The sequence below is a fragment of the Mustela lutreola genome, chromosome 3 (assembly GCF_030435805.1).
Source record: "Mustela lutreola isolate mMusLut2 chromosome 3, mMusLut2.pri, whole genome shotgun sequence".
NCBI classification, from domain to species: Eukaryota; Metazoa; Chordata; class Mammalia; order Carnivora; family Mustelidae; genus Mustela; species Mustela lutreola.
This window is the reverse complement of record NC_081292.1, coordinates 209,198,012-209,486,369: the sequence shown is the minus strand read 5'-3', so window position 1 is coordinate 209,486,369 and position 288,358 is coordinate 209,198,012. Positions and strand designations below refer to the sequence as shown.

The following is a 288,358-nucleotide window of genomic DNA, read 5'->3' as shown; positions in this document are numbered from 1 at the left end:
CCAAGGGGTGCCTGGGTGGTTGGCTCCGTGGAATACTTGTCTGACTTTGGTTCAGGTCATGATCTTGGGGTTCTGGGCTGCAGCACAGTGTCCTGTCTGGCTCCCTGCTCACTGGGGAGTCTGCTTGTCCCTGTACTCCTGCTTCTGCTCCTACTCCTTCTCTTGGTCTCTCAAATAAATAACATCTTTTTTTTTTTTTTTTTTTTTTTTTAAAGAGCCGAACAATGTGGCAGTACTACTATGAGTGATATGGGTTTACATATGAAGTTAATGGTAAATGGTGACTGCTTAGCTCTCACCGGTGAAATTGTGGAGGTCCAAAGGTTAGTAATAACAGAGGCTACTATAAAAAGACAGAAAAAAAGAACGATAAAAAAAATGTTATCTACACACACACACACACACACACACACAATGAGAATCATCTCATTTTTCCCCTCTACCACAGTAAATGCTAGAAGACACTAGCTTATCTAGTAAGTTTTCAAGTAAAAAGTTTAGGATACAAGATGTTATTACTCATACAATACAAGCAATAGAAAGTTTCAAATCCTCAAGAACTCAGAGTGTAACCCACATAGTCTTTGTGGAAAAGAAAAAAGTTATTCAAAATGTCCTTTAATCAAGAAGAATAGCCAATTTCATTCTTTTAAAAAGTAGGTCAGATTATGTCATTTTTTTTTTTTTTTTTGTTTTGTTTTTTTTTTAAACCATCCAGTTGCTCCCTATTCACCTTAGGGGGAGTTGGCAAGAGTAAAAAAGACCAACAGACTCTGGCCCTGTTACTTCTCTTACCTCATGGCCAATTACCCTCACTGCTGGTTACTTAACTCTACTTGCAGTAACTGCTTTGCTGTTCTCAAATAAGCCAGGCATTTTCTTATTAGGTCTTCTCTGAGACAGCCCTCTCTGCCTGGGATGCTTATCCCACAGTTATCTGCAGGATTCTCTCATCTTCTTGCTCAAATATCCCTTCTCCTTGTGGTTCTGACCAGTTGTTTATTTGATTATCCTTATCGTCGTTCCCTTTCCTCTACCCGTGCCATCTGTAGTATGTAATAGAATATGGTTTCTCTGCCCCTTCCATATCTATAAACTCTTTCCATATTTTTTCTCTTTCTGCTGAGGTCTGATCATTTTTCTTTACTTTGTTTCCAATTTCCTAATTATTTTTTTAAATTAGATCAATGGTATTTTAATGTTTTCTGCATATTTTTAAAATCTTTAAGAGTTTTTCTTGATCTGACTAATCCTAATTCCCTAGTATCTTGTTTGTGGTTTATGAATGATATAGTCCCTCAAATATTTCTAAGGACACATATTTAAATTTTTTAATTCTCTACTATTACTTTCATTATTTCCCTATCTAGAATCTGGTTTTCCGATCGTCCATCTCGGTCTTTCTTCTGCAGGCTAAGTATTCCTCAGAGGTCTAAGAGTCCTTATTTAATGAAACAGAATTTGATCTGACTCAGCATAAATTGCTATAGGCTTTTCCTTTTCAGTAGTGTGTATCTGTCAACCTTAACAGTAATGGCTGGCTGGGATCCTCAAGTAAGTTATGGATCCTGTTGAAAAACCAAGCTTCTCTTTATGGTTAGTACTTGGGAGTAGAACTAGACTTAGTTCAAGAACTCCACAAATGCCAAACTAAAGTAAGTGTTGCTCTGGAAGTAGACTTTTCCCCAATATACTCTTACAGACACTGTCTCTTCTTATACTTATCAGGGTAATATGGTGCCCTTTCAGGTTCTTCCTTAATTCCTTCACCTTACTACACAGACTATGACTGAACCCTCCCCAAATCTATCACTCACTCTGTCTGGAAGGCAAATCTTGCATTTCCATCTGTGAACAAATGTCCTAGAATGCTGCTCCAAAACAGCCCCAGAAGATAAGGAGCCAACTTAGACCATATGGATTTTGGCAAGTCTACACAATCCTGCACTTATCTTCTCTGCCAGCTCTAAGCCTGGAATTTCTCTGGAGCTCAGCTAGGAAGAGCTTCCCCCTCATCTGCAGCTTCTTACTCCTGCATCTGTTCCAAACTGTGACTTTTTTTCACCCATCTGCTTTATCTATTAGTATAACTCCTTCCAATTTCAGAGTTCCAAAAGTTTGTAAAATCTCTAGTTTGCTAGAGGAATCCGCTCTTGTTTACAGTTTCCCAGAGATTCATGTTTTATATTTTCGGAGCCATTCAAAACAGGATCTATGGGTGGAGTAGAGAAGCAAATATATACCCGGTTGACCAGTCCAGACTGAAAAACAAAGTGAAGGGTTAACTGTACAGTGGCAAGAAACCCATTTCAGATGAAGAAATTAGAGTAATAGGAGTAAGAATGCAAATTAGGGGTTTTCCTAAGAGAAACCACCAGGCCTCTTACTCAGTTTTTAACCACTAGGAAAAGGAACTTCACTGTGTTTTTATATCCTTATGACTTAGCTCTCCTTACTTCCTAAGGCTTCTCACGAACTGTAATACAATAGCCCACCTATTTTTGTAGTCTATGTATAGGGATTTCGGGAAGAGTAAACACGGAAATTAGCCAGAAGGCCAGGCTAAGTTTTTTTAAGTCTTAAGTTTCATAGCAAAAGTAGCAATAAATTTCACTAGAGAAAAGAATAGCTCAGCTTCTAAAAAGTTATTTGAATGTGACAATAATTTTATAGAAATGGTCTCCAAATTTCCATGGACAAAACTTCCCTCAAACACACTTCAACATATCCTTGTTCCGATTCTTCTTTGTTGATTTTTTTGATTTGTCCCTTTGATTTGTTATTTATTCTTTCCATCTCTACCTCCTCTGCAAAATCTTGTAAGAGAATAATTCAAGGCAATAGACAAGGCAACATCTTAACTTCATTATGGTTTTCCATCCCTTAACAATTATCATGGCTAGAGAATGACAGATGCAATTGGCCCAGGAGCCTAATACTAAAACTGAGCTTTTTGAGAACAAAAGTCAAGACTTCAAAGCCAGTAGGGCAAATGAGGCAGGCACAAACCTCCTACATTCTCTAATTTGAAACAAAGCAATGAAAATCCTTCTCATTTTAAATTGATGGCTGAAATAAATTATAGCAGGAGAAAGTAGGATATGCTAGGACTATCTAGTGTGATGTAAATTTTAATTTAAATACCATTGTTTTCATATTTTCCTTAATAACTACTGAAATGTACATATGTTGATGATGGCTGTTGCTTATAATTTGAAGTTTCATTAGATGGTGGAAAGTCGCCTTTGGAGGCTTTATAATTAGCATAGACAATCATCATCTGTTTTGGATGATTTTGGAGACAGAATTTCTAGGTCCCTTCCAACTCTGATCCTGTGTCTGGGTCTAAACAAAATGAATTATTTCTAAACAATTTCCCAAATGCACACATCAGCACTTTCTGGTACTGCCATGTCTCAACAGCAAGGGTGAATTTGGAAATAGCTGCTCACCACGTTTTATCTCAATACCACTCACTTCCTCCACCCCCCCAAAAAAACCCCACCCTTCTGGCTATGGTCTTACCAGAATGTTCCAATTCCACCTTTCACACCCGCTCCCCCTTTCTTTCCCTACACCACGGCATGCTTAAGTACACACACCTGTTTGCTCTTCTAGATCATCAACGAGTCCCTCATTTCCCTTCCACATCAGGCTGCCCAGCTGCAAAGAGAATCATTACATCATAGTTTACATGTTCTCCTTCCTGTTCTGATGTGAAGTAAATCACTGCATCTCTGGAAAATTCCTTTCTGCTTTCAAAGAGCCAAGTTTTTACACAAATAAAATAATTAAAAGCTTTGACCTTGGTAGGGAAACAGGTGCTCACATCAGCATACAATGATCTGTCATTGAGCAGAATTATTTATCAATCTCAATATAATGCATTTTTGATGTATATCTGATATATAGTACAATATACATTATTATAAAAATTTCTAGATGAAATTAGTATATTCAACAAAATTAGTTGAAAGTCAAGTAGGTTGATGAATTCTATCTCTCCACTGTCTTTCATTACAAAATAAGAGGAAGAAAAGATGGAAATAATAATAGTTAATGTTCCTGAGCTCTTAACATTGTTCTCAACAGTCCAAATAGAATAATCCATTTAATTCTCACAACATCCCCCCAAAAGTGGGTGTATTTCTATCCAGATTGTGTGCATAAGGAAATGAGATACAGAAATTTTATATATCCCACCCAAGATTACTGCTACCAAGTAGCAAAGTCAGGACTCACACCCATAACCTAAATTCATGTTCTTTTTTTTTTTTAATTTTAATTTTTAATTTTTTATAAACATATAATATATTTTTATCCCCAGGAGTACAGGTCTGTGAATTGCCAGGTTTACACACTTCACAGCACTCACCAAAGCACATACCCTCCCCAATGTCCATAACCCCACCCCCTTCTCTCAACCCCCCTCCCCCCAGAAATCCTCAGTTTGTTTTGTGAGATTAAGAGTCTCTTTTTTTTTTTTTTAAAGATTTTATTTATTTATTTGACAGAGAGAGATCACAAGTAGGCAGAGAGGCAGGCAGAGAGAGAGAGGAGGAAGCAGGCTCCCTGCCGAGCAGAGAGCCCGATGTGGGACTTGATTCCAGGACCCTGAGATCATGACCTGAGCTGAAGGCAATGGCTTAACCCACTGAGCCACCCAGGCGCCCCAGAGATTAAGAGTCTCTTATGGTTTGTCTCCCTCCCAATCTCATCTTGTTTCATTTATTCTTCTCCTAACCACTTAAGCCCCCATGTTGCATCACCACTTCCTCATATCAGGGAGATCATATGATAGTTGTCTTTCTCTGCTTGACTTATTTCGCTAAGCATGATACGCTCTAGTTCCATCCACGTTGTCGCAAATGGCAAGATTTCATTTCTTTTGATGGCTGCATAGTATTCCATTGTGTATATATACCACATCTTCTTTATCCATTCATCTGTTGATGGACATCTAGGATCTTTCCATAGTTTGGCTATTGTGGACATTGCTGCTATAAACATTCAGGTGCACGTGCCCCTTCAGATCACTACATTTGTATCTTTAGGGTAAATACCCAGTAGTGCGATTGCTGGGTCATAGGCAGTTCTATTTTCAACATTTTGAGGAACCTCCATGCTGTTTTCCAGAGTGGTAGCACCAGCTTGCATTCCCACCAACAGTGTAGGAGGGTTCCCCTTTCTCCTCATCCTCGCCAGCATCTGTCATTTCCTGACTTGTTGATTTTAGCCCTTCTGACTGGTGTGTGGTGATATCTCATTGTGGTTTTGATTTGTATTTCCCTGATGCCGAGTGATATGGAGCACTTTTTCATGTGTCTGTTGGCCATCTGGATGTCTTCTTTGCAGAAATATCAGTTCATGTACTCTGCCCATTTCTTGATTGGATTATTTGTTCTTTGGGTGTCGAGTTTGCTAAATTCCTTATAGATTTTGGACACTAGCCCTTTATCTGATATGTCATTTGCAAATATTTTCTCCCATTCTGTCAGTTGTCTTTTGGTTTTGTTAACTGTTTCCTTTGCTGTGAAAAAGCTTTTGATCTTGATAAAATCCCAATAGTTCATTTTTGCCCTTGCTTCCCTTGCCTTTGGCGATGTTCCTAGGAAGATGTTGCTGCGGTTGAGGTCGAAGAGGTTGCTGCCTGTGTTCTCCTCAAGGATTTTGATGGAGTCCTTTATCACATTGGGGTCCTTCATCCATTTTGAGTCTATTTTTGTGTGTGGTGTAAGGAAATGGTCCAGTTTCATTCTTCTGCATATGGCTGTCCAATTTTCCCAACACCATTTATTGAAGAGGCTGTCTTTTTTCCATTGGACATTCTTTCCTGCTTTGTCAAAGATTAGTTAACCATAGAGTTGAGGATCTATTTCTGGGCTCACTATTCTGTTCCATTGATCTATGTGTCTGTTTTTGTGCCAGTACCATGCTGTCTTGATGATGACAGCTTTGTAATAGAGCTTGAAGTCCGGAATTGTGATGCCTAAATTCATGTTCTTAATCAACAAGCCTTAATGCCTCAAGATATAGAAGAATAGTGCTAATAGTCCTTGAAAGAATATTTAATGGAAAATAAAAATATAAAGCACCAATGATGGTGTTGAACATTTTAATAATAGTGTAGTTTTGTGCTGGAAAATTTTTTCAAAACAGGTTAAAATAAATAGCCCTGATCCTTTCTGTAGTAAAATTATGCTATGCCTATGTTACATTTATATACCTTCCCCAGAGCTACTGTGAAATGACAGATAAGTATACAAAATACAACATGATTAGAATTGAAGCTATGCCTGTCTATGTCACATAATTATGATTTTCCTAGTGCCTATTATACCAAGTATCTTTGCACAAAAAATGTTTGTTGAATTGGATGAACTTTAATCGGTAGCACTAATAAGAGGGATAAAGTATTTGGGTTCCTTCTTTGAATTAAGTTGAATTTACTTCTTCTGGATTTAAAAATTTGGCAGTAATCTTTTTTCAGAAGCCTTCAGCAACATACAAGCAGGTAAGTGGTTTGTTCACAGGCTGTGAGAATATTAAAGCAGAGTCATTAGAGATTTTCCAGTCTAATCCTCTCATATACGATAGGGGCCAAGAATGGTTCACAGAGTTGCTGCTTCACTAATCATCTGGTAAATGACAAAGTGACTAAAACCCAAGTCTCTTGATGCCTGGTTGACTTGAGACGTGCACATGGGAATGAACACAAACACGCACAGATTCCATCTGCTCTGAACTGTCTTCTGATCAGTATGCCACCATTCTGAAGTCCTAGCTTTAAAGGATATGATTACACACATCTGTTTTCCATGCTTCTGCCAAAACTACCATCCATGGATTTATAGAACACCGTATCCACCGTCATGGTACTCCACACAGCATTGCTTCTAATCTGGAAGTCAGTTTACAGCAGAAGAAATGTTGCAACCACCCCATGCTCATGGAATTTAGTGGTTTTACCATGTTTCTAATCATCCTGAAGCAGCTGGCTTGACAGAATTGTGGAATGGGTTTTTGAAGACAGTCATAGCACCAGTTAAATGGAAATACCTTGCAGAGCTGGTGAAAGGTTCTCCAGAAGGCTGTACATGCTTTCAGTCAGTGTCCAATATATGGTGCTGTTTCTCCTGTGCCAGGGATGAGAGTGGCATCCTTCACTATTACCTTTAGTGACCCTTTAGCAAAATTTTGTTTTCCTGTTCTCATGACTTTATGCCTTGCTGATTAATGATGGTAGTTTCAGAGAGAGGGACGCTTCCACCATGGAACACAGCAATGACCCAGTGAGCTGGAAACTGAGACCTACACGCACACATTCTGGGCTCCTCCGAATTGATAGGCAAAGAAAAGATTTATGGTATTGCCTGGGTGATTGCTTTTGACTGCCAAGGGGAGATTGGATGACTATTCCACAGTGGAGGTACGAAAGCATATGTCTGGAATATAGGAGAGTCCTTCAAGTGTCTCTTAGTATTAACACATCCTGCAACTAAGGTCAATAAAAAAAAATGCATCAACCCAGTCTAGGGAGAAATATTAATAACCCAGACCCCTTAGGAATGAAGATTTAGGTCACCCAACCAGATAAAGAACCATGACCAGCCTTGGTGCTTGCTGAAAGTGAAGGCAATATGGAATGGGTAATGGAATAAATTGGCTAAATGACATCTATGATCATGTGACCAGTTACAGAAATGAGGACACAATTTGTCATGAATATTTTCTTGTGTTGTTATGAATACATCTGTGTATGTGCTTGCACGTTTTCATCCCTCTCTTATCCTCTTATCGTGTAACACAAGGTATACTGATTTTATATCATACTATTGAAGTATTGCTAATTTTACCCCATAGTATTTATGTTACAGTATATCAGGAAGAGTTAACATTTCTCAGGGACTTTATTTCCTCTCTGGGGTAGAGTTAGTGTGTTCTGGGTTGTATGTGGCTAGTTTATCATGTTAAGTGGAATTATAATCTTGTTATTGTCTTTCTTTGAGATAAGTATGGTTTAAAGATATGCATTATCCATGTGGGTGCCAAGTTGATGAGGGGTGAACTTGTGATGGTTAATTTTATGTGCCAGCTTGAGTGGGCTACCAGGTGTGCAGATAAAGCATTATTTCCAGGTGTGTCTATGACAGTATTTCTGGATGAGATTAGTATTTCAGTCAGTGGGCCAAATAAAGTAGATTACCCTCTCCAATGTTGTTGGGCATCCTTTAATCCATTGAGGGTCTGAATAGAACAAAAGGCAGATGTAAGAGGAATTTAGGGCTATTTTTCTGCCTTCCTGCTGAGTGTGAGTCATCTCATTCCATCTTCTCCTGTCCTCAGACTGGGATATACATTATTGGCTCCCCTGGTTCTTAGACCTTTGTACTCAGACTCAATTATCCCACTAACTACCCTAGGTTCCTGCCTTGCAAGGGACAGAGGGTGGGACTTCTCAGCCTCTCTAATCATATGAACTAATTCCTTAGTAAATCTCCTCTCATAACCTATTGATTCTGTTTAACTGGAAAATTCTGACTAATGTGGATATTATTTTTAACTGTTTAAATAAACTAAGTCAGCTGTAGCACCAAGATTTTAAAAGAAAGAGAGAAAAACAATGGCCTGACTCCTTACACTTTTCATGAGTTGGTCCTGCTGTTGGTTTTTTAGTTGCCAGGCAACTGCTAATTTAATGTTTTCTGCAGTCTCATTGGTAAGCAACACTTCATGTATCTGGAAAATGATCTCAGCAGACATCTGGAATTTGTTCTTCTGTGGTATTTTTATTTTTCATCTTAAACTTTTTTATCTTAAAGTGATGTATCCCCTTACCCAAACCTGAGAGTGTTGACTAAGTTTATAGAGAGAAGCATACTCCGTCATCTCTTGGCTGTCATACCCACTTAGCAGTTCTTAGATATTTAAAAAAAAAATTAGAAAATTGAATATCTAGTAATATTCATATAAACAGAATCACATTTTATCTCCTTAAGACCATGTTTATCCATGTATTTATGGTATAGGTTAATTATAAATATAACTGTTAATAATGACTGTGATTGGTTCCCCAACATCTAGTTCACCTAGCCCCAACAAGTTTGTTTTGTGTTTTGTGACCAAGTTTGAACCCTGATATTTGTAAGATACTCATGATTATCTCATCCCTTTTGCCAGTGATTGGCTTAAAGAATCCCTTAATCAACTTGGTCTGATGGGGTGTGAGAGAAATTATTCAAGTTTCTTCACTCTCAAAAACAAGTGACAGAAAAAAGTTTCCTTTCTTTTTCCCCTAATGGATAAAAATAAAGAGATATATATCCCTTATTGCTATGGAAACAATTATTTGATGAAATAGCAGGTTACTCTGACCAGATTATTCTTTATTATGACATACTATAGGATTTTTAGCAGCATTCCTGGCCTCTACAACCTAAGTACTAGTAGAAAACTTCCAGTTGTGAAAATCAAAACTGTTCTAGATATTGTCAAGTGTCCCCTTGGGGCTAAAATTAACAAGTCAGGAAATGACAGATGCTGGCGAGGATGCAGAGAAAGGGGAACCCTCCTACACTGTTGGTGGGAATGCAAGCTGGTGCAACCACTCTAGAAAACAGCATGGAGTTTCCTCAAAATGTTGAAAATAGAACTGCCCTATGACCCAGCAATCATACTACTGGGTATTTACCCTAAAGATACAAATGTAGTGATCTGAAGGGGCACGTGAACCCGAATGTTTATAGCAGCAATGTGTACAATAGCCAAACTATGGAAAGAACCTAGATGTCCATCAACAAATGAATGGATAAAGAAGATATGGTATATATACACAATGGAATACTATGCAGTCATCAAAAGAAATGAAATCTTGCCATTTGTGATGACATGGATAGAACTAGAGGTTATTATTCTTACCAAAATAAGTCAATCGGAGAAAGACAACTATCATATGATCTCCCTGATATGAGGAAGTGGAGATGCAACGTGGGGGGTTTGGGGCGTAGGAAAAGAATACATGAAACAAGATGAGATTGGGAGGGAGACAAACCATAAGAGACTCTTAATCTCACAAAACAAACTGAGGGTTGCTGGGGGAGGAGGGTTGGGAGAAGGGAGGTTGGGTTATGGACATTGGGGAAGGTATGTGTGATGGTGAACGCTGTGAAGTGTGTAAACCTGGTGATTCACAAACCTGTACCCCTGGGCCTAGTAGTACATTATATGTTAATTAAAAAATTAAAAATTATTAAAAAAGTGATTAAAAAAAAGCAAAGGCTTGTGAGACAAAGTGAGGAATATGGGGTATTAGGCACATAATGGTTATTAACTTGGGGAAAGAAGTATCAAAGTATACTGTTGAAAAGAAGACAAGAAAAGGGCCAAAGCACAAGACAGGTATACTCTATTGGAAAGAATTTTAGACTAATGTTATCCCTCCCATTCTATTGTATTTGTGTGTATTTATTTCAGCAGCAAACCTAATATATTCGTGTGGTACACTTGCTCTCCCACTCCTCCAAATGACTACACGTTCATTCTCCTCACACCATCTGCTTACCATATTCACTGTTAGTCCGTTGCATTGCTTCCTACCACACTGAGAAAATAAAAGAAAGCAGATGAAATCTACTTAAATTCCACATCCAAATCTATTTACCGTCATCTGTTTCCATACACTGTACCTTGTCATTGTTATTATAAATGAATCATTCCAATCTCTTCACTTGTACAATAAATCTCACTCCTTTTCTCCTAGTACAACTCATAATCCCACAAATTCTCTCCCTCTCTTTCCTTTGTCATTCCAATCAGCAGGCAAGCATGCTACAATTTCTCCCACTTTATATTAGTCTGGGTTCTCCAGAGAAGTAGAGCCGATAGGATATCTGTATCTGTACCATCTATATATCTGTATCTATCAATGTATTATAAGGAATTGATGAATGCAGTTATGGAGGCTAAGAAGTCCCAAGATTGGTAATTGGCAAGCTAATGATCAATGATGTACCAATGATGTAAGTTCCAGTCTGAATTCAAAGGCAGGATAAGACCAACATTCCAGTTCAAAGACAGGAAGAGAAATCACATTCTCCCTTGCTTAGCTTTTTTGGTCTATTCGAGCCTTCGATATATGGCATGAGGTCTGCCTACACTGGCAATCCGTTTTACTCAGTTTTCTAAAGGCAATGTTAATCTTCTGGAGAAATCCCCTTATGGACACACCCACAATAAGATTTAGCCAGATCTCTGGGCACTTCATGGCCCGTCAAACTGACACAAAATTAACCATCATAAACTTTAAATTTCTAAAATAACCTTTTTATGACCTGCCGGCAACAGATCCATTCATCTACTGTCCTTTACAGCAACCTGTCAAAAACGTTACGCAACTCCCCGCCAACGTACTCTGAATGTCACCACAATCAAGCTTTCACTCCTGCTTCTCCACCAGGGCTGCCTTTGTCAAGATTGGTAATGACATTTACCTTGCTATATCCAGTTGTTAGTTCCCATCCCTCACTTTAAATCACTGATCAGGAGCCTCAAGCAATGCCAATCACACTCTCCTCCTTAATATATTTTCTTCGCTTGACTTCCTACCTCACGGCCAACCTCAGCTTATTTTACTGGGTTCTTACTGACTTCAGTTCTCAGCCCTGTTCTCCGCTCTTGTTTCTGTTCTTTTTCTCTGCTTAAATTTACTACTTTGGCGATTTTCATCCAATCATGGTTATAAATTGATATGTAGAGGTCTTTCACATGGATGTTTCCAACCCAGACCTCTCTCTGGACTCTGAAACACATTATGGCGTGTGCAAGTATCGACCTGGTACGTCGTCTTAGCGACCGGATAGACGTCTACCTGGTACGTCGTCTTAGCGACCGGATAGACGTCATCTATCTCAAAGTTAAGTCCAAAAATCTGCTCTTGACCTCCTCCCACCCAAAACTGATCCACCTGAAGTCTACGCTTTCTAAACTAAAACAAAGCTCTCCTTTGAGTTTTCAAAACAAGAACTTTAAAATTATTTATGATTTCTTTCTTTGCCTTACTCTCTAGATTCAAACTGTCCAGAAACCGGGCTGGGCCTCACCTCAAAATATCTTGAGTCTTCCTGCTGCTCACCAGCTTCAACACCGCATTCTACTGTGTATCTTACCTGAGGTACTGAAGTAGCTTCTGCTTTTTGTTTCCTGTCTCCCCCCACGACCGTAATACATTCTCAGTATGGAAGCCAGAGTAATATCTTTACTAAAGCGGTATTACTCCTCTATTCAAGCCCTCTCAGTGGCTCTCCACTGAGAGCCAAAGTTTTATGAGCCAAAGTCATGTTAAAAAGACTGAAAAATCCTAATGATGTGGGTTCTTTAACTTCTCCTACTGCGTTCCCCCTTTACACACAGCTCCGTTGTCCACGCTTCCTCCATGTCCCACAAACATGGCAGGCATGCTTCATCATAGGGCCTTTTGAATGAATCTCCCTTCTGCCTGGAATGCTTTATCTCGAGATGTCAATATTGCTTACCCTTCTATGACAGCCTTTAGATATAGATGATACATATATGGATAACAAAGAACTATGGCCAAAACATTACCAAATGTGGTAAAATACAAAAACCCACAAACGCACCAATCCAAGAAACTCTATGAACCACATGCCATATAAATACAAAAGAAAACCACACTGAGGCCCATCATAACCAAACTGATGATAAACCAAAAATGAAAAACTTCAAAGTAGCTAGACAAAAATTACACATTATATTCAGGGAAAAATCAGTGAATAATAGTTGGCTTCTTTTTAACAAACAAAATAAAACTTAAGTTTTGTCCTCATGGGATCGTATCCTTAAATTCTGAAAAAAACAACAATAATAACAAAAATATCAATGACCACCGGTATCGTATCCAATAAAAATATCCTTAAGATACAAAAGGAAAAATAAAGAAGTTTTCAGATTAAAATGGAGAAAATGTATTTCTAGTAGTTTGCAGTAAAAGAAAAGCTAAACAAATTCTTTTGGCTAAGGGGAATTGAAACCAGATAAATCCTTTGTTCTATAAGAAAGAATATAGAAAACTAGAAATGCTAAATATAAGAGAATACAAAAGGCTATTTTATCACAACTTCTTTGAAAGGCATGTAATTGAATGAATATAACAGCAATGTTGTAAGGTTTATAATATGAATAAGTAGCTGGAATATATATGACAATATCAGTGACCAGATGAAAGGAACTTTGCTATTACAAAGCTATTACATTTATATGAAGCTCAATGTTAATTCTAAAATAAAGAATGCATATCGCAATCCTTAGGACAACCACTAAAAATAATGTAAATAGTTAATAGCTGAAAAAGTAATAGAAGACTGAATTAGAAGTGAGTAACTATGAGATCTCTAGGAACTCCCCAATTATTTTGAAATTTGACACACTACTAGGTAACTTACAGCTCAAAAACAAATTGCAAGAAAGTTAGAAAATATTTCAAAGAGAATGATAATGAAAATACACCAGAAAAATTGTTGCATAAATTTAAAGTTGTGATAAGGGGACATTTGTAGCCTTAGATGTTTATATTAAAGAAGAATAGTCTAAAATCTATTCTCAACTTTTTCCCTTAAGAGGCTGAAAAAAAAGTGTCACTTAGACTTAAATGAAATAGAACAAAGAAAATAATGGCAAACATCAGAAATACAGTGTGAGGAAAAGACAAAATTACCAAAGTCAAAGTTTGGTTCCTTGAAAAGATTAATGAACTTGATAAGTAATTGCAAGATTGATCAAGAAAAGAGAGAAAGAGAGAGGACAAGGAAGGTGACAGATTCAGGCAGAAATATTGAAGCAAATTGGCAGAAACATGAAACAATTGCTGAGGGGTGTGTGGGGGCTCTTTGTACCATTCTTGCAAATTTGAGAGCATATCAAAAATTTTATAATTCAAAAAGCCCCTGCATGTTACTTGGAATCAGAGTAATATGTGAATAGGCCAGGATGAACTTTTCTCCCTCGTTATTGCTGACGCTGGCTCACCCCAGGTCCCGCCGGCTGTTGGGAGCACTCAGACTACGGAAATCGGCAACGCCATCCATGAACTGGGGTTTGACTTACTGCTGTTATTGGGTAGACGGAAGGAAACGACCGAGAAACGTTAATAATGCAGATTAAACTTCAAAGTATGTCAGTCATGGAGCTTTTCTACCTTGACTAGAACAGAAACAGTTAAAGAAACACTCTTCAGTATTCAAAAGCAGCATGAATTCAGCAAAGGAGTCAATGGAGGCATTGACCAACGAGTGAATTTCGGATATGTGTCTTTTTTATCTCATTTTGTCTTACTAATATAAATGAAAATGTAAAACAGCGTTGATATCAGAATTACATTTATCTATCAGTGCCAGTGATAGATTGGCTGTGGATACAGAGTTCAACAAACATCCAAGGAGTATTCTGTGAGGTGTAATTTGCCACATGGAATGGACAATAGAGTATTTTATACTTTCTTATTTACAAACTGTGTGCTACACATCTTTTACATAAGTAAAAATTATAATAATGCTATGTACATATGTAATGTAACTACATATGTGTGAATATATATGCATACATTTATTTTTCAACAGAGCTGCTGGTTAAACATTTAGGATCACGTCACGGAACTGTGAGCACGTCCCTTAACTCTGAAAATTTCCTAGGCACAGTCTCACATCTGAACGTTAATATGACTGAGAACTACCTCGCAAGTTCAACATGAGAAATACTGGTATAACCTCAAAACTGCCCAAGCCAGTACCCAGTAGAAACGGGGAACTACTATGACAAAGATTGCAGTGACTTTTGTTAGTACTCTCGCTACTACCGCATGACCGTGGCTGACCCCTGCTGCTCCAGTCCCCTCCGGCTCTTCCCCACTGTGCCCATGTGTCTTAGGGAAGCTTTTCTGAAATGTATCTGTCCCATATATCAACACCTCAAGTGTTTTTTCTTTCTGTTCTGGTTTGTTAACCTCAAAATAAGAAGCAAAGTCTGGTTTCTTTCTAGGCTTTAGCATTCTCCTCAGGGAGCGAGGGGTGACATGGTGGCATACACGTCCCTTCGTGAATGAATGAGTGTAGGCCATGGGTTTGCTGATGTCAAAGCACCTTGCATTCCTGAAATAGGTCTGTTCAGGCGGTGAATCTTAGACACTGATGGATTCACATTGTTATACACTAGTTTTCTTTAAGGACTAGACCAGGTACGGCATGTGCCTATCTGACCAATGTGCATAATGGGATAAATGTAAAATTTTGACTACCAGTGACCCGGAATAAAATCCCGACCTCCTAATTTAGCGGCTGTGTGACTGATGCGAATTAGAACCTCTGAGTTTCAATTTTCTCATCTTTATGCAGAACTATTACAAGTTGCTGTGTAGAAATTTTTAAAGGCTAAAATGTGAGAAGATATATAAAACCCTACAGGGGCCTCTGATTTACCTATTCTGTGAGCTAATCGCTAAGAGCAGCAAAACATGTATACATGCGTGCGAGCGCATCGGGGTGGCCCTTCTCCTGAAAAGGCCAGGAAAAGTCCAACTGTGTGTCCATGAATAGCCAGGGTGATATAAATATCACACAGAATAAAATATTCTTTGACTATTACTACTCTAATAACAGCAGCCTCTAGTGTCTGAGTACCTTTCCAGCAATCCGTCTTCTGCATAATGCAGCTATTTGATCCAAAATGTGTTCTTGTCCAACCTTTCCCAGGACTCCTTATTTTTAACTACGCCATGGCCAGTGTAGCTGCCCTTACATATAATCTCTAAAACATATTTGCAATTGAATCGTTATGCCATTTCCTTCTCAGAATTTCTTTCTAGGACACATGGAAAGGAGAAAGCCTCTGTTTGCAAAGCCAAACATCCTCCGTGTCCAGAGCTTCCCGTTGGCAGGCAATGTAGTAGGTTTCTGAGTATGATGAGGGTACATATTACGCTGTGAATTGTGAAAGCGGCTACCAGCTCTATCCCTGGCACAAACCAGGTTTTAAATAAACACTAAATAAATGAATGAATAAATAAAAGAATAAGAATTCAGTTAAAAATAGGGGTGCCTGGATGGCTCAGTGGGATAAAGCCTCTGCCTTCTGCTCAGGTCATGATCTCAGGGTCCTGGAATTGAGCCCCACATCGGGCTCTCTGCTCAGGGGGGAGCCTGCTTCCTCCTCTCTCTCTGCCTGCCTCTCTGCCTGCTTGTGATCTCTCTTTCTGTGTCAAATAAATAAATAAAATTTTAAAAAAAGAATTCAATTAAAAATAAAAGAAGTTACTTATTTGGAAAATATCTTAACACTTTAGAGAATTGGGATAAGTGTTTTAAATAGGAAATACATCTCATCTATCTATCCACTCATTCGTTCAATAAATATTGATTGAGGTTTGCTATTTTCCACACACTGCAAATCGTCGTGAATACTGTGCCCACTAGGACGCGCTGGACCACAGTGCAGTTGCAGACCACCGAGGATATAACTATTAGACACAGTTCCAAGATTATTGCCCGTCATGAAGAAGTCTAGTTACACAAGTATATAATAGGGAATAGAAACAAAAATTTCATGTATTATCTATAAAATTAACTACATTTGTACTGTTAACGATCAAGGACAATAATCAAATATATATATATATCATGATCAGGTTCTGAATGTTGGATTGATCCAAAGTGAAGTTCAAGGTCCAAGTTAAATAAGCTTATCATAGATTCATCAACTGCAAAATCAAGGCATCGTACGCTCTATTGGAGGACAGCATCGAGAGTGCTTCCTACCCTTATTAAATAATCCTCTCAAGGAGCACACACCACAGGAAAAAGGCTTCTGGGAGGCAGAATCTACCTCCTGAAGCAAGGGTTTGCCAAGGCCCAGCTCTCTCCTCAGAAAAGGAAATGGAAAAGTACAGAGAACACAAAATCCATAGCAATGCTCCAGGGCACTCATAGGTGTATTCCCATGTACTCAGCCTATGGCACCTCTCACATGGGTCCCTCAAATCAAAATTTTAAAGTCCCAAAGGAACATCGACAAAAAACAAAAATAAAAACAAAAAAATCTCACCACCTGCGACCACTCCATTGCTAAATGGACCACTCAGAAGTCTTCCCCCAAACTTAGTAGTTATTGACCTGATTTTGTATAAGACTAAACCTCAAAAGAAATTCACTGCCAATCGGATGGCTCAGCTGTTCTCAAGAGATTGGTCAGCTTTTCCTTCTTCAAACATTCCCTTTTCTTTCATGGAGTAACAACCTCTTGGCTCTATTCCTGACTCTGCTCAGCCCCCAGCCCCCAGCCCCCAGCCCCACTGCCACAGTCCTTCAAGGTTACGGTGTGAGTGTCCTTCTCATTCTACTCGTCTAACGGGACCACTCCAGTTACCAATCTAGCCAACTGGGGACCAGATGCTTCTGTCTTCCAAATTTACATTTTTAGCCTCCAGATAATTTCTCTTAGTCCTTCTTCTTCTTTTTTTTTAAGGTTTTATTTATTTAGCAGAGAGAGAGAGAACACAAAGAGGAGGAGCAGCAGGGGGAGGAGAAGCAGGGTCCCCGCTGAGCAGAGAGCCCAACGCAGGGCTCGATCCCAGGACCCCGGGATCATGACCAAGTCAAAGGCAGACTCTTAACCAAATGAGCCCCCAGGTGCCTCAGTTTCTCTGAGTTCTAAACCTGCATATGGAACTGGCACATGGACCTATACAGTTCCACTCCGAATCTCAGTGGCCCCTCCATGTTAGCATGCCCCAAATCAAATTCCCGCTTTCCCCCTCAGAACAAAACCACACAAATGAAAGAATACAGCAAATCCCTCTTCACAAAAATATCTACATGGTTTTCTTCCAATGTTTCATATCTCAACACAATGATCACCCATATTCTAGTTTAAATTAGCATAAATTCTAGGACAAACTAGAAACTTAACATGATGTTTTCCTTACTCCTATATTAATTAATTCTTTAGGTTTCAATCCCTCATACTTCTCAAGTGCATATACTTTTCTGCATACCATCTCTCACAACTTTAATATTGACCTCCATTTTCCCAAGGCTTGATTGTTTAATTGCCTAATGATTGGTCTCTTTATGTCCACTCTTATGTCCAGTCCTATCTTCCTACTGCCATAAAAATAATGGTTTGGAAGCTAAAATTTCATCACCATTTTCTTCCTTGTTTAGAAATTTGTAATGGCCTTGCAACCTACTGAGAATAAAAATAGGCACCTTCATATGCCATGCGATGCCTTCCATGGCTTCGTCCCTCCCTGCGGCTCTGACTTTGCCTCACACCATCTACCCTTGTTTTTCACTCCAGCTCTGCTGACATTTTCTCACTCCCTCAAACTCTCTTGCTCTCTCTTATCACAGGGCTTTTGCTAAAGCTCTTCCCTCAGCCTAAAATACTCTGTTATTTCTCCAACTTTGAAGAATACCTGTCATTCAGGTCAAATCATTTTCTCAGGGAATAATCCCCAAACGCTGCAGACCAGTCAGGGAACCCTGTTACGGACTCTGATAACACAATTTGTCAGCACTGCTCTGTCACACTAAACATTGTTCTGTATCAAACAGCAATTTGTGTAACACTCCCGCTCTGTGATAGTAGGCACCATGACTATTTTTGTCACAATTACATACCTAGTGTCTAGCACAGGACCTGTCACATAATACTGATGCTTAAACCATTTTCATGGTGTGAAAAACCAAATTAACCAATTCTGTAAATATGAAAATTAATTTTATTTAAAGTAATAATTAAATGTCTTTTAAAAAAATTTATACCTTTGATCTCCATGGACACATTGTATCAAGTAAAACTGACTCACAAAATGCTGATTTTCTTACCCATGTGCATCTTAGTAATGTTTCTGAATGATTGGTTAGCCACAGCGCAAGAGTGATATGGAACTTTTTATTGCACTTCCCTATTTTCATAATACAAAATTCTGGCTCTTATGTATCTGTGACTTGAAAATATAGTTGGTATATATCTATACACACACACATGCATATACAATATACATACACACATATATAATATGTATATATGTATATTTTTTTTTATCATAATATATAATGATAAAATATTTCAGGGGGCTGGGCCTTCCCCATATCCCACTGTGAAATTTAGATTGAGAGTATTTTTTTTCTAAATTTAGGAAGAGGTACATCTTAATACTACTAAGCTCCAGAGTGATAATACTTTATATTTGACTTAATGTGACTAGAGAGGAGGAATGGGAATTCTCTGGGCAATGCTTGACTGTGCCTTTGCGAAAGTATCTGATTTTAATTTCAGTTGGAAAATTTGACCACTGTCAGTTATTTACCAGCCACCATGCTGGGGACACATTGAAAAAAAAGAGACACATCGTTTTCAGTGATTTATATAATTTATGGTAGTTACTGCCACCTTTCAGCTATTTGAAAGCCCTGAAAAAAATTACAGGTCACTGATAAAGAATCTTTATCTTCAAGGCTATGTAGTCAATATACTACCATGATCAATTCTTTGGAAATCAATGTATAAATTCAATGTATATGTATATCTATTAAGGTACAAATTTGATTTTAATTATCAAACAAAATAGTAAAATTAATTTGATATATTTTAAAATATTTTATTTATTTATTTGACAGGCAGAGATCACAAGTAGGCAGAGAGGCAGGCAGAGAGAGAGGAGGAAGCAGGCTCCCCACTGAGCAGAGAGCCCGATGCGGGACTCGATCCCAGGACCCTGAGATCATGACTTGAGCTGAAGGCAGAGACTTCTCACTGAGCCACCCAGTGCACCTAATTTTATATTTTTATTTTGAAATGTTTCTTAGGTGTTTGTTGACTCTAAGATTGTTAATCATAAAATTCTCAGCTGGACGTGTCCTATAATACAATAAATTATGTGTCACTTTACTGCTAGTGTCATCAAATCAAAATGTATATGGCACTATTTTTTAAAAAAACTATATAAACAATTACATGGGAAGAAACACTAAGACCAGACTCTGAATACTTTCAAATGAGAAAATGACAAATGCACATTTAGCTTATGAACTAAAGCCTTCTCTTCAGTCATTCAACAAATAAGTCCGCCAGATACTGCCTTGGTAGTTAAGATAGTTCCCGTGAATTAGATCCTAGGATTTATCTATCTACTAGTTCCAAGAATGTATTTTAAACATCTCTCTCATTCCCCTACTTCTCATTTCCCAGTAACCACCATTCTACTCTCTGTTTTTTGGAGTTTGGAGTTCATTTGGAGTTCATTTCCACATATGATACATCATGTAGTATTTTTATTTCTCTGTCTGACTTATCTCACTGAGCTTAATGTTCTCAAGGTCCAACTACGCTGTTGCAGATGGTAGGATTTCCCTTTTATCTCATGGCTGAGTAGTAATCCATTGTACGTATACATACATACTATACCTTTATACATTCATCCATTGACGGACGCTAGGTAGTTCCCATTATCTAGGCTTTTGTGAATAATGCTGCATATTAAACTTGCTAAGAAACCTGACCTTAGTTGTTCCTACCACTAGAAGAAATAATAATTGGGGGACCTTGGTGGCTCAGTCAGTCAAGTGTCTGACTCTTGATCTGGCTCAGGTCATGATCTCAGGATCATGAAATCAAGCCCTGAGTCAGGCTTAAATCTAATTTTCTCTCCTTCTCCCTCTGCCTGTTCCCCTATTCATGCTCTGTTTCTTGAAAATAAACAAATAAATAATATCATTTTAAGAAAAGAAATAATAATTATGTGGCACCACAGAGGTGTTAGTGAATGCTACAGTGGCAGTCATAAGGCAATATAAATGCATCAAAGCAAGGTGTTGCATCCCTGAAATTTATACGATGTTATATATCATTTAATTATAGCTCAATAAAAAGAAAAAAGTGACACTTGTAAAAAAAGAAGTTTCTAAGAGTGAAAAAAAATTCTAACCTCAGAGAGCTTAATCTAGTTCTCTCTCTAATATTAATCCTAATTTTGGTAAAACCAATCATATAGAGATTTATTTTTTACCTTTATTCATTGAGCTTGTATTATGATTATTATAGCCAATAATATTTGAGGTTTATGTTAGTTATTTCATAGCATACACACCAACTAAACAAAATAAATATTTGATTTATTGATAGTTGCTTTGTCATTTTTTTCAAGTATTTTAAAAAATTTATTTCTTATGTATCTAAAATAAAGCATAAAATAGGGGTGCCTGAGTGACCCAGTGGGTTAAGCCTGTGCCTTTGGCTCAGGTCAAGATCTCAGGGTCCTCGGATCGAGCCTGGCATCAGGCTCTCTGTTCAGTGGGGAGCCTGTTTCCCCTCTCTCTGCCTACTTGTGATCTCTCCCTCTGTCAAATAAATAAATAAAATATTTTAAAAAGAAAATAAAACATAAAATAGATATGTTTCGGAGAGAAATTGGTTTTTCAGTTTCTTTCAGTAGCAGAGACTTCCTATTTTAAACTACTCTAAGTCATTTAGAAAAGTGAATGTTGTCATCTGTTCCTCATAACTATTTATACACCTTCTAGATCGCACCCACAGGTTGGCAGGAATGTGCAGTGGTTTGTTGCTGGAGAGACCGACTCAGGCTGCTGGAGGATCATGAATGGACAGGGCGTGCTCCCAGGTCTGCAGAAGTACTTTTCCTGACTGCACGGACGACGCTTTAGTTCCAGCTGACTCATGCGGCACCACACACACTTCCAGCGCCGTGAGGAATTAGGATGTCTATTCCTCATCCGTGTTATTTCAGTGGATTTGGAAAACCAACTGTCTCCTTGCACAGACTGTTTCCTTTATCTCTTCATCACAAAGTGTCTTCATCCAGACGAACCGTATCTGCATGTAGATAGGAGTGTTTCACGCACAGCTGCTGTGGGTGGATGATATCAGTGGGCAAATCAGCCTCGTCTTACCCCTCCTCCGGTGCCTTACAATTGTCAATGACATGAGGGCCTCTGACTCTGACCCAACCACCACAGGAGTTTGCTTAAGGACAGGGACTGGGGATTACTTGCACTTCTATTACCAGCCTTCAGGAAGTATTTGGCCTTCAAGGAGGCACTTTGAAAATGTTTGTAACCATAGGAACAAAGTGCACCAATTCTCTATTTAATGTTCTGATCAATTAAGAAAAGAGCTCGCAAAGTACAGAAGAAAGACGCCAGAATCGCACCATCCGTCACTTAGATTCTCGCTGCCAACCCTGCTCACTTCGCGGTTCTCAAGCTGCTGCTGGGTTGCAGAGGTCCTGCACGCTGGCCACACCGTGGAATCATCTGGGGTTGGTCGGTTGGTTCGCTTGCATGTTTGTTTTGGGAAGATCCCACCCAGATCACGTCTCAAATTAGGCAAAACAAAATCCGTATCTTCTTGAGCAAGTCACAGTCTCTCTGAATCAGCGTCCTCAGCAGTGAAGGGGCGCGGAGAGATTGTTGCACTCTCTCCTCCAGTGTCCGTGTAACCGCCTCAGTCCCACACGCTCCATGGTATTCAAGCTGACCAGGCCGTCACCTTTAATTTTTTTTCTGTTCGTTTAGTACAGATTTTAGCTAATAGTCTTTGTCTTCACTGACTATCGTATAGGCCACCAGACAACCGTTCCTCAGCAAGTGTTTGATGAAATAGTTACATGTCTTCCTGTGCTCTTCAAATTCAGTAGTAAGCACTGAAATATTTTCTCTGAGGCTTTGATTAAGTTGCTAGAAATGACTACCACAGACCTGATTTCTTTCCACTTGTATTTCATTTCTTTATGTATTATATTGGCTAAATTATATTTCATTTCTCTTGATCTAGTAACATTAAATATTGAACAACTTAAAAAAATTGTAGAAAACACATTTTAATATTCTAATTTATATTATAGGTATTAACAAGTCTATCTGTACCTAAACATATGTATAAAAAAAATCACTGTGGTAGACAGAATTCTAAGATAGCTCCCAAAATACGTTGTCCTAATCTCTGGAACTGTGAACAAAGTAGAAATTACTCCCATGATTCAATTATGTTATACAACATGATCAAGTCTAAAAAAGACAGATTATTCAGTGACTATTCTAATCATGAATTCTTTAAAAGCTGAGTTTTCTGGGTCTTATTTCAGAAGAGGAAGTCAAATTCAAAACACAAGAAAGAACTCACACACCATTGCTGGCTTGAAGATAGAAGAGGCCTGTTGGCACAGAATGTACTGGTGATCTCCAGGAGCTGAGAGCAGCTGTCTACTCATAGCTAGCAAATGAAGACCTCAGGCCTGCATCTTCAAGGAACCAGGGAACAAACTTGGAAGTAATACCTTCTTTGAGCTTGCAGAGAAGCGCTCAACCACACAATGTCTTGATCTCAGCCTTGTGATTCCCTGAGCAGAGAATACAGATAGACCACACCAGACTTCTATCTTTCCAATAAAACTGAACCAATCATTGGACACTGTTCTAAGTCATTACGTTTGTGGTCATTGTTACACAGAAATAGAAAATAGGGCCCTGAGTCGCTCAGTCGGTTAAGCATCTGCCTTCGGCTCAGGTCATGATCCCAGGGTCCTGGGATCGAGCCCTGCATCAGGCTCCCTGCTCTGCAAGGATCCCACTGCTCTTTCTGCCTCCCCTCCTCGTGAATAAATAGATAAAATCTTTTAAAAAAAGAAATAGAAAACTAATACATACCACCTTGGCCTCGATTTTCTTTATGTACAGTTAATCGTTATAGAAGCAGACACACAGAATACAATCATTCAAAAATAAATCCAATATATTTTTCATGGGAGGGCTTTGGTATAGCATTTATTCAAAGTTTCTTCTGGCAGAATAAATATAACTTATTCTACCAAATGATAAACTCTTCCATTTCTAAGCCATTCCAGAAAGTCCTTTTCTGAGGCATTTCAGGGCCAAATGATTCTTCATTAGGAAATTATTTCTTAGTCCACATTTCCTCCACATAATGAAAATCAACATCCTTCATGCATACTATTGCTTCTACCTAGCACATTGGCCATTATATAAAAATTCATATATGTTGCAGTTAAAAAAACAAGATAAAATAAAAATACATGAATAACCTTCCTGACGTTGCTGGAGGTGACAGGGAAAGACTGTGGCGAGGGCCGGAGCGGTGGCTCCCACTCGGGAGGTCTCGGCACTCCTCTTTGCCTCTCGTGAGCCACAGGGCTCTTCTCTCGATGGATTTCTCACATGAAACCTTCTTTGCTTTCTCATAATTTTGGCTTGATGTATATAAATGCTCTGTATTTGCTATATTCACTATGTATTGTAATTTTTCAAGTTCTGACCTTTTTCCTAGTTGGCAAATTATTTTCGTGCATCTGACTCAGATTTTGCACGGAGGAGTCTGCTTGGATGGGTTCACTTATCCCAGCATTTCATGTGGAAGACCAGAAACCGGCCTAAGGATGTGCCACGGGGTTGCTGGAGCAAGAGAAGGAGGAGGTCACAAATCCTCTGACGGGGCTGCCCGCGCAGGCAGGAGACGCAGCAACCCCAGAACAGACTTTGCCCAATCATCGTCTTCTCTAGTAGAAACCTCCTAACCTCCTTCCTCTCTTTCTGACTCGCAACCTAAACAGGTGACATTTTCCCTCATCTCCTCCTATTGAGACAAGAGGAAACCGTCCTCAATCCGCAGGAGGCCTAAGTACAAAAGAACAGTCTTTGCAATTGAGAAATGGCATTGCAACTGGTCTTCCCATAGAATAGTTTACTCAAAAAAAAAAAGAAAAAAGTTGCTGAACATCACTATAGCTATATATAACAGAACAGCTATAGGAACAAATGAGAAAGAAACAAAGGCAAAGTTCATTTGAAACCATCAGATAATCAGAACTAAGTGGAAAATTAAGTTATTAAATCGTGTCCTTCAATCCTTCAAAAACGATCTGCCCACAGACATGAATTTTGATTCTGACATAGCTTACATAAAAATGACCATGCTGGTGCTGATTAGCCAACAATGACAGATACTTTACAGTTCCAATTTTTAAAAACATATTAAATATCATAAAAAGGAGGATATTGTCTCTTTCTAAAATAGCTGACACCAACCTGTACAATTGATCTTGCCTTCAGGTGACAAGTAATTCCTGGATATGCAGAGGAGTTGAGAAACGCACAGCCGGACGGGATAATAGTTTAAGTAAAAGGACGATGATGATGAAAATGAGTGATACCAGCTGAGATCATTGCCAGGCCGCAGAAAAGGATTCAGAAGTGTTTTAGAAGTTGACTTGTCCCAGGTTAAGTGGTCAGTATGAAGGAATCTGGATAGAAAGATGTAAAAGAAACTGGTCATCCCAATTTCATGGATACCAGACAAATGCACTTGATAATAGTGACTAACACTTACCCAGCTTCTACTTAACTGTATGCCAGGATTTGTTCTTTATATGTTTTAACTCATGTAATTCTCACTAAAATCCTTTGAGGTAGATTCTATTGTTTTCTTCATTTTAGAGTTCAGGGATCTAAGGCAAAAGTGGTTAAATGACTTGCCCAAGGTCATGTAGCTAAAAGAAGAATTTCAAAGTAAAAATGCTAATATCTATTTATCACCCTACCTAAATTTCTAGTCTGTGCTTTCTTTTCTTTTGTGAGTGTCTAGAAAATTGGATATAGTGTGTAGAGAAACATATGCAAATGTGTTTGTGAGATGTGGGTTAGGTCATTGTGTGTCATCACTTTTAGCAAAGTGTTGGAAATGGCAACAATCAGATGTGGATTGAGCCAAACTCAAACTTGGTGAACTAAAAGAATATTCATTTATTTTAAGAATTCATTTCAATTCACAACAATTTCTTTGTGGGTAAATTTGCTTGGGAGCCTTTAAAAACCCTGAGATATTTCAGGCAACATTCAATATGCCATTTATTTCAAAGAGCATATAGTTTATGAAGCTGAGTTATCATTTATTCCGACTTCCCACAATTCATCACTGAGACCACAAACTTGAATGTTCTTTTCAGAATTTAGCTGGGGTTACTTTGATCTGTTTTTTAAAATGGAGATCTATAGAAACTTCTTGTCAGTTTGTTCTTATTAGGCCAACAATTTGTGATAGTACTAACTAGGAAAACAAAATTTAAAAGCTGATTATTGTAAAAGGCAGTAACAACAAGAAAACCAAAACAGCACTTAATGTGGTGTTTGCCTATGATTCTTGATGTACTAAAGTGGAAGAAGAAATGTCAAATTGATTAACAATTAGTGATTTTCCCCCCTGAATTTATGCTTAGCTACTAATATTCATTGAACTTGCATTTCTTTCTTTCTTTCTTTCTCTCTTTTTTTTTTTTTTAAAGGTGTTATTTATTTATTCGACAGACAGAGATCACAAGAAGGCAGAAGCAGGTAGAGAGAGAGGAGAAATCAGGCTCTCTGAGGAACAGAGAGCCCAACACGGGGCTCGATCCCAGGACCCCGGGACCATGACCCGAGCCGAAGGCAGACGCTTTAACCCACTGAGTCACCCAGGTACCCCTTTTCTTTTTTCTTTTAAGAAGGCTCCACATAGAGCCTAACCCAACATGGGGCTTGAACTCACGACCCTGAGATCAAGACCTGAGCTGAAGTCAAACTCCAGACGCTTAACATACAGAGCCACCGTGGCACCATAAGCTTACATTTCTTTCATCAGTCAAGTTCATGGAGCTGGGGAAGCATACTTCCTGATCACTCTATTTTTTGATGTTTCTTATTCCAATGATAGGTTTACACTCTTTGCTGAAAGAAAAAAGTTTTAAAATTTAATTGATTAAAATTAGTTAATTAATTAACTGAAATTAATTAATTAATTAAACTTCTATACTGAATTTAAGTGAAAGGTGGAAAAATCCCAAAGACGTAAGACCACTAAAGCTTACATAAAATTTTAGGGATTTGACTTATTTGAATGATAGTTGGTTGTGACAGTAAGTTTTTTTTTTTTTTAATGTTAAAATATCTATGGAAGTGAGTAAAATTTGAATAATTCATTTGCATTTCTCAGATGGGTGTTCTTTCAACATAAACACTTGTACAGCTCCTGCTGAATGTGACGGTTTTCCTTTGACTCAGAACCCCTCATGTAGCCTTCTCATGTTTTCATTGTTTTTAAGTTTACTTTTGAGATCTAACTGAAGGGAAGAATTCAGCAACTTTAGAAGATGTCACCAGGATTTACATAGATGTATTAAACATTCCTCTAAAGTTATTTTGTTTCTAATAATCTTGGCTGTATACAGTTACTTTTAAAAGACAAATCTTATCTTTTCTCTGTTTTCCCAAAAATCTCACAATTTTCTAAGATGGATACCTAATAATTAACTAAAATCCAACACAAAATAAAAATTGAATATTTTACTGCTTTTGACTTTCAATCTCCCATAAGGATGGGAGATAACTAGGTTTCTATACCATGAAATCCCTAATTTTATATATGCAATTTTTTTTTAATATGCCACAATTTTTATTGCAACATGACCATTTTTGTCAGGGTGGGGAGTTTGATCTAGATATGCAATGTTTAATAAATATCATCTAAACGGTCTTTCATCTGTCTGGATATATGTGAGTAACCTGATATGGAATATTTATTAGTGCTCAATAAAATTTTCACTTTTTTATACCAGATATTTTCTCCTGAGAGCGCAGCTTAGGTCTTACTATTTTATTTAGCTCATGAAAGGTAATCAGAGGTGCTATGTCAATTACTAGCGAGAACAGGTGATAGCTGCCCAATTCTCCATAATCTCTTCAGCTGACAAAGGTAACCCTAAAGCATCCTATTAAGATGACCCCAATGTTCATAGCAGCAGTGGCCATGGTCGCCAAATTGTGGTAAGAACCAAGATGCTCTTCAATGGACGAATGGATAAGGAAGATGTGGTCCATATAACTATGAAGTATGATGCCTCCATCAGAAAGGACGAATACCCAACTTTTGTAGCAACATGGACGGGACCAGAAGAGATTATGCTGAGTGAAATCAGTCAAGCAGAGAGAGTCAATTATCATATGGGTTTGCTTATTTGTGGAGCATAACAAATAGCATGGAGGACAAGGGGAGATGGAGAGGAGAAGGGAGTTGGGGGAAATCAGAGGGGGGGACAAAACACGAGAGATTGTGGACTCTGAAAAACAATCTGAGGGTTTTGAAGGGGGAGCGGTGGGTGGGAAATTGGGCCAGCCTGGTGGTGGGTATTGTGGAGGGCACGGATTGCATGGAGTGCTGGGTGTGGTGCATAAACAATGAATTCTAGTACACTGAAAAGTAACTTTAAAAAATTAAAAAAGAAAAAGAAAAAAAATAACAACAGATCTTCTATCAGTTTGAGTCCCAGGGTAACCATGAGGAGCAAAACCCCTACTGATCCGCAACTAAGGATAGCATCAGGACAAATTAAACTTATGTTGTTTTGTATATGAACACAAGTCTTCTATCAAATATGTGAATTGCAAATATTTTCTCCAGTCTGTGGCTTGTCTGCTCATTCTCTTAGTGTCTCTCACAGAGCAAAAGTTCTTAGTGTTAGTGACGAACATTTGTTTTCCTTCGATGGATGGTACTTTTGGTGTTGTGTCTGAAAGGTCATAACCAAACACAAGGCCATTCAGACAGATTTCCTCCGAATTTTCTCCTAGAAGTTTTGTAGCTTTGCACTTTACATTTATCTTTGGTCCATTTTGAATTGATTTTGGTGTTAAGATGTGAAATCTGTGTGTGAGTTCATGTTTTTACATAAGGATATCTAATCATTTCAACACCATTTATTGAAAAGACTATCCTATCTTCATGGAATTACCTTTGTATTTTTGTCAAAAATGAATTAACTGTATCCATGTGGGTCTACTTTTTGGCTTTCTATTCTGTATCATTTATCTGGGTTCCATTTTTTTCTCATGCCAGACTGTTTTGATTCCAGTAGTTTTATAATAAATCTTGAAATGTTATATTGAGAATCCTCAGACTTTATTCTGTTTTTCAGAATTACGTGTGCTATTCTAGGCCCTTTACCTTTCCATATAAATTTTAGAATAATTTTTTCATAGCTCCAAAAATGCTTGTGGGGATTTTGACTGGGATTATGTTTAACCTATAGATTGGGCTAGGAAGAACTGACATCTTAACTATATTCCACTTTCTAATCCATGAAAATATCTTTCCTATTTATTAGGATATTTGATTTCTTTTATCAATAATTTATAATATTCCACATACAGACTCAGTACGTATTTTGTAGATTTAAAATTATTTTCTCTTTCTTTTTGGTGCTACTGTAAATGCTATCTTTTAAAAAAAAATTCACATTCTAATTGTTAATAGCTAGTAAATAGGAAAGCAACTGCCTTGTGTCTTTGTTACTTTAAACATTTGAAGTTTGGGGGTTTTTGTTACCATTCAACTGTCTTACTGAATATGGAAACTGTACCTAAAGCATGCTGATTCCCTAATAAAAATCTAAAACATGTGTTTCATTGGGATCTAATAGCTGGTGGTAGGGCGTCATACTGGAAACTGAGAAGATAGAGATTTGTGCGTTACAGCATGCTGAAACATTTGCTAAAGCCTATAATAACATGAAAGGCAGATCATGTTCCCAATGCACTTGTAGCTCTAAAGGAATACGTTGGAAAGCAAAATGTTGGTTATGTGTTTTGGTAACCACTGGATAGTTTGGCAAGAAACAATTGAACTCTGGAAAGAACTAGCCAGTTTCCAAAGCAGAGGGGAAAGGAAACAGAATGAACCCAGATATTACTTTTTCATCCCAAACAATGAAAGTCTTATCTTTGATTGAGAAATACTTTGTGGAACCAAAATCTACTAAAACTTTTCAACTGATTAAATTACAGTTGGACAAGGAGTAAATTAGGGGTGAAAACTCTTAAGTCCTTTCAACTAGGAGAAGAATTCATTATTATTAGATCCTAGGGTACCAAAGTACCTGACACTAAGGGGGGAGAGAGAGAGAGAGAATGTGGAAGAGAAAGCAGAGAAATGTAGCAGTTCTGGGAAGTATATCTCAAAAAAAAAAAAAAAAAAACAAAAAAAACAAAACAGGTTTGATCTGGTTACTAGCCCAAGGAGCCAACTAAAAGCACATAGATCAGAATCTCACTGAGTATCTCAGGAGGCTGTTCTTTTCCTCTTCCAGACTTTAAAGATATTTGGGTTCTCCACCTTATATAGGCAGAAAATGACTTAAGAAAGCAAGTACATATTCCCCAGTGACCACTTAAGATGTGGCCAAGAAATATATTGGAAAAGGAATCCGCCCAGAGGCTGTAGCTAGTGACTTGAAAAACAATGAACAGAGGAGCTCCTCCCCGTGGATACAGTCAGAGCACAACCAAGGAACATTCCATACCCCCAGGGTAGGGAACCTTCTAATATCTTCCCATTGGAATTTTAGAATTGCTGTGAACCAGAGTTTATAGACAGTTCCCCTTTCTTCCTCTTTCTGAATGGGAGTGCTTATTGTTTTCCTTTCCCACCATTGCATATTGTGTGTCTATCTGGTTGGGAAGGCAGCACATTTTCACGGATTTGGCTCCCTATTCTCCAGATCAAGGAAAGCCACATTAAGACCTGATGAATGCACATTCCTCAGAGATACTGGATTCTAAATTCCACACCATGACTGGAATGGACTTTTATGTTGTCACTTTTAGGTGGTGATGGGTGATTCTACGTGTGGGAAGGAGAGTGAATAGAGTATTTGATAATCAGAAAAGCAGACTCGATATTAATATTGCTCCCAGAGATTTCTGATTCTCCTTGCCTTCCAGGGACATTCATTCTCCAAGTTATACATAGTCATAGTCCTTGCTTTGGCCAATGAAATGTGAATGAATGTAAAGCGTCATGCCAAGTTGAAGCACGTAAAGTCGATGCTCCATGTTCTTCGATCCTACCAAACCATGTTTAGATAGCACCAGAGTTTCGCTCAGGGTGGTCTCCTGAGCAACTCTAATGAGCACATTGCCCTTTCCAACCTGGATTACACATTTACCATGAAGAATAGATCTCTGTTATTTTATGCCACTAAGATGTGAGGATTCTTTGTTTTGCAGCATAAGGTAACCTATCCTGATTATTGCACAAGGTAAATTACAAAATAGCCTTGACCCTTGGATGGACTAAAACTCAACAACTCTTGACCCTTGGATGGACTAAAACTCAACAACTCTGTAGATGAATAAAAATGTTCAGGCTTTGCAAGAAATTCTTAGGAAAAATATTCATAATTTTAGTCACATTTCTATAGCCTTCTAAAATGCAGTAGTCATAATAAACATATGAAAAGAATAAGATTACGAATTCAGATAAAGACCAAATAAAGACAACCTTGTGAAGTTTGTTTTTTGAATTCTTCTACTTCCTTTTTCTGTGGCTACTCAGTCTCCAGAGAACCTTAATCTCCACTCACTAACCCCAACCTCTAAATACATAATTGTACACAACTCAGGGCATGATAGTTTTGGAGAATATGTAAAAGTGGTGCCATTTGGAGTTAGTGCAAATTACCTCCATTATTTGGGTTGGAATGCTTGGAGAAAATGATATGGGATGTGAAAAATAATGAGCGAGTTTGTACATGTCTACACTAGAAGCAGTGTTCAGTCATAATCTTCCTCTTCTCCCTTCTCCCCTTTTCCCTTTTTTCTATTCATTTTTTATTTTTTCCTCTTATTATGCCTTTAAAAAGTAATTTTAAGGTAAAATGCAACAGTTTGATATGATATCAGGAAAATACATGTGATGATGTGTTCATTTAAGGTTCTTTCAAATCCTTTTTTTAAGATGTCTTATTTACTTACCATACAAGAATCACAATAAATTCCATTTAGGAACTTGAAAATTAAAATTCAGAGAAGTTCATTGGTCTGAAGATTCATGATAATAGGGAAATTCAGGTGCTCTAGTTAGTGAAAACACGTAACGAAATGGTAATAATGCAGTATCTCATATATATAAGCAGCAGGTGTCATACCCATTATACTTACAATTTTCAGTAAATGTTAAAGGAAATAAAGGCAGATGTTTTATGAACTATGTCCTAGTTTTCCTATTAATTATTAATATTAAGATACTATTAATTATTAATATTAATTACTAATTATTATCTCAGGATTTGTTTAACATCTAGATAAAGCCTAAATTTCCCAGTTCCTTTTGGGTTTAAGAAATTCAGTGTTTAATACAATAATTTCCAGTGACAAGAAATCAACAAATACCTATTTGTTAACAGTATTTTTTTCAACATTAAGTGGAGAACATATTGATTTTTATAAATATGACAAAAAAGTAAGAATTTATAGAGCTAGAATGTGTCCTAACACACAATACACATGAAAAAGCAAGTCTGTGAGTGTGGAAGCCATTTTGAGTCTCTCAGGACTATGTTCCCAGGATCAGACCATTGACTGAGGGCTTCTTTCCATGACTGTGATGAGACTCAGCTGGCCTCTAACAATCCCCTCCAGGGAGCTGGCAAGGCCAAAGGACATTGCTGCAACTGGTTTCCCTGCCCCCACCTCCACGCTGCTGCCCTCAGTGAGACTGACTGTCTGGGAAGACAAAAGTGTTCAGACAGAGGATTCGACCTCAAGTTGGAAGCAATGCCAAAACCCACTTTATTTAATGTAGGCAGTGACTTTCCACCTACAGCTTCCACCTCTCTTAAGTGTTCCAGTTCTGCCGGCTCATGAACAATCTTTTCCTGTGGACGACGGCCAGTTACTTGATTGTTATATTTTCCTTTCTAACTTTGAACTGAATTATCTTCCATTGGTTGCAAATCTTTCAGAAATATCCCCCAATTAAAGTTAACTCTTTCTTTTAGTCTTTCCCTTTACTTACAGAAAACTTAAAAAATATGAAGCTAGCTAGCACTAAAATGAAATGAGAGTTAGAAAAGAAAAAAAAAATTGAATGTATTTCAATATATTCAAGATATATGAATATCTTGGGAAGATATCAGGAAAGAAACTGATTAATGTAGAGAAAGCGGTTGATATTTGATATTATATATTATTTCTTTTCAACATAGACATCAATCTCTGATACCACACCTTTTTTTTTTAAAAAAACTTTTTGGATAATTGCATTTAATTTATTCTCATATACATTACTATAGTTAAACAGTTTCTGCTTTTCTCCAATCTAATTTTATCTTAAAATTCTTTATTATAGCTCATAGAGTCTACAACATGTAAAAGGTACTAAATGTGACTTTATGTTTGTAATTCAATATGGTTATGTTGTTCAGAATAGAATGAGAAAGTTTAACCAAACTCATTAAAATCTTGTTACACTGATATTTCTACCAACTAGATATGATAATAAAGGATAAGCCAATGGTAATGAGAGACTTCAAACATTAACCATAACTACCAAATCAAGAGAAAACACATAAATGTTCTTGCATTCTAAACCTCCTTTGAAAAGTGGAAAAAAAAATAGGGATGTCTGGGTGGCTCAGTTGATTAAGGTTCTGCCCAAGCCTCAGGTCATGGTCCCAGGGCCCTAGAACTGGATCCCATATTGGGCTCCCTGCTCAGTGGGGAGCCTCCTGCTCCCTCTGTCTGCTGCTCCCCCTACTTGTTTGCTCTCTCTGACAAACGAATAAATAAATAAAATCTTTAAAAAAACAAAAAAGTGTAATAAAAGTTAATCACCAGGTCTAGTTTGCCTAGACCAACTGATTTTCTACATACAAAGTAAATTCCAAATTTTCAGCTATATTTCGTTAGGAAAGTCATTGTTTGAGGCTCAAATCTCATGAGGAATTGGTAAATGGTTGATTTCTTTGGACTCGTGTATAAACATTGATCCATACATAAACTGTTCAATGAGTATTAAGACAATATAAACTTGTCCTATCTTTTACATAAAAGAATTATTGAATATGTATGCTTTCTATGTAACATTATATAATTTGAGGTGTACAACATGTTAATTTGATACATTTACATATTGCCATACTATGATGGCCACTGTAGCAATATTTAGCACCTCTATCATAGTATATAACTAACTATCCTTTCTTTTTAGTGGTCGGTACATTTTTAGTGGAAAAACATCAAGAGAAAATTTTATAATAGTGAAGGGCATGCTTTTTTGGAATAAACAATATTTTTCAAAAAAACCTCTTTGGCTGTCCTATCCTAATGACACACACCATTTCTAGTTCCTGTATAAATGCTTCCATTTCATTTGAGGACAGGTGCCATATGAGGTCAAGAATAGGGTGGTCAGAACACGTATTACACGTTGGCAGTGTTAGACATGACTTCTGGATAAAAGAATGAGAAGTTAATATATTTCCATTCAGAGTGTCAGTTAAAAACTCCATCTTTGGTGGTGATGATGAGTGGGCGGGGCGGGCCTTGTATAGTTTTCTTTCTCTTGCTGTGGTTTTTTAGAATGTTTCAAAAATACATACACTGTGCCAAAATAAACCACATAGTTTTTAATAAAATAATTAGAGAATTTTATAAATTTGAATGGCACTCTTTATTTTGATATACAAAATCTGAAAAGGAAAAAATTTACAGCTATCTATAGGTAATTGAGGCATTAAAATATTAGTGGTAAAGTAGTGGTAATAATAAGAATAAAAAATAATAATGATGTTATATTTGGCAAGGGATCATGTATGGAAGTTCTAAACAAATTGCACTTGCCATAGTAGCAGATCTCTGTCCATTTGGGAGGTGACAGCAAGATTTATTTTCATTAAAACCCAAGACTTCTTTCCACCTTCACTAGAGCACCTGTTGACAAAATCCATCAAAACTACTAAAGAAGAGCACAAGGTATAAATCTCCTGTTAAACAAATTAAAGGATTTTTGAAGTAATATTGATTACTTGTCACTGTTGTCCCCTCTTTTTCTTAGCTCATAAATCTTACTTTGAGGAAACTAGTTTAATCTCAACAGATACCACAGAGAATATTTAGTTTATGAGGCAACTTGAGGAAAACTGTCTTTCCATACCTTCATCCGTGTGATGTAAAGCCCGGGATAGTAATTTCCTGGGATGCAGAGACACCGTCTTTTATACTGATTGTATTAGTTGTCTATTGCTGCTATAACAAAATGCTACACACCTGGTGGCTTAAAACAGCACACATTTATTATCTTGCAATTCTGGAGATCAGGAGTCCAAAATGAGTCTTTCCAAGCTAAAATCAGGGTGTTGGCTGGGCTGTATTCTTTTCTGGAGACTCTGGAGGCTTTTCTAATGTTTCTGCCTTGTTTTTCCACATTTAAGAAACCTTGTGATTACCTTGGGCCCATGCAGGTAATCTGGGATAACCACTCTATTTTAAAGCCCACTGATTAGTCACCTGAATTCCTTCTGCTTCTTTAATTTCTTTTGCACTGAAATTTAACTTATTCACAGGTCCTAGGTTTGGACTATCACATGTTTGGTGAGTTCATTTTGCTACCTAGCTATTCTTTACACGTTTGAGAAATTGAGCATCTGAAGGACATGATTTTTTTTTTTAATATGAAACATGTGGTTACTATTATATTTCCATGGACTTTTTCAGCAATTAAAACCATCTGCCTCTTTTCCTAAGGCCATATTCTCATTATATGTAACATTTTCTTTCTTTGGAGAAAAAACATTTCAAAAAAATTCATTTTCCTTAAATGAGTTACTTGCTAGGAATAGACTAAGGCATACAAATTAATTAAAAACTTTTTAGAGAAAGTTATGAAATTTCCATATTTAAAAAATGTTATGTTACATACTTTTTTTTAAAGTTTGTTTCTTTCACTCAGCATATTTTCATATGTATTCAGATTGGTGACTGCCTTCAGAGTTCATTGTTTTTATAACTGAGTAGTATTCCATGGTACACCAGATTCTGTAATTACTTATCCGTTGGCCTATTGCTGGAGATGGGGATCGTTTCCAGTTTCCAGTTATTGCAAATGACACTCCTGAGCAAATATAGATCTATGCTTTCTTTGTATGAGTGAATGACTGGGAATGGAGTCACTGCGGCATGTGGTGGACGTATATGAACTTCCTAAGGAACCGAAAACTGTTTTTCAAAGCAGTTGTATCATTTTGCATTTGTACCAGTAGTGTAAGAGGTTTCAGTTGTCTATATCCTCATCACCATTTTAATACCTCGTCAATAGTCTAATTTTAGACTTACTAAAAGGTGTACAGTGTTACCTATTTGTTCTAATTTATATTTTTCCAGCGACTAATGATCCCATTTTTCATGTACTTCTTACCACACACACACACACATACACACACACACATTCTTTGATGAAGTGTCTATTCAAATCTTTTGTTTGATATATATATTTTTTTAATGTGGAATGCTTCACAAATTTGTGTGTCATCCTTCTGCAGGGACCATGCTAATCTACTTGGTATTGTTCCAATTTTAGTATATGCCCCACCAAAGCAAAGACTCTTTTTTTTTTAATTTGGTTGTTCATTGTTTCATTATTCAGTTTTGAGAGTTCTCTCTGTATTCTGAATATAAGTTCTCTACTAGATGTGTGGTTTGCAAATATTTTCTCCCCATGCTTGGTTTCTCTTCTCATTTCTTTAATAATGCTGTTCAAAGAGCCAAATTGCTTAACTTTGATGATATTATATATATCACTATTTCTTCAATATATTATATATTGTGATTTTGGCATTATATCTACAAAAACTGTACACAAAATCAAAAAGATTTTTTCTCATATTTTCTTCTAGTAGTTTTATGGTTTTTGGTGTTTCATTTAGGTCTATGAGCTATCTCAAGTTTATTTTTGTACATGAAGAAAAGTCTGAATCAATATTTCTTTTTTATTATGTTATGTTAGTCACCGTACAGTACATGATTAATTTGTAATGGAATGTTCTATGATTCAATGTTTGCATATAACACCCAGTGCTCCATGCAACACGTGCCCTCCTTAGTATCTATCATCAGGCTCACTATCCCCCCAACCCCCTCCCCTCTAAAACCCTCAGTTTGTTTCTCAGATTTCATAGTCTCTCATGAGTCGACTCCCCCTCCAACTCCCCCAGCTTCATTTTTCCTTTCCTTCTCCTAATGCCCTCTATGCTATTCCTTTTGTTCCACAAATAAATGAAACCATATAATTGACTTTCTCTGTTTGACTTATTCACTCAGCATAATCTCCTCCAGTCCTGTCCATGTTGATGTAAAAGTTGGGTATTCATCCTTTCTGATGGAGGCATAATACTCCATTGCTTATATGGACCACATCTTCCTTATCCATTCATCTGTTGAAGGGCATCTTGGTTCTTTCCACACTTTGACTATTGTGGCCATTGTTGCTATAAACATTGGGGTGCATATGGCCCTTCTTTTCTTTACATCTGTATCTTTGGGGTAAATACCAGTAGTGCAATTGCTGGGTCATAGGGTAGCTCTATCTTTAATTTTTTGAGAAGCCTCCACACTATTTTCCAAAGTGGTGGTACCAACTTGCATTCCCACCAACACTGTAAGGGAGTTCCCCTTTCTGCACAGCCTCTCCAATATTTGTTGTTTCTTGCCTTGTCAGTTTTTTCCCATTCTAACTGGTGTAAGGTGGTATCTCACTATAGTTTTGATTTGAATTTCCCTGATGGCTAATGATGATGAACATTTTTTCATTTGTCTGCTAGCCATTTACATGTCTTCTTTTGAGAAGTGTTTGTTCATGTGTTCTGCCTGTTTTTTGACTTGATTGTTTTTTGGGTGTTGAGTTTGAGAAGTTCTTTATAGATCTTGAATATCAGCCCTTGTCTGTATTGTCATTTGCAAATACCTTCTCCTATTCTGTGGGTTGCCCCTTTGTTTTGTTGACTGTTTCCTTTGCTGTGCAGAAGCTTTTTTATCTCGATGAAGTCCCAAAAGTTCATTTTCACTTTCGTTTCCCTTGCCTTTGGAGGCGTCTCTTGAAAGAAGTTGCTGTGGCTGATGTTAAAGAGGTTACTGCCTATGTTCTTCTCTAGGATTTTGATGTATTTCTGTCTCACATTGAGGTCTTTCATCCATTTTGAGTTTATATTTGTCTATGGTGTAAGAGAATGGCCGAGTTTCATTCTTCTACACATAGCTGTCCAATTTCCCCAGCATCGTTTATTGAAGAGACTGTCTTTTTTTCATTGAATATTTTTTTCCTGCTTTATCAAAGATTAGTTGATGATAGAATTAAAGGTCCATATCTGGGCTATTTTGTTCCATTGGTCTATGTGTCCACTTTTGTGCCAGTACCATGCTGTCTTGGTGATCACAGCCTTGTAATATAGCTTGAAATCAGGCAACATGATGCCCCAGCTTTGTTTTTCTTCTTCAACATTTCTTTGCATTTCGGGGTCTTTTCTGGTTCTGTACAAATTTTAGGATTGATTGTTCCAGCAATTTGAAAAATGTCATTGGTATTTTGATCAGAATGGCATTGAAAATATAGACTTCTCTGGGCAGCATAGGCATTTTAACAATGTTTATTTTTGCAGTCTATGAGCATGGAATGTTTTTCCATCTTTTTGTGTCTTCTTCAATTTCTTTCATGAGTGTTCTGTAGTTTCTAGAGTATTGATCTTTTACCTCTTTGGGTAGGTTTATTCCAAGGTATCTTACAGTTTTTGGTGCTGTTGTAAATGGAATTGATTCTCTATTTCTCGTTCTACAGTTACATTTTTAGCATATAAGAAAGCAACTGATTACATTGATTTTGTATCCTGCCACATTACTGAATTGCTGTATAAGTTCTAGTAATTTGGAGGTAGAGACTTTTTGGGTCTTCCACATAAGGTATCATGTCATCTGTGAAGAGAGAGAGTTTAACTTCTTCTTTGTCAATTTGAATACATTTTATTTCTTTTTGTTTTCTGATTGTTGTGGCTAAGAATTCTAGTACTATGTTAAACAATAGCGACGAGAGTGGACATCCTTGTCATGTTCCTGACCTTAAGGGAAATGCTCTCCTCTTTTGCCCATTGAGATAGATTTTATTAAATTGAGGAATGTCTCCTCTAACCCCGTACTTTTCAGAGTACAGGGCATCAGGAAAGGATGCTGTATTTTGTCAAATGCCTTTTCTGCATCATTTGAGAGGACCAAATTGCTCTACCTTTTCCTCTTATTAATGTGTTTTATCACATTGATTTACAAATGTCAAACCACCCTTGCATTCCAGAGATAAATCCCATTTGGTCATGGTGTATAATCTTTTTAATTCACTGTTGGATCCTACTAGCTAGGATCTTGTTGAGAATTTTGGCATCCACATTCATCAGGGATATTGGTCTGAAATTCTCCTTTTTGATGGGTTCTTTGCCTGGTTTGGGGATCAAGGTAATGCTGGCCTAATAGAATGATTTGGGAAGCTTTCCTTCTAATTCTATTTTTTAAAACAGCTTCAGTAAAGTAAGTGTTATTTCTTCTTTGAATATTTGGCATAATTCCCCAGGAAATCCATCAGGTCCTGGACTCTTGTTTTTTGGGAGGCTTTTGATCACTGCTTCAATCTTACTACTGGTTATTGGTCTATTCAGATTATCAATTTCTTCCTGTTTCACGCTTGGTAGTTTATGGGTTTCCAGAAATGCATCCATTTCTTCCAGTTTTCTTAACTTATTAGCATACAGTTGTTGATAATAATTTCTGATAATTGTTTCTATTTCCTTGGTGTTTCTCATGATTTATCCACTTTCATTCATAATTTTACTAATTTGGGTCCTTTCTCTTTTCTTTTAGTTAAGTCTTGCCATTCATTTTTTGATATTTTTAATTCTCTCAGAGAACCAGCTTCTAGTTTTATTGATGCGTTCTACTGTATTTCTGGTTTTTAATTCATTGATCTCTGCTCTAATCTTAATTATGTCCCTTCTTGTGCATGGGTTAGGCTTAATTTGCTGTTGATTCTCCAGTTTGGGATCTTTCTTCCTTGGCCTCATGTTCTTCTCATTTCATACACTGAATATGTCTTGCCAACTCTTTCTGGCTTGCCAGGTCTCCGTGGACAGGTCTGATATTATTCTGATGCTCCTCCGTCTGTACCTAAGGAATCTTGTCTCCCTAACTGCCTTAATATGGTTTTCTTGGTTCTAAGCTTTGTGAGTTTTGAGTTTTACTATTACATGCTGGAGCATTGGTCTGTTCTCCTTGATCTTGGGAGGGGTCCTCTATGCCTCTAGGACAAGAATGCTTGCTTCTTTCCCCAGATTAGGGAAGTTCTCAGCTATGATTTGCTCAAATATGTCTTCTAGTCTTCTTTCTCTCTCTTTCTCTCTCTCTCTCTCCACTCCCTCAGAGATTCCAATAATTCTGGCATGGAAACGTTTCATGGCATTGTTTCTTTCTTTTTTTTTTTTTTTCTTTTTAAGATTTTATTTATTTATTTGTCAGTGAGAGAGAGCATAAGCAGACAGAGTGACAGGCAGAGGCAGAGAGAGAAGCAAACTCCCTGCTGAGCAAGGGGCCCGGTGTGGAACTCTATTCCAGGCCCTGGGATCACGACCTGAGCCAAAGACAGCAGCCTAACAAACTGAGCCACCCAGGTGTCCTGTCATTTATTTTTCTAATTCTGTTTTCTTGGATTTTAAGCTGTTTGTTCCAGGCCTCCTCCTGTTCCTTCTTTTCTATCAGTTTGTCTTCTAGATCACTAATTCCTTCTTTTGCCTTGTTTACTCTGGCTGTGAGAGTATCTAGATTAGATTGGATCTCATGGATAGCATTTTTAAGTTCTCCTAGATCAGCTCTCATTTCTGCTCTTAGAGAATCTATGTTGCCATTGATGGTTTTCTCCATCTTAGCTATTGCCCTCATAACTTACCTTGAAGTCTATTTCCAACATCTTGCTTGTATCCATATCCATTAGTTTTGTGGCAGAGGTCACAGTTTCTAAATCTTTGCTATGGCAGGGGTTCCTCTTTCTAGTCATTCTGTTGAGGGGTAGATGAGGGAATGTACAGATTCCAAATTATTGACCACAACCCAGGCAAGATGCACCTGTTTTATAGGGACCTTAAACTTGTTGACCTCTTGTTCTTCCAGCCTATCTTCTGGGACAGGGTCTACTGCACTGTACTCAGGCAACCCTATTTGGGCAGAGTTGTGCTAACCCTTTAGTGGGAGGGGATGGGCTCAGTGAAAACTGGTTTGGGGGGGGGGGGTTGTTCTCAGGCAGTTTTTTGCTTCTCTTCTGAGAGTCAGAGCAGAAGTGACCATATCCAAACCTCTGTCTCAGAACAGAGATCACAGTCTGCTCTCCAGAGAGCCTGCCGGGCCTTGCTGACTCCATTTTTGTCTGTGCTGGTAAAGACCACCACATCCTAGGTTGTGTGCCCACAGCAGCACCCCCAGCTCTCACTTCCAGGTCCAAGCATGTCTCTGCTCTTTGTGCTCCTAAAACCACCAGCTGTCCCTGTTTGGTATGCCTGCCCCTGCAACTCCAGGTTTCAGTCTGGGGACTGCCCTAAAGTCCTTTCCCCACCACTACCAGTCTGTGAGTCTGTGCCTGGTCCCCAGTGTGGGAGACTTTTGTACTCTGGCAGTGCAGGATCTCCGAGGCTCCATTCCCCTCCTGTTTATCTTCTGATATCTGCCCACAGATCCACAGCTTCCTGCTTCGTACCTCAAAACCAGCTGCCAGAGATTTTCTGTTTGTAGTGACCCAGACATATATTCTCACATCTCAGGCTGATTTTGTGGGTGTTCAGAGTGGTCTGGTAGATATCCAGTTCAGTTCAGGGGAACAGTTGAAATAGGGTCCCCTCCTTCTCCACTATTTTGCCCAAATTGTGTACTTTGAATATGGACAGTGCTTTGTATATCAATACATCTCGATACAGTTGCTTTCAAAAAGTAAAGTACATCTTTACTATTGATCAGGCAGAGTTTATGTGTGTGATATGTAGATACATATAGAGCTTCTCAAAGGAGGTAGAAATTTATCTAAAACAATTCAGAAACCAAAGATGAATAAAACGTGATTTCTAATTTATCACCCCTTTATTTGTGTCCCTTTCCTTCAAGACTCAGGTTGGCTTCCCTGCCTGCTCTCTGCTTCCATGGCACACACTTCCTTTATCAAGATTTTTTGTTAAATAAATGAATACTCAATTATTCTAGCGCAGTGTAAGAATTCCATTTTTTTCTCCATGGAATTGACTTTGCATCTTTTTTCAATCAGTTGACTATATGTGTATATGTCCACTTCTGTAATTTCTATTATGATCTGTCAGTTTTTTTATCCTTACACTATGATAACACCATATAGACTACTGTAATTTACAAGTCCTAAAGTCAGATAATATTAGTCATCCAACTTTATTCTTCTTTTTCAAGTTGTTTTTGTCTATTCTGGGGGATTTATATTTCTTCTTTTTAAAAAAGATTTATTTATTTATTTCAGAGAGAAAGACAGAGAGCATACATGCATGTACAAGCGGGAGGAGGAGCAGAGAAAGAGAGAGGATGTCAATCAGATTCCATGTTAGGCACAGAACCTGACTTGGGGCTCAATCTCATGGCCCTGACAGCATGACCCTGAGATCATGATCTGAGGGAAAACCAAAAATTTGTCACTTAACTGATTGAGCAACCCAATGTGCTCCTTGGGTGATTTGTATTTCTATATGAACCTTAGAATGAGCTTGACAATTTCTACCAAAAAAGAAAAAAAAATCCTGCTAGGATTTTGACTGAGACTGCATAAAATTTATAGTCCAATTTGACATCTTAACTTTATTTTGTGTTCCATTTCATAAATTAAGTATATCTCTCCATTTATGTAAATTTCCTTTAATATCTTTCATCAAAGTTTTAACATTTTCAGCATATAGGCCTTGAATATATTTTTCAAATTTGTTAAGTATCTTATCTTTTAATGCTATTATAAATGGTATTTCTTTAAATTTACATTCCCAATTTTATGTTGCTAGTATATACAATAAAATTAATTTTGGTATGTTTACCTTTTCTGCAATGTGTTAACTTCACTTAATAGTCCACTTTTTTATTTTCCATTCTGGTTGGCTTTCATTTATTTTTCTTGCCTTACTGACCTATCTTGAACCTCTCATACCATGATGAATAGAAGTGGTGAGAGTGAATATTTTTGCCTTCTTGCAGATCTTAGGAGTAAATTTATATATATACATAACTGTATAAGAATGAATTACTTAGCCCTTTGTCCCTGAATATGAGAAATAAAGATGTTCTCTTATGTAGTCACAGTACAATTATCAACTTTATAGTTTACATTGATTTAGTGCTTATATCTATTTTAACATCACTGCTCCAATTGTTCCAATACTCCAGTTGTTCTAATAATGTCTTTTCCACCATTTCCCCCTCTTTCAGAGTATCCACTCTAAGGCTAGTTATTATGCTATCTGCCACCTCTCCTTGGTTTCCTTTGATCTTGAACATCTTCAATAGTCTTTCTTTATCTTTTACAACATCGATGTTTTGAAGAATAAAGACCCCCTTTTTAAGTCACATGTTCCTCTCATGTTTATCTAGTGTTTTCTCATGAGTAAGTAGTTGTCACATAGTCTCAGCTAGAATCCTGAAGAGCTGTGCTGTATCTTTCTAAGCTATCACATCTGGAAACTTATCATATTCATCTGTCCTTCAGTGGTGATGTCAATTTTTTTTTTAAAGATTTTATTTATTTCACAGAGAAAGATCACAAGTAGGCAGAGAGAGAAAGAGAAGCAGGTTCCCCGCCGAGCAAAGAGCCGAATGTGGGGCTTGATCCCAGGACCCTGAGATCATGACCTGAGCTGAAGGCAGCAGCTTAACCCACTGAGCCACCCAGGTGCCCCTGGTGATGTCAGTTTTGATCACCTCATTAGAATAGTGCCGAAATCCCCACTGTATGATTGTGAGTTTTTCCTCCCTTGAAATTAATAATTAGTCTGTGGGGAGACACTGAAGGACAATGAAAATATCCTACTGCTAATAAAAAATTCTTTCTGAATTTGTCATATGTTAGGTTCTTTTGTCTAATTCTAAGTAGAACATACTGTTTATCAAATGATTATTTCCTAACTTTAACATTTCCTCCACATTGATCAGTTAGTCATCTGTATTTACTATAAGGAAGAGCTCTCCTTTCTTTAATTATTCATTTTTCCATTTATTATCAATAAGGACTCACAAATTCCCATTCATTCAGTGGATTATAGTTCATTAAGGTGTATAATTAATTTGCAGCTAAAATTGTCCCAGATTTGGCCAGTAAATGCCCCTTCAAACTAGCAGTTGTATCCTTATGACAAGCTTCTGTCACTCTTTTTTTAGTAGTTCCTTATTTTCTGACATAACAGGAAGCATGAGGGCCGTTATGACCAGCCGTTATGTCCAGACTGTTAACATGCCCGCCCTGTCATCAGATTCTTTAAGATGCCTTTGTTCATCTTTGGAAGAGTGGTAACAGAGAAGAGATTGTAAGCATTATGTGGGTTCATTGCTAATGCGGTTTCATTTCTTCTTGATCTTTCCTTGGACAGAGCTAAGAAAAATATGCATATACAGACACACATATGCATATGCTTATTTGAGCTATAGATATCCACATACGTGTATACATAAACACACATACACATGCACACTAATAAACATATTTAAGAAAACATAAGTTCACACCAGTACATCGAATTCTGAGCTATCCTTATTGGGCTTATATTGGCCTTTCCCCATTCAGTATCTATTGTTTTTCCATAGTGAAACCTTTGGTTGCCAACATTAAAACATTTACCCATTCACTCAACTCTTTAATGCATCTAAAATACTTCCAGAATGTTTTACCTACATTAGTACCATCAACAAACCTATTACAAACACCTCGGGATTTGTCTGTGACTCTTCACGTGCTGCTTTGCTCAAGATTAAGCATATGTAAATGCTATGTTCATAAGTTACTTTGATGTGTTTGTTATTTCACTTACTTTCTCTATAGTGCCTTTATGGTAGCCAATGGGATTACCATTACGACATTCGTGCACAGGTTCCTTCAGTTTGTGAGTTACTATTTATCTTAATTTATATCTAAAAATAGAATATTACATGCTTGCAAATGTCAAAGTTACGTAAGAGGGTATACTCAAGAAATTGCTACTCTCTCTTTCTTAAATCTTCTATTTAATTCTCCCCTTAAGTTTTCCTACCGTGTTTCTCTTTTCAAACTACTGTGACACTGTGATTTGCAAATCAAGCCATGACAGCATTTGAACTTGGAGAAAATTCAACATTTATATATTAATTAATAATTTGACCTCTGCCTTTTCCAGTGTTCTCAACTCAATTACAATAGTTTTATTTGGCGACAAAAAGCTGTAAATATAAATATAAATACAGGCACTATTGTTTGGCACTACTTGATTATAAAATTGGTGTTCCTGTTATCCAAAGTATACATGTATGCATGTGAGTATGTCCTTCTCAACAAAATTATAGTACAATAAATATAAAATCTCATAGGGAATGCATTAGCCTCTGAAAATTCATCTATTCCAAGTACAAGCAGGATGTGTTCTTTTCCAATTTTCTTGCTCAGGAATCATACCATAATTCAGAAGAAAAAAGAAAAGAAAGAAAGTAAATGATGCCACCTGTAATGTTTATGTATAAGCCATTATTTTTTTTGCCCTACAATAACATATGAGGCACATAAATAACTTATATTTTGAAAAAAATAAGTAAATGTATATGTTATATTAAATGCAATACATCCATGTTTTTCCCAGTGGTATGACTTTGACTTAATATAAAGAAAAACCTGAACTTAACCGACAACTTTTTTTTTTACGTTCTTCATTTGAGTTTTGGTGGGAAGTATACTCACTATACAGGATTATTTATTAACTAAAGAATGAATAGAGATTCAATGATCATAATCAAGTTCCAGGTGTATGATAAAATTGAATATATCCAACTACCTGTTTCCTTACATCTCTTCTTCCAGTCTTCAATTCCACTCCTAAACCACCCAGCACTCTGACTCCTACTTCACAGACTTGCTCAAATACTTTTTCCATCTCAAAGTCTCACTCTAATCAGTACCTTTTCCAAGTTATGTCATACATTAATTTCACATTCTTTCCTCTCACTTCTCAGATTTCACTTTAACATATCAAGACTTATTGATGGGGCGCCTGGGTGGCTCAGTGGTTTAAGCCGCTGCCTTCGGCTCAGGTCATGATCTCAGGATCCTGGGATCGAGTCCCGCATCGGGCTCTCTGCTCAGCGGGGAGCCTGCTTCTCTCTGTCTCTCTCTGCCTGCCTCTTCATCTACTTGTGATTTCTCTCTGTCAAATAAATAAATAAATAAAATCTTTAAAAAAAAAAAAGACTTATTGATCACGCAAGTCTAGAAATTACATTGCAGTAAATTGGTAATTATATGGTGAATTAATATCTAACATATTATCAGATCATTTTTTTTAAATTTGTTTGTTTGACACAGAGAGAGAGACAGTGAGAGAGGGAACACAAGCTGGGGGTGTGGGAGAGAGAGAAGCAGGCTTCCTGTTGAGCAGGGAGCCCAATGTGGGGCTTGATCCCAGGATTCTGAGATCATGACCTGAGCAGAAGGCAGAGGCTTAACGAATAAGCCACCCAGGCACCCCATCAGATTATCTTAAGAATTACAAAAACAATAGAAAATCATTTAAAGGATTACAGTCTAACAGCAGCAATATAATATTAGACATTTGGCTTTAAACAATAAAATTTGATAAAATTTTATTTCCTTGTAGTAACATTTCGTAATATAAGTCCTGTCTTCCACATTTTGCTCTTTTATTCAGATAGGAGACAATTGCTATAGTCATAGATATCTTATGTAAGCAGCACTTTAAAAAGCATTACACTAAAATGTGAGTTAGGAATATTTTGTCTATGACAAAAAAATTCAAGACACAATAAAACAAATAAGTAAGATATTCCTGTGTAAATTCTCTTTTTTTAAATGTTTTTTTTTAAGATTTTATTTATTTATTTGCCAGAGAGAGAGAGAGAGCGAGCGAGCACAGGCAGGCCGAGTGGCAGCAGAGGCAGAGGGAGAAGCAGGCTCCCCGCTTAGCAAGGAGCCCGATGTGGGACTCGATCCCAGGACGCTGGGGTCATGACCTGAGCCGAAGCAGCCGCTTAGCCAACTGAGCCACCCAGGCGTCCCACCTTTGTAAATTCTTTTAAATTTTGTAGTTAATGTTTTGTTTTGTTAATGTGAATATAATTTTGCCACTTTGGTATGAAAGTGACAGTTCTATTTAGTAATACAGGGAAGTTCCTCTTCAGCACCCTGGTAAGCATCAAGATCAAGTCGAGTTCTCTGATGACACCAGATGCTCTGCTCTGCAACATTAGCTCATGGTCTGAGGAGAATTGTAACACGTGGCAGACTCAGCAAAGAGATGATTCCAAATCCTTACAGAGTTCTGAAAAATGGCAGTATTATTTTGGCAAGGAAAAATCAATCCACGTGGTCTTGGCAGCAGTCCCAAGTCAGACTGATTCCATCCTTTTTCTTCACTTACATTTCCAGCTTTGTTTCAGAATCGGTTATTGTTGCAGATCCGGGAGGAGCGACAAACAAAGAACCTCCAAGTCCGGCTATGAATCTGTAAGGGTTCACCTAGCCTTACCTTCAGCACAGCTGCCAGGTCTAGGTAGGTTGATAATTTGAAAAGACTTGCCTCTAAATCCTTAAAACATAAGAGCAGGTAAAAGTTGATCAAAGTTGGGGGAAATAAGAGGGAAGCTGGTCATTGGTGGTTTAGGGTTGTTTTGGAAATCCAGAAATAGTAGAAGTATTGTGGATCCCAGAAAGCTCTGGATAGGTAGTTTTACAACGACTGAGAACATGTATTTAACACAGTGACTAATAATCACTAATAATAATAATTATTATTAGATGGTTAATGCTTACTGAAGATGTAGCTGTTTTAATAGCAATTTTGAAGAAAATATAAATAACAAATACAGCTAGTTTAGAATTGCTTTATTAAAAACTCATCATATCAAGATGATTTCTGATGTTCGTTCACTCGTTCCTCTCCATGGAGTCACTCTCGGTCTCATCGGGAACGTGAGGCATCTCGAATGCTCTCACTAAAGCGTAGTAAGTTTACGGAACAAACATCTGTGTATATTCACAAAGGTTACCTCTTATATTCAAGTACCTTGAAGATAATTATTGAAATGTTTCCCACTGAATTTTAGATGTGTTTTTATTATCTAATTAAAGAAACTTTAAGACAAGAAAATTTATCACCATGGGTAATCTAAGCTTGTCTTCTTTTAAATACAGAATAAAGTCTAACTGCCCCTCCCCCACCCATTCATTCAATCTTACTCTCTCTTCAACCCTTTTGTTTTCAGCAAATATCAAACGCCTGCTGTAAGTCGGACACCATGCTAACCAAGCTCCAGGGACGTGGGTGTGAGCCCAGTAAGCGAGAGGACTGCCTTCCTGGCACTCTCAGACCCCAGCAGAGGACGCAGTGAAGACTGCTTGGAGAAAATGTGAGCATCACTTATCAGAAAAAGCGAACCTTTCTGTGTTTCAGGGAAAGCTTCCCAGAGTAGGACCCTCAGACAAAGAAGAACGGATGGGTTAGTACGATCATGTGGGTTGTGAGCGAGTGTGTGAAGCCGACGGTAGGCTGTGAAGGTCCGAGGTGAAGAAGGCGTGTGAGGAACTCGGCTGCAGGTGGTCAGGAAAGGCCAGTGCAGCATGCGAAGACACAGTGGGGTGAGACTAGGAAAGCTACGGTGATTCTTCTGTAAAGGTGGGTTTCTCTTCTAAGAGTGGTGAAATGCCATCGGCAAACTCTACCCCAGGGAATGGTGAGATTCAACTTGGATTTTAGAATAATTTCTCAAGAGATCGTGTGAGAATAAATGTAAAAAGAAGAAAGGAGGGAAGTAGGACTGGAAACTAGGAGGGTGTGACCTAAATCCAGGCAGGAGACGGACTGCGGGACTGACTCTAGGGCAGAGATGCATGGCCCTCAGGAAAGAGGTCAGAGGTGACATAAATGGGTAAGGCTTATTTATTCATTCACTGATTTTACAAGTATTTCTTGAGGACCTATCGTGTCCACGACTTGGCATTTGAGTATTAGGTGTTGGCACTGCGAGAAACAACAAAGCAGACAGAAGTCCTTGTCTTCGCAGAACTTCAAATCTAGCTGTAAGGACGATAATAGAAAAATGAATAAAATATATACCAGAGGATATATTTTCTCACCACTTGATCAGAGGATGATAAGGGGTGACGAAAAGAACAATGCAGAAAAAGCAGGCGGAGAGCTGGTAAGTGGTGAGATTCTAAATGATGTCATCGAAGCGGTGCTCACTGAGGGGGGACTGGAGCGAAGGTCTGAGGAAGACAAAGAGAAAGCCACGGCCAGGCTGGAAGGACTGATCCAGGTGGAGGGACCAGCACGTGCAAAAACCTTTAGACAGGAGTATGTCCTATGTACGTCCCCGAATGCCGGTGGTTAAAGCCACAGAACAAATACAGAAGAAGCAGGACGTGGAGGAGAATGGAGATCTCAGGATGAAGGATATCCCGGTCTCTCTAATAAAGACAATTAGAACTCTTTAGATAGAAATCATTTCTCAAACGTACTGCAGAATTACCTAACTCCTTTAATACAATATAACATGTAACATCCTCTTATACTGGTGAACATACGGACAGTACCATGGAATAGCCCTTGCTCAGGGGCCAGAGGCTTTCGTGGGATTTGTTTGCTCTAACTCTGAATGCTTTCATGATATTCGGATTACTCTCTGGAAAATGAGAAAGAAAAATGGACCTGCTTTTTAGATTTCTTCCATCTACTTATCTTTTCTACTGTATCTCATAAACAGGCTATTGGGGTATACAACCTGAATGCAACGTTGTTTATTATCAAGGAGAGAGAAGTATTATGGAAGCTCTTTGATTCTTAGAATCTATCATGGTCCATTGTCACGTTTATAAAACTACGGCTGGTTGAAGAAGTTAGAAATGGTGCCATGTTCAATCTTCTCCCGACAGTGCAGGGGAGCGAGAAGAGTAGCAAGATCATTATAGAACAGGCCAGGTTGGAATTTAGACCAACTGGATGAACACCGTTGTGTGAGGCTGGTGGAAAGTATGAAGTGTCATTTGCTAAATTCTTCTGGGAAACCCATCTTGAGAACCAGAGAGGGAATTGTGCGCCCTTCAGATGTTTTGGTACCACCTTTATCGTAGCATTTTTCACTCTAAGTTGAAATTTTTCCTGTCATCTGTCTAGACCAGACTGTGGACTATTCCTAAGGACAGGGATCAGGTCTGATTCGTCACGAAGCCCTGCACCCAGCACAATGCACAGCACATAACAGCACTCAGTAAATATATGTCTCACTCACGAGAGAGGGCGTGGGCCAGCTCAACAGCCACATCTCTGTGGTAGAATCAACTAAAACCTACCAGCTTTTTCCTTCTCCACATCAACTCCTACTCCACAGCCATATTTATCTTCACTATATTCTCATTCAACCAGTCTTTAACAGATGCCCTTACATTACTCTCTGACACAACTCGATCGTGTTGATTTCAGCCCCCCATCACTCCTCTGAGATTTTTATTTTAATCCTAAATCTATCCTGCAATATGGAGCTTTGTACCGCCTACACATTTGATAAGAGTTTCTGCTATGCCTATTAGTCATGATTTTATAGGCGTATTAATTAAACGTTCATACCTCCCATTTCAGTATCATCCCATGAAGATGTCTTCACTTCCATGACAAAGTACAGTGTGAGAGACTTTGCCAAAATTCACCCACATGAATTCGGTAGTGTCAGTAAGAGGACCAGTGTCTCTAAATTAGTCCCAAACAGGTAGAACTATTTAATCCCAAGGCATTAAGAGATTTATGTCCTGTCATTTTTAAGCATTTTCACTCTTGTCTACAAAAATAAGGGTTACATTGCTGTCAGTGCATTCTCAAGCCAGAGTAACCATTGGATTAGAAATGCTTGAAGAATGCATGCATGCAAAACTGTAAGCCTTCTATAGGACAATATGAATCAGACTCAATTGCTAGGATTAAAAAAATAAACCCATGTGACAGCCAGATGAAGACTCTGCCTGCCGTAGCTCAGCCAAGCAGTCACGAAGAGACTAGCAAGCCTACCTCCGAATCATGCCCAGTAGCAGTGCCAATATTTACTAAGTCACTGATACTATTTTTAAAAACCCTACATCTTTTGATGTGAATTTCTTTGATCTCTTAGTATAGGAATCAGTATGGATAGAATGAGAAAGTAAGCTTCTTTCTTCTCTTTTCTAGGCTTATTTCACTGAACTGCACACAATGGAAAAAAGCAGATGTCCCCTACCGTTAGCCGGAGAGTCCAAGCTTTACCGTCTCATTCTGAAGCAGCCCACTTGAAACTAAAACATCAGTCAGGCTGCTCAAAACGGAAGTGAACTGAAGGATAATAAATGTAAATAATAAGAGTAGGGATTATTCTAGAGTTATGTATGATTCTCTCCACTAAAGTACAAAAATTTCTAGCATGACCTTGAAGTGAAAAACATCCATATATCAGCTCCAGAGAGAGTTGAAATAACTTAACAGCTGAGAAAACACTTCATGAGCTGTTTAAAACACACACACACACACACACACACACACACACACACGTTGGTTCTCTCTCTTTTTAAAGCTTATTTGTTTTTTAAAGTAATCTCTACACCCAATGAGAGGCTTGAACTCATAACCTCAAGATCAGGACTCACGTGCTCTTCCAACCAAGCCAGCAGGTGCTCCAAAACCTGTTTGGTTCTCTTTACATATAGTTTACAATAATGTGCTGTAGGAAAAAGGGTCATGTTGTGTTAAATCCAGAGAACAGATCTGTTTCTGTGGGAGCTATTTGGAAAACTTGTCAATAAATATAAAACATATTATAAGAGAAAGGAGCAAATTTGAATAAATAATTGAAATTCTTTTAAATTGGGGGGGGGAAGCACACCATATGACTCTTTTTTTTTTTTTTTTTTTAAGGAAACCATTGAATGTTTAAACCAGAATAAACTTCAGTCAAATTGTGTTTAACTTTATCATTTCATAGATGAATTTAGGCTGAGTGGCTGAATGATTTTTTTCAATATTAGATTATCACCTCTTTAAGACTGGGTTGTGCATTACATTTCTGTTTTTACCCTACCAACGTACAGTTCCTTGCACACAATAGGTATTTGAGTGTCAAAATTAATTAAGAAACAGAAACTGCCAGAGCCACCAGTTAGAAGCCACTGTCTACCTAGACACACTTGCATGAGCTGTAGAAAGGTTAACAATGTAGAAAACACGTAGAAAGTTAACAATGCCCTTGAAAATCCATATCTATAGGCTGAGAGGAAATGGCACATCTGCCAAAAGATTAAAGTCTAACAATGAGATACAATAAGCGTCGGACTTCGGTTAGCTGCTTGGTAGCTGCTGACCCACGGCTGTCTCCCAGTCACTTCTTCTCACTACAAAACCACGAACATCAAAATGAGCATTTTTCTGAAGGAAGAATTTTCTTTGAAGAAACTGAAAATTAACCAACCTCTGTTTTGAAAAGAATGACAAAGAGAGAAAATGATAAAGAGAAGGTCAAGTTGAGAAATGTTGGAAAACTCTAGCAAATACTGTTGTAAAGAAAAACCTATGATCCTTTGGAAATATTTGTCTCAGTGTGTCATTTCGGGACAGCTCCTGCCACATATGTAAGTTTTTTGGAAACTGTTCTTTTCTGCGCTGTCAGAATGGGATCATCTTGTACAGTTTACAACGTGGACAGGGCCTGAGGGGAGGGAAGGCCTGATTTTTCACTTTCTGGTTTTGCTTGGCTAATCCTAACTTAATACTGACTACAGTAAAACTTGGACAGTCCTAACAGATTCTGAGAAAAACAAAAATAGGATTAAAAATATATAATTTAGTAGAGGACTGAGGTTCTGCTCACAGACAGACTACTCATCGGACAGACCTCCGCATTCCAAAGTGTATTCCCACCATCTGAATTCGAGGCACTAGATTTAAAGGACTCTTACATGGACTTTTAAATTCCCCTGAGTACTGTTATTTTTTTTAATCCTTTTTATTCTTTTCTTTTTACTAATACAACAGAAAGGATACATCTTTGACCCATATCCTCCCATTATTAAAAAAAAAACAAAAAAAACCCAAAACACACTTTTGGATCTATTTTATGGAATGACCTTTGGAATCATTTTGTGAGACATGCAAGAAAACTGGAAATATTACCTTACATTCACATTTTGTTTTTTTATTCAATTTCACTTAACTTGTTTACCCCATTTATTCATCAGAAATTGAAGCAAATTGGGGACCCTGGGTGGCTCAGTTGGTTGGGCGACTGGTTCAGCTCAGGTCATGGTCCTGGAGTCCTGGGATCGAGTCCCACATCAGGCTCTCTGCTCAGCGGGGAGTCTGCTTCTCCCTCTGACCCTCCCCTTCTCGTGCTCTCTCTCTCTCTCTCATTGTCTCTCAAATCAATAAAATCTTTAAAAAGAAAGAAAAAGAAATTGAAGCAAATTGTTTTCAGTTGTCTAAAATATTTAAGATTACCCTTAATGATTCTGCCAATGGAAACACTCAATATATTTCGAACAAGTATGCAGTTGAGGAAAAAACCCTGAAATAGAGCTACACCAAATATTTCATTGAAGATGAAAATGATCATTTGAATATAAAGTTTCTGATCTGTTTAAAAGAATTTAATGCTGTGAAACTCAACGTAACATATGGAGATTAAAAGAATACATTCTAGAAACCGCCTTCCCGGGGCTGACTCCCGGCTCTGCCGTTCATAGACCATGTGATCTCCAGCAGGTCATAGTCCTCGCTTGTGAAACAGTTATAAAAGTATATGCACATAGGGTAGTGGGAGGATTAAGTGAAACATGTACACAGTTTTTTATATATTATACATTTTAAAAGATATTATTTATTTATATGAGAGAGATAACAGGTGGGGGGGGAGGGACAGAGGAGGAGGGAGAAGCAGGCTTCCCACTGAGCAGGGAGCTGGATGTGGGGCTCGGTCCCAGGACTCTGAGATCATCACTGGAGCTGAAGGCAGGTGCTTAACCCACTGAGCCACCCAGGAGCCCCTATATATTTTAAATATATTATATTAAACACATATATAAGAATTATTATTTATTGTTGTTGTTGCTGTTATTAAGAAAGGCTTTGTTTATTGTTTTAATTATGGACGATCAACCACAATTATTTTTCCATGGCAATATCCATCTTCTTACTAATAAAATGAAAACCTGTAAACTCACTTCATAATTCACTCATTGAATGGGTGTTTACTAAGCCCCGTACCTGCCAGGAGCTGCCCCAGGTATAAAGTATTTCATATTTTTCAGATTTTACTATGATATGACTGAAGCTCTCTGCCTAACACTTTTTAGGGCTGAGTGCTTAAATGCATAATCACAATTTCTGAGAACATTTTAATTGAGGGAGACTCTTCCTCCTCTTCACTCAACCCCATTCCTTGCCTTTATGTTTACAAACTAGCATTAACAGACCAATCTTTTTCTTGCAAGACTTTCAAAAAATGTTATCTGTTGGATAGTGATCCAAAATAAACAGTTCAAATAAGATAGGCTTTGGGAAAATGTTAATAAACTTGCTGCAGGCAAATTATTTGAGTTTCCTTGCATTTCTTTCATTTGGCAGGGATTGTATTTGGGATTTAAAAAAAAAAGAAATGAAGAAAAATGTCACCTGATGGATACTTTTATTCCAAAGTGATGATTTTCTTATAAAACCCACTTTTCAAGACTGAGAACAAGGAGGTCTTCAATTTAAATTTAAGTGACATGAATTAGACTGGAAAACCATGAAATCACCCAAGAGCTTAGTATCTGGATTCTTAGTGGCCTGGATTCTCGGCGTCTCATCAGCTGACAGGCCTCCAGTGAGCGCTCGCTCTTTGAGGTTGGGTGCTAGTTAGTAGAGAGAAGGCGATCACCAGAATGGGCACCACCCTTTGTGCATGAAGCTTAGTCTTGCAGGAAGGTAAAATGAGGACTATGAGTGATCAAGTAAATGACCATAATAAATAAATAAACAAGTGCTCGCTTCGGCAGCACATATACTAAAAAATAAATAAACACATAAATACCAGACAAGAAATTGAGCCTTTGGGAATGTGGCCATTCAAGATGGCCCATACTTGGGCATTTTTTCTCAGTACCTCAAAACCCTGTGTCTTAGGATTTCTTTACCCCAAACCTTTGATGACCACTTCCCCCCGATTATCAGCTGTCAAAGAGAGAAAATGCAAAGTGTAGTCTTTATCTTTTTTTAGCCAAGGGGAAGAAAATTTAAGGGCACCAATGTAGTGCTAAGAAGAGCAAGCGGGAAAGCTGACACCATGATGGGTTCACGGAGGTGCCTGAGGTGCCTGTCACGGCTGCTATTGTTTCTTCCAGTTCAGTTGTGAACAGCGAGGAAGGATTTTGCTAACTAGCATTGGCTGCATCATTAACAATTTGGTGAGGTTCCAAAATCCACAGCCCCTAGAAATTTTCCTGGATCCCCTACTTGGAGAAACACTGCAAGTATCTTACAGCACACTAAACTCAGAAAGGTTGGCCTGGAAAACCATTTATGTAATTTCTCTGCTTTTGTTTGGCGAATCTTCCAAAAGAAGTGTCTAGAGAATCAGATATAATTTTGAGCAGGGTATGCTAACGTGGCTTCCACAATGATTTTACTTTTCTTGTAATTTTGCACTCGACATCATTTTTTCCAGTGGTGTGTCATGCTGTCCCAATTGACTGTCTGGCCATATTTTGCTCTGTTGTTTGCTATAGCAAAAGAACAGATACAAAATTACCATTTTTCAACATGATGTTAATTTCAGTGAAGTCTCCCAAGATGCATCGTCTCCCATTCCCTCCCCCCCAATCTACATGATTTTAAAGAGTCCATCCGTTCTTGATTACATTTTGAATAGGAAATAATAACTCTTTGCCATTTAAAAATAATCCAAGAGTCTTACTTTAGCTATGGATTTCTTCTTAATTAGCTAGTTATCATAACTACCAAACATATTTCTTTCTTTTTTTTTCTTCTTTTCCCCAGCATAAAATAAACTACTTCAACTTGGGAGATGGGGAGAATCAGGCAATTTTCACACAGTCCTACCCAGTTTGATCACATACTGCCTCCAGCTCCTAACCTTTAGCTGTTGGCTTCCCATTGCCCGTCACACCCTAACTGAAGTTTTAGGAGTGACTGCTTGAGCTCACACCAATCAAGAGTGATACAACCCTGATGCTGTATCTAGGTCAAAGAAGCCGCCCACTTTGCCCCTCGCAACCAAAAACTGGATTCCAGTTTCGACAAACAAAGGACCTCTTGAGAATACCATTCCCTGACTTCTGTAGGTTCTTCGGCCGGCTCAGCTAACCGGACAGGCTTCCACGCTGTCCCATGGCATTTGATCCAATAGAGCAAACAATATAAAACAAAGCATTGAACAGTTGCCTTACATTATGTGTGGAGCATTTGTGTTTGTAGAAGAGAAGGAAAATTTCAGTATTTTGATTTGATATTTTACACTTTTACCCCCTTTCTTAAAATTGCAAGTGCAAGAAAATTGAATGAAGAGAAGTAAAAGAGTTTAAACAACAACAAAAAAAAGTGTGTGAACTTCTTTTTCAAGAATTTTGTTCTCATGATACTCATTCATATGCCATTTTTTTTGGTTTGTTTTTAACAACCCCCCCCCAATAAAACACATTAGAACTGTGATACATTTCTAGTTCAGTTATTTAAATTCATTGTGAGATGAAATTTTGGCTTTTATAGTCCTTGGTAAATTACCTGTTTCTTTTCACTGTATAAATTACCTTTTTTTTTTTTTTTTTTAAGTGCTCTGTCTCTTACTTGTGATACTTGTGGTAAACACAGAGTTTGGCTGCTTTCAATTTGTTTGCTAACCACTTCTATTGTTTATTTTTTCTTATTCTGGAAATAAATTCATAACATCTGGAAGTTTTAAAAATCCATTATAAATCCAAAGACTTCCTTTGCTGGAAAGAGTGACCCTTCTTCTTTCGGAGTGATAGAAATACTGGGATTTATTAACTTGTTAAAAATTACACGATTCTAAAAGAATACAAAGGAAGTAGATTACTCATATGTATTTTGTAGATCTTAAGTCACATGCCACTGATATTTATTAATCACCTACTGTATACAAAGCCCTATAACTACTATGGGGTGTAAAAAGATGAATAAACCTGAATCTTATCCTAGAGAAGCTTTCTGTTTTGTACAAGAGACCAAAAGCTATAAGTCAAAAGAAAGTATGAGCCATGGGAAAGGTAAGGAAAGTTAGAGGAAGAGGAAGCTATTTTGACAGGGAAATCAGGGAGATGTCCCACATTAGGTGATCTGTGGGTTGAGTCTTAAAAATGTGGTAGAGAAAGATCATATAGAGATGCATTTATAGGTAAAGAAAAGATCATTTCAGACAGAAAGGCACGACAAGGAAAAGCATGGAAACATAAATATAGGTTAGATATTAGAAAAGAGAGCTATTCAGTTTAAGAAGGTAGTGCCTAAATCAAGATGAATTGCACATCAGACATTATCTAAGAGTGTTTAGCCTCTTACTGGGGACGGATGGGAAATGAAAGAGCAGACGGGCGTGAAGGAACATGAATAAAGTAAGATTAATCTATTCAATATCATCATCCGAAGATCAGTACTTCGCATAATCAAGATGGCATCATTTTTATGTGGAAACTTTCTACTTGGAGTGGTTATTTTCATTAGTCAGATGTTTTGACTTAATCACATCATGAAATGTATCTAACATCTGTAAAATGGTGAAGGGTAAAAGTGAATTCTCGGTGTGGGTCCTATAAATTTGAAGAAATGTCTGTATTATTAAATACCTACTATTTTTTCAATATTTTTATTTATTATTTTCAATAAGTTTAAATCCTTAAGCAATGCACCATCGTACAGATTCTGTGTCCAATGGCCTCAGCAGGAAGATTGCTTCAGAATTGGGCATGAACTGTGCCCCCGTTTCCACTGGCACCTCTCCCCACATTACTTTGGTTTTGTTTGGTTGGACACCAGAAGTCACTGTGTGTCCTTTGTATGCCTAAGAACATTTCTGCCCAGATAGAATTCAGGTTTATCTCAAGCCTAAGCACCTTCAATTTTAAGAGGAGCTATGGATATGGAGCCTCTACTGAAGCCAGCGAAAATGGTGTCAGATCACACTTTTCCAGACACACCTGCATTTTAGAAATCCCAATCCCAGCAGGCCTCCATTGGCCCCAAGATGGCAAGAAAGAGAATGTCTAATATTTTAAATACTCTGTTCCAATCCTATAATTTTTTTCCAATACTTCCCAATATCTATTGCATTCAGGGGACTGTTGTGCATGACTTTAAGAAAAGGGTGAGGTAAAAAATAAGAATGACCTATAAGAAAGAATAAAATAAATCTATAAATAAATATGAATGTAAAGCAAAGTTATTAAAATGGACATTGACACGTGAAGGCAAAGAAGCCGGGTGCTGACAGTTGGATCCTGGAAACAAACGGAGCCCTTTCGCCACAGCCCCCTCCACCAAGAATTTTTTTTTAAGATTTTATTTATTAATCTATTTGAGAGAGAGTGGGTGCATGAGTGGGGGGATGGGCAGAGGCAGAGGGAGAGGCAGACTCCCCACTGAGTGCAGAGCCTGAGGAGGTCTGACTTCAGGCTCAGTCGCAGGACCCCAAGATCGTGACCCAAGCAGAAATCAGCTGCTTGACCAACTGAGCCATCCAGAGGTTCCCACCAAGAATTCAATGTTGGTGTTTCTTAGATCAATTAATACCAAAATTCAGAGCTTTCTTAAACTTGTTTGAATGTACGGACAATTAGGACAAGAGGACAATTTTTTTTTTACATGAATAATAATACTAACCTAAGACAGGTTAGTTGCATAAAGTCATAATCACAGTAAGTCAAACATGGAAAGGCTGCATTTCCATTTATTTTGGGAGAGGGAGGGAGATGGCTTTAAATGTCCTTGTCCTAAGGAGTTATTTGGGTTAAAAGACCCTAAATCTGGACACCCCCCCACGTTGAATATCTGAATATGAAAATATTGATAGACGTTAAAGTCCGTCTCCGTTTGAAACGTGCAAATCCAGTGGGTTTGGCCTTGGTCTATCTAATGCTTCTATCTGTAGATGGTAACTTGGGCCTTCTTTTTATCTGCAGACAGAATTGGCTCTGTTTGAAAAGCTGTTGCAGCTGTGTTGGATATTGCTGAAAATTCCTAAGGATGACTCAGATGACAAATTATATTTGATATACAGTCTAGTGGGATTTGCAGAGAAGAGCTTCAATCCTGAGAATGATTAAGTTAACTGAAGACCCAACAGGGAACTCCTAAACTCCTACAAGATGTTGCATCCAAGCCGCTGTGTCACCTCTGTGGCAAAATTTATAAAGTAATCGCACTGTTCTGGAATGAGTCATTGTGTTAGGTAATGAGTGAATTTCAGTTTTCTATGAATTTTCAAACATAATTACAATAAGAATTATGATGGCAAATGAATCTCACTGAAACATAAGTACATAAAGATGTCATTCAAAAGGACATAGTAGAATACTTCAGAAATTTTCACAGTTCAAATGTGTATATTAGGGCAGTTTCCAGGAAATTGTACTTGCTCAAATTTTTGTCAGTCTTTAAAAGTATACACACACACACACACACACACACGTATATATATAAAAATACATTATATTAAAGTATATATATTGAAAAGTATACATATATTTAAAAGTGTGTATATATATATACATACATGTGTATGTATATAAATATAGACAGAGACACACATATAAACACACTCAAACAGATGTGAATTCTCCTATATGCCCCAAGATTGGACGCCATCTTTCAATATAAATTAATGAGTATTTATTCTTAAAAAATTTTAATTACAACAGTACTGGAAATTACGTGAAGATTAATGGTAAGCCAAAAGTCAGAAGAATGGTGTTTTTTTAAAAATTGACCATTAACTCTAAAATTTTACTCCTTCTCTTCTCTCCACCATTTCACAATCCCCCATTAGAAGACATATGAAATTAAGTGCCAAGTTTGCATTCACCCAGTTCTAAAATTGCATAAAAATATCTTTACCACAATCAGTGACTAATCCAAGTGGAAAACAGCTGAAAAAAAAATTGGAAAGCGTGCTATTTAATTCCAATCCCAATGAGTAATTTGGAGAATCACGTAACCTCTTTGAACTTGGGGTAATTTTCAGCTGCAAAATACAAGGATAGAAATGCAGAACCTCAGTAGTACCAGCAATGGATATAAAAAGAATAGATGAGAATAAAGACATTAAGTGTTTCCAAAACGGGTGCACTGCAGCGTGCTTCATTTCACTGAATGTCAAGGAAATGGAAGTCTTCTCTGAGAGTGAAATTTCTAGGCTAGAGCGAAGGGGATATCAATACAGGTTTATAGACACAAAAAGAAGAAGACAGTGAATTCTACCTTGTGGACGAAGAGGAAATTAATGAAAGGGGTCTTGAAGAATTGGTCATAGTAAATCACTCACATATCAGTCTGTCATGGCCACTACCAATGTCATTGTCTCACTCTTGGATCTGTCTACAGTTAGAGATGCCCAAGTTGTTTAACTACAACATGACTTTTTTCTCAACCATATTTCTAGCTTGACTGCACACATAGTGGTATTTTTCCAAATTCTTTTAAGGGAACACAACTCTTCGAGTGTGCTTTTATACATGTAAGTGAACTAAGTGACCGACTCCTAGATGAACAGCAAAGAACCGCTGCCTTGTGTTTTACAATTGTATTTTGTAAATTACCCTATTTTAGGCTGCAATTCTGCTATAGATTCAGCATATTTTTAAGTGACTCTCATCACAGATACATTTTAAAGGGACGTACAGTGATTTGGAGGCATACAGAAAACATCCGTAAAAGAGACTGCGTCCCCTTCCTTACAAAGGGACACGCTGAAGCAGCAGGAAGGAGCGCCGGAGGGACGCGAGAGCTCCCTGTGGCTCTTGTGGAGAGCCCTGCTGACACTCCCTGGCCTCCTGAGCTCATCACAGCTGTGCTTCTGTGTCTCCCAAGCCTCGCTTTCCACGGAACTGGAAAAGATTGGATTTTGGTTGATGATTGGCCACACCCTCGCTTTGCCTCATCTTTCCAGTGACTCTCTTTGTGAAAGCAGAGCCACGTTAATCAGTGCCGTTGCTGGTGCAGGTGTTGAGATCTGCGTTCAAACTCCCACCGCAATCCAGACAGCAAAATGACACGTTTGTGTGAGCTGGTTCATGTCAGGGCAGCCAGGCATGTATAGAGAAGAAGAACAGAACACAACAGAAATGGTACTTGCAATGCCTAAGATAAAGCCCAGAAAGCATTATTTGAAAAATAACCTAATTTTTTACACTGCAAAATGATTCAAGTGAAGAAATTCAACAAACTTCATTCTATCGAGCATCTAAAGCAATAGGATAATAAATGGAGATATCTGAATTCTCTATGCCAGTGTCAGAGACTCTGGGAGAAAAATGAATCATATTTCTGGACTAGTTTAAATGCAAGATGTTTTGTTTTGTTTTTGTTTTTGAAGTATGGGTTGAAGATGGTTGGAAGACAGAAAGATGTAAGTAATAGTCCTATTCCCCTGCATCTCCACTAGGATCCAGTAAGACAGCTGGTTGCTTCTCTTCCATCAAGTAGTGGCTCTCCAGTGAAGAATCAGAAGACTCACAAGAGATTGGTACAACCGATTCTCTTTTCTCGCCATCAGATGACGTCATCTACACTGGAACATCTTGATGCTTTTTGTACCTGGGCCTGGGAGGCAAGCTCACCACTCTCCACCCCAACAGAACAGATCCCTAGAGCTGGAAGGGCACACTTAATGGGGGAATTAAGTAAAAGTTGAGCAACATGAATTGAGAGAAAGAGAGGCCAAAGCAAGTTGAAAGAAGGACAGTTTTGAGCTGGGTCTTAGAGCAGTGACTTCCGAGAGCCGGGGGAGGTGGGGAGGATTTTCTGTGCACAAGCACACGTGGAAATGGGCACAGCTGAGTTAATGTGGAAACAATGGAAGAAGTGCAAGTGACATTGACTAGAATTGATCAGAATTGAAGAGCCCAGGTAGAATATACAGTTGATTGAGGGAAGCGTGGATTGATGATTAAGGTATGAACAAGTATTGTGCTTACTAGAAATATCTTGATCCTGTGGACAAGCATTTTTCCCGGCCAAAATTTTTCAAAGACTTACAAGTGGTATTTGTCTCTCTTTCAAGTAGGACCCAGAAATCACTCCTTAGATCCAGAACTACAGTGAGAAGCTACGTTAATGGGGCTTGGAAATGATGCCTGTGAACATCTAAATATTCATGCAGATAACATAGAACTGCTTCTGGGGCTCTCGGTATTCCTGTAAGAGACCCTTCCCCTTCCTGTTTCCCACAAAGCCAAAGCACGAAAAAGCTTATTTTTTTTCTCTAGAAAATTCTGTCCTGGCTCTTGCAAACAGCATAGAAATTTGAAATCTCACAAGAAACCACATTTTGGCTGGCTAAAGGAATTTGTGAGAAATAGGCACACTATTGATGAGTGTCTGCTTTGACAATGCCATTCAAACAGAGCTGGGATACTGAGTCTTTGACGTTCTTCTGAAATTGAGCTTTAGGACACAGAGTGGGTGGATGAGAAGGGACAGAGGCTTTTCTTTCAGTTAATCTCTTACAGTTCTCATTTAAATTGAGTTAGGGTGGATTCTGGCAAAATCCCAATATAAAGAACTTCTAGGAAGATAAGATTAGCAAATTAGCCATGCCCAGCAAAGGGCATCGAGCAATTTCTCAAAATCAAGCTGTTATTAATGTTGTGAGAGGAAATGAAAAATATATATGGTTCATTCTCTCATTAAAACACAAGGCAGAGCACTTGAACATCTGTTCTTAAGGTATGCAAACCCGTCTATAAGCAAAATACATCACAAACTGGGACACAAACATGCACGCAAACTCCAGATGTGTTCTTTTTCCTACTTTGTGGGTTATGTCTTCTATAAGGGGAAAAGACATATTAATCATTTCTTTTACTGCTAAGGGGATGGGTGCTGCTCTCATATTTCAGAAAGGGGCTGGAAAGTGAGGGAAGCCAAACTTTTTCCTATTTAAGGCCAAAGCACAGGAATCTCAGTGGCTGAGTTTCATGACGGGCCCGGTGCTGAAGGGCAGGGACATCTGATGGTGCTACTTTGAACTGCTTTTCTTTCCTCCTTTTTGCACAAAGAGTCTCATGTCTGATATTTAGACATGATGAGCTTTGTGCAAAAGGGGACCTGGTTACTCCTCGCTCTGCTTCATCCCACGGTTATTTTGGCACAACAGCAAGGTGAGTAGGTCCTGCTTTCAAGAAACTTTGTGGGGTTTTGCGTTCCTTCTCCTTATAAACAGAGATCAAGGGGGTATTAGCGTCCGTGAGGTTAATTTCCTCTGTAAGCTCCCAACTGGGGAAAATGTAGAACTGACCGTGATGGTGCTTCTGTTTTTTGTTTGTTTCTTTCTTTTCCTTTTTTCCACGTTTACTTAGAAAAAATATTGTCATTTTCATGTTTAAAAGTTTTCTGTTTGCTTAAGGTAAAGACGTTCTTGTACTAACTTGTTTTCGTGTTAGTGGCACTGGAAACTTTTGAAATGGCTTTTACAAAGTTCCTCTCCTGGGCTGTTAACATCTTGGAATGCTTCCCTGGGTAGTCTGGAAGTTATTGGTCTCTTGTAACACTTTTACAGTCTCTTTTGTATGCTGGGTTCTTTGTAAGGATAGAATATTGAGCACTGTTTTCTCAGTAAGGTAATGCATCTTTAAAACAACATGAATTAAAGGAAATACACAGTCTTAGAATTACGGAATGTGTTTCTGTACAACGGCAGCAAGCGGGTATCATCATTGTTCTTTAAATGGACTCGAACTGCTAAAAATGTTTCATCGTCCCTATGTTTGTTCTGTTCAAGCACTTACATAGTTGGTTAATACATATTAACCAATAGTTTGTTGTTAAGGGTCTAGTGTTTTCCACATGTTCTACATTTTAACTGCATTTGCATTAATGAAGAGAATGTTTAAAAAGCGTTTCCAACAGGAATGTTTGACTTTTCTGCAAACAAGGTAAAAAGATGCTGGTACTCTGACTTTAGAAGAAGGTTGGTTTGTTGTGTTTTCTAGTAACTGCAAACAATGGTTTTCATGTTCTAATTTCCCCCAAACCACGGTTGTCTCATTATCTGGTTTTGTGCAACTATTCCTTTCAACTCCTATGTTTCTCGTAGTCATGAAAATGCCAGACACATTGGAGGTGCACAAACTTTCATAGAAATAAATACTTAAATGTTCAATGTAAAGATGTCAGAAAAAATCATTGCAATGTATTTCTACTGGCGCAGAATCAAAATGTTTACATCTGAACTGAGCTTTTACCAACGCGTCTGAAAATAACCTTTGTTTTTCATTTGAAATCTTTGATGTCCTTGGAGGTCCCATCTACGTGGGGAGGGAGGGGCCCCAATGACCTTGCTTCAGCGACAGTCAGCCCGTGGCCACGAGGGAGAGAAACACCGCATCCTCGCCCCGTGATTTCCTTCCCGCGCCCCTTTTCCCTGCGGCCTCCGGCCCCCGCTCCGCCCCGTCGGGCTCCTCTGGGCTTCCTCCCGGGTCAGTCCTCCGGCACCGCCCCCTCCCGGAGTCCTGCTGCTCCTACCGCTCCCCAGACCCCTCCCCGCCCCGCAGACCCCTCCCCGCCCCGCAGACCCCCTCCCCGCCCCGCAGACCCCTCCCCGCCCCGTCTGCGACCCCGGTCCCCACCAGGGTGCCCCGCGCCACCCCCTCACGCCCACGCACACCTGGACCTCGATGACAGTTCCTAAGTTCTCCTGACTCCTGGGGCGGGGAGGGAAGCGGGGGTCCGAGGGGCCGTTTATCGGAAAGACCACAAACCGTTGGTGTTTAGTTCAAGAGACTGACAAAATATTTGCAGTTGCCCAGTAGTTCCAGTCTTTATGAGCACGATTGTTGTTTTTCTTCTAGATCCAACATTAGAGGGTTAATACCTTCATGATCTGTACATCACAGAAGTTCTTTTTATTTTTCTTTGTCTTTAACCAAAGAAAATAATAAATAGGGGCGCCTGGGTGACTCAGTGGGTTGAGCCTCTGCCTTCGGCTCAGGTCATGATGTCAGGGTCCTGGGATCGAGCCCCGCATCGGGCTCTCTGCTCAGCAGGGAGCCTGCTTCCCCCTCTCTCTCTCTCTCTCTCTCTCTGCCTCTCGGCCTCCTTGTGATCTCTGTCTGTCAAATAAATAAATAAAATCTTAAAAAAATAATAGTTATGAAATTTTGCTGATACATTTGTGTACTTTTAAGCTCAAAAGAAGTTGAGAGGAATTTTGTTCAACTTACTATTTTTGTTTGTCATGAAAAAAAGTTTAAGTGTTTTAAGGTAGTATTTCTCGTGTTCCCTATAAATTTTACAAGGAATTTCTGTAGGTGAATTAGCTTTGGGGAGACTACAGAAGGCAACTGAGTACACAGCCCACCATAAACAAAAATAGTCACTTCTTGAATATGGGCTTTTTATGTGTGTCTTGAGAATCCCGGGGAGAAATAGCACAGCCCCAAGGAATACTCATATAAGGTCTACACACACAAGTGTTCTGTAGCTTAAAACACATCCTCACAAAGTACTTGGTCCTTCTACAAATTTCTGAAAGTCCTGTTTAACTCATGCATTGTACTCCAGCAATGGGGAGGCGTGGTCTGTGCTGTATTTCCTGGCATTTACCAATGGGCCAGGTCTGAAGCACAAGGACTCACCACCTGGGGGCTGGGAGAGTCATCGCTTGCATGCCCAGTGCCCACGAAGATCTTACACAGCTGACTCCATGCTTTACAATGAGATTCAGAAATAGTACGTGCATGAATTTTAAATATTACGCCTACTTTTCTAAGGAAATAAGTATATTAGTGATGAAATACTGCCCAACTGGCATACAGACACACAAACACGTGGTAACCGTATTCAAAGACTGGAAGTGAGCTTGAATGCTGCGGCCATTTTCAAAATTCCACAGGTTAAGTCTTCCACATATGACCTGGAACTGTTTGTCTAGTATTTGCCAATATTTTATGGAGTCCTTATCTGACTCATACGCGTACCACCGTGCTATAGCTAGATGGATAACTAGGTCGACATTGTCAGTGATACTGCTGCGCTAAGAGCAAGGAGATAAACTTTATTTTAATTAAATGTGTTCTAATGTTTTTGCTTACATTTTGCTACCTCAGTAGTTCCCCCAGATAATGCTAGACTTCCGTTGTTCTAGAATTACAAGATAAATGGACTTAAGAGACTCCATTCGTTCCCCACCACAGGTCGTAAGAGTCTATTTCCCACTATACTTCAGGAGACAATTTGAAACCCATCAAGTAGCAGTCAAGTTCCCTGGTTTGTGTTGTCCCCAGAATTAAACATACCGAATGGAGAAAATCTGACATAAAATCACTGAAAGCAACTGTCCCTTCAAGAGGGGAGAATTTATAATTTCTCGTATATTTCAGTGCCAGCATCCCTCAGGCATGCGGGGCTTTAGTTGAGATTGTACAACCCGGAAGTGACAGTGTTAAGACTAGGACCGAAATTCTGTCAAATCCCAAGTAATCAGAGAACAGAAAACAGACATTAAATCTAGAGTATCTGACTTTTCTTATTTTTGTATTTGTTTCTCATTGAAAGGGAATACTAGAATATTGTCTATTGTCCTAGAAAATAGAGCCGCAAATGTGTTTCTCAATGTGAGAAAAGGTAGACTTTTCTCTAACACTCAATTTTGAATTGATAAATCTACTCTTTAAACCAGACTAACAAAAGTTCCAGTTATATCGAACCAAAAATCATCTTCAGTTCTGTAATAATATAAATCTTAAGTAAATAAAGTATTGATACAAAATTTTGTGTTTTTCATTTATGATACCTTGCATTTTTTACCACCCACAGAGTATTCAACATCAGATGATCTAAAGACCTATAGTAAATAGTTATTCTGATTAAATTCTGGAATTAAACACTGCACTATCATAAGTGGAAGGAGCAAAGCCACTGGAACAATTCTAAGAAAGAAGGAAAGACTGTGGTCTTTTAACTAATTCAGATTCCTGGGCTGATGTCTGATTTACAGGTTTATATTAAAAAACCAAGGACCATTGGCTGTGAGTTTTCCTGGAGCAGAGTTGAGACTAACAGAAAGAAAAGCCCCTATTCCACACCTACAGTCACTTGCCAGACTTGACGGGTCACTCAGAGAAGAGTGCCATCTACTGAAACCTCATGGTTTTCACTGAGGGTGACTGGCACAGAGTTCCCAAGATTTTGCAGCCCAGACTCTTATTTTGTAACATCAATGATATCACCGCCTTGAAGTCATTAGAGTGGATTGCTTAAGAGTTAAAGGTTTAAAGATGAAAAATGTTATTGCCTTTGCTGGACATGAAGAACATTTGTAAAGTTTCCAGGCCTGCAATAACTTTCTGGAAACATCTCAGTGGACTGTTTCTTGTAAAACAGTTTTCCCTGGAAAAAAGCTCAGGCCCATTGTTTTCCACTCCCCTCCCAAAAAATAATAATAAATAAAGAAGGAGAGGAAGAAGAAGAAAGGGAGAAGGGAGGTGTAGTGTAAAAAAAAAAAAAAATCTAGAGTTTTCAAAGGAGAAAACTTTGCCTGTTTCATATCAAAATGACAACGGAAAAAATGAGATAGCTCCTCCTCCACGAGTCATCTGTTAACTGCAGTTTGGGAAGTTACAGTAACCACTAGAATGTCTGTCTGTGCCTAATGAAAACACAGCAGAAGTGGATTCCTTTCAGATTAACCAATAAAACCCTTGTGTTTTCCATGACTGAGGTCAAGAACTGCCATTTAAAATGTAAAATTGATGAATCAAATGAAAAGTTCAAAGAAGATGGCAAAACTTAGAATGCCCAAAAGATCTAAAAAATCGAAGACAAAGGATCCAGAACCTATTAGAAGTTAAATTTGCTTTAAAAATTTGCACTGAGAAATTCCTGTTTCAATGAAATGGCATTGACTTTTCTGAAACTATGCTTCCTCTAGTATTTGGTGTGGAGGATGGTAAACAGAGACTGTTTCTCAAGTTAATTAAAACCAGAGAAACACTTTTTGGAACCGCATGGTACGTCCATAATGTTCAAATTTAGAAGGGAAGATTCTAATGAAGTTAGAAGTTCATTAACATGCGTTGTTTAGTATCTGTAGCTACTAAATCAGTCACTACCCTATATAGTTAAAATTGTTGAAAATCAGTACCTCAGTGAAACATCCTAAAAAAGCTTTTTTCTGTGTCCGATATCTAAGCCTTATCTGTTGGTCGTTGCTGCGTTAGTGTTGCTGTGAGAACAGACCTCTTTGGATACGGTAAAATGTATGCTGAGTTTCCCAATCACACATTAATCCTGTTGGTGGTCTGGATGTAGTTAGGGTGGCCTTGGAGATATGTCTCTTTTTCATAAGGTCAGGGGAAAATAAACAGAACTCAACTCCAGATGCTATCTTCTTGTTTTGAGACCAGATAGAAAAAATATTCTGTAGGCGACTCTTATCCCTTAGAAAAACAAGAACCAAAAAACCCCACTGTCTTTTCAGACTCTGATTTTAAGCTTGCAGGGCTTAGAAACCCTAATAGGGTAGAGCTTTGAAGTTGGGTTTTAACCCTACCCTGCCCTTGAAACTGCAGAAAGGCATCCAAGGCAGTGGATTCTTATCTCTTTCTTCTTATCTGTAAAATGAAGATGATGGCAGCAGGCAACCCTAAGGAAGACTGAGTAAAGTAAGTGTACAAAGGCTTCAGAGGGTGCCTGCAGTCTAGGAGGGACTCTACTAGTTCTGCCTAGTATCACTCTTACTGTCTGTCCAAAATAAAATTGCTGCAGGGAACGAAAGTACTTAGTGACTCAGTGATAAGGAAAGTGACATGTAAAATTTGATGTTTGCAAACTGTCATAAAACAGGTAGAACATATTTTCTTCAAAATACTACAATTCGTCACTTATCAGTTTACATTACAATGCAATTGCCCATTGTTAGGTGTATGATACTTTTAATTCTAATTCTCTAATTATTTTTATTTTTCACAGGACAATATGTTAATCACCTTAAAGAAAATTTCTAATTGAAGGCATAAAAATCATAGAGCTATAAAGAATAAAACAGGGAAACATCTAAAAATGATTCACAAAGATTTTGGTTTGGGTTTTTCTGGTGGGGACAAGAATAATCAGCAACCACCTTGTCCATGTAAAACAACATTCTGAAGTCGAAGTTACCCACCTGTACAGTCTGCAGATACTTCCTTGAAGTCCTTTTAGTCAACTCATCTAACGTGTTTTAAAATATTCTGATAAATATAAGCAGCAGAAACGTATTTATTCAAAATCCAGGTTTTCCAAACAGTGTCATTTAAAAGCAAAACATACTTCACTTGGAAGCTATATACACTCTAAATACTCATACTTACAAAATGGTCCACGTCCTAAAGAAACAGGAGAGCAATATTATGGTGATTTGCATATCACATCTGCTATTTTTAATTTTCAGTTTAAAGAGCACCTTTTCCCAGAAAAGGATTCAGTAAGAAGAGAAGAGAAAAAAAATGAAATGAATCACTCAGGCCAAGTTAACAATTTGATTGGATGCTTTGGGACATATTATTTTCACTCCAAAAAGAGAATTAAGAAAAACATAATTTATATTATTTTTTAGTCACAACAATAAAATTCTATCAAACCAGCATAAATTAACATTGAAAGACTGGAAACAAAAACAATGAAAAGGAAAGTGTTACGCATATCTAAAAATATTAGATTGTGTTACTTGTTTTTATTTTTCTCTGAGGTTTCAAAACAGAGAGCTGAGAAAGCAAAGCTCAGAGTGGATTATGTCATAGCTTCATTTTGTTTTATAATGTAGATCTCAGTAAGGACATGATTTAACTAGTGCATTGCTTGCATGGCTACAAATACATTGATTTCAGGACTGTACTTTGTAATAAGGAACAGAAACACCACGTGACATGAGAGGTGGGGCTTAAAATTAATTACGTATTGGAACAGGGAGACTTTGTTTAAGCAATAGCAATAAAGGGAGTAATTAGAAAAGTCTCTTTCTTATCCAGTAGGAAAAATGAGATTATTTGGCTTTTATTTAACATTTTTGAATCTCTGAATCCCATTTTCTAAACCATTTCTCAATGTTGCAAGTGGCAAGCTAGAATGTTATCCCTCTGGAGAGCAAAACATTCTTTTTCTTGACTTTCCCATGATTTTCCCACAGATCATTAGGCAGCGGTACCAAAACCGAGGGCCACGAGACAGCTTTTTAAGAGGGTTAGCTTCTGGGGGAACATACTGGCAACCAGATCTTGTCACGCACAGAACAAGAAATTAGAGAAAACTGTCTTTCAGCAATGGTGACCAACTAGAGCAGCAGAGAACAATCTGACTCTCAACCACTAGTTTCTACAGAAACTGACTTTTCAGGAGAGCCAAACTCCTTTTAAATGGATGTGAAATACGTATGGCAATAAACAACCTGACTTAATTCTTATTTTTCAAGTGTTCCAACCTTTTCTCCCCTAGAACAACATCACTTAAAAGAAAAGACGTACACTAAAGTGACTCACCCTTATACTGAGACCTCTGTGGTTCAAGAGGCACAGTACGTAGGGTTTCTAATACAATTTGGACACAAGAGACTAAGTAAAAATTTTCATTTATATAACATTGGGTTGAACCCAACTCTAACAAATTCATTTACAATTCTTTAAAAGTAAATATTGTGTTCATTTCACCGTTTACAGAGCAGACGGAAAACACCATTTCTAGTGATGTGGGGATCCTTTCAATGAGATATAAACAGAGAGGATGAATATACAAAGAAAATGTTTATGTTAATTTTAGGACAGATTAGGAATGAAGAAAAGATATTTAAAATACGAAATACTTGACTCTCCCTTTAACTGTTGTTTACCATTTGTCTTTACAAAAGCATCAGTACTCCACAGCTAAGTTTTCTAACACAGGTCCTGTGTTAGATGTGGGAAGACATTCCTGGCCCTGAGCGTAAATGAGTACTGCACTTTCTCCTCCACCTTTACTGAAGTGTGACTGGCAAATCAAGTTGGATAGATTGTAGGTGTACAGCATGATGACTTGATGTACATTTCACATTATGAAATGATTACCACAATCAACTTAACTAATAGGCACCCTACAGTCTCCTTTGTGTGTGTGTGGGAGGTATAAACACTTAAAATCTACTCTCTTAGCAAATGTCTAGTATACGATGCAGTATTATTACCTGTAACCAATATTTGTACACTAGTGGTATTTTCAAGAAGGCTGGGCAGCCTGAAGTCCACATTATTAATGGAGAAATCTTGAGCTAAAAATAATCTGTTGGAAAAAAATGAAAATAATCTGCTGGAACATTTCACATAATGTTAATTTAGAGAAAATTTTTAAATGCTTCATTTTAAGAATCAGAAGCCAGTGCAAAGACTGAAGAATATATTTCATGCAAGTTCTTAAACTATCTTCCATCTCATTAAAACATTTAGACTTCTTCTGAAAAACAGTGGACTTAGTTCCTAAATACAAAATATCAGTTCTGCTTAGAGAAAAATGAGTTTGGTGCCTCTCCTGTCTTATATTATTATTGTTCACAACAATGTGAAAAAGACTGGTCTTCTCTTCAGTATATCTTTCCTAACACTAAAATAAACAGATTCTTGCCTTCTTAGAATTGCAATAAAACAAACAAACTTTCTTCTCTTAGCTGTAGACCACTGTGGATAATGGTCACACACAGTAAGAACAGACTTTAAAACTTCCAGGGCCGATGGGGCTTTTGCGGAAGGCAGTTAATGTCGGATCTGTACACAATAATGGGAGGGACAAATGCAGGCCGCGCCCGTCTATAGGTTCTGTAATTACCCCTCTTTGGTGACCTTTTGCTAAGCCGGCTAAACCCTAAACCCAAAGTAGGCAGCTGGAACCTAAGTCATTATTACTGCAGATATGAGATGATATAGAAGTGGGAATTTATGAAGGTGATCATGGCCATATGCAATCTCTGGATAGAAAAGTCTCAGGACCCACTCAAAAGCTTCTTGGCCACAAGGCACCAAAAAGCATGGTTGTTCAACTACTTGCTTCCTCCCAAGCAGGCCTCTTTCAGCGACATTTTAAAGATGTTGACTCTGAGAAAATAAAATTTCACTGTTTCACAAAAATATAAATACTGAACAGTACACCATTTGTTGTTTGCAAAAATTTTTGCAGATGTTTAGGAACTTCTTATTTATTTGCTCAGTTATTGGCAAGCTATCATAGTAATCCTCAAGAACTAAAGTTGTATTTAACCACAACCCACAGCTAATGCTGTAAGAATTGAGACCAGGTTTTGTCTTGGCAACCTCTGAGCTGATTCATTGTTAATGCCTGCTGAAATTGGAGTACCTTACATATAATTAGGAAACAAGTTTAAAATTTTGGTTGAAGCAAATTTTTAACCATGTTAAGCCACAAATACACATGGTCATGATTCATATTTTTCCTTATTATTTTTACTTATTCCTTGCCCATATTTATTTTTTTAAAAAAACACTATTTATTTTTAGTGATTTGGAACTCTCTTCCTATCCATATGGGCTATACAATACATTATGTCATATCATCCGACCTGCTAATGCCCAATGGAGCTGGAAGTGATATTCAATATATACAATAACCTTGGCTAAAGCTTTCCCAGGAATCTGGAAGAGTTTTATGTGGCCAAGAATAGCTGTTTTCCCTTGAAATTTTCAATTAGCTTAATAAAATCCAGAAAGTCTTTAGAGTTAGTGACAAAATCATCATTATAGTTTAACGCTCCTATCTACTATGAAAGCAGAAGATAATGATTGCTAGAAAGGCTTGTTTCTAATTACACAATTAATAAATATATATTTAAATGCTGTGTGATTTCCATGGGTGTTAAATTCTTACTATAATTGAAATGAAAATTCTTATTGGCCTTAAGGACAATTGACTATGGTGTGCCATTTTGAAGCGAATAAAGTGATTTAGTATTTTAAGCAATCTCCTACCACTTAGCAAATTATGTGGAGAATATGATGTTCTCGGTAATTTAGTTTGTGGATTTCTTTTTTTGTTGTTGCATAAGCATGTTTATACAAACATACAAATTAGTTTAATAAAAGGAAGAACTTAATTGGTTTCAACCTGTCTCCACTTCAGTTACTGGAAAGTCATGACAGAGTAAGAAATCGTAATTCAGCAAAACACAAGGTAACATCAGACCATCTGACTTGCTTTGCAGCTGTTGAGGGAGGATGTTCCCATCTTGGTCAGTCCTATGCTGATAGAGACGTCTGGAAGCCAGAACCTTGCCAAATATGCGTCTGTGACTCAGGATCTGTCCTCTGCGATGACATAATATGTGACGATCAAGAATTAGACTGTCCCAACCCAGAAATCCCATTTGGAGAATGTTGCGCGGTGTGCCCCCAGCCTCCAACAGCTGTGAGTTTTAAGAAAATCTGTCCATCTACAAGATTCATATTTTAACACATGAATAGTTCCTATACCACAGGAGCCTAAAAGGAAAAGAAAGTCATGTCTGCCAATTCTGTTGGTTTTATAAGTAAAAGGTGAACATTCTGGCTTAAATCTAAGGATTAGATGTAACTTGGGATAAGAAATAAATATGCAAATTGGGACACACTTCCTGGGAACGTTGTTCTTAGGTCTTGTTTAATCTGTATCTTTTCCATTTATCAGCCTCCTCGTCCTCCTAATGGTCAAGGACCTCAAGGCCCTAAAGGAGATCCAGTAAGTAAACATTTTTTAGTGGAATGAAATGAGTTCTTTAATTAGTCTGCCTTTTTTTGGGGGGGGGGTTTGCTTCTTCTAACAGTCTTTTCATATGTGAGCCTTCGTCATTCAGATATTTCCTTGACTACCACAAATTTAATGACAGTGAAGAACTCAAACCAAGAATCTGTCATTGTACATGTGAATATTTAAACTTTTCCAACTTCATATATTGTCTTCATCCCCATCATCAGTTTGAAAAATAAAATATAGGTTGATCTATAAAGAAATAAATTATGTTGAAATTATTCACACGATATAGATTTAAAAAGTATATATTCTCAAGAAAGTTCATCAGTTACACTGATTCCGCCTCTTATACAAAGCAGAGAAGCTACTATTGGATGATAATTCAGAATCACTCTAGGCCTTTTCGCTGTCTTATGAGTTTTTATCTCTGATTCTTTTAGGGCCCCCCTGGTATTCCTGGGAGAAATGGTGATCCTGGTATTCCAGGTTCCCCTGGTTCCCCTGGTTCTCCCGGCCCCCCTGGAATCTGTGAATCATGCCCTACGGGTCCTCAGGTAATAAATTCCAGCACAAAGAGATCCTCTTCTTTACAACTACGCCCTTCATCTTCTTTTCTTTGGCCGGCGCGACATCTCACGTTTGTGGATTCTTTCTATCAATTCTCCCATTGTATGTTTCTAACAAATCCTTATTTCATGCTTCTCAGCGTTGGACACTATTTTAAGTGCTTTATAAACTTTGCTTTTCCTTGTAATGCCAATGCTACTGCTCTTTTATCTTCGCAACATTTCCCAGCTTCTCGGCAGGCGTAGAATCTATCACTATGTTTGAGAAATTGACTCCCGAATGAGTCAATCTGGAGCATTTAGGAACTGCTGCAGCAGTGCCTTATATGACTTACCACCCCAACAGCAGAGCCTCTGAAAGTTCAGACGAAACGTGGCCCAAGAGCTGCGAATACTTCTCACCGACTTCAGGTCAACAGGGTTATTTGAGCCTCGGCAACTGCCCCGCCCCACCTGCAGAGCCTACTCTGCTCCCCCCAGAAAGCGTGGCAGCCCCTAACTCTGCGTGAGAACAGCTAACCAGACACGTCAACGAGACACAATTCTGCTGCATGGCCTTAGCAGAAGTTAGAAGCCACGCATCTACAAATCACTCCGAGTCTTTAAAAAATGCTGTTCAGAATCAGTTTAACAGAAGGCAAAGCGGACCATCTGACTTATTCCTATGCTGGTACCAAACATAACCCGCTTGTGGGCCTGAGATTCAGAACAAAATACTCTCCAAAGAAATCCAACGAGCACATTTAGCTTTTCTATTATTCCGGTGCCTGTTCTCTATGTGGGTGTTTATTTGGGGGGCAAATTTGTTTGGCGTATCGACCAGAAGGCAGCGGTTACAATTTTACTTGCATCCTTTAATGTTGGTAAAGTAATTTGTCTTCCCCATTTTTTTTCTGCTCTGAATGAGATCATATATATGACTGCAAGGCTCTTCCAGCTTCCAAGAGTCCATGATCATATGTTTGAAGCTGTGGGTATCACTTAGAAGTAGTATCTTGAGTAAGATCACACAGGAATGAATCATCTGGGATTAACATGGCATAGAGTTAGCTGAAAGACGCGTGTACTGCACGAGCTCGTACTTCCGTGGGGCGTCTACTACTGAAGCTATGGGGACAGGATGAGCAAGACGATGAGGGCACCTGGACCACACCCTCTGGCTTGTGCAAACTTCCTATCCCAAATAGCAGATGTTGCATGCGCTTCTTCTAAATGCTTTTGGAAAGAACTATGATGTGTCTAACCAAATGACCAGATCTATTCGGTCTCTTTGCTACAGAACTATTCTCCCCAGTTCGAGTCCTATGACGTCAAGGCTGGAGTAGGAGGAGGAGGAATGGCAGGCTACCCCGGTCCAGCTGTATGTACAAGAGTTTCTCAGCATTTTAGAGCATGATTTAGCTTCTGGTTTGTTAATTCTTGAATGGTTCTTTTCCCAGTAATATAGTATTAGTACATATTCACACAAAATAGCTTATTCTCCATGAAGGTTGGGAAAGCCAATGTAGGATTATGACCCTTCTTATCCTAACTTGTTTTTTCCTCTAATCTCACACCTGTTTTGCCATTCCTTCCTTCTTTAGACAACCACCCATTCCAGGAGCCCCCCTGCCTTTGTGCATAGGTCACACATCCATATATTCCCTAATTTTAACCAAATTTTGCTATTTTTCACTTCAATTATCCCTTTTTCTCCTTTAGTCATTCAGAGTCTTCTTTTCATGTGTTTTCATCAAGTAAGTGCTACTTTCTAGATGATGATTCGAGTGATGAATGCCCAATACTACAATCTGCTGCATCCCAACCCTGAAATCGAATACAAATATTTCCAGAATTTATTGAGTTTTTAAGTTTCCTACAAATGATAGCTATTTACTTTGTACCCAGAAGCTTTCCCTTAATGTAAGTACCTGGAGTTTTGTAGAAGAAAGTAGAAAAAAATCAGTGAAACCTAGGCACGGGGGCATGATACATGGTGTCCCACACAAGTGACCCTAATTGTAGACCAGGCTCTCGGAAGAAGCAGTGTGGGGAAGATTACTGCTTCATTGCCAGTAACAGGTACATAAGTGCAAAAGGACGCATGACACTGAATTCTCAGGGATTACGGAAGACTGCCGCCCAGATCGCTAGACACCATATTTGTGACTTTCAAAGAGAAAGGACAAAATTTTAGATGATAGATCCAAATGACTAGTTAAAGAAAGACCCTTGACATTGATGTAAATTGTAAATAGAGAATTTTACAAATCTCTAAAGTTTGGGGAGATGTGATTTTTTTTTTTTTAAAGCCAGAAGAATTATATTAACAGTTCAAATATGTGGTCTTATGCAACTAGATTCAAATTATGAATCTTATTTTGTAATCCTATATACCGTTTTTACTAAAAAAAAAAACCAAAAAAAACAAAAAACAAACAAAACAAACAAAAACAAAACCCTTAAAACCAAACCAAAACAAAACAAAAGGCCCACTACTTAGTATTTCAGAAAAGAGGTTGAAAGAGAACATTTAATTACAAACTGTGGTTTTATGAATTTGTTTTCAGGATTTAGACATAGCAGGCTATAAGAAGAAAGATTTTCTAGTGTAACCTGTATTTCTGAGCAATGATAAACCTGTTGGTTCTGACTGTAATCTACCATCGCACCACGTGTGCTGATTCTCCTATGCACATCTAAGTCTTCATGTTAGCATAACTCGGTGACATAATGAAGAACTTCCTGGTTGATTTACATCATCGTTTTTAGAAACTGGGATTAACAGTATGCAGATATTTCCCCACAGGAGTCTGGCTGACAGGCAAAAAAATGCTTCCTCACTAGGACCGGTATCATCCTAACATTAGGACTTCCATAGTGTTTTACATGGATTTTTTTAGACTTTTGAATTCCCTTTTATGGGGAGTTCAGGCTAATATTCTATAGCATTTGCCAATAATTTGTATTGATTCTGTGGAAATTCCTTTTAGAGTGATGTACTTACAGTGAGATTTTTATTGTATAGCTAATAAAATCAATCATATCTGTGAATAGTTACTACATAATGAGGCATGCTCTTCTCATTTTTTTTAGTGTCAATATCATTTCTGAACAGAGGCATCTCTTTGATGCCTGAAAAAAGTGTGTTTCAGACGTGCCTATTTTGTCTTTATCCTTCAAATTTATATTCCAGGGTCCCCCTGGCCCTCCCGGTCCCCCTGGTACATCTGGTCATCCTGGCGCCCCGGTGAGTGTGGCTATTAGTGGTGCTTTCTTTTTCATGCATTTATAGAAATCAAGTTAACACAGATCTTGCCGTAGTTTAGTCCTGCCAGCATGCTATAACCCCAAATAAGTAGAGAAATCACACCCCAGAAAGTATCATTCCTTCAAAGATGGAGTTTCATATCTAATTCATCTACAAACAACTACTCATAATTAAAACCTTGCTAAAATTAAACCATAGACTTACCTTGCATGTGATATGGCTTCAAGTTCAAGAAAATTCAATTCCAGTGGAATGAAGTGAGAGAACGGAATAAATCTGCTTTATTTGGTCTGAAAAATTTTGGCTTCCATGTTTATAAATTGGAATAAGATTCACTAATTGCATTCACAAATCCTAATTTCATACTGTCTTCAAGAGGTAAATGCCTAAAGCAAACATGACATTACTTTTAAAATATTTGCACATTATTCTACCTACTAGGGTTCTCCAGGATACCAAGGCCCCCCCGGTGAACCTGGGCAAGCCGGTCCTGCTGTAAGTATCCGTCGGAGCTGCAGAGTCTGTGCACGGACTGTCCCACGTAGAAAACACCTCCACAGTCTGAAACACCATCTTAGGTCCTGTAGGGTACTCAGATTTTAAAACAATAAATAATATTTCTTACGATGGTTGAACGGGTTTCGGAGATCTTTTGGACTCTTCTAGTGGTTTAGATTCCCCAGAGTTACTTGCTATTGAATCTAGGGATTCCCTGGCTCCTGCCATCACTGTTCCCCTCCTAGTGTGGACACAAATCCTCCTTCTCTTAAACAGAGATTTAATTTTCCTGTAACCTTCATATCTCCTGACATGTCTCCTGACATGCAATTTTTAAAACTTAATTTAATAGAAATAAACATAATCCAACAGATTTCTCCCCCAAAATCGTGCTGTATAAACAAGCAAGTGAGGGGAAGTTAGTTCAATTTAATATTTCAAACTATTTGGAAATACCTATAAATTAAACATTCATTATCTCACAAAATGTAAAAGTGCTTATGGGTTTCTAAATACATGTGATGTAAAATATATGATATTTTTAATTCTTATTAAAAATAAGTTCATTAAACAGTAAAAACTGTATATACGACAAGCATGATATTAACTCAATGTGTCATTTTCATCATGAAAAATATTGAGAGTATTTTCTCAAAAGAGGTTCCTTTCAAGAGAACACATGATATATAACAATAAATTTTTGTAAGAGAAACACCTATAGACACATTTGCTTTCTATTTTCTCATTTTCAGGGCCCTCCAGGACCCCCTGGTGCTATAGGTCCATCTGGCCCTGCTGGAAAAGATGTAAGTTTTTAAAGACTGAATGGAGAGATGACAAAATCCATGCTAGGCTCACAGAAAAATCTCACTCAAACAGCTGTTGCTAACTGAATGACACGTGAGCTCCTATTAACTTTGGGATGTAGGGGGTTTGTGCAGCTATCTGTACCATTTTCCGAATTCCAAACTAACAGAACCCCTACGTGTGCTTCTTCGTGTCAAGAAGGTACACCCAGTGGAAAGATCATAACTGGGGGAGGAACAAGTAGCTTCTTTCTTCCTCTTGTAATGAGGAAATTGATATCAATACTTCATGAACTTGAAAACGTAAAACACCTTTAATATTGTGTCCTTCGTCCTTTCCCATTCAACGTCCACTGGCAAGTCCTCGTCAATGGATTGAGAGAGCATCGTAATACTTCAGGGAGGAGTGCTGCCTGCTGTTGAGAAGGGAGAAGTCCTCCCCGTGCCTTCCACTAGGGAAAGCTGTTTAGCCTGACCGCTTCCACGAGTCCTTGAGAAAAATGCAGTCGGTTTGCTAACTAGCTACAGCGTGTTTTCTCTTACACAATCACGCGTCTATTTTTTATTCCTTCCCTAGGGAGAATCAGGAAGACCCGGACGACCCGGAGAACGAGGGTTGCCTGGACCTCCAGTAAGTCTGTGGTGTGCGGTGAATCACGTGGAGGAATCACAATGATCTTAGCTTGAAAATTATTCTATAAGTAAACGGAATTAAACTTAAAAGTGGAAGGTATTTTACTACTACTGGACTGTGATTCTCTTTGAAAATTCCCTAATATCTGTTCTATTCCTTATTTTTAGGGTATGAAGGGTCCAGCTGGAATGCCTGGATTTCCTGGTATGAAAGGTCATAGAGTAAGTGGAGTTTCTAAATTAACTATAAGCTATTTCATTTAGCTATGTTTGCTTGCCTAACCAACTTTATTAGGCAATTGGACTATGTGCCAGAAATGGTTGACTTGATTTTTTTAAGTCTATCAGCTTTGCTGACCAAACCAAGTAGTAATTTTACAGATAATAATTAGAGTTGTTTTTAATATGTAAAAAGGCCTGGGAAAAATTATTTAATTCTCCTTACTTCATTACCAGAAAAAAACGAAAATATGTTATTAAGAGCTATGTGTTATTCATTGACTTAGTCAGTGTGATTTGCAGGTGAATCAAGCAACTTTATTCTATGCAAAACATGAGATAGATTCTACCAACGGACCCCCAGGTCTACCAACTTAATAGAAATAAAATCTGGGAAGCTGATATTTGCTATAGTTAAGGCAACTTCCTAATTAAACTGGATTGTACTTGCTAATTCAGACTTTTTACTATAAAATCACTGTCAAATGTCTTCAACCCATTTAAAAGAGTCTTAAAGTACTCACATCAGTGTTGGAAAAGGTACTATGTGGTAAAAACCAGCTATGAAAAATACAATGTAAAGTTTCCAACCATTCTGGCTTTTTAACAAATCTTTAATATTTTGACTATTTTTATACATTTCCTAGGGCTTTGATGGACGAAATGGAGAAAAGGGTGATACAGGTGCCCCTGGATTAAAGGTAAATCAAAATAAAATCATATTTTTGTAAGTAAATTCATTTAAATGTTATAGCTATGTTTAAGATTTATATTTTGGGGTTTAACTTTTTCTGAAATTTACTTGAAATCTGCTTTCCAGGAACTAAATAACAGTGACTATTCCATGAAAGCTGATAACTTGAACTGTTTAGATTAGAGACGATTGTGCATGCCTAAGTAACTCACTGATTATTTCTGTTTCATCCTCAAGTTTTTAAAATGCAAAAATTGAGAATTACAGCAAATAAAAAGCTACCGAAATTTTGAAATTGCTAAAACATATCTTTTTCTTAAGTTCTATGATATTCTTCATAATGTGCTGCATTTTAGAAAAAACTATACATTCCTGCCTCTGTTCTACAAAATGGTAACATACTTTACATGTTTTAGGGTGAAAATGGCCTCCCAGGTGAAAACGGAGCCCCTGGACCCATGGTAATTATATTTCTTATGTAGATTTCAGTTTTCATTTATTAGCCTCCATCTAACCCAAAACTTGCCTTGCTCCTCTCCAGCTGTTCTTCCACAAGGTTAAAGTAAGACCATTTATTCTACTGTGTTCTGCAGGGTCCCAGAGGAGCTCCTGGTGAGAGAGGACGGCCAGGGCTTCCAGGAGCTGCGGTGAGTCTTGGTACTGGCACCGTTCCTGCCAGAATCACAGATCAGGGCCTCAGCCCGGTCTGCAGGCTGTGGCAGTCTTCTGGAAAACCTTTCCCATGAGATAGCATTTAACAGTGCCTATTTGTAGCTATCATTGTAGGGAAACAAATAACGGCCTTACATAAGATAAGGGCCTCTCTTTTGAAAAATTTTTTATAAGTGTCTACTTTGTCTACGTTACTTGAACCATTAATTCACAGTTGATTCTTTGTTGTTGTTGTTGGTTTTAGATTTTATTTATTTATTTGACAGAGAGAGAGAGAGATCACAAGTAGACAGAGAGGCAGGCGGGGGGGGGGGAGGGAAGCAGGCTCCCCGCTGAGCAGAGAGCCTAATGCGGGGCTCGATCCCAGGACCCTGAGATCATGACCTGAGCCGAAGGCAGAGGCTTCACCCCCTGAGCCACCCAGGCGCCCCTCACAGTCTATTCTGTTAAACGCAGGACCCAGTTCTTCTACACATCAGAATGTTAACAATTTGACTCTAAAATATGTTCTTAGTAAGTAGATTGTAGTACACTGGAAGCAGAGTCAGCTCCACAGAGTGAGAATTTAAGTCAGAACATCACTCATGACTGGGTTTTCAGAATTCAGGACATGTTTGAGACAAACTTCTCTTTCTAGGGTGCCCGAGGTAATGACGGTGCTCGTGGAAGTGATGGACAGCCAGTAAGTAACTTTTATCTATTTCTTTAAGGGAGTGAGAGGTTATACGGTATGGAATGCTGGACTAATGGATTACAGACCTAAAACTCAACATTGTCCATAAACATTCACTCCACAGACACTAAGTCCATAAACACAATCTAGAAACAATCTAGAAACACTAAACCCATAAATGAAATCCTGCTATTTTTCATTATACTTGGCCCATTACTAACATCTGTATAGAGTTCACTTGTTAATACCCAGTCCTGGACATGGCCATTAGAAGGGCCCTGCAAAATAGATCTTGTTGATCCACATTATAAACAAGAGTGCAAGAGCTCCGGGCTAAAGAAATTGCACAAAGTCGGAGAATTTGCGGCAGAAGGCAGGGGGAACCTACTTTTCTCGCTTTACATTGTAGTTTCTTGTTATTTTGCCACATTGTTTCTGCACATAATATTCATCCACAGGCCATAAATACTATTTTCTCTGTGCAATTGTCTTCTCTATTGTGTGTGTGCCAACTTCCTAGCCAGCACTATGTTAGCTTCTGTTTCCTTGATTAAGAGCTCTTGAAATTGTCTTTAATTTTTTTCAGGGCCCCCCTGGACCCCCTGGAACTGCAGGATTCCCCGGTTCCCCCGGTGCTAAGGTAAACATGAATTTCTACAGAAGAATATGAAAGAGGTCTTGAGGCACCAGAAAAATCATTGAATTGTTTCTTTAAAATGATACATAGGTTTACCCGTCGAGTAGGCATCCTTTCACCTGTTTCAATCTCTAACACCCTATTTTTGATTCCCAAAGGGGTTATCCCTGGCACTCAACTGTTCCGCTATCTCTTTCTCGTTTCCCAGTCCCTTTCTGAAAAGCACATCCCGTAATCACACGCAGCATTTCTCTGCCTTCCTGATTTGTGATTCTTTGCTGGTGACAGGCGTATCATCTTGCACTTCCAGCCCTGGGGAGATGGGCTGAAACTGGCTTAGTGGTTAGAAGTGACGAGAGATACTGACCACTTCGGGTCTTTCCACTTAGGGTGAAGTTGGGCCTGCGGGATCCCCCGGCTCAAGCGGGTCCCCCGGACAAAGAGGAGAACCTGGACCTCAGGGCCATGCTGGTGCACCAGGTCCTCCCGTAAGTGACCAATGCGGCCTCTGCGGTGCGTCCCTGCACTTGTGTCATGAAAGCATCTGCTTTACTGTTGTTATCACCTAAGATTTATATATTTTAATCATTGCTTGGTGCTCTGAGATGACTCTACTGTGATAAATATGGACTGGATTAGTACTAAAATTCATGGGCCTTGAGATTTAACTCTTCTAGAATTTATGACTTTCATGTTTAGTTGACAAAGCGAAGTAGAGGACAGAGAGTGATCAGACGCTTCAAAGACTGTGCTCCCCAGATCACTGATCACACCAATTCAAGGAAGAAACAGGATTAAACACCTCCTCTGTTTATTACTTAACAATTCAGACCAAGCTCAGATTGTCTTTAATTTGTAAAGATAGTGATCGTTCTCTCGCCTGCATGGTGTGTTGTGCCGCAGTCGGAGGAGTCCGCGAATCTCTACAAAGCCCAACGCCACCAGTGAATTTACTTTGCAATGTATGCTCACTAGTGACATTATTTTTAATACACTCTTCTCCCCTCCCAGGGCCCTCCTGGGAGCAATGGAAGTCCCGGTGGCAAAGGCGAAATGGTACGTTACCCTCGCCCCCTCCCTCGTGTCAGCCACACACATTTTCAGCTTCTTTTGCACTTTGTGCTTTGCGTGACCGTCCATTTGTGATGTCTATCAGCTCTTCAGAAAAGACAGCTCACGTTTTGACTCATGTGGTGTTCTTGGGCTATTTTTAGGGTCCTGCTGGCATTCCTGGAGCTCCTGGACTGATGGGAGCCCGGGGTCCTCCTGGACCAGCCGGAACCAATGGGGTTCCTGGACAGCGTGGCAGTGCAGTAAGTTGCATAACTTCCCTTGGTTGCTTGGAGGGTGTGGCTCCGTTCCCACGAAAGAAGTATAAACAGCAGAATTTTTGTACTTGTTCAGCTGATTTTATGCTGGTTTTGCTCTGATTTTACCACGGCATTGGCAGTTGCCGCTGCTGATTTTGTTAGACTGGACTCCCTGTTTTTAAACCAAGATTTTGTTCATTTAGGGTGAACCTGGTAAAAATGGTGCCAAAGGAGAGCCGGGGCCACGTGGTGAACGTGTAAGTGTTACCCCAACAGAATGGATTATTTATTATTTCAGATGACAGTTTTGCAACTGGATTTATCCCTTTATTGGCATTGTTTTTAGGGGGAAGCTGGTTCTCCAGGTATTCCAGGACCTAAAGGTGAAGATGGCAAAGATGGTTCTCCGGGAGAGCCTGGTGCGAACGGACTTCCAGGAGCTGCAGGAGAAAGGGTACGTTTCCCACAGGCATCTCAACGGAGACCTGGATCACTTTCATTCACATAGAACTTGACCTTCAGGGTGAGGAGATCATGGTTTTTCTTAAGCTGAGTACTCAATCCCAAATACTGCTTTTGAGACATTGTATAACACAAGAACATCTCTATTGCTACTCAGAAATTATGAAAAAGTTTTCATGCTTTGGGCTGAAACATTTGTGTTTCACTATTTCCAGGGTGTGCCTGGATTCCGAGGGCCTGCTGGAGCCAACGGCCTTCCAGGAGAAAAGGTGGGTAACTTTAATTTCTATTTTTGTAAATGCTGGTACTACAAATAGTTATATTCTTCCATATAGTTTCCTATTAACTAAAAGCTAAATATCTGAAAGAAATATATTGCAGTTTAAAAATAATAATAATTTCCAGTTTACAGTAATGATTCCTGCCCCTGCTCAGCTCTTCTCCTAGCTTTGTAACTAAAGCAAGTCACTTAGCTTCTATGAGAATTTTCTGACATATGTGTCAACTGAGAGCCATTTATTTCAGCATCATTGCAAGAATAAAGTAAATCAAAATGCTTGAAAATTCTTTGAAAACTCTAAAATACTACACAAAAATGATTTTATATCATCAAAGATATTTGATTTTATACACACAGAAATGTATTGTGATACCCACTGAATATTTCTGGCATATGGTGTTTATCAAAGTTGCCTCAAAATATTCACAATATGATAACCCAAGCTAATAGATAACAGTGACTTTACGGCATGTCAGCAGCACACTAGCTCTCTTTAAGAGACAAAAGGAAGGGGTGCCTGGGTGACTCAGTTGTTAAGCAACTGCCTTCAGCTCAGGTCATGATCCCAGAGTTCTGGGATCGAGCCCCACATCGGGCTCCCTGCTTGGTGGGAAGCCTGCTTCTCAGTCTCCCACTCCCTCTGCTTATGTTCCCTCTCTTGCTGTAAAATCTTTAAAAAAAGAGAGAGAGAGACAAAAGGAAGCTTTCTAGTTGTAACTTAAATGTGATCAATGTCTAGGTCACTGAAGGTTCTTCTACTTATTTGTCGAATTATCTCACCCCATAGGGTCCCGCTGGAGAGCGTGGTGGTCCTGGCCCTGCAGGGCCTAGAGGAGCTCCTGGAGAACCCGGACGAGATGGTGCCCCCGGAGGTCCAGGCATGAGGGTACCGAGAAACACTTTCTTGCTTGACACTGCCGTTTAGTAGGAAGAACGGCAAATAAAGGAGGATCAAAGACTCCTTAGAACAGACTGTACTTTTACAGCCTCCAGACAAAACAAGCACTCTTAAGATAACTGAAGGTTCGAACTGATTGAAGGAAAACAGAACACTTGACTGAGATATAGACAGGAGAATGTGTGCGAATAAAAGTCTACATAGAAAATCTCAAAATTTCACATAGATACATATAATTTTCAATTATCCTTTTTAAATGCCTGACTAACTTCTTCATTTCAGGGTATGCCCGGAAGCCCAGGAGGACCAGGTAGCGACGGAAAACCAGGGCCTCCCGTATGTACACGTTTAACATCTCATTTGATAAGCCCCGTGAATAATGGAATCACACTTCGGCCTACATGGATGTATATTGTAGAGTCTTGATACACATATTTTGATATTTTGATGAAATCTTTTTAAAACCTCTGTTCATGTAATTTTTTTATTTTTTTTTTTCATTAGGGAAGTCAAGGAGAAAGTGGTCGACCAGGTCCTCCAGGCCCATCTGGTCCCCGAGGTCAACCTGGTGTCATGGGTTTCCCTGGTCCTAAAGGAAATGATGTGAGTCCCTTCCTTTATTTAATCAATAAGTATTTGACAGAAGGCGTTTCCTTGCCCTGTGGGAGTTCAGAGATGCCAAAACCTGATCTCTGCTTCAAAGCATGGTATATATATGAAAGTCAAAATACCATGTGAGACAGGGAGTTGTTTTTTGTTGTTTTCTTTTCTTTTTCATTTTTTTCTTTTCTTTTCTTTTCTTTTTTTTTTTGAGTTTTGAGTTTTGAGTTCTGGGGCAAAAGTAGAGAAATTTATGGCAATCTAGTTCTAGAAAGGAGTTTTGGGTTGTGGACGCATACATGTTCATATGGAAGGGGCAGATCAAAACTATTAGGGAATAGGACACTGAATGATTTCCTTTTGAAAATTAGTAAATACTGGCTACTTCTTTAGGGTGCACCTGGCAAGAATGGAGAACGAGGTGGCCCTGGAGGTCCTGGCCCTCAGGTATGCAGCTTTCATTCCCTTTTCCAGCTTTCTCTAGATGCATTTGTTTCCATCCTATGGCTTCTGTTTATGATCTCCATTATCTTTGCTTCTCTGACTGCTTTTTTTTGTCTTTAGGGTCCTGCTGGAAAGAATGGTGAAACTGGACCTCAGGGTCCCCCAGGACCTACTGTAAGTTCGCTCACATAACTTGGAGATGGAAGTGAGTGGGGGTGGGGCAGAAGAAAGACTTTGGGAATCTTATCGCCACCAACACTATGTCATCACAGTTCACCACAGTGGTTTTGAAGCTTGGTTACCTCGTTAGCTAAATGTTGACCAACTAGAAATGAGGATGTCTCCCTCGCATCAGTTCTGTAGGCCAGACTGTGCCCTTCCTCACACCGTTAAGTTTCAGTTAAGCAATGAGTCTGTTGAAAAGAAAACTGTGTGGACTAAATATGAAAGGATATTTTATAATAGAACATCTCATTATATTTTTCTACATTAGGGGCCAGCCGGTGACAAAGGAGATGCAGGACCCCCAGGTCCACAAGGATTACAAGTAAGAACTTATTTTCATATCCCTGGGTTTCCACTTCTACCAGATAATTCAATACTTCTTCTCAAGAGCTGTCTTTGTTGAGCTAACTGACAGTTCAAATTTTGGATGACACTACTAAATTATAATTAATCTTAAGCTTAACATTTGTGGTCTGTCTTCCTCCTTGAAATAAAATAAGTGCATTAGTCAATTTTTAATTAATAAATTAAAATTAATTTAATTAATTATTTTAATTAATAAAATTTTTTATGCTTATACTTATTTTTGTAATAATTTAAATCCACATAGTTAAATCAATCTTACCATACTCATTCATTCATTTTCATGTACAGTGGTAGAAAAACTAGAGGGAGAGAAATATTAAGTCTGGAAGATATGGTTGTCCCTTCTCTGTCACTGGATTTTGAGAGCCACAAATTTTGTAGCTTTGAAAAGACCATTAAAACCAGTTTGAATACCTTGCAGAAACATACACTGAGAAGATGTTCTGTAAGCAGTGTTTGAAGCGCAAATATGATTCTTTGTAGGGTTTGCCTGGAACCAGTGGACCTCCAGGAGAAAATGGAAAACCCGGCGAACCAGTAAGTGGCGTGCCCTTCTTTAAAAAGAGCTCAGAAACCGAAAGAATAAATCGTGATCATTTATCAGTTATTAGCTTTTGCATTTCCTCGTGCCATCGTTTCTGAGTTGTAACGTACAGTTTTAAATATTCAACAAAGAAAAATTATTCAATCATAGGTATCACACGGAAAGTTTCTATTTTACCATGAAATGAAAGAAAGCGTACATAGCTCGAGATTTAACAAATTGTACAAAATGCAAGCCAGTCACATGTGCTATCTTGCTTATGTTCCTACAACATGCATTCTGACGGAGGCCTAATCAGATAATGCCGATCTTCTAGGGTCCAAAGGGTGAATCCGGTTCACCTGGAACTCCAGGAGGCAAGGTAAGTATTTTCACCTATTTTCTAATTTCTTCAGCATTTTATAGAGCAACTGAATAGTGATTCACTTTTGGTATATCAAAGCAAAATGGTCTTTCTTTAGAAGCTCAACAGTGCAACTATTTGGCGAGTACACAGGGTAACTCAAGATATTTGCAGATTAGATTTGCTCCATCTGAAAAATCACATTTTCTGACATGAATAAATACTACGGAGGCAGCTATGGGCCTGAAATTGAAAAAGTCAAATCTTTCCAGGACATTGACTCTGCACAGGAAAACTGTGTTGGTAGAAATCTTAAAAAAAAAAAAAAAAGCCCCATGAATAAAACAATAAGAGTGTCTGAGGTAGCTCATCAGACCGGACATGGAGGTTCCCTCCGTCACTCTGTGTCTCCGTTTCCATCTCTCACTCCATTCATCAAATGTCTTTTATAACTACCAGCACTTCCCAGTTGTTCAAAAATATAAGTTCCCCAGTGGTCTACATCCAAATAATACAATTTAGGGTGCTTTTGTTTGCTGTTAGTCTTGGGTTGGCTAACAGAGCTCTTCTGCATTCCTACCCCAGGGTGATTCGGGAGCCCCGGGTGAACGAGGACCTCCAGGAGCCGTGGGGCCCGCGGGACCGAGAGGTGGAACTGGCCCCCCTGGTCCCGAAGGAGGAAAGGTGACTCTGCCCGATCTGTTCTAGACTTTACAAAATGCACTCCATTTCCTTCCGGTGGTTCACCATGTGTCCTTTGATTTCAGGGTGCTGCCGGTCCCCCTGGGCCAGCTGGACCTGCCGGGACTCCTGGTCTACAAGGGATGCCTGGAGAAAGAGGAGGTCCTGGGGGCCCCGGACCAAAGGGTGACAAGGTAGGCACGTCCGTGCTATTAACTCTAGCATAGAACAGACTTCCTGGGTTAAAGGCGAGAAGCACTGCTGCAAAGCAACCTGTTTTCAGAATTAATGTTGCCATTTTCTAGGAAGGGAAACTTGAGGTGTGTTGCTAGAGTGAGAAACACTCACCGGCCATCACAACACGTCCTCAGGGTCACTCCTCTTCCTGGCCGAGTGTCCCTGTGGCTGCTTCTAACCTGATGACTCCGGCTTTTATCTGACAGGGCGAACCGGGCAGCGCGGGGGCTGACGGAGCTCCAGGGAAAGACGGTCCCAGGGTGAGTTTCCCCGCGGGGCACAAATAGGACTTCCCTGAGTGTGACGCAGAAGACTTCCCTGTCGCGACTTCTGCTGGTCCTAAAAACTCATCACCATCACTTAGGCCATGGTTTGCCTTTTCTGACCATTAAGAAGACTGCAGTGACGCGGTGTTTAAAATTCCTAGTTTATATGTGTTATTACCTGATGTTGGTTCAACACTGACGTGAGAATAGAAAAAACCTCAAAAGTATAATTAAAGTCACAAACTGAAGTCATCATAAATCCAAGTCACTAAAATCCAAGATAATCAACACTGTTCAGAAAGACAGTTTTTTTATTTTATACACATGGTAATTCGGCAATACAGTCATACCACGGAATCCTACTTAGTGGTAAGTAAGTGCAACATTAGTGACAAGGAAATCATGCAACAACTTACACAAACCTCAAGGACACAGGCTGAGTGAAACAGAGTCCATCTCAAAAGGGTGTGAACAGCGGGATTCCGTCCATGCAACACTTGCGAGCTAACAGAGCTGGTGATTGCCAGGAGTTAGGAAGAGGGGAGAGAAAGATGCATGTGACTGAAAGAGGGCATGAGAGGGAGTCTCACGGCAGCCGTGCATTCGAGCATCATTGTCATACCACACCACTCTTCCTAGCGGGGCCTAGAGCTTGTCCTCACACACACCAGCACGAGTGAGTGTGAGACCTGAATCAGCTCTCTGCATGGTCCCCAGGCGTTTCTCGGTTTGATATTGTACGAAGTTGTGTACGATGTTAACATTGAAGGATGCTGGGAGACAGGTGCATAGCATTCTCCGGGATCTTCTTTTGCAACGTCTTCGGAATCTGTAACTATTTCAGAGTTAACCATTAAAAACAAACATCTTCCAGATATGACCACAGCCAAGAAGCAAGACAGTTAAGTCATTACACACGTGTCACACTTACCATTGTCACCTTCAAGAAACTCATAGGAATTTCACTTTTGACAGATCAGATGGGTAGGCCATCAGCCAATTTAAAAAATCCACCTAATGCCTCACATACATTGGTAAAACTCATATTTGAAAATGTCAATTTGGAAATTTTAATATGTGCATTTATATTCTGAGTAGTTAAACATTTTGGATTATCAAGCAATTGAATAAGGCAATACATTTCGGTTCTTAAAAAGCTATTCCTGTAAGATCTCACACCACATCACTTACCTTCTGCAATGGAAAGAAAAAGGAATCAGTCAAGTTCCACTGAGTCTTACCATCCTTTAGAGGCGTCTCCATAGACTCCCCGAAGCCGTAGGCCTGGCGACATTTACACACCAAAGGAAGCACCATTTGAACCACCATAGAAGTCATAGTATCTAGTTTATTAGGTGACTGCTATGTCAATATATTCTCATTAATAAAGTTAATAATTTTATCTTTAAAATCAAACATGTATTTCTATTTTCTTTAGGGTCCTACAGGTCCCATTGGTCCCCCTGGCCCAGCCGGTCAGCCTGGAGATAAGGTAACACTTCATACTACTTAGAAACCCAAAGAAAATGTCCCCGGCTTTTGGGATACAGGGCAAAGTTTTTTCCTCTTTTTTCAGGGTGAAGGTGGTGCCCCTGGACTTCCGGGTATAGCCGGTCCCCGTGGTGGCCCTGTGAGTGTTGACGACTCTCCATGTACTTTATAGCCCCACCCAGGCAGCAGGGACCCCTGCTTCCTTCCTTAGCGATTCTGCCCCGTGTCTCAAGGGCAGGATGACAGTTTCAGGAATTGTGTGACAAGCAAAAGAAGGTTCAAGTTCTGAAATTCAAAATTCACAGCAGACAGTTTTAAATCAAGCCATCTATCCTAAATAATTCTGGAAAAAATTTTTAAAATGCACAAATAATATACATTTGTAAATAATATTTCTTAAACTGCAGGATCTCGCCTGAGGCACCTTCTAGATCTAAATAGAATTCTCTCCCTTCAGGATTTGCAACTCAGGACAGATACATAGTAAATGGTCCTAATTAATTAATTGGTTGATTTCTCAAGTAACCCTAAGTATATTTTTAAATACTCACATTTTTTAGAAGTCATATGATTGCGTGTGTTAAACCCTTCAAAATTCTCAGGTTATTTTTGTTGTAAATAATATCACAATCAGAGGCAGGAGGAATGGAAGGTTCTGGAGTGTCCACTCCTGGTTTCGTTGAGAAGTGGAAAAGTTCCCCAGTCGCGCCATCTTGGTCAGCTTCGCGTACTTCGTGCTTAAAGGAAGGAGACGAGATGTCCAGGGGGCGATGTTGTTGTCCTGTGTGAAGGCGTCTTCGCGGTGACCAATGACAGTGTTTTCCCTCCAGGGTGAGAGAGGCGAGCATGGACCTCCAGGCCCCGCCGGCTTCCCCGGTGCTCCTGTGAGTATGAACACGCAGCCCAGAACCCTCTCTGTCTGAGAAACTCATGTTTGAGTCTGGCTTCTAGTCAGGCCTCAGCTTCTCCTTCCCCGTAGGAGATTTTACCCCCCCCCCCATGCGTGTGTGTGTGTGTGTGTGTGTGTGTGTGTGTGATTGTTTACTTCACTCCTACCCTTTAAAAAACACTTGACGTGCCTTTATGCCCCATTAATGAGGCTCACATGATACCCGAGGTTTTAAGACACTGACAGTGTTGAAAGCTATTCCACTGGAAGATGATACTCACTAAAATTTGCTCTGGGCCTTACCTTTCTCCGGCGAATTTGCTAGCGTTCCTTTCCAAAGCACAGTCCTCAGAGAGCTTTTCTCCCCTAGGACGAATAACATCCATTTGAACGTTTCCTGGATAGTTTTCTTCTATCCTGGAAGCATCTCTGTTGGTTTTGGTTTGGCCCGTGTTCAGAGAACGTTCCTTTACAAGTTTGTTTCAACCACTTGGCACCTGGAGAATTGTGTTTCTGAAGGAAGAGCGGGATAGGCCGGGGGGACCGGGAAGGCCGTCCGCTCACGGTGGCTGTCCTTTCTGAATGCAGGGACAGAACGGCGAGCCCGGTGCCAAGGGAGAAAGAGGTGCTCCTGGCGAGAAGGGGGAAGGCGGGCCCCCTGGCCTCGCGGGGCCTCCGGGCGGTGCCGGGCCTGCGGTGAGTGTCCTCTCTCGCTCGGTTTCCAAGGGGAAAGTGTCAGTGTATCCACGTCCAAGACTCCGTCCTGGGAGAGCTTGTCAAGGCGATGAGTATCGTCCTCCCAGGGGTACACGTCTGGCTTTGATGCCCCCACAGTCTGGATAGGACCCCAGTCCAGGTGCTCTGACCACTTCCCAGAGTCACCGCTCTGCGGACTTTTGTCTGTTCATGGGTAGGTCCGTTGTAGCACCCCCCCCGCCCCCCAGTTTTATTAGCTCTAACTGACATGTAGCAGTGCACAGGCTTCAAGCGCGCCGCAGAATGACGGGATGTACGGCTGCGCTACGAAAGGACTCACAAGAAGTAGAGCTACGTGGTTTGCGAAGGCTGAAGGCTGCTTTCAGATTTTGATTTTGGTGAAATTCTGATGAACCATTTCTGTCTCCACTCCATATAGGGTCCCCCTGGCCCCCCCGGCGTCAAGGGTGAACGTGGGAGTCCTGGGGGTCCTGTAAGTATCGATTCTCCTTACTGGTGTCTCTAAACTGTGATTCGAAAGCATTAGTTCATGCCAATCTGTACAAAAACGACTTTGAATGCACTAGATCCCAGAAGAGTATAAAAACTATAATCCCTTAATCATATGTCCTGTGTGATTCTGAAAGGAAAACCAGCGGACCATAAGCGCTCCCAGGGTGGAGGGCAGATCCCATTCCTTACCCTCTATTCTTGTTTTTAGTACTTAATTATTCATTCTGCCTCAGATTTGAAATTCAAAACCATATCACCCCTTCACAGGGCGCTGCTGGCTTCCCTGGCGGTCGTGGTCCTCCTGGTCCTCCTGGTAATAATGTAAGTATTTTTAAAAAATAATTTTTCTTTATTCCATAAAGAATATTCATATATGCATGAGAGGAGAAACCTACCCATTGCCACTTTACTTTGTCGTGAATTCCATCTTAACTGCAGGTAAAAGCGGGAAGAAATATTCACCTTTTCATTATAAAACACACCAATTTCAAAAAATCTCTTTGCAGGGTAACCCAGGGCCCCCTGGCTCCAGTGGTGCTCCAGGCAAGGACGGCCCCCCCGGCCCCCCTGGCAGCAATGGTGCTCCCGGTAGCCCTGGGGTGTCTGGACCTAAAGGTGACGCTGGCCAGCCTGGAGAGAAGGGATCACCTGGCCCCCAGGGCCCTCCGGTGAGTGGCTGTGCTGCTCTGTGGGTTGACAAGACCATTTTATTTTGAATTATGAATTCAACATAGGAAAACAGAGTCACAGAGAGAAGAACTAAGGCTGTCTTTTTTGTTCAACAGGGAGCTCCAGGCCCTCTGGGACTTGCCGGGATTACCGGAGCGAGGGGTCTCGCAGGACCCCCGGGCATGCCGGGCCCTAGGGGAAGCCCAGGCCCACAGGGCATCAAGGTGAGTGCGGCCGTCTTTTCCCTGGACTGCTTCCTCTGGTAGCCTTTGCAGATCACTTAACCGTAGCAAGCACGTCACCAACAAATTTTCCTGTAAAAGATGCAAATTCTTGATATGTTCAGATATTCAGGAAGCATGCATTTTATTTAAGGCTGCAGAACACAGAAGCAATGCCCATCATAGGGCAGCCTTGAACATTAACCCTAAGAAACTGATGTCACAGAAAATGACTTGCCACCCTAAATACCTCTACTACGAGATGTGTGAACACCCTTTACTTGGTTGACTTTCAGTTTTACAGAGGGAACTAGTCAGTTTATAGACGCATGGAAGTCTTTCATTAATACCAATTTTGCATCAACTCAATTTGTTGAGTTGTTTCTAATTTTCTTTCCCTAATATTACTGTAACATACTATCATGTTATAGTCAGTGTCTTAAATATTCACTTAGCAAATGAGGTAATTAAATTCTGTATTATATTGTAATGAAATGAAGATATAACACTAAAGTATATTCAATTTTTATGAACATATCTAATAAATATATATATGTTTAAACGGAGACAGATGTTGAATATAACCTTCTGATGGTCACTGTAAAACCTATAATTTCCGTATGGCTAATCATTATTTTTTTTCTCAAAACGGCCACGTCTCATTTATATATCTTATATTAGAATGTATTCTAAATAATATAATCATTGTCATTATTCAGCTCTCTGGCCAGAGTCACCTGGAAAGTAGGAAAATACAAGGAACTTACTCCTCTTCAATGACAGGGATAGCTTTAGGAACAAATGCAATAGAGTCTTTAATAAAACAAAGCTTTTCTTAAAAAAAAATAAGGAAATCTCATAACATATTGATTGCTAAGATATAATAAGTTTAAAAAATAATTTGAAGTTAACAAAGGGTAAAATAAGTTGAAATAAAATGTCTTTTATTTCTTTGTGCACAGGGTGAAAGTGGGAAACCAGGACCTGCTGGCCACAATGGAGAGCGTGGTCCTCCTGGCCCCCAGGGTCTTCCTGGTCTGGCCGGCACAGCTGGTGAACCTGGAAGAGATGTAAGCGCTCGTTCTCGGGAAATACCCAACTATCCTTACAGTGTCTGGTAATTTATTTAAGCAAGGGTCACATTGTGTCTTAATGTCTAAGAGTGTAAATATTGCCACACGCCGAAGTTCTCCTCCTATCTTTAATAAGATATCTCTTCTATTACAATTTAGAATAATCATCAATGTTCATGTTCATTAATATTTGCCCAACGAATGGTCATTAATGGAAAAGACTGTAAAAGCTAAATAAAGACACAAGTTGGGGATGCGGAAGGCCCCAGTTTATAGCATTCCTCGGCATGAAAATGTGCTACATGTTATCAGTGATTAAGTCTTTTCTTAAACCGTAGATTTCCATTATCAGCTTAAATTACTATTTCTTACACTCTTACTTGTTATCTCTTTCCTAAGGATTTTTTTACACTTTTTTTTCCTAACCACTTCTCCCTCTCTCTCACCTGTGAAATTTTAGTGCCACAGGTGTACTGCTTACCTACTGAAGTATGACCCTTTGAAGGGCCACAGCCACTGTAATAGCTAAGATTGTTTAGTCCCAAGAACCAATTTTTATCCTCTTTAGGATTCTTGCTGCCACTGAGAATACATGGCTTAGATCAGATTTGAATGGTTCGCAAGAGTTTGATTTCTTTTCTCCTTCCTGTTTTTTTTTAATCAGGGAAACCCAGGATCAGATGGTCTTCCAGGCCGAGACGGGGCTCCCGGCGGCAAGGTATAACGAACATCATACAGTGGGTTTGGGTGCGGAACAGTAGCTGCTGATCCTATGTAGCCTCTGTGAATTTGTCCTCAGGGTGATCGTGGAGAAAATGGCTCTCCCGGTGCCCCTGGTGCTCCTGGCCATCCAGGCCCCCCTGGTCCCGTCGGTCCAGCTGGAAAGAGTGGGGACAGAGGAGAAACGGTGAGTTTTTCATTGCTTACTGATTTTCCTCAATCAAGGGATTAGTTGGCGGAAGAGAAGATGTGCCATCTGCCAACCTATGACCTACTATCATTTCTTTTAGTTTTTATGCTACTCATTCCTTAGGCGACTGTGGTAAGAAAGGTGTCTGCGAAGCTTCTGGCAGGAGTTAATGGAGAATCATTACTAAATCTGAGGCAGCATTAATCAGCCCAAGTGCACATTCAGTGGTGGACGCAGGCTGAATTAGCAAGACTTTCCCAGCTTTCCTGTCAGGCCCCTCGGAAAGACAAGCAGAGAAAGCACTTGGAAGGAGAAAGTGGCACTAACTTTCAAAAATAGTGTGCATGCTATTATTCTATCACAGTGAGATTAACCTTTAAATAAAACAAAGCTTTATCAATACATAAATAATCCCCTGCCTGTCTGTTTCTGTTTCAGGGCCCTGCTGGTCCTTCTGGTGCTCCAGGCCCTGCTGGTTCCCGAGGTCCTCCAGTGAGTTATTTTTTATCTACAGTCTAAGAAGCGCTCTACCTCCTGGCACGTTCAGGAAAGGGGATGGCAGCACACCCCACCATGGAACAGAATTTCAACTTTGCATTGATGACACAGAAAGCAGTTTAGGATCTAGAAGGTCCTGGGGGCGAAGGACCTACGTAGCAATTACTGGGGTTTCATCAATGATCAGTCAAAAGTCAAAATTACAAGAAGGCTCTTTAGTGTTCCCACGGACGTGGGATTTCTAGCTAATGGAACGTCATCAACTAGATTTAATGGCTATAAGTTCTGTTTTGTTTCACCAATATGTACGTGTGTTTGTGAACTTAATTTGAACTGTGTCTGTAAAGGGTCCCCAAGGTCCACGTGGCGACAAAGGTGAAACCGGTGAACGTGGCTCGACCGGCATCAAGGGACACCGAGGATTTCCTGGTAGTCCGGGCGCCCCGGGTTCCCCAGTAAGTGCACCCGCCTTGTCAGATAAGCCCCTTCAGTGCGTGGTGAGCGAGGGAAATCTGAGAGACCCAAAGGAGAAAAATGCTCACCTTTGAAAGTTTGTGCTGGAAGAGTTGAGAAATGGCTGTGAGGGCTTGGTCGGAACAGCAGTTGGCCTGAGCGGTCGGGGGACGAAGGAAGAGCACAGTCACAGTCCGTGGCGGTCCCCGTGCTCCTGACCGGGCCGTGAGTGTGCTGTCCCTCGCTCTTTCAGAAGTCTTCATTCGTGTTTACCCTCTTTCCCTTTCAGGGTCCCGCCGGGCACCAAGGTGCTATCGGTAGCCCAGGACCCGCAGGCCCCAGAGTAAGTGGCATAGAAAGATTTTGGAAGATCCATGTTTTTCAAATATTCTAGCTGGAAGATATTCTAGCGTTGTGACATCACGATGACTTTTTAGGGACCCGTTGGACCCAGTGGCCCCCCTGGCAAAGATGGCACGAGTGGGCATCCGGGCCCCATCGGACCACCAGGGCCGCGAGGTAACAGAGGAGAACGAGGATCCGAGGTGAGACCGCGCTCAGACTGCGCCTTTATGTGCCAGAGACACTTTGTAAGATTTGGAAACTGGATAGTGAGTCAGACGCAATACAAGCACCTGACCTAACTTACAGAATGAACAATGACTTTTAGACACTGTCTACCCATTCTCCATCACACTATAACAACAAGAGAAAAAAAGGGCACCTTTTTTACAGTTTGATCAGAGAGTAGTCACTGTCAGAATGAAGACAAAAGCCCAATTAACCAAATGAACTCTGCTGGAGATCACCCAGTTATGCTCACCGTAGTGACTGGTGACCTGTAGTACGTCTTCTCAAATGGCTTTCGTGATTTCTGTTTTGCTCCTTATACCATCATTCCCAATACCGCCCATCCCATATCTTTGGCATAAACAGAATAAAAACCGTTAACCCCACAAGACACACATTTGGTAACTGAAACACAGATAAGTCATCGGCCCAAAGACACAGAGTTAATGGCGAATCTGGGAGCCGAATCCAGGTTCCTGATCATATTCCCTCTGGTGTGTCAGAGTTAGCCATACTTACATCATTCATTCTGAAGGAAACATGATAAGAGTGAAGTTTGTGCTCTAACTCCACTGCTGCACACCCGGGGGAGAACAGTAACTTTCATGGTAGCACCTTTATTACCGTTGGTTATCATATGATCACAAAACAACTCGAGTAAACCTTTCTTAAAATGATTATGAGAATGTATTAGTTGTTTCTGATGCATCGTCTTGGCCCAGCAACATATGCCTTCGGCAAAGAGCAAGCACACCTCCATGATGCCTGTTCTTACCCATCCTAGGGCTCCCCAGGCCACCCTGGACAACCGGGCCCACCTGGACCTCCTGGTGCCCCTGGCCCATGCTGCGGTGGTGGGGCTGCTGCCCTGGGTGTTGCTGGAGGAGGTGAAAAAGCTGGTGGTTTTGCCCCGTATTACGGAGATGAACCAATGGACTTCAAAATCAACACTGAGGAGATCATGACGTCACTCAAATCAGTCAATGGACAACTAGAAAGCCTCATTAGTCCTGACGGATCTCGTAAACACCCTGCTCGGAACTGCCGAGACCTGAAGTTCTGCCACCCCGAGCTCCAGAGTGGTACGTGCGGGAGTCCTCCATGCTCATGGCAACAAGAGCTCGGAGAAAGCTGCTTAGATGAGAACTTGGGGAAGAGAAAGCTTCACTGTAAACAGATCTTTGATAGCAGAAATAGTACTTAAAGAATGTTGGTTGAGTTGATACCAGTTGATATTTTCAGGAAGTATACACAGTTCCATCCTTAAGATGGAACATAAATAACCCAAATATTCTAAATGTGGGAACATTTCAAGACAGTCTTGAAGAAACTGTAATATAAGTCACGGTTTGGGAGGTTTCTGCATATCATTCCAAAGTTGTCTGAGTGATAAAGCAACTTAGATCACCACGTTTTCAGGATAAAATTTATACAACTTGGTACAGACGTAATTTGCAATTTAACTTTTGCAATCTTTATTTAATGAGATTAATTTTTGTGATAAATATAATTAGCTTTTTCATATTAAGAAACAGTTAAAAGAAAAATCCAAGACTTACATAACATTATGTCAAACATTATAATACTGTAAGATTTTGCATATATTGGGTTAATTCTTTCTGAAAAACAAAAACTATTTCAGGTTTTCAAATACCTTGACATGGAACATTGCCTTTGTTAGAAGTCATTTCTGAAAATTACTTAAGATAGAGAACAGCATCATTCACAGGGACTTGGGGTTAAACCCACTGGCATAAACCTAGATTAGGCAAAAAGCTTACATTATTTAGAAAAGCCATGTTAAATAGATAATCATCTTAAAAAGAGGGAGAGATTTCAATAAACACAATACAACAGTCAAAATGTCTTGGCTTAGTAGATCATTATTGTTCCATACAAGAAGCTATATTTTACTTCAATGCTTTTAAATTATTGTACCTCTTTTTAATCTCCACAACTTCAATAAAAGTTTCTGTATTATACTATACTATAAAATACAAATAGATTAGCAAGCAACATCACGAGTGCTGTACCAGATAAACAAACAAAATCATTCTGGTCCAAACTTCACTACCGGATTTTGTAACCAATTCCCATCTTTCTTTTTTGTGACTGAATATTCAGGAGAATATTGGGTTGATCCAAACCAAGGTTGCAAGCTGGATGCCATTAAAGTATTCTGCAATATGGAAACTGGGGAAACATGCATAAATGCCAGTCCTCGGAATGTTCCACGGAAGAACTGGTGGACAGATTCTGGTGCTGAGAAGAAACATGTTTGGTTTGGAGAATCCATGGAAGGTGGTTTTCAGGTAATAAAGGAGACACCTTTTTTTCATTAAGTCATTCCTACTCACCTAACTTTTTTAGTTTTTCCCAACTTTTCATCACAAAGCTAAATTAGCAAATAAATAGGAGAACACAATGGCTTTGTATATCCAGGTGACTATCTCTATAACTTTCATAATTTCTCTCCCAAAGCTAAGTGAGGTGGAATGATCCACTGCATGCAACCACCTTTCTTAGAATTCTTAACACCTGTTTTACTCTAGTGCATGTTACACATGCAATAAGAACATATTCATATATGAAATACTCATACACAAAATATATGACTAACCTGTGTTATAATGACCATACTGTACTGCGTGAATCCCTTAGGACATATGGGTACAACTAACGTGTTTGATCGATTGTGTTTTTCCCCATCACAGTTCAGCTATGGCAATCCTGACCTTCCGGAAGACGTCCTTGATGTCCAGCTGGCGTTCCTCCGGCTTCTCTCCAGCCGGGCCTCCCAGAACATTACCTATCACTGCAGGAACAGCATTGCGTACATGGATCAGGCCAGCGGCAATGTAAAGAAAGCCTTGAGGCTGATGGGGTCAAATGAAGGTGAATTCAAGGCCGAAGGAAACAGCAAATTCACATACACAGTTCTGGAGGATGGTTGCACTGTAAGTAGTGACATTTTTAAAGGCGTGGATCCCAGCGATCTCAGCATTTCTAGTTTAATCATGCTATTTTGAAAAGAAGAAAAAGAATAATGGCGGAGAACAAATGATTACATGTGGTGTGAGCGACATGGGGTCTGCTGGTTCAGGGCGGGGTATTAAACACCACACACATGATTACATGTGGTGTGAGTGACATGGGATCTGCTGGTTCAGGGCGGGGTATTAAACACCACACACACACACACACACACACACACACACACACTTTTCATCTTAACCTCCGGGTAAAACAAGTTGAAAGGAAATCAGTAGAAATTTAAATTCATAATATAAACTTTATCAGATAATCTGGGTGGTTCCTATACATTCAGCATGCTAGCTATTATATGGACTCAATCTAAAATCTCTGCTTTCTTTTTAATTTTATAGGTTAGCTTTGAATCTATTCTTTGTTACTATCATTTATAAGCAAAGGGAGAATTCCCTTCTAACAGTAACAAATTCCATGATGAGAGACTTACTCACTTTTTAGTAAACCAACTGTATCTAGTAGCAGAAACCAGACAGAACCAGGCCTCCTAAAATTGGGGGGCCGTTGGCAGTCTCTACTGGTTGTACCTTAAAGCTCTGTAAGGCTTTTGGTTAATGATATGGTTTATTAGACTGCCTGGGGGGCTCAGTCAGTTAAGCATCCATCTCTCGATTTCTGCTCAGGACATGATCTCAGGGTTGTGAAATCAAGCCCCAGGTGGGGATCCGAACGGGGGGTAGAGTCTGCATGAGATGCTCTCTCTCCCTCTCCCACTGCCCCTACCTCCTCACATGCACACACTTTCTCTCTCAATCTCTAAAAATGCCCAGTATAGTTTATTATCTGGGATGATTATATTTTTAAAATGGAAAACGTCTCACATTCATGGAAGGTAACATGACAAGTTGGAAATGCCCTTAGGGCACACTATTTTCTTAAACTTGGTCAGTCAGAGGAAGTGTCTAAGTAATTGTAACATCATGATAGCTCACATTTTTTTTCCCTCTTTTTCACAGAAACACACTGGGGAATGGGGCAAAACGGTCTTCGAATACCGAACACGCAAGGCTGTGAGGCTACCTATTGTCGATATCGCTCCCTATGACATTGGTGGTCCAGATCAAGAATTTGGTGTGGACATTGGCCCTGTTTGCTTTTTATAAACCAAACTCTCTCTGAAACCCAAGCAAAAAATTTCACACTCCGTATGTGTTCCTCTCGTCCTAACCTTGTCAACCAGTACAAGTGACCAACTCAATTCCAGTTATTTATTTCCAAAGGTTTTGGAAAAAGTATAATTTGGCAAAAAGGATACTTTTGTTTTGTTTTGTTTTGTTCTGGGTTTTTTTGCTGTTACACCAAATACAGTCCAAATGCCTTTTGTTCTATTTTTTTACCAATTCCAATTTCAAAATGTCTCAATGGTGCTATAATAAATAAACTTCAACACTCTTACAATAACACTGTGTTATATTCTTTGAATCCTAGCCCATGTGCAGAGCAATGACTAGGCTTGCCATCAAAAGATAACCATTCCTTCTGAAATAGTCAATATGAAATTAGAAAAGCCCTCCCTGTTTCAACTACCTCAACCTGGTCAGAAATACAGATGAATTCTAGAAGACCTGGAAGATAAAAAAAAAATTATATAAATTAACAATAATTTCCTAAAATATTGGTAAAAGTATAGTACAAGGATTTAAAGAGACATTTTTAAATCTACAGTTATTTTAATCTTGGAAATTAACTGCTCTTAAAGGTGCTTTTCTCTTTTCTTGTCATTGCTGAAATGATCAAGATTACCGATATTTGGGAAGGCTTTAAAGACACATGTTATGGTGCTAATGTACTTTCACTTTAAAAACTCTAGGTCAGAATTGTTGCCTTGCATTCAAAACATAAATGCACACCATCTGTATGTGTCTCCTGTCAAAAACATTTATTGGCGTGTCACTTCAGGGGACTGTCTCCCTTGATCCTGTAAAAGTCAACAACAACAAAAGACAAATAGTGGGGCGCTTTTGTCACAGTAACACAGAGAAAGTGTTGAAATTTAACTTTGTAAGCTTGTATGTGGTTGTTGATCTTTTTTTTCCTACAGACACCCATAATAAAATGTCATAATAAAAACTTTCTGGTTTTTGTCACTGTTCATGGATATAAGAAATGCATGTGTACACTCAAGAACTCTGGTGATCTTGGAAAAAACATAATGAATTCCAACTCTGTAGTTAGGAATGCCATGACCTCAAGAATATGGGGTTGTAAGTTGTGTTCAGAGGAGAGATGGTGCTCAGTGGGGAATCTGGAGGATTTTTAGGTCATATCCGGTGAAACTACCGGGGTATATTGAAAACTTAGGGCATGCCCTTTGAGTCCATCGCCAGAAACAGGAGCATAGTCCATTCAGTTGCCGCGGAACAGGGAGGACTCAGGAGGAGGATGCGGGTGATTTACCGGCGAAACGAGAACGGCCGCCAGCTGGGGCTCGTCTACCCCCGCGACACACTTCTCCTTGCCCTCTCGGCCCTCTTCCACCTTCAAATTCTTATTCTTTTACTTGCTATAAGTATGGTCTTGCACATTTGACTTCATATTGGAAGTCTTCTTCCTTTCTATGGTTTATAACAATAATGCTCCTTTCAGAAATAAAAACTCCACCAGTCACAGGTCACATCAGGAACCCACTTACCCTCCATGCTGGAGGAAACCAATTCAACAGCTTCTTGTGCAGCTTTCTAGAAACACACACACACACAGATACACACACACACACACACACACACACACACACACAGATATGGAAGGAGAGAGACAGAGAGAGGCAGTAAGAAAGCCAATTTTCATTATGCATTAAAATTAAATTACTTGGAGTTTTAAATTTAGGCATCTTCAAAGCCAGAAATATTTGGCCAAGTCTCCTCACAGCAGCTCACTCTGACATTGGCTCTCCTGCCTCTCTCTTTCTCATGTATAAGGACCCTTATAATTACTTGGGTGCACCTGGACAATTTAGGATGACCTCACCTTCTCGAGGTCAGTTGATGAGCAACCTTAATTCTGCCAGCAACCTATGCCTGAAACAGCATCCTTGTCCAGCATTGTGATGTCTCACTGGCTGCTCTTGGGGTGTGATTTTGAACATGGTTCCGAGTGTAAGCGCCCTCTTCATATCTGTTTATTTATTTTATTTTATTTTCACATCTGGGTTCTATAGCTTTCTCTGAATTTCCCTGAACTTTAGACAAAATATATAAATTACATTTCTACTTAAAATAGCCCATGTTGATTTCGGTTGTCTGTAACAGTGAACCCTGACTAGGCCAGCACCTGATAAGAGCAGTGATGGCAATGAGCAGAAATTCAGGAAAATGGGAAAACTCTGGGATCAAATATTTATACTGGTCAGGGGTAAATACAGGAAAATCCAGTCTGCATGCAGAGATGCGAATTCATCAGTCTGTGCAGGTCGGGCTCACCTCTGTGACCACCTGGAATGACCTGCACTGGGAAGCTAGGGCTGAGGAGGACGAGTGGCCGCTGCGACACAACAGGATATTTAAATCTCACGAGAGATTGCAAGACAGCATGTGGGTGTGTCTGCTTTACTGCTGATGCACGGGAAGAGAATGCCAAGTTCATATCCATACCTTCTTGGCTCGAGATGCAAAAGGAAAGCTGTGGCCTTTCCCTGACTATGTTAAAATAAATATATTAACATGAAAAAACATATTTTAGAACTCATCTTTTTGCACACTTTTGGGATAACCAAGGGGAAAATATAATTCTTAATTTTGCAGATCAGCAAACTTCAACATAAATCTAAATGGGTTTTCAAATTCTTTTTTTGATTGGTACAAAACTAGAAAATAATACGACCCAGAAGATTGTATGGGGGGTTTGAAAGAATTCTCTTCAAATATTCCTCTTTCACATTAAATTACTCTAGTCATTTAAAATAAGACCCCTTATTTCCTGCCTGATAAAATGTCTGCCTTTCTTGAAATGCAAGATGCCTGCAAGAAAAGACTAATTCTCCTCATACTTCACTCCCACCACTGCTTATTGCCTCCAGATTTATAATTAGTGTCAGATCCCAGAATGCACATTGTGTAACAGTTAAAAAGTCAATCTCAGGAGGAGGCTTACATCACAGTCACTTGGGTCAAAGATCACGGTCGCTTCCACCCAGGAGGCTAATAGTGGAAGTGACGGAAAGCCGTTGGGTTCTAGGTATATGTTGATTATAGAGGACACAGAATTACTAATAACTTGTACGGTGGTCTCAGAGAAAGGGGGATGCCAAGCCTAACTCCGAAGCTTTCAGCCTGAGCAACTGGGAGAAGAGAGTAGTCAATAGCTGAGATGGAGGAGACTGTCAAGGTCAAAGATTTGAGGGGCTCAGGACCTCAGGCTGGGCAGGTTACCCTGGAGATGCCTCTAAGTCACCTAGGTAGACTTGCTGGCTGGTGGTCAGACCAATCTAGAGGTCAGGGGAGAGGTCCCGGTTAGAGAATCACACTTACGAGTTTCCACATATGCATGGCTTCTGCATCCATGGAAGCAGATGTGATCCTCAAATAATGGAGCGCAGAAAGAGATACAGCGAAGGACTGAGCGCGGGGGTGGTCCAATGTCTACAGGCTGGAGGAATGGAGGGAAGCAGCAAAGAAGACAGAGACGTCATGAGAAGAAACCAGGAAAGTGCAGCGACCTAGAAGCAAGTAGAAAAAAGGTTTGTGGTCTCAACGTTAAAATCATGGTGTATTAGGAGGATAAGTTAGCTTAGAGTTGATCTAGTCACAGACTTTAAACAGGGAGCTCAAGTGAGGTTTTATCAATTCCCCAGGTCCAGTAGGCTCCACACCGGGACGTGACGCAATCATCCCACGCATGTTGCCGCTGTAAGGCCATGTTATCCCTTTATTATGTCTTCTTTGTCGGGAGATTGAATACAACTCCCTTTACCTCCAAGCCAACGTTTGACAAAAAATTATTTCACTTCCTTGTTTTAAATAAAATATATTTTATAAGTCTTGAGGATGAAATTTATACAGACATTACAACATATTTGGAAAATGCAGACAAGGAGGAAAATTGGGACGCCTGGGTGGCTCAGTGGGTTAAGCAGCTGCCTTCGGCTCAGGTCATGATCCCAGCGTCCTGGGATCGAGTCCCACTTCGGGCTCCTTGCTGGGCTGGGAGCCTGCTTCTCCCTCTGCCTCTGCCTGCCATTCTGTCTGCCTGTGCTCTCTCTCTCTCTGATAAATTTAAAAAAATCTTTAAAAAAAAAAAAGGAGGGAAATTGATTCACCTTGTCCCATATCAGTGGATACTTCCTTATTCTATGTATATTCTAACATAATTGGGACAATACTGCAGAAGCAGTTTTGTATGTATTTTATTCCATTTCATGGGATACTACATTATTTAATTTTTTTTTAATTTTGGTAATAATTAGGAAAACCACAGAAGAAGCTATTTTTTTTTTTTAAAGTAATGGCTACAAAGTTAGAAATCACAGCAAAAAATCCTCACTTTTATCTAGTTTATATCAAAATTTTACTTGTCTGGGTTCTCTCTTAGAGAAATGCGCTTATTTTTAAAAGTGAGTCATAAGCTGTGAAAAATATTTTCCTTTCAGACATAATTCTCCATTGAGTCATAGCTCACTAAGTGAGCTTGACAGAGCATCGGTGAAACTTTCTACATGACAGTGCACAGATGAAAGCTCTCACCAGATCTCTGGGCTCCCCAGCCTGCCACACTACAGTTTTCACAGTTCTTATAAAAGAATCACTTGTTGAGCTCATGCCACAAAGGGGAAAAAAAAAATCATCTACGGCCAATATTTTTTAAACAAATTCTTCTCTGATGATAATTTTGTTCCTCTTTTTTCCTTTTCATGTCTTTAAACATTGTCCAAAAACACATTTCCTTTTGAAGCTCCTTAGTGGTTTGCTAAAGTACACAGAATCACTTGACATCTTCTAATCATATCTGATACGACTCTTACCAACAGAAGTCAAGGTACCCTTTGTGATCCATAAAATTTATAAATGGGAATTACTACATTTCCCTCTGTTTCGTGATGATGTGAAAGTGAGGATATGCTTGTTGCAATGCTGAAAATGAAATGTTTCATAACTAAACAGGTGGGAGGGAAAAAAGATTTAAGCTCTTGGATTGGGTTTTCCGGAAACAGACAGCAAGGTAGCACCCCTGAGCAGAACGTTCATCAAGGAGTCATCTCAAGTCCAGAAAGACAAGCTTGGGCGGAAGGAGATGCTGACCCGGATGGGCAGTGAGGACTCAGACCATCCATAAGTTCCAGGACCGAGACGGCCTTTCTGAGTTGTTAGAGTTCCCAGTAACGGGGACAGTCACTGACTGGGCCTCCTTGACTCAAACAGTCACTGACTGGGCCAGAACCTGGAAGGGGTGGGAGGTGTCTTCAGTAAGGCAGTCTTGGTGACTAAAAGCAATTCTCAGCGAGGGGAATGGCTGTGGATCCCCAACAATGGGCAGTCCCGAGGGCAGTAGTGCTTTGGCTTTGGAGAGAAAGTACCAGTGGAACAACCTACTGTCTACTCTCAGCTCCTGCTCTGTGCTCAGTGCTCTGCTAAAGGTTATGGGGGATAGCATATGTAATTGCTCCTCCTTAGAAATGTGTCATCTGTCTAGAATTAATAAGTTGAACCTATTTGAAATAGTACAAATACATCAAGGTGGTTAGCAATTAAGTGCCAAATTGTGCGGGACCCACCAAGGAGACATGGACACTATCAGAAGAAAGAATGGTCAGTGACAATGATATTGTCCCGACAGTCTTTCAGAAGGTAAAACTTGAGTTGTGGAGGAAGAAGGGAATGATTGGGGCAAATGGTGAAGAAAAGGAAAGCCATTGCCGACTAAAAAACGAAAGAAGAGTAATAAAGCAGGAATGATTATTCTGTTCTCGTGGAAGAGTGAAGAACCCAGGCTACTTAATGCATTCAGTTCAATTCAGCAACGTCACTGAGCAATTCCAAATGCAAGGCCCGGAACCAAGTGCACAAGATTCAAGGGGAGTGAGACACCATGCCGTTTAGACAACAACACATCACGGCTCAGCGTGTACCTCGGACTAGAAAGACATGAGGTACCAGAGAGGCACAAGGAGGGAGCAATCGTGGTCCCTCAAAGGGCTGTTCGCAGAGGGTGGCCTTGGAGCCGACTTGAAGTAACAGAACGTTTTCGAGGAGAAAGAGAAAGAGAGTTCCTGGAGAATGCTATAAAGGAAGAGACGCAGAATCCTGAGGTTTACTTGGTGTTTAAATGAGCCCCGTCTCAGGTGGAGCTTAGCTGTCACACGCTCCTGGGATGGGCTGGGCTGGAAGCACAGTCTGGCCCCAGAAGCTTGCAGCAGTTCCATGACAGGTGTTTGTTTTTGTTTGTGATCGGATTCGGAATGTAGAGCCGTACAAAAGCTTTACTTATTGGAAGACTCTCGCTGGAGGGGATCCAAGGAATCCAAGGACGAGGGGTGCGGGGAGACGGAGCGGATGAACGGGCGGTGACAGAGGTCACTGTGAGGCAGGAGCAGAGAGTCACCGTTTTAGGGAAGAAGTTAGTAAGACGGAAAAAAAAAAAAAAAAACCACTTGACCAAAAAATCAGGGCCCTTTTCCCCCCAGACTAGACTAAGGCGTCACAGAGTGTGGACGTCCTTGCTGGGAAAATCAGGTGAGAGAGGAAATGCTGTCAGCAAAAGGAGGACGCGGAGCAGCAGGAGCCGTTCCTGTCCAGCGAGGGACACGGAGACGGAGCGGGAGGTCACCCAGGTCGTCTCGGCTTTCTACGTGGCGCTTGCACTCGCCAGTGACTCACCCGGAGGAGCGGCTGAGCACGGCCGCGTGTGTGACTCATCGGGGAACAGCAGGTCGGGGGCGGCTGAGCACATCTGGCAATGACCCTTCTGCAGATGCTCGATGACCTCATCTGGCTCCGGACGAAAGCAGGAGGAGGGAGCAAAACGCCCAGAGGGAAGGGGACAGGGCCAGCGTGGGGTGTGCGTGGCAGGAGGGAGGCTGGAAGGAGCCACATGGAGATGCTCGTTTCTGGCCTCCTGTGACTTCACGGGCGGCAGGACAGAGGGCTCACTGCTGAGGGCCGAGGGCCGGCCTCGCTGGGAGGCGAGGGCCACGAGCACACAGAGGGAGCGAGCAGCAGGAAGGTGTCACCGGTGCTCGTGGTGAAGCGATCCGGGCCTGAGTGTCCAGTCTGGTCTTGAATTTAAAGCACCAGGAGGCCCTTCTCCACGGAGGCCCCACGAGCATAGACTTGAAGGGATGCGGGCGTTGCTGCCGGGAGAAGCCACAGAGCACAGAGCCCGGTGTCCTGTCTTGCCGCGGAACTAGCTGGACATTGGTGGGGGGGAGGGACAGGGGACAGGGGACAGGGGACAGGGACGGGACAGCAGTGCTGCTTCCCCATCTGAGTCCTCGGGGCTTGCATTTGGACCGCAGAGGTCTCCCGTCTTGTTACGTTGTTCTCGTTAGAGCGGCTAGTAGCTGTGATGACTCGGTCCCCCAGCGGCCTTGCGTCCTGTGCTGTCCCCGCGCCGCCGCTGGGGAAGGCGTCGACACAGACGCTGCCTTCTGCCGACTCCGCTCACTACCGAGAAGCCGCGGGCTTCGCCTCGTGCAGACGGACCAACCTCGCATCCTACCGACGGCCCGACCGCCGCTGCTTCCCCATGCAGGATGAGGAGAGGCAGTCCCTAAATCGAGTTCAATCATACTCCCGTGAAAATAAACGCAATTCGGGTTTTCCTTTTTTTTTTTTTTTTACATGTAAGACACGCACGGTAAGGGGTTAACATGAATTGCGTATCATTTGAGATGTTTCTTGATGGCAACAAAATAAAACCCAAAAGAGAATTATAACATAAAGTATATAGAATTAAGCAGAATTGGCGCAATTTCATCTTTAAGACTTTTTTTTTTTCAGATTTTATTTATTTGACAGAGAGAAAGAGGAGCAGAGGGAGAGAGACAGCAGCCTCGGGGCTGAACAGGGAGCCCGAGGAGTGGCTCCATCAACAACCCCGAGATCATGACCTGAGCCCGAATCGAGTCTGATGCTTAACGGACTGAGCCCCTTGGACGCCCTTACAGGGCTTCTTGTTACAATAATCTCACTGGGATCTCTGCATGATTGGTTTTTTCAACCAGAATTTTCATCTTCATATTTTCTTCTATTTGTCTCCTTGATGTCAGTCATGAGAGTGTGAATGAGAACAAGACCCGCGGGCCAGCGTCCGAGACCCGCGGGCCAGCGTCTGAGACCCGTGGGCCAGCGTCCGAAACCTGCGGGCCAGCACAGGTGGCTTCCAGCTGTCTCTTCCGAAGGCGGTGGCTCCCTTTAACGACTCGGGTTCAGGTTCTGTGACTGAGAAGTAACTCTCCTCTAACAAGAATGTAACTTCTCTCTTTTCCCCTTAGACGTCGGTGCTCCTGGTGATGGGTCCAGCTCACTGCTCTCCTAATTCCCTCTCGAGGGACCGCGTCCCCACCTGAAGCTCTAGCAGTTGCTTCGGGGGACGGCGAAGGTCTTAAATATGACCCCAAGCCGTGTGCAGCTGGACGCTCCACCGGTCCCTCCCACATGCCTCAGCCTCTCCCCTCCTCTGCTCCCTATCTTAGTAGAAGTCACCACCTTCCGTTCTGCTACCCAAGCCAGAAACTTGAGAATATTTGAAATTCCTTGTGGCCTTGCCCCCTTCTCTTCCATGATATTGTGTTGATTGTATCTCTTGAGTATCTCCCAAATCCATCCGTATTTCTCCCTCCTCCGCGGCCTTGACACCTTCATCCCTTATTCCCTGTTTCTTCTTCTCCACCATTTTTTTAAAGATTTATTTATTTGACAGACAGAGATCACAAGTAGGCAGAGAGGCAGAGAGAGAGAGGAGGAAGCAGGCTCCCCGCTGAGCAGAGAGCCCGATGCGGGGCTCGATCCCAGGACCCTGAGATCATGGCCTGAGCCGAAGGCAGAGGCTTTAACCGCTGAACCACCCAGGCGCCCCTCTCCATCATTGTTTTAACTCATCTTTCTACTTTCGGTCACACTCATTTTAAAAATTTTGCCAAGGTGATGTTTCTAATATACAAATCACAATATGTATCTTACTTGCTTAAAACAGGTCCCTCAGTATTTCGTTCTATCTATATTTTGAGTGGTCCAGATTTTGTTCAGTGGGACTGGCCCTGGGGGAGACGACCCATGAGAGACTGTGGACTCTAGGGAACCAAATGAGGGTTTTGGAGGGGAGGCTGGTGGGCGGGTCGGGTGAGCCTGGTGGTAGGGATTAAGGGGGGCTCAGATTGCATGGAGCACTGGGTTTGGTGCCTAAACAATGAATCCTGAACACTGAAAAGAAATAGAAAAAATGAATAATTTTTTTTTTAAAAAGGGACTGGCCCTGCATTCAAGATATTCAGCATCTTGGTCTCTCCATGAAATGCCTAGGTTATTTCCCAGTTCTCAGGCCCACTGCAAACACCCTCCTCACACAGACCAAGGGTCCTCTAGAGGAGCGGATTTATGGTCACTCCCAGCTGAAAAACGAAAATCCTTTCCTCCAGAAAAATGTTCCATCTTTCACGTGACATGCAAGTCCCTTCCTGATACCTTTTTCTGCTTCTTTTATTTACTTCCCTACAATCCCCTGCGCTCCGTCCTACTGCCACGCCGTCTCACTTGGGGTGCCCCCAAACAGCCACGTCTTTTAAGAGCACCACGCCTTGATCTGTGTTGTTCTTTACGTCGGGCCCCTTGCTTGAGACGCTGTTTCCCTCCGTCAGGGCTCAGGCACCTTCTTTGCTTCTCTCCTTTCCAAACCCCGGTCTAGTTGAGATGGCTCAGTCCTGAGTTCCACTGTGAATACTTGGTTAACTTCAGTTATCATCACACATTTATTTAATTCAGTTGGTGTGGTGTTCTGTTTTACCCACTCCATGGTAAATATACAGTAATGGCTCCCTAGAGCATGGATTGCATAACCCTTTAACATTCCAAACAAAAAATTCCAATATTCTTGCATGAAATACACATGCAAATCAGCCACCCACCCCCGATGCCTAGGCTCTGGTCTAAATTAAGCTGCCACCATGGTGAAATTGGTTTTGTCACGTGGATTTAAAGTTCCACTCTGTTTAATATCTGTTCTTGTAATTTTTACAAAATGATATTTTCAGTTACTTGTCATCCTGTAAAATTAATGGTCCTAGAAGATACCCCACTGTATCCTGTTCTTTCTCTTTCCCACAGCTCACATCTGGCCACAGCCCCTCCTCATACTAATAGGAATCTGAGTAAACCAATTTGAGAAAATGACTTTATACTTTCCACATCCAGGGGGGCGGGGGAAGGAATGGGAAAGGTACATGTTTCCCTGGATCTTCTTTTACACCTAATACTCTCAGACATTTTTCAAATCTGCCAAATCTGATACAGTTAATATCTTTTTTTGTTGGATTTTTTTCTAAAGATATTGAGTATCTTCTCCATGCTTATTGGCTTCTGTGAATTATCTATGGAGGACTTTGCACAGTTTCATTTTTTTTTTTTCCTGACTGTTTCCTAAGGGCTTTTTCCAAGTAAATCTATTAAACATTTTCTGTTATATTAATTACAAAAATCTTTCCAGTTTGAACATGCTTGTAAGAGTTTTATAATCTAGATTTAAAATGCATTTTAGAATCCGATCTTCCAACATTTTCATTTATTATCTGTCTGTTTCCTGCGCATTCCAAGATTATTAAGCCGCTCCAAGGGTCACAGATGAGTAACGTTGTCCGGACCATTTTCTCGCACATGGTTTGCTCCAGTGAACTCCGGAACGATTTTGTCCTGGTCCAGGTTTCGAAGCCCCGACGGGGATTTCGAGCGAGGCTGTACTGAATTAGGCGTGAATCTAAGACAAACAACTACGTTTCTCCAACACTGAGCCTCCTGCGTGAGAACCAGGCCCGTTTAGTCCCGTTTTATCTCCGTTTCGGTGTCGTGTTTCCGCCGGGGCTGCGGACTCCGGTCGGGCTCAGTCCCGGGCGCCGTGAGCGGCCGCCGCGGGGACGGTCCAGTCTGTCGCCCGGCGTCCCCGGGCCGGGACAGCGGCGGGCGCGGACGACAGGGCGGAGCCGCGGGGACACGGACAGCGACGCACCGTGTGCGCGACGAGCCGGGCCGACGGCGGCGCCCGAGGCAGCGGAATCGGGTCACGGCGGACACTCGGGGCTCAAGGATTTTCACCTTCGTCCTGGGGGACGGCGCTCGGGGCTCTAGGGTGCGGGTGTGAGCGCGTGGGTGTGCGTGTGCGTCTGTGCGCGAGTGTGTGTGTGTGTGTGCGCGCGGGGGTGTGTGCGTGTGCGTGCGCGCATGTGCGTGTGCACATGGGTGTGCGTGTGTGTGCGTGTGCACGGGGTGTGTGCGTGCGTGTGCGTGTGCACGGGGGTGTGTGCGTGCGTGTGCGTGCATGTACGTGTGCACATGGGTGTGCGTGTGCGTGTGCACGGGCTGTGTGTGTGTGCATGTGTGTGTGTGCACATGGGTGTGTGTGTGCACGGTGTGTGTGTGCACATGGGTGTGCGTGTGCACGGGGTGTGTGCGTGCGTGTGCACGGGGTGTGTGCGTGCGTGTGCACGGGGTGTGTGCGTGCGTGTACGTGTGCACATGGGTGTGCGTGTGCGTGTGCACGGGGTGTGTGTGTGCACATGGGTGTGCGTGTGTGTGTGCACGGGGTGTGTGCGTGCGTGTGCGTGTGTGTGCGTGCGTGAGCCTGTGCGTGAGCGCATGGATGTGCGTGTGCCGGGCCGGGGGGCCGGCGGCGAGGGGGGCGCGCACCGCCCCGGACCCCGGCCGGCCCCGTGGCTCAGGGAGGCCGAGGACGGTGGCCCGAAGCCCCGCCGGGTCCGTGGACGGCCGAGGACGGACGGACGACCGCGGGGACCCGCGCCGCGACCTCGGACGGACCCGGGCCGCGCTCGCACCGACGGCAGCACCTGCGCCGGCTCCGTCACGCGCGGACCCAGGGTCTTCGGAGGCGACGCGCCCCGGGCCGCGGCCCACGGTCCGCGCGGCGGGAGCAGAGGCCGCGGCGGCTCCTGCGGGCGACTCGGGGGCGGGACACGGTCCGTCCCCGGGAACCCCCCGCCGGGCCGCGGCTCCGCTTCTGTGCGCGGCGGGACCCCCGTGCGGGGAGCGGGGCTGCGGGACGTGGGCGCGGGGCGGGGGTGTCCGGACCGACGTCTGGTCTCCGCCGACGGACGGACGGACGGACGGACGCCGAGGCCCGCCGAGGCGAGCGTCTATGCGAGCACCGACCCGCTCCGGCTCCGGCTCCGGCTCCGGCTCCGGCTCCGGCTCGGACAGCCGCGCTGTGCTGCGGTTTGGGGCCGCGACCCGCGCAGGGACAAGGCAGGCGGCAGAGCGCGGAGGGGACGGTGACCGGAGGACCCGGGCCCGGGGCGGCTGACACTCAAGTTCGCGCAAAATGACGCGTCGGGAAAGGGGCCAGAGAAGCTGCTGCTGCGCGAGCCGTTCCGGATTCAAACCCGCGGACGCACGTGCCTCTGGGGGTCACACGGGGTCACGGCCGTGGTTAACGCTGGTTGGAACTTGGCCCCCAATGAGCTTTCAGGAGATTAACTATACACTACACGTTAATTAATTAATTGAATTGAAACAAAATTAAAGGAAAAAACAGAAAAGAAAAAGAGTATTCTTAGTCTCTCCTGAAATCTCCATAATTTCTAAAAAAAAAAAAAAAAAACACCCAGTTATCTTGAGATGCTCTTTGTTCACAGGAGGATGGGGACTCTGCGTGCTTCTTCCCTCCAGAAAGTTTTGCACTTGCTTCCAGCCCTACAGCACGATTCTGTTGGGAAGGGCTGTTGTCTGTGGTCTCTAGGACGCTTTTCAACTTGAAATAAATGACATTCAACTTGGCCATAATTTGCCAAAATGTTCTGAGTTTGGGATTCTTTTTCAACATTCCTTATGCTTCCGTAGCTTTTTTTCTTCTTTTCCTTAACTCCTGTTAATTTTTTTTTGGGAGGGGGGTTCATTTGTATTTTAATAAATTAATAATCAACGACTGTCTCCATCCTCCCCAGATGTACATGACTTCACTTCGGCTCCTGTAGAGTTTGAGATGTCAGTTAGCCAGGAGGGCAAAGAACTCCACGAACCTAATGGGACCTGTAGATCTCCGAGGAGCAACTGGAGAGCCTGTGGAATCGTCTGGGCAGTTTCTCATTCCTGAGTTCCAAATAAAGGCTGCTGTTTCTATAGCTACCGGTTATCAGTGTTTTTGACTTAACAGAATCACCACATATTTCTGGTTCATTTATCTGAACTTGTACGATCTCTATAGGTCAGACTTGAAGGAAGTTTAATGCAAACAAAATTCACAAATGTCCTTAGGTTCATAAATTACAATTGGAAGATGTAGAGCTCAAATAATAACCAATTTGGAAAAAAACAATGTTGTGAAATAAATATTGAAAATAAAACTCTGAAATCATTTAGGCTAAATTCATATGTGATACACTTTGAAACATGTATTTTATTATCACAGTTTGTTCAGCCATGAAAAATTAGTTGCTTTTCTCTTGTTATCAGTAATACTACCCTGAGATTTTTAAGGGCATAGACAATGATAATTAGTATTGTGTTGCCTTTGTGGGTGATGTTGAAAATTGATTTTTGTTTCTGAGCCATTATATATATACACAATGGAAGGTACTCATTTTGTCCTTCAAACAAATGGCAAAAAAGAATACTACAACACTTTACTTTTCACCATTGGAAGTAAAATGGATCTCATATGTTCAAAGGAATGTCACAAAACGAAAACCATTGACATGACAAAAGCGTGCATTTAATTTTATGCTTTGCAGAGATACATGACTAAAGTTGCGTGCATGGCTTGGCCTTTGGGATGGTCCCAGATGTTTATTTTTAAGGGAAAAATAAAAACGGAGCCAACAAATGCAATTAAGGGGAAAGAAAAAGAAAAAAAAAAAAACATTGAGACACAGGGGACCTACATGTTCTGGTCTAAGAAACATGCAAATATCACAAAACATTCCGGATACAGTATGACAGATGAACAAGGGAAAGGCACTGGAACAATGCTCCTTCTTTCAGAAATGGGAAGTCTAACAATTATTTTTTCACAAATGGTATTGATGAAACCATCTTTATTTTTAAAGAAATTTATAGAAGGAATTTTAGCACCATCATTAGAAGAAAATAGTAATACATTTTAGCCCTGCCTATCTCCAGTCTTGGAATAATTACCGAAGCATAGCACCTTTTAGTATCTCAAATATAAACAAGAACAGTGAGTCCATCCCAGCTTCTAGAGATGAGGTAGCTCATGCTAAGAAATGTTGGGTTACTTTTCCTACAAGAGTTCAAAGGCCGAATGTTCTAATTCCAATCATCACATTTGATTAAAGTCAACTCCACAACTTGAGTTTCTAAATCTTTTTCTTCATTATAGGCTTCAGGATGACGAGACTGTACATGTGGAAGACTCTCGACTTTGGGTCCTGGACATATGTTTACAAAGTTGTACGTGTAAATTACTTTGCATTCAATGTCTTCTTAAACAAGAAAGTGCAAGTGTGTTCAATGGTGTACTCATGTAACTAATATCTACGCGACAGATTGAGTCAAGAGGGAAAGATATCTTTAAATACGAATGACAAAAAAGACTGAACTTACCACACTTTATAAAAATTTAAGATCACTTTGTTTCTCCACTCAATATATATTATTAAAAAATTTCGTTTAAGATAGTGAGAAACGGATTTTTTTTTCAAAGTTCTCTTCAAAGAGTCTTTATAGTAATTGAACAATATCAAGACATGCATGTGGGTTTCAATCACAAGGATAAACATGTTGATTTCATTTTTAATTGATAATCGGGGAATAAGAGGTCACAGAAGGGCTCTACTACTATTTTTCAAACTACAGCCAAGTGAAATTAAACATGTTTTGTGGTTTTACATACCCCACTCTTTAAGCTACCTGCCAGGAAGAAAAATTTCCTTATAAATACTAAGCAACTTTGTCATTACATTGAAATAAATTGAAGAAAATGGAGATTCCTTTATTCAATCGGTTTACTTTTCTAAAAGGTGGTCGTTGTCATTGCTCATCTTAAACCTAAACTGCTGTATTGAAAATATTTTAAATCAATTAGAACTTGAGGAATGTAAGTAAAATAAATATTCTGAAGGATAAGGAAGCCAGGCACTGAAGACCGTATGTACAGTGCTGATGCGGGACCAGCCATTACTTCAAGAGTTTCAGGATCAGCTTCCAACAGTCAAAATTCCTGTGAGTGGGCGGTCTCGGAGGGCGGGGTGGTGCGCCTTGTCCATGCGTCTTGGCTCGCTTTACACAAAACAGACTGGACCAATTTCGATGCCAAATTCTTGGTCTGTGCCGCCAACATCCACAGGGGCAAGATCTATGATGGGTAAGCGCGCCACGTTCTGTGTTCTGTATTCAAAGACTGTCTTGCCCAAGTTGCCATTTCGTTTCTGGAATTAAAAGGTGCAACGGGTTAGTGGTATAGACAGGTTATTCCAAAGATGTTAGGCATAAACTTCCAAGCCAAATTTTATAATGTGAAAGTAATGAGTCTTAGAGCACTACTTCGAGTTAAGAGCACTGCTCACATCGGGATAGGTCCTGACATGGCTGGCAGCCATTTCCTTCGTGATTTAAATTGAGGAAATACCTTTTGTTCTTCAACAGCTTCCCAAATGGTCGCTAACATAAATTATGAAAGTTTTTTTGGTTTTCACAAATGACACTATAATTCGTCATTAAATATTTTCCCTTTTAGAATTTATATGTACGAGTGAGGAGACATACAAATCAGTGAAAAATTTAAGGGGTATCTCATATTGATTATACATTTTAGAGTCAAAGCATTTTAAGCCTGAAACTGAGATTAAATAAAGTGACTTGCAGAAGAACCACATAGGGTTTGCAGAAGAGCTGGGTTGAATCCCGAGGACCCAGTCCTTTGTTCATTATTTTGCATTAAAACTTCTGTGCTTCGTGGACTAACCCACATTCCTGTTTACCTTAAAGAACAAGTATAAACAAAGTGGGGGTAAGGTTGCCCCCACTTCTGCCATGACTGTATTTTTGTCAAAAATAAATTTCTTCTTCAACCAGATCAATATAGGTCAGAAGCACTTACAGAGCAAGTGTCATGAAGAACGATATATCTGAATCGAACGTTGCCCTCTGCTTTGATTTCCAAGTCATTTGACCCTTTGAGAACCACAGCTTTCTTGAGGTTCTTGGCTTGATCATCCATGTATCCCACACTGTTTTTACAGATGTAAGTGATATTCTGGGAGGCTTCTTTCGATAGAAGGCGCAGGAAGGTCATTTGAGTAATGGCTGCGTTAGGTGACTGATGATCTCCATAAACAAACTGGAGAAACAGAGAGTCTTTGTTATACAAAACACTGAAGGGTCTCATGGTGCCCTGTGTGTGTGTGTGTGTGTGTGTGTGTGTGTGTGTGTGTGTGTGATGATCTCACACATCAGTTTGGAGGAATATTACTTTTGTTCTTTCATATAACAACATACTTTACCCGCATATAAAAATATTTTGAAACTTCTATGAATATTCACAAGAACCTCTGTCCTTCCTACCTCAAACAAAAGAGGATGAAACCAACCATAATTAGAACTCATCAGAGAAAATCTAAGTATTTTTTGAAATCTGCTTCTCTATTTGTTTAAAAATATCTGGATATTTCTTTTTAGGAGTTATACTTGTATACTGACTTAACTGTGTGTCAAAAATAACTCTGTTTTTACTGCTAATTATAGTAAGAATTAAGACTCAATTACTGGCTTAAAATCTTGTAAGACCCACTGTTCCATGCTTCAGGAAATACAGATTGCAAGCTGTCCGTTTGCAGACAAAACAGATAATCAGAAATATTTTCCTACAGGCTCTTTTCTACTTATCTTCTGTTTTGAATTGTATTTTCAATGCTCCTATTTAAGCCTTTTACATATTATATTAACAAGGTTACATTTCAACTGGGTATATTTAAATTTTAAACTTTCCTACTCATTAAATCCTGGTGGATTCCGGAACACCCTCTACACACCCACACTGTCTCATTAGGTCGCTGTGAGCATGAGCTCTGAGGAAAGATCGGAAGCAGAGGTGAGAGGGAGACTGCAGAGTTAGGCTGTCACCGGGAGATCTGCAGTGAAGTGCTCGTAGTAGAAGAGGGAGTGGCAAGGCTGGTTGAGAACCTAAATACAGGACCATGAAAGAAACAGAAAGGAGACTGAGGCTTAAAAATACTAAAAGAATTCATAGGCAGCCGACCCTTGAAGAACATGGGTTTGAACTGCCTGTGCCCACTTATACCCGGAATTTCCCAGTATAGACAGTGCTGAAATGTATTTTCTCCTCATGATTTTCTTAACGCATTTTCTTTTCTCTAGCTAACTTTTTTGTAAGAATATAGTATGTACTACATCACGCAAAATATGTGTTAATCGTCCGGTCTATGTGATGGATGAGGCTTATGGTCAGCCGTAGGCTGTTCGTAGTTAAGTTTCAGGGGAGTCAACGTTGTGTGTGGATTTCCGACCCCACAGACCTTTGACTGAGGTTTCTCCCTAACCCCTATGGTGTTCAAGGATCAACTGTAATCACAAATGCCCTGAGTTTAAATAATACTGCGGAGATTGCATAGTGATTTAATTATTAAAAGTACTATTATGGTAATCATCTAATATTTATTTGTACCTTATCAGGTATTAGATAGTATCAAGCTCCTTATAGTCACACAGAGACTGTCAGGTAGATATTATCACTTTCACTTAATTTTTTACGTTCTTTTCAAAGATATATTTATTTTTTTGAGAGAGAGCATGCATGAGCGGGGGAAGGGCAGAGGAAGAGGGAGAGAGCGCGCGCCTCAAGCAGACCCCCTGCCAAGCGTGGAGCCCAACACACGGCTCGACCCAGGACGATCCAGGACCCTGAGATCACGACCTGAGCCAAAACCGAGTCAGAGGCTCTACCAACTGAGCCACCAGGCGGCCCACCACTTTCACTTCAAAAAGGCAAAACAACGTTTCAAAAGGTTAAGTGACTCCCTGAGGCCACAAAGTCGGCAAGAGATCCAGGAGTTGGTCACCAAGGTCTCCTGATGCTAAGTACAATCCACGTCTTTCAACTGTGGCGAGGTCCTTTTCAGTATACCCCACAGTCAGTGTCACGTGCGTTAAAGGAACTAATATAATAGTAAAAACAATGACTTTTCCACATTCCATCAGTGGAGAAATTATCATTCAAAATTTATGTTCATATAATTCATAGTGAAGTTTGTTTACATAATAATAAACCTGGCCACAAATAATAGCATAGTCCTAAATCAATAATAAAATACAAGTAATAACAAAAGGCAAAGAATGTAATTCTCAGAAAGCGGATTAAATTACCTGAGATCCTCTGTTCATGTCAAGACCATACCAAACAGGCTTGCGGTCGGACGTCTTGCTGGCCCACCAGGTCTTGCGCGGCACGCTGGACGGGTTCGCCGAGATGCACGTCTCCCCCGTGTCCATGTTGCAGTAAACTCTGATGGCATCTTCAACGGATCCCTGGTTAGGATCAATCCAGTACTCGCCTAGTTTCCAAATTAAAAATACGCACTAAGTCAAGTGAATTTCAAACGTGATCATGAGTCTCTGAAAGAATGAACAGAGGGTTTGAGGAGAGGAACTCACTGATGAACTCAGTCTCTCTTAAAGAGAGTACCTAGCTCGGGAAGGACCCTGCAGCTGAGGAAAAGTCACTGTGCCGCGTTTGCACACTGCCTACTGCCAGGCACTGTGCGAGGGCACTTAGCCACACCATGTGCTGAAGGCTCAATACACGCGCGGGAAGGAAAGATCAGTGTCCCCATCCGAGAGCTGGGAAAACTGTACCAGAAGGAGAAAATCCTCAACAATGAAGTGTCTTTGCCAAAAACGGTGTGTTCTCATTAAATTTAGAAAGCCAGTATTTTAAAGCAAAATGTGACTGGAATCTAATAAAATAGCGTGTCGTCAAAACTATGAGTGAAGTCAGTAAATGAGCTGAACTACAACAGAATGAAAGCCTTGAGTTCTGTCTGGAGCCGCATGAGACGGCTTCATCAATAGTCTGTCCTCCTCTGTCACCCTATCGTCCCCTCCTGTGGCTTTTCACATCAGTGACCGTCCTCACCACTAAGGCATAAGTTCTGCGACATGTCTGCCACTTTCACTTCTTGTGCCTGTCCCTGAAGTAGAAAGCCCAGAAAATATTTAGGGGTGCAGTCGAGAACACGGTCCCGAACAACAGATTTTCCTCAAATGGGCGGGGTGTCCACTCACCGCTCTGCTTTGCAGAATGGCAAAGCTTTAAGTCTTCACACGTCCGGGCGGGATGCTTTTTAGAGCCATCAGGACTGCGCATGGTTTCAATCTGACTACTGAGTGACTTCAGGGTGGCATGGACTCCTGGGTCTGTTTTGTTTTTGTCGTCTGGAGCCGCCTGATCCTCAGTAAACTCCGGAAGGGGGTCTGGCATGCTCTCATCGTAGTGACCCATGATATCTCCGAGAGCAGCTGTAAGGTGACCAGGCGGCCCGGGGGGACCAGGTGGACCAGGCTCACCAGGAGGACCCTAATTTTTAAAAAATTAGAAATCTAGTTAATGTATTTTTTTTAATTTTTTAATTTCAACTGGACACAAAGGCATTGATGGGACTCAGTATGTGGGGGGTTACAGTGTGATACCCCATCTGATGGTACTGACAGATCTGTGACCTCATGACTTTTTTCCTAAGAGTTATTTATTTATCTGAGAGAGAGAGAAAGTGCACAGGTGAGTATGAGCGGGGGAGAGGGTCTCTAGCAGGAGAGGGACAAGCAGACTCCCTGTTGAATGATGAGCCTTTCATGGGGCTTGATCCCAGGACCCTGAGATCAGGACCTGAGCCAAAGACAGACGCGTAAACCACTGCGCCACCCAGGTGTCCCTGACCTCATGACTTTTTTAAATAACGTGGCTCTGGCCTGCTTCCGTAACTTCCCGAGCACGAGAAATGATGCATAACTTCTATCAGGCAACATGTCTGCAAGCCGGCGTCTGAGACCGACACAAACCAAAGTGCAGAATGTCTGCCCGACATCACCTTGCAGGTGCGCGATGTTTCCGTTCAGAGTGTGTGGAGGTAGACATGCATTTCCAAACTATTGGGGGCAAGGCACACTGAACTATCTCAAAAGGATTTATGGGCCAAAGCTGGAAGAGGAGACGCAGTGAGTCGTGGGTGCTGGTTCTTAAGGCCTCACATCCGTGTCAAGGAAGTGCCCACAACAAACATTTCCGAAAACAATTTAAAAAAAGAAAGAAAGAAAGAAAGAAAGAAAGAAAGAAAGAAAGAAAGAAACCACCCCGAAAAGAATTTCCCCTACTTCCACATATAGAAGGAAGTACAGGAAGGCTTCTTACGTGCATTAACTAGTGTGTAGACCGAATTTCTCTGTACTACGCAAAACTGATAAAAGTTCTCTTCAGCCTTTCTATTAACAAAACAAACCACTCTCTGCCCGGCCATACAAGGACTATTGCAGTAGCAGGGAGATAAGCACAGAAAGTGGCAGGGACTCGGTGGGCCTTGGATCCTCCGTCAGTCCCTTCGCAGGGAAGAGCCAGCAGCTTAGGGGCCGGGGACAGTCTGTAGAGCTCCGTAGTGCACGCTGCACGTGGGAAGCATGGTCCTGGCCATCGGAGGGCTGGAGCTCTCTGCCCGCCGCACCACGTTAAGTGGCCCTGAACACGGTGCTTCGACCTTCACTGCCAACCTGGCCTCAACCTCAATAGTCTGGTCAATCTGGTGGGTTTTTTCCTTTAAGCTCATATTATGATTCTCTGCATCCCTTTATGCTGATGGGGTAAGACGGTTTTTTTGTTTTGTTTTGTTTTGTTTCTTCCCTTTCTATCAAGTACCACTAAACCACAGAACAAAGGAGGTCTAGAGGCATGTGAGTCCCAGGTGTGCCAAGTCTGCAGCTGTTAACCGTTCCCAGAGAAATGTGTAGGAAATACTCCTCTTGACCATGGGGAAAACAAGGCTATTCCACCCACATAATAAATAATAAATATTTGGCTTAATGGTCACATCAGTAAGAAAAGAGACCGTGAAGAAGGAAAGGTAGACAAGACCAGCGGGAAGAAACAGCATAGCGGCCGGACTCCGACACACGCACCGTGTGCACGGCAGAAATGGAGGTTGCGTCCCAAATTCCTGATGTTTCCCAAGTCGATACTCGGAATTTAATTTAAATCCTCTCTGAATGTCACTTCCAACAGAGAAAAATAACTTCATTGTTTTCCCTTTCCAGCATTTTTCTGAATGACTACACTCATCAACCTCACGTTTGGTATATTGCCATTTAAAGCAAAGTGATGTTTTCATAACTTTAATTATAAACACAGTCATAACCTGCTGCTTTCCCTCACTGGTGTTACATGAAGTCAGGGCTTCTGGAGCTTGGACTCTAATTTAATGTGCTCTGAATCATCTGTATTAAAATACTTGCAGTGGTTACTTATATAGGCAGGCTCTTGTGTGACATCTAGGTTTGTTTCCAGAGTCTTTTTGATCTCTTGTCCACCATGGTGCACGGATATTCCTCGGACAGAGTCCATGCTTTGGGAACCAACAGTGTGACCTGCATGAAACCCCTGTGATTACCTCAGGTCCTGCTTCTCCGACACTGCCCCGCACACCAGGAGGCCCGATAGGCCCAAGTGGTCCAGGGTTTCCTTCTTTACCTGAGGGGCCAACTGGACCTGGAGGACCCTGCCAGAAACAAGGACCATATTTTAGATTCTAGGAAGAAAACATTTTTTTTCTTTTTTTAATTTATTTTTTATTTATTTTCAGCATAACAATATTCATTATTTTTGCACCACACCCAGTGCTCCATGCAATCTGTGCCCTCCTTAATACCCACCACCAGGCTCACCCAACCTCCCACCCCCCGCCCCTTCAAACCCCTCAGATTGATTTTCAGAGTCCATAGTCTCTCATGGTTCACCTCCCCTTCCAATTTCCCCCAACTCCCTTCTCCTCTCTAATTCCCCATGTCCTCCATGATATTTGTTATGCTCCACAAATAAGTGAAACCATATGATAATTGACTCTCTCTGCTTGACTTCTTTCACTCAGCATAATCTCTTCCAGTCCCATCCATGTTGATACAAAAGTTGGGTATTCGTCCTTTCTGATGGAGGCATCATACTCCATAGTGTATATGGACCACATCTCCCTTATCCATGCGTCCATTGAAGGGCATCTTGGTTCTTTCCACAGTTTGGCGACCGTGGCCATTGCTGCTATAAACATTGGGGTACAGATGGCCCTTCTTTTCACGACATCTATATCTTTGGGGTAAATACCCAGGAGTGAAATTGCAGGGTCATAGGGAAGTTCTATTTTTAATTTCTTGAGGAATCTCCACACTGTTCTCCAAAGAGGCTGCACCAACTTGCATTCCCACCAACAGTGGAAGAGGGTTCCCCTTTCTCCACATCCCCTCCCTCCACAGCAAATATCATCCTCAATGGGAAAAAGCTTGCAGCCTTCCCGTTGAGATCAGGAACACGACAAGGATGCCCCCTCTCACCACTCTTGTTCAACATAGTATTAGAAGTCCTAGCAACAGCAATCAGACAACAAAGAGAAATGAAAGGTATCCAAATGGGCAATGAAGAAGTCAAACTCTCTCTCTTCGCAGATGACACGATTCCTTCTATGGAAGAAAACCTTTCACAATGATCATCTAATCAAAGGCCTCCTTTCCTCGTGGAGCTGTCACAATGGTTTCTTATTCACTGTCCTGCTAACCAATCAATGGCGTTCTGGCTCCTTAGTGTTCACTGTTGGATCACACACGAATTCTCCATCATCCATGTGTGGTAAAAGACCAGCACAAGCCAAAAACTTTTTCATCAAATCTCATGTATTGTAGAGTTAATCAGAAATTTAATCAATTAGTACTAAGAAAATGGCAGAGGTATGACTGATTAATATAAGCTAAATTCGTGTGCTTATTCCCCAGGATCTCATCACATCCCAGTTAATACCACTCCTCTCTATGTTATGTATGATTTGTTACCCTGTATTTAGACAGAGCAGACATTTTTTCCAATGATTGTCCTAAGTAATTACGTGTGTCAATTGTTGTAGGACATTAATGACCTATTGGAGGCAACAGTGATACCAAAGTAGAATTTTCAAAAGCCTCAAATACTGGTTTCATTTTATGATTTGCTTCTGAATTAGCCTTATGCAAATGACTTCTGAGAAAATATCTCAATTACTTAAAGGGGGAAAAAAAATCCAGCTTCAAAATCTATTTCCATCTCATAGTAAGTCCTACTGTATCTTTTCAAAGAGTTCAGTGAAATTTCAATAAACACAGACTAGAAAATGAAGCAACAGATCAGTATATGCATAGCAGGTAAAAGATTTTAATGTAGGCCCATGAAGCAGTAGATCATATTTAGGAATATTTCCACTTAAAGGTTGTTGCTGATTGGTTTGTCTCATATATTTGCTAGAAGCTTCAGGGAACCGGGGCTGACTTCAGCTTCAATGCCATAAATATGATACTCGAGCCCTAATATTATGTCACCAAAGCATTATCATTTATATCCGCAACTTGGCAGGTTTTGTTACTTACTCGTGGGCCAAATGGTCCAGGAATGCCAGCACTGCCTTGTTCACCATTTGGACCCTAAGTAGGAAAAAAGTAAAAAATGTTGCCAAAATATTTACACCTACATTTTGTCGTTCTCAGCTTTTAAAAATTGGCTGTCGTAGACTTTAGCAGCATAAAGTAATTTCTTGAAGTCGTCAGCATCTCCTGTGTCTACATGAGTTGACCAATACTAAACTAGAGAGTTCTGGCACGTTTATCCTTTTGCTTTATTTCATTCCTATAAAATTGTAGCTGATATATGGCAGATTATAAGGGGTAAGCGGGTAATTAAATATTCAAGATACATTTTCAAATGAAACTGCGATACAAAAAGTCCAAACATTTTATGGGCAAATAAATATTCGTGTCATGCTACTTGTGTATTTTCACACGGAAGGCAAACACTACTTAAAGGAATAACTTACAGGAGGTCCAGGAAGACCTTGAAGACCAGTGAAGCCCCTGTGACCCTTTTGACCTCGGTCACCTCGGTCTCCATGATCACCTTTGTCACCTCGAGGTCCTTGGGGTCCCTAGAAATAGGGTTGTGGCATAGGTATTGCTTGGTGAGACTACAGTTTACCGCAATTTTAACTTTTACAATTGCATTTACTACACTTTTGAATACTGTACAGCAGTCCCCCCTTATCCATGGGGGTATGTTCTGTGACCCACAGTGGATGCCCGAACACGACACACTATGATTTTTCCTGTGCATACATACCTATGATAAAGTTAAATTTATAAATCAGGCACAAATTAAGAGATTAATAATAACGAATAACAAAATAGGGCATTTACAACAATATACGATGATAAAAGTTACGCGAGTGTGGTCTCTCTCTCAAAACATCTTACTGTACTGTCCTCACGGCTCTTCTTGTGATGACGTCAGAGGATAAAATGCCCAGGTGACGAGATGGAGTGAGGTGAGTGACGTGGGCACTGTGGGGTGGTGAGAGGCCACGACCCACCTCCCGATGACACGTTAGAAGGAGGATCATTTGCTTCTTGCTTCCTGACTGCACTCAGCTGCGGGTTACCGAAACCCGCACAGTGGAACAGCGGATAAGGGGGAACGACTGTACGAGCTAACATAGTTATCTGAACAGACTAGACCTAGAAGTGTTTGTCTATTTTCCTCAAGGAATGATGGTGTTTTTAGTGAAAAACACAAGATATACAATAAAGCTTTTCCTAAAGATTCAGGTTTTTTTAAATGTTTACCCTGTATTCATACTAAAATGATGTCTTTTTAAGTTTGATCTAACCTACCTGAAACATTTTCCAAAAACTGTATTCCACATACTATACTGATATCGTTATGTAAAAACTTTGCTCCATACATAGATTCTTTTAAACTAAAACATGAGCTCTTATTTACTTATGTTACTTCTAGAAAAGGAATGTTAATTAAATTTGCACCTGTAGATAAGCTAACTGGATGGCACGGCTGGGAGTATATTAAGGAAGTTGGCATATTTGAAAATTGTTAAGAGAGTAGATATTAAAAGTTCTCACCACAAGAAAATAAAATTGCAAGTGTGTGAGATGATGGGTGCTAATTAGACTTACTGTGGTGTCGTGATAGTCATTTCACAATATATACACACATCAACTAATTGTACTATGCACTGTGGTAATGTTATATGCCAGTTACATCTCAATAAAAAATGGACAAAGTCTTGTTCAGGCAAATGGAAGAGGAATATCATCATTAAGCCACTCTCCTCTAAAGACAACATAAAGAAATGCTTGTTATCCTTCTATCTGCAATATCTGCACCCAAATCCATCAATCCCGATCCTGAGAAACTAATGAAAAAAGCAATAAATAAGCATCTTCTTGTGGGATAGATGCTAAGCCTAGAGAAGAGGTAGAAATTATCAGATTAATCTGATCAGTCTTGGTGAGCTGCTTTTTTTTTTTTTTTTTTTTTTAAAGTCTTGGAAATGAGAGCAATTCCAAGAATCCAGTGCTTCCTCATAAACAGACAAGAGGCATAGGGCCACCCACTATAGGGACAGCTTCAGTTGTATTTAGTTTTCCTAAAAGATAATTCAAACTCTATCAATCTGACTTTGGAGAATGGAAAATATCATCAAATAGACTGGCTGTCAGGTTAATAATTTTTTTAATTAGTTTTTGTTTGGTTCTTTCTCTTTTTTTATTTGGACAGCCTAATTGTCAAACAGTATGGGAATCTTTTTATAATAAAAATAAGAGTAGATCTTCATACTTTTATATATTTTATATAATACATATTTAAATACTAAAATCAGCCTGAATGTTTTCATGCTAGAGAGGTTCTTTTGTTTCGGGGTGTCCCAAAATTTCATAACTGAAGATAACTAAACCAAAATGCACCTATTTAAATTATTAACTAAAATTCATTTAATCCTGAAAAATAGACCACATTGTTTTTGTAACTAGATAGAAAATCGCTCACTTGACATGCCGTATAACTACAAAATCTTCTCCAGTCAGGCTCAAATCAAAGCTGAGAATTATGATTTAATAATAGGCCATGAATTTAAATCTATAATTTTTCTTCATCAATAGAGATATTAATTTATATAATGAGTGTGAAAGGAACGTGGCCTATTAGGCTGCCCATCAGAGATGACTCATGCACGGTAAAACATCCATATAATCATCATAAACCTGGAAGCATTCGCAAATCGCAAAATGATCAGAACATAAGCAGGGTAGTCTGGTTGGAAACAAAAAATTCTTGAGTAGTTCTTTTCAAGTTTACAAAGAGATTTCAAATCCATTTTCCTATGTAATTTTTAGAAAATCTCAAACAAGGGCACTATTATTCCTATTATTTTGAGAGAAACCCGTGACTCCAAAGGTCTTCATTGATTATTGAAAGAACCCACAGTGAGATTCAGAGGACATATCTTAAAATTATAAAAACAAATACAAACTTCTGGGTATTAATATTTTTGTCCACAGTTTGAGGAGCTTGCTAATTTTCATTTATGAGTCTTAAGTTGTGCTTCTTTGGGAGTATATATATTCTATGCGAGAAGATTTTTACTTTTAAAGAAAAACAGAGAACTTACGAGTAAGCCACGTTTTCCAGTTCGACCAGGTGGTCCTATAGGACCCCGAGAACCCTAGAAGAAATTTTCACAAAAATTGGCATATACAAAATATGCATATTCTATATAAACACAGAAATCAAAAATAGGTAAGTCAGATACTTATATGTGTTTATGTGTATCCATGTGTATACTCTTACGGCTAATGGGTTAAAACCAAGCTAATGTCCTTCGGACTAAGAGCGCGCTCACCGCGACTCCAGTGACACTACGTTCGTCAGTTTTATTAACTGACTTCGCTGAACGAAGGTCCCCTGAGCAGATTACGCTAAGACATTACTAGCTTAAATTTAACATGATGTGTTCTTACTACATTTCCTATAAATCACAACATCTTCAGATGATGACCTTCAAAGCTTCAGGATTTCTGAACATCTACTAGAAATCAAATGTTTTCCATGAACATTAAAACAGCCTGAGTCATAACTGGCTGTCGATCATTCCTTGTTGGGACTTCTTTATCAAGCGTGCAGGCATGACCGCGGGCTTGCACAGCACCGTGATGTCTGCGACTGTCAGGATGGAACTGACTCTCCTTACCGGATCTCCTCTTTGTCCTGCATCTCCTGGGGCACCCACCGGGCCAGGCGTTCCAGGGGCACCCTGGGAGCCTGGCAGACCTGCAGGTCCAGGGTCTCCACGATCACCCTGATGAGAATAACCATGGTATTACTCTTTTTGGATTTATCCTAAACCAATGGCATTCTATAGGCTCATGCTGTTCGAGGTAAGAAGATGTGCACTTTTTAAAAACCTGATTTTTATTATTCAACTTGTACTTTACTTATATTTACTTATTAATAAGTCAAACTGAAGAGAATAAGAATATTTCCCCCAATTTCAGATGTGTCCCCTCCCCTGTTGCCCTATGACTTCCACAGTCAAGATGACTGCAGTATGACAGTGTCATCTCCAGAATTTAGCATGTTTCTCACAGCAGTCTTCAAGCATATCTATTCACTTGGGATACACATTTTCCAGGGTGTGAAAACTGGGAAAATTTTAAGGAAACCACTTTCTAGATTATCAGCTCATGTGTGTTCTCTCAGGGAACTGGTCTGAAGTATCCTTCCCTACTCTTTAACCATCACTTCTCTCCCATTTTATGAAAGAAAAAGCATCATATCTCTCTGCTGTCTTATTGTCTTGCAGTGCCTCAGGGAGTGAACAGCTCTGGGCACCACACTGAGGACTTTTCCACAATGCAAGGTTTACTTGAGAATAAAGCAATGCGGTATTTGGAAAAAAGAGGCTGATCCTTATTTTATCCAGGTGACCCAACTATGTCAAGGCTCCAAGTGTTGATTTTAAAAATTAGACCATGGAATACATCAGCAAAATCTTTGAAGACTACTGCATTGTACAATGTATATTGACCAAGGGAAAAACCCAGGGGCCAAGAGAACTTGCACTCCCTGGCTTTATGGTAGACAGGGGAAGGGTTCATTCTAAGATTCCTCAAAACTCTTTCTTTCCCTTCCTTTGAGTACTTACTAGATACTCTAAACATGTTATTTAATGCACAAACATCCAACAGAGTAAGTATTAATCCTGTTTAAGTATTTAAAACTGAGGTTCAGAAAATTTGTTTAAGGCTGCACCGCTGGTTACTTAAGGAATCAAGATTCCAGTGAAAGTCTATCTGACTTTAGAGCCCGTTCTGCTACATGATGAGCTCCCAGAGTGAAGAGTCATTGTGTCATAATAGAGGTTAGCCTGGGGGACTGATTTTTCGCCTGCTGTGGACTATACGTAGTCTGAGACAACTGTGTGATGACCCAAAGGGCATGGGACTTCAGAGAAATTTGAGGATATTTTCAGTTCAGCTTATGTCATGAGATTTAAAACACATTATGGGATATACAGCATATAGGAAGCCACATGGTTTATTTTCTCATGGGGCATTCACTTGAGGAGAAGAGTAGAGAAATTGAGATGGCGCCCAGCTCTATTTCTGCTTCCATGCTTTTGTGAACGAGTTGAAATTTAGACTACTTCATTTGTATCCTCATCCAAAGCCTTCGTGTTTCGCCAGATACGAAAGCAATGTGCTTTCCTACAATTAATAAGAAGTGCCATCTTACCTTGCAGTGTACTCAAATCTCACTTCACTGACAAGGTCTGGCTAAATTATGACTTTACAGAAGAAGTAGCTACTGCCAGAAAAATCAGGGCTGCCCTGGAGCAATGAAATCTTTAGTATTGCAAAGATTCCAAATGGACATGACTGCAGATTTCCCAATCAGTGAAACCGCCCTTACCCGTTCCCCGACAGCACCGTCCCGTCCTGGAGTACCGTCATTACCAGCTGGACCCTATAATGAATCACGTTTGAAAAATGAGTTAACCGAGTAATGAAAAAAACTCATCCCAACGGCCAGAAAAATACAGCATGATTTCCACCTCTCTTCCATAAAGTATAAATTAGCACTTATGGAAATTTTCCTAGAAGAAAGTCTTCTGCCATATTTTCTATTACTTGGAATTGCTTATAAAATTATTACCACGTTCTTACTTTCTTTGGTGCCAATTCTAATACAGTTTTATGGAAGACATTGCATTTTCCACTTACAATCAGTGCCTATAAAGTGCAACATTCTTTCCTTGCCCTGCGCACGTCTTCCATATCCGAGCATTGAGAATGTCCGGTTATTTACTGTGGAAGCTCAACCTTAAAACTGTCGTGGGATTTGCTACAAATCTGGGTCCTTCAGTGTTTTGTGTGGAAATACTAAATCTGTGCTCAAGTTGGCTTCATCAGCCTCTTCACTGGTGGGCCCAGGGCAGGCAGCGCCTGTCGGAGGCCTGCGACCCCCGGTGAACCCCCCTGCCAGGCGCTCCGAGCAGGTGCCCTGCACTAAATCTAAATTCTTCATTTCTCTTTTTTATTTTAAAACAGGAGGGAAAAAAAATCCTCAAATCCTTTGAAATACATAGGCAATAATTTTATTCTTAGAATTTGGTGTTTTGTGTGTATCACTAGTGGACGGTTTCCCTCCTTTTCATGTCTGAAGCTCATGCAAACAACATCCTTAACGTTTTAAAATAAAACAACTGGGTTTAGATATGAAACAGCTTTTAGAATATACGTTCTTCTCTTCTTATATTACTTTTTGACTTTTTTCAGAATTTTTCGTTTGATGAAAAATTGTCCTGAAAGGTATTGTTTCAAGAAAATGTGACACTGTCTTGTGTTTTACTCATGAAAGCACTAAACAGAGGAGATGCCAACCTATAACTTCTCAAATCACTTTTCAAAAATCGATTTCCTCAAATGAGACTCGGGACCATGACATGCTAACGTACTGTGTCGTGATGTTTAAGGAGAACGGCCTCTCCGTATTTTTCTCTTTTCACAAGCTTTACTCCTTGTATTAAACCTATCACCACAAAACTTGGCGATTTTGAAAAATGTGCCATTATAGAGTGACGTAAGAAGGAACGAAGGTGTGGTTCCACCTTCGAAACGATTTGGCAACAACCTCAACCAACGGACATACTTGGCTGCGACCAGATGAAGTCGGTGCCAAGACGCCAACCTTACTGCCTCCTGCCATCATGCAGACAAGTCTCCGGGAAGGAAGGTGCATCAGGAACCTCACTCGGAAACTCCAGGTCAAAAGATAATTGATTTCTAAATGAAAACACTGTCCCCACGACACCCAGATCGCAAGAGGAGAGCTACTGTCCCTTGTCCCTGGAGCACTCACTTCGGGGCCAGGCTCCCCCACGGGGCCATTGGAGCCGGGGGGTCCCACAGGTCCGGGCGGACCTTTATCTCCTGGTGCACCGGTGGGTCCAACCTTCCCGGGTGTGCCCTGAAACAAGAACGTCAGCGTGTCAGCCGCGTCCGCAGAGGTGTCCGCAGCCAGTGCGCGTGAAGGCTGCGTTTATTCAAGTGGCCCCTCAGTCCCTCCTTTCATTATACTCCCCAGGATCGCACAGTGTCCAGCGGCTCACGTCTTATCACACCCATCCCCACGTATCAAAGGGACTACAGAGGGTCCATTGCCATGCGCTCAGGTGCAGATTTGGGGATCTAACCGCGCACACTGCAGTCGGTTCTGCTGCCCCAGTGGGATCCGCACCTTGTCAGGACGCAGCGCTCACACTCACTCCCGCCTCGGGCACACGTCTCGTTCCCGCAGCCACGCTCGGTTCGCATGGTCACGGGGGGGTGGGGGGGGAGATTCTCCCTCTGGGCCCTTGGCTCACTTCCGATCACCGTAAGACCCTCCCAAGGCCCGGCTGGCGGGTGTCAGGTCTCTTCCCACAGCCCCACTCCCACGACCCGCGGTGCATCACTCCGTCCACATCCCGAACACAAACACCAGTCCCCCCCCCCCCCCAGCATGCAGACTCTGAGCGGCAAAATTTAATGTCTTCGAAGCTAACAGGAAGCCAAATGCTCATCGCCCTCCGGGGAGTGTCAGGTTCTTCTCACCCTCAGGGGAAGGAGCCCACTTTCCCGGCCCGACTTTCCAGCTCGGCCCACCTCCACCTCCAATACGACTGTGGCTCAACGACTTCTCCCCTTTGATGATGAACGAAAACTTGCCCTCTGAACTGCGAGACACAGGTGCTGGGACAAGGCGTGTGTATTTAAAAAGAGGCGACCTACTCCCTAGAGGAGACTGCCCCCTTCTCTAGCTCCGCGGGTATTTTTGATTTTTGAAGGAATATTTAGAGTCACCCAAAATCCGTATCCTTATTTGTCTACTTCTCTGGTGCCGGGGTTAAATAAAGAGAATTTTCAAAGACTTTGCAAGATGCTTAAGTAGAGGGTTTGACATTCAAAGTCAAAGGTTTTTAAGATCGTCAGAATTTGTGTCTAAAAAAAGACTTTAAATGTACTAAGAAAAAAGAATTCTCCCTTCACAAATTATATTGCACATAATCAACGGAAACCCCACCGACGAGCCACTCACCGCCGGGCCGGGCAGGCCAGGCATGCCCCTCTCCCCACGCTGCCCCGGCATGCCCACAATTCCTCTCTGTCCAGTGGTTCCAGCTGGACCCGGGGGGCCATCAGGACCCTAATTTTGAGAATAAGCTACAATTAGAAATTCTCCAGTGTAAAACCATATACAAAGACCAGTTCACAGCTTTATAGGTTTTTCAGACCAAGAAAAAAATTCTGTTTCATATAACCATACTACATATGACAAATTATAGTCGTAATTTACAGTCAAACACAGAGCCTCTAACATTGTTTAAAGGGGAAAGCAGCTCACGGAGTTCCAAGAAACCTGAAGAGTAATGTGCACATTGGCAGACTGAAAGAGGTAACTACTCAGGCTTTTTCCCTCTTTTTAAAAAGGCAAAGAAATTTTTAAAATAAAGAATAGAAATAGTAATCTAGGTAAACATATTAGTATTTTGAGACATGTAGATTTCAAATAGTATAATGTATTTTGAAAAACTGTCTTTATACAACACATGTATTAACAAAGAATGTTGTCTTGTTCAGTTTCTGAACCCCACGCCCACTACTGTTATATTTATACTGACACATTTGCTTCTTCTTCTAGAGCAGAGAATTGTAAATTTAAAACATATAAGGCCTCAGGATTTACGAAAGTTCCCAGGTTACTGTACAAACTGTTTCTTCACGGCAGTGAATACCATGGAGATCTACTGGTAACTATCTCATTAGAGGGACGTAAACCAGGTGCCAAACTTACAGGTTGCCCGTCTTCTCCAGGGTCGCCTTTGTCTCCTGGGCCACCTGGGGGGCCAGCTGGTCCTCGATCTCCCACTCGCCCATGAGAGCCGGGGTCCCCACGAAGACCTGGGGGTCCCTCCTTCCCGGGTTCCCCTAAGGGCCCCGCAGGTCCTGGAGCTCCCTAGTATAAGATAGAAACCCAGGAGGGCAAAGTCAAAACCACATTAGAGGACCTGGTGCAATGGACCCTTGGGTCCATTTTTCCTGTTAGATAATCAGTCATTCAGTGAATTTAAACAAAATTAAACAAAACACAGCTGCAGATTCATTTCCCAAGAGGAAATCTAAATTATTTGCAGACAATTACATTCGACTCAATATCAAAAGTGTGTTGAAATTGACTCAAATTTTCAAACATCTCAGGCCTCTACTCCATCATGAATAGATGACCTTTCCTTCCGTCTGTCCTGATCTTACAATGAAAGAATGACATTTACTAGACAAAGCTTTGGGGATGCTTCCCACCTGAAAGGAGCAGTTATTATCACACAATACTGTTCGAACTTAGTACCCAAATGGAATGATTGTCAAATGCTGAGCTAAGAAGGACTCGTAAATAAGGTACTCCGAGAAACAGGACGGTCAAAGATGACCTGCTGTGACAGGACAGCAGCGGCGTGAATCATTAGGGTCAGAGTTGTTTACATGGGCTAACAAATCACTAAGGGGTTAAATAAAAGAATAAACAGTAACTCAAATATGTATGTGTATCTGTATCATGGGTACATGTGTTTGGGTGTATTTTCCTGTGTGTGTGTGCACGCGTGCGTGTGTGTGTGTGATTACCCCACTACCCACAATCTGAGTCACTGAAATAACTTACAGGAGGGCCTGGAGGTCCAACTCTGCCCGCAGAACCAGGAAACCCAGTAGCACCCTAGAAATACAGTATCACATGAGCAATTTTAGAATAACTTGATTCCATGTACTTTCTGGGATCTGTTTTTTCCCACCGGGATGCTGAGTGTTTAGACTCCCTTCCTTGTTGTAAACAGTAGATTTTTCTCGTGCATGCTACGTTTTTGAGAATGGATCTGAGTTAACTGGTAGGAAGGATGCTACTTTCCCCTTTCTTCTTCTCATTTACCTTGAGCACATACAGGTATGTCCCAGGCTCTCACTGGAATCACATTAATCTTGGGCATATCAGAGCCCTTAGAGCAGTTGCCCGTTACCCCTCCCTTCTCCGACACGGAGTGCATCCTTTATGTTATGGAGGAGGCAGCTGGGTCTCCAAGGTCATAAAACTAATTGCAACCCCGATCCCCATTACACGCCCTTTCCATGAGAGTTTACTTGTGCCAGTAAAAATTCGTTGTTACAGCTTCAGATTCACTTTAAAATGGCCAGAAGTGCTAGGTGTCTGCGACCAGAACTTCAAACCAACTTACAGGTGGCCCCTGAGTTCCTCGGCCACCCTTGAGTCCAGGAACACCATTAGGACCCTACATGGAAAGAAATGAACAAAAGATCACAATAGGGAAGCAACACGGGCTGAACGCAAAGTCTAAACATTAAGCACGTGACTCAGGTTTTTGGTGTTTTTCTTTCCACTTACGTGAGGGCCTGGGGATCCTGCCAGACCTTGTGGCCCAGGAGAACCGGCGTCTCCCTTCTGCCCTGGCTCTCCGGGCTCCCCTTTGACTCCAGGCTGCCCATCGGGACCCTATATCAATTGTTTAAATAACCAGGTGGTTATAACACTTGTAGACAAGCTATTTGACAGTAATTATTACCAACATATCATTTAACTATATATTGTTAAATGGTGCTTTGTAATCAGTATTAAAGCACAGGAGAAAAAAATGCCCTAATGAGATCTTCGAAGGCAGTCAGAAAACAAGTTATCTCACCACATTTTTATTATACCAAATAAGTACAGAATTTGGAATAGTGCGAACTCATCCGTGAAAGACTGTATGAAAGAGTGAAATACTGTACTGAAAATGAGAATATTGCCTAGAAAGCTGTTAACTTCCCAGCATCTTTAGTATACCTTCAATACATAGGACAATAGTAATTAACTAAATTGATTGTTATCACAGAAAGAGTGTTCATTGTGAATTAGAGATACTTGAAGATCATACCTGAGGTCCGGCAAAACCAACAGCCCCAGTGGGGCCATTTTCACCACGAGAACCCTACGAGAAAGCAGAGATTACTGTAGCTCTCACACTTTACTGTAAATGGGAACAGTATTTAAAAATACACTGGGTGTTATATGCTAACAACAGGTCATGGAGCACGACATCAAAAACTAATGATGTACTGTATGGTGACTAACACAATAAAAAATTAAAAATAAAATAAAAATACAATTATATAAACTTATAGTGTTTTGAAATGTTTATATAGATGATTAAATATGTTTCTTGAGGAAGACTTTTAAGGATGATAGATAGATAAGGACCATAGAACAAAATCTCCATGGTCTGAAGTCTCTAAAAATTTCTTAACTCTTTAGTAAACGAGCTGCTTACCGAGATTTAATAGATAGCATAGAAATAACAGACTGGTAAGTTTTTGAGTTTAAAGAGAAGTAAATGCTGAAAACTAAGAAGTTACAAATAGCCTGAACCAACAGGCATGCTTTTACATAAACATCAAGACAAAACGATGAGTTGTTTACCTGCTCAATCCCATTCTTAAAAAAAAAAAAAATTAAAACACTGTCACTTACAGGATTGCCGCGGGAGCCCGGAGGGCCAACTAAACCTCGAGGGCCAGGTTCACCCTGCAAAGAAGATGTTAGATGGTGATTGTCCAAAGCAGAAGTAAAACATAAGGCAACTGGAGGGTACTGAGTGCTCCGTGCAGGGCAGACGGCGGGGGGAGCTCTGAGATGACCGGGCCCAACTACCACATGTTTGAGAGAGAAAGCGGCATGAGAAAGAGCTATCACCCAGACTTCCTGATTCCAAACCCACAGAACATCAGTTTATGATATTACCTTTTCTCCAGTGGGACCTGCCGGACCCGGAGGACCCAGGGGACCTGGAAGACCCTGTCGACAGACAGAACATGGACATAGTTAAGAAGCGAATGCACCGGATTCTCCATGATTGAACGAACAATCACAAAAGATCCCATTTTGTTATAGCTTAGATGCTTTTGCAAAACATTGTCTATAATACATGGTAATAATCTGTATACTCTTAAGATCTTCCTATTTACTCTAAAACAATTTCCTGAATGTTCTCTACAACATGTTCTAATCTCTTCCGTCCACCTCAAGTCAGACATACACAACACTGTCTTCAAACTCTAGTTCCAAATTAAACCTGCTCTTCTACGATGTTTCTATGTTTCCTGGATTTCTTCTTTTGTATAGAATATTATATTCTTAAACTATATGAACGAAGTGCCACTCTATTTTTTTTTAAGTGAAACTGTGATAAAGCATTGACTTTTCTACATTCTCCTAAGATTACAAGGAGTGTGGCTATCTAGCTACACCGAGGTTGGGTTCTCTACGCTCAGAGCCGAGGGAGCGATCATGTCGGGGTTCGAACTGGGTCTTCTTGACATGTGGTCACACTCTTTAAACTGGACTGTAGTGGAGTCTTTTCTGGAACAAGTTTTCTTTCTTCATAGGCAGCCCAAATATTCTGTTGCCATTTAAAATTTGTATGTACTATGAAGGGAACTTAAGGAACAAAAAGGACATCTTAAATTTATATTCTTATAAGAACATGAGAATACTGTGGCCATATATTCTCTAGATCTATAATGGAACATTATTCTTCCAATAGTTTACCTAATATATTTCCCTAAAGAATTGGATTAAATAAAGATCACTTCATTAAATTCCCCCCCTTTTTTTTTCTTACAGAGAAAACATATTACTCATTTTTCCCCTTTACTGTGAAATTACAGCAAGTGGTCTGCTCTGTTTCCTCCCTAAAGCAATGTCCTTCCTGAAAATAAAGCAGTCATTGCTCAAGTCCTGTTTCTATCACACTGCATTTTCAAAGTTGGTTTGTAGGAACAATAGATAGTGTTTCAGATTTCACCTTAAAATAAGCTGTCAATGCAGCCCTCCTCCAAACAGCTCTGCCCTACGGCACTAGGCACTACAGGCCGTGGACAACGTAAGACAGCAACAGTGCGTCAGACTCACTCAGACGTCTCTTGAACGACGAATCGAATATTAGAGCTAACTACAAGGCAAGAAACAGCTCATGTTCATAATTTGCTAAGTTAAGTAGATTTTCAGAAAAAAAGAAAAAAAGGGATCATTACCACTCAGACAAAACTTTCCCTTTATTTTACTTTAGTGTCTTTATCAAGAGAATAATTTCCTTAAAGTCTAAAAAACTATATTCAGTCTCTTCTTAGAATTGCAAATGTATTGTATGTTTGAGAACTGAAACCTTGTTAAAGGTCAGCTTCTGACATGACATTAAACAATGCCCTGGGGTCAAGCATCTTCTTCAAATTTCACTTCTTCATCCTCCTTATGGATGGAAGCATTGATGATGGTCCGCTGTGCGGTAGCTCTCTCACCCCTAGCACCCAGCGCATTGAGAAATAGTCACCTCAACTTGCTACAGTGAAAACTCTCCTGGCCTGCCCTGGAGTGAGGTCTAGAACAGCTCAGTCGATCAACACGTGAACAAGAACACACATTGCGTATGAAATAGAAAAGAAGATGGAGAAAGACAAAGGGAGCCCCACTGCCTAAAGCACTGTCTCATGTGCACGGGAGGCTGTGCTCTGTTCCACCCCCTCGACAAGGGCGACGTTTTGGCTTGTTCTGGTTCAAAGTAAGCAAAAGGAGTATCCGTGATTGATCAACATCAAACCTCAGCATCGATCAACTTCCAAATCCTGACCGTATGGGAACACAATGAACTTTATTTTGGAAAGTTCAGGCAAATTCGTGTGATACTGACAGTTGGTCCCGAGCTCGGCTGGGAGGGGTGATTCACTTACTCTGGCTCCATCGTTCCCGGCTGTCCCTTCAGCACCCTTCTCGCCTATGCCGCCCTGCGGAGACACACAGAATGTCATCGTCTTCTTCTCTCACTTGGGGGGAAGCTTCATGAGGGCACGGGCTTATATCTTTTGATCATAGTTATATCCCCTTGAGCCTAGAACAGTGCCTGGCATTGTGTATTTTCTGAATAAATATAGGTATTGAAAGGCAGAAAAAGAAAGAAAGAAAGAGAAGGAGAGACGGAGGGAAGATCGACTTGGGACTTAGAACGGAAGAAGCAAAAGCCTGGCCAAGAAAAAATTTTCAGGAGGAATTTAGAAACTCTAAATGAATGAACTAAAACAAAACAAAACAAAAAAAGCAAAACAAACAAAGAAACAAAAAAAACCAGAGACTTACTCTGTCACCCTTCGGGCCTGGAGTTCCTGCAATTCCTCTCTCTCCTGGCATACCCTGAAGTCCCGGTGGGCCTGTATCTCCAGGGGTTCCTGATGGTCCTGGACTGCCCTAAAATGAACCAACAATAAGGGACCTCGCCGATACGGTATTAAGATTGAGCCACGTGAGATTTCTCTGCTGGTAAGACAAAAAGAGTGGAAGATCAGAGATTTCATAGGGTTCAACTTAGTGTTTATATTTTTCATTTGTGAAAATTGTTTCTGAGCTCACTTTTTGGAATCAAAAAGACTTTGCCTTTCTAATTGTTGGTTTATGTTTTCAACTTTTTTCCTTGGGGAAATTGAGCACCAAGTCAAATACAAACAATGGTTGCCTTTCTTTCTCTCTGACAACATCATGCGGGCCTGATGAAGGGGACGTTACTTTTAGAGAGTATTTCACTCTCACTAACGAAGACGTGCTATTAAGCACGTAATCACTCTGGACCTTGAAAATGTAAGGGATCTAATGATATACGACCATGAAAAACTCTACTTTAATTGTTTATACCGAAATTGAGCACCCTCTTCTACAATCTGAAATGGCTCCCAAAGGAAACAAGACTGATTTTTGCCTCACGATGTATTTTACTTTCAGATTTCTAGGATGACGTACTTTCTTACAGTTAGTAAGAACATGAGACAAAAAACTGGAGTGTATGATCAGGAACATCTCGTTATAAGTTATACGGATTCCTATTTATTGCCTCTGCTTACTATGGAAGCCACTAGTAAAGTTATGTGAATAAATGTTAGGAATGGGTTTCCATATGAGAATGTATCACTATGCACACTAAACCATAAATCCTATCACAGAGAAGAGACTTCATTCAGCTACCTCCTTAATGCCAAGGAAAAAGCCTAGTAGTGCTTATTGAATACTTGTTGAAGAAGAAAATTATATAATCGAATTTTCTCGCAACAATAAGAGAAACCCATTCTAGTTCCATCATGTGCTTATTAGGCTGTAGCTCCGGGAACATTCTGAAGTGCCAGTTCACCGCCGTACTTACTTTGGGACCGTCCGGGCCGTGGCCCCCAGCCATTCCCTTCTCGCCAGGCAGCCCCGTGATTCCTGGTTCTCCTCTCTCCCCTGGGTTTCCGCGCTCTCCCTAGTGAGACACGGGGATGTCAAACAACCAGCGACTGTTGTGAAAGTGGGTTAAAAATGTTTCTGGAAATCTGCAAAACTGCTTCTACTGGAGAAAAACTGAGAAATGAGCAACTATTGAGGCTCATTTTTCTAATTTAGTGATAAGAAATGAACTTGAAGTAAGAACATGTTATTTCATGGCATAGACTTTCCTCGTAAGATTAATTTTCATCAAGGAAAAGAATTTTATTCTCAAAAGAAAGCTCAGCTTATGATAAAAGATTTTTTTTTTTTTTTAACTGAAAGCAATGGAAATTAAGTTAATAGCGAAAGAGAAAATACTCACTCTGGGTCCTAATGGGCCAACTGCTCCAGGATCTCCAGGAACTCCCTAGAAGATATAATTTTTAAAAATTTCAAGAAATGCTTTGAGCTAAATTTTGGGTATTTAGTAGAAATCTTTCCGTACCACACATCTAATTTCTTTTAATGTACTATTAGAGGTTTGAATAAACCCATAATACTGAGGAAAGAAAAATGTGTATACTTTTATAAATGAGGGGATATCCCATACATTGGATAGAAATTATTTTTCCAGAAAAAAAAAATGTTTATTAAAGCTGAATGCTTGATTTTGGGCAGTGAAGACATGAAAAACATTACCTCACAAATAGAACACACTGGTCTTTTTAGAGACAACAAAATATATAGCAATTTTATTTCCTAATGTGAAAAAAATTTAATAGAGGAAACAGAAATAAAAAACCAACAAGGAGCTATTTCTTAAACATAACCGGTTCAACTCAATTTAGTAAATATTTCCACTGACCATACACTATGGACAACAGTCCCCTGGGAATTGTGGGTTCAAACTAGTGTAGTCATGACTATGTCACAAGTTTCAGTCTGTTCTTAACTAAAAGAAAGTTTGTCAACAAGTTCAAAACCTCTCTTTTTGATTAAAAATAATAACTAATGACAAAGAAAGCTGTTGTATAGAAAGTCACAGTCATCAGTCTGGGATGAAAACTAATTTAGAAGTTCGGTTGGTCCTCAATGTGAAGTTTTAAGAAAAATTTAAATAGGCATACATTACATTACAATATGTGGTTTAAAAGAAAACCAAACGTTGGTTTTCTTTTAAACCACATATTGCCTATTAGCATACATTAAAAAGGAAAATAAGAGATAAATAAGCTTTCTTTGTCATTAGTTTTTATTTTTAATCAAAGAGAGAGGTTTTGAATCTGTTGCTTAAAGGCCCTTCATCACCTCCCATTAGAAGAATCCGAAAAAAAACGACATTTGAAGTCAGACTTCCCATAATCAGGCTCCCGATTTACCGTCCAGCCCCACCTCCACGCGAATTTATTCTCTGCATTCCTTTCTTACCACCTTTTCAGTGCCTTCATTTGACCAACAAATGCACCTGCTGTGCTCATCTCCCTTCCTTCCTCCTCCCTTACTCATAAAAGATATTACTTTGCTGGGAAACTTTTCCTAAATCCCCAAGTCTGGATTTGGTGCATCTTCTATATTTCCACACTCTATCTCCTACCGTGATGTAACATAAAGTTCATGTCCATCTGGATCAATTGGTTAGGGCCAGAGCTCAAGACACCTAAGCACACAGTACCCAGCAAATACCTGCTGAATGGTTACATGAATGAACGAATCATCCACAGAAAAATAAATTAACTGATGTCCTGGTAAAATAATAGAAATAAAATAATATCTGTTTAAAGCCATTTATAAAGCTTCAAATATAACTCGGTAGTTATGAGAAGACACATCTCTAGTGATTACAAACAGTCTTGGGAAGCAAGCCAGTATTCACAAATTATATACCCTCTGTGTCACTTTGGAATGTCACCTAACATCTCTGTGCTTCATTTTACTCATGTGAAAAACAGGCATCATATAGTCCCTAGATGTATAGGGTTGTTTTGAGGATTAAAAGAGATTACATTTATAAAGCAAATCAGAACAGAACTTCACATATAATAATAAGTGATATTATGGACCAGCAATTTTTATTATTGCTATTATTATTATCATTATTATTATTAAAAATAAACTTACCTGATCACCTGGCTTTCCACCTTCCCCAGGAGGCCCTGGAGGACCAGGAAGCCCCTAAAGGAAAAGAAAAAAATAAAATTGTGAATTTGTCAAAGTTTAATAGGTCACTAGTGTTCACAGTTTACCTTATATAATTCATGGAGGTTCCATGACTATACGTTCAAGCAAAAGCTATTGTTTAAGGACAAGGAAAACAGAACAAGAAAACTCTATCTTATACCATAATGCAGCAATGGTCGGTTTATAGATTTAGATTTTCATTTGGACACACTTAAGAAGAAAAAAGAAAGGAATCTAATGGGAGATTTTTAACATTTGTCAAGTTGTTATGGGTCTGAAAGCAATATTTTAGGTTGCTAGTATAGTACTGAAAGTCACTCCTGAAAGTTTCTTTTTAATCAAATTATAATTATCCATTATTAATTTCCCATACAATATATCTAGATAAAGCATGAAAATTCATTCAACAAAAAATGTAAGACATTGTGTCTATGAAACGGAATCAACCTTAAAATCATTCAATAAAACTTATCGGAAACATTTCATAATCTTTAATTTGTCAACTGTTTTATATTTCGATCAGTTTTTAGGGGGAAGTCTGTTCCTTCTCTTTGAACAGAAATGTTGGGTCTTATCCATTTTATTTATTTACTAAAAGAAGAATGACTGTTTGAAAATTGTGGAATCTCACGTCATTTGACCATACCTTTTCATATTTAAAAAAAAAGCAGTGTAATCAATGGTAGAAAACATGCAGAAGTGGGTTGGAGCCTACCTGAAAGCCCGTGGGGCCTGGAGGTCCCTGTTCTCCTCTCTCCCCGGCTAGACCCTGAGTCAGGAAGGAGAGAAAGTCATGAGTGGAGTCCGATCTTCATACCTGCTTCTGGTGTGTGCGACCTACTACGAGGATTGATGTTTGCCTTTTTTCTAATCACAGGCTTTCATTCTAGCCAGATATGGAGCTAGCATTATAATGAGTAGTTGAAGGTGTTGTTGGAAGTCCGTGCTGCTGAGAAAGTATCTTCTAAAGTTGACAAAAACACTGATGACGTATGTTCATTTTTTGATCCAAACGTAAAATGTCTAGAGCCAACCATAAAATTGGGTGGGGAAACTGGAAAAGCTGAACCTGGAAAAATTCATTGCTTTTACATATCTGATCTCAGCAGGCAATACAAGTATCTCCTGCTGTTCCAAAGTTCGTGCTGCATCACTTCACTTTTATGAAAGATCTGTATTAGTCTTCTGCTAACAGAAAGAAGTTTGAAGAGAATTTTTGATTTACAAAAAAAGGTGAAAAGCAAAAAAAAAAGCATTCAGCATTTGTTTTGCTGTGAGCTGTCATGGAGGCAGCGCACCCCTGGCAGCGAGAGGGGCCCCCACAAGCTCCTGCCTGGAGAACCACGCTCGCATCTCGACATCAAGCCGCCAGGGTGCGGAACTGTGTCTGTGAGCATCTGAGTTTTATCTACATTTATTTGTGCATCTGTTAGGGCAAGATATGTCCCAAGGTATTAGAAAAACCTAGGAGAGTCTCTTTTTGGAGTCTGGGAATTTAATTTTCCATATAAACTAATGATAATAGCCTTTTGGCTTTATACCATGTCAGCTTATAAAGTTTTCATGGGAACCCTCTGCTTTCAGATAATGGGGGAAACCTTATCTCTATTCTAATATTCTAATTTATTTCTCAGTGTCATAAAAAATATTAATCAAGCTCTCAACATTAGAACAACTGTAGAAAGCAAAGCTAACATTTTAGAAAGATATTTAAATTGCCCCATCACAGACAAATAAATATGCCAAAATATTTCTATGAATATTTAATTTTAGAATACTAGATGCAAGTGTACCTCAAAGGATAAAAAATTTTCATTTTTTAGTCCTCAAAAAAAAAGTCAGTTTAAGTAAATTCCTATAAGGCATCATTAGAAGAATGTAGGTATAATTCAGTACTTAAATATTATCAATAAAAGTACAAAATGTTTGTCAAAAATTTGTCAAAACATTTGTTAGACCGATAGTTGACACATTCTTCAACACTTAAAGATGATGAGGTAGGTTTTACCAGCAACATCTTAAAGAAGTTTAAAACGAAAAGTCCAATCGCTCCATTTAAAAAGGCAGAAGGTACCCACACGGGAATCAAAATGAAAGATTATAACTGAAATTCTTCAATCCTGCACTTTCTTACTTACTTCCTCTGAAACTTACTCCTAAGTAGAGTCTTGGACAAACATGAAAAATGCAACGGAAATACATTCTCGTGGAAAGATCACGTACCGGGGGACCCACGGGACCAGAAGGACCGACTTCACCATCTTTTCCAGGAGCTCCCTAATATCACACAGAGATAATATGTAAAGTGGGGCCACAAGACATTGGGGTGATATCATATATATATATATATACATGGATTTCCCCCCTTTGGCAGAAAATGTTTACTTACCCTCTGCCCAGGAACACCAGCATTTCCTGCCTCTCCAGGTTTTCCAGGGTCACCCTAAAGAAAAATTAGAAACCATTTAAATGTCAATCAATTTGCTCAAAACACGGTTGCTTGAAGTGAGGGTCGTGATGAGATAGCAAACCTTTCTCACAGGTACTCACACTGCTACCTTTGGGGCCTGGGAGACCCATGCTGCCGGGCTGCCCTCGGATTCCTATGGAGCCTGGAGGACCCGGCCGGCCGTCCTCCCCAGGAGCACCCTGCAAAGTTGACAGGAGCAAAGTCAGTTTTATGTAAATTCTCTCTAAACAGTCATCACTTGTCTTTCCGTACTTATAGAAGTTACATGAGTTTTAAACTATCCTTCACCCTTTACTTAGTGAATCAGAATAGTTGCATGTTTAAAAAAACCTGCTGAAGTGTTTTGAGTATTGGGAACAGAGATTTCACTCTTTCCGTACACAAAGCTCAACTCCGCGTCTCCGTACACGTCTCATTCTCACAGGGAAAAAAATCTTCGTTCTTCTTTAATTTACTCTAGCTCGTGGTAATGGAAATTTGGTACTTCTTTTTCACATTTTTGGTATAAAGGAAGGGCCCAGAGTATATGAGCTGTCCAAAGTCAGACCTACCTATCTCTTAAACCTATACAATTAAGAAGATATCAAGAAATAAGAATGTTTCTAATAGACGAATTTGACCAATGCTGGAGGAATACATGATTTCAACTTTTTCTGCTGATGTTAGAGAAGTAATTTCAATCTCCAACACTGGTATTAATTAAATTTTATCAGTTTCTGGTGAATTTTAAAATATCAAGATCCTATGAATTTGCTCCAGCATTTTAAACATGTCTGTATCATCCGCATCCCCCTGATTAAAAACATGGACCTCAAACAAACATCTCATCATTTAAGTTGTAGGTCTATTGAGAAATACTGAGGATTATGGACTTTTTATTTATTTATTTTAAGTAGGCTCCACATGGGGCTTGAACTCATGACCCGAGAAAAAAACGGGAGCTGAAACGAAGAGCTGGATGCTTAAACAACGGAGCCACCCAGGCCCCCTCAGGAGTTTTATGTAAATTCCTTACCAAAGGCCCAAGTTTTCCTTCAGGACCTTGAACTCCAGGATTTCCAGTCAGACCCTGAAAATTAAAAGATTTGTCATGTTGTTGCTGACTTGCCACTGAGGTAAAGAGTCGTGAGAGTAAAAATAGCACCGTGTTCAAAGGACCCAGTTCCATTGCACAACGCCCATCTTCAGTGGCCTCCTCTAGGCAAACTCACAGGCCGGTCACGGACCTTGGCCAGCGTGGCTTTGGACAGACACAGGGCAGACCCAGAGCATGCCACAGGCAGCACCACGTGGGACTTCACCGGCGGAGCCCTCACAGCACGGCCTCCCACAGTGGGAGGTCACATGTGAGAGGAAAGGAGTCTACACGGCGGGCACAGGAGGCGTTCTGGCTTAGAACCCTCACTAAACCAGCATTTGTAACAGCGCCGTGAACACAGTACACTGATCCCGGCCAGGGGAGCCTTCCCAGTCACGCCGAACTCAGGCCTAGTTACTCTAAACTCAGGACACCCAAAGCTATGCCTCCCGCTAGGTTTTTATAATTCGTGGCCCCCCCAGTCCAAATGTGGACAACACTCCGGGGTCATTTTCACTGTAAGCAGCACTGACCGCTCATTCAGACGGTGTTCCAACCCTATCAGGTGTCCAGGGAAGAATTCTAGGAAAATGTCGGTTTCCCATGCAGAAGGAGATCTGCACGGGAACTGTACTCATAGGCTTGTACTCATATCTCGAACACCCGGTTCAAGAGTATGTGGAGCCAAATGTTATTTCCATTAACTTTTTAAAATTTTTTTAAATTAACTTTTTAAAATTAACTTTATGTGCAATTCCCTTCTCTTTGAGGAGCACTGTTGACGACAGAATATGAGAGGAATTTCACAGTCCAAATGACATTTGGTCAAAAACAAATTTATCAGGAATTCTCTCCGCCAAAAGCCAAATAAATTATTCGTCAGCAAGTAAAGAAAGAGTAAATATTGACAAACAGGGTTTTTCTTTCATGTCGAGGGGCAAAATGATGAATGCATACGTCTTTGAGAAAGGGAGACTAGAAAAGACTGTATTTTCTATACACGAAAAATAACAAACCAGTATTTTAAAAATAGTGAATCAGGTCAAAATTGTAAAAACAAAGACATGCTCCCACTTGTCAAGATGAGCTCAGTTAGTCCTTTTGCTGAGCCCCGAGGAGCGGTTCTCTTGGGCTGATGTAGCAAATGGCTGTGTTCTTACCCGAGCACCCGGCAGCCCAGGTTCGCCTGGCCGTCCTGGGTCCCCTTGACCTCCTTTAGGTCCAGAAGAGCCCACAGGACCCCTCTCTCCTTGAGCCCCCTGTTCCAATGCAAAGCAGAATGTGTCAGAAAAAAAAAAAGAAACAATGCAGGAAAATAAAAGGAAAGATATACGAAATTTATGTTTTACAAATCACTAGCATATCATAGGAATACTTTGTCAAGTAGTTACAAAGTTACAAAAAGTATCACTACATATTTTGTTCTCATTTGTCTTTATTAAACAAGAGTGACTTTCACCGTTAGCTAAAGAAAATTGTATTTCAATTACCACTCTGATAATGTAGAGTTGGGAAAAAAAAAACACCAAAACTTTAGAGTCTGAATTTCTAGATGAAGGAAAAAGTCTCTTTATCAGCTAAGGAAAGGTGTGTGACCTTTTCTTCTCAGCACCGTCCCGAGAAAGTCTGAAAACAAACTTCTACATACTTCCAACCATTCTCATTCTTCCCAGCCCTCTGTAATACAGAAACCAGCCCTCGCAGGGGGGATTTGATATTAGGCTTGACATCTGTGTCTGACTCCTTTCTGGATCTGCACCCACGTGGACCCAAGCCAGATCACTACTCTGCACAGTGGCATCATCGTCATCACGTAGCTCCAGCCACATGAGAGTCACATTGATGGATAACCTCACCTTTGGTCCAGGTAAACCATCAGAGCCCGGGAAACCACGATTGCCAGGAGCCCCCTGCAAACGACCAACAGGTGATTCTTGATTATTGTTGATGTTCTTGAGATGTATAACTAGTGGGTAAATTTATTTTTAGTATTATAAGGTTTTAGGAGCTGTGATCAACCCAACGTGACAGTAGATAAGTATAAGAGGAAAAAAAAAAAAACTGAGTACGTGGAAAGAAATTTTAAATTTTGGAGAATGTACAAGTACTGAGCCAAAAGTCATTCAAATTCTGAACTATACTAACAATTCACTGTAAAATTAACATGGAGAAAAACTGTCATCTAGATATGAGCACCGTCTACCACCATCAAAGTGTCAGTGGTAATGGCATGTGTAGTGTCTTCTGGGTGAAGAACTTGGCATCTCTGAAAGCCTCTGTACATGTAACGGGATAAGGTTGTTGTCCCTTTCGGACCTGCTTCATCTTACTCCAGCCACAGCAACCTCTCCGAATCTCTAAAATCACCAGCCCTCCTGGCCTGGTTGTTTAGATTTCCTGGTTCCTCTGCTGACAACGTTCTTTCTCCCAAGTTCTCCTGCTGGCTCATCCGCACCATCAGGTGTCAGCTAAACTGTCATCTTCCCAAAGGACCTGTCCTGACCACCTAATCTAGTGTTACGTACCATTGCACGCTCACAGCTGCTCTCTACCACGTCACCTGCTATTTCCCAGTGTACACAGTCCTTAGTAAAGCGTAGGATTAAATTTTTGTTTGCCGGTTGACTTGTTTACTGCTTACCTCCTCACTGGAATCAACTACTGGTTAGTAGCCCCCACATGAGGCTGGCGCCACCGCTGTCTTTTTCACTGAGTACCAATATACCAGCTACACGCCAATATACCAGCTACACGCCAATATACCAGCTACACGCCAACATATTAAACGGGCACAATGTAGTTTTTCAATCAGCATTAGTTGAATGAATGTGTGAGCAACAATTGAACAGTCGCCTCCGTGAATCCACAGACAACCATACTGAACCGTTCGAGGCACTTGCAAGCATTTCTTTTAACTGGTCGAGCTTTCCTTACCAACTCAAAACTTACCCATGTAATTGCCCCGCAACCCTAAGAATGTATTTTATCATTCAAATTTTACCCTTTCTCCCATTGGGCCTGGAGGACCGACTGTCCCGGGGTCACCTCGGGGACCTCTTTTCCCTTCTTCACCCGCTGGGCCTATTGGACCCTGAATACCATGCGGCCCCTGTTAAAAACAGAAGGAAGTTTTCAGAAAGAGCCAGAGTCCAAGGGAGTTACAGTCAAAAGCTTCATTTAATGAAGTCAGTTATGAATTTAAAACCATATTAAATTGGTTCCATCCAAGGGTATATTCCTTATTGTTATCATTTGAAATACTTGAGCACTTTGATCTGTGAACTCCTGGACAAGATTCACGCTCTTCTTATCATTTCAGGAAAAAAATGAAGCCTTACTGGTTCGCCTTTTGGGCCAGCTTCTCCTTTGAAACCTGGAACTCCTGGATCCCCCTAAAATAAAAGTACAAATAGTTATGAGAACCAGGACAGTTAGCCAGTCCCATCTGCTTTAATTAATTAAAGTGGGCCTTGAAAACTTTCCACAGCTGAGTCTGTATTACCATTTTTTAAATTTTGCAAATCTTGTAGAATGTATGTGAAATTTTATAAAACGTAGCATAATTAGGTAGCAGTTTCTATATTTTACAGTGGTCTTTAAGAGACTTACTTTTAAAATTTTGCTTGTTTTATCATGCATACTAGAACACTTAGAATTATTCAATTATTGCAATTTGCTAACTTAAATTAGAACTAACAATATTAACGTCTACAGATAAATCTATTTCAGGTTTATTTTAGGAAATAGACTTATTTACCCAGAATTAAAATAATTTTATATTTATGTTCTCTTTATTGACAGTTTGATAACTTCAAATAGGACATTTCATCTTTGGAGTGCTCTGGGGTTTTGTGTATGTGCATCTTTAAATACCAGTTAAACTTGTGGGAAACAGATTGCTAAATTAAGAACATGATAAAATCAAATAAGAAGTATCAGGAATACTCATGTTTTAATAAGTCTGTTACCAACATATAAAAGGATTTATTAGCATAACTAAGTTACTTGGAACAGAATTCAAAGTACTTGTTTTTGGCAGTGCTAAGAAAAAAAGTTTTAATTTTTACATATTAAGCTAAAAATATAATAAGCACAAGTTCACAATGTGTTTATTTCTTATGCACTTATCATAACATTTTTTTCTAATAAATAATTTTACAACATGGTAGGATCTGTCTTCAAGAATTAGCTGTTAGACCCAATTTTCACCATGTTGTCATGATAACCTCCACATTTCTTCACACTGGCTTACAAAAATATTTCCATAATGGTTATTATTCAACTACAGATAAGATTCTATGAGGTTAACCATAAAGTCACGACCTTACTATTTTATATTAAAAAAACCCCACTACAATCCAACACAAGGCAGTAATGTTCTTCTTTGAATTTAAACCCCTAACCTGTACAACGACATTCAGCTTCCACTCTACAAAGATTCCCATCTTCAGTTGCCTCGTTTAGACAAGCCACATAATCTATGTTTCATTGCATCTCACTGAGTGCTATTTTTCTTGGTGACCTTAGCTGGATTACACTAACGGATGATTGTTAATTTTAGAGGATGTTACCGGCTGGCCTCGAATTCCTGGAGGTCCTGTGCTACCCTGAGGTCCTGGAGATCCGGGGGGCCCTGATAAGCCAGGAGGACCAGAGGTGCCAGGAGATCCCTAATAGAGAAAGAGCGACATGATGAGCAGAGACCCATGTAGAAGCCTATGGTCAACGTCCAAAGGATCATGTCCGTTGGAGCTTCGCATGGCTGAATGCAGTTAGTTACCTACCGTTGGGCCTTTGGCACCAGGTGTCCCATCAGTTCCTACCACGCCCTAAAAGACACATGAGAAGTTTATAAGACATTAAGCCATATATAGGGTGGTCTTCGGATGTCTACCTGTATTCCAAAAGGAAGGAGAAATTTATCGTAAAAAATCAACCACCATTATATCATAAAACTCACTTTTATAACAAATTCCCTTTTCCATAAAATAGATTAAATTTTGCAGAGTTGACAAGAGAAATATTTTTTTAATTAGTTGCCAACATCCAGAATTCAAAGAAGATAAATTAAAATAGATTGCCTTCATTCTGATGTTATAAAACATGTCGAGCTTTCTGTTAAGAGTATCACTCCTAGATGTTCTGGGAACTTACGGGAAGACCTTGAGAGCCGACTGGACCTGGTGGCCCAGTTTCACCTCTTTGCCCCTGGGGACCTTCGGGGCCTCTTGCTCCAGTGGGACCTGCTTCTCCCTGGCAGGGTACAAAAGACATGTCAATTTAAGAAAAATATAAATGTGGTGTGGTTCGAAGGTTATTGCTTATTTGGAGCTTTACATCTTACACTCCAGTGTTTAAAGGGGTCTTGAGCACAAATCGGTTTACAAGGGCGTGTGCCTGACCGAGCTTGAGCAGCGGACTCCCCTTCATACCCTTCCGAGCGTGATGACGTCCTCAGTGTTAACAGCAGCATCAGGGGTCAAGTTACCTGATAGCCACCCTTATTTCAACCCAAGATAGACACCCAGATAGTAAATAAAAGTACAGTTGTCTAATTAAACTTTAATTCAGATAAATAGCAATTAATTTAAGTATAAGTTTATTCCAGGTAATATTAGGGTCATAGCTATACTCAAAATTTTTCTTTTTTTATCTGAAATTTAAACCTAAGTGGGTTTCTGTATCTTATCCAATATATTAGGTCCCTATATAGATCAAACCCTAGAGGGACCTCAACCTGGAATTTTAGAACTAAAATTCTGAGCCTCAGGGTGTGCATTAGCGCCAATAAAACATACAAAGCCCCTATTGAACCCCTGAAATACAAAGAAGCGGAAATGGAAGTTTTTCTTCCTCCAGAAAACCAGAGATCATGGAAGAATTTAACAGGTATAGGAAAATCCTGGCCAAAACCAAAGATCTAGGAATATTTTTTGTTTGGGGAGGAAGAGAAAGGATAGACAACGAATTTCTATGAAAAACAATTTTGCGAAATGACTTTTTAAGCAGTTTTCAATAGCCAAGAGCCAGGGCTAGTAACCCCAGGAGGAGAAGGAAATATGCAGAGTAAACGATTATATAAACTGTGGTTCTAACGAGGTCTTCGCTAGAAGACCAGGAGCAGAAGTCCTTAGCAGGACTTTCTGCTAAGTCCTAATGCTGGACATTGTGCGTCTTCTGTCCTTAATTCTCTGGCCAGAGCTCAGTTGGAGGGTGGAGGGTGTCACAGGCAGGGGAAGGGATTTTGCATATTTTGGTCAGGAGCACAGGGGGGACTGGCCCTCCTTGGCCAGGGTCTGTAGCAGCAGGACTAGGGTTTAGGGGAGCAGACTGGAAACAGAAGGGACCTCAGGAAGGTCCCAGGAGCTCCGGTGCACAGTGAGTTCTGGCGAAAAGAGGGGCTGGTGAGTGGAATGACGTACGGCATCATTTTAGAGCAGCCGCACCTCTGGGGCAGAGTGTACAGACAGCAGTAGCGAGAGCCTGAAGAGTAATTTGACTTGATGATGCTCACATTTCAGAGTATTTGAAATGTCAGCTATGGACTTTGTCATCGTTGTTGGTTTCAAACACCAGTTCAAAGCCCGTTTGAGTAGCGCTCCCGGTAAGAAGCCTGGACCTCTACTGAGGGCATCACTTATCCTTCAACAAAATTCCATGAGAAGAAGTGAGGTGATTGCCACGGCCACAGTCATGAATCCAGTGAGCAAATCCCTTCTTTGGGAGGAAGGAGATTATTGCCAAGGCGAAGCTGGGTGTGAGGGGTAGTCAAAGGTATTGTGTTGTTTAACATTTGAAGTTTTCTGAATGTATTCACTAATTTAACCAATATAATCCTAATAACCTCCTGCTTTAATCCTTGAATTTATCATCCAAAATGCTGGAAGAACAAACTGTGACTCCGGCAAATGTAAACCATCCCATCAGAACACTTTAATCCATTCCCACGTGGAAAGCCAAACAGCCTCCCTGCCTCTTCCTCTAATGGTTGCATAAATGGCAGGGCAGGGCGAGGAGTGAGGCCAGCGTTGTGTCAGGGAACAGCCTTTCGACAACGTCTGATTTATTTTAACCTCCTATTGTTTAGAACATCCTGCTGTTTATTACTGCCAGACACCGTATCCAGGAACAGACTTCCAGTTCAGACTAAGTTCTTATTCCCTGCAGCTGGCACAGTGGTCTAGACTGGAGTCTAACGCAACAGACTCTTGGATATTGCAGTTGTTTGATGATACTGTTGATATAACAATGGTTGTAATTCTCTTTTAATAACACATTGTTCAGTGATCTCATTTTTAAATTTTTACAGTTATTTTTTCCCCTACCATAATAAATGCTGAGAATGCTCTAGGTTTTTTCCTTAGTTAAGCAACCTCCATATAATTAACGGAATGCCGTTCCACACTTCAGCATTCATATAATCAAGTAATTCTTGTAAGCAAGAGCTAAATATATTAACATTTTACCTTCATCCCAGGATTTCCCGGAAAACCAGAAGATCCAGGTATCCCAAGAGGACCCTATTAAAAGAAACCAGAAAAGCGATCAGACGTGGTTTTTAATCAATATCTAATTGAGTCTTTTTTCATTCTTTGATGACTTTCTGTATGTTGACACATAAGAATAATCCACTGAGTACTTTCAAATCACAAAGATGATGTCATTTTATAATAAGTACCTGCTGACATTGATAGGGAATAGAGCTAAAAATTATGTCCAGTGGTATTAAATGCTTGTGGTGGTGTGTTAGAGAATAAGCCAGTCACAAACACAAACTGAAACAATTGCTTCCTGAGAGACGTACTTTCTTTGTGCTAATCAAGGAATACGGTTTTTTGAAAGTTAGGTTTTGTACCAAAATCTAGGACTGCACTTTATAAAAATGATGCTTAAGAATCATGTGGGTGTTTAGGAGTGGTATTTTTTCAGGCCGATATGTGGACATCTGTAACTATCCCATATCTGGGGAGGCGCGCGGAGTCAGGCCACTGATGCAACGGGCAGACTGAGAGGGATGAGTGGCTGTGAGAGGAACCCCTTCCAGCTTGTCCGGATTCTTCCTTGAGGACGTGATGTCATTCCATCCATTTTGTAGTAATAAAATCCCTTTTAAATGAGTCTTATTTTTTCCCTTTTTGTTTCCTCTTTTTGAAGAAGAAGGCAGGACATAACCGAAGGGGAAATCATTTCAAATCTGATTTATCATCCTCGAATTTCCCTGAACTCACCATGCTTTTTCATCTATCCATCCAACAGACCACGCTGTACTCCTGCTCATCCCGTATCTCATCTTTCAAGGGTTAGCTTGAAAGTTCTCCTAAGTCTTCCTTAATATCTATATCTCACTATAGGTGTAGGTACAGCAAGGTTCCCATACTTGAACTTCAAGTTACACTCTACAACACAGCCCTTAGGAACAGCACCATGCTACGACATGAATCGATAGGTCTCTCTTCCTCGATAGACACGGCAGTTCCAAAGACAAGTACTGCGTGTCTATCACCGTTTTATTCCCGGAGTCGGGGATACAGTGTGTGCTCTGCATGTGTCGTGAATGCACCAGTGGACCAGTAAGGGGATGAGTGAGGATGAACGTCGTGCAGCTCACCATTGGCCCAGGCTTTCCGGGCATACCGTGTGTACCTCGTTGTCCCTAATTAGGAGCAAAAGAGACAAGATAAAATTACATTTTCTTCAGTATTTGCTCATAATTCATTTGTCGGATAAAAATTTTCCTGTTAGAACTCGGCTCTTTAGAAGGGTATACTCAGCACTTACCTTTTAGGATTGTGATGACTATGAAATAAAGTGTGGAAGGAAGCTTGGCGTACAATAACTTCTTAATAAGGGGCACCGATTGATAATTTTATTACTATTCTGAATTTTATATTTTTTCCATGGACCATATTCCATGCTGCTATAAGTCTTTAATCATTTTCTTAACTTTGGCATTAATATAAGTAGGCAACAAACGAACTGTGGTCATATGTGATGTCGACATTAACAGAAACGACATAAACAGTGCACAGGAACGCCCTGTGCTACCTTTGCAACTTTTCTGTAAACATAAATTTATTTCAGAACAAAAAGCAAGGATAAAAGCTGACAAACTAAAAAGCAGGCAGCAGTACTATATTCTCATTTAAAAGAAAATATTCAGTTCGTTTGAGAGTTGGAGTACACATACTTACAGGAGCCCCCTGCGGCCCAAGCCTCCCTCTTTCTCCTGGCATTCCCCTCGGACCCTATGGATGAGAGAGAAAAAACACCTCTGAAGCATTTATTTGAATTCTACGGTAGTTTGATTACATCACTCAGTTCAGTGGAGACTCACTATTATCAGCCACAAATGGTAGTATTTCCAGGAGTGACTTCGGGTATGAAAAGATCTCTGCCCATGGAGATACCTACTGCCTCTTACCTAAATAGATTTCACTTAATGTACCTATAATGGGTCAAATCTACAACAATCCTGATTTGAACACTAACTAAAGGAAAAGAGTAAGAGCCTTCAGGGGTTAAGAACAATGAAACGCAAGAGGCCTTTGCTATTCAAAGGGTACAATTCTCTGAATGTGCTTGTCCGTCAACTGGTGATCAAGATTACATCATCAGTTAACATATTTTCTCCATGTCTTTTCTTTTCTCTTTATATTGTGTAAACTGGAAAAAAAAAAAAAACAAAGAATTAAATTAATACATACCATTGGACCCATGGCACCCATTGGGCCAGTAGGGCCAGCTTCACCCTAAAGCAAAAATGAGATTACATTATAGTGTGAAAAACCTACAACAGATACTCAAATCACCGTTTCCAAGAATATGTCATTTTAAAGGTGTATTTTCAATCTGAACATTTGGAAGACGTACTTGAAATGAAGGACCTCAAAATTCTGTTGTATTACTTTTTCTTAAAATGAAATAGCAATTTAGTTTCTATAGAAAAAATTATAAAATAAAAGTGAGGTTGTAAACAAGATTGGTGAAACTATCACATCTGTTCACATTAATTAGTATTAAAACGGTAATTATATGTTTATGTCTGATTATACTGTAGCTCAAGTAAAATGTTACAAAGCTAAAATTGACTAGTATTCCTTTAAGATTTATTGTAGGAAGTTTAAAAATTAAACAATTAAATCCAAAGCATACACACACACACACACACACACATATATATTCATACATACACACATCACACATACACACACACACACATATATATTCATACATACACACATCACACATACACACACGTATATATTCATACATACACACATCACACATACACACACACGTATATATTCATACATACACACATCACACACACGTATGTATTCATACATACACACATCACCTACACACACGTATGTATTCATACATACACACACACACGTATGTACGCATTTTCATGTATCTCATGATGCTTCCCACTAAAAAGTCCTCTGTACTTCTTTTATGGTCTCTTTATTTCCCTAAAACATAAACACATCTGGGAAGAGACAATGGCCACAAGGCCCTGGAGTCAAAAAGGTATTAAATAATGAGGCGAATAAACCATCTAAACCTCTCAGATACTTTTAAAGAAGAAAAAACAGTGGCTGTGTTTTAGCAGGTGAATTCATAGCGCCATCTTCACGTAAGGAAAACATCCGTCCTACACTGGCAGAAACAAGTGCCTATTCTTGGTGGCAAAGTTAAGAATGTCACGTATCCTGCCAAATCTATGGCCACTCATATATAAGAATTATATTTATCCACTCAACTATACTCCTCTTTCCTCCAAAATGTAAGGGGGTTCTGAAAAGTTGGCAGGACATGAAGCAAACCCGAAATGAGTGGGGCGGTTAGGATTAGGGTTCATACACTTACTTTGGAACCAGTTGCTCCAACTTCACCTTTAGGGCCTTCAAGACCTTTGTGTCCCTAAGGAGAAAAATACAAATTTGTATTTTACTGCTTTTTTAATTCCCAGATGTGTAAAAGAAGAACCAAAAACAAGCTCACAGAAAGTGCCTTATCAAAACAGGTATTTAAAGTTGTTACCCAGAATGTTTCCAAATTCTCAACATTTTTCGAATGCCTATTCGAAGAAAATTAAAGCACCATTTTGAATTTGCAACATCTTCACCTTTCAGATTTTTGGAACTTCACAGAAATTTAATCTACAGCTACAAATGAAAAACCTATGGTGGTTTTAGAGAAGACAAGTAATTGTGGAGTTTCTATAGTTATAGAATATGGGTTATAACTAGGGGTGACATTCAAAATAATAATTAGTACAGCAGCAAGCATTCTAATCAGAAGATCAACTACTCAACACAGGGGCAGCCAGTATGTACTTATCAGATATCACCCATGCTTTTGATATATAGACGACAGACTGATAAACAGATATGTAATTTTTTTTTTGAATTTTGAGATCTTTTTTCATTTGAGGGTAAATCTTAATGTTGTTAAATCCACACATATGTTTATCCAAATACTCAATTCTATTTATCTAAAACATATTGAAAACATACAAATATCTATTCTTTCCACATGTCAGAGCCCATTAACTTCATGGTTTGGAAATGCGGAAAATAGATTCCCCTTAAACTGCAAGTCACCAAGTATTTCTTTACAGTTTACTTTAGCAAAATTCATACAAAATAGTAATTAACAATGATCTTCTCACTTGTTAACTCACAAGGAAGCACCTTCAAAACTACATGTTATTGAAGTTCCTGTACTAGAATATAGAAAAGCTGAACTACACAAATACTGAAAAGTTAAAAATCTCTTAACTTTTTATTCCTGGCACCACCACCACAATTTACAGGCAATATACCTGACATAATGAAATAAAAATGCAAAAGCTATAGCAGTTAAAGTATGTCGTCTAACTGACACTACACTGCATTGACCCGTAGCTACAGGTGTTTGCAAACCGGGGTGATGAGAGTCCTGAGCAGGACGGGTTTCCTGTTTTAGCTGCAGTAACTTCTCCGACTGTGGACCATTGTTCCTTCTGGGACAGAGTTCTACAGCTCCTCTAACACCTGTGGGACGGCTGTCTCAAAGTAACCTACACTCTCTCCTGCTAAGAACTGTAGCATTTCCTTCAGAGTTTTTTAGAACCTTCTGCTACCATATCTACCGTTTCTACCACCAGATCCATAACCACCACCATAGGGACTGCCTGAGCTTCTCTCTCCAAAACTGTCTCCCTTCATAGTTCCATAATTTGATTGCTGCTGTCCACTGTAATTTCCAAAACCATCATGGTTCCCACCACCACCTCCAAAATTTCTTCCTTCGTTATAACCGTCATATCCTCCACCAACACTACCATATACACGTCCTTGATTTCCATGACCGGGTCCACCACCAGCACAGCCTCTTCTACTACGATAAACAGGACCCACCACCATCGTTGCCATCATCACCTCCAAATCCATCATATCCACCATCACCTCCTCCCTAACTCCTCTGTTCCCACCACCTCTACCACCATAGCCTCGTCCTCCACCAAAGTCTCCTCCACGACCATAAAGTCGCCAGATCTACCTCCATGACCCTTGTGATCCAGTGGACTACCTTCTTTTAGAAAAGGCCTTCTCTACCTTACCATCATGCCCACTATTAAGTGTGGTATTTCTGAACACAATTTTACCAACTGAATCATGATCATTAAAAGTTATAAAAGTAGACCCTCTCCTTTTTCCAGTGTCCCTGTCTTCCATAACTTCCATGGTTTCAATCTTGCCGTAGTTTTCAAAGTAGTCTCTCAGGTTTTATTCTTCTGTTTTCTTTAATACCCCCAGTGGAAGTGCTCTTCCTGCTAGACGGACACCAGGCTTTACAGAACCCTCTCTGCAAACAACTTTTCTTGGTTCATTACAGGCTCATGAACCTGGCATGGCCAAGCGCACACTGCTGCTGCAGGGGGTTTCCCTCCACTCTGAGTGGCACATAATTTCCATATCTGTACTTAACACAGAATAATTACGCTTTGTCTTGAGCTATAAAGAGAGAAGCATTCTATGGCCCTCCAGACCTGGGCTGACTGGACCCCTCCCATAACCTAGTGCTCTCTCCAGTATCATGTCACTTACCCCACCAAGCATCATTATGTCTTTTTGTGACTGTCACCCTTCTGAGCCTGAAGTTGAAGGCTATGGGCTTTTTACTCATCACTGTGTCTCTTTCGTAGCACAGTATCCGGCATACAGTAAGAACACAAAATATATTTGTTTATAGAATCAAATGAAATTCAAAGGAAATATAAAAAACATATTGTGAATTTGGTAACCACAGATGAATACTGAGACCACAGCCAGCTAAGGACAACTGACTCATAGAACTGTAGCAATGCTGAAGGTAAGGCTCCCAGACCCTGCTCAGTTAGCCTTAGTATCTGAAAGGACTATGAAGAGTTAAACTTACTCGGTGACCCTTCAGGCCTGGAAGACCAGGAGCCCCAGGAAATCCTCGCGCTCCCTGGGTGGGGGGGTGGCAGAAAAAAAGATAAGGCATTTGAGTCATTAATAAGAATACGAAATTGTTTAATATAATTTTGTTCACCAAAAATCTAATACTATAGTTTTTTTAAGCAAAATACCAAAGGAAAGAAAGGAGCAATATACTTTAACCTGTCAGAACACGCCGAGGTGATCGACGTTCACAAAGCAAACCCCCTGTTGGGAGTGGAAACACGCCTTACACAGACACATGGATTATTGCCAGGCATTGATGTGACGACGTTTCCAAATTTTGAAAACTATATCACTGTGTTATAATTAGTAGCAAAACATGAAACAACACAAAACAAAACAAAACCCCAAACCAACGAAAACCAGGAAAATTAGTCTGAGTCAACGTGTTCCGTGTCTGAATCAGCTAGAACAGTTCATGTGGAAGAAAATCAGGGAAGGAACTTACAGAAAACTACACATTCTCTACACTGTGCTCTACTGGGGGCAGAAGAGTAAAGATGTCCGTATGCAGCAAGATGTTCCACGTTCTCTGAACGACTAAATATTGGCCACAAAACAGGATTAGAAAGATCACAGGAAAGTGTGATCAACGATTTACTTTAAGTAACATGTTCAGGAGAAGCTTTATGGGTCTGTGATTGTTTCAAAGATTAACTTAAGAAAGGAAATATCCCACAGGAGGTTTGATCAGGAAATATGGAGAGAACAAGTTTCACCGTAGACGCAATAATTCCTTAATTTGTACTAATTTTATGCATCCTCCACCTAACCATAGTAAACTAAAAAACTAGAAATCAAACAGAAAATTAAGCCTAAATGGTATGACTATTTGGAAATGATGCTGGCGACTTTTTCCTCAGACCCTCTTAAAATAGATAAGGAACCAGTGACTTGTTATTTTCACTGTCTACATTAATTTGGTTTTGAAATGAATGTCATCACCACTGGCACCAGTAGCCCGAGTTCATCGATAGCGTAGATTGATATTAGTTACTATCAATTATTACTATTAATCTGCATATCCACGGCACTTAGCCTATTGCTTGGTGAGTGGACATCAATGAATAATCACCAAATAAACAACAGAAGAAATGATCTAACATTTCTCTTAACACTCACAGCACTATTCCCAAGCCTTTCCTAAGGAACTTCTCTTGTGCTAATGTGTTAGTACAGAAAAGCCTTCTGTTCCCTACATCACTGCCTTCACTGTGTACCAAATACTCAAGAAATGAAATTATACAATAAAAGCAAAGCAATCATTCCTCTGTGACCTCTTGCAGGGAAAAGTGTCCATGGTGCTCTAAGGAGGGGTTATAATAGCGAGGGCACAGCAAACCATGTTCTCTGAACAAAGAAACTTCCAGTCATTCTTCTGCTTCCACAGCCCTGCTTACGGATTCCTCACTTCAAGAATTTCCTTTAAGTCTGTCCACTGGAATGATCCCCTTTACTGATGTTTGTTCCCCTCCTTCCTGAGCAGGAAACTCCATACCCTCAGCCTATAGGAGAAGTGCTGAGCTGAGCTATTTCAGATCGTTAGTTAGCTTTGAATTCTCATGGTCTGCAGGGGAATTCTCATGTTCTTACTCATCTCTAACACAACATGAAACCGAACCAGATGTACCAGGACTCATAAAATGTTCTCTTTCTGCTGACTGGAGGCTGTCATCACAGCCCAGGCACATGTGCTGTTGCACAGACCGGCGGAGCGCATCTGCCACATGCTGGCGGGGCCGGCTTCCTCCCCACGGAGGCCTCGAGGTCAGGATGTTCGAGAGCGCGGCAGGATGGGGCGCGGGAGCCTGGACGGGCCGACGTGGACATCTGCGCGAATGACTAAACCGCATGCCTGTGTCTGCACTGACTCCCCGGGCTGATGGGGGAGGAAGGGCAGAAGGAGAGAGCAGGGAGCCGGGGAACTGGTTTTATGTTTGAAACAAAATAATCCTTGGAGCCCCGTAAGCTCCCTTAAAAGATGAGCACTCATTCGTTTAAAAAGAAAAAAATAACCCAAACCCAGCATTGGACTTCCTGCACTTTCAGGAAATAAGTGGAGAGTAATTCAGTACTGTCGGCCGTACCGAGGGGCAGAAACATCAGAAAATTAGAGGAAACGTCGTACGTGCAAAGTCGAACCCATTTAGGGGTTATCAGACAAGGTAAAGCTTTAAGAGCAAGAATGTTAAGAGGATGTTTGCTGCTTCTCTCTCATTGTCCCCAGTGCCCGGGTAGCACATCCTGGGAGAGGGTCTATCCAAGCAGCGTGAGGAGGATGGAAAGGTGGCTTCAGAGTATGGCCACGTGGCCCAGGCCCTCAATTCTGGTGGAGCGTGTTAGCAGGGACAGGTCCTTGTAGCAAGCCAGGGGCGTGAAAAGCTGTGTTAGGAGTCATCAGTGGAACTTGTCATTAGATTCTAGGGCCAGAACATCAAGAATTTCAGCCAACATGAGGGTTTGAGGGGCAGCCAAAGAGGCATCCTGTCCATAATTCATTGTTCGTGGCGTATAAATAAACCAATCCATAAACTCTCAAGCTGTTTTTTCTGACGTGTAAACTGTACAACACAAAAATATCAAAGACAAATGGGGTTGGGAGGTTGGGAGATAGAAGCAGCTCAGGCTGGTGGCTTCGTGAATCTGACATTCCATTTGGAGAGTATCCGGTTAGGTCATGAAATAACTATCGAGCTCAGGAACAGTATTCGTGTGGAGCCGATAAAAAATCGGAAATTGGAATCAGCCGTCCTTTTGGCAAAACGGACTGTTCCGCGATGACAGAAGGGAACATATCTTGACGGTAGTGTCTAGTGCACATGTATATAATAATTACAAGGTAATTTTACTGTTCTTTTCTTTCCAAAGTTTGCCTCTGTGGCATCGTATTGAGACGTACAAACTTACCGGAGACCCCGCAAACCCCACTTCACCGGGATTTCCATTTCTACCAGGTTCACCCTTTAAGGGAAACAAACAAAAAAAACAAACCAGAAAACAAGGTAAGAGGGAGCAAAGAGGATTAAAACGCTCCCTTCTGACACTAGGTGACGAGTCAACTGCACCTTCTGACACTAGGTGACGAGTCAACTGCACCTTCTGACACTAGGTGACCAGTCAACTGCACCTTCTGACACTAGGTGACCAGTCAACTGCACCTTCTGACACTAGGTGACCAGTCAACTGCACCTTCTGACACTAGGTGACCAGTCAACTGCAGACACAAGTCTTTTTTAGAAAGCCATGTCCCCTCACCCCCAAGATCAGAAGCTCATGCCCAGTGTTGTAGACAACGTGAGAGTGAAGCAGGCATTGTTTTTGGTGGGAATCTATTACAGCAAGTCAGGTGTGAGGGTTTCATTAACTTACCCAGAAAAAGAAATTAATATAAGTTATACTCACCTGACCTAGATCACCATTTTACAAACATCAAAATTTACACCCACATGAACACACAGGTACGTGCTATGAATTCTACATGAACATGCGGCACTGAACTAAAACAGTTTCTTAGAACACATCTTGTCATTTCTTTTCTTGTGATAAAATAATTAAGAACTACTAGACATATTTTCTTTATGATGAAATTCAATGTAATCTGCTGAAATAAATCTCTTTGAAACACAAAGAGGAAATATTTACTTGGCTTAAGATCACACAGAAATTAATGGTTTATCCATGATTTTAACCTAAACTTTGGTACAACTAAGAAAAAAATCCAGAAAAACAAATCTGCTTTTGTATCCAGTTCTTAGATCACATGTTATTACTGTTAAAACCTGGAATTGAGTCTTAACTTTAAAAATCCAATGGAAGAAATGGCTTTTTCTGCACTAGAGAGCAGTATTGGTGCTATACTATTAATACATCAAAAATTTCCATTTAATGAAGACTTCATTACATCATACAGATGTTTTGCCATTAGAGCCCGGTACTTTTTTTTTAAGTTCACTTAGAGGTTCCATCAACTAAATTGACAACAATTCTAGTATCTTACGGAGAAATCAAAATGGCAAACCGGGGGAACGCAAGGAAGAAGCTGGAACCTAATAATACGACATCAGCAAAATTAAGAATACTTTCAGATTTTTGTATGACTACTCTGAGTTCTCCAGTTTTGCATGTGTCTAATGAAAGCTAAAAGCAAGGGAAATACATTGGGAGTTAATAAATAATATCCATGTGAACACTGTCATTCCTTCTTAACCTCTTCAAAATTTCAAAGTGTAATGAAGGCAGGAAGCTTACATCTTCCCCAGGTTTTCCAGGAGGGCCCTCTGGTCCGCGTGCTCCTATCGGACCCTAACAACAAAGCAAAACAACAAAAAAGAATATTTACTTATATTTGCCCATGCCTACAAATGATGTAATTAAAATATTCTCGAGACAAGTATCAGAGAAACTAGCTTTATCTGTATTCTGAATTTTACGTTGCATGCCTCAGATTATGTGCTCCAAAGAAAAAAGTTAATTTCATAAGAGCAAATATCTTGGTATGGTCTGCTAACCGTATTCGAGGCCTCTGAATTTAAATACTCTCCCTCAGAAGCATAGCACAGGCCTCCCAAACTGGCCTCCAACTTCTTGCTACATTAAGACAGAGCTGACGAAACAAACAGCTCAGACACCGTCACGATGCCGGACCCGTCTTTAACCGGGTCCCTGTGCTTCTTGGCATTTACCATGGGTCCAGGTTCACCAGGCTCGCCGGGAGGTCCTGTAGGCCCAACGCCGCCCTAAAATGGAGAACAAATGATGCAAGTAAATATAATTATTTGTAAATTACATCTGTAAACCAAAGAAAAGCAGAACACGACATTATGTATTCCTGCAGGATAGTGCAGTCACTTAGACTGCAAGTCTCCACCACTTTCCAGCTCTGCGACTTCGAGGGAGTCACTCAATCTCTCTAAACCTCCATTTCCTAATCGTGAATTGAGAACAATAACGCTACCGATTTCACTGGGCTGTCATCGGTCTCTTGAGAACCAGCGCACATTTAGAACCCAGAACAGTGCGGGCGCGTAGTGAGCGTCCCATCGGTGGCAGTGACCATCAGGATCGTGACCATCGTCTTCCTCAGTCATACAGAATGGCCAAAGTCAGACTCCACACACGTGATGATGACAATGTAAAATCTTTGGCAGAGCTAAGAATTCTTTTTTTTTCCCTTTCCTTTGAAAAATTATTTTGAACTGCTCGTCAAATCACTACAAAATTTAAAATAGCGCTACACTAATTTATTGGTATTCGATAGACTATAGAAAGAAAGGACAGTATTACATCCTTTTTAAGATGCCCCCATGGAGTGATTACCTTGACTGTGGTTTCTAGTACCACGTGGTGGTGGCCTTTAATGATTTGCTTTCACAACGTCCTAGTTAGCACATAACCAATTAGGAGCACATTCATTACAACATGAGATAATGATCTGTTATTTCAGAAGCAAAGGCATATAAAAATCCTTTGTGTTAGAGGCCAGTCGCATACAGAAACCAGATGATAAAACTTGAGCCCCATGAAGAAACTTTGAAAAACAAGCCGCATACGTTTCTGAGTAGAAGTTAATGGAGCACAGCCTGTTCCAAGTGAGCACTGCGGCATGGAATCTAGAGGCCGGCCAAGAGCACTCATGTCACAGAGACCTTACTTGTACTTTTTTTTATTTTGCCATAGTAGGAAGTTTAATTATAAAAAGACTTACTTGCTGCCCCTGTAAGCCTTGAGGTCCCCTTGGACCGACAGGACCCTTAAAAACAAATGAGAAGAAAAGTTCCATAGTGTTCATGACAGTTGGGTCAAACATTTCAAAAATGTTGAATCAGGCTTAGAATCTGGAAAAGTGAAGCTTTGACAGTGAAAGATGATGACATGCTCCATTTGTCCTCATCTGGAACGCAGCTGAGTTCAAGGAGATTGAAGTTTGGGCAACATTTGGGATGATTTTATACATGCTTTCACTCTCATAAAGAGAAAGAGGAATATGCCTGTGTCCGTCAGTGCCTTTGGGACAAGGGCGTTTGCGTGCTCAAGGGGTGGTTCTGTTAAACCAGAATATCCAACAAAAGAAAAATCTTGGCAGGGGAAAGTGATTCTCAAACTGTCTAGTGAGTTCTTCAGTCCCACAGCAGATCAACCCCTGTAACTTAAATGAGCGCACTAAATTAAACACTTAGGAAGCGATCAGTGATATGGACTAGATTATGTTAAATGTAAACTTATCTATGGCACTGAGACTTCTTGATTATTCCTTCTTTCATAGCACACATTTAAAGTATCCACATAGGCTTTCTAAGTAAGAAATGATTACACTGGGGCAGGAAAAAGGGAAGAAAAAGAAAACGCCTTTTTAAAAACTGTATTAACCGTAGAGCCATAAAATCTTTGAAATGAAGAAAAGGGGAAACCAATTAAATCAAAATTTGGTTCATTCTTATGGCAAACATTTAAATTTTTATTTTGAATTAAATTTTTATTTTGAATTGATCGGGGTTTTAGCTAGGAAGAAAACAAAAGTGCCCTGTAAAAGAATAAACGTGTATGCAATTCGAACTTCAAATGGATAAAAACACATACATTTCAGAAACATATCCCCAGGTAACCCTTGAAAGAGCCACACTGCTAGTAGGCAGACAATGTTCAAGGACGGGTGACAGGGGTGGTTACATACGTGGTTTAACTTCACGCTTGCTATTGCCTGAAATCCCATTAGCCTGGGATGCCTTTGAACTATGTCATCAGCAAAAAGCATGGGAGCCTTGGTCATATGAACGTTGATGTGTTCCATGAGAATGTGTTCTCCAAAGACCCAGGTCAACGCACTTGCCCAGAGGAAATGGGCCCCTTCTTGGCAGTTGAAGAAAATGCAGAAGATGATGGGAGGGCTACTAGGCCCAGTCGGGAACTTTATGGGAGTTGGCATAGGCAGTCAGAGGATATTAAGCAGGAAATAATGAAAATTAAAATGGCAAAATTTCCCATGTCAAAGTTTTGCCAAATCACTGCTTCTAACAACACCATAAAAAGCACGGGTTTTGTGGTGGCGGTGGTTATAGGTTTTAAAATTCTTTATTTTCTTCAAATATTAAATGAAACATACAGGCAACCCTTTTTTAAAATCAACAAGTTCTTCGCACATCTATGAAGGGAACACCCCTGGGCTGCTAGCTGGTACAATTTATTTATTAATTGATAAATAAGTTGAATGAGTTAATGGATGGACGGGTGTGTTCTAGAAGATTCATGTTACTTCTTAACCAGCTAATTCAAACCTTGCTTTACGTAATGTTATTTCCACAAGAACTTGGATTATCAGTCAAATCTCTACTTACCACAGAGCCAGGCATGAGTCCCACTTGACTCCCCAGTCCGGACTTCTCGTCTAAGCCGGCCATCTGAGCTGAAAACGGCTACAAAAGCAATGTTTCGTGTTACTCCCACAGTGGAAGACAGAGAGCGAGAAGGTTTTAAACTGACAATTGCACCTTCTCCGGGATTCTCATAGAATGACTCTGCTGAGAACCGTTTTGCACTCTGGCTTTAAAGTGCAGAAAGAGATTCGTGTTCTTCCTCGCTTCCTCGAACATTGATCGAACAATGTTCCTCAGAGTCTATCACAGCGAAGCTCCTTCAGAGCCACCCGCTCGGGGCCGGGCGCGTCCCGCTCGGTAGACACAGGCCCGGCCCGCCCGTCTGGCCCACGTCCGCCTTCAGTCTGCGCACCTGACGTCCTTCCACGGCTGAGCGAAGCCCGACAGAGGCTTTCCGAGCCTTTCTCCTGGAGATCACGGTTTCCATTCCAGGCTGTTTCACTCAGATCGAATTCTTGTTCCTTCGCTCATGACCAGCAAACTTTAACCGTATTCATACAAGTTGATAAAGATTTTATGACCCTTTTGATGACTTTCTGGCTGTTCCAAGAATTGGCAACGTTTTATCTTTTCTCTTTCACCTCACAAAAACTCTGGCCACACAACTGACCCAAACTGGCCATATGTATGCCAGGAGTTCGATGAATTTCCAGATTTTAGTGGGGGAAATGTGCATATTGTTTTAAAAATATAAGTTGGCAATTCCTTCTGTAATCAGTTGAGAAGCAACAGTATAAATTATGATAAAACAAAAATCTTATGTCAGGCTCCAAATGTCCTCTAGTCTCACTATGTCTCTTCCACACCCCCTTTCTGCCACGATGAGTTCAGGGAGGCAAACACAGGAAGACATTTTGTTTTCTTTTGTTCTGGCGAGAAACTGAACTTGGGAGATCATGAAGTAGCATTTTCGTGTCCACTGGGGGTCGCCCCCGACCATCCATCGTACTGGAAGTGTCGTCCCCCTCCTGGGAAGCGCAGGACCCAGACCGGAGCGTTCTGAGTCCAGAGAACAGCAGAAGGAGGAAGATGTTGCTCTTCAGTTCACACCAGGGAGCGTGTCCGTGGCCCTTCGGAACCGACCGAGCGGGCGTGGGAAGCACAAGGACTGTGGCGTGGCACGTGAGGGAGGCTGTCTGGGGCCGCACGACGGTCCCTGCGCAGTCCCTGGTCTTCTGGTGGCTGCGGGGCGGCCCTGCACTCATTCATCTGCTGTCACCGCCGGAGGCCAACGTCCGCACTAGGACAACTTGAAGTCACAATAAGTCAGAAACTTGGGTGGGGGGGATGGGCGAAACAGGCACGAACCTCTGGTCATAAAATCGTAAGTCGCAGGGACGAGAAGTGTGGCAGAGGGGACGGAATCCCAACACCGTGACCGTGCTGTGTGGGACAGATGCGACCACACGCCTGGCGCTGAGCACGAGGACGGTCGGGACTGTCCATCACTACGTTGTACACTCGGAACTACCGTGACACAGTGAAGTCAACGGTCCTTCAGAAATGACCATTTCAAAACTTGACATATGATCTAAGCAATACACCGAATAACGCATGGAACTCACCCGGCTCATGCCGTCCGGTCCTGGGTGGGACGGATGTCCCGGAGGCCCCGGGGCACCAGGTTGACCGGGAACACCTGGTTCTCCATCGATTCCCTGAGGACCGCGAGGACCCTGGGGGACAAGCCAGCGCCAGTTAGAACACGTTGCCAGAGACGTACTCAGCAGAAAGCTAAAAGCACGGACTTCTTGAGGCAGCTGAAGTGCTCATTATTTTAAAAAGGAGTGGACTTAATGTACGGTTCCAATTCTGGGTCATTCTGGAAAAGGTGAAATCATGGAGGCAGTAAAAAGACGAGCAGTGGCCAGGGGTTGGGGTGGGAGTGAGGAGAGGAAAAGGCGAGCACAGAGGAGCTTTAGGTGAAAACTCTCTGTGTGATACTGTGAGCATCTGTGCCGGCACACGCGTCCAGGCCCACGGCGCGCGGCCCGCGGGAGCAAGTCTCACGTCCACGACGGATTCCGATGCGGGAGGCCGAGAGCGGGGAGGTGGGGAGGATGCGGATGTACCCGACGGGCCCGCACGACCTCTCGCCGCGCCTGCCTCTGCATTTTGATGTGAAATTCCAACCTCTCTACAAAAAATAAAGTCCTGCTTAAAAAAAAAAAAAAAAAAATCCGCAGCGATCGGCCACCCACAGGAATCCGGCCAGCTGCGCCGATGCTGCTGACTCCGGACCGGCCACCGCCGCTCCGTCGGGCGCGGTACATGCCGGGTGAACATTTGACTTTTGATGTATTAAATCCCCAGGAATGAGCCTTCTTGGGAAATTATAAAATGGTATTCCGTTCACCGGCATTCCAGAATAAACTTCCCTAGGTGGTTGGTTTTGTGGTGTTTACCCAAAATCTCTGCATTCACTTGTCCGTCTTAGATCACAGTGTGCGCCCGCACAACCTCCCACCCAAAAAACATCTGAAAGACCCTGGACGGGGGTTTATGGGTTTCCACTTTCTCATGTTTTAACGTTTTGTACAGTTCTTGGCACACAGTCAACACAATGCATGTCATTATATTTTCACATTTCAGTCCTCTTTCTTCAAGTCTGGCCTACTTTATTTTCCTTCCCACCCCCCAAGGTCGAGCAGACCAGTGAGAAACGGAGGGAAAGGCCCAGTGCCCCCAGCCAAGCCTAGTTCCCAGAGAAGCGACCACGTCTCCCTGCCAAGCTCCACCCAGCTCCAGGCGCATTCTGACGGCCCCTGGGCGGACAGCCACGTCCTCAGTTCTGGAAACGCTCCACCCCCGGCCTCATCACTCCCACGAGTCTTGTGAAGCATTTTCTGACTTTTTAACCCTCAAGAGTCTTGGCAGACTTTCACAGGGAAGAAGGGACCGAAGAACTGAAAAGTCAGTATGATTTTTATGATTAACAGTGCGGATCAAGAAAGATATGGTGAGTGAATTGGAGTTTATTAGAAGAAGCCGCTTCTCATGCCTGACCATGGGAATACCTCGGGGCTCACACGTCATCAGAATGTGAGCCGGGACCGCAGGAAGAAACACGCTGAGGTGGGAAAGGGGCAGTTTGCATGCTGGCTTTGGGGCAGTGGCAGAATAGCTGTTCAGTAATTAGTATATTCAAGCATTCAGACGGATTCACAGAGCTACGTTCACTTCTAGGAACGGAGGAATATAGGCGAACTTGTCTATTCAAATAGAAGGAGATAATCTGAAAAACTCACACTTAGAGACTCACTTCTTAGAGAATCATTCTCCTCCTTTACCAAGTCAAACACTAACTGCTAAACCACCGTCAATTCACCGAACTGTTCTTACAGGCGAGAGGTGGGTTTTTGTCGCCGTGTGGGGTTCCTGGTCACAGGAATGGGAGCCGCACCAGCCGGAGGTTCCTACGGTCAACGGCGGCACCGAAACACCCGCCACCAGGTCTACTCAAGGAGGCTGGTGTGCAAAACTGTGTCTTTTTGAAATGTGAAGTTGCTAACTGACAACCAGATGTTATCGGACACAAAAAGTGAGCCACGACATCTCTGCTCCCAGGGGGATTTCTGAAGACAACACCAACAACTACATGTGGTGCCCATGAGAGCAGAGAGAAGTTTGGGTAATATTCGTCCTCAAAAGTCAAGTCCTTTCTGCATCGCTCTGCGATTAATTAAGTCCGCTCTGAGGACAGCTTCTCTGCCGACTCCACATGCATTCTGCGCCTCCAAGGCATCCCCTCTATGTTGACTACGGGACTGAATCTTATGCGAACTGAGATTAAAATTAATAAAAATGTATGAAAAGTATCCAAAATCAAGTGAACACAACTAGAAGTGAAGGTCAGAAAAACAGTTGATGAGCAGTTTTACGGATAGACCCTGAAAACAAAAACTATAATTTGGGAACACATTAAAATGCGTATTTTCATATTTCCAAGTGAGCCGAATTGTGTACATTTATACTGAGGTAAATATTCTCTGTTCTCCTTCCCGCCCAACCCCCAGTCCCAGCACGGATCTCGGCCGCGGCCGCAGTGGGAAGTACTGACAGGCGGCCACGAGGTGGCGGCCTTTAAACGTCCACCAGCACAGAGGAGTGTTCACCACAGCACGAGCACGCACACACTCATGCACACGCAGATACACTCGTGCACACCCCCACACCCCCACACCCCACACACAGACGCGGACACAGACACGCATGCACACACAGACGCGCGCACACGCACACGCACACGCACACACACACGCACACACACGTTAGAGTTGGTAGGATTGTCAGATGCACGTTTCCCATTTTGCGGATGAGGAGACAGACCCACAGGGGCTAAACGTCACGTGCGGTTAGAACTCGCGCGCCACCTCCGTCTGCTGGGGACTGCCGGTCTGTCACTGTGAAGTCACCAGGTGAACCTGGTTAAACCCAAGGACACACGAGACACAGCCCCAGGGGTCCTCGGCTGGGAACGGAGGCTTCGTGAGCGTGTCTACAGCAGTGGTTCTGTCCTGAGCACTTTTGCTCCCTCCCCCGGGGGGACACGGGTGACATCAAGAGACATTCCAGTTACCACAAGAGATGGAGGAGCACAGGTGCCGCCACGGGCATCTAGTGGGTAGAAATCCGAAACGCTGCCAACCCTCCCACGACGTGGAGGAATTACGTGGCCCCCAACACCAACATGTAGCGCCTTTCCACGGTGGCTTCTGTGCCAACGCAAGCGGGGGGGAAACGCACTTAAGGGTGCAGCAGTGCCCCCCAATTTGCCCACCACAGCCCTCGTCTGCTGAGCAGCTTCTCCGGGTGTTGGGACTGAGGCAAAGTACTCTGCCTGCGGGTACTTCGTGGCGTCACGCCAGGATCTTGCTGGCATGTTGGAACTGGCCATGTCGGAAGCGTTTACCCCAGGAAACTCAGCAGAAGTCCAGGCACGTCTTATTTATTTACTTTGTCGCGAGTCAGTTAAACACTTAGCATCACACCACTGCTTGTTAGGGTTAAGAGAGGAACAGATGTCCTGTTTGGGCATCTGTCAAGATTATTAATTCCAAATAAATAGCTACTCCTTTCTCACACACACACACACACACACACACACACACACACCCGAGTCCTCCCTGAGTGTCTCATTGCTAACCGAGACAGGCAGTGGAGCGCATCACACACTATGTCAAGTGGAGAAGATGGGGTCAGAGCAGACTCGGGCGTCCTCACAAAGAATTCTGAAGGTCCGCCCGCCTTTCCGTAGTAACGCCCACCTAGACCTGGGCTCCGTGTTACCAGTTACGAGGGCGCGAGTACACGGATGCACATCATTTCCCGCACGGCCCCCTAGGCTTCCCGTAACGGAAATCGTCTCCTATCCGCTTCTGTCATTCTCGACCCTGGGCAGACATCTGCAGGGCCGCTGACGGTGCTCCGGCTGCCGACACTGGTGGGGCAGCTTCGTAGCACAGCAGTAAGGTCGTCAGAACACAGCCTTCCTACACACCTGGAGGACCGAGCCCCGTTTCCTGGGGGCACTGTCGTATCCCTAACTCCAGCCCCAGTCTGAAGAACGTACTGTCCTCACGCTCTACTTGCTCAGAGGGGCAGAAGCATAAAATAACATCAAAGTGGCACGAATTCCTAGCGATATTTTTCTTTATTTATAAATTCAAGGTTGTTTGTTGCTTCCTTGCAATTCCTTCCTGTCTATTTCTCCCACCTAAATATGGATAAACACAGGTTTGGAAGGTCGAAAATCTAGAGAGTTAAACTTAGGAGCTATCATGAGAAGACTGAACAGCACACGTTTTTCTGATGAAAACATATGATGATAACAGCAACAGAAAAATCAACGCACTCATTTAATGTATGAAAGACATCAGTTTCTAAGGGAAGATCTAAAAAGAAGACGTGCTCTCCTAGGACTTGGTAATAAGAAAAACACAACTGGCATGTATTTGATAATCTCCTCATGTTTTATCTCAAGGGTATAAAGTTGATCGTTTAAATTTAAAGGTGTTTCCTTTGTTCTGGTAATGGATTTGTTGATTTTTTTAAATGGTTCCTTTCAAGACTCTGAAACGTCTATGCAGTAAAAAAAGGTAGAGGGTTTCTTGGGAAATCAATTGATTGCACAACTGTTTGACAGAACGTTTCGTCCTCTGATAGTTTTTTCCTATATCCAGTTCGGTTATTCCTGGAGCAACTACTGATCACAGAACTGGCTGTTTTATCTCAACCGTACGTTCTTGGCATTGTTCACTCGTGATTTACAACTGCTGAAAACATGAGGTATTCAGGATGTTTCCTTAGGTTCTACTTTTAGTATGACCTCCTGAAGAAGAAACACCATTTGAGTTACCTACAAAGGTAATAGGGCATCACTACATTATTACCATGTGACATTTCCTCTGAATCAGAAAAGACACACAATCACTTCATGACCTGACTTCTGCCCCGTCTGATAGAGCTGAGAGAGAAACAGTGCCACCAACTGTGTGCTGCGCCCAGGGAATGTGGCTCGATGCGCTTGCTGGGTACCGGGCACAGCTCACAAAAGAGGCGGCTCTGCTGTCGACTTACAGGTCTTCCTTTTGGGCCTCTCTCTCCTCTTGGTCCTTGTGATCCTGGAGGTCCCTGAAACAGAAAATGAGGACTATGACTGCAAAACACACATACCTCACATGCCTTTGTTTTAAATGTCTGCTCGTCTAAGAAAACTGAAAAACAGAAATATCACTCTTCTAACTCGTCTTCAGTTGAAGACTCTAGAAAGTAAAGCCATGTGCCTACAAAAGCTCTGTGCACACAGATAGGCTGTTTATGTCAGCCACGAGGGTTAGAGGCCTGTAAAGAATTAAAGAATTAAGTGTATATCATAGCCTCGTGGGGCCCAGTGAGCCGAGTATATTACTTGCACGATAACAGCAAAACTTACAAGGTTCATTTATGCTGTCTTGTCCCAAGCAAGCCTTTGCCACGGACTGATGGCCACAAAAACTCACAGTTTGGATTTTTAGAACTACACAGATGTGCAAACCCCAAATTATCAGCGGTCTGAGGGAAGGTACGTGTGTGTTCTCCATCTAGTTACCTAGGAATGCTACCACTACTCCAAACCTGAAATCAGTAATCTTTCAGGCTAAATCAGTAATATGCTATTCTGATGTGTAATCTCTCAAATTCTATGGAAATACGCTTTAATTTCATTAACAGATGAAATTAATAGTTTGTTTCATTAAACAGATAAAGTAGTTTACCTTTAATCATTGTCAAACAATAGACCGGTGTGCCCTAATTTCCATGAGTAAAGCCAATCTAAAATTAATGATGTAACAACAGATCACTTTGCCTTTCACAGAACCAATAGTGGCACTAACCCAAAGGAATAATAGGGTTCACCAATTTCAGAATGAAATGATCTTTTATGCATCATTCACTGATGCGAAGGAACACTTAAACATGAAGATGTTTCAAAACCAAAGGTTTCAAGAAGCCAAGCCTCATGGTTTTACATTCTATTGTCTTGTGATGGGTTTAATATTCACAAAGATTTTCAGTATCTCTAAGAACTTAAGAGTCCCACCAAAGTTGGAAGAAAATACTTACTGCTGGTCCTGGACGCCCACGTATGCCTGTAACCTAAACGATAAACAAGATAATCTGTAAACAGGGAGTTTCAACAGAGTTTTAAAAAAATCAATAGTCAAACAAGTAAAAATAACGACAAAAATCCCAGTGAATTTTTTTAGAGCAAATGGAGGTTGTCAGTTGATGCCCATGTCCTCTTTGAGTACGCATTAGGACATTATCTAATTTAAACTCTAATACAGGGCAGGAGTATTTTACACTGCCTGAGAGCAACAGCACTGCAGACGAGAGGCCTGGGTTCAAATCCCAACTAACCTGACCCCTTCCCAGTGACATGACCTTGGACTTATCCTCTCTGTGCCTGATTTCCTCCTGTAAAATGGTGATGAGGATTCTAAAACTACCTCCCTAGCAGAGCTGTTGTGCAGACAAATAAATACTTCTAAAGCTCTTAAAACAGCTCTTAAAACTGTAAGTACGTGTAAGAGTTTTTAAATGAAAGACAACAAATGAATGATTTACTTTTTAGGTAATCTTTATTAAAAACAGGCCATTTTCAAGGCAAAGCAAACTGCAAACGCTGTCGAATAAATCAACATGCACTGACAGAGTGATGGCAACTCCTTTGAAATCATGAGCCTGGCGGCTAAAGGGTTTTCATCCTACTTAAAATACACTTTTTGATCATGCACAAGTCTAGGTAAATCTTAGGAATTCTTACAAAATATGGAATGTCAATCAGGATACTGACAAGACATGTTTTCAGAAATGTGGACCATTAAATCCTGCCTTCTGCGTGGATTACATGGCTATTTATGCTGTAAAAGATATACATCTCAACTACCGTTTTACATCCATATATAATGTGCTTAACTTTGTAAAACCCTGATGTCCACTTTCAGTCATGGGACAAGAAAAGTCAGGAATATTGTGATAAACAAACATTAAATATTGTATTAAAGAATCATCTCTTTTGGTTTGTTTGTCTTATACTAAAACTTGGTTATAAAATAACTGATTTCCTTTTCTATGAGAGTAGGTATGTAAGCACTAATATACGCTACACTAGAAGTTTATCAAAGATACGAGGAAAAATAACACATATACTTACAACAGGCACCAATCCTGGTTCTCCTTTTTGTCCCTGTGAAGCAAAAAGATGTTCAATTATCAAAATATAATAGTTTGTTGAACCCAATCATATCTTACTAGAATATTCCATATAAACACTGGGAATTTCAATGTAGGAAAAGTAAAAAGTGGGTGCCTGGGTGACTCAGTTGGCTAAGGATCTGTATTCCGCTCAGGCCATGATCTTGAGGTCCCGGAATCGAGCCCCAGGTCCGGCTCCCTGGTCAGCAGGGGATCTGCTTTCCCGTTCTCTGCCCCTGCTCCTGCTCTCCCTCTCACTCACACACTTTCTGTCTCAAATAAATAAATAAAATCTTTTTTAAAAAATGTAAAGCGAGAAGGAAATGATAAAAGAAACAGTATTTGCAGTAGTCAGCATTATTGATGAAAAAGAAAGACATCTGAAAGACACAAAAATATCAACCAGTGTTTGAAAAGCATAAAGTTATTTCACTTTAGTTTTTACAGTGAACAAACCTAATGTATTGACTAGACCAGAAGATACTTGTCCTGAAATCTCTAAAGTCAAAGCACTGTAGGAAAACTGCCCAAAGACTGAAAACTCAAAAGGAAACCCAACATTTGGATATGTCTGAATTTTCACCATACTATATGCCACCTAGATTTTAGTGACTACGATGGCATTTCTAAAACTCTTGCCACCCTTTCTAAAACTCATGGAGGAATCTGAGAAGTTACAAGAGATAAATTTGCTCATCCTCAGAAAGAAAGGGAAGAAGGAAGGAAGGGAGGTGAGCAGGAAGGAGATAGTGATGTTGGTTAGTCGATTCCCAATATCTGATGAAAATCTACAAAAAACATGAACTGAATAGGAAAATAAAAATAACACAGTAAACAACTATAACTTAAGGGAAGTAACACCAGGCGGTTGAATTGGCTTTTCTAATAGATGCAGCAAATATAAGACATGTACACGACATTCTTAGAACTTCGGTTTCTTAAAAATTGTATTCTCATAGCATGATTTCAGGTACATAGATCAAATACTATTGGATGAATTGTACCTTAGATTCCTCTATTTTACCATATATTTACTTGTATTATTTATTTTGGAGTTTGCCTCCCAAGAGATGTTGGTGTCCCCAAGGTCATGATCAATCTACTTTATATCCTCAGTCTGACACTCAGAAATCCTCAATAAATTCTTGAACGTATTAATTTCCACTAACATAGTATGAAATAATGCTTTGTACTGGGCCAGTGCAGACTATGCATACCTTAAGGATTGTATCCGAAATGTAGAAAAAGTAATGAATTCTATTTTATTTAATTTCTCTTTTCACATATATTGCTCTGATTTATTGATATGATTTATCTGATTATAAAAATAATGTGGGTTAAAAATAAATAAATAAATAAATAAAAATAATGTGGGTTAATAGGGAATTCTAAAAATAGAGGAACTAAATATCATGCTCAACACTCAGGAGACAACTTCTTTCAACATTCTTGTATTCTCAGTTTTCCGTGACGTACCTGAACTTGGTTCACCTCCTCAGGGCCTCAGCATTTGACTCTTTGATTACAGTTTCATTTTTACAATTAAAAATAACACTATGGGGGCACCTGGGTGGCTCAGTGGTTAAGCCTCTGCCTTCGGCTCAGGTCATGGTCCCAGGGTCCTGGGATCGAGCCCCGAGTCGGGCTCTCTGCTCCTCGGGGAGCCTGCTTCCTCCTCTCTCTCTGCCTGCCTCTCTGCCTACTTGTGGTCTCTGCCTGTCAAATAAATAAATAAATCTTTAAAAAAAAATAAACAAATAACACTACGATGAGTATCTTTGTTCATAAACATCTGTGTAGTGTCTCAAGTTGATATCTTAAGATGATCTCTAGAAATTAAAGTTGTGTGTTAAAGATCATACAAATATTTCAGGCTCTTGATCTAGACCACCTAAACATACTCCGGAAAGGTACGATTTAATTATATCCTTCCAGTTGTACTTCACATCTGACAAAATCTTGTAAAGTTAAATTTAAAATTTTTTTTTAGAATCTTCATAGTCTTAATAAGGGATTTGATGGCAGAACCATACCCTGACTACCCCTGCTGATTCCAATGCTCAGGTTAGAGTTCAGCAGTGGGAAATGGCTCTCCCAAGCAGGAGGGGGTACTGCCTGAGTAGATTCAAGAGTCTAAAGGACACGAAGAGAAAGGCTAGAAGAAAGGGATCCCCAACCATGGGCAGCAAAACAGGGCAGGCTTACTTCTGCATTTCCAAGTCTTCTAACTTCTACCTGGGGTCTTCCTATTTTTACATAACCAGAAAGTAATAAAAATTAGCCTCTTTAGAGCTGTAAGAGCTTTCCTTGAGATGTTTGAAAGAATTTGAATTGTTTAGAAAGGGTAGAGAAATCCGTGCCCAATGTCTAAAGGACCTTATGAGAATAATGCTGAAAATAGTGTTCCTTTCTAGAACAAATCTAGAAAAACAAGTCAAAAGCGAAGAGAAATTATTTCAGCCAAACAGAGAAAAGTGGAATAGTTTGCTAAGAATGGTTGGAAAATCTCCATTTCAAGAGACCAGCAATTAAAATGCAGCCCTCGCTCTTCCTCTGTGTTGAGGAGAATAGAACTCATGGATACCTTTCTCAGCTAAATTGGGAGGCTTCAGTTATCTTATTATGAACTTTCTGTTGTTCCACAATACTTGATATGGGATTAAGTGCTCCATTTTTAGGTTCTGATAATACATTTTTCTAATGATTCAATAATGATTCTTATTTTGGAAATAAGCCACAAATGTAAGCATTAATTGCTTTTTTAAATATGGGCTTTGAATAAGTTAATTTACATGGAATGATCATTTGTCTAAGGTTTTCCTAAATTTGATTTTCATACCCACTGGTAAATTTAACATTCAAATACTCAGAACTGGGTGAGAATTACAGCTTCATTTTGCTTCTTGCCTGTTACTCACCACTTAATGCCACATGGACATGCCTCCCCACTCTTGCAGGATGGCGTTACCATGGAGACCATCCGAGTGTTTTCCCACCATTGCATCATCTGTAACATTGGCCTCATTCAGAGATATGACAAAGGCTCAGTACTTATTTGGGAGTTAACAAGAATGAACGAATGAATGAATGATAAGTAAGATTAATATATGAAAGAAGCGCAAAACTTCTTATTACATTGCTCTGCTCTGACAGTTCTGATGGCACCTGATAATAATCGACGGTCATGATGGTCAGCACATAACGAGGACGTGGTAAACCGGCAGCGGCTTCGAGTGTCCCCTCCCAGCTACACTGCCTTTGGGAAATCTCCGATTTAATTTCAGATGTAAATTAAATGTGAGCTGGTATTTGTAGATCTGCTCCTTTGACATATATTCAAATCTAAATGACTTCGTTGATATTTATTCCCAGTAAGACACTTTATTTCCCTTTTAATTAAAAAGTGCAGGATAGCATCACTTGATAGCATCGCTTTCACTGACCATGAATGTATAGCATTGCTTTATCTGAGTATCTGATTTTCACCTTACTGAAGCTCCACCATATGTAAAAGTAAAGGCAGTTTAAAGTTGGTGGTGATCTGCCTGGTATTTGCTGTGAAACTCAGGATCACTGCCCATGTCCATTCCTGATCCCTGACAAGACTGAAACAAAGGCCACCATTTTCAAATTAACTGGAAAACTGAACCAGTTTCAAGGGAATGGAACCCTCTCCACTCAGGGGATGATCCACATCCAGAAGACAAGTGGCTGAAGTGGCCAGCTCTATCTAGGGTCAAGGCTAAACTATACCATTGTCCTCTTGAGTGTAAGGATTGTTTCTGGGATTATGCTTTAGGCTCCTTGAACTGGGGGAAGGGGAGAGAAGAAAAGGTGATGTGTGTTTGGTCAAGTGCTCAGTTACTTCTTTTAAGTGAATATTTACTTGTCCAACCAACAGAAGAGGGGCCACAACCCTACGGTAGGTACGACATCTCCCCCTTTCCTCCTTCCTTCCTTCAACGAAGCAGTTACTGAACTTCCAATGCGTGTAAGGTATATACTAAGCACAGTAATAAATACATGCAATTTGTTGTTGTTCTTCTTCTCTTTTTTTTTTTTTTTTTTTTTTTTAAGAGAGGGAGGTGGGGAGGGTCAAAGGGTCAAAGGGAGAATCTTCAGCAGGTCCCACACCCAGCACGGAGCCTGACAAGGGCTCCATCTTATGACCTTGAGGCCCCAACTTGAGCCTAAATCAGGAGTCGGTCACTTAACAGACTGAGCCACCAGACATCTCAATAAATGCAAGTAATTTGAAGGTTAATGTGGCATAGTCTCAATCCCTAAGGGGTTTATAACCTTCTAGAAGAAACATCTATCAACAAAGATTAACAAAGTGAATAAAATAGAGACAGCCGTAATCTACAAGTGAAGTATCTCATATATTCATATTTGGTAATTTGTACTTTACAAAAGGCTTTCAAATGCTGTAAAGCACACTCCCAAGTGGACAGTATTAGACTGAAGAAGACCCTTCACAAAAATGAAACTATGCAAAGCAAAACTTACCTTTCTTCCTCTACCTATAAAAAAAGAAGAAGAAATACATTAAACATGTTGATTTAAGGAGAAACAGCTATTGAGAATCTCTTATTATTTTCAGTAATAGGTTTTTGGGATGTCAGAATTTAACTTAAACAGGTTTCCCTACTACCAGTAGACAGAACTCAAAAGTTGTTTTAGATCAATATTCCCATAATAGGCAAAGTAATACATCCTTTTGGAAAATTCTAACATTACTTAAATATTCCTCACACCATTCATATAACATTTAAAGCTCATTAAATGATAAAATTAACTATTATAATAGTAATGAATTATCTTCAATCAATATTCTATTGTTTGGACCCTTTTTTTTTAGTAGGTTTCATTCATATGGCTAAAAGACCAAAATACATTAAAGATATACAATTATAGAGTAAAAAAATCTCCTTCCATCCTGTCACTTTCCCCTACTGCCCAGATTTCAATGCCCCAGAGGGGCCCACTTTTACTGATTTTTCTATTACTAGCCCCTCTAACCAAAAATATAATGAGACATTCTATTTTTTAAAGCTGTCATTTGAGTTAGTAGTGTCTTACAGTTTTTTCAGGTAGATCTGGTACATTTCATATCGTTTGTTCTTAGCCATGTTATCCTATCTGTTGCTATTACAAAGGAGGTATGTTTAATTCTCATTATTTATTCTATGGGGTGATTGTTGGTAAATAGCTAAGTCTATTAATTTGTAATTTTACACTGCATTGTTGTACAAAATTATTCTTTTAGTAGTTTTGTACTCCATTCCCTTTAAGTTTTATAAGAACACAATTATATTTCCTGCAACTAATCATTTTACCTCCTTCCTTCTAATTTCTAAACCTCTAATTTTTTCTCTTACCTAATTGTTTGTTCAAGTACATTCAATAATATTAAATTGTAGTGGTGATGATGGATATCCATGTTCTGTCTCTGAGTTTAGAGAAAATAATTCTAGTACTAAACAGTATGAAGCTTTTAAGCTGAGATGTAAATATTTCATCATGTTAATGAAATGCCATTTGATACTAAGTTACCAAGCATCTTTGTCAAGAATACTTTTTCACTTTTGCCAAATATCTTTGTTTCAATTACAAGGAAAACCAAATGGTCTTTTTTCATAGATCCGTTAAAGTAATTATTTTTTTAATGGCAGTATTGATTCTTCCTGTGTTCTTGCCTCTGTCATCTTCATTTCCCTGTGATGGTTTTTGGTTTTTTCTTCTACCTCTTTCCTCATCATTAATTATTTTGTATTTCTAATGTAGCCCTTTCTTAATAAATTACTCCACTAAGTTTTATTTAGTTTATGGCGAATGGTCATTTTTTTAAAATCAGTTCTGTGGTAATATATTTACCAGTGTGTTCTTTATTTTGTAAATGTAGCTAAACACTCCCGCCTTTTTTCTTTTTTTTCCCCCGCCTTTTTTCTTAGAGTATCTTCGCATCAGTTCTGTTACTAGCTGTTTTTATTATTCATTTTGGAACAAAGTGGACTTTCCAAATCCAGCTATTTGCAGAAGGTCACATATTTTACTGTTTTGGGTTTTTGGTTTTTTGCCACGATTGTCCCAACATACTATTAACTTGGCCCCATAGGTTTAATTTTACTTTGTTCCTGGAGCTTCTTAGCAGATTGCATCAGCTTTGGGCAGCCCTTAGGTGTCATATTTTTAATTCTTTGCATTATGTCTTTCTGACTACATTGCTAAAAATTGAGTTTAGGTATTTATTCAAGGCACAATGTTACTGTTGAATGATATCTAAGAGGAGAACTGATAAATTAGGGTCTAATATTTTGTGAAAATATGGTTGATTGTTGTTATTTGCAATGGAATTTGGGGCAGGGGAATAAGTCTCAGCACTATCTTGATACTGACGCATGCCACGCTAGAACATCCACGACCGCTGAAGCAAATGACCTAAGAGTTTAATATTAATCTTCCCTATTCATTGAAACACATAAATATGAACTTCTTTCTCTAATATGTGTCTTTGACACATGTATTCAAATACATAGTCTATATTAAACACAGACATTTGTCTCCAAAAAAAGTTTTCAAAACCAGCAAATGATTTCATTCTTTTCTTCAGGAAATCCATCTCCTTCTCTTGTCTTTCTGAGCTATCGGTAAAAGCATTCTGCTCTTATGAGCTGATGTGACAGAAGGTGCTCTGGCATTAAAGTAGATCAGAAATAATTATTCCATTCCCAAGAGCAAACTTGGCACCAGAGAAGACAAATGTGTTTTCGAGAACTCCTCTGGGGCATGAATAGACCTCCCAGAATACCGACAACTATCTCGGAGGCATCCAGCATGCACGGGGTAACAAATGGCCATATGAAGTGACCATAAGAAATTCTCAAACTAGACATAACCACACAAAATTCAGCCCCAAATTCCCCTGGTTTTTAAGAAGACAGGAAATTATCCTCTCCCTCTCAGTAACATTAGATAAGGTGTGAGAAAAACCATTAACTCCCAACACCACGGACGGACGAGTGGCTTCATTATTCTCTTGGTTGCTGAATTCTGAGAGCAAAAGCCACTGGAACGATGATGAGTCACTGGGCTGTTCTGGGTTGGCTTGAAGCATTCTTACCGAAATTGGTGTTGCCACCTCCAGCTGTGTGTGGGCAGACGGGACAGCATTCTCCGGGGGGAGTTACAGGGTCAGCACATTCAAGTACCTCCTGGCACTGTATCTTGTCACAGAGAATGGCTCCATTGTCACAGACGCAGATCTGGCAAGGGGCAGGTTTCCAGATGTCTCTGTTCAAGTACATCTGACCATTCTGAGTGCAGGCTATTTCCTCACCGTATCCTTCTAGAATGAGAAGAAAAAGATGCAGGGGGTGGGGAAGGAGGTTAGTAATCTTCTGTAATTTTGGAATTTGGAAAATACTTAAGAAAGTGAATCATCCTGTGGGTCCAGCCATTCTGGGCTGAGCACTAACCTACTGAGGAGTGAAACACGGATGGACTCAGTCCGGGCGTTTACAGACGAAGCGACGTGCGCTTCACAGTGAAACGATTGCTATATGTACGTCCTCGTAAGACAGGGGAGGGGAGAGTGATCCAAAGTAGATGGCAGGTAGTGTTTCCCAAAACATTTCATTGTGAAGGTTTAAGTAACCCAAAACAGGAAGATCAGTAAGATCACATTTTTAAAAATTTGAAAGGGTGAGGAGAAGAATAGTTCAAAGGGGAATATATAATTTCTGTGTTTGGTGAACCCTTACATGATTTTCAACCACTAGAAACTTTAGATTAGGAAATCCAGCAACAACAGAAGACAATATGTATTCTTATTCCGTGAAGAAAGAAAAAAGTGTATGGGTTTTTAAAAATTAGCTTTAAACATAAGCTAGAAAAGGAAAAACAGTGTCTCCTTTCATGGGATGTGTCTGCTGAGCTCCAGGTGCTTACTAAGCCACAAAGGACAAGCAAAGCTCACATGGGCAATGTAGTCTTCAGTCCAAGGTCATCAAAGAGAGTCACGACCACAGCAGTACGGTAAGCTATCACATAGCATCTGCCAGATACTGTCTACATTTAGATGAAAATGTAATGCGATTTGGAAAATACATGCTATCACATAGCATCTGCCAGATACTGTCTACATTTAGATGAAAATGTAATGCCGATTTGGAAAATACATACACACGTTTATACATATAACAATTCTATTATACAATTATTGTAAGAGAAATATATTACTTCTTTGTGTCTTTTAAGAAACAAAACTACAGTATTTTAAATCACAATACGGATCATATCATCCTTGCTTAGCTCCTATAGATTCCTCCAAACTACTTAAATTCCGAAGCCCAAAGATTCCCTTCCCAGTGTCCTTGCACAATCTCCCTCCTCCCTCCAGACACACAGAGCTCACTGCTGTGGTCTGCTTGTCCCCGGCCCCCACCGTTCCGGCTGCTCGACAAAAGTGAGCCTCTGCCCAGCCCATTCGCCCGTCCAGTTTCTACACCAGCTAATTAACCAGTTTCCAAAATGTAAACAGGCAGGATAAATCAGTGCCCTCATCAAACTTATCACAAGTGGTATCAATTTACTCTTTTTATCTGTTTATTCTCTTATCTCCTTCCCTTGCCAGTAAATTCCACGAAGATAAGGACTAGTTTTTCTTGTTCATCATGGCATTTCTACAGTTGGACGCCACACCTCGCCGGGAGCCAACACTCAACAAAGAGTTGTTCAAAGGTAGACAGGAATGTGCCCATGAGTCTAAATTATGGTTCACTCACTTCATCGCATGGACATGAACTTTGTACAAAGCTAAAACTAAAATAAAAATTAAAAAGGCATTTGTGATTGGTATATAAAAGTATTTATAATTTTCCTTTATTCTTAATCGAAGTGTAGTTGACATACAATATTCTATTTTCAGGTGTACAGCGTAGTGATTCGACAATCAAATACACTAGAAAATGCTCACCACAATAAACGTGGTGACTGTCTGTCACTAGAAAAAGTCTTACAGTAGAAAGAGCTTCTTGTTTGCCGATGCACTCTGTGCCGAGCTACGGATAAAAATTTCAGTTCAGGGGAAAGACGTTGACCCAAATATGCATCCCCTAACTCTAGAAAGCTTTTCTTGGGCAACATTCTTCTCACTCCATGGAACACTTTTGCTGCACGTGTCCAGTCCTTCATCCCAGCCCTGCGGCCGGCAGGGAGCTGCTCTCCACCACCACACGCGCCTTCCGAGCCGGGCGCAGGATGATCTGGACGCCTGGTTTCTAATCTGCTGCTGCTTCAGCAGAAGAGTTTATCACAAAACACATGGCCGATGCAATCAGGACTGACTCTGCGTATTTTAGGAATTTTAATCCCGGAAGAAAACAGAACTCATGCCTTAACGTGCTGTAATGCGGGACTGTCTTGAAGTAAATTAAGAAATCTGTGCATCAAATAGCCGTGAGGCAAGCCGTTTTTCTTAGATGAAAAACCACTTTAAAACAATGTAAATCCATGATGAACGTTTCTACCAAACACACCCTGTACAGAAATGGACTTAGACCTATCGTCTACTGCACAAGTGAGTGAGGTAAATACTTGAAGAGTAACTTTGTTCATTAAGTTTTATGGCTGAGAAAGAAATATCCAGTCACAAACCCTAAATGCCATTGGCTGAAAAAGAGACTCACTGTAATTCAAGCAGCTTGCTTCTCCCTTCCCACACTCTGAGGGGCAAAGGTGTTGGACATATTTCCTGGGAGTTACGTGGATGCACAGTCCTGAGAGTGTATCTGTTCTGTTTCCAAAAAGTCATATTATCATTGTGAGGTAGACCTCAATAAACAATTAGGGAAGTAGAAATAGAGAATACAAAAACTGAGCTGATGTGAAATAATGCTGTCAATTAAATAACATTAAAATGTGTGAGAGACTCTTCTGGGGTGATTTATCCTGATTTCTGTGGTTCCTTTGAGGTGGGAATAAAAAGACACATTCTCTCTTCTGTGTCAACTCAGAGAAGGTCACTTTCTTCCTGAAAGTTTAAGACAGCATGACCTCAACCCAGGGGCAAAGAAGTGAGCCGCTGTAGGACTTTCCTTAAATGACAATGTTAAAAGTTAGTTATAGACCATGAGTCATCACTGGTCCTTTTCCCCGGAGAATTTATAATTAAATTTAAGATGATGTGGAAAGTTAGTTGGAATGCTTTTAAATGGCAAGGAGATGAAAAACCACATTTACTGCTAAACCCTGTCTTCTCCTCCCCCGCACAAGGATCCACACACATCACAGAGGGCCCAAAACCTCGGCGAACCCTCATTGTTCGTGTTTGAATGAAAGACATGTACAAAGAAACACCAAGTAGAAAATACAGGGTGGCTTGCCCCTCTCGGGTTTGTACATGGTAGTTGTGTGCCTGATGATTAGGTTGGCCCTGCTGTTTTCTCCATAGATGTTTACTTCAATGAGAAGAAAAGTAAAATAGAAAGCAAAATTGTAGACAATTTGCAGCGAAGTTGTCATGACACAGTATTTTATAAATGACAATATTACGAAAAACAAATAGAAATGTTCAGGTGACATTCTGAGAGATTCAATACTGTCCTGATTCCTCTACACATGTCATAAAAATCAACCCAAGCTAACACGAACCTTGATATAAGGCCTGGAACTTAAATAATGACTGGTTTTAAAGTATGTGGGTAAGCAATTTTTTAAATAAAATCTTAAAGAAACATTCCCAAACTGCAATATTGTGACACGTGTCATTTGCTATTGGTCTTTCTTAAATTTTCTTAAAATTGAGGAGGACTGGTAGGACTGGTAGATGTCTGATAATGCTGCCATTATTTTGTGATCTTCTGTGGTGTTGCAACTTCCAAAAATTTTGTCTTCCAAGCTGCAGGGTTCTTTTACCCTTACCATGTTCCAACGCATTGAACCAGTCCACGGTGAAGTCATCACCACAAATGTCCTGGCACCGATGTCTTAGCAACGAGATGTATTTTAGCCGACCACACTGTGCTCCAGAGTAACCCGAGTGCCCTGTTTCTCACGTATCTTTAAAGACGTGTCTTCTCATAAAGCTTTCATGTGCTTTAAATGCAGTTGTAAGAATTCAGTTTTAATCACTAGATGGCAGACCAAATCTACCATCTTATTATCACAGATAATCAGAAATTCCGTCCCCAGAACCGCTGGTCACTTACCAGCCATAGCCTAGGTCCACATTCCTTTATAGAATCATATTTGTACAAAAAAGCCTGCACAGAAATGGCCATATTGAAACCACTGACTTCCCAGGAAAGATGTGATTCTCTCTGTGTAGTAAATTATTGGGGTTTATTAAACACTTTGGAAAATCCATGAAATAAAATTTCCTGAGCCTATGCTGATCATTCCCTGGACGTTAAGGGAAGTTCTTCCCGGCAGAAATAGTGCCGAGTCCTCACACGTCACACGCATTTTAAATCTTTTCAGACCAGTGTCTGTTCCGGTAATTTTCCCCACTGGACCGTAAGTTCCTGGGGAGCCAGAACTATGTTCCTCTCAGTGACCTCCACGGCCAGGGTCAGATCATCGGACTTGGACGGACGCATCTGCGGGGGGACGACTGCGCAAGGGAGGGAGGGGCAGGGGCGGGTCGCTGAGGTGCGCACTGAGACGCTGACCTGCCCCTTCCCCCGCGTCTCGGAGAGGAGGGCAGCTCGGGACTCCCGTGTTGAATGGAACGGGTCATTGAGGGTCGCCTGAGGGTCCTCCGAGTTGTCCCTCATACCCAGACGCCTGCACGACCGGACGCGAAGGCCGCGTGCGCCCCCACGGCCCCCATTTCCGACGGATTTTCAGAGAAGCTGCGGCCCTTCCGCCCTCCCCGCCCAGCCCCGCGGGGTCACGACGGTCTGGGCCAACATTCTCTGAAGTTTCTCTATTTAAAGTTTCTTCTTTAGTTATTGAAGTGTCTCTAGTCTCTGACGGCCACCGAGGCCGCGTCCGCTGCCCCGCGCCGGACCCCAGATGCTGCCTCCCCAGCTGCGGGCCTCGGTCCCGAAACCCCTCCGAGGACCCCTCGGTCCCCCTGCTCCGGGCGTCGTCGATCCAAGGGGGACCCAGAGGTGGGCGCGTCGCGGCTCGTCCTTCCCGGTCTCGGGTCGGGGCCGGGGCGCCACGTGGTCGTCTCTCCCCGCGCGAAGGTCCCGCAGCGAAGCCGCGATGCGCCCGCAGCCGCCGGGGACGGCGAAGGGACCTGCCGGCCTCCGGGTCCGCATCCGTGGCGGTTCGGTCCACTGCCGGCTTCCGCCGTCGGACGCAGCAGGTCACCCACTGTCCCCTCCGTCGCGCCCCGCCCCGCCCCATCGCACCGCGGAGCGGGAAGAGGCGGACGCTGATGACCCGAGCGGAGTCACATTTCCAGATGACGAAGGACAACCCTATGTTACATGCCAACGTGATACAATAACAATTAAGTCTGAAAAAATGACCTAACATCCAAGAAGCAGGAGACGCGGCCTCGCTCGGCAGCGCTTCGGTCGGACAGACGTACGGGGCCGGACAGACGTACGCGGCCGGACAGACGTACGGGGCCGGACAGACGTACGCGGCCGGACAGACGTACGGGGCCGGACAGACCTACGCGGCCGGACAGACGTACGCGGCCGGACAGACGTACGGGGCCGGACAGACGTACGGGGCCGGACGCGCGTCTGCAGCGGGCGGACCCCCGCGACCCAGGGGCAGCTCTCCGGCGCCTTGCGAAGGCTTCTCGGCTAAGGAAAACTGCTGGTTCCACTTGAGTTGAAATGGAAGAATTGAAAGGAAGATTTCTCATGTTAGGGGCGACGGAAGTTTCTTCAATGTGTGGGGAAGTCTGAGCGACTGCGGCCGGACTGAGAAGCGGGAATGACACGCGCAGGCGACGCTCGACGGTTGCCTGGAAAACCCACTGCGTCCGCTAATGCGTTTGGCACCGATTTTGTTTCCTTCAGAAACATGGCTCAAGCTGGGGCGTAGCTGGAAAAGCACCACGAAGAAAGTGAAGCCTGCCTTGTGCTGAAAACATTAGGGATTTCAGTAGGAATTCCTACGCAAACCCAGTGCTTGTCCCAAATGCTAACCCTCAGGGCATGAGTTCGACACCAGCTGGGCTACGCCAACGCGCCTACTTGAATGCTGAACCGGTTTGAATCGCCTTGAATGAAGTCGGTGTGTTCGTCTCTCCCCAGCATGATACTGCTGGAAATAAAGAGGAGAACCAAAAATCTGCCCAGCTATTTTTCTGGCAAATGGGTGGTATCGGGGCTTTCCTACGGTCTGGTGATACATGAAGCCCGCAGCAGATTCTGAGCCATATATGGTACTTGCTTTCCAGATTTCCACATTGTCCTTCGAGGCTTAGCTCAAGTGTTACCTTCCCCACAAAGTCTCTTCTAGCCACCTCACGAGAACTTTGAAACTTGGCGCACAAAGACACACACCCATGTCACTCTCAATCCACCAGGACCTGCTCTTTTCTTCTTTTAATATAGTACTTATCACTTTAAGGCCTACTATATTATTGTATTTATGTTTATTGTTTGTCTCCCCATGATAGAATAATAGCTTTATAGGGACAGATGGAATTTATTCTGGCTTGTCCAGTGATATACCCCAACATCCTATAATAGTGTCAGGATCATAGTAGATGCTCAATAAGTATTTGATGAGTTAATTTGTTGAATATTCAATTGTCAGAATATCAGGGAGAGATCTAGACCATATTGGATATAAAACTATTTTCTTTGATCTTGTATTTATTACATAATTTTTTTAAAAGGCTCATTTTTCACTACTATTTAAATGTGGGCCATACCTACAAGGATTTAAAATGCCAGGCATTGTGGTAATATCATGTATTAATGCTATTTATTTCAGATATTTTGTCCTGAAAAGAACATATACTTTTATTCATTTAAAAAAAAGTTATTTTTATGTATTAAGAGAATATTCAATATGGGGTACTCAGATCTGACTGAAGGAGGGTAACTGTGCCTGGGGTAAACACAACATAAGGTACACAGTTGTAACAATGTAACATTATGTGTCCACTAGACTCAAAAACAAAAGATGGGTATACAATTTAACACTTTATATGATGAAACATTTTTAGAATGATTTCAAGTCTGTATCTTATGATTTCTTTGCCACTAAGTTTTGCCTTCTTTTCTAAAATTCCCTGCCACAAAAGAAGATTTAAGCCTCTAGAGAAAATCCGGACATCATAGTCAAGTTTATTTCTTCTAATTTATTCTTTATTGACTTACTTTTTACTCACTGCCTTTGCCCTGACCAAACTGAAATTTCTTTTATAATCACTGAAACATTCCGCAGTTCTCAATGACTCTTTGATTCCATTCATTTTACTATCAAGAATTCTAAAATACCCTGCAGTCTGGAGAGGGGACCTAACGTGGTTGTCCCTTTCTGCACTCTTCCCCTGGGAGTTCGCTTCTGGAGGAAGGGCCCTACTGCTGTCATCCTGAAGGCACAATTTCTAATATTCTCCACATGGGTCTCTTTAGGGACTTGACCTAATACCCATCATTCCCACTTTAGTCCCGATCTACCTAGATTTAATTTATGTCTATTTTGTGTCTATTACAAAATTAGAAGGTGATTTCACCAAAGAACAGTAATGAAAATGGGTTTTACCCTTCTTTCTGGCATTCCTTCCTCAAATCAGTTCTAGAGTAGGTAACAGATTACTTAAAATAAGACTAAAACCACTGTTTCAGAATCTAAATCCATCTCTTCCTGTTCAGCTTCCCTTCTAGAACACACACTCACGATCATTTACTGGCCATCTTATTTGTTGAAGTTCTAAGATCAAGCCCTACAATGCACTGAACCCCATTGCCGGACAACTGCCACAGTAATATTCAGGGAATATTTACAGGAAAGTTATTAATAACTTTCTATATGCACAGGAGAACTATTGGTTGGGAAATGTCTGTGTTTGTAGAGGGAACAATACACAAGAAAAGCAAAAAGCAAAGCGGGAAGGAACAGGAGGAGGAAGAAGAGGGGGAGGGGAAGGAGGCTGAGGCCAATCAAGACAATAATGTTTTTTTCCTACATACTTTTATTACACCGAGAAGGAAGGTTTGCAAGTTTCTTTAGCAAAACATAGAATTCAACTAGGGATATCTCCTTATCCTATGATTGGATAAGGAAAATACAAAAAAAAAAAAAAATGGAATCCAAGATTTTGACCTGTTAATCTATGTGCTTTTGAGTAGTTATTTCCTTTAATAAGTAAATCAATGGAGACCAAATCAAAACACCCTTTTGTAGAGGTAACATGAACATGAAAAGCTTTATTAAATTTCAAAAGCTTAAATTATTTACAATTATTCAAAATTATTCCTTGGTTTTGTTTAAACTCTGAATTTTATCACTATTGTTTAATTCTGAAAACATTGTGACTATGTTAATTTCTGAAAACATTGTGACTATGGCTGTATGTAAGGAAAGAACCCTCACTATTTTCTTAAAATACCAATAGGAGAATTCAGAGTTCTCAAAAACTTTCAATTATTTATTCAACCCTAAATAGTGATGGAATACTTATTTCGTGCTAATAGTGGCTAGCAGGTGTTGAAATCAGAAAAGGATCTAGGACATTTGCTAACCTGGTATGTAAAATTTAGGTTGGACAAAAAGATAGAGTAACTAGGCTGTTTCCTATAATATGTGAAAAACAAGCCTCAGTGTCTCCGTTTATTACTGCATAGGAAAAAACAAAATATGAGCCTTTGCTTTTAGGTGAAATGAAATATTCTAAGATATCACTTTAGTCCCGATCTACCTAGATTTAATTTATGTCTATTTTGTGCCTTTACTTTTTGAGCCTTTACTCTTAGGTGAAATGAAATGCCTTAAACTGTTGCTAAAAGTTAATCTAAATAAATTAGTCAATCTGGTAAATGAAATGAAGGCATTATTTAATCCATTTAGTCAATATTTACTTAAACAGTGAATTTCACCGAATTCTTGCCTAATACAAGAGTTCACTCCGGATCATGAAATGAGACATTTGGGACACAGCTTACTTGCCAAAAACAGTCAAAATATACGAAAACTGCAAAAGGTACTGAAATTTTCTTGTAGGACAAAATAAGTTTGCATATACGTGTATTCCCATGGTACATTCTGGAAAACTGCATACACATTGAAATTTTATAAACTCAACTCTGGAAATCTTCCTCTGTGTTTTGAAAGATCTTTGCTTAATGCTGTTTATCTTAATCAACTAGAACTAATTCTTGGGGACATCAACCCGAGCATTTTCTAGTTTCTAAAACAAAAACAACTTTCAGTCATTTGGGGGAGAAAGTTGTATTTATAAAAGCAGACTTCAAGTAGCTTGGAATAAAGACAACATAGAATTCCAAATGACACTGAATTATCTTAAGAGCAGATAGATCACCTATTTGACTGTCCTTCAGGGTCCTATATGGTAATAAAGTGTACTGCAAACTGTGGGACATTCTGAATGCATATCAGTGGGAGAGCAGAAAACCACAAATGCACACCATACAGCTCTCTTACGTCAAGGCCAGAGTTACAAGATCCCCTGTGTGGGTTTCAGCCTTCCTTCTGTGTTTTAGTCTTCCGGCACCTTTGGCATTAAGAATGCTTTCCAGTTAGGGCAACTGGGGGGTTCAGTCGGTTAAGCCTCTGCCTTCAGCTCAGGTCATGTTCCTGGGGTCCGGCCACAATAGGGATCTCCCTGCTCAGTGGGGAGCCTGCTTCTCCCTCTACCCCTCTCCCTGCTCTGCTCATGCTCCCTCTCTATCTCTGTCAAATAAATAAATATAGAGCTTTAAAAATATAATGCTTTCAAATGATAAAGTAAATGCATTTGCTCTTGAAACAAATACCAAAATAACAGAATGAATGGATTTTGATAATACTGTCTATTCAGCAAATATGTATTATCTGTTACTTTGCCAAATAATGGGAATACAGAGGTGATTTAATGGATTCCTTCCTCCCCCAACCTCCGCACTTAAGGAGCTCACTCCCTCTATGAGGGAACCGTCCAGAAACAGACTATTAGAACACATTCTCCAAGTATATAGAGGCAAACCCAGGCTGGAGAGAAATACTTAGGAGGGTCACTTCATGTAGGCTGGAGGTAAGGAAAATCAAGAATTCTGTGATTCCAGTTCTGTTATTTCTTTATTTCCTTTCTTTAATTTAATACACTTTTAGTTTTTCTGCTTTCTTTCTGTTTTTTCTTTTTTCTTTTTCTTTGAGTGAGAAAACTAGGATCCAAAGCGGTTTCTTCCAAAAACTCACTTCCAGGCTGTATAATATTGTCACTCCTGGCTCATAGCTGGTCATTGGCAATGGACTCCTGCTCTCCGCCCAACGGCCTGGATGAGTCGGAAGGACTACAGGCACTTCCTCTCACTCATGACTTCCCCTTTTTTTCCCCCCTTCTCTTCTCTTGCCTGAGGGTAAAACAACAGCTCTCTTGTTTCCAAACCTCTTATTGCCTCTCCAGGTAGGTGCCTCGGAGAGGAGTGAGGAGCAGCTCCTTGGCCGGCCGTGGAGCCAACCAGCCGAGCAGAGGCCGGGGGCTGGCCCATGCGGCATGGGAGGAACCATTCGCCCCGATGACTAAGTCTGGCCATGTTGGGATGAAGTATAAATGAATTTTTCCAGGTCTGATTCCACAAACATTTGGAAATTCGGCAAAGCCAAAATTATTACCACTTTTCAAATTTAGTACAGAATTCTGGATTATAGAGTCTTGGCATTTTAGGAAGTCAAACATAGTTGCATTGTATAACACCCACTTTGAAAGACCCTGAGCTTCATCCACGGATGCAAGTTTGTAATTCAGAACACAGTACAAAGTAAGGTGCCAAATACCTGAGTTAGAAGTTCATTTATTTTATTTCTAGCACATCAATTTATAGCCATTTTCTCAGATTCCCTGAGGTAGCAAGTCCTTTGTGTAAGATAGCAGGTGTGAAGAATCCTGTTCAAGAGGTTTGAGAAGATGGCATCACTGTGAGCGACATAGCGGGGAAGGGCTGGACAGAACTGGGTTCTAAAGTAGGTCTTGAAAAATGCAAGACATTTGAGATGAGCTGAGCAGTCAGGAAGACTGCTTGAGAAGGGAGAAGAAACCACATTAAAAAAAAAAAAAAAGGCATGGAGAGGAGGGAAAACGTGTCATATCAGAAGGGGTTGGTTCCATTTACAGGAAAAAAGAGTCGTGAATTCTGGGAAAAAGAATAGCTCTGCCTCTAAAAAGGATTTGCACACTTGCTCCTTTCCCACATGTGGTCCGGCTGCTCTGCACTCGGACCTCACCTGCTCCTGGCAGAGCACCTGCAACTGTCTTCAAACCCACTTGTTTGTTTACATGTAAACACTGCTGGGTTATGCATTTATTGAGGATAAGCAGCATTTAATTTATCTCTATATCATTCCTGCAGAACAGTGCCCAATGCACAATGTCCAATAAATGCTTGCTGACTAAATAAGTGACTAAAAAGAAGAAAGTATGAGTCAGTCTCAGGAACATTGCTCTGACAACATAGCCGAAAATGAGCTGGAAGCAGTAAGACCGAAGGCTGCTAGTTAAAAAATGTTACACTGCGGGTGGGAGAAATAGTTATTCTAGGAATGAAGAAAGTGGGGCAAATCCATGATATAAAATATGCAAGGCTTGATTAACTACAGGTGGGACAGGGTATTAGAACAATTTTTAAAATGACTTTCAAGGCTCAGGAATGAACAGAGGAAGTAACCTCTACCAGACATGGTTAGGAGTTGAGTTATGTGCCCTAAAATGATACGTTGACCTTATTTGGAAATAAGTCCTTTGAAGATGTAATTACTTAAGATGAGGTCATACCCGAGTACAGTGGGCCCTAAATCCCACGTGTCTGGCGTCCTCAGAAGAAGAAAAGAGAAGACACAGAGAGACAGAGACCCACGTGCCGGAGGCAGAGGTTGAACCACGGCTGCCATCCAAGGCCAGCAGAGCACGGCCGGGAGCCTGAGGGGCTCAGAAGAGGCAGGACGGCTTCCCCCTCCACAGGGTCTGGAGGGAATGCGGTCGGGACAGTGTTCTGATGTGGAGCTTCGGGTCTTCAGAATTGAGACAATTACACTTCATGGTAAGCCAACCAGTGTGTCACACTTTGTTACACAGCAGCCTAGAAAACACAGATGTCTACAGGGTGGGAGAATGGTATAGACCTTGAGTAAAATAGAAGTTTGGAAAGATAAAAAGTTGATTGGAAAAGTTTTAAACCCTGGTTAAGGCGTATTCGGAGGAATGTTGAGGAGGAACCACCCCGCATAAATACTAACAGCCACTGTCTACTGCGTTACAAGGGCAGCGCTGTGTCTTCTGGAAGCTCCGTAGCAAATCCTTCCAGCTACTGGAGGGAGGCTGGGCATCCGTCCGCCCAGAGGTAGGGAGGGGCAGAGCCGATACTGGAAAAACCACACACTCCGTCATCCGATTCTCAGTCCGAGGCCGGCCGGACGGCTGCTTTAGAGAAAGAAGGAAGGAAGGACAAACCTGCACGTATACAACTTAAAATGTATCCTCTAAGTGCAGGTTTGGGTCAGTGGCGGTCCTGAGCTGACGTCCACGTGAAGGAGGAGGGGCAGGGGGGGTCTGGGTTCACTTGAAAGGAAGGAAAATAAAGAGTAAAGCGCAGTTCACCTTAGAGATAAGGAACGAGAGATTACCAAGGTCTTTTAGAGACTGACTTGGTTATCAAGGAGAAGCCGGTGAATCACATGTAGAATGTGAACTCCATTCTTCCTTCCTATTCAGCCTCCGACTCTAAAGTCAGTATTTAATTTCCTGACGTGATGCCTGTGTAGCCACCAAATGTTACATCCTAATATCCTATGAAATTTCCCCCGCTTTCCTGAGGCTTCACAGGATATTGATGGGGAAAAAGGATCTCCACGACACAAATAAGCCTTCGGGCATCCTGATGAGTACGAATAGTGACTGGTGCAGGCCGGTCATTGCCGAGTCCGTTTTAGATGGGTTTCTAGGACACAGGAAATGAAATTTTCCTCTAGAAAATTCAACTTACACCATATGAATATGACTCCCCTAATAATAAAGAATATACTTTATTCTATCTACTTTATTTAAACTAAAGAGGTGATGCTGAAAAAGCCACCAGGGAAAACCCAATAAAATTCAACACTGAAAAAGACAATTTAAAGCAAACCAATAACCAACTGCTTTTTAAATTGCTCCTTATTCACGTTTTCATTTCCTTTCACTTTTTTCCAAAGTCTGCATTAGGCTTTACAAAAGTTCTTAACTGTTTTCTTTCTTCTTCTTTTTTTTTTTTTTAAAATTTAATCTTGTGTTAAGAGTTTTGAAAAGAGAAACCTCCCTCCAAGGGCCAAGGTACAATTTTAATTTTCTCCTGCTTAGTAATGATCAGTTCAGTCACAATTAATTTGCCTGGCAATAATGATGAGGAATAAAAGCAAATAATGGAATAAAAGTGAGAGCTAGTTTTGTTGAGGGGATGTGATCTAATAAAAAAATTCAAACCTGATCCCTTTGTGTGCTGATTTAAGGGGAGATAACTGGGAGAAACTGGAAATTCTTACGAGGTTAATGGCATGGTGGTGATTAACTTAATGTGACTTCATTAGTTAAACATCAAGTATAAAGGCTGATGGGATTTAATGAGAACTCAGCTCGACTCTCCATGACGGGCACATCACCGAATGAGACGCGGTGGGGAGATACAAAGGGACACTAAAGGTTCACTCCAGCAACAGGCTCTCTCTGGAGTCGTAGAGGTTCCACACTAGAGGAGTAAAGCCATGCAGGGCAGACGCATTGCTAACAGAAGAGTGAATTTAGAAGCATTATTTCATGCCCATATACAGTTACCAGTTCTCTGGGAGTTACCAGGTCTAGGAACAGACAAACCATGCTCTCTATCCAGACCAAACTGCCGCACAGCGGAATTCATATATGCACCGTTATTCTACCGTCCATAAGATCACGCTCTGGATTCCTTTAGCTCTCTCTCCGTGAGGAAAGAGTTTACCAAGGACTTATGGGAATATGAAGTGCACTGTGACAACCCCGTCCAGCCATGACTTAATGCTACTTTATGCTAGCCCACGTACGATGAATTGCCATTACTTAGTGTGCTAAAGATGTCAGAAATTTAAAAATGTATTTTTATGTAGGAACTAGAGTACATTTAAAATGATTTGGGATTAATTTATCTTATTCATTCAGTTTGTCCTTCTTAATAGTTTAAAATTGTAGTTTACACTTAATAGTTTAAATTATGTAAATAATTTAAAATTTAATAAAAAAGCCAATGTGACAATAAGGTAGCAAAGTGTCTATTATCTATCAGTGAGTTTATGTGGATCTTTGTAATGGTAATATTTTGTGTGATGGAAAGAGACTATGGCAAATTTCTCTCAGTTATCATTGCTAATGGTAAATTAATATTTCTTATTTTTAATATTAATACTTAAGTATTTTACTGCCAAAAGGAAGTACCTTCCTAATATTGAAAAAATTATAAAATTTTATTTCTTTTCATGTTGCTAAACAAGAGTCAGTTTCAATAAAAATGATTTGGCACTTAGAGCACATTAAGTAGAAAATTCTGCAGAATTTCTTAAGAGGAAAGAGGAAATCAGCTGTTTGGCAATTATATTAAAGATCAAAAAGTCCTAAAACTCAGGAGGAATAATATGTTTTTAGTAAAGTGTGCACAAACAAAATAATGTAAATCAAATCTAATTTCTCCTGTTAAATGGCATCATTTAATAAAATGACATACATAAAACCCAGTGTGCTATGCAGGGGACTTGAAAGGTCTTGGCAAGGTAAAGGAATGATTCAGAATCTCCAAAAAACATCCAAGGAACACTAAAGTCCTGAGCAGAGACAATAGCATCCAACAAATACTGAGCAGGGACTCCACCATTTCTCCACTAGGTACCAGAGCTGAATGAAGTCGAGGACGTTCAAATTCAAACTTGAAAGCCTTCATACTCCAAGTAGCTGTAGCCTCAGGAAGCATAAGACAGTCAGACGATCAAGCAACTAATGTACAGAACATAAGGACCCGATAGGCGTAGACCCGGGATGCCGACAGAGCAGCCCAAACACTGTTCCAGGCATTTCGTAGGAGGAGTAGGTTCGTCTTGCTGGTGTAAGTGTTGTGTCAATGAGAGTGGAGGAAGAAGCAGAGTTCATCCAGGAGCCACATGGAATTCACTCCGGTGAGAAGAAGGGGGAGAGGAGAAAGCAGAAGAAAGAGACCCGTGATGGGAAAAGACCCAGAGTCGGAAGAGGAGGCAGCCTGGGGGGCTGCAGTCAGTTTTCTGATGCATTTCAGCCCCTCATACTTGGGCTTCACCTTCAGGGCAAGTCGCCCTCCTCTTACTTAAACCAAGAGAGCGAGGGATGGGGAAGAGAGAGCGAGTTTGCTCCTTTACCTCCCAAGGCTTTCAGACGTGTTTTAACTCAAGCTCGTCACTGGGAGTCCCTGAAAGGCAAAGTGATGTGGGGGCAGTGGACTTTAAGGGGTCGGGGGATCCTGAGCTTTTTGTTTGATTTTGCTTTTTTAACCCTGGCACTGAAAATGACGCGTTATAGAACATTTAGCGAATGGCGAATTACTTGGCCCTCGAATTGTTTCATCTACAGATAGGGGCAATGCACTTCCCCCCACAAGGATCTGAGAATCACGTAGATGTGAAAGTGCTCTGAAAAAAATCAGTGTGGTTTAAACACTGCCGTTATTATTTAGCTAAACTTCCCCAGACTCCTCTTGTCTGTGTCAACCCCGTTTACACATACATCAAAAGCAAATTCATGCTCACTTCTCTGCCCAGTATGGGGACCTACCAGCATCTGGAGTAGGGTGAAGGAGCAGAGAGAAATCATGCATTTCCTAATCCTCACAGAAATCCATGTGTGGGGCTATGAAGACAGTGGAGGAACCCTGTTTCTCCCACAAAATGCCCCGAGGGGAAGTTACTTAACTGTCAAGGCTTTGGGTCTGTCCATATAAATAATATCACAACACAGGACTGTGCTCAGATTTCAAGAAGAGCAGTGATAACACACAGAGAAGAGGGGAAAGATGATTTCTGTAGGGCAAGAGGGATTTTTTTTGAATTAGCATACGATACTAGGCAAGGCCATCGTAGTAATTGGTATGGCTTGTTAATGCCACAATACCTGAGCCCCCGCCCACAGCAATACACCTGTGTCTAATATAATCCACGGCTGGAAAGCTTTTCAAACTAATTAATTATATGGTAACCTTGACAAGAGTCTGTCACAGATTATTTTGTGACTTCAGCCACTATAACCAATACCTTAAAAGATATGTCTTTTTAAAGTAGGTGGCATCGAGCCTGCCAGATCGGAAGGCGAACCCCAGTATCATCTTTCAGAGCCTTTTAAAGCTTCAGGTTCTTTTATGCCTATATTTTATGATCTTCCATTCAAAGATTTTACCCCAAATAAGAGCTGTATGTGTTTTGGGACTTCAATTGCCATGTATCCCTCAAACTGAAGAGTTTTCTTTTAAATCCTTTTTAATTTTTCATTTAACTTTCTTAATTTATTTTAGATTTCAGGCTTGATTCTGTTTTAAGCCCCTGCTTCTCAAATCTGGATTTGCAACAAAATCACTCAAAAAAATTTTCCTTAAGAAAAATCACCTCCTAGACTCTATCTCTTGTGATTCTGATTTTGTTTTGCAACTGGAAATCTGTATTTTTTAAAGGCTCGTCCAGTATTTTGATGCCAGTTTTGGATATAATTACTTTAGTCACTACAGCAAGCACTTCCAATGTGCACTACTTCCTTTAAATGGACGAAACTATAAGAAAATTGCTTGTTGTTTCTTTGAAAGATCATGCCTATTTGGAGCCTTTCAACTTCCTTATGTCCACTTGTTAGAAAAGGATATATTTTCTGTTCCTTCCTTAAAACAACCCAGGGGAAAGCTAATTGGCATTCCCCCTCCATAGGAAAATTACCGCTAAAAATGATCACAAACAGAAATTTCAATAATCATCTCTTATTAAGGTGTAAGAAGTCTTAAATTAAAATCGCTTTAAGCAGTATGACTCTTCGGTATCTCAGAAATCCATCTCCCTGGAAATGTATCCAAGTTGGATCAGTCCAGTGAGATTCTGGTGTGAATATCAGAAGTTACAAAATCCATGTGGGCCTTTATGGTCCACGAGTGAGTAGTATCACTGGGTAGAAGTCACAGACCAAAAAAAGAAATCTCAAGAAAAACATTTCACAGGGAGAATTTAACAAGAAAAAACAACAACTACCTTATAGAAAACAGATGGCTGGCGTTACGAAAGCTGGAAGGCACATAGCTGTGGCTTCCGTTTGTTTTTGTGCTTTCATAAGTTGGCAGGAAAAATCCCTTACATTTTACCAAAAATGGCCCAGCCCATAAATAATTCACTAGAGAAAAAAAAAATCCATACTTTAAATATGAAATATGTAAAATGGTTGAAAAATGACCATTTTGTTTATTTTGAGAGATGATTTTGAGACATTCCTTAAATATCCAAGAGTGAAGAGAAAATAATGTGGACCAAATAATAGTTCATAAATCAAATGCTTTGTTTTCATTTTTTAAAACCCTGTTCTCCATTTTACAGGTAAAAACGACTAGATAATGTTTACTTTCATAACTTACTTACTTAATCTAAAAATGGGCAAATTATTATATGTGGTCTAGGAAATTATCTTCAAGTCAGGAATCAAAGAGGGACTCAACTATATTATGTGCATCCACGTGGACTTCATACCTGCTGAAATTCGAAGGGAGTGGTTGGAGGATAATGCGGCCACCCATTATGAAGTCACATAATAGAAGACGGTGCGCTGGGAGCTTTGTAGTGACACCAAGTTCATGGCCTCCTGTGCATGAATACTTCAGCTGTTTCAACTTGTGGTCTTCCAATGGTCCTGTCTACAGCAGTTATGAACTTTATGACCATAACTGACCCCAAAACAAAGAGAGATTCCTTTAAAGAAATGAATAGTTCATGAAGTAAGATGTCTGTGTTGTGATATTCTAGAGATGGTGTTGGCCACAGAACTAAAATACTTTTCCTCCTTGTAGTCCTTCAGTTCAGTTGGACAAAAGTGGACTTTCCATCTTGTCTGTGCTGGACACTTCTCTGGACACTGGTGATGGAATCACGAGCAACACATTCCTGTACTTTGATTTCTGAAAGGAACTGCCTCACCTGATTCTGCATGGGAATTTTCCTTACTCTGGTAATTCATAGAAAGACGGCAAGTTTTCATAGGTAGAATGTGTGTGTGTCTGTGTGTGTGTGCGCGCGCGTGTGTGTGTTTTTGGACAATTTACCTCCAAATCCTATTCATCACAGAGAGATTGTGAGAGGAGAATATATTTTTTAAAAATGTGACTTTTCACTTAAAAGAGATTAAATTCTGATTTAGAGTTTCTTTAAAGTTTCCTCATTTGTTTGACAATTATTTATTGGAGTGCTCAAGTGCAAAAGGGGGCTGATTTCTAAAAAAAACTGACCAGATTCATCCCGAATCTTTGTTCCACTACCTCTTAGACTACATCTTCCTCTCTGCCTTGGCTTTCCTTCACCTCTAGTAGGGGTATGAGACACAGGGGGTGTGAACTAAAAGGGAAGGAAGGAGATAAAATCCGAGGGTTGCTACCATATTTAAGGAGCCACTTTGGCTCTGAGATCTTACACGTGTCTATCACCTCTTCTGCAGGGGATAAGTGTCCTTTTCATTTTATAAACGAGAAAATATTCAGAGGATAAACCAGTCCACAATCCCACCTTTGACCAAGTAACTGAATTACAAGTCAGTTTTTAAATCCCAAGTCATATCAGAAAGTTCCATTTACTTCTCGTTCATTCATTCTGTATGTACCTATTTGAGTACCTGCCCTCTATTAGGCACACAGGCTAGTGTTAGGAATGTAAGTGTGAACAGAACAGAAAAAGTCTAGTCCTTAAGGAGTTTACACAGTAACGGGAGGAAACAGAAAATAAGCAAATAAACATATGTCTAACAGTGACAAATGTTACAAAGAAAACTGCAGAAAGGTAAAAACAGAAAGTGCTAGGAGAGACATGAATTGAGTGGGGAGGGGTGACTAGGGTTGATTTCTAATAGGGGTAATCTCACAGAGATTTTAACATTTTTAAATTACAATTTTTATTATGATAAATGTCATCTTTAATACTATCATCATGAACAGCAATTTCAAGTTCTTTCTGGGGTTCTAGGAAGTGATTTTGATGGTCAAGTACATCATAAAGTTTGTATAATGGGACGCATTGCCAATGTAACTTAATAGCAAATAAAACACAAAGCATCGAAAAGTATTCCTCTTTGCCCTTAAATGGTTCATGCCATTTCAAATATTTCATGAAAATATGGCAATATGTCAGTGATAAAATTTAATTTTTGCTTAAAGAGCTCTCACTTGAAAAAGAAAAAGGCTTAATGAAGTAGATTGTCTTAAGACATCAAGATAGTCTTAGGACACCTTCATGGACAAAGGGTTTGAGTCAGTTTGGCTTTGAGCTGCTCCTGGACACTAAGGGCAGCCATGAACATTCTGTTTAATTCATAGAGAAAGGTTTGGTCATGCCCAGTGGGTCTCTGTTGAGCAGAACAATAAGCAGCTCCGTTTGGAACTCACGGATGAGACACCGGCCTGTCTGGACCTGGGGGAAGGAAAATAGAAGATGATTCTCCATGCAATTTTGCTTCAGGAAAGCACAATGATGGTGAAAATTTAATGTCCAGAAAGGTGAAAATTTAACGACTCTGATGAAATGTGAATTTAAGAACTACATTGTTGGGTTGCCTCAGTCAGGAGAGCACGCTACCCTTGATCCGAGGGTCATGAGTTTGAGTCCCGTGCTGGGTGCAGATATTACTTAAATGAATAAATAAAAACTTTCAAAAAAACATCTGAATTGTTGACAAGCATAAATACTTAAATTTGATTCAATTTGCTTTACAGTTCCTCCGAGAGAATTTCATCATATAACTTTTAGCTAAACTCACTTCTTGTACTTAAAACAAATTAGCAGGGAAAGGGAGAGATTCTATGTGTTAATTGCATATTTCTCAGGTTAATACGTGAATATCTTGAAAAAAATAACTCTATGTAATGTAACTGACTAAATAAAAAATGAATACTGCATTTTCATGACTTCCGAGGGTAGCAGTTGATTACGAAGGAACTATTAATTCACCCACTGAGGGCTATATTTTGATTGTCTTGTATTAAAATGTCTGTTATTTGAAATATTAAGTCATTGAGATGTACAGACATGTGATTAGACATGCTCATGGCAAGGTTCTCTGACCTCAAGAGGCCAGAATAGCCACGTTTTACATCTATTTTTATGATATGTAATCATAGCCTACTTTTTAGAGACATAAGTAGAAGTTTCCTACCACATCAACATTCCAGAATAACAGTATCATTTTGGTACAGACAACTTCAGAAAATCAGAGGAAAAGAAAAACTTGTTTTAGGGAAGGTTACAATCCTGATGGTACATTAAAACAACTTCTTTCAAGAACACCTTTAGTTAATGAGATAAAATTAATTTTGTGTGCGTAAGAGTTGTAAAAGTGTTTTCTCCCTGGCTCCAAATATTAAGCAGAAGTTATCTTAACATTCTAATAATTTGAAGTACTTTTATTTAAACCAAATACCATAAATCATTTTTAGAAAAGCATAATAGAATTGAAAAAACAGTGAACAAAATTCAAATAACCAAATCACTATGTACCTGAAGAAAGGGTGTATAATTTTTAACTCTCTATCTCATGTACTGTCAAAATGCAAGAAAACAAATTAATTGAGCACTCCCTACCTGTGACTGCCTGGCCAGGGGCTTTGGCACTAACGACTGGGGAGAATTTAAGCAATGACTCAGAGATGAGGAGTTGCACATGGGGTGTGCTTGGGGCACCCTTGCATTTGGTCGACCTGGTACTGAGTAATCTACCTAGGAAACGGCAGAAAAGCCAGAAAGTGTCAGTTGCCCCCGATCACAGCAATCCTGAACACCAGCTAACAGTGTTTTATTGAACTTGGTTGATGGTAATGGGACAGCATTGAAGTCCTTCCTTTCATTGAGCAGCAAAATGAAAGAAGGAAGAATCTTCTGAGATTGTAGAGTAAGCTGGGAGAATCATAGGGAGAGAAAGATTCCATGCAGCAAACCAGACAGGTGGTCATTATTCTGGTCCTAGGATGAATCAAGGAGGGTTCAGCCTAAGGACAGAAGGGAAAAAAAGAGAAAGTCGTTAGAGAGGCATGTGAAGCCCGATGTTGGTGACACAGTCAGAGGAGTTCAGAAGTCCTGTCTCTTGCGAGATGAAGATTTTGGGGGACAGTTTATCCTGCCTTGAAGAGCGGAAGGACAATTTCTTTTGGTTTTCTTTCAAGCATCTATTTCTGAACAAGGGACTGGGGAGATGGATAGGCAAGCATTACTCTGCCCTCACAGACCTTACAGACTAGTGAAGGCAGAGCCCAATAGAATTGGTTCACCATTCCTGAAAGCTGCTCTTTTGCAATAAAAAAGAAACAAGTATCAGAAATGACAAGCTGACCAGTGTTTTGGTATCAAGACAGACTCAGACCTCGGAGTCTTCAGGCCACTCTGAGAGCTATCCGTACCTCTAGCCCTCCCTTCTGTTCCAGCATCAGTCGCTTGGCGAGTCACCCTCCCACCAGCCAGGAAGCCTCTACAGAGTTGACAGTAATCATAACCTGAGCCCGAAAGTTATCCTAAGGTCGTTGACAATATAACCATGACAATCTCTTGGCAGTTTTCCTGGACTGTGTTGGAGTACATAATTTTCAACAGTTTTGCATAAAGCAAATTCAAATTTGATGAACTGTGAAGTAAAAAAAAAAAAAAAAAAAAAAAAAAAAAGATTTTGGAATTTAGGAGATAGCGGACACCAAGAAATAAAGGGCAAAGTCCAGGAAAATGAGATAAATTGTATTACAAACGGCAATGCAAAAAGTTCCATTTCTATCTCTTAAGCCTGGCTAAACAGAGGGTGACAGGGTGGAGATCAGGTTTAAGACTTAAAAGACGAAATCCCCCTCGTTCCCATCCATCATGAGTGAGAACACGAGGTCCTACGTACCTGACCAACCACAGGAAGTCAGTGCTATCTGAGAAGTTATAAGAGACGTTCCAAAGCTTTGGAAAGTCATCTTGCCCTCAAGAACAGTATCCGTATCTCTGGCTTCACAACCTAGGTCGGCTGGAATATGTATAATGTATATGGCGAATCTTCAACTGAGGTGATGATTTACCTTCTGTTTCTGTTTTCCATTTCAGCTTGCATTTACAGGCGAAGTTGAATAATAATGAAGTACTAGCTTAATGTAGAAACACGTAACTTCTCATTCAAACCAACCAAACAGCAAAGGCAGAACCTACAACAGATGGTCACGGATTTCTAGATGATTATCTCACCCCCTTTAGTAACTTTCTTCTTTCCTAATCAGCGTGGTAACACGTCATATGTAATTTATAGTGAAATACTTTATGACCAAATATTGCCAAATCCTAACAGTAACACACATGTTTCCAACGGTCTATGAAACTGCAGAGTGCCTCCCTGGTAAGAGAAACACTACCCAAGCTTGCAAACAAGAAACTGTGGTGGTTTCTAGCAAATGTACTCACTTAGGTCACCAACAGACTGAACTGAAAGCTGAACATACCACTCCACTTGGCCACTCCTCGTTAATGAAGGCCGTAGGCTCAAACAGTTGTAAATATTAGGGCCAGACCTACACACTGAGGAAATCTCCAGATTGATGACAATGAACTGTTGACTCAGAAGTTGGATGTTGGTTTTTTTAATTTCATAAGAGTTATTAAAATAGAAGACAACTCAGTCTAAAAAGACGTTCTTTACATTGACAGTAGTGGTGGCAGAAGTAGCCACAGAAGTCGACTGATGCTCCATGTGCTAAGTACGGTCCAAAAGTTTCATATTCTTGGTCTCATGCAATCTTCAATATCGTGTCATTCCCACGTGGCAACAGTCATAGCTCACAGGGATTAAACAGCTTGTCCTGAGGCCAAGACGCCCACACCTCAGGAGGGAAAGGCCCAGGTCTGAAACCAGAGGTATTATTTCGGGTGTTAACTGTTCCATCAGGACGGAAGGTCAGCAGAGAAGCAAGACCTTGTGAACCACAGTCTTCCTCAATCACACTCATTCCCTGGATGGGCCGTGGCCAGGGAAATATTAAAATAAAACGGCTCGTAGTGGGGCCCCCGGGTGGCTCAATCAGTTAAGCAGCGGCTCAGGTCATGATCCCAGGGTCCTGAGATCGAGCCCTGCATCGGATTCCCCACTGAGCAGGGACCCGACTTTTCCCTCTCCCTCTGCCCACCATTCTGCTACTTGTGATCTTTATCTCTCTGTTGAATAAACAATAAAAATCTTAAAAATATATATAAAATAGCTAATAGCACAGAACCTGCTCAGGTAGAGTCCTGATTCAATTTCTGGCTTCTCAGCACCAAAAGTCAGAATCTTAATGGTTAACTCAAGCTGTATTCACCAGGTTTTTCTGAATGTTGAATTATGGGGCAAATGTTCCTAAGAAATTACGTGAAAACTCAACATATTCTGCAGACCAGGAGTTTCCACTAAGCTTTGTCTAATTGAAACATGACTATTATGTATGTAAATACATAAGTATATATGAAATATCATTCCACATGTGTATATTGTGGCTGTAGATATTTTCTTTTATAGAAAAGGTTATACACAGTCATAGCAGGCGGCTAGAGATTTTTATAAATACATATATAGACAAAAATATTACATACGTATAAAGATGGTGAAATTATGTGTTTTCAGATTTATAATACGCGCAGAAAGACATGCATAAACATGACAAAATCTTATGACGCTGACAATTATGCAGTGATATTGGGGGAAGAGGGGAGTCAAATTGCTAAATGTGGTTCATTTCTTTTAAATTTATTTTATACTGCACTTATTTTTATACTGAAAATTCTATCTAAATTCACCTTTATTCCAATGGTTACAACACTTTTTTTCTTCTTGCCATAAATTCATTTTCTTGACAATGTATTGAATTTAGCTCAGTTAGTAAAACATGGAAACTGCAAGCTTCCTTCCATTCCAGCTACTTAAAACCTAGATTTTATTTTCATTTAACAACTAATGGCTCAGACTTTTTATTTCTTCATAATGTACATCATTCTGAAAACAGAAGAAAAATGTCAAATAAAATGCTGAATCCATATTCCATAGATTTAGTGACTAGAAATCTATATTCTACAATTAATAACTTTTCCTTTATTCATGTTCCTTCTGAATAAAACTAACTGGACTCTGCAGGCAAAATTACAAATATAGTGCTTTAAATATAGCAGAAAAATGTAGTTTACAGACCTTGGATAAATTATTTATTATGGGCCTTTTACACAAAATAACATGGTTCAAGATTTATGAAAATTTTCATAGAAAATCAAAGACAGAGATGTCTTCTAAAGATTTAAAAGTCGGCCATATATTAATGGTGTGTGTGTATGTGTGTATATATATATATATGTGTGTGTGTGTGTGTGTGTGTGTGTGTGTGTATATATATATACCAAGGCCACATCAAAATCTGTATTTGGTGTTGCATCATATTTCTCTATGAAAGCATTTTGTAGAAGTGGCAAGAAGGCTTATGTTCTGATCCTTATTGGAGAATGAAGAATTAAGGCAGACATCCAGATTTAATGGTCAAGGGCTCATTTTGCATCGGAATTTCAGGTAGTATTATTTTGATGCAGTCACACTTTTCTTATCAACCAGATAGGACTATTTCCCACTTGCATAGAGAAATAGGCTTTCTCTCATTACTTAAAAATGTATATATACACACAAACACACACACATACATTAAGTAGACAACCTTTCATTTTCCTCCTGTGTTAACCATGGATTCAAAAAATATTTTCCTCTCGTCCTTACCATGGAAGGCACAACAGCACAAGGGCTTGGACCCTCAGCTGGGTCTTCGGCATCAGGAGAAAATGGGGGGGGGGGTGTGGAGAGCCTGGCTTGCCGTGGACTCGAGCTCATGCAGAGCTCACCAAGATTTGAACCACTGCTCACCGCAAAGCGATTGGTACATGAACAATGAGGGTCCAGGCTTTCTCAGATATGGTAAAATTTAAAGAGAATCTAGAAATCAATATTTGTATTTGACCTTTCTCACTTTATAAGTATTATGGAATTTAAATAGTTTTAAAAGCGCTGTGCACAACAAACGAAACGTATGTGTAGGAGCATTCAGCCAGGGAACTCCAGGGAGGAATCTGGTTCAGGGTATACTCCGACGATCTGTTTCTGGCCTTTGCTTCGCTCCACCTTATGGCATTCGTTAATATGTCCGAATGTGCATCTGTTCTATACGACTGCACACGCGCAACGCTTGGGAAGAAATGCTACAAAAGCCAAAGGTATCCTACTCCCAAGGTGTCCTTGCTTCTCACATATCGGTAGATACGTAATTCATTAAAATATTTGTAGGCGTATGTACGTACACTTGTTTGTATACATGCATATGTTTCCTGGGTAAAAAACAATGAGTCCCCAGTAGCCGTGAACATATATATCTAGGCCTCAGACTGGCTTCTAATACCATACTCCAAAAATAAGGCTCTTCGAAGAAATGACTGATTCTATGACTGATATAGGAAATATGCGGAAACCTGGAGCATCTTATAATGCTAAAAAGTAAGAGAAAGAAAAAAGGAAAAAAACAAACAAACATGATAATGGGGAGGTCTATCAAAAAGACACCAGATCCACTTGGAAGAATTCCCAATGGCCAAAGTAGGAAAAATTTGACCAAAAAAATAGTAAAGTAGCATGAATTATTACCCAAGGTTTGAAATAAATACCCGTAAGTCCACACTAATCTTCATAAATGAAAATAAACGAATGAATGAATGGAATGTGCAGAATTCCAAATAAATTATGGATGGAACGTACCTCCTACTCCTAGGTGTGGGCTGCACAGAGTAACTTTCTTCCAAAGAGCGCCATGTAGAAAGGAAGAGTAATAGTGAATTTACAGTGGAGACACCCGACAAGTGTTACTTCAGGGAATCAGTAGTAATAAGTCACGGTGGGAGCTGAGAATGGCACTTCATCCCTGAGGTTGTCCTCCCCAAAATCTACCACCCCAGTCTAATCCTTAAAAGAAAAGTTAGAAAAATCCCAATTAAGCAACATTCTATACAATAATCAGTACTGCTCAAAACTGTCAAGGTCATGAAACACAAGGTAGGTCTAGGAGAGTCTCACATCCAAGCGGATCCCACAAAGAGGTGACAGCTAAAGGTGAAATGGTGTCCTGGATGGGATCCTGGGACAGAAAGAGGTTATTAGGTAAAACCCAAGGAAATTCTGAATAAATATGGACTTAAGTTAATAATAAAGTTAATAATAAAAAAATCTGGCCAATACTGGTTAATTAGTTATTAATATAGGATGGTAGAAAGAGAGGAAATTATGTCTGGAGTGCATCTTTATATTTTTTCTGTAAATCTAAAACTTCTAAGATAAAAATGTATTTTAAAAAATGATGAGATTTCAAAGTATGACAAAGTGTAGTTGTTCAGCATTTCTATAATTATCTAGCATAAAAAGCAAAAATGAAAACGAGCATCCAAGTTCAGAAAATCACTTATACCAACAAAGAGTTCCCGTAACCATATACACGTACTCCACACGACACCATGTAGAGCCAGAACAAAACAAGAATTTCCCGACACAGGTGAACACGAAGAAGGTGCCCGGCTTCCGGAGGAACATCTTGGCTCTCGCGCCCTCGATTCCCACGTGAGGGCCCTTGCCTGGGCACCGCCTTGTCTCCTTTCCCTTACGCTGTCTTCAATGGATTAGAGAACTGCTGCGAACATCAGTATGTTTTCAAGGCCCGAGGCACGCGGGGCCCCTGGTTATGTAGACCAGGAGGCTCCACATAGAAAGACCCTTGCACTGCAGCAAGAACTGATGAGGACGCGGGAAGTGTGCAGACAGGCTAAGCATGGAGAAAGGGACAGAGGGAAAGGGGAAGCTCGTCTTGGCCGGAAATGTGCACGGCCCCACTGTGGGAGATTCCGACTCCGGACCCCTTTCGGCTTCGGCTCTGACCTTTGCCCTTTCTGACTTTCGTGTGAAGTCTTACTATTCACTGTAGAAGTTCAGTATACACTAGGAAAAACAGCTCTACTGATTACTAGCAGGGACACCTTGAGTAAGTTCTTTCTTTTCCTAAGGATTGATTTTTCCAATTGAAGAATTAAGTTTAATAATTCTCATCTCAAATAAAATGAGATAATTTCTATTAAAAAGTGTAAACTGTTGAGCACTACATAAATGTTTCTTGTTGGTTGATGTAATTCAAATATTCTATTCTAAAATGCACTAAAAATCATACCTTGCCCATTTGAGATATAAATATATTTTTAATAACAAATAATTATTCCTTTATTGGAAGGAACTATAAAATAGCCAGATGGAGTCCTTTTCATAGAGATGTGCTGGAAGTAAGGGACTCTGGGAATTAGGGCAGGACCGGCAGGCAGAGAGAGGAGAGGAGTAACGTGAGCTCAGTACTCGGGATGCTTTACTGTGGAGGAGCGGAGCCGGACATGTCCCGTGCAACAGACCGACGACGATGTCGCATAATTAGAACGCGACAGGTCACCAGTAATAGTAAGAACCGATTATCAAGTGTTTATTCTATACAAGGCACTTTTCAGATTTGCCTGATAAATGCTCTAATTTTTATTTGAAGTAGGAATTATTTTCCTATTTCCCCATCTTACAAATAAAGGGCCTGGGGCTCCCAGGGGCAAATGATTTTCCCAAAGTAAGGAAGAGCCAGTTTTCAAAGTCTTATTTCTGTGACTGCAGAATGTGTGTCCTTCACCAAACTTTAGCCAACAGCCATGTCCTTCTACAGAGGACTGCCCTAGTGACGAGGATGACTTATCTGTGGCTCTGGTTAGAGATTTCCTCTCGCCCAATAAATAAAATAAGTTTATATAGTCACATGGGTCACACGGTTAAAGCAACATTTAAAGTTAACAAATTTTCTTCTCAACTTTCCCCTGAATCCTTGAAATTTGCCAGTGCTGCGGGTCAAGACTGAAATGCCGGCTAACTTTCCTCTGGGTTCTTAAGGTGTGTTCTGACCCGTAAATAAAGTTAATGGGCTGGTAGATTGGGTCACAGAAACGACAGGACTTAGTAGTGAAGCTATCTCTTTTAAAGTATTGAAAAAATCCAGTCGTCCAATAATATTTCCATGGCTACATTGCATGCGAAGTGATCATGTAAATTGATGTAACTCACAGCTGGATTTTTCCGTGATGTATGTAAACACTGAAGACATGCACAGTTTTGGCAAACTACAGTTGGAATAGATGTGGACCACTCCACGAGATTTAAATTAAAAGTATATTTTAATGGTTAAAATAATTTTAAATAAAAATTCTCTTTAAGATCATAAAATTCTTTCTACTACTTTCCAACTAAATATGTCTAAACATTTATAATTCTCCCCAGTTTTTTTTTTTAATTTTTGAGATAAATGCTTTAAGTAGACTGTAGATTAGGATCTTCCATTGGGCAGTCAATGAGCTCACCATACTGTGATTTTTCTATACTTGTGTATATTGTGTACCATTATTTATGTGTATGTTCCATTAAAATCTATTTTAAGTCGACTTTTAGATTTTTAAGCTTAGTTCTAGACAAACCTCAGATTTGATAAGCTAATATACTCGTCAATGTCAAACTTGCAAAAAATTAAATGTTGTATGCTACCTAAAAGTTATCTCATGTACCACCAAGACTAATGTCTTATGCTTTGGGAAACATTCCCATAGAGCATAGAATTTTAGAGTGTAAGTAATTTTTAAAATTAGCTTAAAATAATCCTGTCATTAAAAAGAATACTTTAAGCCTACATTGAGGAGATTATATTTTTGAGTGCTCCCTCAGTACTGTACACTTGCCTTAATTATAACAATGCATGAGACGTAGGAATAGGACTAGTAACTGAGTGCACATTTTAGGAAATCAATAATAATAATTATTGTTGCATTCATAAATATCCTCTAAGGAATTATAACTCAAATCATTCTATGCACTCCATTTCCTCAGCTTTCGGAGCACTTGTCCTCGGATTTTAAGCGCACGTAGATTTTATAGGACACCGACTAGACATGTCACTGCACACTTCACCCTGATCACTTCCCTTTCTCTCTGCTTTGGACATCGCAGACATCCTGCAGGTTTCGTCCTTCGGTGGCTACCCTGTCATCTGCTTTAAATGTAGCTACTAAAACTGTCTTCTTAAGTGGCACTTCAACCGTGTCGCCCTCCTCAAACCTCAGCCGCTGCCCCCTTGGCCCTGCCCATGACAAGGTCACACGCACCTGCAGCACCGGTGCGCGCTGGGCCGCTGCTCAGGCCTCACCAGCTTCACCTGCACCCCGCGCCCACCACACCTAGGCGAAGCGCATAAATCCCCCAGCCACAGTGCCCACCGCCCTCTCTCAGTCCAGGACCCACAACGCTCCCTCGGTCCTGGCCTCCGGCTGCCTGCCCCACAGACCGTCCCCCGAGAGGACACCTCCTCGACGACAAGCTTCCTCGTCGCACCACTTGCTGGGCCGCCACGGACCCTGGTGGCTTGTGCACCTCACAAAGGCTCCAATGGAGGGACCCATTGGGCGCGACATTCCTTCCAAGCTCTGAGCACCCCCTGGAAGGCTGCACCTACTGGAAGGAGTTCCCACAAGGGCACGACGATCCACTTGCCTGGGGTCACCCGGAGGCAAGGTCTTCTCCAATCACACCAAAGCAATGTAGAGGCTGGACTTGGCCCTGGAGTCAAGGTTAATGCTTCACTCTAGAATTATCCCCTAACTTAATCACTTCCTAACCCAGTCCCTCCCACACTCTGAAGTCTATTGAGGCTTCCTTGAAGGCATGAATGCCATCTGCATTCAACAGCGAGGTCCTGAATACCCGTTATGTCCCTTATACTTTACAAAACAAAACAAAACAATCTTGTTATCAAACAACTTAAACACGGATTGGAGAACCAAAGCGCATAGGACAAAATTCAAACCACCATCCGCTTCAACTTCCAGTGAAGACTAGTGCTCCAGACAATGAAAGAGAGATGCAGGAATATTAGATTAACCAGGAAATACTTCACAGAGGAAGCAGGTCTTCAACCGGCTTTTGAAAAAAGAGTAAGATGTGTCTAGGCTGGAGAAAAGAATGAAGACATTATAGCGTCATGGAAAACATCCTAAAGGTGGAAAGCCACAGGTACTGTATGTTCAGTCTTTAAAAACAGAGCTAGAGACTGTAATTCTTAAAGAATTTGACATGATAATGAAGATTAATGTATTAGGGATCACCAGGGTAGAATTTACATCCAGTCTGTTTCCCAGATCTTTAGGGGGGGAAAAAAAAAAACAAAAAAAACCTAGTGTATTTATCATCTGCAAACCAGATGGTTATGGAAAGGGGTGCGGGCTCTCAAAGACATTCTTCCCCTGTAAGAAGCATGTTGCTGTGTAAGACTCTTGAGCCTCTTAAAACAGTAAACCAAAAGCACTTCAGGGCTTTCTGAACAATTCAAAAAAAATCAAAAGATAGATAAAAAAAAAAAAAAAATGCTGTGACACAGATTGGAAAAAAAAAAAAAAAAAGGCATCTCAGTTTCAGTAAGTACCTAGTTAGGAATTTGCTTACTTTTACCTAGTTCGGGGAAAACAGTTTTATTTTTGAGCAAGGGTTTTCTTAAAGGGGAGGAAACAAAAACAAATAATCAGTGCTTGTTTATTGCAAACGTTGCATCAGAAAACAGTCATTTTTATAAATATATCTTTAGCTTCATAAGGACTCAGGAGGCTGCAATGTCCTTGTAACTACACAGTTGCACAAAAGAATATTTGACCAAAGAACATGCTGACAAAAATATCTGACCAAACATACTATGTAGGACTGTTTTTCAAATAATCTGACTGAATGAACTCCATGAGCCATCCTACTGAATTTCAAAACTACACACATTTTCATCAGGTTTTTAAAATCATAATGAATTTGGGAAATGGTAAGTGGTTATAATTCCAACAAATAATGTGAGACAGGAGATACACTACTGAGTCTGGAGGAGTAGAATGTCCTGAGCGTTAAGCACAGTTTGAGTGGCCCTGACATGCCGATGGGAATAAAGAATTCTCCATTTGGTTCTGAGTAGGAACAGATGCCTCATTTTCTTTTAGAGAGGAAATTATACTCTACGTAAGAGGAACTCTGCACTGCCAAATTAATAAGATAAGAAATTTCACCATCTCCTGGAATACATTATCACACAATTTCCCTACTATTACTCTTACTGAGCTAGCCCTTTTTGAGTTTGGATCCTAATGGGAAGCTGAGCTACTCTAGCTCACATCTAGCATTACCTTCAGAGCACTGAAGGATTCTTTTTAAATCTCTGCATTATGGAACAATGGAAGCCAGGCCAGGCCCTTCCTTATCCCAGACTCTGCATGTGTGGAGTGTAAGAGGATTTAAGGATTCTCGCATCTAGAAAGCATCAGAAATACTACAAGGGGACTCTAAATTCAGTAGATATCCTACTTAAATGAGTGAAATAATGTGAAAAAATCGCCTACATCAGGAATTAAGAATAACCTATTCCTTGAGCATCTTTTCCTTCTTTAATACTTTTCCATAGGTTCAAGGCAGTGCTCACTGAATTTCCTATTTAATAGAAAAATGCAGTAATAAAAATATTGTTCACTAAAATCATGCAACTAAGCTGAATATATAGGAGATTCATTCCTACAACCCCAAGTATTTATTGAATACCCATTCTGGTGGGGGTTATGTAGGGGCTATTCTGAATTCCAGGAACACAGAGTAGATTAAGACACTATCCTTCCTTTGAGATTTACACTAATAGAGGAAAGCAACTCACAAACAACCAGTTATAATAGTGCATGGTTACAAGTAGGAACAGAAGTATGTCCTGGATGCTACGGTTGCCGTAGGAATGGGATCCGAATCGAATAGTTTGCGATTATGCATAGTCATTTGGATCACATACTAAATTAGAAACTCTATGAAGGCAAAATTCTTATCTACACTTATGCCACTGTTTGATCAGTGTCTGCCACAGTGCAGGCATTTAAAAAATTATTGTCAGGTAATGAGCTAAAGATTACATTCAGTGGGATTCTGGTGGGGCAAGACAATATTTCAAAGAGGTTATATTTACTAAGTTGCTGATCAGAGATATCTAGTATGAAAGGTGAGTTCGGGCTATAAAAATTTATAAGGAAAAAATTATTTCTTCTCTGAGACGGAAGATAAGGAAGAAAAAGAGAGCTAGAGATAGGGACATAGAAGCAGAGAGTGAGAGAGAGAGAGAGAGAGAGAGAGAGGAGTGAGCATGGATGGGGAAAGAAAATAATCGAGATATTAGTCCCTACTAATGTGATCCTTCTTTAGAACTCTAAATCTTCCATCAATTATTAAATCCTCAAAGACCTGGCATGAACGGCTTTTATTGTGTGTGTGAGTGGGGTGCTGACTGTCACACTGGATTCACACAAGGCAAGAAAGTGGAGTTACGCAGAAGGCAAAGGATCATGGACATCGGGGAAGTTACACGCAATTTGACTGGAAAGCGGCGGACAGCTAACATTTTGATCATAGTAAAAACATCTTCACCATATTTGCATATAGAGGGACAATGAGGAAGATGGGGCAAGTTCTTCCAGGAAGATCTGGGAGAAGGTGCAAAGTTACGAAATGATACCATTTAGGAAGAGCTATACTGGGAAAGAAAAGAAAGAGCTCCTGTCGGAAGTCAACGAAGATAGCATCATTAGGGACCAAATTATTAAAGGCCTTCGTTGTTAAACTAAAGAATCTGGGGGCGCCTGGGTGGCTCAGTGGGTTAAAGCCTCTGCCTTCGGCTCAGGTCATGATCCCAGGGTCCTGGGATCAAGCCCCGCATCGGGCTCTCTGCTCAGCAGGGAGCCTGCTTCCTCCCCTCTCTCTCTGCCTGCCTCTCTGCCTACTTGTGATCTCTGTCTGTCGAATAAATTAATAGAATCTTTAAAAAAAAAATAATCTGAAACCTATTCTCGATGCTATAGCTGACCATTTTAAACAAAATAAGCAGAATAATCAGAAGCGTATACAACAATAAGAAGGTGAAGATACCTAATAGAGTAACAATAATGCAGATTTATATTGTCACTCTCTCACAGGCAGATAGTCCACGCACCGGAATGCAAAAATACAGGCCATCACACACGTGGGCTTGCTGGACCTGAATTTTCAGCATTGAGCCGGATTTGAGCGAGATTTGATGCTGCTGTATCATGGTGCCCATCTCTGTCTGCTAATTATTTACAATTCAGCTCAGCACTTGGGCAAAAGAAGGAATGCCATATAAAATCATTTAACTTTAGGAAAGGGAGCTTAGGAAAATGTGGTCATCATAAAAAAAAGTAAAAAAGAATCTTTTAAAATAAAATAAACCACAGAAAGTCTGGAGACTATTTAAAAATACACCATTAGAAGCCCAAGATGAATTTTTTGTCATGAATCATAAAAACAAGCCAGATGCAAAAAAAAAAGAAAGAAAGAAAGAAAGAAAAAAGAAAAGAAAGAAAGAAAGAGAAAAAATTTGCTTTCACAGCAAATGGGTACAGTAAAAGCTGACTTTGCAGAGAGTAAGGCACAACTATAAAGATCTCCAAGTCTAAGGGAAAAAAGGAAGACTCTCAAATGTGACAGATTAGATACAATTAAAAATCAGGCAGACCAGAAAAATGTTTGCAACACTATCTTACAAGGAACTTCAACGTCAATAGTGCAAAGGTATCCTTACAAATGTTATAGAAAGAATCCGAGCACAGAAGACAAAGGAATCCTAAATATAAAATAGTACTCGAAGAACAGGTTTCTCTTTTGGCTGGGGTATTCATTTGAAGATTTCCAACACTTAAACTGTATATTAAGGTAGGCATGTCAGAGGTGCCAAAGTCAAAACGCCAAAAACACATTAGGTGTTTTCTTCATTAGGAAATCTGACACAGAAAAACCTCTGGGATGCTATAGCATCTACAGAGAAACTACGGAAGAAGTTAAGAGTGAAATGTTGAATAGGATGTCAAGACATGTTACCTGTCAATGAAAAATTGTAATAATTACCAGAGAAGCTAAATTGTCCCTACGACTCCAGTCATAAACACAGACTCCAGTGAAGACCTTGGAAACCTGAGACTCATCTCATCCAGGCAATGTTATGGACTTACAAAGTGGAGGACATCTATGTACTTCACACAATAGCACCTTCAGAGGAACCACGGTCCTGAAGGAGGAAAGGATGCTTGACGAACCCATTGGAGCTATCACGCTAAGTAAGCACTTGGACAGGAGAGAACCGGTGGATAAAATTTATTTGTATTTTCTAAAAGTCTCTGACAAGGTTCATACCAAAACTACTTGAATGTTGAGTCACCACAGGATTTAGGAAGGTATTTTGACAAGCATAAGGAGCCATTTTAGAGTCAGGAAACAAAAAGTAGGGCCAAATAAGTATTTCTTAAGGTAGCGAAGTTCCAATGCTAGACTCTTCCAAGTTGTGGAGTGCTACAACTTCTCTGGAAAAAAAAAAAAAAAAAAAAAAAGCAGTGCCCATAGACTTCTCTAGACTTGGGGCCCCTGGGTGGCTCAGTCGGTTGGGCATCGGACTGTTGATTTCAGCTCAGGTCCTGATCTCAGGGTTCTGGTACCACAGCCCACTTCAGGCTCTGTGCTCAGCAGGGAAGCTGCCTGAGGATTCTCTCCCTCTGCCCGGCCATCCCTCCCCACGCACACTCTCTCTCTAAAATAAATAATTAACTCTTTAAAAAAATTCTCTACATTTATCTATAACATCAGCGTGGTTTTTACCTTTGAATCTGGCACAAGCCTTCCCCAAAATTCTAGCACCCCAGCAAGTTCTCATGAGTAAGAAAAGAAGAGGAGGCGGCAGTGGTGAGGAGAGAGGTCTCACCTCCTCTCTGTGTATTTGTGGGCCTGTATCAAATGAGCTTGAGCATTTTACCACAAATCCTTAGAATCACTACTGGGCAATCTTAAATCATTCTAGGAATTAAAAAACAAACAACAAATTGTGAATGATTATCATTAAAAGTTCTGTGATGCTCTTAGTAGATAGACGAAGGACTAATGCACTTCTTCACGGAAAATATACTTCCATTCATACAAAAATGAATTTCTATTCATTGGAGAGTGGGGGTGGATGGAGGAATCCAAATTTCCCCTTAGACGACATGCTACGTTATGATGAGAGAGAGTCAGAAAAATAATCTGAGTTTCCTCACAGTTCACCCTGAAGACAGTATGGCAAGGTGCTGGTTTAAAAAGCCAACATATTCATGAAGAAAGAAAGCATATACATAAAGTCATCTCTGATGCTTAACAAAGTCGTGACATAGCTGCGTCTAGAAAACGTCACAGGACTTAGGTTGCCACCTCTAAGGAAAGATACATCAAGGCGGAAAGAGTTCCATGACAGACCAGCGCCAACCCAAGATGGATAAGCATCCATTTCTATTTTCTGCGTAAATCCTCACAGAAAATGTGAGGCTTCCAGGCTGAGAACATGAAATAAGGAAGAGTTTGATAGGCCAGCGAAGTGTACTAAGTCTTGGAGGGTGTACACTGAGACTGGAAAGATGTAAAAAGTGGACTAAAAAGAAAGAACATTATCGGGTTGGTATTAAACATAAATTCCATGCTGGCCTCCAATATGGTGCTAGAAAATTATAAAATTCTGCAATGACCAAGCTTTAGCTAAACATAGGAATACCAGACAAGGTAAAAGTGTATTTGGAAGTATTTTTAAAAGTCTTTTAGGGGCGCCTGCTTGGCTCTGCCTTCAGCTCAGGTCATGATCTCAGGGTCTTGGGATCAAGTCCCGCATTGGGCTCTCTGCTCAGCAGAGAGCCTGCTTCCTCCTCTCTTTCTTTCTCTGCCTGCCTCTCTGCCTGCTTGTGGTCTCTCTCTGTCAAATAAATAAATAAAATCTTAAAAAAAAAAAAGCCTTTTACCCCTACATAGAGTCATAAATTTAGCTGAATCTTCATTTTTCTGCAAAGAATCTTCACTGCATAAATTTAATCCCATATAAAGATTACTAGTTCATATAGACCATGGCCTTAACCAAAGATGGAATTCCTAAAATGTGTTAAGTTCATTTTAATTGTGATATAGTCTTCTCTAAGAAATGCTGGTTGCACGCTATATAAGTTTGAAGTATGGAAAATGTTACGCGTCCATCAAGGCAATTTCACTCTCTTTTTCTCAAAATCAAAACTTGATACTAAATTTTAGGTGAAGATTTTCTCTATCATGGCATCTTATGAAGTCTTTTTTTGTTGTTTTGGAAATTGGTGATGAAGACAACTAGAACTAAATTTCTACAAACTTCAAATAAAATTGTTTTAGAAGTGAAATAAATGCAGTAATACTCACTGATTAATAATCCTAGTTGACCATTGAGAATGATATTTGCGGTGGGTTTTTCATAGATGACTTTGATGATATTGAGGTATGTGCCCTCCATCCCTACACTTTGAAGAGCTTTGATCAGGAAGGGAAGCTGAAAGCTTTTCCGCTAAGGTCAGGAACACGGCAGGGATGTCCATTATCACCACTGCTATTCAACATAGTACTAGAGGTCCTAGCCTCAGCAATCAGACAACAAAATGAAATTAAAGGCATCCAAATCAGCAAAGAAGAAGTCAAATTATCACTCTTTGCAGATGATATGATACTATATGTGGAAAACCCAAAAGACTCCACTCCAAAACTGCTAGAACTTGTACAGGAATTCAGTAAAGTGTCAGGATATAAAATTAATGCACATAAATCAGTTGCATTTCTCTACACCAACAACAAGACAGAAGAAAGAGAAATTAAGGAGTCAATCCCATTTACAATTGCACCCAAAACCATAAGATACCTAGGAATAAACCTAACCAAAGAGGCACAGAATCTATACTCAGAAAACTATAAAGTACTCATGAAAGAAATTGAGGAAGACACAAAGAAATGGAAAAATGTTCCATGCTCCTGGATTGGAAGAATAAATATTGAAAAAATGTCTATGCTACCTAAAGCAATATACACATTTAATGCAATTCCTATCAAAGTACCATCCATCTTTTTCAAAGAAATGGAACAAATAATTGTTAAATTTATATGGAACCAGAAAAGACCTCGAATAGCCAAATGGATATTGAAAAAGAAAGCCAACGTTGGTGGCATCACAATTCCGGACTTCAAGCTCGATTACAAAGCTGTCATCATCAAGACAGCATGGTACTGGCACAAAAACAGACACATAGATCAATGGAACAGAATAGAGAGCCCAGAAATAGACCCTCAACTCTACAGTCAACTAATCTTCGACAAAGCAGGAAAGAATGTCCAATGGAAAAAAGACAACCTCTTCAATAAATGGTGCTGGGAAAATTGGACAGCCACATGCAGAAAAATGAAATTGGACCATTTCCTTACACCACACACAAAAATAAACTCAAAATGGATGAAGGACCTCAATGTGTGAAAGGAATCCATCAAAATCCTTGAGGAGAACACGGGCAGCAACCTCTTCGACCTCAGCCGCAGCAACATCTTCCTAGGAACAAGGCCAAAGGCAAGGGAAGGAAGGGCAAAAATGAACTTTTGGGATTTCATCAAGATCAAAAGCATTTGCACAGCAAAGGAAACAGTTAACAAAATCAAAAGACAACTGACAGAATGGGAGAAGATATTTGCAAACGGCATATCAGATAAAGGACTAGTGTCCAGAATCTATAAAGAACTTAGCAAACTCAACACCCAAAGAACAAATAATCCAATCAAGAAATGGGCAGAGGACATGAACGGACATTTCTGCAAAGAAGACATCCAGATGGCCAACAGACACATGAAAAAGTGCTCCATATCACTCGGCATCAGGGAAATACAAATCAAAACCACAATGAGACACCACCTCACACCAGTCAGAATGGCTAAAATCAACAAGTCAGGAAATGACAGATGCTGGTGAGGATGCTGAGAAAGGGGAACCCTCCTACACTGTTGGTGGGAAAGCAAGCTAGTGCAGCCACTCTGGAAAACAGCATGGAGGTTCCTCAAAATGTTGAAAATAGAACTGCCCTATGACCCAGCAATTGCACTATTGGGTATTTACCCTAAAGATACAAACGTAGTGATCCAAAAGGGCACATGCACCCGAATGTTTATAGTAGCAATGTCCACAATAGCCAAACTATTGAAAGAACCTAGATGTCCATCAACAGATGAATGGATCAAGAAGATGTGGTATATATACACAATGGAATACTATGCAGCTATCAAAAGAAATGAAATCTTGCCATTTGCGACGATGTGGATGGAACTAGAGCGTATCATGCTTAGCGAAATAAGTCAAGCTGAGAAAGACAACTATCATATGATCTCCCTGATATGAGGAAGTGGTGATGCAACATTGGGGCTTAAGTGGGTAGGAGAAGAATAAATGAAACAAGATGGGATTGGGAGGGAAACAAACCATAAATGACTCTTAATCTCACAAAACAAACTGAGGGTTGCTGGGGGGAGGGGGTTTGGGAGAAGGGGGTGGGATTATGGACATTGGGGAGGGTATGTGCTTTGGTGAGTGCTGTGTAGTGTGTAAACCTGGTGATTCACAGACCTGTACCCCTGGGGATAAAAATATATGTTTATAAAAAATAAAAAATTAAAAAAAGAAACAAATAAAAAAAAAATTTTGGCTTTCCACAATCTAAAATAAATTACTTACTGATATAGTTAATGTTGGATCTAAATTCCATATAGTTCTAAAAGTCTATGATTCTTTTAAAATTCACATGAAATGCAATATCATTTGTAGAGGTCTAACAGAATAAAAACTAATATAATACTTTACATTATAAAAATAATAATCTACAAAAAAACAAAAACAAAAAAAAACCAAAACAACAACAAATAATAATCTACCATACTATTAACCAAAGAAATAGATCACATATGATAAGGGTCAAATACAAATTTAAATTGGACTTGGCCAAGTAGCAACATATTCTGGAAATACAGAAAATGAAGAAACTATAAGTGCATTAAAATGACTGATATTTCCAGTGGGCTAAGATCTACATTCTACATTCCCCCTTTGCTTTTTAAGTATTTAGTGGTTTCAGGATACTTTGGAAGGCTAGCACTAGAAATTTCTATTATCATATCATTGACATCAAGAATAAACTGTGGGTAGAAGAATAAATGAAACAAGATGGGATTGGGAGGGAGACAAACCATAAGTGACTCTTAATCTCACAAAACAAACTGAGGGTTGCCGGGGGGAGGGGGTTGGGGAGAAGGGGGTGGGATTATGGACATTGGGGAGGGTATGTGATTTGGTGAGTGCTGTGAAGTGTGTAAACCTGGTGATTCACAGACCTGGGGATAAAAATATATGTATATAAAAAATATATGTTTATAAAAAATAAAAAATAAAAAAAAAAAAATAAAAAAAAAAAAAAAGAATAAACTGTGGCCTTCTATGCCAATATTCCTCTTCCATAGCCAAATTCTCCTAGAGAAAAAAACCATGATAATGCTTATTAAAATAGAACATTTTTCAGTGTTCTTTGTGAAGTCTTAGTAGAAACTTAAACATACACTTTTCAAAAATGATATATGTCCTATATGGCGATGTAATTTCAAGCTTAGTGTAAAGCAAGGGCTTTAAAATCCCTCTGTGAAGTGTATTTTATGTGTATCCTCAGTTGTTATGGTTTGCTTTAATTTATGTAATTATGTATGAGGTCAATATGGAAAACTAGCCCTCACTCATTACTGGAACATTCCTGAACAATGTGTGTGCCTCCAGGAATCAAACTAACAGGCTCACAGAACACAGCAAGGTCAAATGAAAGCAACTGATTGTTCAGCCACTAAACGGTTGTGATTGTTTCCTATTTTACAATTGTACTTTGAAGATGGTTTAACAGGCAACAAATTACATCCAAAATGCTCTCAGATGACAAGCAACAACAAAAGAAGTGATGAGAGTTCATACTAATAGTCACATATCGTGCCCCAAACAGAAATCTCATTCTGTTAGGTCAATACAAAAATCCTTGAGACACAGTGCATAGAAAGGATTTCTACTTGAAATTCAGTCAACTAAAATTCTTTGGGACAAAAATATCTGATGTAAATCTGATGTAAAAAATGATGTAAATTTTAAGTTCCTATAAAAGTTATCAAAGATTGAAATGTTAATTTGCAATGCAGGGTCTGTGTGGTCTACCATTAATAGTCATCTTATAAGGAAATCAACCTAACGCAGGCTTGCATTTCATCACCCCCATTAAAAAACTGAAAGATAAAGAGTTTCACATTTATAATAAATGTTTCATGATATTCATTGAAAATTCTATTCTCAGATCTTTGCTCTGGAGTGAACTTACGAAGCCTGTCTTTGACTTCTTGAACATGGGATTGATTTACACAGATCACCAGAAGAAAACAAGAAGTGGTTTAGTCCAGTGTCCTACGAGTCCCCTCTACAGCACCCTCAAGGGACTATAAAGCCTCTGCTTGGTTACTTCCAGAGAAGGAGAATTTCCCACTTCAATGGGAGCCATTGTATCTTCTGTAGGGAATTCCACATGGCGTTTTAGAGAGTGTGTCTATGTACGAATGCTGACCGGCTGCCTTTACTGCAATTCGATCAACATATCATGGATTACCTGGCAGCCAAAATCGACCTACCTCCATGTTGTAGGTACCTACACCCACCTACTTTTGCAGGTAGGTATATGAAGCCATCTTAGTCTGTCGGAGACACAAGAAATAAGTCTAATTCATTCCCCCACAGAAGATTCCTTCAGATATTTTAAGACACACTAACAGGGGCTCTGCCTTCTTATTTTCCTTTCTGACCTTCTGTGATATGAACTCAATCACTTCACCTTTGTATTACAAAAGAATTATCATATCCTTCCCTGGATGTGCTTCCAAATGTACTTTCTTTAAACTAAAAGGATCTCTATGGCAAATGGTGTTGGAGTCAATCCCAAAATTGTTTTATAGTTTATAATTAATAAAGGCATAATGACAAATGAAGCAATCTTCAGATCAAAGACACTAATAATCTAGACAGCACATCCTCTCAAGAAAAGCAATAATGAAAATAGCTGTGCTTTGACTGTCTTCTTTTCTATTATATCCATGACTAAAGACATGAATGCATGGCAAAGGCTTAGAGAAGTGAGGTTCAGGTAACCTGCAAATTAAATAAACACCTGACATTTAGCTTTTATAAGATTCCTTTTCAGTTCATTTACTCCCCTTCCACAAGGAGTTGCCAAGGTATGTTTAAATTAAAACCTTAAATTAAAATCAAGGCGTATTTTAATTAAATTAAAAGCAAGACCATAAAAACACATATTCCTCTATAACTCATTCTCGTGTTCTCAACTTCAAAACCACTAGAGTACCTTTTCAAATTTTACTCTATAATTTTCAAAGCTCTGCTATAACTGAGCTTTTTCAACTGACTGCACACATTGTACATACTTCTCAATAGCTTCGGTAAAACTATATCCTGGTAAGAAAGACAGAACAGTCATTTTTATTTTAAAAGCCACTTTGTTTTTTTTGGTTTTTTTTTGTTTTTTTTTTTTTGTTTTTTAAATCATGTAACTATGGAGTCCACCCGAAAAAATGTATTGTTAGGTATATCCTAGAATTTACTTTAGAAAGAGATCTGTGATGTTCCTCTGTGTGCTGAAGAGTCCTGAAAAGATGAAGTCTTGCAATTCAAGGCATAAAATTATTTCCAAACTTTGAGGAGAATAACAAAAAAACATAATCATCTAGCGTAGAAGAACATTTGTATCAGGTAAAGAAAATCTCATTGAGGACATTTATTTAAGTGCCTGTAATACAAATGAAAGCTGAGAAATTTTGTAACCTTAATCCACATCACACATTGTGTTAAAGGCTTCAGGTGTCTCTTGTTTGATAAAGGAAGTAGGTATGCAATGACTCTCATCCCATTTTACAGATGAGGTAACTGAGCCTTCGTCAGGTTAATTGTCCTGCTCAGAATCATACAGCATGTGATGTAGATTTGCTGCAACACGACGTCAGAGGCCCCATTCTTAAGAATGTCTGTATACCTCCCCTGGACCCAGCAAGTGCGAGCTACTAGGGCTGGGACGAATACACAGAAATAAAACTGATCTCCCTCCTTTCTTCAGGAAGGAGAGTCAAGTAACGACACTTCAATGTGAACAGAAAACCTCAAAATTTCCAAGAACACAGGATTCATCTCCTTTGTTTTATGTGCTTTGACGCACATGAGCTCATTCCCTCCTCACACACCACAACGTTGTCAGAGCAAGTATTTTAATGTCTGCATTTATAAATTTAGAATCTGAGCCCCATATGTGTGCTTTAACGCAGAAGTCCACGCAGTTGCTCAATGGAGGCGCTACGGTTTGTGTTGAAAGCGTCTACCTGCACGTGTGATAACAGGTAAGGTCAGTATCCTAGGATTAAGCCATGACACCAAAAAATTCTGAATTGTATCTCTGTGATGTATCTCTGAGAAACTGGGATGACAATGGGCAGGGCAGCGGCTGTGCTAGTTTGAAATGGCAGAGAGATCAACACAGGGTTTAGCTCGATCGCAAATTTAGACTTCAAAGCTTCCCCAGTAAGTGCACAGTGGAACACAGCCAGGGGTCCAGGTGTGCAATGAGCTAAGTCCCCCAGGGATCTCTTCCTGTGATCTAGGCTCTTGTTACTCCGCCCCTTGGGAAAATAGTTGGGGGTATGAATCTCTTACAGGGCTGGCCTTCTGGAAGAATCTGGCCTTTGCTGGGCTGGGCCAGGCTTAGCACAGAGATTGGGGCAAAAATCTCTATTCCGGAGAAGATCTGGGACGTAGAACATTGCAGATGGAAGGGGAGAAACAAAACGATTCAGAAACAGTCTGGGGCACCGGGTGGCTCTGGGTTGTGGCTCAGGTCCTGATCTCAGGCTTGTGCGAACAGAGACGGAGCCCCTCTTGGCCGCTTGCCCAGTTAGGAGTCTGCTTGTCCCTCTCCCTGCCCCTGCTTGCCCCCACTCATGTGCATTCTCTCTCTCTCTCTCTCTCTCAAATAAATGAATAAATAAATCTTTAAAAAAAAAAAAGAGAGAGAGAGAGAGAAATGGAAGTCCAAGATCTCACCAAGACAAGGAGGCAGACGGGAGATTTGATTCACCTCGAACTGTGCGGAACCAGTGGCTAGTTTGGGATGACAATTACAGAATTACAGTCTGCATTTTAAAGTTTCTATTTATTTATTTGAGAGAGAAAGAGAGAGGATCGTGGAGAGTGGCAGAGGGAGAGGAAAAAGGAAAGAATCCGAAGCAGACTCTGCCCCCAGCTTGGAGCCTGACAGGGGACTTGATCTCACGACACCGAGATGCTCAACAGACAGAGCTACCAGGTGCCCCTACAGATGCATTGTAAAAACCAACACACAGGTTAACAAAGTGTTGGAACAGAAGCAGCACCGTGGATATTCAGAGCATAAAAGAAAATGTTCCGTTGAGGGTGGGTGTTTAATTTCGCATTTTCTTAACCTTTCAGGAAACAATCCCCAGAGGGTGCCTGATACGTAAACAGAATCCCTGGTCATCTTCAAGATTCTACTATGAAAGCTTACAAGAACCCACCTGGCTAAAAATAGCTCATCGAGGAGTTTGTCCACATTATACTCAACTCTCAAATGTCTTCTGAAAGTGTGTTTTTCCTCACTGTACAAAAACATGTGAATTCTGGAGTCTTGTTAGAATGGGCAGATGCGAGGAAACACTCATGTTGGCATGCACCTCACATACGTGACTTCATTTGTTTCTCACAGCAGGACTCTGGGAAGGAGATCATAACCTCCCTTCTACAGATCAATGAGATCATAACCTCCCTTCTACAGATCAATGAGATCATAACCTCCCTTCTACAGATCAATGAGATCATAACCTCCCTTCTACAGATCAAGAAGCTGGACTGTTTTGGGGTTAAGCAGTTCAGCCAAGGTCATCCTGATGTAAATAATGAACCAGGACTGGAAGACAAATCTTGTTGGGGTCACGCCCCCAAGATGGTGCCGGTCGGGCCCCTAAGATGGCGCCGGAGCAGTACGGACAGCCTAAAAAACATCCGCCCTGGCCACACGTGACCTCGTGCTTGTCACATGAGCACCATATGCCACCACTGCTTATGAGCCCCAGATACCTCCTGTTCACGTGAACACCTCTGTGATTGGCTGTTGTGCCCTATATAAGGCAAGGGAACTTCCCCGCAAGGGGAGGAGAAAGATCGACCAGGGAATAAACAAGAGCTTGTGCATCCACCTGTGTGTGTGTTGCGTCATCTCTGCGGGCAAGGAGAGCGCGACAAAATCTGTTGACTCTAGCCATACATGTTTTACTAACCCCATAATACCTAACAAGCATAGCTGGGAGGAGTTTCCCTGATCAATGTACTGACATCACTTTTACAGGAAAGATAATGAATGTAGAGGAAGGGGAGTGGAGTATAAAGCAGTGATAAGCGCGTGTGTATCCCATGACAGAGGCAAACTCGCTTTCATGACAAGCAGTGAATTGAGGATCCACATTATGCTCCCTTGGCTCCACTGTCTTCCCTAAATCTATACTTTCTGGGTTCTGCTCACTCTGCTTGCCGTGTGCCTGACCCACTTACATCGGGGCTTTTCATCCCTTCTGGTTGTTTCGGCAAGACATGGGTCGGTTTTCTGCGGCAGTTGCCAAAACAAGCATTTCAACACCTGGAAACTGTGCTCCATCACTTTCACCGGTGAGTTACATTTGCCTTAAAAGGTAGTTCCCATACAGACCCCCTGAGATTCCACATTACCTCTGAGTAACAGCTCTCCAATATTCCCTGGTTCTAGTGAAACTCCCTGACTGCAAACTCTGGCACTTTCTATCATGTTTGTAATGACATGTTTTATGAATCAGTGTTATAACATCCTGAAATTAAAATAGTTTAAAAGGAAAAAATTAAAACAGATGATCAAGCAAACAAAAAAGCACTCTCTCTCTCTCTCTCTCTCTCTCTAGATTCCTTAACAGAGACAACCATCCAAGAAATTCTACTTTTTAATCCATAAGGTCTGATACCTGTCAGTCAATACCATTAATATAAACTGCGAAGGGACAATGAAGAGAATATATAGCGCATCAATAAACATACAGTCTCGGCATGAAGTTCTAGTTCAAGACTTATTGGGAGAAGGACTTAAAGTTTATGAAGCAGGAGCCTTGCTTGCGGGCTAAGCCATCACTCCTGGCGGCTACTCTTCCTTTGTCTGCTGACACGGGCTGCACTCGTGCCAGGGCCAATCAGTTCTGCAAAACGACCAGGCATTGAACTGCTCTGCATTTTGCTCATCTACCTACAGGGCCTTCCACAGTCTTGCACACGCCTGACTCCCTCTGACTCAGATCGTCACCCAAACTGAATGCACCTTACGCACAGTAAGCCGTTCTTCCAAAGAACGCTGGTGATGATGGAGTTGCCCAGCTGCCTAAACCATCCCGTTCAGTAGTCCCTGGCCACACTGGGAGCACTTAGATTTTAATTAATTTAAACTTAAGTTAATGTAAGTAGCTACAAGTGGTTAGTGAATATTAACCTGGAAGACACAACTGCAGAACCTTACTTTGTTTTCATTCCTTTATGCCAATTATTATCAAAAACTATCTATTTTTTTTAATTGTTTGTAAGTTGTCTAATTTTCAATTTCTGCTGTACCAAACAGTCACGGACTCAGCAGCTTAAACACAGCACCAAGTCTTTCTCTCATAGCTCTGGAGCTCGGAGGTCCCCGATAAAGTCTCACTGGCTGAAATCAAGGGCTTGGCTTTCCGCCCAGGGGCTCTTGTGAGGGATCTTTTGTCTCGTCCATGTTGGCTTCCAGAGGCTGCCCCTGGTCCTCGGCTCACAGCTCCATTCCAGGGTCAAAGCCAGTGGCCTCAGGCTGGTCCACCCCCCCCCCCCGCCCCCCCGCATATCTCTGGTTCTTCTGCGCGGTCCCCTCTCTGGCTTCTGCGTGGTTCTCCTTGCTTACTGCGGTCGGGACCAACGCCTGCCAGTAGCCGCTGCAGGTGCATCTGTGATGCTACAGCTCCGGACACCGCACATCTGGGATCCTACAGCTCCGGACGCCGCGCATCCGTGGTGCTACAGCTCCGGACGCCGCGCATCTGGGATCCTACAGCTCCAGAGGCCGTGCATCTGGGATCCTACAGCTCCGGACGCCGCGCATCCGTGGTGCTACAGCTCCGGACACTGCGCATCTGGGATCCTACAGCTCCGGACGCCGCGCATCCGTGGTGCTACAGCTCCGGACATTGCGCATCTGGGATCCTACAGCTCCAGAGGCGGTGCATCTGGGATCCTACAGCTCCGGACCCGCGCATCTGGGATTCTATAGCACAATCAGAGTGGCACGATCAGGTGTCGCCAGGGCCGCACCCCCAGGAGGCCCTGTGAGAAGATCCGTTCACTGTCTTTCTCTGCTTTTGGAGGCCGCTCGCCCCGCGTGATGTGTGGACCCTGCCCGGCGCCACCATCCCCCACCCTCTCCCTCCGACTGGCCCTGCATTCCCGGCTGCCTCCGCAGCTGCACGTCTGCCGCCTCCTTCTGATGACGCCGGGCCCACCCAGTCCATGCAAGTCTTCTCCTCCCGTGGCAGTCAGCTGACGAGTCTCCGCGATGCCATCCACAGACCTACTCACCCCTGCATGGCCGCGTGTTCGCAGCTCTTGGCGGGGGCAGTTAACTGGCAGCCACACCCCGCGGGAGACTCCCAGATCCCTGTGGTCAGAGCCGGGGTCAGGGAATGCCGCTGTCACAGGCACTCGATACATAGTTGTTAAATAAACGAATTTTAAGTTTCCTTTTTTAGGGAAATAATTATTGGCTGTGGATATTGAAGAATGCCAAATTTTAAAAATAAAAGGATAAAAAAATACCATAAAATTATAATTTATGTTACCTTTGAAAACAAACCAATATATTGTTTTTTTCTTTTCAACATATTTTTCCTTTCAGAAGGACTTGCCAAGGGGCGCCTGGGTGGCTCAGTGGGTTAAGCCACTGCCTTCGGCTCAGGTCATGATCTCAGGGTCCTGGGATCGAGTCCCGCATCGGGCTCTCTGCTCAGCAGGGAGCCTGCTTCCTCCTCTCTCTCTGCCTGCCTCTCTGCCTGCTCGTGACCTCTGTCTGTCAAATAAATAAAATCTTTAAAAAAGAAGAAGGAGGAGGAGGGCGAGGAGGACAAGGACGACTTGTCAAGACTTGGAAGTTCCAAATACACTCGGTTTTCTGATACTGATCATCTTGTCCCCATATGTTAATTTTAAAAGTCTTGTTGTCCTGCTTTGCTGGAGAGATTGCCCCAATGAGACATATGCATTAAATGAGCAGAATGTTGTCACAAACTGATGCATTAATAGAAAAATTACTATTTTTGCATACTCCAAAACTTATATTGATGTGTCTCAAATATACTTTTGTGCCAAATATTTGAATCTGTTATCTAAGAATAAATCCCATTAAACTGACAATGTAAAATCACATTATCATCTGTAACTTCCAAAACAACTAATACAAAATCCAGCATTAATTTACATGAGGGAATATAATATGCATATACTCTATTAAGTTACTGTAATAATTTGCAGTAAAATAGTGAAAACATGATTAAGGATTAGTTGCCATGGGAGCTGAAAAATAACATCTGGTTACAAAATGGAAAATTCGGCCAAGACAACTGCTAACATAACGATGTAATGGCTCTGACTACCTTCTAATTTTTCACCCACCTCCCCAATGGACACCATTCAGCTCTCAGGCTATAATGAAGCAAGCAGTTAAATATTCTATACTGTTTAATGAAAATTATATATAAATATATACAGATCTCCCTCTCCCATATATAGATACATGTAAATATATGTACATATATATAAAGATGTAAATATAAATGATGCTAATACTTTTAGATCACATTAGAAGTTTTCCCAGTTTGCTGATTTTAAAAAAACATTTGTTTCTTCTGTGTTTCCTAAAGCATATACAAATAATAACACATCTAGAAGTTGAACCCAAGACGAAAGCAAAAAAAGGAACAGTGTTAGAGAAGAATTAAAAACATTCATTGAGTTAACAGAGCATGTTAAAGGCATTTAAATAAAAAGGTCCAAAAAGAACAGAAATATTTCCTCATTCATCTTGAGCAATAATCACAGTGTTCTGTTATCTTCATATGCTAGAAAAGGTGATATTTGCACCACTTTGCCAACATGACTGAACAGGACAGACAGAAAAGAGCCCCAACCCAGACTACTATCTATTTCCAAGTGTATCTCACACATACCAGTAATAGGAAGTTTGGAATGTAATGTTCTTTGGATGACAAAAATAAAATGTGGGCTAATGCTTCGTTCAACTAAATGTTTTGTGGTATTCTGGTATGAAATAAAACTTTGACAAGAGTTAGGTCAAAATGCCCTATTCTCCCTGGTATGTCCTGGTATGAAGAAACAACTTGCCATTACAATCAATGAAATGTCTGAAATAAATATTTTTATATGAAATTAACTATAATGTGATTATTTCTTTATCTAACTAGGGGAAAAGAGGTTTATTTGTGACAACTAAATTTTTAAAACATTCCCATTCTAGGGGCACCAGGGTGGTTCAGTCAGTTAAGTGTCGTCTTCCACTCAGGTCATGATCTCGGGGTCCCGGGATGGAGCCCCGCATCGGGCTCTCTGCTCATGGGGAGCCGCTTCCTCCTCTCCTTCTGCCCCTCCCCCTGCTCGCGTATGCCCTCTCTTTCTCTAATAATTTTTTTAAAAAATTTAAATCTTTTAAATATTCTAAAAAAGCAAAACATTCCCACTCTATATATTGCTTTTCTCTCTCTCTATAGACTAAATTCAGGGAGGGCAGGGCGAGCATCTTACACTGTGGTACTCGCATAACCTTGCACAGTAGCTTGAACACAGTGCATATCCAACAAATACTTGCCGAATTTTAATTAAAAAGTCAAAAACTGGTTGTCATACCAGTAATTAATAGAAGGGTCTCTGAGAATCTGCAATGTAATACCGACAATACATGCAATGACTGACTCCATAGTAATGGCTTTATTGAATGATTTACGGAATCTGTGTCATTTTTGTGATAACAAGTATTCTTATCACATACAGATCAAATATCACCAAGCCAAGGTGGGTTCTATGCGATCTGCTTGTGTGATCCACTGATCCCAGTCCTCGACTCATACAATGCGTCATCAGCACCACAAATTACTTCCTAGCACTAAAAATGTTCACATTGCGGAAACACCAACAGACTGTATCCACCATTTCATTAGTAACATCCAATCAGTCCTCTAGAAAATAATAGAGAACTAAAATTAGTTGAGTAGAATTTTACTTCAATATACGACTTAAGAAACTACCATGTGAAATTAGTTCAGAAATCAATGTATTTGAACATATGAGAAGTCGAACTACTAGCAATTTTGCTTAGGTTCTTAACTATTTAGACAACTATTCTAAGACCTTTGAGAAAGGTCAGAAAACTTCCCACAGCAGGATCCGGGACCTTTCTCCCATCATCCTTCCCTTGGATCTCTGCAATAGAATTACCATTGATCTGAGAAACTTTTTTTCTTTTTTTAAGATTTTTAAAATTTATTTATTTGATAGAGAGAGTAAGAGAGCACAAGCAGTGGGAGAATCAGGCAGAAGGAGAAGCAGGCTCCTCCCTGAGCAGGAACCCGCTGAGGGGCTCCATCCCAGGACCCTGGGATCATGACCTGAGGCAAAGGCAGCTGCTGAACAGACGGAGCCACCCAGGCGCCCCAATCTGAGAGCCTTTCTGACGCCTCCTACACCACCATTCTCCTGCCTATTTCCTCTCCGAAATCTTCACTCATTTTCTAGCAGCTCCAGTCAATTTTCCCCTTTCCTAAGTTTACCCCAGGCTTATTCTCAAGTGTGTAAGCCTGATAATTCATAGACCTATACCCCTGGGGCACATAATACATTATATGTTAATTAAAATAATTAATTAAAAAAAGAATTAGTGTATTTTTGTTCAGTGTTTCTGTATCCTATTTCTTCACTTAATGATTTCAAGTATTTACTTTGTAACTAAATTAGAGACTTCCTAAGGTGAGGAACCATGGCTTCCAGTTCTGAATTTATTAGTAAATATATACACTGAGTGTACCATAGCACTTGGCTTGGTACACAGAACTCAGACAAATATTTGATTTGTCTACTACAGATTCATTCATTATCAATGAGCAACATTTATGTAAATGTAAAACATTTCTGCAGGTGATTAAATATTTAACTCATTTGTAATTACCTTCATGGAAAGATGAACAAATGTTTTCATAAAAAATGTCACTAGAGAAGGAAGAAAATATTTTCTTAACAAACAAACATTTTAATTGGAGAGCCTCCTATTGAAAATGTTTGATGTAGATGTCTGGTTTTTGTAGCTTTTCACTAGTTTATAGACCAGATCCGCACATATGCTGTTGCCTTTCTGTCAGTTCTTCCTACAAAAACTTACAGTGTGTCTCTCAGACTGGAACTCTGTAAGTAAGAAAAAGTATTCTTATTTTTCTTTCTACTTCCAATGTCTGGCCTGAAACTTAGGATCCAGGGGTTGAGGAAGCACATAATAATATTTGACCAGTTATTTCTTCATTAATTTTCTAATCAGTGGAGCACAAAAAGCCAGGACAGAAAACCTAATAATTAGAGGTGTCTCACTGAGTGCTAAACCCACATAATTTTTTCTTTCCGAAGTCACTGTTGGCTCTCACTCTGTCGCACATCCGATGATTGCATCTGCTTTCAACTCTATGCGGAGTCCTGCTTACAAGGATTCCTATTTCATCGCAAGTAAAATGTTTAGTTGGGTAAATTAAAAGTTGCTTGCTTACTTCCTCATTATAGCTCTTCATGATAATCCCAAACTTTCATGTCTGGAGAAAAAAAATCTAAGCCTCTGCAAGATCAAATGATGTGATACTTGCCCTAACATCGCCTGCCACAGGTTTGGTCCCACTGAGGTCTCTAAGAACACAGCACTAAACACACCATTTTCAGGTAGTGTGCAGTGCTTTTCTTCTGACTAAACGGTCTTGCTCCTTCCCTTTTCTCCTTTCTGTAAGATGCAATTGAAAGAGCCATGGCTTGGGAGCCAGGAAACCCAAGTTCCATATCCCTGTCCAAAATCATTTATTTCTTGTGAATCTCAATTTCCTCATCTGTAAACTAAGGTTCTTGGGTTTTATGTGCACATCCCATTAGTAAATGTACTTTGTGAACTGCTCAGTCCTACCTAGATCGAGTGTGATATTACTTACAGAGGCAGCGAACTCTAGCAATAAACGTCAGCTGAATATGGACCACGGGCCTGTATGGAAAACCCTAGCCTTGCCTCTGAGAAAGGGAATCTCTTTTAATCATTGTGATTAGTAACACGTGGCAGGGGCAGAGGGGAGTTAGGTATGGATGGAAAGTTGAAGCTGACCATCCAAAAGAACAGTACACCACCGGCTGGAAGAAGAAACATTATGTATCGCGCTGCAGAGGGATTTTGAGCAACTCTCTGACAACCGACATTTTCAATAAAAACGAATAATGTACTGGTAATTTGATCTTTGCATCATGTTAGCCCAAACAGACTGGTAGTTAGAACAGTTGGTCTAGAGGGCCATTCCAGGATATGTAAATTGATTAATTACATTGAATTGACTTACTTTTGTATTGAACTAAAACTGATACATTAAAGTAATTGAAACATTAAATTGAAGCAATAAAAACCGTGTATTCAAACATGGGCTATCACAACCTTCTACTCCCACCTCATGGACCCCAAAGGGCTGCTGTCACCTGAAGTCACATCTGCATCTGCTTCTTGCTCCTAGAGACAAAGACACACTAACCCCATCTCCTGTTTGAGGCTACCCTCTCTACCTTTATTCACAACACAGTGCCTTTATCATGGTCCAGAATTATTGCCCTTTCTTTCTATATCTTCAAGACCTCCCTCTCCCTGGGACACTTTCACTCAGGCCAAAAACAGCCCATTCTGTCCTCTGAAGACAAAATAAAGCAAAAATCCTTACTTGACTCTACCTCTTATCCCAATTATGGTCCTGTATTTCTTTGTCACTGCACAACTCAGCTTTTTAATGAATAAGGAAAGAAAAATAATAATCTATGCTTGTTATTTCTACTATGATTAAATACAGACTTTATCAGTAATCAATAAATTATCTAAGACATCACCTCTCTAATAACGAACGAGCTCATCCTACCTTCCGTTCTATGCTCCAAGACATTAAAGTAGTTGCCGTTTTTGCAGCTTTTTCTTTTTCTGCAAAACAATGTTGATTCATACTTCTGAGTATTTCTTCATATCTTTTGTTCCTAATTACGTGCCATCTTCTTGCTTCTCTCTTGTCTCCTTTCTGCGGGCGACCACACATCCGTCATGTATGTGTGGGGTCTCTCTCCTCCAGGAACCCAAGCCCTGTTCTCCGAGGGAAGCTGGATAACCCTACGCCACTCTTCCTCCTCTTATTTATTATATTGTGGTTTACTTTTTGGCTCCTTTGTCAATTTCCCTCATTACACACGTCCCTCATGTGTTAATCACCTTTGTATCCCTAATGCCTGACTAAAGTCATTATAAATAAAATTAACTTTTGTTTCATTCTGTACCCAATTCGTGTGCTGCAGAGTATGTATTTTTATGAGGCTTCACACAAAGAGGAACTAACCTATACATAAAAGTTGATTCAATATTTTTACGTTTGCTATGGATATAAAAAATTCAGCAAGATTGAGTAACATAATTAGAAAACAATCTGATAATTAATCAAGAGAAACCACTTGATTTTGAACCATCAAAAAACATATTTTGCTTTATTATTAACCACAAACATTTATTGAGTATCTGAAACATGCATAGCACTGGAAATGCATTTGATTTTCTGGGTTTGAAAGATGGTCTTTTTTTGGTCATTTTTATTTAAATTCCAGTTAGTTAACATACAGTTACGACCATTTTCAGGTGTGCAATTTAGATGTGTACTTCCAACATCCAGTGCCCATCACGACAAGGGCTCTCCTCACCCCATCACCTAGTTAGCCCATTGAGAGATGGTCTTTATTCTGAAGGAGCAGATGATAGAAGTAAAAGATCAATGATAAATGCTTTATTGATAAATGAAACTAAAACAATGGAAGAGACAGAAAAGGCTGAGGGTTTTTTTGAGGGTTGAAGGTGTCATAGAAAGGGGAAATGCTGTCATTTAGTCAAAAAGAACAGAGATGACTGGGATCATAGGAAAGGTTTTTAGAAGGAGGCACATCCGGCCAGATCCCGAAGTTAAAGACTTGGGTGAATGAACAAGAGTCTTTAGAAGGAGGCACATCCGGCCAGATCCCGAAGTTAAAGACTTGGGTGAATGAACAAGAGTCTCGGTGGGAGGCAGAGGAAGGAGATGACGGAGTTGAAGCAGGGAATGACTCTGCTCTGGTGTTCCCTCCTCTCAGACCTTCCCTGACCTCCCGTCTCTGAGGCCTTGTGTGGAAGGGGTGTCTTCTGGTGCCCCTAGGATCCTCTGTCTGCCGCCATCAGCACAGACTATGCGGTATAGTCCTTTACTTGTGCCTACTACATGATTAGTTCTTTGGGGGTAAAGATTAAATATTTACTTCTGCATCAGTCAGTGAAGGGCCTGGTAAACAGCAGGTACTCTGTTAATGTTTACTGAAGGAGTAAATAAATGAAGGAAGCAGGTGAGTGCCTCATAGACAAACAGTGGGAGTATCTTCCTCTGTAGAGAAAGTTAGTCAAAATTGCCATCCCTTGAGATTAGAGCATTATTTCCTTTAATAAAAAGTCAAAAATTTCAGAATCATCTGAACTAAATTCCAATGTCACTAACACAGATTTATAACGGCCTTTGAGGGGGATTTACAACGGCCTTTGAGGGGGATTTACATCCCCCCGCAAAGTAAATTATTGCTAAGTGCTGTAAGATGACCAAGTAGCTCTCACTTTTTGAAGAGCGCATTTGTCTAGAATTTGACAGTTTTCTCCCACTGGAATCTCTGATCTGAACATGGAGGTAAGCACGTATAAATAGTATTTTTTTAATCTTTTCAGATTTTTAATTTCAAACTTTCATGCACCTGAATTAGACACATAGTAATATTTTAAAAATGTTCTTCTCTATCCCCAAAATGTCTGGGAGTAAATTCTAGTAGGATTTGGGTACACAAATGTGTAGAAGACCCAGTCAGTATTACCGAAAGGAGGAAATCTGGAAAAGAAGCAGACACAGAGTCTCATTTTCCCTGAAGTATCAGGAGAGCAGGCAGCATGTTCTCAAAAGTTCTGTGTTTAAGAAACACCAGTGGAATAAATCAAACCTTCTAGATATTCAGAGTAAACACACACACGTCTCCCAACAAATAGAATAAGTATGACCATCCCGTGCTCTACTCTCCACATGAACGCCCAGAACCTTTTAATTCTCCTTCTCCTTTTTCTTTCTTTAAACTCTGAGAAGAATAGCAGTTTACTGTGTTCAGTCATTAGGAAGAACAAACGGTGTCTCTGCTACCAAGAAATATCCATCAGCTCTAAGGGTGAGAGCCTAGGACGCTGCTTATCTGACCACCCGTCCCACCAACACATACCTGGAGAACCTGGCGTCTTAGGGCTGTGATGGTGTAATACAACACATGATACATGTACGTGTCTTCTCTGTTGTTGGAAAGCTCAAAATTACCTGAAACCTACACAATTTGAGGTCATAGTACTATAAATCTTTTTCATAAATTTATAGAAATTTAGTACTATATTTAGTACTATAAATTTTTTTCATAAATTTATAGAGATTTGAGGCCATAGTACTATAAATTTTTTTCATAAATTAATAGAAATTTAGTACTATATTTAGTACTATAAATTTTTCTCATAAATTTATAGAAATTTAGAAATTTTGCCTGGCTCAGTCAGTTAAGCGTCCGACTTGATTTCGGCTCAGGTCATGACCTCAGGTGTGTGAGACAGAGGCCCACGTCGGGCTCCGTGCTGAGTGAGAATCCTGCTTAAGATCCTCTCTCTCCCTCTCCCTCTGTGCCCCGCAAAAGGAAGGAACCTTTACCTAGAAACTTTGTCTGATTTTAGAGACTTCCCTAGAAAGTTTGCTATAAAGCCATTCACCGAAAAGCAGATCATTTTCCAAAGTCATAAATCGGAAGTTGTATTCCTGAAATGAACCATCGGTAAAAACTGGACAAACACGGATAAAATAATCAAATCCTAATTTGAAAGTACAGAAACACATTATCTACAGAGACTATGCACAACACCTCAATCTGCCAAAAGCGTCTGTGAGATTCCTCGCAGGCGCGCACACAACTCTGCCGGCGCGGGTGCAGGTGCCCAGAGCCGTCCACAGTCCCCAACTTTCAGAGCAGGAAGAACTGCTCTGCGTAATGGATCACAAGGTTTACGAAGTGAAGAAACTGAGGGCCAGAGACTTTAAGTTCCTTCCAAGGAATCACCCACTTAGTTCCTGACAGATCTGCCATTAGAATGCGGATTTCGTGTGTCCTGGTCCAGTTTTAATCTAGAAGTTCTTCTTTAAAATTATTTCAACAATTTATTCATGGAAGAAAGAAAACAGTCTATTTGGTGGAAGCCCTCATCTCCATAACTGCATGTTTCTCCCTGTACAAGAAAAACATCTTAAAACACCCCGGAGAGCAGACAGGCCTGAGAGCGATGGAACCTTTGTCCAAACACAGGGCTTGGATTGTGTGGACATTTGTCACCAGCTTAAACTTTCAGCTCCAAGTCCCCTTCTGACCCAGCGGAAAGGGATACCGTACTACAAACAGGCCCTCAGAGCTTCTCTTTGATTTTGAGACAGGCTTCCTGATGGGAGAAGTCACGTTAATCGTGGATTCAGCCTCTGCCAGGAAGCTACGTTTTTGCATGTGGAGACTATAGTCCAGTTACATCACAAAAATCATGTTTTCTTTTCCTATTTGTTCTGTTTATCCTCCAGTCAAAGCCTCTGTTCTCATTCCTTCCTGTTTAACTCCTATGTGGGGGCTCTGGGAGGTTCCTAGATAGTTCTGTAAGAAGGTACTCTACGTTCCCCAATTCAAAACACCCAAACTTCCTTTCTTTCCTGTCGATGGAGAGTCTGATACTCCTTAGACTGCTAACGTGAGTGTTTGCTCAGAAGAAAACCCTTGGTGTGCATTCGGTTAACTGTCAGTGCAGCAGAGGTACGCTGACACCGTGCTATCGCTCTACTGGCCTTCACAGCCAGCAGGGTTTCCACACACAGTGTGAATTCTTTATTTTGTACCTGCGAGACAATAAAACGTATGATCCCTATTTCATAAATGAGGCCACTAAGGCTTCTTAGAAGGAATTTATAAGGAAAGAGGGAGACTTTATTCCAGTCATCTGACTCCGGGCAGTGCTCCCGCGGCGCTCCTGCCACGCGGAGTTAGTAGACGCCGAGCGAGCTCACACACACCGCACCGTCTGCCCTACTGAGCGCCCAGGCGGAGGCGAACGCCATCCCTCATGAAGACACTGCTCAGGGGTCAAATAAGTCTGCCTTGACGTCAGTAAAATACGAGGAAGATAAACAGGTTTCCTATGTGAAGTAGAATTTCACCGTTCTTGAACAATTCCCTCCCTGAACCAAACGGGCAAACAGCTCCCAAAGTCATTAGATTAGAAAAAAGGATAAAGTTAAGTGAGCACATGTACTGCCAAGTTGGTGGGTTGCACCCTAATACCAGAGTATAACTCTCAGGGGCTTGGGGGGTTTGCATTTCCTAACCTGCTTTGTGAGTAATCGAGAGGTGGGCCCAGGCCTGGCTCAAGGGAAAAACATTAAATAATAACATTTATTTACTGCCATTTCAGACCTCCCCGCTATGCTTCTCCCCTAACGTCCCATTCTGCCCCCAACGACCTACAGGTCGTTGCTCCCGCAGTCTTTCTCCCGTCACCCTGAGTAACTGGGTGGGCACTGGAGGAAATCATTTCAATTACGGCAGCAGAAAACAGCCTGCAATGGTCTAATCAGGGAATCAACCTAAGTATTAGGAACACCTGCTTTTCTTCAGTGCCTTTAAAGTGAGAGGAATTTTAACTCAATTTCTCAATATGCAGATGAAAACAACAACCTGCTCAAGGTCACACGGCTCAAATGGCCGATCAGGACCCACACGCGAGACTCCACGGACCATGCACTAACTGCCCATGGAAAGTAAGTGGAAAAGGAGAAGTTTGAAATGTAGAAATTGCTAACTGTTAAAGGCTCTACGTATCAAAAAATGGTAATAGTTGGGAACCAAGGGAATTTCCTATAATCAAAAAGAAAAAAAATCTCACTGAAACAATGAGCTTTTCCTTCTATCTACAGGCCCAACCTACAGTATATATGCTGTTGGCGCAAAAAAAAAAAAAAAAAAAGAAAAAGAAATATAGTATCATGTTAGCATCTATTTCTTTATTCTAAAATGGTGATGTTTTAGGAATATAGGGTAAAAAAATAGAGAAATTAAAGAAGAAAAATTAATGGATGTCACAAACGTCCCCAACCTCTTTGAAATTCTCTAAATAAATCTCACAAGATATGATATAGGTCCAATCATGAAGTCTCACATTAGCTTGGTGACTTCCATTTTAGTGTATTACAGAGATGCTAACTCGCACCCTTGTGCACCCACAGAGAGCCCATCTTTCCACACACCGACGCCTTCCGTGTGATGTACTACCACGGGGTTCTACCCTGAAGAAACTCAAAAGTCCTCTTCAGAAACAGTAGGAATGTGGTGGGCAAATTTCCAATTTGATTCTACTTAGGCAACTTCTAGTTTCATTAGAATGGATCTGAAGTGATTGTAATGTCTTGACTGTGGAAGCGTCCATGGGCAAGTACAGAACGCCCTCGACAGCCCTGTTGCATCCGCCTAAAGCGTGAGACACAGACTCGATCTGAGAGTGGAGTTGTCGCCCAGGACCACAGTATCCACCGGTTCTGATGGTCAGAGAACAGGGAAAAAAAGACTGCAAAAGGCAATTCATCATATAATTGGCTCTCATTGTAAGGGAGTCATATTCTTAATACTGGGCATTAAATAGTAACTAGAAAGCACGCGCTGTGAATTTCTCATGGAGGAGCAGAGAAGAAGACACAAAACAGTCAAGTTTTGGTGGGAGCCCAGGCTCCAGGGAAAAGTCTGTAATCTGAAGCAAAATTTGGGAAGTTGACAACATCCAAGCAGAACTGCAGTGTGAGACCCCAATTCTCATGCAGAATTCTCAGCGCTTTCCCTTCAGACAGAAAGGAGCTTGAAAGCACATTTTCTGAAAACAGAACAAAACTAAACTAAAGTCATCTATTTTAAAACTGTTTTTCTAGAACTGAACTTGCTCATTCTTCTAGGACCTTGTAACATTGCATCCATGGAACAGATGTGGAAGGAATACCAGGTAGCTCAGGTAAGTGGACCTTCCACAAGTTTATGAAACATACTTATTTATATGCTGAAGACGCCAAAATACTAACTTAATTATCATAAACGTACTAAGTTAATTTTATTCCGCCCTCCTCCCCGCTGCAAACACAAGCACTGCCAACGGAACTTTGGATGTAGTCACTGGTTAATCTCTACAGCACTAATTCTGTTTCATTTCTGTCTCATTCTCTAAAGTAATTATCCCACTTTTTTTTCTTTTTTTTTTTTAAGTAAAATAAACAGATTGTAAAAAGACCGAGATCTTCCCAGGCTCATGAGAACTCCATTTGTTCAGGAATTTACTAGTTGTTTCTCAGCAAAATTCAGTTCAGTTTTACTATGCTTAAGGGAGAAAAATAAAAGCACAAACACACGCCTAATCGAATGGGCAGATGTCAAGATTTGAGGGGAAATAGGAAATGGTTAGAGAAAGAAATGAGATTTTTTTAAATGAACACTCAGAAAGACATAACGTAGCTCCTTCAGGCTTGGACACAAGATCCCTGAGGAAATGTTCAGTGGTTCCTCCTTCAAGGCCCAAGTTTTTTTGTTTTGCTTTGTGTTGTTTTGTTTTGTTTTTTAACTACAAATTCATGTAAAAGAAAATTGTTATACCAGAATCACTCATTTGCCTCAGAATGACCAGTATCTTTCTGCCTTCTCAAAATAAAGTATCAACTTTCCTTATAAAACTTCAGAGGTTTTGTGTTTATAGCCAAAGGCCAGAAAATGAGGAACTATTTTCTGCAGTTCATCTTCTGTGGTAACAAGTTAATCTCAGTGTCCACCAGTCCATCCTACCAGAAATTCTAGCTCAAAAATTAGCATTAACATGAGAAAGATGACGTTCTGAATTAAACTGTAACAGTTTTTATTAACATATAATGTATTTTTTGTTTCAGGGTACAGGTCTGGGAGTCATCAGTCTTACACACTTCCCAGCACTCACCATAACACACTCCCCAGAGTCCATAACCCAACCACCCCATACCTCCCCTACCCCCAGCAACCCTCAGTTTCCTGAGTTTAATAGTCTGTTACGGTTTGTCTCCCTCCCCGGTCCCATCTTGTTTCATTTTTTCCCTCCCTACCCCCGAATCTCCGCCCTGCCTCTCAACTCCTTATATCAGAGCTACCCTGTGGCCCAGCACTCACGCTCCTGAGTATTTACCCTAAAGATACAAATGTAGTAACCGAAGGGGCACGTGCACCCGAATGTTTATAGCAGCAATGTCCACAATAGTCAAACTATGGAAAGAACCTAAATGTCCATCAACAGATGAATGGATAAAGAAGATGTGGTGTATATACACAATGGAATACTATGCAGCCATCAAAAGAAATGAAATCTTGCCATTTGCAACGACGTGGATGGAACCAGAGGGTATCATGCTGAGTGAAATAAGTCAATCAGAGAAAGACAATTATCATATAAAAAAACTGTAACTTAATCATTTCTTCAATATAAAGCTCTGCAATGAATGAGAGAGAAATGGCTTAAAAATAACTTCAAACTAGAAACAGGAATCTGACAGGTTCCACTACCTCAGGAGCAAAAGTAAGCATGACTGCTATTTAAGATAAATGAAAATATTAAATCTCTATAAATGAATTTATTTGCTATGGAACCCACCCACATTTTTAGAATTTCATGATGAAAGAATCTAAAACAGATGGCCACAGAACCACCATACTGAATAATGCAGATTCAATTAAAAGAATTCATAGCTACAAATTACCTGGCAAGTTTTCATATGCAGACCTCCCTCTAAGTCAAACCCGTCATTTGTTCAAGTTTAAAAAACTGAGAAGAAAGAAAGAAAGGAAAGCACGAGTAAGTGTGAACACCGTGCCTACTTCCTACACCAGCTTCTGCCTTCTGGAGTAGACCTCACAAAATTCTCCTGGGAGTAAAAGAAGTGAAGAAACCAGCAGACTTTGGAAAACGAAGAGGCTTGCTGCGAGGTCCGGGAGACGGTGGTCACCCCCATGGCAGGACCCCACGGTCCTGGGAGCTGCCTCGGCAATCCCTGTGTCCAGAAGCGATTCCTCTCATTCCTGATGCCCCCCAGAGCCATGCGGTGTGGAAAACACGCTTCTAAACTTGAATAGAGACTCTTATGACGATCATAGTTTCAGAAAATAAACTCCGAAACTCGTAGACAGGCGTGAGGTAGCCCCGCAACCTGGAAGGAGCCGTGCCTGGCTCACACAGGGGAAGCCACGGCAGAGAATGAAGTGTGGGTGTGACACGGGGAGGGCGGGGGACGCTTCAAACCGCAGGGCCACGAGACAGTCTCCGATGGAAAGATGTTTTGGTTTCTTTGGTTTTCCCCCATAATAAACCTACACAAGGAGCCACACAATAAAGCTCTACTATTTGAAGAGTAACTTTTTTAAATGGATTTAGAATATAGCCCAGCTAGAAATGAGTCGCATATTTTGATGTATTATCAGAATGACCATACTATAATGGTAGGTAAAATTTAAGTTTTACATTTTAAGTAAATTTAAATTGCATTTTAAGTTTTACACTAGATTTTCATCTCTTTGGGAGCAAAAGTTGTTTCTTTTATTTTCCTATGATATCTAAGTTTCATCCTCATAATCACCTAATATGCGTTATTTTCATTGCTGTGTAATTAAACAGTAATGGAGAAATAGTATCAACGATCAGTTAACGAGCTCCTGCTGTTTGTCAGGACCCACACTACATAGGCGGTTTATATATACAGTCATCTTCATAATAATTATGTGAGGTCGATATGGTTATTCCAATTTTACAGATGAAGAAACTAAGACATAAAGAAATAAAAAATTGTGCAAGATTATACAAATTTGTAAAAACTGAGTTTGATATAAGTTCACTAATAGTTGAATAAATGCTAGGAAATATTTTTGGAGTTTTTAAAATAATGTCTAATTGGTACACATTCAGGGAATAACTATTATGTGCCTAATACATAAAGTGAATTAATAACATGGCATGGGACCTGGAAAACAGGCAAGTAGGAAAAAGGTTCAGGGCATGTGCGTGTGCAGTGGGAGCTGGGAACTACACGCGAATTCTTGTTTTCAGGCAGGGAGTGACAGCTACGGTAGGACTAAGATTCTGGAACTGAGCCCCATCGTAGAAGGTCTCATATGCCATGCCCAGGAGCCTGCACATGATTGTTTCCCTCGGATTCCAGGAGCCAGCAGGTGACGGAGCTGGCAATGACGTGATCAGAGTTCAGTTTGATGTCACAGCAGCAACAGAGGAGCTCTACACACACGTGAGTGGGAAGCGGCCACATAGGAGGCCTGGCTAGGAATTCAAATGCTTTTGCAATTATCCAGGGATTTGATTGTACCTGAACCGAGGCATTTGTAGAAGAGAGGGAAAAGGGGTATATTTGGGAAATATTGAGCAGATAAAACGGTAACATTAAGTGACTGATGGGAATTCTGCTTTAGTGAGCAGGTACGATGATGTTGTCGTTCCCTGATATAAGGAATACATAGGAAACATGCTCTTGTCTCGAAGGTACGCTCATGAGTCGAGTTTTAGATGCGCTGAACTTGAAGAGGTTATGGCCCGTCCGCGGAAGGTGGGAAGGTTAGGACTGCAGAGAGATCTGCGAATTCTCAGCCGTTCGCTGTTAAGTGGAATCCTGAGGGAGGTGATTCCCCGATGATCCGGGAAGAGAATAAGCAGCGAAGACCAGTGAACCAGATCCTGTGAGGGAAAAGAGGGGGAGGGGCGAAGGAAGAAGGGACAAGTCGCCCAGGAGGCTGACAGGAAAAGGTCAGGCAGCTCGAGGGAGAACTTTCAGAGAACAGTTTTTCAAGAAAGCCAGAGTGGTCAATTGTATCAGATAATGGAGAAAGCCTGATGAAACAGATTAAAGGGGCCCATGGGAACATCACACATTTTAGTCCTCAGCTTACTGGACCAGCTTAACGGAGTAGAGGAGACAAAATCGGAGCGCACGGGCATGAGAGGGGGCTTGGAGACAGAGGCAGAGAGTGTGCGTCTCCTAGAGCAGCTGGACGAAGAATTCAGACAGGGTGGCAGCCAGACACGGCCGGGGAGGAGCCGGGCTTGTTTACCAGAGAAGGGGAAAGACCCCAGAGAAAGGAAGTGGCTGTCCTTAGAGCAAAGAGAGGACGCCTGGTGGAGCGAGTTCCCCTGGGAAGTGGGAAACAGACAAAACTACAGAAGGGAAACAAATCCAGAAGCTTCTTCAAAACAAATTCAAAGATTAGGTAAAAGTCAAAAATATGCCACTAAGGTTTGTATCTGTGATGACTGAAATCAGATCGTAGTATCACTTTCTGTGTCTCAGTCAAGTGTTTTAAAATCACCTTCAGGGGTAAGTTCCAAGAGTCCCAGCAGACTGACAGAGGTATGTACATTTTCCCAACTCCAGATGAGGACCCAAAAGTCTGGTGAGGTTAAAACACACTTTGCAGGTTGCAGAACTCCTAAACACCAGAGATGGACCAGAACCAGGTGTTTTCCCAATGACTGCCAGACTGGGCTGCTTTACTCAAGCACACAGACTTTAAGGCTGTGATGCTTATGGTGCAAGCAACATCTCTACTGAGAATATATTTGTTGTCTCTTGCAACTGAATTTGTAATTCTGATTGAGCAGACACCGAAAAGAGAAAAAAAGATGAAAGAAAGAGAGAGAAAGAACTGTGAGATGTCTTTTCTCTTTCCCAGGAGAAATTAAAAAAAAAAAAAAAAAAAGCATGTAAACATTTTTGAGTTTGAACATTACATCACAGAGCTACAGGGACACTTGAATTCATTAATATTGTTGATGTTGCTACCTTCTCTGTAGAAGGCACATGGATAAGAAGAATCTTATGCTATCAGAATCCCACTAATTACTTACCACTAGTGGGATTTCTCTTACTCACGTTCCTTAGAGAATATAGTCACAGTATAAGATGAAAACACCTTGATTTCTTCTGAAGGGCTTAGTTTTGAACATTTCAATAAACTATCATAAAAACACTAAGGTTGCAATGTGGCTACAACTTTAAGGCAAAATTTTCCATAGGATAGTCTTCTCGCTGCAGCAAATGCCAAAAGTAGATACTTTTAAAAATACTGACTATCATGACTCCACAGTCTTACAGGGAATTTAGATGAAATTTACATGGAAAGTAATCAAGAGAAAAGCTGAATTGTGAGTATCTTCCCAACTCCATTATTTTATATAAACTTATACAACTTGGCCAAATTTATATAATGAATCACTTAATAACTAATAATTTTAGACTTTTCCCTACCATTACTACATATCTCATATGTAAATCTAAATTTTTCAATGTGACCTCAGAGCAAAAAATGGTAGGTCAAAAAATGACTGACTTTTAAACATTTTATAAATGTAATAAAAGGCCAAGTGATGATGTATATGGATTGTCCTTCAAGTAGGAGTACATTAATTAAATAGTTTTCTTCCTGTGATCATAGTTTAACATGATTCCAATCTTGTAAGTCCCAGCTCCTCAAAACAAAGCTTTCTCTTTCTGTTTTTACCTCATTTCCAGCATTATGGGCATTTCTGGAATGATCAACCCCATGAATTGTAGGTCTGCGGTGATAGTGCTAAAATTATGAAGAATATGAAGTAAAAGAGAGAAAATGAAAACTCCACATTCACCTATTAAAATATATTTCAATAACATGCATCCACTGTATAGTAGAACAATTTACATAAGCTACTATCAGTGGGGTTTGGGCATGGAGTTATTTTTCCAGAAATGACAGTGAATCTGCAGTGGTTTATCTATGAACTTTAATTAGGCAGACCTGTAACTGAAAGGAATAACTGGAGTATCAAGTTACCACCAAGTCACAGCTGTGTAGTCTTGGAACAAGAACCTGACTGGCCCACATCAAGATCAAGAGTGTTAGGCAGAGATGTCACACAGTGGTTGACCAACATGAATCAGAATCCCCTAGAAAGCTTCCCAAATCCCATCCAAACCTGCCAAGTCGGGGTATCTGGAAAGGAAAAGAGCCCAGAATCCATACTGGTAACAAGCTCCTCAGATGACCACACAGCCAGCTCAATGTGGACCTGTGGATTGTTTACCACTAACCCAAAGAGTCATGGCCAAAGCATATATTTCTTTATACAAAGACAAATATTTGTATTTATTTGTATTTATAAAAATATATATTTGTATTTATAAAAAAAATTATCTGTATCGAGGCACCTGGGTGGCACAGTCTGTTGACTGTGGCTGATTCTTGGTTTCGGCTCAGGTGGTGATCTCGGGGTCCTGATACTGAGCCGCATATCAGGCTCTGAGGCTCAGGGCTGAGTCTGCTGGAAAGACCCTCCACCCTCGCTTCCTCTGCCTTCTCACCATGTTCTTTCCTCTCTTCTCTCTCTCTTAAAGATAAAATACTGTCTTTATCTCTCGATCTACAGTCTACATGTAGAGAGAGAGATACACTCTTCAAAGTAAAGCCTCAGTTTAGTTTGGGTAGAAGTTACAGATACTTCTCAATTTATCTGGACAGAATCAGGAAGCGAAGAACTGCAGACTCATTTCAGTGCCTTCCAATGATCTTAGTCTCACACACTACTCAGAAGTGAACAATAACCAGGGTAGATCTGATCACACAACTATATCCTGCCCCTTGAAATTAGAAGACTTGTTCCACAGAAAGTGACTGACACTCACTGGGGTTGGGACTGGAGTTGCTTCCTAGCGGCTATTCTGTCTTTCATATCCTTCATAACATAACTCTATTCAGTAGCGTCCACAGCTAGTGCTACCTAGCTAAAACACTACATTTCCTAGCTGCCCCCTTGTAGCTTTGTGTGCCTAGATGGCTAAATTCCAGCCACTATAAGTTGAAATGGAATGAAGGCCTAATTGTCTCCATGAAAAGAGAGAGAATCGCCGCCTTTGCCTCTCATTCTCTATTCAGATGCCTGGAAAGTAAATGTAATGGCTGGAACTCCAGCAGCCACCTAGGACCATCACTCGAGCATTATACCCTAGGGATATGAAAGCAAAGAACTAGAAAGAGATTGAGTCTTTGATGACTTTGTAAAGCTCATATACCAGGCTTTCACTCCTTCACTAAAAGCTTCTTTTAAAAATGGAAAAAAAAAGAAATTAAACTATTGCTTTCTGTTAGATGCAGCTGAACCACGATAAAAACATCCACCGTAAAAGCTTTCCTGTCCTACACAATCCAAAGTATCTACTTTATCAGTATTGAGTTTAAAACAATTTATGCGTGGTCAAGTATCTTGAGCTATGTATTCATATTCTCTCCTTCCTTTAAAGTGGTCTGATCCAAGTAAGGCTGAGCAATAAGCATTTGTGTCTTCAGATTTGTATTTTAATGATGAGATAAATGGCAGATGCAGCATAATAAAATGAAAGAGACCTTGATATAAAAAGGACTGTCAGCCCCTCATCTCTTAGTAATCAGAAGTTGGCTTGGGTCCAGGATATCAGTGTAGGGTTGCAACAAGAGGGTTCCAGATTTATGGTCCATGAGCCAAACTTGGCACTCAGACATATTGCATTTGGCTTAGGCAGTACTTTCTGAAAACGTTAGTTTTGAATGGTCTTAAAGGGGGCAGGCATCTTCAGCTCTCCACCGGCCCACCATCCCCTACCGATGCACAACCACGTACACCCTCCACTTGTTTACGGCACCTGCCTGGCCTCCGGAAATAAAATGGGACATTTCAGCACCTTTTCTCCTCTCTGTTTCTTCTCTGTTGCTGAAATCAAGGGTTCATATCAAAGATGATTTTCTAAGATTAAGTCTGTCCATTTCTAATAACAAGAATGTGTATAACTCAGTAGGTATTAGAAGTTTGTTTAGGAATGTAACAATTATTATAAATGCACTAGTATTTTCTCCTGCAAAAAACAAATGGGAAACCCTTTTAAAGCTCCCTACCACCACCATCACAAACATAGGTACCCAAAAACTCATCAAAATCTGATTTTGTCATTCTAACTCTGACTCTGGTTGCTTAACAGTTTCAATTAATGTTAGCCCAACTTCCTTTCAGTTCTTAGGAATTTATTTTATTTTATTTTTTTCAGTTCTTAAAATTCACTAATAAGTAGCAATGTTTGGACCTAAAAGGCCTAAGACTTGATTTGCTTACTTTTACCTCATTGCTCATAAGTATTTCTATCAGGCAGGCACTAGGCTTATGTTTACACTTCCGGTAAATAACCACAGTCAAACAGATTAGAGATACACCTTGAAGTATTAAAAAGAAAAATATCAAAGTGTGTAAATATCCACTTACATGTGATAACATGTTTTTCCATTTCAAAGGGGACATATTTGTATGCAAACTCAATTGCACATTATATGACTTAGTTATAGCTAAAATTTGAAAAATATACTTGCTTTGCATGTGTACCTTAGTTCGTTCTTTAAAGCATTTACCTGAACTTACTCTTCCCCGAATTTAAAATCACATGGAGTTTCAAAGCTCTGACATGTTTATTAAGCTTGTGTCAAGCCTGAACAGGGGAAACAGAGTACTGCCAAGTATCCATTCAATGTAACTGAAACCAAAATACGCCCCTGAGTCAGTCCAAGTCACGGAACTCAGAATACTGGATCCTGGAATTCTTTTCTAGATCACCTTTCGTTAGGGCCATACTACTTTCTTTCGCTATTGAATTTTTATCACATATACTCTCCTAGGTAGAGTAATAAGGCAGAGGGATTTATTTTTTGTGATGTGAATGCGAGGAATTATACTATTTCTATAAAATCTGATATTTGGGATTCCAGTTGCTGTGCTCTTGGTTACACTGGGGGAACAGAGGTTGGTATGGAGATGAGGCAGTTTTGCACCAAATAACAGACGTCTAACATTTGTGTAAATTAATAATAAGAAAAATAAGCTCTCTTTATTTTTCAGAAGCACCTACAGAGTCATTACAGCTATTTGGGGAAGTCTGTTAACAAGTGGCCGATTCCATACACCCTACGAGACAGACCTTCCGTTTATTCCCATGCTCAATTATTGTCACACTTTGTAAAAGTTGTTCTAAAATATTAACAAGGAGCGCTGTGTTAAGTTTAAAGTTGTTGATTGTTTTGGTGGGGGAGGGGAGTGAACTGTCCCCTTAGTAATTAGATTTGCTGCTTCTATTGTAATTTTTCTGTTTTTTCTCTCCCCTTTCCTGACGTCTACATCCCAAGTATTTTTCCCCACCCTTCCAACCAATGCATGTTTTTCACACCAATACAAAGAAACGGAAGAGTTTTACTTTTTGTAAATTGCCTCGTTTTTGAAAACATAAAAAGTAACATAAAAAGTTTCAAGTTTTTGGAAGTGCCCCCTCTATGGGACTCTGGACAGATTGTTGGGTCTTCATCTCACATTCTTATTTTCACTCTGAAAATGATTCTTAGAACTCGTGGCCTCTAGACTAATTTTATGATCATCTTCAGAGCAAAAAGACACAGAAGTAGGCATTTAAAAACATATACAGACATCTGCATATCTATAAACACGAAAGTATATGTGAAAGACAGTAACCAAAAGGTTTACATGTGCTAAGTTGTAAAAGCTTGAGTTTGATGTTAAATAATCATGAAAATCTATAATGGCCTATTATGAAAAAGAACATGTCTGAAGAACAAGGACTTAATAATCAGTGGAACCAAATTCAGAATTTTCTTATATTTTATAGCCACCAGGCATTTTGCTTAAGCAGACCACAAACCCAGCCCTCACATGAGCAAACTGCATAGGAAAAAAAGTCGGTAACAGGCAAGGTTCGTCTTAAAATAGAGAAAAAGACAGGAAACCTGCATCTAAAGGATAATGTCCCTGCAAGTGCTCCATGAGAGATACTTCATCCGAAAGGCGGCAGGGGTGCTGCCTCCGCCATCTGGCAGGGACCCCCCTGTCCTGATGGTGCAGCCGGGAGGGGGACACGGTCTCAGGAATCTGGCTTCTTTCAGCCTCTGTCACGGGAGGTAAAGGGGACTTGCTCTGGGTCAGCAGAAGCAGTTTTAAGATCCCAGATGGGAACGGACAGAAGGAAAGTCTGTGAAGGGAGGAGAGCCCGGCCGGAGACAAAGAGGAGTCCGTCACCCAGTGGCCGCAGAGGTCCTTGCACACAAAGAATCCTGCGGCCTGAGGTCCGCTGCCCCAGCCCGAGGACAGAGCCCCTCTGGTGACCCTGCCTTCAGGGCTCCGTTTCAAGTGCTCCGCTTTCCTTTCAAAGGTCTCCCCCTCCCCTTGCGGCCGAAAAGGACTCAGCCCGGAGGGACTTGGGCAGCAGTACCCCGTGGTGTCCTCTGCCCAGCGGGGTCTGCAGACAATCTGACGTCCTCGGCCGCTCCCAGGTGCTCCTCTGCGCGCCCGGCCCCACTCCCCACTGCAAGTGCCCCGCGCCCTCTCCCTCCCCTGGGCTGTGCATCCCCATCCCAAACCCGCAGGACACAGCACAAGCAGCGCAAAGGGCGAACTCACCATCCTCGCCTTCGTCCTGGGCTCTGGCGGAGACGAACCGCCCTAGTAAAACGGTCAGCAGGAGGAGAGGGCTTGCTCGCAGCCAGTGTGCCATCTCGTCGCAATGTGAGACATGCGGGTCCTGCTGGGAGCGAGAAGTGACTCTAAGGTTCTTGGAGCACCATGAAGCCGGCCTGGGCTCTCTCTGCTGGGCCGGGGCAGCCTCTGCAAACCCCCTTCCCAGCACCAGCTCCAGCACAGTCTGAGAAAACTTTTTTCAAGCGATGCAGCTTTAAATAGGAAGAATGCTGCCTCCACTTCTTTTCCTGCCCCTTTTCAGCTTGTTCAGGCTCATAACTATCCAGTGTCTGCCAAGCAACGGTCTGATTGATGGTAAACAGCCAAATCAGAGCGCGCCTCTCTGCGTCTCCGAGCCTCCAACTGTCCCTGCTCCGTTTATGTTTTAAACAGAAATGGGCGCTTAATCACAGAAACAAACTTTTAGTTCTTTTTTTCTTCTCTTCTTCTTCTTCTTTTTTTTTTTTTAAGACAGTTAGAAGAAACTACTCCTATTCCCCCCTCCCTAATCCTTCCCCTAAGCACACGCCGCTTCACTTTTTCCCTATAAGCTGAAAAAGACATTAGGGGGGAAATACAGCCGTGTAGCCTCGATTTTGGTGTCAAGATCACCCAGGTCTCTTGTCTACTTTACACTTGCAAAGGATCGAATTTTAACCCTTTCTTTTGACTGAAGAGGACATATTCTCGTCTCCTTGCCAGGTTTTGTTTCTTTTCCCAGATTCTGGAAGGGGATGATTCAAATTGTGCCCAAGTCAAGTCCAGGCAAAGGGACTGTTTCAGACAAATAAATTTGGGATGTGTCATACTTTAAGACTATCTCTGGGTTTCTCCACATCTCTCGTTTATGGGAACACATCTGCAGGTCCATCTTGTCCCAGAAAGTTTTATTCTGTTGAAAACTGGTCTGTGATGTCCCTGTGAAGGGCTGGGAGGTCTACCGCACTCGAAGCCTCACTTCCAACAGTGGCTCTGCCACTTACCAACTTCGTAAACATGAACCCCTTTATCTCTAGGCACTCCAATTTGCTCATTTGAGGAAAGGGCTTTGCCCTGACCTGTGTGCAGGGTTTAGTGACACTAAAACGAGGAATATGCTATTAACTAAGTTCCAAATTACAAAGAGCTACATAAGAGGAAATGGTGGTGTTATTATTCCCACATTAGTTTTTCAGGGACTGTGACAGTCCCAGTGACACAAGCCATTTACCAGCAATATTCATAAACTTTGGGCCACTGCTCATGCCTCGCCAAGAACTTAATGACCTCAGAATGTTCTACATAATGCAATACATTTGCTATCTTGACTCCACCTGGAATGGCTACTCCATACAACACAGGGGCGTCGGCGGTCTCCAGTTACTCATCAGCGGTCAGGCACCTTGCACGGCACTAAGCACTGAGGGATACAACGACCCAAAAGAAGTGGAAGCCATGCCCGTTGCCTTTAAGGTACACATGTACATGCTAAAAAAATAAATTCACGTGAAACAAAGAAACATAAGCTGGAGCGTATAAACATGTGTGGGTGTATTAACGCCAATAGAAATTCAGAGAAAGATATGATAGAGAGCAATTAGGTAAGTAATACACTATCACTTTTTATAGAGGAAATCCAAGAACCTTTGAATTTTAGCATGGAGCTAGAATCTCTGGAGATGTATTCCAGAGGGGGACCAACTTTCCAAGCAGCTGTAAGCCCGTCCTTCTCAGTTAAATTTTTCACTTTTATAAGAAAGATTAAGAACACAGTTCAAGGGCGCCTGGGTGGCTCAGTGGGTTAAGCCGCTTCCTTCAGCTCAGGTCATGATCTCAGGGTTCTGGGATCGAGTCCCACATCGGGCTCTCTGCTCAGCAGGGAGCCTGCTTCCTCCTCTCTCTCTGCCTGCCTCTCTGCCTACTTGTGATCTCTCTCTGTCAAATAAATAAATAAAATCTAAAAAAAAAAAAAAAAAAAAAAAAAAAAAAAAAAGAACACAGTTCAATCTCTCATGGTTCACTCAAGTTTCAGCCTCTTCTTCCTGTCAAACCAAAAGCATATGGTGTGATAGGGACACAGCAAATATTTTCAGGACAGCTGTGATAAATTAGCTCGTCTTCATGAGCTTTCTGACTTGGGCTTTTCCTCTATGATCAGCTTTAGGGTCCTACGTTATAACTCGGAAAAGAGGAGCGCATACACAGGTGTTGAGCAGGTGTGTTGGTTTCATAGATGTGGTTGCGTTCGGCAGAGGGGACCCAACCACTCCTCAGTCCCCGAACTAATTCAAGGCCTTAGTGCTTAAGTGGGGAGCTCAGAAGCCCATCACAATTTCAATAAGCTCCTCCCAAGTGCACATATCAGAAAAATGTCTGCCTCCTGGGTAAGTCTGTACCAAATCCACTTTCACAGCAACCCTGAAAGTTATTTATAATTTTCCTTGAATCCTATGTAAAGATTCAAAGGAGCTTACCGGTTTAAGTTTGCTCAGCTACCAAGTGGTAGACTAACACTTAGGTTCTGTTTCAGAAATGCTGACTCCGAAGTGAGTATTCTCACCTCCTAGCTCTTAGACCGGCCGAACACCGGTATTTCCAGTCTCCAAAGAAGAGATGCCTCAGCACCTTCAGGGTCGGTCCTTCCCTCTGTACTCTCCGTCCCATCCTTTGTGTGCCCTTCAGGACATCACTCTGTGTCCTCCTCTCTATCCTCAAAAAAAGAAAAAAAAGAAAGCCCCAAGATTCCCCTGAACTACTCATCTTCTATAGTTTCCTTTTTTCCTTCTACTTCTTAACTCCTAGGTACACTTGACCGTCTTCATTAGAACATCATCACCAGCACCACAAGAGACATCGAGAAACCCAAAGACCTTCCGTCTTTTCTCCCTGTAGTATTTGATGCTCTGACTACTCCCTTGTTATGGAAACTCCATTCTCCCAAGACTTCCTGGCCCCACAAACTTCTCTTATACCCCCCTTTTCTGTCCAAACTTCCTTTCCTAACTTTCTCAGAGAGCTACTATGTTTTCCAGCGCCGTCTCAGTGGCACTCTCCCGTCCTGCCCATCCTCTTGGACTGTATTAACTATTAGAGCCCTGGATGTTACTTCCATTTACATGCTCATGGTTTCCAGTCAAGGCTTTCCTCCTCAGTTGCAGATCTGCAGACTTGTGTTTCTAAGTGTCTGTTTTGAACATCTTTCTCTGGACAAGTCCATGAAACTCAAGGAATCCAAAATGAAACCATTATCTCTCACTGTTCTTTATCTGCATTAACACTGTCACCATTACTCTAGTCCCACAGATTAGGAACACAGGAAGACACCCTTTCTCCTCCCTCAGCCTACATCCAACTGATGGCCAAGTCTTGTTGATTTTGTCATTTCTTCACTCAATTAGTTTTCCTTTCCTAAAAAACTATGAACTCCCAAGTACTCAGATGATACAGTCACATGACATTTTAAAAGAAGAAAAAGGGGAGGAGGTGGCGGGGAGAGGAAGGGAGAGGGAACAGGAAGACGCCTGTGCCTGTTTCTTGATTTCCATCTCTTTCTGCTTTCCTCTTTTGGCTTCAGCCATTGGAAACATGGACTTTTTTCCCCAGGCACATAGGAAGTTCACACCTCAGAGCTCTGCTCAGGCTCCGACTTGCCTGAGATCGCCATGTCCCTGGTCTAATCCATTCCCTTACTCAACAAGTCTTTGTTGGATGCCTGTTACTTGCCAGGTTCTACTCAAGGAGCGAAGGACGCACCTGCGAACAACACAAACAGGGTCCCTGATGCGGTGGAGCCTCCAACCTTGAGCGGAAAACAGCAGGGAAGAAGTGAACAGGCAGGCAGGTAATTCCAGACGGTAATATGCCAAGAAGGAGGTAAACAGTGTGTTGGTTTAGAGTCGTTCAGGAGCTGATACTGGGAAGAATGCCGTAGATTAGGGCCATCAGGGCAGACCCACTGAAAGAGGCAGCAGTGAATCAGAGACCTAAAATCTGAGAAAGTATCAATCCCCAGAGAACTGGGAGAAAATGGCATTTCAAGCAGGAACGGCAAGTGTAAGTGGCCTGGAATGATATATTACTTTTCTATAGTTGTCGTAAAAATTATCACAAACTTAGTCATTTACAGCAATACAATGTAATATCTTACCGTTTTGATAGTCACAAGTCTGGGTCTCACTCGGCTAAAATTAAGGTGTCAGCAGGCCTGCGTTCCTTTATAGAGGTTCTAGGGGAGAACCTATTTCTTTTCCGTTTTAAACTTCCAGGGGTCAATCACATTCTCACAGCCTCTTTCTCCATTTCAAAGCGAGCAACATAGCCTCAGGCTGACATTATTTTTTGTGGCCACATGTTTCTCTGACCAGAGGCAAGAAGGGTTCTCTGCTTTGGACAACAAATGTGACTCGATTGGTTCCACCTGTAAAATCCAGGATAATTTCTCCCATCTCAAGATCTTCAATCACATCTGCCAAATCCGTCTTGACATGAAAAGTAACAGGTTCACAGTTTCTGAAGGTTAAAGCGTAGATATCCTTGGAAGGCCGTCATCCTCCTACCATACATAGGAAAGGCCTTCGAATGGGCAAGAGTAGGAAGAAAGCCCTTTCTGGTTAGGGTTGGTGAGGAAAGCCTTACAGGTCACGGAGAGGAGTTTAGATTTTTTTTTCCTCCCCTAAATGCAAGGGGAAAAGATTCTCATTGGAATAATGTACTCTAATGTGGTGATTTTTAAAAAGTATGAACAGTTTACGAGAAATGTGTTCTACCAAGGCAAGAATGGAAGTGAGAACACAATAAGGAAGGACTTCTACTCCAGATGAGACATGGTGGTGGTTCGAAGTCGAGAAGGGCAGTGAAAACAGAAAGAAGCAGGGGGAATCCAGATAAGTTTGGAAATCCAGTCACTGAGAATTTAGGTAAAGGGAAAGATTTAGGGGGACATCTCTGCCAACTAGGAGAATGACAGAGCTGCCGAAGCTTACGTTTTCCCAGCCCACCTTCCACACAGACAGACCCCGGCTCTGCCTTCAAAGCGCTTCCGGGCGTGTTCTGTGCAGACACCGCTAACGTCGCCTGCCATGGGTATGTCTGTTTCCCCTGCTGGCTGAAAGCCGCCTGGGATTACGACACTGTTTGGTTATTCACATTTTCCCAATAGTTATTGGTTGAACGCGTGTCATTTGGTGAAGAATCAGTAGAACTGATGACCGAAAGGCCATGAGAGAAGTGGCAGTGAGCCCAAATAAAAATGACTCTAAGACCCAAGCCAGGGGACTAGGAAAATGCTGATCCTGGTGAAAGAACTATCTTGGCTGGGAAGAGAAACTGGTAATGGAGTTGAAGAAGCGCACTGAACAGATGAGCTGCGCCTCCGCACATTCACGCTAAGAGACAGCCTCACCGTAATTTCTGAGCAGAAAAAGCCTGTGTATTACGAATACACTCTCTTTCTGGCAGAAAGCCACTGTGGAAATAGTAACCATAACAAGAGTAGTAACGGGTAAAATGTATTAAGTGTTGACCATGTGTCAAATGCTATGTAAGCATTTTATATGTATTGATTCACTTAATCCTCAAATCGATGCTATGGGATAAGTGCTATTATTTTCCCTGTTTTACCGATGAAGAAAGGATATTCAGGCTCAAAGATAGGTAATTGTGTCATACATCAAGGAATTACCAGATCCAGGTTTAGAACTCTGGCTGCATAGTTTTCTTGTAACAAGGAGTTGAGGTTCAAAGAAATCATATGATGTTTATTTCCTTATCTTAAACTCCATCACCGATGGACAATACTGGGACAATCCCTTGAAATGCTAAATGCATTATATTTTTTCAAGTAAACAAATATATGAACCAATGAATTTAATTACAAATTCTATTTATACCCAAATTTTGTAAATATAGGTTACCTCTAGCTGAGTATTTGTACTAAAAAATATCTTTCTACATATAAGCATAATTAGAAATAATTTTTTGTATTAGAAATTATTCACTTCTTAAATTATAAACTTTCATTTTGTATTAGAAATTATTCACTTCTTAAATTACAAACTTTCATTTTAATCTAGATATGTTTCAGAATAAGTCATATTTTGAGAAAAGTTTGCCATTTTACACTCCCAAATACTATCTCCTGAGGCAATCAACACTCACATTTAGAAGTTATGAAGAGTCCTGTGAGACAAAATCATAAGTGATCTGATAAATAATATTAGCTTCTGTAGCACCCTCTTCTCTATGTACTGTTTGAGTACACATCTAGCCTTTGAGACCCGCAATAATCCAGTAAAGTAATATGGTCAGGATGATTAGTTCCATTTATACCGGGATTCAGAGAGGTTAGTGACTTTTCAGAAGTTACACAATGCAAACAAGAGTCTCAAACATGGGCTTCCAAGTCCTAGCGCTCAATCCATTGTACCTCATAATAATTAAACTATAATTCAAATTTTACTAACTTGAAAAGCAATATCAAAAAGGTCCACAAACTGGAGGTCTTGTGTACAGCATGGTGACAGCATGGAAATTTGCTAAGAGTAGATCTTAAATGTTCTTACCACACACACACACAAAGGTAATTAAGTTGAAGGTAATTAACTTGATTATGGCTATTATTTCACAATATACATATATATCAAATCATCACTTTCTACACCTTAAGTATACATAATTTTATTCATCAATCATGCCACAATAAAGCTAGAAAAAAATAAAATAATAATAATAGTAACACTAAGGTAGTGGTTCTAGCACAGACTTGGAAGCCGGCCAGAGTTCATATCCTGACCCGCCACCGACAGGCTGCGTGACTATGGAGAACCTGCATGCCCTCCTGCAGCTTCGTCTCCTTGTCTGCATGATGAGAATAATAAACCTGCCTACCTCACCAGGTCATTCTGAGGATTAAATAGGTTGATATTTGAAAAGTGCTTAGACAATGTCTGGCATAAAGATAATATTATTATATATGTTCTGGTTAAATAAAAACAAGTAACAGCATTAGTGCTTCTTTTAAAAAACATAATTTTGATCAGTTTAAAATTTACCATTAATATGTATACAGTGGAATATTACTCAGCCATAAAAAATTAAATCTTGCTATTTGTAACAACATGGATGGACCTCGAGGTGTTATGCTAAGTGAAATAACTCAGACAGAGAAAGACAAATACTATGTGATTTCACTTACATGTGGAATCGAATAAAAACAAACAAAACAAATGAAGAAATAAAACTGAACCAGAATCATAAATATAAGGAACTGGCAGTTGCCAGAGGGGAGGATATGTGAGGGATAGGTAAAATAGATAAACAGATACAGGAGACTCTGTGGTACAAACTTCCAGTTATAGAATAAACTCGTCACTGGGATAAAAAGTGCATATAGGGAATATAACCAATAATATTACGAATAACGGTATATGGTGACTTACGGTAAATACACTCACCATGGTGAGCATTGTGTAATAGAACTGTCAACTCACTAGGTTGCACACCTGAACTAATATAACACTGTATGTCAGCAATACTTCAATAAAAAAATTTTTTTAAAGATTTTAGTTATTTATTTGACAGAGAGAGATCACAAGTAGGCAGAGAGGCAGGCAGAGAGAGAGAGAGGAGGAAGCAGGCTCCCCGCTGAGCAGAGAGCCCGATTCGGGGCTCCACCCCAGGACTCTGGGATCATGACCTGAGCTGAAGGCAGAGGCTTAACCCACTGAGCCACCCAGGCACCCCATCAATAAAAATTCTTAATAAAATAAAATTTAACTTAAAATTTACATAAATTCTAAGGTCATTAGAAGGAAGTTGAGTTATCTACCACAGTATACTCTAGTAATTCCCTCATTGTTTTTTTTTTCTTTTATATTATGTTTATTAAAGCATGCTTTATTTCTTTTATTTATTTTCTTTTGTTTTAAGATTTTTTTAAATTTTTTATTTTTAAGTAATTTCTACATCCAATGCTGGGCTTGAACTCACAACCTGGAATCATCTCATGTTGTACTGATTCAGCCAGCAGGTGCCTCAAGGCGTGCTTTAAATAGAGCAAAATTCACATTTTTAGGTGTACAGTTCTTTGAGTTTTGACAAATGTGTACAATTCTGTAACCATCATCGCAATCTAAAGGATATTTTCTTGCCTCCCAAAGTTCCTCCATTTTGAGTCAATCTTCTCCCATCCCCGTCCCTGGCACCACTGATCTGATTTTCATCCCTAGAGACTTGCCTTTCCAGAATGTTATATAAATAAAATCTAAAAGTATGTAGCCCTTTTTGTCTGGTTCTGTGATTTCATCCCATGCAATCGCATGTATCAGCAGTTGGTTCCTTTTCTTAAATTTCTATGTTTGCATGTTTGAATTTATTCTCTCTTTCTTAACCATTAATCCATTGTTTATTAAGCCTAATAAATCTTAAAACATAGATGATTGTTTGCATTGGAATAGACAATTCTCTGTAGCTAAAATGAGCATCCATGAGTCAGGGCTTCCCCTCAGGGAAACTTTTTAGATGGCAGGACTAGGTACAGGCTACAAAGGAGAAATTGTCCAGAAACCCAACGACACCAAAAGCCATTTATACCAAATGAGCTTGTTATGCTCCATATACTGCTTTTAAAAAATTAAAGGCCTAAGAGTCTTAAGTTGTTTCTCAACAAAATAAGGAGCGATTTAGTCCACCAGACTCTGTGTTCTAACTTTGTTCTTTTGACAATTATGTGGCAGCCAGAGGTCTGGGAATTATGTCCTTGGTGTGGAGAGGGAAGTAGGGGACAAGGAAATTGATGTGATGTATTTTATCACATTTCTCAAGCCTTTCACTTTGTTTGATATTTCAAATTTCCCTGTATGTTGCGGCAAACCACTCTTTCAGCTCCTCTAATTCCTTCAGTTGTTTTGCAACTCAGGAATTTTCTGCTTTGAGAGAATACACAAAAAGTTTTAATAAACTGGCTCTTAAGAAAGGATAGCAAAAAATAAAAGGATCACGTTCTATATGAAAGAGCCATTTTAAATATCATTCATGCTGTAGTTCCGTTTCACATTCCATACTTGTATCCAGTGTTTGAATAAAAATAACTATACCAGCTATCAGTTGTATCAGAGCATTCAATACTAATTTTTTAAAATCCTTTTTCAGATAACCTGTGAGAACTAAAATGATTCAACCCATCTCCCTCTCCTCAATGTAGACATATCAAATAGAAAATGACCATCAGTGGTCCAGTTTTAATCAGTGCTGAAAAGCAGAAACTTCTATTCATAATCCATATTATCACAATTCTTTCTAATGTTCGAGTACTTTAATAATCATTAAGAAGATAAAATGAGAGTATTGCATGAAAAATATATGATGCATTTGGATTACAATTTTTACTTAAATATCTTCGAGTAATCAATAAGCTCATTTTGGTATAAGTATACACTTATGAATTAGATAGGCTGTAACTACATTAATTGAAGCCTTAATTAAATATTAAAATGTGTGGCTAAGTCACTTAAGCATCTGACTTTGGCTCTGGTCATGATCTCAGGGTCCTGGGATCGAGCTCTGCATCAGGCTCCCTGCTCAGCGGGGAGCATGTTTCTCCCTCTCCCTCTGCCTGTTGCCCCCACCACCCCCGCTTGTGCTCTCTCTCTGTCAAATAAATAAGTTAAATCTTTAAAATAAATAAATAAAAATTAAAATGTGTCACTATGTAGCTGTTTTTCAATGTTCTTTTTCTTATTTCAAGTTTTTATTTAAATTTTAGTTAGTTAACATACACTGAAATATTAGTTTCTAGAGTAGAATTTAGTAATTTACACTTATATATAATACCCAGCACTCATCACAAGTGCTCTCCTTAATACTTACCACCGATTTAACTCAACACCCCACTCACCTCCCCTCCAGTAACTTTTAGTTGTTCCCTATAGTTAAGTTTCTTACAGTATAAGTCTCCTATGGTTTGCTTCCCTCTATCTTTTCTATCTTGTTCGTTTGTTTTGTTTCTTAAGTTCCACATATGAGTGAAATCATATGGTATTTGTCCTTCTCTGACTTATTTCGCCCAGCATAATACACTCTAGCACCATCCACCTCATTGCAAATGATATTTCATTCTTTTTGATGGTTGAATAATATGCCATGATTTATATATCTCACATCTTCTTTGTCCATTCATCAGCTGATGGACATTTGAACTCTTTCCAATATCCTAAACAGTATAAGGACCCAGTGGCTCATTGATTATATTGCTTAGAAATCAGAAACATTCTGTATGTTTAGATCATATTTCTCTAATTACTATTAAATAAAAATATGTAGATATCCATACACACACACACAAAAAAAACATACAAAAAGAGTTGGTGAAAAGGCAATTCATAAACTTGACTTTGAGTATGATCTTAAATTACTGCACCACATAAATGAGTCGCCCTTGGCCCCAAAGATGAGGGCATCACTTTCTACAAACACTGGGTGATGACTCCTAATACATAGAAAATACTGACATGGGTTTCACTCACCAGTTGAAGAGCATATTATTTTGATGTTTTTTTTAAGTATGTGAGAGATACTGTCTCCTGAGATTCGGAAGAACACATGGTCCTCATTTGCTTATTTTACAGGGACTTACTTTTGTTTTCTCTGGAATAGCTGCAATCATAAGACATTACTGGATGAGGGAGATTTATAAATGTGCCTTGTCTTCCCTTTCGGCATCATCTCCACTTCCATGATTTTGGAATGAGAGGAATCTGCAGAACTATTCCTGGAACATTCGAAATCCCTTTTTCCGTAAATGTAAAACATAGCTAAAACAATCCAGAGACACAGAACTTTGGCAATTCCTCTCCTGTTACTTAAACCATAATCAGATTTATACACATGTAATTATAAGAAGAGATCCTGTATTAACCTGCATTTTATAGTCCATCTCTAAGGCCCATCAGGTGGCTCCAGAAGCCATAGTGCACTCAATTTACTAAATTTATTCTGAATTCTGCTCAATTTTTATGAATCTACTAAAAACTCTCCAAATTACTTCAGTTATTTGAGATATGGAAATTGTCAATAAAAGAAAAGAATCAGGAAGTCACTGTGCTCCTGAGGCATCAGCCACCACACCCTTTTTCTTCAAATGTACCTTCAACATCCTACTCTATCCATCCTCCCTACTTAAGTAAGTGAGGGTTCTAGTTTCAAAAGTTCTGTGCAATTCATATAATGCACACTGACTGTGAGATTCCTTTGAGGATGCCAGTATATACAGGACATAGTCATTGCCCTCCAAGGGCTCACCTCGCTTGGTGGTAACAGACACAAGAATTGGTATTTATAATCCACATACTTCCAGGATGAGTTCTATTACAGAAGTGCACAGAACAACAGAAAAACAGGGTAAGGTAAGGGGACATAGAGTCACAAGGAATCGGAGTTTATGGAGGTGGTAGAATTTAAGTAGAGCTTCAAAGCATAGATAGCATTCCAACAGAGACTGGCTAAAGGAACATTAGGGAAGACAGAAAGGAAAATATTCAAGTGGCTTAAAGAAATCACTGGCCTAGCAGAGTTAAATCTCAATGGTACAAAATTAAGGCCACTCAACAGTACAAAGCATAAACTATTTAAGTAAAACTTAGATACTTAATAATAAATAAAAATACATATAAAATTAATAAATTAATACTTAACTTATTAAGCAAAATACAATATTTTAAAAGCATAAAGTATTTATAGTGAATGAAATGGGAAGAGGGGCCAAAAAATATTTAAAAGCAATAAATCCCAACCTTAACAAGATTTTCATTTTTTAATAGTCTAGTCAGTATTTCAAGATAGTGTCTATGCTAATTATTCCGTTTCAAGGAATTTTTTTTCAAGAAATTTTCAAGGGTTTTTTTAAATGATTTTACTAAACTAACATACGCTTGGACTATATCTTCCAGAATGCTCTGTCACTGGAGACAACACAAAGACATCAATAACATGCCTGCATCTTTATTCATGCAGCAAAAAAAGTATTTCTAATACTCCGCATGGTTTTATTTCTTGTAGAACCACACCCATATCTCTCTTCCAAAAGAAGACATAGCTCAAGAAAAAATGTGCATGAATCAGTCACCATACAGAGACGTGAATTCTGTCTTCACATAGCAACCTCATCTCGTCTTCGAAGTTCACTCCAAAGTGGTTTTTCAGCAGCTTGAGAGTCCACATAGCAAAGAGAAGTGGAGAACATGTTTTACGTCCCTCTCTGATGTACGTCTGTGTTACTAGCTCTTTAAACTCTTTAGAAAGAAAAACACAGCTCCAAATTCCAAATCCTGAAGACAGGGAATAAAGAGCTAGTACAATCAAACTAATTTTAGGTTAAAATATAAAAGGAAATTAACAAAAACTCCTTTTGTGTCATTAAGAACTTGAAGTATGATCTCTCTAAAAAGACTATTCTACAGAATATCACCTCTGACAACACTGGGCCATGGGAAAGGTGAGCTCTGGTCTCAGGATGGCCCCTGACTAACCACTGACCTTAGGAAAGCTCCATACATTGGCGGAGCCCCATCCTTATTTGAAAAATAAGACAGTAAAAGCCCCTTTGTATTTCCAAGTATTATTACAGGAAGCATTCGTGAATGAGTTTTACAAGTTCTAAAAATTAATAAAATATAAGCTATCATACTTATTATTCTACTACATTTGAGGAGTGGTTAATTACAAATAGGCCGTTTGAGAAGAACTCTATTCAGTTCTTTGCTTAATAAAGGACAGCGTGGGATCCTGCAGTTATTTTTAGCGATTTAAAACACATTTTCAGTGGGTAAAAGGACAAGTGAGCAATGCCTTAGTCTGGCAGGGTTCCCTTTAGATTGCCTGAACTCAGAAAGAACTTCCAATTTAAGTGCTGATCTAACAGAATGAGCTAAAAGGAGAGTAAGTGTTTGGAGAGAAAAGATGGGCAAGAATAGTGAGAAAGTATCTGCTATTCCCCTGGAAAAAACAGACTTTCCATTTGCTTAAAACTCATGCACATAAGCTAAATATTATTCCTTTACAATTTATGACTATGAGCGTTTCAAACATAACTATTATAAAAGTTTTGACTTGATTACACAGAGAAAATACAAAAATGACCTTTGTGGGACCCCAAGTCTGAGGATACTGCAGAGGACTCTCAAAGGGGCACACCATTGAATTTTCTCAACCACATCGTGGGTTAAGAATCTCAGTTTATAGGTAATTAACATTAAGTTCGGTAGGGTTAACTGAGATGTAGAGTACAGAACTAGTAAGTAAACCATGCGAGACAACCCAAATCTAAAGATAGACTTCAGAAGGTGGAAGCGTTCCTTCTTGTTTGGGGGTCAAAGGTGAATCTGCAAAATTTTCCCTTTTCCAAATGCATAATTTATGCAAGGCCAGATTTTTTCATACATTTTAACCATTACAACTAATGACAACAGCTTGAAATTAGATGCAAATATGAGAATCCTACTGTTTCTATTAAATCAGACATTAAAGAGATTTGCAAAAATGTAAAATAATGCCCTCCCTCTCATTAACTTTTTGTTTTGGTAAGTTTTGCTACTTTCATAAAAATGCACTATGTATGCTAACACAAAATGGTAATATTCTTATTTTAAATAAATAAAAAATGTCTCAGTTTTAATTTCTAAAGTGGTGAATATCAATAGGTATAACCTACTACATTTTATTTAGGGCCCTCGATCATTTAAAAAGTACAAAAGGCTCCTGAGACCGAACCGAGATTTTGAGAATTACTTATTTATGCCATAGTCCAAGCATGTCTCTTTCTCTTCTACATTTTGAATATAGTATTTGATTTTCAAGTTTACAAATTAGCACATGCTATTCCTCCCAACCATAAAGAAGAGAAAATGAAGAAAATATTTTAAAAATCATTTCACTAATAAACCCACCACCTTGATATAATTATTGGTAACATTTACAACATCTATCTCTCTTCAAAGATTTTTTTCATTTGAGAATACATTTTCAGTATGTAATCTCTTGCTTAATATATTGCTTTTTTCCTAATTAACACTCAGAAAGGATTTTGTGCATGCTATTAAAAATTCCATGAACAGCTCTTTTAATGACTATATAATATTCCATCATATTTACGCTAAAACTTACTGAGCTACCCTCCTATTGTTAGTTACTTGAACTGTTGCCAATTTAAAATATTACAAATAAAGGAAAACAGAGATGGTTCCTGGTAGGTTTCTCTAAGTGTCTGAGTAGTAAATGAAGACACCTGGAGGCACACATATCCTTTGTTGTGGTTAAAGAAGGGCATGTTACAGCTGTTGAATTGGTTAAAATGATGTTTATTTAGGTTTATTTTTTAGTTTATTAATGATATTTAAGCTGAGATTCAAATGACCAAAGTAGGTAGCCATGAGAATTTCCAGGAGAAAAGAACTCCAGCAAAAGCTCATGCAAACGTCTTCAGACTATTTTTTGCTTGATATATTTAAGGAACAGAGATAACCAAGAAGGCCAGAGACTTCAGATTACTGTTTTTTCTCTTATGTAGTAAAAATTTTCCATAGGCCCTTGTTGGATTTTATTCTGCTACCTTAAGCTTTCATAACTTTAGTAGAATACATAGTTAGATCTAGGAGTTTTATTACTTCTACCTCGAAGAAGTGTGTATTCCGCTTTACCCTGCCAATTTTCCACATGGAGGCTGGAATATAGATATATATATATATTTATATACATATATACACACACGTATATGTTCATATATAAAACACAAGTTATTTTATATAATAAATAAAAAGATATATTGCTATAAAGATAATTAATGGGTTATAAATATATAATCTAGTCTGGTAATCATTCATATCTTGTAGTACTGCCGGAACAAAGTGAGATCTCTTACCACCACCCTAGGATTATTTCATAATGAGCAAATGACCTTAGGCATATGAAACAGTATGGAGCTTATTTTTTGACTGGATGAGATGTGGATAGTAAAAGGGGAAACATACAGTAGGAGATATCAGTTTTGGAGAAATCCAGTGGTAAAGTTTTACTAGAAAGTTGGGAGGGACAAGAAGTTTTATTTGTAGGTTTGTTGACATATGGGATGCACATATCAACCAGAACCATTTATCTGATACTTTAATTAATGTATGTCTCAGAAGTCAATTTAACCATCCAGAAATTGCTTTCATAATAATAAATGAAAAACAAATTAAAGGTCTGAAAATCAACTCCTTACCTGCCATTGTACAGCATATTTATGTGTGTGTGTGTGTGTGTGTGTGTGTGTGTGTGACTATTTTCAGGCATGTATATAACTAATAATAATAACTAATTATTGGAAATAAAGGTAAATGTTAGGCCAATTCTACCCTAATTTATAATTTATTCATCAACTATTTTATCTAATCATTCATTCATTCAACTGTGTTAATATTTTTCTTTCTCTAAAGTCCTATACACTTCAGTAGATTAAAGGTCTGACTCGATTTCAGCTTAAGCCATGATCTCAGGGTCCTGAGAGGAGCCCCACGCCAGGCTCCCTGTTCAGCAGGGAGTCTGCTTGTCCCTCTCCCTCCACTCTTCCGCCACTTCTCTACAGGCTCACTCTCTCTCAAATAAATAAATATAAACTAAACTAAACTAAGATAAACTGAGATAAGATAAAATAAAATAGTCCTATACACTTCTTGACCTGAATAGCTAATTCCCCACATGTAATATACTGATGTGTATTATGTATGCTTTCACATGATGTTTTATCTCTTTAGACTAGTAGACTAAGGGTAGGAGAAGAATTAAGATTTTTTTAAAACCTTCTGTGAGAGAGATTCCCATAAATGTGAATTGCTGGGCAAGCCTATGATGAAAAAGTAAGATTGGATACTTCATTAATTCTGTTATTATTCAGCAAGGATTTACATAATCCACATATAAGTCATTTGCTGTTGGTCTTACTTTCCTTCCCACACCTATGTAAAGAGTGATCGCATTATCCTCCTTTATCTCTTTTGAAGATTTGATCTCTTGTGGGTCAGGATCCTGATAGATACAACCCATCAAAAACAGAATGCATCCAAGTGTTGGATACAGAAGAGTGTTGGGGAAAGACAAAGAAAAAGATAACTGAGAAGAGATGAACCAGGTGAGATCAAGGCAGGTATTTGCTTTAGCAACTTGTAGTTAAGGGATTCATCAATTTATGAGTAAGAATTCATACTTACAAGCAAAACCACATAATAAAAATAAAGAAAAATTATAATTATTGAATACTGTGTGCCTGGCATTCTACCAGGAGCTATTGAGGCATTATATCATTTAAAGAAAACACTGTCTTGAGATAGGTTCAAATGTAAGAAGACCAAAACAGAACGGTTAAGTACAATCAGACAAAGACAGTGACTGGAACGGGGTTTCAAACTCCAGTGTTCTTGAATCCAGAGTCCATTCCCTCAAGTGCAACACGATGTCACCAAACAGTAATTATTTAGTCACATAGTCTCCACCTTTTTCAATTTTTACATCATATTCATATATATGGTGATTTATGGGAGGAAGTAGTATAGCATATTAAACAAATGACCTGTAATATTTACCAGATCAAAGCTAAAGAAGTCTATGGGGAAAGAAGAGGCTGGCAGAAAGGAGAGCTTCACTGTAAATGTCACGGTCAGCCATGCCAATCTCATGGATGCTGAGAACTACGTGAGAGTGCATGTAAAGGAGTGCTCAAGAAAATAAATCTCGGGGGCGCCTGGGTGGCTCAGTGGATTAAGCCGCTGCCTTCGGCTCGGGTCATGATCTCAGTGTCCTGGGATCGAGCCCCGCATCGGGCTCTTTGCTCAGCGGGAGCCTGCTTCTCTCTCTCTCTCTCTGCCTGACTCTCCGCCTACTTGTGATTTCTCTCTCTGTCAAATAAATAATAAATAAAATCTTTAAAAAAAAAAAAATAAATCTCGGTCAAAGCTACAAAACGTTCTACCTTGTTTCCCTGATACTTTTCTTTCTCCACTTTACTTTTCAGCAAATTTCTAGCTCCTTAAACTGCCAGCAGGGAAACCAAAAAGAAAAATAAAACAAAAATAAAAGGAGAAAAGACATGCAAGAAGGCAGAAGAACAGCATAAAACATACGAAAACAGAGGCATAGTTTACACAAAGGGTTCTTCAGACACTCAATAAAATTTTTGTGTGCTATTTCTATTAACAAATCACAAAAATAATAAACTATGTAAAAAATAAATCAGTGCTCACAAAAATAAATGGAAGATAAAATTACAAATATTTAGAACAAAAGCTTATGTGAACATAAAAGTGATGAAATAAATATTACTGAAAACAGGGGGATAGTGAATAAGCTAGAAGTACTCACACAAAAATGAAGTGGAAGGTAATACAATTATTTAACTATACAAAGGCAAAGACGGAAATTGGATGACTAAAGAAATCAGAGATTCAATATACACATAATTGGTCCTCTTGAATAATAAAAATAGAACAAAAATGGAACAGAAAACATATTTAAAGATATGAGAGAAAAAAAAACATTTTTAATGAAAGGAAAAATAATCTTGAATATACATTTAGAAAGAGTACATGTACCCCAGCAAATCTGTTACTTGATGATCAATGTCACATCATATCTTGTTGAACTTTCATGAGTAATAAAACTTACATGAATATTGAGGCATTTGAAAGTCTGATAAAAAGAAATATCAAGCTGGTTTGGAGATTTTTTTTTTTACAGTAATATTCAGGACCAGGAAAAAAAGGAGTGATATCTAGAAAATACTGAGGGAAAAGAAAAGTGGTTCGAAAATTATTCTTAAAAATAAAACCTGCAGTGATCAAATTTAGCTAATCAAGAAATGGCTTTAAGTACAGTGAAATGATCATGCTACAAACTGAAAAAAAAATTGACTAAAGGAAAAGAAAAAACATGTGTTAAGTTTGATGGCCTAAATAACAAATAAAGTAATCCAAATTAGGGGATGGAGAAGAGGAAGAGAAAAGAAAAATAAAATGTACTGATATTCATCTCTCATTGTTGTAACTCATTAGTTACTATCTCAAAATGAATTATAGAACAAAAGGACTACTAGCTTCCAAGTAGGAAGCAGAAAGCTAACAAGTGAATTTCTCTATACTAAGAATAAGTAAAGGCCAGATAACTTCCAGAATCATAATTTTTCTTTAACCCAATAGAAACCTGAGGTTACAGGGCAGCCAAGCAGCATGGTTTCCTACAATATAAAAAGAAGATGGAATTGTAAAACAAACTGAAGAAGAAAGAGAGAATGGGACAAAAGTAATACTTGTGTAAATAGTAACTAAGAGTTTCTCCAAAATAACAAAATATGTTAAAGATTCAAGAAGCTCAGAGAACACGTTGCATAAATAACAAAGAGGAAAAACAAAACCTCATATTATATTCATATATTCATCATATTCAAACTTCTGAAAACCAAAAATAAAAAAGAAAACATTTAAGGTATCTAGACTAAAAAGACAAATACATAATATAAAAATAGTTGTACGAGATTTTTCATCAGAAACTTTGCAAAAAATATTTTTAAAGTGGTGAGAAAAAAACCAAAAACAAATATTCTCTACACAGCATAAGCATCTGATTTCAAGCCCATTACTTGAAGTCCTACACTATAAGAAAAGTTAAAGGAAATTATTTAAGTAAAAGGAATATGATAGAAACTTGTGTCCATACAAAGAAATAAAGATCTCTGAAAAGGGTTAAAATAAAAGTAAATATAAAAGATTTTTTATTATTGTTTTTACTCTAAATCATAATTGAATTTCTAAAACAGCAATAGTAGCAATTATAACAAACAAAAAAGTAAACTATATGATAAAATTAGCGTAAGAGTGTGAATGAGAGAGTAGAATTATACTGTTAAAAAGTTTAACACTGTATGTGAAGGTTGACTTTGATTCAAAAATGTATATTTTGAACCCTAGAGCAACCACTAACAAAGTATTAAAAACAGGTATTATTCATAAATACATAATGGAGATAAAATGGAATTATACAAAATATTATCATCCAAATGCAGACTAGACATAGCTAAATAGAGAATTGATGATTTGGAAGACAAAATATCCAGAATGCAAGATAGAAAAACAGTAAGAAATAAAAATGGGACATTAAGAGATATAAAGGTTAGAGTAAGAAAATGTAAAATACATCTGATTAGAATTCCAGAAGTATAAAGTCAAGAAAATGGAAAAGGGGCAATATTATAAAAGATAATGGCTAATAGCTTTCAAAATTGAAACTTAACTTGATCCTCAAAGTTAGAAAATGTAAAAAACAAAAACAAAAATCTAAGCAGAATAAACAAAAAGGAACTCACACATAAACACATTGTGTTAAAACTACAGCACAATAAAGATAAAACATTATAAAAGCAGAATTAGAAAAAGAAAGGCATATAACTGAAAGGAACAATAAATACACTAAAAACTGACTTCCCAATAAGAAAAGAAACCAGAAGACAGCGTAAGTTACTTTAGGACTATGCTTTAGGAAGAAAACAAAAGTTATCTCGGAAAAGAAGTCTGAGATGCAAGTAATGAATTTACATACGGGTAAATCTGAACAATCAATGACTTTATCAGACAATTTCTAAAAAATCAGATGGGTTCATAAAAATAATATGAAACTAAAATTGTATATATCTGCTGGATTTCAGAAGTAAAGCATTTTAAGCACCTGGTTTAGTCGGTAAGAAGTTAAAAATACTAATCTGAGGTTGTTAATTTTAACATCTGTGTGAAAATATCTACGACAATAATTAAAAGAAAAGAAATTAAATACATAAAATGCACTGTTGCTGGGGGTGCAGGATTAAACTGTGAGCAAAAACTAAAATCTATTAACTCTTTCCTGAAAAAACAAGAATGGAAAAAAAAACAGAAAAATAAGATAAATAGGAATAAAATGCAATGCTAAAAATTACGCTGTAGTAAATGTTCATATACTGAAATACGCAATTAAAAGCCACCGATGATCAGGCTGGGTCTCGAAGAAACGCAGGGTTTGAATGAATGGGAGAGAGGGGAGAGAGTAAGTGCAAGCAAAGTGTGGAGGACGGGGGGACTTGACTGACTTAAGACGTGGTCAGTGAGCCGGTCAGAGGAGGCAGAGGCTTCAGAGCCAGAAGCAGGAAAATTAACTTTTCCCGGTGTAGCATTCATGTGGTAGGAAAGAGAGCGGCTGAGCCAAGTATAGATGTTATAGAAGTACAGACCTTATGAGAGTAGGATATAAGTGTGTAGGGCACACGGAGAGAGAACAGAAGACTCTACCATTCACTCTGAGGAAGGCTCACTTGAAGGAAGAGTCACTCTAGGCATAAGGAACTTGGGAATCATCATGAAAATCATCATCTTTGTGGGAAGATTTGGCCAGAAGGGAAGAATGTGGATGAGGTTAAGGAAGAGTGGGATCAAAGAAATAATGCTCCTTTATGAGACTGATGCGCTGCCCACTGCACTGCGAGGGCTAGTAATGCTCATTTATTGACCTTTTCTGGAGAACAGTTTCAATGCCTCGTATGTCGCCACTGGTAATGCTTAAGTTTTATCAAAGTTTAGGTGAAATTATTTACTCTTTAAAGAGTTTTGCTTAATAGCTCAATATCTGAAATGGAAATTTTTTTTAAAGTATAGTTTGGAAACGAGAAAACATGTGTTCTTCAAACACACGTGCAAGTCAAGGAAATAAAATGAGGATCTATCATGACTATAATAGAATCATTCTGCCTTATTTCTTTGCACCCTCCCAAATCTAAAAGTGGCATTGCTTTCAAGTTCTAGCCAAAAAGAAGAAAAAAAAAAAAAAAACATAGAATGAACTTAAGTACAATGTAGTCAAGAACCAAACGCAGAACTCTAACTTACAAACAACACACCCATCCCATAAGTACAGGAGAAGGGCTGGTGGCGCGGTGGAATTACAGGGAGCAGACCAGGGTTTGCTTTGGCAGAGGTGGGGTCTGTGCAAACAGGAACACAGCTGTATGCTGAGTATTCCAGTGTTCCTGAAACTGCTGAGTCAGACACAGAAGAAAATCCAAATTTGCAGTGTATCAGCAAGTTTAGAGAACCGAGTGTCATTCTGATTATTTTTTATTTTTAATTTTCATGGAATACATGACCTCTATAAAGCACTTTGTCACTATGCGAGTTGTAACCTAGTACTTCCAGCTTCAGTACCGAGGGCCACATCTCGCTTACATGGCTGTATTTCTTGGTCCGATTCAGATACTTTACTATTTGCCGCAAATGTAGCACAGGCAAACTCCAGAGGAGCTGGTGACCCTTTAGCCTAAGAGAGACTTAGCTGAAGGTATAATTAGTTACATATGTGTGAGAATTTAAATTAAAGTGAAGTATCTTACACTGAAATTCTGAAAAGTAATGCTAGAAAATTACTGAGAATAAAATTAGAGAACTTGGTCCATGGCTATCCCTGTATAAGAATGAGGCTTTTTCACATAAGTCTTAATTCCACACAAACATTAATTTTCCAATTTAATGATTTATTCTATTTTATGGAGATGTTTAGGTCTTCGGCATTTCAAAAATGAAAATGAAAAAAAAGCACTATTTCATTTACCAAGCAGGGCTTTGCCCAAAGGCCTTTACTGAAAGAATAATAACTAAATGGTCCCTTAGTGCCTTACTTGTTCCATTCTTGGAAACTTTTAGGACTTCTTTCTGGACTGTTTCACCACAACCTACTACAACGTACCTTGTTCTGAATTACGTGTTCATGCATCTCTGAGTTCCCCACAGGTTGTTTCAGATCTATTTGTGTTTCAGTCATTGTTGTTGAATTGACCTAGACCTACATGCACATCATCAAATCCGTTTCATCTCTGAAGTTTAATCTAGGCACACTAAAATATTTCCCTAATTTACTTTCCCTTTAGATTTCTTGTCCCCATATATATTTTTTTTTAATGGACATTTCACAAAGGCTGCAAATAGACTTCAGAAGCCTTCAACTTGTGGGCTGACTCGTGATTGGTTCATAGTGACCTGCTGGAACATCTTACTAGGAGGAGTTTGAGGACAAACAGCTGCATTGAGCAGGAAATAATGCAGTGCTGGATTATGTCCCACCATTGGAATGGTGGGGTGCAAAGTGGTAGAATACTTGCTATTTATTTTCTTTTTATGGAAATCAGTTTTCTCTTTTATTGAATTATGTTTGGCATAAGATATTATATAAACTTAAGGTGTGCATGTTGATTTGATACATTTATGTCTTGTAGTATGATTACCTTTATAGTGATAGTTAGTACCTGCACAACATATAACTGTCATTTTTTTAAGGGGGGAATAACCAAGATCTTACCAAGACTGATGATTATAATCTTATATTATTGTCCATATGCTGTACACTGTGCATGGGATTTCCAGGACTCATCTGATTACTAGTTGCAAATTTTAGTCTTTAAACAGTGTCTCTCCTATTCCCTACACCCCAGCCCATAGCAATCATCATTTTACTCTAGGTTTTTATGAGTTTAGCTCTTTTATGTTCCACAGGTAAGTAATACCAGACGGATTTGTCTTTCACTGTCTCACTTACCTCATTTTGCCTAATGTCTTCAAGGTCTATCCACGCTGTCACAGATTGAAGAATTTCCTTCTAATTTATGAGGTTTTTAATGTTTTTTTTTTAATCTGGTATTTTAATTCCAGTTTAGCTATAAACAGTGTTTGTTTCAGGTATACAATGTAGCAACCCAACAATCCCCAACATCACCCAGAGCTCATCACGACAAGTGCACTCCTTGATCTCCATCACCGGTTTCACCCACCCCTGACCTACCTCTCTGCTGGTACCATCAGTTTGTTCTCAAACCTTAAGAGTCTGTGTCTTGGCTTGTCTCTAGCTCTTCCTCTCTCTCTCTCTCTCCTTTTACCCCCTTTGCTCATTTGTTTTGATTCTTAAATTCCACATGTGAGTGAAATCATATGGTATTTGTCCTTCTCTGACTAGGCTTTGCTTAGCATCACACTCTCCAGCTCCATCCATGTCATTGCAAATGGCAAGGTTTCATTCTTTCTATGGCTGAGTCATATTCTGCTGTATACATATATATCATGTCTAATTTATCCATTCATCTATTGATGGACATAACTGGGCTACTGTAGATAAGGGTGCTATACACAGAGATGCATGTATCTCTTTGAATCAGTGTTTTTGTATTTTTGGTGTATATACCCAGCAGGGCAATTACAGGATTGTAGGGTAGTTCTATTTTTAACTTTTTGAGGAAACTCACAGGAATGTAGAGACTGCTGCCTTGAAAAAATGACTTTTTCTAATTCCTATTTCGTTAGCCAAAAGAAAGCTATTTTTTAAGTCAAAATGTCTGAATTAAAAAAAGAACAATGGCTTTGTGTTTAGTTTACACAGTCACCATGCTAACTGCCTTACGTGGATCATTTCATTTAGCACGGACAATCTGGAAGAAAGGAACTACTGACATCTTCAGCAGCAGCATCTCTAAGTTAGACAAAATGAAATTCACTTTGGAGATGGACTCAAGCGCCAGCTCTGGTGAATAGCGGAGAAGAGATAGGAAGCCCAGGAACCCTATATTTTAAATTACAATGGGAGGCGATGTCTCCAAAAGAGACAACAGGTCATCTCTATGTCCTACTAAAATACCTGAGCTGAGGATTAATGTTCAGAAACAGAACTAGGGGCGCCTGGGTGGCTCAGTGGGTTAAGCCTCTGCCTTCAGCTCAGGTCATGATCTCAGGGTCCTGGGATCGAGCCCCGCATGGGGCTCTCTGCTCAGCAGGGAGCCTGCTTCCTCCTCTCTCTGCCTGCCTCTCTGCCTGCTTGTGATCTCTCTCTGTCACATAAATAAATAAAATCTTTAAGAAGAAACAGAACTATTAGTACTTGGTCTCGCATTAGAGTCCAGTGTCCATGCTGTACTTGTCAGCTAACCTCGTCTCTTCGCGCCACTCTTGCCTGTATGTAAAACGGAGGTGACGCTCCCTGACTGGTGAAGTGATTACAAAGATTAGTAAAACAGTTGCATATAAGACACCTGACCCACAGATGGCAATAAGTGTTGGCTGTCTACACTCATATTTGAATTTCTTATAATTCCTATAGTTAATCAGAACTATAGGGTTAAAAAAGGATCATAACTCAGTAGAGAAGCAAGCATAATGAATCTTTTTAAATAATTGCAAATTTGTGTAACACACTAGAATCAAGATCCCACATTTATGAAGACAAATCGGTAGAGTTTTTAAGTCATTATAGGACCAAACTCCTACCACCCTGCCAAATCCCTTATTTCCCAAAACGACCTATTGAAACCTGGAGAGCAATTACTCCCCTCCTCTCTGCAACCAACAATTTTCAGCCTCTTCTCAGTCTACAAAATGCTCCTTGAATGACCCTTAGGTACTGTCTCATCATGGCCTAGGACTGGACGGACGGAGCAGGGAGTGGGGAGGGGATGAGAGATGCGTGGAGATAATGGGCCCCCGACGTGACTGTGGGGATAGAGCAAGAGCTGGTGCACCTGAGTCCGGGCTCACTGACGGACTCCATAAGAAAGGCAAGTGTTAGGGGCGCCTGGGTGGCTCAGTGGTTTAAGCCTCTGCCTTCAGCTCGGGTCAGATCTCAGGGTCCTGGGATCGAGTCCCACGTGGGGCTCCTTGCTCCGTGGGGAGTCTGCTTCCCCCTCTCTCTCTCTGCCTGCTTGTGATTTCTGTCTGTCAAATAAATAATTAAAATCTTTAAAAAAAAAAAAAAGGCAAGTGTTAGAAATAGGTCAAAGCCAGGGAGGTGACTATAGCCACACAACAGATGGCAAGAGCAAGAATATTCACCTTAAACCAAATGCTGAAAGGAGCTTCCAGGGAGTCAATTCAACACACGTTCACAGGGACAGAGGCCCAGACCTAGTTCCACTGCCCTTGTCTATTCCAGCACTCAGAATCCTGAGGACACACACGGCTTGGACAGAGACACAAGTGGATGCACAGTGGATGTGTGTGTCCTCCAGGCCAGCTACACACAGAGGCAGAAATAGTAGCTGCCTATGTGTTGTGATTTGAGAGGAAACAAGAGGTTTCTTCTCCAAAAATATATCATGTGATGAATAAAAGTCTTTTGGGCTAAGGAGTGGTTCCTTGTTAACTGAAGTGTTGGAACCAAACCTGAACAACCTCAGAGCAGGAAGGAAAATCCACTCGTGTTTGTCGTTTACAGCTCACCTGGAGACGTATTTGCCCAACACGTTCACCCTGACAGCAACTGTGTGGAAGTTGTTTGAGATGAGTAAAATGTGGAAGGCAGAGAGGGGAAGAAGGGCCTCAGCGCCCCACAGGGCTGTGAAAGGTGACCTTAGAAGGCTGTGATAACAATGTCGCACGCTTGTGAACTAAATGTAGAATTATTTCCAACTTTATTGTGAGCAGTGATTCAATAAGAATGTCCAGTAATATTAAATTTGGAAGCCTAAGCTAAAATTCCTTGACTAGGAATATTAGAGATAATTCTTACACACAATTCAATTTATACTTTAAAGAGTAGCAAAAGTGATTTTGTAAAAATATCCTTGGATTTTATGCAAATTCAAGACAAAAAACTGGTAAGGTGTGCTCCTGCAATATTGAACAATACATGTGAAAAGGAACTATCAATACTCCAGATCAAACAAAAGCTTGGGTTTTTTCCTTATATATGCTAAATTGGAATTAAACTAGGGTAAACGTATGACTTTTCAAACTTAAACAAGAAGACTGTAGACTAGAGTTGTGAAGTTTATTGAATGCTAGTATTTTTAAAAATTGGCTGTATTTTAATTGATTCCTCTAACCTCTATTGTTAACTTTATGCAAAATACTTTTGGATCTTTAAGACATATCTTCGAAATTAGGCCAATAGTAACTTGGGAAGAAAATAACAAGCATTTCAGCTTCCAGTCTATTAAACCTAAACCAGAAAGACCTTACTCTGTGCTATGGTCTGAGTGTTTGCATTCCTCCAAAATTTCTTATGTTGAAATCCTAACTCCCTTCCACAGGTGGGCCCTTTGGGAGGTGTTTAAATTATGGGGGTAGAACCCTGATGAGTTGAGGCCTCATCAAAGAGCCTCCAGAGACATCCTTAGCCCTTTCCACCATGTGAAGGATACAGTGAGAAGTCTGTAGCCCAGAAGAGGACCTTCTCCAGAACCTGACCATGCTAACACTCTGCCCTTGGACTTCCAGCCTCCAAAACTAATGTCCGTTGTTTATAATGACCCCATCTGTGGTATTTTATAACAGTAGGCCAAACAGACGAAGACACTCTGGTTTTACAGTTTCAATAATCTGCTCGGAAGACCTTCATCAGTCATACAACCCCCTTACCAAGCATCTCGTAGATGTCAATGGCTGGTCTAAGAGCAAAGGTTGTGGAGATCGACAAGCTGCCCATAAGAAGTCCACATTCTGGTGGTTTAGAAAACCTCAAAAACAACTTCAACAGAAGGAAATAAGTGCTCAGGGTCACTGCTTTTTCTGGCCAGATTTCTCGAACAAGTTCTCTACATTTTCCGTCTTCACATTCACTCCTCCTTCCTCTCTATACTGTATGCAGCACAGACATTTTTCCACTGAAGAGGATTCCCCTGTGATCACCAAGTCCCAGGCAAAAAGCAAAAGTTTGGCTGCACCAAAACCTAGAAGCAACCAACACAGCTATTACTCCATCTTTTCGAAATTTTTCCTTCCTGGTTCTGTTTCAATCCTATTTCTCTAGTCACTTTCTCTCCTTTTGGGGTCCTCTTCCCTGACTCAGCCTTTGCCTGTTGCACTTACACTCCCCTCTCGCTCCCAAACCTTGATTGGGAAGTCTATGCGAGCGAGTCTCAAGGTACTTTTCTTTCACCTTTGAGCTACACACTCATTTATACATTAGTGTTCGGAATACTCCTTTTGGTCGTCTCGAAGGAATATCAAGCTCCACTTGTCTGAAGCCAAATTCATTACTGTTCTCCAATTCACCCTCCTTTGCTTTCTTACTTTTAATCCCCGTTCAAAAGTCACTTCCTCGGGAAACTCCATGCAGTAGAGATCAAGGGCATTTGGTTCACCAAGTATGTGCAATGCTTTGTGCAATATCTATAGAACAAGGGACTAATACATACTTGATTTGAATGAATGAACGATTTATGGAAGTGCAGATGAACCAGTCATTAATTATATCTGGAACTCATTTTAATGGAACAGTTTAGTCTTGAAGGATGAACAGGATTTTGTCAAGATAAGGGGAAGCAGAAGAAGCAACACAAGTAAAACTACGGAAGCATTAATGTTTCAGGAGAATGAACTGAGGACTAGAGAGCAAAGGGCATGATGAAGCAGGGACGAGATGCTGGGAGGTGGAGCAGGGACAGTCATGGAGGAGGAAAGGGAAGGGTGGAAAAGGAGATGAAAAAGCAGATTGTGACCAGAGTGTGAGGATTCTTAACTTTATCTCAGAGGCAACTAGGAGCCATGGACGATTTCCAACTTGAGAAAGAGAGATGATCCGTGTTCAAGGAAGTGTTCTGTATTGGTGAGTGTTGGTGAGTAAGCTCTGACGCTCCTCTCCAGTCCATCCCCACACTCGGTTCTGGGATGCTGATGCCGACTGGGACTCCGGGACTCTGCAAAATACCCTCTTGCCAGCTGCTCTGTTAGAGTCTGTCAACAGGGGACTGTGAAGGGAAATTAGAAGATGGGAAAAGGGAAAGTGAACTCTCTCTTCCTTGTTTGATTAAAGTTTTTATCGAGATCACCTTGCCATGGCCCTTGAGCTTCTTTTGGCCCTCCCACGACTAGCTGGACGTAACTTCCAGTAACTTCCAGTAACTACCAGTAACTTCCAAGGTCTGTCCCTCCCCCCAAATTTGAGTTCCCTCTATAGGGTCCTTCCTCTAACTTCCTTGCTAAATACTCCAGCTTCGTGTGTCTGCTCCTTCCCTTAGGAGTTGTAGCAGCTTCTGCAATTCTTCTGGTATTCTTTTGTATTTTTTCAGTCTTCTAATAATTTATTGTTCAATGCATCTTCCATTCTCCATGTGTGACTTCTACAGTTTTTACTGGACCTTAATTGACATAAACACCTCCCTATGGGCTACAAAATACAGTGATAAGAACTGAAGTTAGAAGATCAATGAAAAGACTATTTTAATATTCTAGATAAGAGATAAATCAGAGAAGCTGGGAAGAGTAAAAATGGTAATGAAAATATTAATAGTTAACATTTATGGAGAACTTACTATACACCAAGCACCGTTCTAGGTCCATAATCCCTATGATATAGATATTATACTTATTTCCATTTTATAGACAAGAAAACTGAGACCCACGGAGGTTTTGAGTAACAGGCCCCAAGTCACACAAATAATAATGGAGGAAACAAAGTTTAAACCCCAGTCTTCTAGTTCCAAAGTCCTTCTTTTTAAGCAACTGAAAAGGAATTGAATTCTTGAATTTTTTCTGAGAAGGAAGCAATAGTATTTGAACTCTCCTTCAACAGAAAAGATCACAGAGAGGGAGAAGTTAAAAAAAAAAATGCAAAGACATACTTTGGTGAGTGGATAGATGATAAAGCTATCAATGATAATGGAGATCTTTTTAGAAGATCAACTTTGGGTGCCTGGTACATATAATTAATTCAATTTTGAAATTTTAAATTAAAAGTGAATGTGAGAAAGGTAAGGAGTGACGTCAGTTGAAAAGATTAATTTGAGTTAGAACTTTAAATGGCTGACATAAAGATACAGATTTCAAGAGTCCTCAAGACCAAGATGTTAGATACAGCCATGAAAGCAGATGGTAATGCCTTCGCTGAAAGGGAGACTACAGAAAGAAAGGGAGCAGAGTTTTCAAGCTGTTAAGTATAAATCTTAAGACTCTTTTTTCTACATAAAGAATAGCAAACAGTCTTCAGAAAAAATATATATTAACCCGTGGAATGGAGACACGGAGAATGAAAAGAAATGTATGTGGTGTGACACATACGGAAAGTATGAAATGATTCAAGAGGTTTCCAGTATTTTTTTTAAAGGAAACATGAAGTAGAGGGAAATGGGAGATAAACACAGTTTAGAACAAAATGCTTTAGTTCCTACACTAAAATGCAGGATTCCTTGGACTGATCATACGTCTTAGAATGATTTGGCAACAGACACTGGGGTGACATCAGCAAACCAATCCCTTAACCGAACAGAATGAGTCACATTTTCGTCTGTTTCCACTTGATTAAAATATTTTACATTTGTTGAGCTTGAAAAAAAGACAGAGGAAGCCATTGAAAGTGGAAAATTGAAAGTCCAAATATGGTTTGTTTCTGACTCACCATAATTACAGCATCATAGGAACTAACTCTAACTTTAAAAGACTTTAAAGAAAAAAAAAAAAAAGAAAAAAAAAAAAACAAAAAAAACCCTTCTATTTAAGAAATAATTCCCCAAATCACATAAAAAATGTTTTATGACTTTCTTGAACTTTTAACTTAACACCAGAGAAAACCCTTAAAAAATTATCTTCTGTAATGTTTTTTAAAATACAAATATCAACTATAGAAAAAAGAGGTAATATTAGAATATCACGTGGTGTTTATAACTTATCTTGTTCAGATTAGTATAAACTCTTCATTTGGATGATTCAAATGTATCTAAACATTTGCTTCTTTGGAAAACAGCAGGCAGGAGAAGCAGGGTAAAGAGGTGGAAACAGCTTTGCTTCTTTACAGGGATCTATGCCAAGTAATCTGCTAACAATCCATTTCCTGGCTTGTTCATGACTTTTTTTTTTTTTTAAACTGTAGTTGCTAATACTAATCTTCAGATGCCTTAACAACAAAAAAGACAGAATTAGGTGGAATTCACTTGGAAAAGAAATCCATGGATGCTGACATTAGGCAGTTATTTTTCTAAGTACATGAATTATTGGAGGCCCAAATTATATAAGTGAAAGCAGTCTTTAAATTATAAAGCACTGTATCAACATTACTTATTATGTATTAATAGACCAGAGCATATAGAGATCATCTACGAATGGGAACAACACTGTCTGGTATTATTTCATTTTAAGACAATGTGCTACTTTCTAAGGTTTCGTTGTTCTTTTTCTGTAGCGACATTAATTAAATATTTTCATCATTAAAGTTTATTAAACTCTTCATCAACCAGTGGGTAGGTCTTTCTAAATATAACCAAAACCACACAGAAAAAAATACTGAAAAATTGATTCAGTTAAAGTTCAAAACTGTGTTATGTCAAAATAAATTTAGATGACAGAAGCCACACCATTAAAATTATTGTTATTATTATTTCGCTATAACATGCGATAGACAAAGAATTAAGATTTGTATCTTAAGAAGAGTAATTTTTTAACTTTTTTTTTTTAAGATTTTATTTCTTTATTTGACAGAGGGAGAGCCAGAGAGCACAAGCAGGGGGAGCAGTAGAGGGAGAGAGAAGCAGTCTCCCTGATGAGCAGCAGCCCAATGTAGGATTGAACCCAGGACCCTGAGATCATGGCTCGAGTCGAAGGCAGATGCTTAACTGATGAGCCACACAGGCACCCCTTAAGAAGAGTTCTTACATATCATTTAGAAAAAGGGGGATTCTAACAGAAAAATAGACAGACTATGAACAGTCAATATAGGGAGGAAAAAGGCCAATAATAAATACATATATATGAAAATCATTACCAGGTTTACTAAAAATCAAGTAATGAAAATTTAAAGCGCTGAGGTACAGGGATGCCTGGGCAGTTCAGTTGGTCAAGAGTCTGCCTTCAGCTCAGGTCATGAATCTCTGGGTCCTGGACTGAGCCCTGCATCAGGCCTCCTGTTGAGCAGGAAGCCTGCTTCTCTCTCTCCCCCTCGGCCTCTCCTCACTGCTCACTCTCTCTCTCAAATAAATAAATAAAATCTTAAAAAAAAAAAAAAAAAAAACACCCACTGAAGTACTATACTCACATTTCGTAATGACAAATATTAAAAATTAAAATACTCAGGGGGATCCTGGGAAAATGACAAAAGTAGAAACAGCATAGTTTTGGGGTCTTCCAGAAAACCTACATAAAAACGGAGGAAAGAGTTAGAGAAAACGAAATACCCCTGGACACCATTTACAACAAAACTAGATGGCAATATACAAATGTGTGGGGACAGACCACCAACAGCCTTAAACCTACTTGGGATGGAAAGCTGTGCAACGGAAAGTCAAGGGAAACCAAGAGACTCCTGATGACTTGAGGAACGAGGCAATCCGGAATTGCCACCAGCGACCGTTCCCTGGAAACTCCAGCAGCCTGACCTGAGATGGGTTACTTGGAGGTGGAGGGGGCACAGTGAGAATGACCCCCCAGGTGGGGAGGGTTGTTTTGTTACTGACATTGTTTACAGTCGCGTAAGCAGTAGAGGTTGACAACCTAAAGCAGATCAACGTTACACTCTTAAAAATTCTCTATGGACTATGTGACCTCTTTGAACCAAGCCACTAATCTCTACTGTATGTCGTTAAATTCATTCAGAATTCACTAACTCACTTGTGCATTCAGTATTCTTTTCACTAGGTGCTACAAGATGAGAATTCAAAGACGAAAAAACTAAATACCTGCTGCCTCGAGATTTTAAGATCAAATATGTAAACAAACAAAAAATACTATGTTATTAGTTCTACAGTAGTATATGTCACTAGAATGTATTAATTGGATTGAATAAGTCACATTGGAGAGCAGATACTAGGATTCTAAAGAAAACGTAGTATAAGAGAATGGTTAAGATCACAAACACTGAAGTCAAGCAACTCTGAATTTTAATTCTGAACACTGTCACTTACTGGCTGTATGTAGTTGCACAACAGGGCTTTCTCAGTATCCATTCCTTCAATGAAGAAAATGGTAATACCACCTCAGAATGTTATCAAGGAATAAATGAGCTCACTAATATTCTGAACCCCTAGAATTGTCTCTGACATACTCTGCAAACTCCAAAATGTATATTTTTATTATTGAATGGATCTAATAAAATCTAACTTTGCTGGAGAAAATAGTATGGGCAGACTCACGAATATTTTATTCATCCGTGAGGACCAACATGAAGAAATTGCAAAAATTTACTGTGTAAGAGTACAAAAAAGGAAAGAAGGAGGGAGGTGACAGCAAGTATCCATGTGACAGCATTGTACTGGGCCGGGCTGAATAAATACAATAGTTCTTTAAAAATTAACACTGGATCATTATTTGTGAATAAGGACTCATTAGTTACAAATAATACTGAAGAGCTCCTTCTTGTCTTCACGTTTACTTATGTCCTGAGGTAAGAAGAGCATCAGCATCTTCTTGTCATCGAAAGATTATTAGAGGTGAGAAATTCCCCCATATCAAAATATGATAACGTGTGCACATAATCATATTTTTTTTGTAAAATCTGCAAAAAATAAGATATTTTAACTGTAAGTCATTAAGGTCACTTTCTATGTTGGAGCAGCCACAGGCACTTTGGGAATCCAACCAAGAAGTTGAGTTGGGGATACATTTATAGTTGATTTGGTGGGATATATTTATTTGGCTCACAGTCCCTTCCAAAAGAATTAAGATGTTGCTAGCGGTATATGAATGGCTTCAAGAAATCCTCCTGCCTATTGTGCTGACTGGCCCAGCAACATAACACAAAGGCTCAGGGCTAGAGTTTACATATTAACATGAACATATACTACAATGCCTTACAAAAAAAAAAAAAAATAGGTAGGCAGTGAAGAAAATACAAGAATTGAAATACATAAACCCAGAAACTAGTCTGGAAAATTCTTCTAATCATCAGCTATGTACAACTCCATTGCCGTATTAGATTCTCATTTCTGTGTAGTCGAAGTGCAAGTTCTCTCCTCTCGGCAAGGTATCTGATAATTCAATGCACCCAACTGTAAATGCACGGTGCATTTTTTGTTTTTGTTTTCGTTGGGAAGTATGAAACAGGGTTGCCGGTTACCTCTGTTTATAGGACACAACACATAGTAATAGTAAAAACAGGAAGTACTTCAAAATGTGAAAATGTTTGTTTTATATGCATTTCAATACATCGGATTATATTTTAGTGTATGTATTTCATCTTATTCTGGAAGTCTGGAGCAAACCAGATGCAAAATGCCACCAATGCAGAAAAATTGTTTGAAAAAGCTAGTGTTCTAGTAAAAGAACCACTGCACACACACACGCATCAGTCAGTGTGCAAAGGACAATTGCATAGCTCAATTACAAAAGAACAGCCATTTAAAAATATCTCTAAACTGTTCTTCCTTGTGATTTTAAGTTAGTTTTGGGTATTTTTCACAATTATTTGTTATACCAAAATTCAAATGTAACAGGAAGGGAGTATCCTAGCAGAAGCCAAAAACATTAACTTAAAAAGGGTTCGTTAAAATTCCATCAGGCAAGTCCTGCATATGTGGAATTTGTGAAGTCTTTACATTTTTATTTTTTATCATTTCTTTTCTTATTTTAAGTAAATGTTAACTTGCACACACAATATGTATTTGTAATTTTCTATTCTTTTTCTTATAGTCTTCTCTCAAATTGAGTAAGAATGTACCTCTTTGAAGGGCAAAAAGGAAACGGATGAACAAAAACATCCCATTCGTGATGACTTTGGAAGGCAGAGATTATGCTGGAAAACACTTGGGTGTAATATATAAACAGAATGATAGACACCAGAGTTGTTCATGTCCTGGTATTTGGAGTTGCATGTGAACCAGCAGAGCACAGTCTAAATTCCTCGGTAGGAAGCATTTTCTTGGTTATACAAGAATGGGCCTGGCATCCAGGTCGAACTGCAGCACGAGGCCAGCCCGGGGAGGCCTGGCCAAGCACACAGGATGCTATGGAGCCACGTCCGCTTTCCAAATGTGCAACCTGGAGAGGCGCGATGGGCTCCACACATATAAGTGCCCCGTGCTCAATCACTATTCTGCCCTCCTCTTGAAACTCATGGTACGTTTTGAACATGGGGGTCCATATTTTCATTCTGCACTAAGCCCTTCAAATTATGTAGCGGGTTCTTTGTAGAACACACATGGTTGGTCACAACAGCCCATGTGGAGCTGAAATGGTACTTGCCATGTCTGCCTGGCTGTCACAGTTGTGGGCTGCCACAAGAAGGATGTGACCTCAGGTAAGGAGACGCTCTGCTGGGGAGGCCCACCCTGCAGCTGTGGGTAGCTGGGCAACAAATCTTCTCGAGGGGGACCTAGATAGTCTGTTTCTATTTCCACCATTGTCATGATGACCATTTATTGGGTGTTGGATTAAGATCTTATTGCAACACTTTATTTTTTTTTAAAGATTTTATTTATTTATTTAACAAGGAGATCACAAGTAGGCAGAAAGGCAGGCAGAGAGAGAGGAGGAACCAGGCTCCCCACAGAGCAGAGAGCCCGATGTGGGGCTCCATCCCAGGACCCTGAGATCATGACCTGAGCCAAAGGCAGAGGCTTTAACCCACTGAGCCACCCAGGTGCCCCCGCAATACTGTGAAGATAAATTTAATTGCCCAGTTTTCTTCTTTCTCATTATAAGTATGTAAAGATTCCAGAAGTCTTAAGTCATTTTTCTAACTCTTAATGACCTAAGAAAATTTCACACTAAGATTCTTTCTTAGTAAGAACATTCCTTAGCAAGAGAACTCAAATTATTCTAATTGCATTTTAAATTTATAACTGTGACATAAATTCTGTGCACTAAAGACAAAAAAGACAAGTATTAATTTTCTACAGGGGTTTAATAAGCCAACTTCTCCAATGTTAACCAGTACAATTTTCAGTCTGTCTTTTTATTATCTTTTTTTTTTAAGATTTTATTTATTTGAGAGAGAGACTGAGAGACAGAGAGAACGTGAGCAGGGGGAGGGGCAAAGGGAGAAGCAGACTCCCCACTGAGCAGAGAGGCCCATTTGGGGCTCAATCCCCGGTCTCCAGGATCATGACCTGAGCTGAAGGCAGATGCTTCACTGACTGAGCCACCCAGGCACCCTAGTCTCTATCTGTCTGTCTATTTATTTATTTATTATTATTATTATTATTTTATTCTCTGTCTTTTAAAATTAAATTTCACTTAGCTAGTGGTGCTTGGGTGGCTCAGTCAGTTAAGGATCCAACTCTTGATTTCAGCTCAGGTCATGATCTCAAGAGTTGTGAGACTGAGTCCTCACTGGGCTTGCATGCTGGGTGTGAAGACGGTTTGGGATTCTCTCTCTCCCTCTCCCTCTGCCCCTTCATAACCTCTCTAGCTTTTTCTAAAAAAAAAAAAAAAAAACTTCACTTAGATATACATTTCAAATAAGGACACATTTTAGGATGATTTTAAATTCAGTGGATTCTGGAAACACATCAGTAATCCTGGTTATAAATTAATACATAAAACACCGGTAGCTACAGCATATAAAGCAAAAGCACTAATGTAAGCAGCATTTAGCATCCCAGCGTTATTTCTGGTGCTCTGCAGTACGGAAGCAAGATCATAAGCACAAAGATCATCGCCCAGTGTTTCCCACCCCTCTTACCTCGCTCTTTCCCCCCATAGCAATGATTTCTTTTGAACTTATATTCGTGTTTGTTATTCTCATTGCCTAACTCCTCCCTCTATAAGACAAGCTTTATGAGGTCAGGGCTTTTTGCCAGTTTTGTTCATTGTTATATTACCAGTACAAAGAAGAGTGGCTGACCCACAATCCGCTCTCTAAAATAAGTTGTTGAATGAATGAATGAGTACATAGAAATTTATAAAAACCTTCATAAAATTATAACTAAAAATATAAAGTCCATAAGCCCACATTTGCATTATTAGCAAAGGCAAAGTGTTATTACACCACAGCTCGATAGAACTCAAAATGGAGATGATAAGTAATACTCAAACTCCTAAACGCTACAAATT

General features: G+C 40.2%; 2 protein-coding genes and 1 non-coding gene across 4 annotated transcripts; 1 reads left to right on the top strand and 2 right to left on the bottom strand.

The window, feature by feature from the left end:
* Nucleotides 1-36,397: 36,397 nt before the first annotated feature.
* Nucleotides 36,398-36,504, bottom strand: LOC131828326 (U6 spliceosomal RNA). Its single transcript, XR_009352348.1, has one exon. It is a non-coding gene; the product is annotated as a U6 spliceosomal RNA (small nuclear RNA).
* Nucleotides 36,505-63,362: 26,858 nt separating this feature from the next.
* Nucleotides 63,363-101,879, top strand: COL3A1 (collagen type III alpha 1 chain). Its single transcript, XM_059168631.1, has 51 exons — nucleotides 63,363-63,567; nucleotides 73,620-73,822; nucleotides 74,081-74,131; nucleotides 74,584-74,697; nucleotides 75,989-76,069; nucleotides 77,885-77,938; nucleotides 78,401-78,454; nucleotides 79,210-79,263; nucleotides 79,841-79,894; nucleotides 80,065-80,118; nucleotides 80,763-80,816; nucleotides 81,226-81,270; nucleotides 81,403-81,456; nucleotides 82,119-82,163; nucleotides 82,741-82,794; nucleotides 83,181-83,279; nucleotides 83,803-83,847; nucleotides 84,006-84,104; nucleotides 84,305-84,358; nucleotides 84,448-84,555; nucleotides 84,779-84,832; nucleotides 85,631-85,729; nucleotides 86,024-86,077; nucleotides 86,246-86,344; nucleotides 86,735-86,788; nucleotides 86,906-86,959; nucleotides 87,279-87,332; nucleotides 87,860-87,913; nucleotides 88,237-88,281; nucleotides 88,849-88,947; nucleotides 89,031-89,138; nucleotides 89,388-89,441; nucleotides 90,886-90,939; nucleotides 91,024-91,077; nucleotides 91,769-91,822; nucleotides 92,416-92,523; nucleotides 92,963-93,016; nucleotides 93,304-93,357; nucleotides 93,543-93,704; nucleotides 93,822-93,929; nucleotides 94,889-94,996; nucleotides 95,664-95,717; nucleotides 95,799-95,906; nucleotides 96,348-96,401; nucleotides 96,755-96,862; nucleotides 97,150-97,203; nucleotides 97,298-97,405; nucleotides 98,215-98,512; nucleotides 99,555-99,742; nucleotides 100,145-100,387; nucleotides 101,435-101,879. Exons 1-51 carry the CDS (start codon nucleotides 63,489-63,491, stop codon nucleotides 101,579-101,581), a joined length of 4,401 nt encoding a protein of 1,466 aa, XP_059024614.1. The 5' UTR covers nucleotides 63,363-63,488; the 3' UTR covers nucleotides 101,582-101,879.
* Nucleotides 101,880-115,318: 13,439 nt separating this feature from the next.
* Nucleotides 115,319-252,737, bottom strand: COL5A2 (collagen type V alpha 2 chain). Of its 2 annotated transcripts, XM_059168629.1 has the most exons (54): nucleotides 252,336-252,714; nucleotides 182,968-183,192; nucleotides 180,354-180,367; nucleotides 175,804-175,836; nucleotides 174,711-174,743; nucleotides 173,685-173,738; nucleotides 168,671-168,781; nucleotides 167,067-167,144; nucleotides 165,440-165,484; nucleotides 164,418-164,471; nucleotides 163,984-164,037; nucleotides 162,643-162,696; nucleotides 159,689-159,742; nucleotides 157,133-157,186; nucleotides 155,965-156,009; nucleotides 155,452-155,505; nucleotides 154,869-154,913; nucleotides 153,727-153,780; nucleotides 151,415-151,513; nucleotides 151,045-151,089; nucleotides 150,832-150,930; nucleotides 149,599-149,652; nucleotides 149,262-149,369; nucleotides 148,117-148,170; nucleotides 147,421-147,519; nucleotides 146,198-146,251; nucleotides 145,263-145,361; nucleotides 145,102-145,155; nucleotides 144,936-144,989; nucleotides 143,428-143,481; nucleotides 142,653-142,706; nucleotides 140,917-140,961; nucleotides 140,491-140,589; nucleotides 139,440-139,547; nucleotides 139,037-139,090; nucleotides 137,052-137,105; nucleotides 136,782-136,835; nucleotides 136,189-136,242; nucleotides 135,660-135,767; nucleotides 135,493-135,546; nucleotides 134,925-134,978; nucleotides 134,061-134,222; nucleotides 133,305-133,412; nucleotides 132,087-132,194; nucleotides 130,638-130,691; nucleotides 128,917-129,024; nucleotides 128,338-128,391; nucleotides 125,692-125,799; nucleotides 125,249-125,302; nucleotides 123,256-123,363; nucleotides 120,887-121,178; nucleotides 119,969-120,156; nucleotides 117,687-117,926; nucleotides 115,319-117,015 (listed from the first exon to the last, which is right to left on the bottom strand). In XM_059168629.1, the coding sequence occupies exons 1-54, from the start codon at nucleotides 252,427-252,429 to the stop codon at nucleotides 116,869-116,871; spliced, it is 4,497 nt and encodes a 1,498-aa protein (XP_059024612.1). In that variant the 5' UTR covers nucleotides 252,430-252,714; the 3' UTR covers nucleotides 115,319-116,868. The 2 variants fall into 2 exon arrangements, with proteins under 2 accessions (XP_059024612.1, XP_059024613.1); XM_059168630.1 differs by lacking the exons at nucleotides 115,319-117,015; nucleotides 117,687-117,926; nucleotides 119,969-120,156; nucleotides 120,887-121,178; nucleotides 123,256-123,363 and adding an exon at nucleotides 123,950-124,442 and having other exon boundaries at nucleotides 252,336-252,737.
* Nucleotides 252,738-288,358: the final 35,621 nt, after the last annotated feature.

Bases quoted from the DNA above. Each gene is read 5' to 3' on its own strand.
- COL5A2 (XM_059168629.1), bottom strand. From the start codon at position 252,429: ATGGCACACTGGCTGCGAGCAAGCCCTCTCCTCCTGCTGACCGTTTTA. The intron at 162,697-163,983 runs GTAAGCTTCCTG...TTTCCCTTAAAG, and splicing joins CTGGAAAACCTGGGGAAGAT to GGTGAACCTGGTAGAAATGG. The intron at 153,781-154,868 runs GTGAGCTGCACG...TTCTTTTAATAG, and splicing joins CCGGAAAGCCTGGGCCAATG to GGTCCTCTTGGGATACCTGG.
- COL3A1 (XM_059168631.1), top strand. From the start codon at position 63,489: ATGATGAGCTTTGTGCAAAAGGGGACCTGGTTACTCCTCGCTCTGCTT. The intron at 84,359-84,447 runs GTAAGTGTTACC...CATTGTTTTTAG, and splicing joins CGGGGCCACGTGGTGAACGT to GGGGAAGCTGGTTCTCCAGG. The intron at 89,139-89,387 runs GTAGGCACGTCC...TTTATCTGACAG, and splicing joins CCGGACCAAAGGGTGACAAG to GGCGAACCGGGCAGCGCGGG.